Source organism: Corvus hawaiiensis, chromosome 13 (genome assembly GCF_020740725.1).
Source record: "Corvus hawaiiensis isolate bCorHaw1 chromosome 13, bCorHaw1.pri.cur, whole genome shotgun sequence".
Taxonomy (NCBI): domain Eukaryota; kingdom Metazoa; phylum Chordata; class Aves; order Passeriformes; family Corvidae; genus Corvus; species Corvus hawaiiensis.
Genome location: NC_063225.1, coordinates 12589645 through 12852016, shown reverse-complemented (window position 1 = coordinate 12852016; position 262372 = coordinate 12589645). Strand labels below are relative to the sequence as shown.

The 262372-nt window shown below is 56.4% G+C and overlaps 14 protein-coding genes across 21 annotated transcripts; 9 read left to right on the top strand and 5 right to left on the bottom strand.

Moving 5' to 3' along the window:
* Nucleotides 1-4949: 4949 nt before the first annotated feature.
* Nucleotides 4950-9014, top strand: IDH2 (isocitrate dehydrogenase (NADP(+)) 2). The gene is made up of 11 exons (XM_048318190.1): nucleotides 4950-5065; nucleotides 5934-6025; nucleotides 6413-6578; nucleotides 6987-7147; nucleotides 7232-7375; nucleotides 7483-7619; nucleotides 7727-7878; nucleotides 7953-8065; nucleotides 8156-8253; nucleotides 8373-8465; nucleotides 8817-9014. Exons 1-11 carry the CDS (start codon nucleotides 4975-4977, stop codon nucleotides 8902-8904), a joined length of 1335 nt encoding a protein of 444 aa, XP_048174147.1. The 5' UTR covers nucleotides 4950-4974; the 3' UTR covers nucleotides 8905-9014.
* Nucleotides 9015-9887: 873 nt separating this feature from the next.
* Nucleotides 9888-16713, bottom strand: ZNF710 (zinc finger protein 710). Of its 3 annotated transcripts, none has more exons than XM_048318184.1 (5): nucleotides 16363-16713; nucleotides 12237-13761; nucleotides 11565-11756; nucleotides 10943-11117; nucleotides 9888-10701 (listed from the first exon to the last, which is right to left on the bottom strand). In XM_048318184.1, the coding sequence occupies exons 1-5, from the start codon at nucleotides 16368-16370 to the stop codon at nucleotides 10529-10531; spliced, it is 2073 nt and encodes a 690-aa protein (XP_048174141.1). In that variant the 5' UTR covers nucleotides 16371-16713; the 3' UTR covers nucleotides 9888-10528. The 3 variants fall into 3 exon arrangements, with proteins under 3 accessions (XP_048174141.1, XP_048174142.1, XP_048174143.1); XM_048318185.1 differs by having other exon boundaries at nucleotides 11565-11774; nucleotides 12354-13761; nucleotides 16363-16707; XM_048318186.1 differs by having other exon boundaries at nucleotides 12354-13761; nucleotides 16363-16700.
* Nucleotides 16714-32946: 16233 nt separating this feature from the next.
* On the top strand, nucleotides 32947-39258 carry AP3S2 (adaptor related protein complex 3 subunit sigma 2). Its single transcript, XM_048318192.1, has 6 exons — nucleotides 32947-33348; nucleotides 33676-33767; nucleotides 33866-33977; nucleotides 34911-34982; nucleotides 38201-38308; nucleotides 38525-39258. Exons 1-6 carry the CDS (start codon nucleotides 33280-33282, stop codon nucleotides 38651-38653), a joined length of 582 nt encoding a protein of 193 aa, XP_048174149.1. The 5' UTR covers nucleotides 32947-33279; the 3' UTR covers nucleotides 38654-39258.
* A 1691-nt stretch (nucleotides 39259-40949) lies between these two features.
* LOC125332851 (alanyl aminopeptidase, membrane) lies at nucleotides 40950-48566 on the top strand. The gene is made up of 21 exons (XM_048318179.1): nucleotides 40950-41174; nucleotides 42483-43389; nucleotides 43634-43779; nucleotides 43856-43992; nucleotides 44076-44202; nucleotides 44312-44466; nucleotides 44539-44652; nucleotides 44769-44912; nucleotides 44987-45052; nucleotides 45195-45260; nucleotides 45423-45595; nucleotides 45677-45756; nucleotides 45913-46046; nucleotides 46135-46190; nucleotides 46307-46454; nucleotides 46564-46655; nucleotides 46801-46911; nucleotides 47000-47167; nucleotides 47275-47415; nucleotides 47545-47626; nucleotides 48186-48566. The coding sequence occupies exons 2-21, from the start codon at nucleotides 42785-42787 to the stop codon at nucleotides 48336-48338; spliced, it is 2898 nt and encodes a 965-aa protein (XP_048174136.1). The 5' UTR covers nucleotides 40950-41174; nucleotides 42483-42784; the 3' UTR covers nucleotides 48339-48566.
* A 1237-nt stretch (nucleotides 48567-49803) lies between these two features.
* On the bottom strand, nucleotides 49804-50677 carry LOC125332742 (mesoderm posterior protein 1-like). The gene is made up of 2 exons (XM_048317976.1): nucleotides 50673-50677; nucleotides 49804-50293 (listed from the first exon to the last, which is right to left on the bottom strand). Exons 1-2 carry the CDS (start codon nucleotides 50675-50677, stop codon nucleotides 49804-49806), a joined length of 495 nt encoding a protein of 164 aa, XP_048173933.1.
* Nucleotides 50678-53305: 2628 nt separating this feature from the next.
* On the top strand, nucleotides 53306-54936 carry LOC125332741 (mesoderm posterior protein 1-like). Its single transcript, XM_048317975.1, has 2 exons — nucleotides 53306-54304; nucleotides 54695-54936. The coding sequence occupies exons 1-2, from the start codon at nucleotides 53306-53308 to the stop codon at nucleotides 54755-54757; spliced, it is 1062 nt and encodes a 353-aa protein (XP_048173932.1). The 3' UTR covers nucleotides 54758-54936.
* A 1063-nt stretch (nucleotides 54937-55999) lies between these two features.
* Nucleotides 56000-58569, top strand: LOC125332856 (gonadotropin-releasing hormone II receptor-like). The gene is made up of 4 exons (XM_048318191.1): nucleotides 56000-56227; nucleotides 56628-57178; nucleotides 57583-57787; nucleotides 57931-58569. Exons 1-4 carry the CDS (start codon nucleotides 56185-56187, stop codon nucleotides 58365-58367), a joined length of 1236 nt encoding a protein of 411 aa, XP_048174148.1. The 5' UTR covers nucleotides 56000-56184; the 3' UTR covers nucleotides 58368-58569.
* An 803-nt stretch (nucleotides 58570-59372) lies between these two features.
* TMED3 (transmembrane p24 trafficking protein 3) lies at nucleotides 59373-62053 on the bottom strand. Its single transcript, XM_048318193.1, has 3 exons — nucleotides 61832-62053; nucleotides 60975-61223; nucleotides 59373-60514 (listed from the first exon to the last, which is right to left on the bottom strand). The coding sequence occupies exons 1-3, from the start codon at nucleotides 61994-61996 to the stop codon at nucleotides 60278-60280; spliced, it is 651 nt and encodes a 216-aa protein (XP_048174150.1). The 5' UTR covers nucleotides 61997-62053; the 3' UTR covers nucleotides 59373-60277.
* A 732-nt stretch (nucleotides 62054-62785) lies between these two features.
* Nucleotides 62786-65802, bottom strand: ANKRD34C (ankyrin repeat domain 34C). 2 transcript variants are annotated; one of them, XM_048318187.1, is made up of 3 exons: nucleotides 65659-65802; nucleotides 64967-65138; nucleotides 62786-64849 (listed from the first exon to the last, which is right to left on the bottom strand). In XM_048318187.1, exon 3 carries the CDS (start codon nucleotides 64806-64808, stop codon nucleotides 63285-63287), a length of 1524 nt encoding a protein of 507 aa, XP_048174144.1. In that variant the 5' UTR covers nucleotides 64809-64849; nucleotides 64967-65138; nucleotides 65659-65802; the 3' UTR covers nucleotides 62786-63284. The 2 variants fall into 2 exon arrangements, with proteins under 2 accessions (XP_048174144.1, XP_048174145.1); XM_048318188.1 differs by having other exon boundaries at nucleotides 64967-65135.
* A 33591-nt stretch (nucleotides 65803-99393) lies between these two features.
* Nucleotides 99394-129076, top strand: RASGRF1 (Ras protein specific guanine nucleotide releasing factor 1). 2 transcript variants are annotated; one of them, XM_048317764.1, is made up of 27 exons: nucleotides 99394-99732; nucleotides 108058-108164; nucleotides 109053-109200; nucleotides 112315-112407; nucleotides 113095-113348; nucleotides 113642-113721; nucleotides 114112-114305; nucleotides 114701-114810; nucleotides 115449-115567; nucleotides 116035-116195; nucleotides 117067-117130; nucleotides 117394-117530; nucleotides 118215-118297; nucleotides 118954-119163; nucleotides 119641-120011; nucleotides 120328-120453; nucleotides 120561-120731; nucleotides 121067-121179; nucleotides 121772-121884; nucleotides 122465-122525; nucleotides 124368-124471; nucleotides 124837-124921; nucleotides 125190-125387; nucleotides 126327-126406; nucleotides 127068-127185; nucleotides 127460-127528; nucleotides 128032-129076. In XM_048317764.1, the coding sequence occupies exons 1-27, from the start codon at nucleotides 99457-99459 to the stop codon at nucleotides 128122-128124; spliced, it is 3738 nt and encodes a 1245-aa protein (XP_048173721.1). In that variant the 5' UTR covers nucleotides 99394-99456; the 3' UTR covers nucleotides 128125-129076. The 2 variants fall into 2 exon arrangements, with proteins under 2 accessions (XP_048173721.1, XP_048173720.1); XM_048317763.1 differs by having other exon boundaries at nucleotides 118915-119163.
* A 441-nt stretch (nucleotides 129077-129517) lies between these two features.
* Nucleotides 129518-136998, top strand: CTSH (cathepsin H). Its single transcript, XM_048317790.1, has 12 exons — nucleotides 129518-129694; nucleotides 129880-129911; nucleotides 130010-130115; nucleotides 130208-130278; nucleotides 130704-130808; nucleotides 131075-131161; nucleotides 131752-131807; nucleotides 132881-132962; nucleotides 133042-133110; nucleotides 133515-133621; nucleotides 135310-135435; nucleotides 136204-136998. The coding sequence occupies exons 1-12, from the start codon at nucleotides 129622-129624 to the stop codon at nucleotides 136277-136279; spliced, it is 990 nt and encodes a 329-aa protein (XP_048173747.1). The 5' UTR covers nucleotides 129518-129621; the 3' UTR covers nucleotides 136280-136998.
* Nucleotides 136999-137267: 269 nt separating this feature from the next.
* On the top strand, nucleotides 137268-152343 carry BLM (BLM RecQ like helicase). Of its 2 annotated transcripts, none has more exons than XM_048317789.1 (21): nucleotides 137268-137488; nucleotides 137564-138213; nucleotides 139060-139240; nucleotides 139657-139769; nucleotides 140123-140255; nucleotides 141185-141897; nucleotides 142576-142752; nucleotides 143090-143208; nucleotides 143821-143934; nucleotides 144683-144781; nucleotides 144869-145017; nucleotides 145304-145410; nucleotides 146172-146332; nucleotides 146801-146996; nucleotides 147682-147872; nucleotides 148774-148921; nucleotides 149245-149444; nucleotides 150184-150376; nucleotides 150508-150630; nucleotides 150970-151177; nucleotides 152004-152343. In XM_048317789.1, exons 1-21 carry the CDS (start codon nucleotides 137391-137393, stop codon nucleotides 152185-152187), a joined length of 4257 nt encoding a protein of 1418 aa, XP_048173746.1. In that variant the 5' UTR covers nucleotides 137268-137390; the 3' UTR covers nucleotides 152188-152343. The 2 variants fall into 2 exon arrangements, with proteins under 2 accessions (XP_048173746.1, XP_048173745.1); XM_048317788.1 differs by having other exon boundaries at nucleotides 137269-137488; nucleotides 139654-139769.
* An 853-nt stretch (nucleotides 152344-153196) lies between these two features.
* Nucleotides 153197-160751, top strand: WDR76 (WD repeat domain 76). 2 transcript variants are annotated; one of them, XM_048317267.1, is made up of 13 exons: nucleotides 153197-153306; nucleotides 153513-154031; nucleotides 154455-154547; nucleotides 154942-154997; nucleotides 155503-155623; nucleotides 156337-156438; nucleotides 156524-156567; nucleotides 156663-156816; nucleotides 157505-157657; nucleotides 158240-158454; nucleotides 158850-159002; nucleotides 159832-159885; nucleotides 160362-160751. In XM_048317267.1, exons 1-13 carry the CDS (start codon nucleotides 153238-153240, stop codon nucleotides 160615-160617), a joined length of 1989 nt encoding a protein of 662 aa, XP_048173224.1. In that variant the 5' UTR covers nucleotides 153197-153237; the 3' UTR covers nucleotides 160618-160751. The 2 variants fall into 2 exon arrangements, with proteins under 2 accessions (XP_048173224.1, XP_048173225.1); XM_048317268.1 differs by lacking the exon at nucleotides 157505-157657.
* Nucleotides 160752-161068: 317 nt separating this feature from the next.
* Nucleotides 161069-230886, bottom strand: FRMD5 (FERM domain containing 5). Of its 2 annotated transcripts, XM_048317270.1 has the most exons (15): nucleotides 230706-230886; nucleotides 178032-178136; nucleotides 176839-176881; nucleotides 176251-176329; nucleotides 173961-174058; nucleotides 173346-173469; nucleotides 172599-172686; nucleotides 170106-170194; nucleotides 169503-169566; nucleotides 168780-168871; nucleotides 167662-167736; nucleotides 166872-166940; nucleotides 166641-166747; nucleotides 163575-163915; nucleotides 161069-163395 (listed from the first exon to the last, which is right to left on the bottom strand). In XM_048317270.1, exons 1-15 carry the CDS (start codon nucleotides 230805-230807, stop codon nucleotides 163348-163350), a joined length of 1524 nt encoding a protein of 507 aa, XP_048173227.1. In that variant the 5' UTR covers nucleotides 230808-230886; the 3' UTR covers nucleotides 161069-163347. The 2 variants fall into 2 exon arrangements, with proteins under 2 accessions (XP_048173227.1, XP_048173226.1); XM_048317269.1 differs by having other exon boundaries at nucleotides 161069-163915.
* Nucleotides 230887-262372: the final 31486 nt, after the last annotated feature.

The following is a 262372-nucleotide window of genomic DNA, read 5'->3' as shown; positions in this document are numbered from 1 at the left end:
GGGGGCACCCGCAGCACCCTGCCCCGCTCTGCACTCGCGCAGGCCTGTGCGTGCCCCACGCCCTGCTGCAGGCATTGGCACGCACCAGTGCGGCGGCTGTGCCACCCTCCCCGCCCGCTGCCGGCAACGGGGAAACCTCTCTGGGTGTCTGGGCAGCACCAAAACCTGTGGCCTGGGGTCAGCAGGCAGGCAGGGAAGTGGTTTCTGCACCAAATTCCCACACCAGTGCCCGCCACCCTGTTCCGACTGGCAGTGGGTGCCTGGGAAGGTGGTGATGGAATGGTGCTGCTGCTGTCTGCAGAGCGGGGACAGGGCTGCGTGTGCCTCGACGCTGCTGCTACTGCTGCCCACGAGCTCCCACATTCCTCTGCAGCCAGCCCCAGCATGGCTGGCAGCACGGGAATGGCCCCTGCTCAGAGACCTGCAACCGGCTTGCACACAGCCCACACGCCCGGGCTCTCCCCACCTTCCAGGGCTCACACGCACGCCCCCGGCTCGGCTGGCTGCTGGGAGCTGCCAGACAGCAGCCGGCAGTGCCTACTCTCAGCCATGCACACGCACGGTGTGTGAGCACACATGCACGCACACCTGCAGAGCGCGGCTGCGGGCCCTGCACAGTCACACAGATGCTCCAGCCCCAGCTGCTCAGCGCCGGCTGCTCGGAGATTGCGGGTCTCACCGGAGCAGGGATACCCAGCCGCATGGCCGCAGCTGGAGCACACGGCTCCGCTTTGCTGCGTCCTGACAGCCTCCTGGGAGGGGCCTCAAGCAGGACGAGGGGCTGGGGGAGCCTCTGGCCTGACAGGGCTCCCCACGGGGCCCCGGAGCATCCCCCATTCCATGTGCACCGGCTGTTACACCCTGCCTGAGCCAAGGGCCTCCCACGGGGCCAAGCTGGGCTGCCCCCCTACCTCTCTGGCCCGCCGTGAGCTCAGACCCTACTGCCAGAACCTCCTGGCTGTGGTGCCGGTGCTGTCTGATGGTGGCACACAGCCAGCTCCCCACTGCCCCAGAGCATCCCCTTTGCCCTGGCAGGATGCTGCGGGGGACCTGCACCCAGGGCACTGGGTACCCCACAACACATGCCTGTCTCATTGCTCCCGTCACTCCTGCACGATGGCAGACTCAGTTCAGAGGACCACAGGGTATCCCTACAGTCCACCTGGTCCCCTGGGATGCCAGCACCTGCCTGCACCCCACACTGCTCGCACCCCCACACTGCCTGCCTGAGGGGCTACAGGAAACACGGGGTGCTGCCCTGGACCCCCACTCCTTGTTTGGCAGCCCTAGTACAGGGCAGGGAAGAGCCAGCAGAAACCCCAGCCAGTGAGCACCATTGGGGGGCAGTGAGGTGGTGGGCTCCAAGCACAGGCATGTCAGCTCCCTGGAGTGCAGGAATGAGGGGGTCCAGGCTCAGGGATGGGTGCCCCCTTCCCAGCCAGTCCTGACTCTGCAAAGCCCAAACCAGCACTGGTCTCCTCAGCCCCATGGCACTCTCGGTCCTGTGGCACTCTCACTACCCTTGCCCCAGTGCTCCTTGGGGTCAGAGGGGGTGCCAGCCCCCTAAGCAGCTGCAGTCCCAGCCAGAGCAGGCACTGAGGCCCAAGGGGTGACCCAAAAGCCCATGGGACCCCAACCCTCCCTGCACCCCAAGACCAGGGGCTGCCTGGGCACCAACACCTCCTCAGGTGCTGTGGCCACATGTCTGGGACACACAGCACATGTGCACCCCCCAGGTATCCAGGGCACATCACACACGTGGGACACACCACACACACGCATGTCCGAGTCTGGAGCGTGCATCAGCATGCCTCCCCGTGAGCAGCCTGTGACGCCTGTCTTGAGCACCATGTGTGCGCTTCCGCACCCTCGGCCGAGCCCGGGCGTACGCACAGCCAGCACATGTAAACACACGCAGAGAGGTCACGGGGTGTTCACGCCCTGGGCGGCAAACACAGGTCTGGGAACAGGCTGTGGGAATGGCCCCCGGTGTGCCTGCAGCCTGCACACGCACACAGAGCTCACACGCTTGCACACGCACACACACGCGTACACAGGCACACGCAAACTCTCGCAGGCACACCCAGGCGCACACACACACGGCCACACACCGATGCACACACGCTGTCACACACACGCACGTTCCCACATCCACCCGCACCCCCGGCCCCTCCGCAAAGCCCCGCGCACGTGTCCCTCGGGGACCCCCGTGCACGTGCACACGCCTCCCCTCGCACAGCTCTGTGCACGCACCCCGCGCACCCGCCCGTGCACGCCCCTTGCACACGCACGCCCCTTGCACGCTCACTCCTCTCACACGCATCCCGTGCCCGGTGCCCCCCCGCTGCTCACCCGCTCGGCGACTCCGAGGCGCGGCAGGAGCCGCCGGCAGCGGGGGCGGCTCCGGGGTGTTTCCCCCCCCCGCCGGCGTTGCGGGGCGGCGCGGGGGCGGCTCCGGAGGGCTCCGCCCGCAGCACAACAAAGGGCCGGCCCGCCCCTCCCGGCCCCGCCCCGGCCCGCCCCGGCCCCGCCACCGCGCCGGGGGCCCCGGGGGAGCGAGGGCTGGGGGCGGCTGCTCCTGGCTGGGGAGTCATCCCCACTGCTGGGGGCGGGAACTGGAGGCGCCTGTCTCTGCCCTGCCGTGGTTTCTGCGATAGTACCGGCCTTGATGGGGTCATGCTGGTGTGCCCAGGACTGCGTGTTTCAGCCCCAGCACACTGAGGGGCTTCCAGCACCGAGAGGCTATTGGGGAGCATGGTTTGGGGGGCAGCACCCACTGGGGGTCCCTGGTAGCAGGAGTGACCATGGGGGCACCTGGTGCGCACGGCCCCAGGCATCATGGTGAGATCCTTGTGGTGATAACCAGCTTAGGGAGTTTTGGGGTAATTCAGGGGTCTGGGTACCTCACAGTGACATGTGGTGGCTCTGTGGGGTTCAGGGATACCACGGCCATGGGCGTCCCCACAGTGGCACACTCGGAGCTGGTGGCTGGCAGCTGGGCGTCAGCAGTACCCAGAGCTGCTGGGATCATGGGTACTGAAACACTGCTGTGCCGGGCAGGCAGGAGTCTCCAGAGGGGTCCCAGGCAGGGTCATGCTGGCAGCCCCAGGAGGTCGGACGGTTGCTGAAGGGGAGACACAGCCCCCCCTCCAGCCTGCAGGCCAGCAGCTCTGGGCGGTGCTGCGGCTTCTTGCATTTGAGGGCAGCACAATGAAATACGGCCCCTGTCAGCCCTTTGGTGCCCCCTCCACGGGCAGACCCAGGGCTGCCTGCGGGCAGCAGGGAACACATGGAGCCCCCCCGCCATGTCCTTGTTCATGCTCTGGCTGGGTCTCAAACCTGCGGGACTCATCACTCCCTGAGGTCCCGGCCCCACAGCCAGCCCTGCCAGCACTCTGGTCTCCCCAGGACGGCCACGCTGGGGACGCTGGAGTGGCACAGCAGGGAGGGTGGCTGGGCTGCAGCCAGGGATGAACGGGCGGTGCCTTTGTTTGGGCCCTTCCCTGGGCCTCTGCCACATGGCCACTCTTGTCCTCTCCTCGCGGGGGGACTGCCGCCGCGCTGGCCTAACCTCGTCCTGCCAGCGCTGCGGTCACGGGGCGGCTCCAACCGCGGGGCCAGGGCAAGGGCAGCCAGGGGGGCAGCTGGGGCGGCAGCCAGGCAGCCCCTGAGCAGTGCTGGCATATGGCTGCAGGGCTACTGGCAGGACGGGGTGCCACGGGGTGGGCGGTGGGAGCAGGGACACCCAGGACCCCGGACCACTGCTGACCCCCCCGCCACTGCGGTCCTGCGGCTCCTGCTCTGGTTAATGTTAAAGCCAGGCAGACGTCAAGGACTGCCGCAGCTCCCCCAGCCCCTTCGCCAGGGACTGCCAGCTCCAGGGCTGTTTTTCCTCCTGGAGCAGGATCTGCCCGTCCCATGTGGCTAAAAAAAGCCATCGGCTTGGCTGGGACAGCAGGACAACAAATTCCCAGCCTGAGCAGCCTCCTGGCACCCCTGGCACACTCCATGCACCTTCTCGGGGTGCCCCTGGTGTGCATCACCCCCATTGTCGTTGTCGCCGTCGTTCTCCTCCTTCTCCTCCTCCCCACACGGAGGCCAGGCAAGGTGAAGGTCTCTGGTGAAACAGTGGCAGTTGCCCTTGTCCTGCTGGATCCAGCTGCCGAGTCACGCGCCAGCCATGAGCAGGGACGCCGGCTTCCATGTAGGGACAGGCTATGTCTGCATTCCCCAGCCCCAGTGTACCCCCCTATTTCACACGGGGTTTTGCAGTCGGGTTTGGTCCCAGTTCTACGACGGTTTTTACAGCTGGGTTTGATCCTGAGGAAGTGTGATGCTGGTTTCACCAGGGATTTTGCAAATGGGTCTGGTCCCAGGGGGTGGGGCCATTCCCAGTTCCACGAGGGATTTTAAACGTGGGTCTGATCCCCAGGTTTCATTCCCGGTCTCATGCAGGGTTTTGCAGCTGGATCTGGTCCCAGGGGGCTTTGTTCCCTGTTCCACGAGGGGATTTACAACCGGATCAGGTCCTGGGGGAGTTTGGTCCCTGATCCCTGTGGGGTTTGGCAACCGAGTCAGGTTCCGTGGGGGGTTGGTCCCGATCCCACGCAGAGTTTTACAGCTAGATCTGGTCCTGGGGGGCCCGGTCCCGATTCCACACGCGATTTTACAGCCGGGTTTGATCCCGGGTGGGTTTGGTCCTGGTTCCACGTGGGGTTTGACCGCCTATCCGCAACCCCGATGTACCCAGGGATGCAGCATCCCTTTGATGGGAATGGGGACCGCAGCGGATCGCGGCCACTCTGTGCTTTGGCGTTGGGGCGGGATGCAGCAATGGCCCGAGCCCCACCGCGGGACCCCGCGCGGGCCCCTCCAGAGCCCTCGCGGGGCCCCATGGGGGGGCCGGGGCTCTGTCCCGCCCCGGGGCGGAGAGAACCGCGCCCCCGTGTCCGCCCCGTCGTGTCCGCCCACGCCATGGCCGCCCGTTACCTCCGCGCTGCCCCGGCGCTCAGCCGCCTGTCCCGCTGCCCGCTCCCCGCCGCCGGCGTGGAGCAGCGCCGGCACTGTGAGTGGGGAACCTTGGGGGGCTCTGGGGGGAGACCCCCGTGTCCTCGGGGCTGCGCACGCCACGAGGGGGGTGTGCTCCAGACCCACGGGGGGGGGGCGGCTCGGATTCTTTTCGGGGGCGGTGTCTGAAATTGGATCCGGACTCACTCTTACTGACGGTCCGCGGGGATTTGCGGACCCACGCCGCGTTTTATAGCTAGGTCTGATCCTGGGGCGTTTGGTCCCGGTTCCACGTGGCGTTTTGCACTCCAGCTCGTACCTGCTCTGAACCTAGGGGGGGTGGTTCGTTCAAGGTCCCGGACCAACGCGAGATTTTGCTCCCCAGGAGGGTTCACTCCTACTCCCAGTGCCATGCAGAGTTTTGCTGCCTGGCAGTGCTCCGGTCCCACTCAGAAGGAGTCACCTCTGCTCTGGGTACCACGTGGGGTTTTACAGCCTGATCCACAGACAAGTTTGGCACCCAGGTTTAGTCCTGGTCCAGGATCCACACAGGGATTTGCACCCTGGTTTGTGCCTGGGTCTCGCCCCAGGGGACTGCACCTGCTCCTTGTTCTGGTCCCGTTCTTGATCTGACTGAGGCATTGCAGCCTGGCTTGCATGCAGGTCCCACTCTGAGAGAAATGTGTCTCTATTCTTGTCCCCCTCACATAGCAGATTTTACACTCTGACCCCCACTCCAGCAGTATTGGCCCCAGTAACTGGCCCAGACCCCAGCGGGGAGCTTGCACCTGACCTGTACCTGTCCCTGAGCCAGGGTGGCACCACACCTGGCAGGACAGAGCCCACAGGATGCCCTGGCCCCATACAAGGGTGTGGAGCTGTGGGACCAGGGGTGCACCCCAACATGCCCCTACACTGCTCTCCAGATGCCGACAAGCGGATCAAGGTGGCAAACCCGGTGGTGGAGATGGATGGAGATGAGATGACACGAATCATCTGGGCCTTCATTAAGGAGAAGGTGATGGGGTCCTGCCCCAGGAATGGGCGGGTGTGCCACAAGTGGAGCTGGGGGGGTTGTACAGGGAACAGGTGATCCCTACGCTGCTCTCTGTCTGTCCCTCCCACCTCTGTCCCTCTGTCTGCAGGAAGCAGGTGCTAAAATCAGCACAACTACCAGAAAGACCTTTAAGTGAGGTGGTCCTGGGCAGCGGGAGCTGTCCCACACAGGGAGGCCTGTTCAAGGCGGGGGGGATCATCCTGGCCAGCAGGAACATCTTGGCCAGGGGGACCATCTTGGGCAGGCAGCCAGGCTGGGCCAGGCTGGGTGCCAGGGCTGGCCATGCCATGGTGCTGGTCCCAAGACCCTGCACTGTCCCCCCACTCTGACACTCTCCTGGCCCCTCAGCTCATCCTGCCCAACGTGGATGTCCAGCTAAAATACTTTGACCTGGGGCTGCCACACCGGGACAAGACAGATGACCAGGTCACCATTGACTCAGCGCTGGCCACCCAGAAGTACAGCGTGGCTGTCAAGTGTGCCACCATCACACCCGATGAAGCCAGGGTGGAAGGTGGGCAGGGGCAAGGGGCCGAGCTCCCACTGCAGCGGGGGATGCTGGCAGCTCCATGGGGTGCTGAGCCTCCTGTCTGTGCACAGCCCCTTGGGGTCAGCGGTGCCTTCCCACTGCCAGCTCAGGTTTCTGGTGGGTTGGGGACTGTACCATTCCCAGTGTTGTGCCCCTCTCCCCACCCTGGGGGGGGCTCATGGGTGGTGTGGGGACCCCATGGGGGACTGGGGACACACTGACCTCTGCCCCGTGCCAGTCATGATCTCATGCTGGCTGTCCCTCCCCTTGACCAGCCTTGCAGCAGGGTCTGGCAGCAGCCCGTGGCACAGTGGAGCTGGGTGCTGGCAGGGGCCACGTACTTCAGGGGGGCTGGGGGGTCATTCAGGAGTCCCACCTCTGCATGCCCCACAGAGTTCAAGCTGAAGAAGATGTGGAAGAGCCCCAATGGCACCATCCGAAACATCCTGGGGGGGACGGTGTTCCGGGAGCCCATCATCTGCAAGAACATTCCTCGTCTGGTGCCCGGCTGGACTAAGCCCATCACCATTGGCCGCCATGCCCACGGTGACCAGGTGAGCCAGTGCAGGGACCAGTAGCGTGTGGCTGGCCAGCAGCTCCCTCAGTCCCTGCCTGACGCTCTGCCTGGCCCCCCACAGTACAAAGCCACCGACTTTGTCGTGAGCAAGTCTGGGACGTTCAAGATGGTTTTCACGCCGAAGGACGGCAGCGGGTCCAAGGAGTGGGAGGTGTTCAACTTCCCCGGCGGCGGCGTGGGCATGGGCATGTACAACACGGACGAGGTACTGGTGGGGCTCAAGGGGTCCCTGCAGGGCAGTGTGCCTTGCCACCCTGGGGGAGATGCCAGGCTGAGGGACGGGCCCATAAGGTTCACATGCTTCCCTTGCAGTCCATCTCTGGCTTTGCGCACAGCTGCTTCCAGTACGCTGTCCAGAAGAAGTGGCCGCTCTACATGAGCACTAAGAACACCATCCTCAAGGCCTACGACGGGCGCTTCAAGGACATCTTCCAGGAGATCTTCGATAAGTATGGACCTGGGGGGAAATCTGGGCTGTTGAGGGGGCTGTCCTGGGGGCGCTGGCAGTGAGACCCACCTGGGGTGAGCATGGCTGACCCCTGGCCTGGGCTCCCAGGCATTACAAGACGGAGTTTGACAAGCTAAAGATCTGGTACGAGCACCGGCTCATCGACGACATGGTTGCCCAGATGTTGAAATCCTCCGGCGGCTTTGTCTGGGCCTGCAAGAACTACGACGGGGATGTCCAGTCCGACATCCTGGCCCAAGGTGGGGCAGCATAGGGTGCAGTGCACTCCGCATCATCACCCCTGGGAGCTGTCCTGACCCCATTCCCACCGCAGGGTTCGGCTCCCTGGGGTTGATGACCTCTGTCCTGGTGTGTCCGGATGGGAAGACCATCGAGGCTGAGGCTGCCCATGGCACTGTCACCCGCCACTACCGGGAGCACCAGAAGGTGGGCGTGCTCTTCCAGTGTGAGCTGCCTGTGCTGGGTTGCCCACAGCACGGTGCCCACACCAGACAGCTGACCACACTCTCTGTGCAGGGACGACCCACCAGCACCAACCCCATTGCCAGCATCTTCGCCTGGACGCGTGGCCTGGAGCACCGGGGCAAGCTGGACAGTAACCCTGACCTCGTCAAGTGAGCAGGGTGGGGTGGGGATCCCCAGGTGAGGGTCCCTGCCAGCAGCTGCTCTGGTCGCAGTTGCGGCAGGGCCCGGGGCGGCAGCTGTGCTGGAGCCACAGTGCTGCCGTCCTCAGGTTTGCGCAGACACTGGAGAAGGTTTGTGTGGACACAGTGGAGAGCGGGACGATGACGAAAGACCTTGCTGGCTGCATCCACGGCCTTGCCAAGTAAGGGTGGCTCTCAGGGCAGAGCACGGGGGCAGCCACCTGCACCAGGGCAACATGGCTGCATGGGTGACCATGAGGGTGGAATAACCCTGTGGCGTGGCCACAAGAACAGCATAGTGACCACAAGGACGGGCTGGTCCTGCAGGGCAGCCACAAGGGTAGGAAAGTGACCAGGAGCTGGCTGTGCAGAGTGGCCACAGGCAGCTACTGGGCTCTGGACAGTCCCTAGGGACGTGGGGTAGCTATTCACAGCTGATAGATTGGGCAGGGGCCACATCCTGGACTCATCGCGGATGTGGTGCCTGTGGGAGGTGGGCAGGGACCCCCACCAATCCTCCTCTGTCTCCCCAGTGTGAAGCTGAATGAGCACTTTGTGAACACCACTGACTTCCTCGATGCCATCAAGAACAACCTGGACAAGGCTCTGGGCAAGAAATAGGGGACAGCCTCCCTGTCTCTGGGATGGATGAGGCTGGGAGGGGCCCAGTGCCCCCCCAGCTCCCCAACACAGCTCAGGAACAGTTGAATAATTTTTCTAAAGTTTTCTTAGGAGTGTTTTTCAAGCCTTTGTAGCAGGGGTGTGTAGGGCTGGGGGGGGGAGGGGGGGGGGGTGCGTTTGTCCTGATTCATGTACCCCATAACCGTGTGGTGCCATTAAATGTCTCCCCAGCCACAGCACATCATACGGCACAGCTTTACAATGCAGGCACGAGGGGCAGCCAGACCCCTCAGCTCAGCCTTGCCAGCCTGGGGGGGCCGTGCACTCCAGCATTTTGACATTGGCCTGAAGGTAGCATATGGGGGTCCACAGCCCTGCCATGCTGAGGAGGGGTTGGGGCTGCCCAAGGCTGTGGCCATCTCCATCCTGCCCCAAGGCTGGATGACAGTGGGGGGGAAAAAGGTGGGTGCAGGGGTAGTAGGCACACTGCCTTGTGGGGGAATGAGTGGTGCCACACCCAGAACCACCCCAGGGCTTTTGGGGATGGGGCAGATGGTGCTCAGCCTCAGGGAACACAGCGACTGACAGAAAGCATAGGGTGTGTGTGGGGTCAGCATGGCTGTCCCAGGCCCTGTGCCCTGGCTAGCCCATGCCTGCCAGGACCCTACCCAACTCTGGGCACACTTGGGGGGCAATGCTGCGGGTGCTGCGAGTCCTCTGCCCCACAGCAGGGAGAGTGAAGAGCCCAGAGAGTGGTGCCAGGCTCAGCACTGCCCCAGCTGCTTCCCTGCCAAATCCCTGGGCATGGAGGAGGCAAACCCCCACCTCACAGTCTGCCCCAGTGAGAGCCTTTTCCTCAAGCCCCAGAGCAGTTGGGGGGCAAGGAGGGGTTGCCACTTCCTTAGTGGGGGGCTCTGCCCAGGACCCTGCTCTGGTCCTCAGCCCCTCACAACCCCCTTTCCCCACACAGACCACACAGCTTACACGGGTTTACAAAGCACATTGGTTGAAGGGAACTGAACTCAGTGAAAAGATAAATCCAACCACGCGGCACATCTGAAAAAAATAAATTACTTTCAAAATACCATCATTTGCTGGGGCTGGGCTGGGTTTGCCTCCCCCGGATCCACTGCTGGCTGCAGCTCCAGACCCGGAGCTGTGGGCGCTGACTGCGCCCTGAGCTTCTACGAAAATACTCTGTTCTGCATCCCAGGGCCTGACACAGGGAGCCCCGGGGTGAGTGCGGAATGCAAACCCACCTCTTCATGTGGGCAGGGGCTTCTGCCCATCAGGGGGAACCCCTGTGCAGCCGAGGGGGGGACCCAGGAGGTAGAATAATTAGTGATGCTCATCATCTTGCTCCACAGCAGCCCCTTCCATCCTTACTCATTCAGTGATCTGCTGGGACATGCCTCCCCTACCTGCAGCTTCAAGTCACCAGGTGCAGGGTGCAGGCAGGGACAGGGGGGCAGCAACAGAGCCAAGGCAGGTGCAGCAAAGGCTTCTGGACATCCCTGTGTTCCCCAAGCCCAGTGGAAGCCATCCCTCCAACTCTGGGGGGGCCTGGCTGGGTGCTGCAGCCCCTCTTAACCCCACCAAGCCCCCACAGCCCCACCAGCCTTGGCTACAACATGTTGTAGTAGGCCATCTCCTTCATGGCCTGCTCGGCCAGCGTGTGCTCGTCTGGGGGGTTGCCCACAGCCCCGTAGCCGTAAGAGTTCTCCTCCTCGAAGTCATCCATCTCCTGCTGGCCATCCAGCTCGGCGTGGTCAGCCCCAGCCAGCTCCATCATGGCATCTAGGAGTCAGCACAAGGACACGGAGTGATGGACCTGTGGGGACCACAGCTCCCCCCTCCCTGGGTTTGGAGCCCAAAACTCCCTGGGAGCCACAGCCCTGCTCGATGTGGGCTGCTTGTGGGGGTAGGCCTTGGGTGAGAAGGCATGAACTTGCCACAGCCACCACGGCACAGCCCAGCTCCCAGTGCTATGGGCACTGCTGGGGGCAGTCACGATGCCCAGTCCGCGCCAGGGACCCACCTTGGCTGTCCAGGCTGATGTCCATCACCCCATGCTTGACCTTCATGTGCCGGCTGAGGTTGCCCTTCAGGTTGAACTTGCTGGAGCAGTAGGGACACTTGAAGGGCTTGCTGCCAGCATGCAGGTGCATGTGTCCCAGCAGGTTGTACATGCGGTTGAAGGACTTGCCGCAGACCTGCCGGCAGCGTGCCCACGGTCAGCCCCCAGAGCTGCCAAAGGCTCTGCAGCGCAGACCTGGCCCCCAGGGTCCCCTGTGGCTCCCACCAAGAGTAATGGGGCTGCTCCCCTCCTGGAGTCCCCTGTGGCTCCTGCCAAGAATAATGAGGCTCCCTCCCACCTCCCACTCTGTGGGGGGGGGGGCTTGGGGATGCAGTGTTGATGCTGTTGGAAGTTCCAGAGCATCCAGCACTGGTCAGAGAGAGGCACTGGTTGTCATTTCAGCAGCAGCAATGCTCCCATCACAGCTTGGGGCAGATATTCCATGCCCAAGCGAGCAGGGGAGGCATCACAAAGCCACTTCCATGCCCAAGGGCCCAGCCTGGCCAGATTCCTGGGGGCATAGCACAGCAGGACCTGTGCTGCCCCATCCCCAGCTCCATCAGCCCCCCAGTCCCGCTAGTACCTTGCACTTAAACGGCTTCACCGGTGAGTGCACGATCATGTGGGTCTTGAGCGTCTGCTTCTGCACAAAGGTCTTGAAGCAAATGTGGCACTGGTAGGGCCGGACACTGGTGTGGATCAGCATGTGCCGCTTCATGTTGGCCTGGAGCGTGAACTCCCGCCCGCACACCTCGCACTTGAACTCCTTCACGCCCTGCCAGGGGTGGGAGAGCTGTGGGCCGGGGAGGAGCTTGGGCAGACCCCCAGGCACTGGGGACACACAAGTGGTGCCAAGAATGGAGAAGGGATCCCATGGGCAACGGATGGGCTCCTTGTGCTGAGCACAGCACGGAGCATATCTGACAGCCCAGCCACATGCAGGGGCTGTGGGCAGGGGCTGGACAGGCTCTGTAAGCACAGCTGAGTGCCAGCTTTGCTCTGGGGCTCAGCCCAATTGCTCCCCATTAAAGAGCCCCTGGAAAAGGGCAAACACCCACATACAGCCTGCCCAGAGGGGCTGTGAGAGCCCCTGGACAGGACCCCCCAGGTTACCCTGCAGCAGGTCTAAAACTCCCTCCCTGAGGAAGGGAACCCCCAGAAGAGCAGGGGCTGGGTCCCAGGGACCCCCTCACTGCATGTCAGTGACCCCAGCTAATGCCAGCCACAGGTGCTACTGCCCACCTGCACCACCCACCTCCTCCCAAGACTGGGGGCACTGGGCCACTCCTCTCCGCCAGCACCCACATCCAGCGCTGGCACATCTCCTCTGGGCACGATGAGGGCAGCACCCCAGAGGACCCTTAGCCCCTACCTTGTGCGTGAGCGAGTGCTGCTTGAGGTGGTGGATCTGGCTGAACTCCATCCCACACTCGGTGCAGACAAAGGGCCGGACATTCTGGTGCTTCAGCATGTGGTTCTGCAGCTGGCTGCGGTAGTGGAAGGACTTGCTGCACTCCAGGCACTGGTAGAGTGTGGGGCCCTGGTGCGTGGCCAGGTGCCGCTTCAGCTGGGTGAGCGTGGAGAAGTCCAGCCCGCACTCCACGCACACGTGGCAGCGCCCACTCTCGTGCTTCACCTCATGCGCCTTCAGCTCGCTGGGGTAGGCGAAGCCGCGGCCGCAGAAGCGGCAGCTGTAGGGCTTGATGTCGGTGTGCAGCAGCATGTGCCGCTTCAGGTGGCTGGTCTGAGTGAAGGCTTTGCTGCACACCCCGCACTTGTGGGGCCGTGTGCCCTGGTGGGTCAGCAGGTGGGTCTGCAGGTGGCTGGGCTGCTTGAACAGCTTGTTGCAGTGTGGGCACGAGTGGGGCTTGATGCCGTTGTGGCCCAGGATGTGGGTCACCAGGTTGTACTTGGAGGTGTAGGACTTCTCGCACATGCGGCACTGCCAGCGCTTCTGGCGGTCCCCTGCCTCCACCAGGTAGGAGTCATCGATCTGCACGTTGATGTCCAGCCGGTCCAGCTGCGCCTTCCTGCTGTGCTCACTGGTGCCGCCGGCCGCCTCCAGCTCCCCCGGTTCCTGCCAGCCACAGCCCTGCTCACTCTTCACCTGCTCGGGGGATGCTGGCACAGGGGCCTCTGCTTCACCAGGGGATGGGGCGCCCTCCTCGAAGGTGCCCACGGTTTGTGGGGCCCCCACAGTGCTGCTGGCCAGGTCACTGCCCCTGTGCCGGCGCTCGGTGCCCTCCAGCTCCCGATGCCGGCGCAGGTGCCGCAGGCGTCGGGGCTTCCTGCTGAAGGTGCCCAGGTCGATCATCTTCATGGCACCGCTCTGCACCGCCGACTCTGGGGGCTGGGGCGGATGGCCATGCTGCCCCTCGCCTTCCTCGTCCCCAGGGATGGACGCATTGTATGGTGGCTCAGCCTCCACCTCTGCCTTCTCACTCTTGACCTTGGGCACCAGCCTCACAGGCGGCCTCTTCCTCCTCCGGGCATGCTTCTCCAGGGAGGATTCTGCCTCCAGGGTGTCTTCATCCTGCCCATCCCCAGGCACCTGCTCCTCACCCTCAGGCTCCCCAGGCTCCATGGTGCCATTGTCCAGTTGCTCCCCAGCCAGCCCCGGGAAGAAGCCAGTAGGGGTGATGGTGGCCCCGAGCAGCTCATTATCGGACACCAGGCCCAGGACCGCAGCCTGTGCCAGGGACAGCACCACCACCGCGTCCGTCTGCGTCCCGCACTCGCTGAACCGATTCATCTCTTGCCGCCGGCCTATGCTGTCATGGCTGAGGAGGGAGAGACACGGCTGTGAGCCCCTGGCACCCACCAACACAGACACTGTGCCGCAGGGGCTCATTCCAGCCATCACTTCTTTCCTTAGTGAACCCCCAACTGACACGGGTGATGCCAGTGTGGGTCCCCAGCACCACACACCCCAGGATGCGGGGATGGAGTGGCTCCAGGGGTTTCCACTGTAGGGAGGAGCAGGGAAGCTTGGATCAGTGTCCACTGTCAGCCTCTCTGAATGGGCTATTAGTTCCTGGGGCTGGGGTTTGGCCGCTTGCGTGCCCTCAAGCTCCTAGGAGTGACTCCAGGGAACAAGTGCCCAAACAGTTTGGGAACTGGTCACAGCTGAGTGTGGCTCTGACCTCTGGCAGGAGCAGCAACAGCACAGAGAGCATGAGGGACAGGGCCCAGACCCACCAGGACCATCGGGGCACAGCCTGCCCAGCAGTGGGCCTAGGCACAGGCAGAGGCTGTGCTGGGCTCAGCACTGGTGGCTGGCACACTCAGCTTGGGGGTCCCAGCACCACCACAGCATCCTCCCCCTGCCAGCAGACAGTGAGGACAGGCAGGGATGAGCCTGGAGAGCTGCCGCTTCCTCCTGCTGAAGGGGTGTTCTCCTAAATACAATTATTCCTGCAGCTACAACAAAGAAATTCTGCGGGGGAGGTAAAAGAGGGATAAATTCTGAGCCAGATCCTGTCACAGTCCCAGGAGAACCTGCCCAACATGAGGAGATCGTGGGATGAATCTCCACTTTGGAGCAGGGAAACCCCACAGTGCCTGGGCATCATCCCTGCAGCCAGGTCAGCTGCAGGGACATGGAGCATGGCCGGGGACATCGGCCTCTCTGTGCTGCGGGCAGCTGCCGGCTCCTGCCGATCCCCGCACGGCCCCAGCTGTCCCCTCATGCCAGCGCCGTGCACACCCGAACACCAGCCACAGCACATGGGATGGGACGGGGAAGAGGGTGGGATGATGGGGAAGGTGAAGAACCAGTGCGAGGAAAGACAGAGAAGGGGAGCAACACCAACCGCAGGGGCTTGGCAGCTCGCAGACATCTGGGGTACGGGGACCCTCTTCGGTTCCCTCCCATCTGCTGGGCCACCACGGGGCTGGGACTGGCCACAGCACTGGTGACTCTTGGCCCAGGGTCAGACACACCCGGTGAGGGGACCCTGCCCAGGCTTGAGCTGCCAGGGGGATGCTGTGGGGGCAGGCAGGAGGAAGGTCTCAGCCAAGTACCCCCGTCTGCCCGGGCACCCTTTCCCCTGCCCGGGCACCCCGGAGAGCCAGTGGGCAGGGATCAGGGGCCGGAGGGACAGGAATGGAGGGGAGGGGCGAATTCAGGCTGCAGGGAGGAGACAGAGAGGAAGAGGATGGGGGTGGGAGAAGGAGGAGAAGGAAGGGGATGAGGGGGGGACTAGTGCGGAGGCAGCGAAACAAAGCAAGGAGTGGGGGAGGGCGGTGGCGGGAAGAGGAGGAGGGCTGGGAGGAAGAAAGGGATCAGTCAGGGAGGTGGCTGCTGGCGTGCACTGAACAGCCCCGGGGCCGTACCCCGCCAGCTGGAACCCCCTTTCCCGTGGGGCTCCATGGGGCCCCTGAGCTGCCCACTGCAGGCAGAAGGGACATGGGAGAGGGGACCCAGCTGCTCTGCCCACGTCCCCAGCACGGCAGAGGGGTCGGTGCCCCCCCCAGCACGGTGCTGGGTCTCTGCCCCCCAAAACAAGCACCACGAGACAAGGCGGCTGCAAGACCAACGCACTCACGTGTTCCCCAGTTACAAGCACCCCAAACCAGAGGCTTTTAGGGGAAAGTAAATGTGGATTCCTACTCTGGGCACTGGGAAAGGGAATGAGCTCTCCCTCCTCAGCAGGAAAACCAAAGCCTTGTGCTGCACAAACCTCTCTGCACTTGTCTCCACTGGACACACGAGCCCTGGGACACGGTATAGAAGATTTGCTGTGCGAGGCCACGGCGCTCCGGAGCTGCAGCTGCACAAACACCACACAGGGAAGCAGGAACAGGGCAGAGGCAGCTGTTTCACTTCCCGCTCTCACTTCCCTGTTCACGCCTCGGGACTTGCCAAGGCAGCTGGAAACACCGTTTCCCAATACACTGGCAAGTGAGGCGGGGTCATGTATTTCAGCTCCCCCAGGAAACTCCCAGCACCCCGGAGTGCAGAGCACTGCCAGCACCTCCATGCTCCACGGGAGCTGCTTCCAGCCTTGTCCAAGCAGCCGAGGCAGAGGCCCCGGGCCCATTGCCGTGATGGAGCGCAGTCCTGCCACAGCCACTCCCCCTGGGAGCAGGACAATGCCCAGGGCTGGAGCACGCAGAGCTCCCGAACACTGTGCAGGGACTCCTGTCCCAGTGCAGATCTCAGCAGTGACACAAGCACCTCCCCCAGCTCCTCCTCAGCCTAGACCTCCAGACCTGTGGCTGCACACGCAGCCATTCACCCACCAAGCTCAGGGTTCCTCTCCAGTGCTGCTGCTGGGAACCAAACCCTCCTACAGGCCTTAATAACCTTTAGTTTTCAAGTCCAGCCCTTTGGGCCAGGCTCGGGTCCCTCCAGCTCCTTTCCCGATGCAGACTCTCACCTGCCCATCCTTTTCCCACGTGGGGCATCGCGCAGACACACTTGCCGATGTCCCCTCTGCCAGTGGCAAGTGCCGAGCTCCCAGTCCACTCATCCATCTCTCCCCTCTCCAACACCACAGGATGGATGCACCTGGGGCCAGCAGTGGTGGCTGCTGTCCCTGATCCTTTGGGGTTGTGAAATTTGGGTTTCTTTCATCATTTCTCCTCCCACTCCAAGGTTTCCTTTTGGTGCAATCTCTCCTCCCATCTTTCTCAACACAACTGGGAAGATCCAGGCTCTGCCCTGGCACATCCTGCAGACCCTGCCTTCCCTTGTCCTAGCTGCCCCTCTCAGAGCCTCCACCAGCTCCTCACTCACCACCTGGTCACTTAAAGTAGGGTTTTTTCATGGCTTTCACTTCTTTGTGCTATTTTATCTCTATTTCCCTCTCTTGTTCCATGATTAGCCCCCCAAATACTTCTCACTGGGTCCCTGTGGCAGCAGCATCTGCACAACAGGCTCTCCACTCCCAGCACATTCCTTGCTGGATTCCAGATTTTCCAGCCACCAGGCTAAGAGCTGTGTCTGTGGACACGTTTCCCTTCCCTTTGCTGTTTTACCTCCCTTGGTTTCACCCACCTGCCCAATCACTCGTGCCAACACCTCACCTGGTCCTTTAGCCAGCGCCACCACTCTAGAGATAGGAGCCTGGTAAATCCTCAGTCGAGCAGCATGAAAATGTTACATCTGGTCCACAGAAGCCTCACCTTTGCACCCACAGGTTTGCCTGTAACACCTGGGACCCAAAAGGGTCTGAGCTAAAGGAGTACCCACACCCTCAGAGCCATCCAAGCCACAGCCCCACAGGAGCAGCTCCGGGAGGGACCACGGCCCCAGCTGCCCTGAGAGCCTCCACTGAGGCATTAGTGACCAATGACCCTTGTTTTCCACCTGGCTCCATTCCCAGCTCCTCTCACCAGCCCAGAGGCAAGCAGCAATCACCAGCTCTCACCCAAGCACTCCTGCAGGGAAGGGAGACCCAGGCACCCAAAATTCAAAGGGTTTGGGGAATTGATTTACTTCTCAGCTCTCCCAAAGAGCAGTGACATCCCCCCCACCCCACCAGGCATGCAGGAGCCCACCCTGCTGCCACTGCTCTGTCTTATCTCAGCTCATCAGGATAAGGGCAGCCACCTGAGCAGGTGCCAGAGCCCAGCTGGCACCAGTAGCAGTTTAAGTCACCTGGCCCCCTGCACAGGTTCCCAGGCTGCCTGACAGGCCTGGTGCCACGGGAAAGAGGACATTTAGGACTTGCTCCTGGCTATCCCCTTTGCAGGACCCTTTTGTAAAATCCTTTTCAGGACCCTTTGTAGGACCCCCTTTGTAGGATTCCTATTCCAGGTCCCTTGTGTGGGACTCCCATTGCAGGACCCTCATTACAGGGTTCTCTGCAGGACTTCTCTGCAGACCCTCTGCTGCCAGTGCCTGGGGCGTCCTGGGAAGTTCCCCAGGGACAGATGTGGTGGCACAGACCTTGGGAGAAAAGCTCCCAAGGTACAGGATCGAGCCCCAGGACAAAGTGAGACCCTGGGCGTGGGGGAGTCTCAGTGGGGAAGGAGGCAGTAAAACTGTTCAAGACTTTTTACCAGAAAATGGCTGATAATGGATCTGATATTTGTGAGAAAACCTTTGATTTTATTTTCCTTTCTTTCTCAAAAGCAGCCTTCATTTAAATTTAATAAAGGGGAAAACAGGCTTTCATCTTGCCTGCAGATTTCACATAAAGCTGCTCAACCCCCCACAATTCTACACAGAAAAATGTTGTTTTCCTGAAAATCAGAACTAAAATTATTCCTAAACCTGACCCAGTGTCTGTCCTGCACCAGCCCAAGGATTTGGGGGTCACCTTGGCTGCACTGCCTGGCCCTGGCTCTGTGTTGGTGGTGTGTGCCAGGGGCTCACCCAGAGAGTGGCTCCAGACACTGTGGCAGAACCGAAACTGGCACTTCTTGCCCTGGAACTGACCCTGATACAGAGGAACTGCTGTAAAAATGAGCCAAAGCTCTGAGAAACGGGCAGGAGCCATGGGGGCCAGGTGGTGCTGCTGCCACAGAACACAAATACCTGTTTAAATTCAGTCGGTGTCTCCACACCAGATACTGTCAAACTACATTTTTGAAGGAAAACTTTTGTTTTAAGGAAAACTTCTGCAGAAAAAAGAAACCTCCACTGTCAGTGGATCAGAGAGCGGCCGCTCCCTGCAATCTCCAACCGGTGACAGACGTGCCATCACGTGTGCCACTGAAGTGCTTCTGGGTGGAGGAAGAGTAGTCTTTGGGGGCTTTGGCTTCACAAAACAAAGGACACAACCTGGGATTTGCAGCAGGATGTTGATAATGTTTTTAGTAAGAGCAGGTGGAAAACCAGGTTGGGGAAAGTGAGGCTCTGGGACAGACAAGGGCTCATGGAGGAGCGGGTGTTATCAGAGCACATCAAACCCTCCCCAGCCTCTTCACGGGCGCTTCCTCTGAAAATATTCCATGGAACTGGGGTGTTCTCACTCTGACCACTGTGTCCATCGATCAAAGGTAAATATTTACCCCTTTGAAGATGTATGGTTATTGGCAAACTCTGACTGGGAGGGAAAAGGGAATGGCTTTCAAATAACCAGAGGTTACCAGTGCTGCAGAACAAAAGTGTGTGGAGCACAGAGCTGCCTGGTTCCTCCATTATCTGCCCAGGGATATGGGATCCACCAGTGGGAACTGGGGTGAGAGGGTCAGGCTAAGGACAGCAGGTGCTGTGGCTGCTCACTGCAAAGGGACAGAGCTGCCATCCCAAATGCTGTTCCCAGCACACAGACAACTGTGCTGAGCTGTGATGTCCCACTCCTGCTTCCTGTTCTGCTGGAAATCCACTTTTTCCTCCTTCTGACACTGAGGCTCTATCCCTCTGCTCCTCCATCCCTCCAGCCTCCAACCCTCTTCTCCTCCATCCCTCCAGCCTCCAACCCTCCATCTCTCACTTCTCTATCCCTCTGTTACTCTATCCCTCTGTTCCTCCATCTCTTTGCTCCTCAATCCCTCTGCCCCTCAGTCCCTCCGCCCCTCCATCCTGCCAGCCTCCATCCCTCTGTTCCTCCATCCTTCGCTCCCCACCCCCAGTATCCTCTGCTCCTCCATCCCTCCAGTTGCTCCCTCATTCTTCCCGTTTCCCTGGCAACGCCCATCTCGCGCCGAGATCTGTCCCCTCTCTCCCTCTTATCTTTCTCCTCTCTCTTTCATCTCTCTCCTAATCTCCCTCTCCATTCTGAACCTCTGTCCTTTGCTTCCTTTCTCTCTCTCTCCCGTTTCATCTCCTCCAATGCCTTCTCTATCTCAGGGTTACAATTATTTGAATCTCACTTTAAAGAAATGATCTATTAATTAACCACTGGGCCCTGGCCCCGCTCCTGCCCTCCTGCAGCCCACACGCCCGGCACAGGACCCCTGCCCACACCCCAAAGTGCCTCTTGGCCGAGGATGATGGGGTGACAGTGCCCTGCCACCCCTTCTCCAGCACCTGACAGCCATGACCTCCAGCCCCCTCTTGTCCAGTCTGGACTTTTTCCAAAAGAGATTGGACCAGGTGATCCCTGAAGTCCCTCCAAATCTGGGATTACATGACTCCATGATCCTAACAGAGCCAGCATAGAAGCCAGCAGCTCCTGTGCCATAGATCACCCTCAACTTCTATGTTATATCAAAACAAGAGGAGACTAAAGTTCATGGGGAAAAGGTGTTTCCTGAAAATCAGAGTTCCTGATTGCATCCATTTGGCCATGGGGGTAATGGAAAGATGGGAGAAGACAGGCTGCTCTGGGCTCTGGGGCCAGTGGGAAGGAGCAGGGAGCCTGGCTCTGACTTGGGGTTACTTCCGTGGGACTCCTGTGTTTGTTGTGGCACAGCCAGGAGCCCAAAGGAGCAGGCCTGTGGCCACCAGCGCTGTCCCTGCTCTGGGGAGGTCTGCCATGGGAGGAACTTCCCATAGGTTGAGCCAGAGCAAATGCTGGAGCTAGCATTTTGCTCTAGCCAGGGGCTGGAAAACCTGTACTCTCTGAGCAGTCAAAGGTGCATCAAAACTGCACCAAAACCTCACCAAAGTTGCATCAAAACCGCACAAAAGCCCCACTGAAGCTGCACCAAAGCCACCAATGGTTCACGCCCAGAGTGGTGCCCAGGCAGGGAGCATTTTGGGAAGGGGATTCTTCTTGGCCCCACCTGCCTTCCCAAGGAGCTCCTGTTGTTGTGCCACAGGGCACAACATCTCCTCCCCAGCAGACCAAATCGATCATGCTTCAGGCCTGATCTTCCAGCCCTTCTGCCCTCAGAGCCCTTCCCAGAGCATGGTGCCAGGGCACCAGGGGAGCGGTGACGGCGAGCGGAGCTGCTGGTGGCACCTGGAGCAGTGACACTGGGACCAGCCTCATCTGCTGAGCAAAGGGCTTCCTCAGAGCCACCAGAATCACCGTGGCCTTAGGGATGTGTGAGAGACTCTTCCTGTCATTCCTCTGTGGAAGGGACTGAACCCTGGCACCTTGTGTCCCTCAGATCTGAGTGCAGTGACTGACCATGACCAATGCACACCCTGCACACCAAGCACCTGACACTGCTCTGTCCTGGCACATCCCATGTTTTCTCATGGGGTCCTTGCGTGAGCCCCCCATTCCCCTTTGGAACAAACATGGTCCCTCTAGTCCCACCCACGTGCATGCAGGTATGTGTTGCAGCAGAGAAGTCCAGGATGTGCCTTTAGAGCTTATGGTCACATCATCCCTAAAAATGCTGCTGCTCCTGAGCCCCAGAGGCAGGAAGAGCCTTTAAATCAGGTAACTGGTGTTGGGTGAGCCGAGGGAGAGGGGCTGCTTCTGCCTATACCCTCTCTGGCAGCACAAGCACCCAGAGCCCAGCCAAGGCAAAACTGACCCCAGATCCCCCTGGTGCTCCAGGGGCTTGTCAGGGGTTTGGGACCGGCAGCGTACGCAGCACTGCCAGGAGCAGGGAGGGCCCCCAGCCCCGCTGCTGTCCCAGCCTGGCTTCAAAGGCTCCACACAGAATCCTTGCTCTGCCTTGGAAAACAATTTTTGCTTTTAAATGAAATAAACAGGGAAAGAAAAGACTTTCAAGTTCCTCCTTGCTGTAACGGCTTCTCCCCGGCACAGTCCCTTTCCTCTCCGAAAATAGCCGAGCTATTCAAAAGAGATGCGAGAAGAAAAAAAGGAACTGAATAGAGGAAAAGGGAAAGAAAAAATGGAGCCCCAAGGGGGTGGAGAAAAACAGAATGAAAAGACAGCAAAAGTAAAGAAAAGGGATGAAAAATAAAGGAGGGGGAAGAGAGAGACAGACAGAGGAGCTTTGAAAGGAAAGAATGCTGCCAGCCTGAATACAGGGAGCAGGAAAAAAGGGCCCTGAAAAGAAAGAGCCGGCTGGAATGACCTCTCATTCAGGGCTGTGCCAATCACCGCCGCGATGGAAATCCTTTCTTCTTCCCTGCATTCTCTCTCTTTCCAGCGGAGGCAGAGGGAAGAGGAAGAAAGGGGAGCTAATTCTCAGCATAGCAGAAAATAAATCTGCTCTTTGCGAAGACCCTGAAAGGCGCCGAGGCACTGACAAACCCGTTCCCACCACTCACACATGCAGATGGGGACAGAAGGGAAACGGGACTGAGCAATGCTGGGCCGGACTACCTTCACCACCTCACTATTCCTCTGGAAAATGAAGGAGCAAACACCCCAAGCAAACAAATCTGTAGGAACAAGTGTGAATTCAGGTCAACCCCCAAACCTTGCAGGGAAAGATGAGGGATGGTTGTGGCAGAGGCAAACCCAGGGGCCTGATGCTGGGCTAGGTCCTGCAAGGAGCAGGGGGCAAAAGGTGGGTGCAGCCCCCTTCACCCTGCAAGCCCCAAACCCCCCAGCACCCACCCTTGTCTGGAAAGACCCAACATGGCTTTCACCCGGGTCTCTGACTCCCAGCACTGCCCCGGTTCATTCGGCATCTTCAGCAGTGGCAGGGGTTAACAGACCCGCGTGCGTGGAGATGGACCAAGGTGCCCAAACATCCCAAATGAACCAAAGTGCAGGGGGAGAGCAGCGCTGGAATGTGGGACAAAGGGAGGTGACACCCAGGGGGAAGAAAACACTGGAGATGGAGCCCACCAGGACAGCAGGTTCTCTGGGACAGAGGCAACAGGCACCCTGGTGTCCTGTAGAGACCCAGGCGTGATGCCATCCACCCCCAAAGCAGCCTGAGGCTGAGGTTGAGAGGAATGTCCTGAGCTCATGTGGCATCACTCCTGCTTGACACAGCTCCTGCTTAGCATCCCCAGGCCTGGGGTTAATCATAAACTGCTGGGGCTTCGGGGCAGAGCCATAAATGTGGCCGGAGGTCCGAGGAGACAACACACAGGCAGGAGGAGTTCAGGAACCCTGGTGTGTGTGACCCAGCTGGCTGTAAAAGGGGAAAACCAACCCCAAATGATAAAAATAGGAGATGTGTATCCCCTCAAAGGGAACAGGCTGCCTGGTGGGATGTGAAACAGCTGCTCAGGTGCAAGGGAAGATCCCCACAGTGGGAAGGGTCTCACTTAAGGGTGTTACTTTCAAGAGCATTGCTGCCCTTATCCTTGGGAACAATTTTAGTCCAGTTTTGATATTCCCATGTGTGGAGCCTGTCCATTCTGCAGGACGGTGGCTCCTGGGCCCGGCTGTCCCTGTCTTTCCCAGGCTCTGTCCTGTGCTGGCCTGTGAGGACAGAGGAATGGAAACACGGGGCCAGCCCAGATCCATTCATGGCACCAGCAATGTCCAACCAGAGTTAAAGGCAGCGAGGAAGGTGAACAGCCCAGACCACATGTGAGTCCGCTGACAGGTTCAGTCTTCCCACATGCTGGACACTGGGAAGCACCCCCTGAGCTCCTGCACCCGGACAGATGTTACCCCTCACCACCAGCCCCGAGGCAAACAGGGAACTTCAGCACAGCCCAGTACGGGCAGACACAGCTCCCCACTGCTCTCCTACTGCTTATCCCAGGCAGAAGGCAAGGGGATCCCAGAGCCCTGCAGGGCTGGGCGCTGTCTGCTCCCCACAGGGATGTTGTGCCCCCCACAGCCGGGCATCGCTGAGCTGTGCCATCATCCCTGCATCTGCTGTCCCTGCTGCAGGGCTGGGTAATAAGTTAATCATAGCTGAGGGGTTCTAATTTGAGCGTGATAATTAATACTCGACCGGATTATCTTCCACAGGTATGTCTGCTGGTCTTGCAGTCGCTCCCGGCTCCGGCGGCTGGGGAGGGCTGCACTGGGACAGGAGAGGGGCTTCAGGGCACGGGGACACTTCATGCTGTGTCTGCTCTGTCAACTCCAGATTTTGAGGTTGTTCTGCCTTGGAGAAACTGCCCCTGTGTGCCACAGCCCCCAGGACATCCCTCAGCACAGCACCAGCAACTGTGGCTTGCCTCAGTGATGGGGAAGGTCTCAGTGAGTGAGGCACAGCTGAACCAGCATGGGAGATACCGACCTCCAGCTCTGTGGCTCAGGAATCACCTCTGGCACAAGGAACCCGCTGTGGAACTCGGCCCACACAGCCCAGTCACAAACACAGTCAGTCCCATTTCCTACAGACCCGAGGTGAAGAGAGGGGAGAGAATCGGAGCTTTCCACCGTGGGCAGGAAGAGGCATGGGCAGGAACTGGGGAGCACTGAGACCCCTTCCACCCACACCAGGCACTGGACCAGGCCACCTGGGAATGTCCCACTCCCAGTTTTCCAATAACAAGGCTCTTCGACAACCCTGTCACACAGTTACAGGAACAAACCCAGCTGCACAGCTGCCAATGCCACTTCTACTTTCAGATCCCCAAGGTGGGAAATGTTTCGGATCCTTTTCTGCACAGCTGAGCAGGTCAGGGATGAGAGTTTGAGAGGCTAGGTTGGACAGATGGAGCAGGAGGCACCGTACAAAGGTCCCTGCTGATGGCAGTTCATGAATGCCCAGCTCAGGAGTGACCCAAGCCAGGTGTGGAAGACATGGTATCCCCATATAGCCCAAAGCCAGCTGTGCCTGCTGCCCCCCACAGCACCAGCCTGTCTGTATGGCCAATGTCTTTGAGATCCACAGCAGCAGAGGACTTGGCTGTTTTTCCTGGGGGGAAGGCAGAGGTGTCTGGTCTGGGGATACTGTGCTGGCTGCACGCTGCTGCCAGGTCACAGGGCCAGGGTAAAATGCAAGTCCTGCGTATTGCACGTGTGCTTTTGTGTGTCATCATGCTGTGAAAGCTCCTGCAGTGCTCCTGACTCCGGGCAGAGGCCAGGATTTTATAAAAAAATACACATATTTATCTTTTGAGAAGGAGTTAATGGGGTCTGGCCCTGCTGTCCGGAGTGTTGCAGTGGCTGGACAGTTGACAGGGACACAACCTGGCACACTGTGAGCTCGCTGGGAGCAATGCCCAGCGCCCTGCAGCTTGTGGCTGTCCCATTCCTGAAAATGGAGTCACTGCTGGATGAACCTGGCCTGGGAGCTGCCGTAGGCACTGGGGGATGGATCACCTGCCTGGCATAAAGTGCTCAGATAGGGCTTGTTGGGTGATACAGGGAGATGCAGTGGGCAAATCCCACTCGTGAGCAGGAGGGTGGGGATATTTGCACCATTTACTCATCCTAATTAGTATTTCCCAAGGTCTCAGTGAGGCTGGGCTGTCTCTGCCTTGGTTCTGGCAGCCCTGGCTTGCCCTGGGGCCTGCACCACTTGCCCTCTCCCATTGTCATCCCAATCTACACAACCCCTGTACTTCACGCCCTTCCTTCTCACAGCCAGAAAGTCCCATAAACACCCACAATATTCAGCTGTTGAAATAATTTCCTTCTATGTGTCCCTTGTTGATAATCACAAAACCAAACCAAATCACTGAAGCCCCCATAGATCAGGGCTAGTCTCGGCAGGTGAGCTCAGCGATGGCCCAGCCGGGCTCTGCTGGTGCCCAAGCAGAGCGGCCAAGGCGCAGATGGGGATGGATGGGAAGGGATTCAGCAGAGAGACTCAGCGCTCTGATGGAGGAGGCTCGTCCAGCTCTGCCTATGGTTCTGCCTCTGAGAAAGCATTTTTTCTCCAGAGGGCACTCCTGGCCCCAGGTCAGAGCTCCTCTGAGGGGCATTAGCTCCCAGTGAGCTGGTGCCCCCTCAGCCATGGGCACATGTGGGCCAGGGATGGAATCATGGAATCACTAAGGCTGAAAAGCCCTCTGAGATGATGGAGTCCAACCGTTCCCCAGCACTGCCAAGGCCACCACTAAACCATGTCCCCAAGTGCCACGTCCACACTGCATTTGAACACTTCTAGGGCTGGTGACTTAGTGCACAGCAAGCACAGAGTGGCCACGGCAAGGACAAACTGATGGCTCTGGAGCAAAGCCAAAGGCAGAGCCAGGAGGGCAGGTCAATCTGTGCCTGGGAAGGGCGACTCTCAGCCGGCTCAATAAATGAACAAAGAATTGATGGGCATGCAGCAGGGAAGTGTTTGAGTTGGGAGTTTAGGACGCCTATATTTTGCATGGCAGAGGGGTCAGGACTCAGAGTAGAAAGTCCTTTGTGAGGAAGGAGAGCCTCACAATCCCTGTGGATTGACTGGGAAGGGAAGCAGCTCCCTGGAACATCCATCCTAACCACAAAAACAATTCTTCCCAACAGCAGCCGCCAGCCAGGCTGGTCCTGGGCATCCCCAATCCACCCAGCCAGTACTGGATGTCCTTGATCCTCCCAGCCAGTCCAGAATGTCCCTGATCCACATGCAGCATCTCTTGTGGAGGTTGGGATGAGAAGGCCAGGCTGCCCTGAGGTTTTTGTGATCTCAAAGGTCCTTTCAAACCAAAATGATTCTGTGGTTCCAGGGAGAAGTTTTCCCTTGAGAGCAGCCCATCACAGGTTGGACAAAGGGCTCCTCAAGGGAAACCTCCCGACTCTGTTCTCCAGCTTGCTCATGGATTCCCAGTCCTGAGCCCAGAGGAACTGGCAACCACCCAGCCTCCAGTTTAACCCCCAAACCAGAGGCTGGTGCTGCGGGACATGGGGAGGGCCCTGGGATGGTGGGTGTGGGAACAGACTGGAGGTGAGAGAAGGGAAAAGCTGCCAGGGAGCACACCAGGATTAAAACTTGAAAGTAAAAGAAGGGGAGAGACAGAGCTGGTTAAACCGGGATAACATGGTGAGGGACAGGGTGCCAGGAGACAGCCGGAGAGGGGAGAATGGCCTGACACCATAGAGAATGAGACGATGCTGCTGCTGAGAAACAGGAAAGATAAATTTAGAGGCAGTGGTGAGAGCTCTTCCTCTGGAAGCTCTGCCTGTCCTTCCTCCCCCTCTTCTCCTTCGCCAGGTCACCCCCAGCATGGGCAGGATGCGGGCTCCAGCCTGCTGTGGCTCTGATGGCTGGGGCCAGTCTCAGCTGTGCCCAGGGAGGGACCCTGGCCCTGCCGCGGGGCCGACTGGACAATGAAGGCTCCCTGTAGAGCATGAGCAGCCCCTCACCATCCCATCCTGGTGCCGTTTGTGGCTCCCACCCGCAGTCCCCAGGAAATTCCAGTTCCCCAGCCACAGCTCCCAAGCCCAGCATGTCGGGGTGTGCACTGCCCAAGCATGAACGCGGGTCCCCGTGGACAAGAAGTGGAAGTAAAACAATGAGCATGGCTGAGTGCTGCTTCCTCCTCCCAGCCCGCTCTTCCCAAACGCACATGCTGCGGTGCTGCCCGGAATGGCCTGGCTGGGTGTGCTCTCTGCCAGAACCAGGCTGTGTCAGTGTCTGGAGAGGAGAAAGCTGCAGGAAGACCTTAGAGCTCCTTCTAATGCCTAAAGGGGCTCCAAGAAAGCTGGAGAGGGACTTTGGACAAGGACCTGGAGTGCTGGGAAGAATGGCAGCAGAATGACAGAGGGCAGGGAATTGTCACAGGTTGCCCAGAGAAGCTGTGGCTGCCCCATCCCTGGGAGTCTCCAAGGTCCAGTTGGATGGGGCTTGGAGCAACCTGGTGTTGAATCTCCAGGGCCACAAGATGTACCTTGTCCCACCAGACCCTCCTACCTCTCACAGCTGCAGTGTTCCCCAGCACCCCATTATCCCTGGGTTATCCCTGGAGACAATCTGGAGAAGATTTGCATGAACTTTCTGCAAGTTTGTCTTTGCTTTGCACAACAGGGCACCCAGGCATTGGGCACTTTTCCTTTAACTAGAAACTGTGACAATTTGCAGGGAACATTGTCCAAACACTCTGAGGACCAGGAGATGACAGCACAGGGACACTGTAGAGCCACCCACAGGTGCTGACATACTGTTCCTGTTAATCTTCATTAGAAATACTCGACTGTCACTCAAACGACAGATGGACAGCTGTGAGGAAAGGCCAGGAAAAGTCAAAAACATGTTTCTTCCCTTTAATTTAAAGTTTGGGAAAGAAAGTTCATCATTGCTACAAGCTTTTTACAGGAGAGCCCTGTTCCTCTGTTGAAGCTGAAGCCAGGCGAGCAGAACAGCCTCCCAGATATCTAAATCCAGACCCCCAAATACACAAATACAGACCTTCCTCCACGGCTCAGCAGGAGCCACCTCCTTCCTGACTGAAATGCCCCATTTCACTGTGTTTTGGGCAGAAATTGGGATTTAGGGAAAGCCATGCTGGGCACGGGCTGTGCCAGGTCTTCCCCCACACCAACCCCACTGCCACCTGCAGCCACTTGCCAGGATGAGGGAGAAGGAGGAGGAGGGTGTGCACGGGGCTGATGAGAAAATGTGGGACAGAGGAACAAAGGGAAAACACTTGTCACTGATCATGGTCTCTGTCCCCAAGGTCAAGCCCTTTGGGAAGGGCTCAGTGGGGACCATGACTCATCCTGAGGACTCTAGCCACAAGCAGGACAAAGAATGGGACTGGGGCACTGCTGGCACATTGCATCCTGGCCATCCTGCAGCATTCTTCCAGCCCCACCACACCACCTCCATGGCACATGTGCCCTGAACAGGTATTTGGGGCATTCCAGGAGCTGGCACCTGAGCCCAGACAGGTGTACTCTGTGAGCCAGGGATGTGATGGGGCTTGGGAAACCAAATCTGGGAGTGGGTGGCAGAGGGAAGAGGGAGCAGCAGCAACAAATCCAGCAGGAAGCCACCTTGACACTAGGCTATCCCTCATCCCTGCACTGGCCCTGGCCTGGAAGACCCCCGGGACATGCCCAGAGACTGGGCATGAGCAGAGGCTGAGCTGGAGCTGACTTCTCCACAAGGAATAACAGTAAAATAAAGGAGTGCAGGCAGCGTCTCTCTCATGGGTTGTGATGCTGGCATGTTCCTGGCAGTACAAACCCACTGCTTTGTCGATCCCTCAGTATTCCCAGCTGCAGAGCAAAGCGGGACAGTGCCTGTGCTCCTCCCTCTCCACACCATGATTCCCAAACTAGTTGATAAATTAAAATGGCCCAATAAAACTGTCCAAAACACCTTATCAGGGATTAAACCAAGCCCAAAATGCCAACATGATGAGCCGGGACCCACGCCACCAGAGATGCTCCACTCCTGCTGCTGCAGGGACCCATGTCTGATCCTCGTCTGACCCTATGTGTCATCCCCCAAGTTTGACTGGGAATGTGTCCTGCGGTGTAGCAGAGCTTGAGCTCCTATTTCCCATTTTGGAGGGATACAGCGTGACCCATAAAGAGGACACTGACGCAAAGCCGCTTGCAGGAGAGGAGCTGGGCCCAGGCGAGGGGGACGTGCCTGTTCCACGGCCGTTTCTGCTGTGAGGATTTGTCACCCAGGGTGGGAGCAGGGGATGGTCACAGCCCGGCCAGTGCTGCCCCAGCTCCTGCTCCCAGCCAGGGATTGGGTACCCCTGAGACCTCCAAAGGGAATGCTGAGGCTGGTGCCTCCCAGTGACTTCTCAGGGTCCCCATGAGAGCCATGCCTGGAGTCTGCCTCCAAACCAAGATATATTTGTTCAATCCTGTGGCCAGCCTGAACACCCACAGGATTCAGCTGTGCTGTGTGGGAACCACTTGGATCCATAGCTTGGTGGGGCCAGTTCAAACCTGGGACAGAGGAGCAACCAAGGCAAGCCTGGGAGCTTGGTGTGGGGAGTAGGAGTGTGGCATGGGATGCAAGATCATGGTGTGGGGCACAGGAGCGTGGTGTGGGATGTGGGAGTCTGATGGAACTGCAGGCTTTGGACCTGGCGGGGGGGGGGGCTTCAGGCTCCGGCCCTGGAGGGAAATCAGGCTTTGGAGCTAGAGGGGGTCAGGCTCCAGTCCAGTGGAGGTCAGGCTCTGGGCTGCCCCCATCCCCCTGGTCACCCTCTTCTTCCTACACAGCTGCTCACAAGAAAAATCCTAAGGCTTGACTAATTAATTAAATATAACTAATTTATCCATCACACCCCGTTATGACCAGAGCTCCGGAGGGCCTTCACGCAGCTCCCCTCGGTCCCTTGCTTGGGCACAGAACTCAGAGACCCCCAGCCCGCATGGAGCCCCCACGGAGCACCGGGGGGTTCCACATTGGGACATCCTGGGGTGTTCCGGGACTGAAGGTGAAGCGGGGCCTGCATGTGTGTGTGGGACCAGCCCACAGAGTCACCCCCCACTCCCCACTGCATTTTACTCCCCCGGAGCACTTTGCCGCTGCGAGCATGGGGGACCCCACCCGGGACCCCTATCGCTGGCCGGTCGCAAACACCAGGAAACTCCCTAAACTTCGGGCATGGCGCGCGGGGACCGCACCCACGGTGCCGCCCGACCCCCGACCCCCCGAGCATCCCTCCCACGCGTGATACCGCCGCGGGGACCCTCCCTGCGCTGCTCCCCCCTCCCGCAACAGGTCAGGGCCCCCCGCCCCGCGCCCTCCCCGCAACTTTCCCGGCGGAGAAAGTTTGCGCGCGGCCACAGGGAAAGTTCTCGGGGGGGTTTCATGGGGAGGGACAGCCCAACGCACAGAGCTGGGACCCCCCGTCCTCTCCGCTCCTCCCGGTCCCTCCCGCCGCCATCGCTCCCGTCTCCGTCGCGCGGGGCAGGAAGGAGGCGACATCCCGGTGTCCCCTCTGTTGTGTCCCCTGTTGGAAGCGGGGTGGCTGGGTGGGCTTTAGGGGCACCGGGGGGGTCCGGTGAGGACTCACCGGCGGCTCCACGGGGCGGCGGCGGCGGCTCCGGGCCCGGCGCTGGGTGCGCAGGAAGGAAGAAGGAGGGAATGAGGCAGGGCTGACGTGAAGGGATGCAAAGCAGCTCCTCCTAACTCGCCCGCCCTTCATCTTCCTCCCCCTCCTCAACTTGCCCGACCAGCGAGAACCGCCCCCCCCCCCGTTCATCAGCATCCTCCAGCGGAGCCGGGGCTGCCCTCGGTACCAGTCTGGGGGGGTCGAAGGTGGGGGGAATGGGGGTGGGAGTGGTCGATGAGGACCCTATGCTCACACTGTCCCTGCATTATGTCCCCTCCAGCAGCACAGGGGTCATTTTCTACCTCACCCTTAATTTTGGGGGGTTGTGACCCCATAGAATGATGCCGAGGAGAGGATGACCTTCTCAAGAGACCCCTATCTAGTCGGGCATCGCTCTCTTCTGCTACGGGGGTGGGAAAGGCCATATGCACCCCAAAAAGCTTGTAGGGATTGATGGCAAGGACTCCTCTCTCCCCAAAAATGGGATGAGATGAATTAGGGATGTTACAGGAATTTGAGGGGTTTGGGGGGGGATGCTGTTCACCCAACACAAAGAGGTGGAGGAAAAGGCCACGGTGTGCAGGGTAGGGTGGCAGGAGATGGCCCGTTCCCAAAGGAAGGGAGTGAGATGGGATGTGATATAGGAAGGGGAGCAGGTGATCCAAACGTTGGAGGGTTTGGGGAGGGGGGTGCTGTTGACTCCCCCAAGAAGGTAGAGGGAGAGGTTGAGCTACATGGCTGTGGGGATGTGGTGGCAGGAGGTAGCTGGTCCCCAAAGGGAGGGATGGGGATGAGATGTGGCATGGGAAGGAGAGTGGGTGGCAACAGCCAAGGATCTGCGGGTTGCAGGCTTTGGCTACCATCGTGAGGAGGAGGAGAAGGAAGAGTAGGAGGAGGAGGAGAATGAGAATGAGGAGGAGGAGGAGGAAGAAGAGGAGGAGGAGGAGGATGAGGATCTCCTCCCCATGGAAGAAGGAGCATGCGGAGGCAGCCGGGATTCGACTGGTGTGTCGGGAGATTCTCATCTCCATGGAAGCAGGTGGCGCCGGCCGGACTAATCGCGGTAGAGTTTGTCTCCACACGCAGCCAGCCCTTTGTCTGGGCTCACTTCTGCTTTTCTGTTTTTTTTTTTTTTTTTTGTGTTCGTGGTGAAAACCGAGCTCCCTGCTCTGTCCCCGCTGCCACTGCCGGTGCTCACATCCCCCACGCCCGTCTGGGGGCTGCCCAGTATCCCGTCACGTCCTTGTTGCTGCCCGCCGGCCCAGCCTGGAGCCTTCTGGAGCCCGGACCCGGCTGGTGTCACCGGTCCCCAAACTGCCACTTCCCTCCCCACATTCTCAGCCCGGCCTCGCCCCGCACGTGGCCTGGAAACGGCTCTGCCTGCACAAATATTTGTCAATACTGATGGGAAGAGACGAGGCGCAGGGAGATTCACTCCTTTGAATTCCCGTGGGTGCCCCAGCCAGGGGGCACCTGGCGGGGCACAGAGCAGGGCATGGAGGGATACAGGGGGAGGGGCACAGAGTGGGATACAGAGCGGGGCATGGAGCAGGACACAGGGTGGGACACGGAGCGGGGAACAAAGCAGGGCACAGAGCGGGATACAGAGCGGGGAACAGGGCAGGACACAGAGTGGGGTGCACACTGTGACACGGAGCGGGGCCCGGAGCGGGACCAGGAGCGGGACCAGGAGCGGGACCAGGAGCAGGACCCGGAGCGGGACCCGGAGCGGGACCGGGCGCAGCGGGCCTGAGGTCGGGACCGGCCCCGGCAGCTCCGGCTGTCAGGCAGCAGCTGCCCGTCCGCTTCAGCCAATCAGGACGCGGATTCAGAAGGATGCGGCCATCTCAGCCAATCAGGACGCGGATTCGGGAGGCTGCTGACTCAGCCAATCAGAACGTGGCGGCTCGAGGCTGCAGCCGCCTCAGCCAATCAGGACGCGGGGTGTCCTGCCCCGGTCACTCCGTGGCGCTTCCCTTTCCCTCTCCCCGTTCCTCCCAGCCCACCGAGACGGGCACTGACCCGGCTCTCCCTTCCCTCGATGTTCCCGGCGGTTCCGCCGGCACCTAGGAACCGTGTCCGTGCCCCCCGGATAAGGGCCCGTGGCTAGCCCCCGGTGCCACGCGGGATTGCCCCGCCCTTTTCTCACACTCCCCAGGACAGGGCGCTGTTGCGGGCCCTGGCCGGTGTGTACCCGCGCTGGGGGCAAGCGGGACCGGGCAGGGGCCGGTGAGCTCTGACCCCGCCGGTGCCCACGCGCACGCCCCCTTGGGGCAGGCAGAGTCGCTGGCCCTTTAAAAGAGGGCGTGGCCGAGCTCCTCGTTCCGCCCCTGCGCGGCGCGCCGCTCCCGGCGGGGCTGGTGCGCCCCCTGGCGGCGCAGGCGGGGACACAGCGGCGGGTCTCGGTGGTCCCGGCGGTCCCGGTGCAGGCAGCGGCGGCCGCATCCCGGCTCCGGACCTGCCCGTCCTGCCCCGTCGGGCTGGGAGGAACGACCGACTCCGCCCCTGCGGCTGGCCGCGGCGCAGCCGCGCGGTCCCGGGGAGCCCCCGCTTAGGAGCGTCTTTGATCGTTCCCGCGTCCCGGCGGCTCCGCAGGGTCACCGCGGGCTCGGCCCACCGGAGCCGGGCTGCGCTTCCGGGGCGGCCGAGGGGCTTCCTGCGGTGGGTCTGCGGCCGCGGTGCTGCTCCCGGCCCGGCCCGAGGCGCCGCCGGGATGATCAACGCCATCCTGGTGTTCAACAACCACGGGAAGCCGCGGCTCGTCCGGTTCTACCAGCACCTGGTGCGCGACCGGGCCGGGGGGCCGCCGGTGGGGCTGCGGCAGCGGGTGCCTGAGCCCGGTGCGGGACCGGGACCGGCACCAGTGCAGGGCTGAGGGCGTCGTGGGGCTCGATGGGGCTGGGGGTGTCCCGAGAGCAGGGGCAGTCTCTGCGGCTTGGGGGAGCCCTGCCCGTGCCCTGGTCGCGTCCTTCAGGATGCCCCGGGTCATCCATGGGTGGCACGGGACTGGCTCACGGCGGCCCTGGGGCAGCAGGGGACTGCGGGGGACGTGGGTCCCATGGGTGGGGCGTGCATCCATGGGTGCCCACCCACCGTCTCCTCCTGGCAGGCAGAAGAGGTCCAGCAGCAGATCATCCGTGACACCTTCCACCTGGTGCTGAAGCGGGATGACCACATCTGCAACTTCCTGGAGTGTGGCAGGTACCGGCCGGTGAGGGGCCATGCCGGGCTGTCCCCTCACACTGCGTAGTGCCTGGGTGTCCCCCCAGAGCCCTTCAGCTCTCCCTGTGTCCCCACAGCCTGTTCGGCGGCTCGGACTACAAGCTGATCTACCGTCACTACGCCACGCTGTACTTTGTGTTCTGCGTGGACTCCTCGGAGAGTGAGCTGGGCATCCTGGACCTCATCCAGGTGCGTCCCTGCAGGGCCCAGTTTCCCGGGTGCTGCCCTGCCCTGACACCATTCAGGGGCATTTCATGCCCATGGCATCCCTGTGCCAGCCCTTCTGAAAGGCCTGAGAAGCCCTCAGGGCCATGGTGGGGAGGGGGGGCTGCACGTACTCCCTGAGCTTCTACTTGGCTTCTGCACCTGGGAGCAGCAGGGAAAGTCAATCTGAGTGAATGTCTTTTAAAAATAGAAGCATTGGATCATTTAGTGTGGAAAAGACCCTTAAGAGCATCAAGTCCAACCATTAATCCTAGGATTCTGAAATCCTAGGTTGGAAGGGACCTCAGGGATTGTCTGGTCCGGCCTTTCTTGGCAAAGCATGGCCTAGACAAGGCCCAACACCCTGGCATGTGAAAAGTATCCAGTGCTGGGGAATCCTCCACTTCCCCATGGAGATTATTCAGCGGCTGTTTTCTTTGGAAAAAATTTTCCTCTTGTGCCTTACTGGAGTCTCCCCAAGAGGAACTTGTACCCATCACTCTGTGTCTTTCCATATGAATCCTTGTGTGAAGGGACTTTCCAGCTTTGTAGGCACCCTTTAAACACCAGGATATGGGAAGAAGGTCCCCTCAGCCTCCTTTTCTTTTCTGTTCCCTGGACATGCTCCAGCCCCTCCAGGTCTCTCTTGTTGGGAGGGGCCCAGAACTGCCCCCAGCACTGGAGGTGCCTCAGCAGTGCCAGCTCAGGGAACGAGCACTGCCCTGGGCCTGTGCCCACACTGACATAAGCCAGGTGCCATTGGCCTCTTGCCCACATGGACACACCTGGGCTCATGTTCAGCCACAGTCATCAGCATCCCTAGGTCCTTTTCCAGCTTTCCAGTCACTCTGTCCCAGGCCTGGAGTGTTCCATGGGGTTGGTGTGACCATCTTGCCTGGTCTCTGTCTACTGTCCCAGGTGTTTGTGGAGACGCTGGACAAGTGCTTTGAGAATGTCTGTGAACTGGATCTCATCTTCCACATGGACAAGGTGGGTGGTGGGCTCTGGGCTGCTCCAGAGCCTGCATTTCTTGGGCTGGGGCTGGCCAGGAGAGTGGGGGTTGGCAGGGGTCACTTTGGGAGGGATTGACATCCTGTATGGGAAGCTTTCAGCCTGTGTTCTTTGGAAGCCACCCACATGGTGTCCTCCTGACGAGAGACCCAAGTGCTGGGCTGCTCTGAGCCTGTGGGGAGCTGTGCCCAGCCGTGGGGCTGCCCTGGTGCCGGGTGGCCGTGGCCAAGTGACAGATCTGCGCTCCACAGCCAGCACTGGGGGAACTGGGCAGACTCTGACCTGGTGCTAGAGCGTTCTGTCTCTGCTCCAAGCTGTGACACCTCATGAGAGTTAACATTTTACTACAGCTGCAGGGAAAAAAAAGGGAAGGGACAATGGCTGCAGGGTAAAAAAAGGGAAGGAACAATGGGAGTGTTTGGAATTCAAAGGGCTGGGTAAACTTTGGTTTGACCCACAGCCTGTAATGCTTCCTCTTGAGCTGAACAGAGTTCCTGGGCGGAAACCCATCCCCTTTGATCATGTCCTGAGTCACAAGGCTGAAGATAGCTGGAAATAGATAGCCAGGAATAGACTTGGAGCAGAGAGGGGCTTGGCTGAGGGTACTGAGCTTACGTTTCTGTTGATCAAGATTTTCTTCCCTTACTAAAGACAAAAACATGTCAGCAAAAAAGAGCACTGGGAAAAAAAAATGTGTAAAATGCTCCCTTTCCATTGGTGATTCCAGCTGGGGAACTGGCAAGGAAGAGGAGTGAGCAGGTCTGGGGGAGCTCTGCATTACCAGCTGCTGAGGTTGGGCTTTGGTATCACTGTTTGTCCCGCTGTAAACTTTCCAAAATGCCACAACATGATTATCTTGTCAGCAGAAGTGTTTATCAAAGTGTTTATCAAAGAAGGGAGGAGGGCTGAGCAGCTGAGGGAAAAGTTGGCAGCTGCCCAGGTCAGCTCTGCCCACAGCTGGGGGAGGATGTGCTCGTGAGTGCTGACTGTGGTGTGACCAGGACCCAGCAGCTTTTCACTCATCCTTACTCTCAGCTTTACATGACCATTACACGCAGTTTATGCTGAGCCTCACTGCCAGCCAGCACTCCTTGGGCAGGGGACATCACACCATTGCCTGGCAGCTTTGCCAGCAGTAGTGGGGTCACCCTTCCTCTGACCTCTCCTGCCTGGAAGAACATTCTCAGGAGACAGGAATCAGGGTTTCTGATAGTGGAGACCCCAGCTCGGTCACTGCAGGCTCTCCCAGCCCTGTTTACTTCCCATCCGATGCTCCTGCTGCTTCCCAGCTTTGACTCAAGTCTTGGCCACTATCAGTTGGTCCTCTGGTCTCTTTCTATATTTGGCACATGTTTATTTCTCGGATGTGCTCGTGTTCCTGTGCTTCCAGGAGTTTGGTTGCAGAGGGACAGTGTTTGGGGTGCTGGGAGTGTGCTGGTGTGTCCTGCTGGGCCCTGGTTGCCCCTCTTGGATGCCCAGGCAGGGCCATGAGTGTCTCCCCAGGCAGGGCTGTGAATGTCTCCCCGGGCAGGGGCTGGCAGGGGTTCAGGTGCAACTTTGGCTGCATTCTGTGATTTTTCTTTTTGCTGTAAGTTCCACCTCAGACTACCTGCACCACAAGGGCCACAGGACCAGAGCTGTGGCCGGTCTGGGGTTGTACTCCTGCCATGGGCAGATGGAGGGGGACATTGCTCAGGCACCAGTGACACCAGTGCTTTTAGCTGTCAGCTTTGGGAGCCCCAACCTCAGAGCTGCAGGGATCCCCTGTCACAAGGGGAGACTCAGGATGGGCTATTCCCACCTTGGAGAGGAGTGTGAGCTGCACTCAGCAGCTGCAGGGTCCCAGAGGGGACATGGATTGCTCAGGATGTGTTGTGCTTTGGCTTGGAAAACAAAACTTGCTCAGGATTTCTGCCCTGGTGGTTTGGAGCCAGCTTGGGCTGAAGCCAGATCTTGAATCACCAGTTTCCTGATGCTCCCATATCCTTTTTGGCTGCTTGCTCCAGCTGTTTCAGTGTGCACTGGGACTGGGCTGTGGGATGGGGGTTCCAGGGCTGTGGAGGGTTCCAGGGCTGTGGGGGGTCCCAGGAGCTGCCTGGGGCTCACCCAGTGTCACCTGTGGCTCGCCCTGTGCCAAGCTGATCCCACACACCTTCTGCTGCTCCAGGTACTGTTGGAGCGGGACAGGACCTATGGGGAGCCCTAGGCTGGATCACCTCACTTTTGTCTGGGATCACCTCACAGAGCTGGGATTCCCCCTCAGAGCGGGTTCTCTCATTATCTTTATTCTCCCCAGGATTGTCCTGGCAGTTTGTTACAAGGTATGGTTTACAAGTGCAGCCTGGCCCTGTCAAACCATAAAACAATCTCATAACCCAACCATGCTCCTGCATAGCCTCTTGCACGGAAGTAACTTGGGCCCATAAATCCATTATCTGTGCTGGGAACTCATCGGGAGTTGCTGACTGTGTAGGGAATGCTGGGCTGAGCCAGGTGCAGGAGCTGAGGGTGGTTGTAGCCACCAGCACAGCCTGACTGCCGCCCCAGGGCTGGTTGCAATTTCTGGGGTTGCAACTCAGCAATGTCCCTTTCCTGGCTCTGGCTGCGTGATTCCACTGGCCCTGCCTAGCTGTTCATCCTTGGACTGAAGGTATCCCAGGAAAGGAGGAGACTCCCCTGGCACTTCTGTGCTTTTTCTGTGCCTATGTCACAGTCCCGACCTTCCTAAGGGACAGCTCAGAAGCCCGGCTCTGGCCCGTCTTTCTGAAGAGAAGGAGCTTCTAGGGAAAAGTGTCCTGCCCAGTGAGGACCCTGCTGCCTGCTGGGGTCCCCTCTAGGACACATTCCTGCTGTAACCTGGCTTCTGGCCCAGGAAGGGAGCAACCATCTGTTGGAGGTGGCACAGCCAGGCTGTGCCAGTAGAATGAGTTGCATCTGGCTGCTCTAGGAGCTGCTTCATGCCTGGTGGGTGGGTGGGTGTCATCTAGAGTGGGGATACAGGTGGTAAATGGAGCTTTGAGGCTCCCCATGCCCCAAAAGGCCACCCTTTCATTGTCCAGGCAGCTAAGAAGGGGTAGATTTATGTCCCTTGGGGAAATGCTGACCCCTGACACACTTCCATGCCAGCGCTGCAGCCATTGCCAGGCCAGGACTGGGACCTCAGCCTTCTGTTCTCTCTCCCCCTCCCTCCCTGGCAGGTCCACCACATCCTGCAGGAGATGGTGATCGGCGGGATGGTGCTGGAGACCAATATGAACGAGATTGTGGCGCAGGTGGAGGCCCAGGGCAAGCTGGAGAAGGCAGAGGTGAGCAGTGACGCTGCGGGAGCTGACATAACCTTGGTCTGCGAGGGAGGGTGGCCCATGGGGTCAGGGTGGCCGTGTGGGAGGGCATCCAGGGTATTCCCAGTGTCTGCCTGTTAATGACCTCAGGCCCTAAAAGGTTTATCATCCAATTTGCACTGTCACTAGGAAGATGGGGCTGTGGGGTGGGGCCAGTGGTCACAGTGCCTCTATCCCCAGGGAGGCCTCTCAGCTGCTCCTTCCCGTGCTGTGTCAGCCGTGAAGAACATCAACCTGCCCGAGATCCCCCGCAACATCAACATCGGGGACATCAACATCAAAGTGCCCAATCTGTCACAGTTCATGTGAGCAGCCTGTGGTGGGGGGCTGCCTGCTAAGCAGAGCTGGGGTCCCCGTCTCCTCCCAGGGCTCTGTCCATGCTGCACATGGGGGCTGGTAGTGGCTGAGGGCAGGGAGCAGTGACAGGGCTCAGAGAACGGGGTGCGGGGGGTCCCTCACCCTGGACCTGGGCTCAGTTCTGCTCTCTGGTCCCCCAACAAGGAGGGTGCCCTTCCTTCCCCTCCTTCCCTGTGGACATGCAGCCTCTCCTCGCTGTGGGGAAGAGTTGGCTTCTGCCTCTCCTGGGATTCTTGGGATTTCCAGCGGTGAACGTGTGCCTGTAGTGGCAGCTCTATCAGGAGCTGCAGGTTGTCTCCTTTGTCCTCCCAGCCATGGCTGTCCCCTGCCCTGGTCTTGCTCTCTGTGATGGGTCCCAGCTGGGTGGGGGTCACTCATGGGCGCTGCTGTGTGCCCTGGGGACAGTGTGAGGGGGACATGCTGGGATGGGGATGTGGCAGCAAGAGGGACGGGAGCTGAGTGACCTGGGGGACAGGCAGGTGGTAGCTTGCAGGGTCAGGCCAGGCTGGGGATGCTGGAGTGTGTCTCTGTGTCCCAATAAACTGCCCTTGAACCCATGTCTGTGTCTGCTGTGGGTGCTGCTGGACGGGGAGGAGGCCGGGGGCTCTGCGCAGCTCTCCTGGGGCAGCTGCAGCCCCGGGGGCTTTTGGCTGGTGGAGGCCCTGGGGGTGGGAAAGGGGGCCTTAGATGCCCCAGGGGAGGGCAGGCGGCTTAGGGCAGGGTCCCTCTGCTCTTGGAGCAGGTGCGGGGAGGGTGATGGCCCTGCTCGGGCTGTGATGGCAGCGTCCCCAGCTTTGGGCCTTTGGTGGCTGCTCACCCCTTGCCAGTTCCTGCGTTCTCCCTGCCGCAGAGCATCAGTGCAGGGCAGCCATGAGCTCTGACGGCTCTGTGGGTGTGTGGGAACTGTGGGGCTGGGGTCCCCTAAGGCCAGGGAGGAGCAGGGCTTGTCCTGGGAGCCACAGTGAACCTGATGGGCTCTGTCAGCCATGTGCCCCACTGCCCTGGCTCCGCCACGGCTCCATCTGGCCACCAGCCCCTGAGGCTGGCCAGGGGCCCTTCCTCTGCTCCCCAGCTGTGCTCCGGGTTCTGCCTCCACTTCCCCTGGCAGGGAAACCGTGACTCTGCCTGGAAGGAATTTTCCCCTCCCTGCAGCTTAACCCTTCCCCAGCTGGCCACTAGCCACATCAGCACTCCTGGAGGTCAGGGAGTTCGGCAACCTGCTGTGTCCTTTTCTCCCTGGCCCGCCTCCTCCCCTTGTAGGTGCCAGCGAAGGGTGCAGGTTAACCATCGTGCCCGGACCATTTCCTGGGGCTGGGACGCGGAGTCTGGCAGGGCTGAGACGGTCAGAGGGGAACGCTGCGGCTCACCTCAAGGCGAGGGAGTTGGCGAGGTGCTGGCAAGGTGCTCTGCTCCAGGCTGGGATATGGGGGGTCGGCCGCCATGGGCAGTGCCTGTGTCCGGCCCCACGCCACAGCACCCCACTGCCGCTGCAGGGTGTGTCCGGCCACATGTGCTCCCTCTACACCTCCCGTAGCGGCTCTGCTAACAGCTCCGGCCCCATTGCCCCGTCCTACGTCTCGCCAGAGCCTCAGCCCTGCTGCTCTGCGGGGCGTGGGAGGCTGAGGACCCGTGGCCGTGCTGGGGTCGGGGAAGCCCCTCTGCCGCTCCCTGCTGCTGTCTCTTCCCAAGCCCTGGTTCACGCTGGGATGTGCTGGGGTGAACCCCTAGCCCGCCACTTCCCTTCCTGGGGAGCTTCAGCCCCGACCCCGGTGGCGGTGGGTTGTGCGGGAGCTGTGAGTGCCCGGCGCTGGCAGTGACCCCGCGTTGTGCCGAGAGGGGCTGCGCTGGGTGGGTCACCAGACCCCTCCCACACCCCAGAGCGAGCCGGGGGATGCAGCGTGTGAAGGGCTGTAGAGGGCAGGGCCGGGCCGGGGCTCAGTGCTCCCCCTCCGAGCCGCCTGCATGGTCCGGAGAGGGAGATGGGGCTGGAGCCTGGGGATGGCTCCTGGCCCCAGCCCACTGCCTGCCCCAGCTGTGCTGTGCTGTGCTGTGCTGTGCTGTGCTGTGGCACCCATGGGTGCCGGGTTTTGCTGGGCTCAGCTCCGCCTGCCGGAGCGTGTTCCCAAATCCAGGCCCCCTGCCCAGCACTCTTTTCCTTCAGAACTGCCTCCTCGCCCTGTTCCAGTGCGGGGGAACCCATGCCGGAGGTTCTCCCTTCCACGCTGCCCCGCGCTGTCCCGGGCCTCCGCCCCGCCGGCCGGCAGACATGAGGTTAAAGGGGGCGAGAGCTCCGGGTTCCTGCCCTGGAGCTTTGGAGGAAACTTTCCTCGCCCTGGAGCTGCGAGCGCAGAGCTGGGACGGACAGTCGGGCGCAGGCAGGAGGAGAGGCAGGGCGACGCGTGGGGCGCAGGAAGTGGGAACGGGGCGGGCGGGACCCCGCTGTCCCTGGCTGCCCACGGCTGAGCGCAGGAAGGTGAGGGGGGCACTCTGCTGCCGCTCAGGCTCCGGGGGGGTTCACACCCCAAGCCGGGGGTCCGCGGGGTGCGTTGGAGCGGACCAAGTGGGGGAAGGGGCTGTGGGGGTGCGTGGGGGGGCTGGCGGGGGCTGTGGGGTGTGGGGCTAGCAGTGGGGTTCACGTACATGGGGGTTATGGAGCCCATATGCGATGGGAGGGCTTGGGGGGGGTCTGTGGGGGTGCGTGACGGTGTGGAGGGCTCTGGGGGGTGTGTGAGGCCAGAGCCTCAAGGGACCCACGTGCCCGCGGGGATGATGCCCAACATCCGTGTCGCTTGTGGGACGTGGGATATGCATGTGCTGCTGGCTGGGCTCCAAAGAGGGGTCTTCTAGGGGTGGGGACAGAATCCTGCGGGTGCTGGGGGAGTCAGGGTGTGGGTGCTGTGTCTCACCCCAGTGCTGCTCCCCATTGACTCCATCCAGCCCCCTCCCCAGCCGAGGCAGTGGGGGATGCCTGTGTGCTGTGCCGGAGGGGCTGTGGGGAGAGCCAGCAGGCCCGTTGGTGTGGGACGGAGGGTGTGCAGAGTGCCTGGCACCCTCCCAGCCACCTGTGGCCCTTGGTCCTGTGGGGGGCTGTCCCTAAAGCTGTAGCCTTTGGCCAGAGCCAGGGTGGGGATGGGGCTGAGGGAGCCAGCAGTGGCCTCTGGGCCAGGGGATGGCTGTGCCAAACAGGGAATACCAGGGACACCAGCAGCATCCAGAGTGATTTGTGCCAGGCACAGTGGCCCTGGCGGGTGCAGCTGGGTGCTGTCAGGGACAGGGCAGGGCTTCATCCTGATTTGCCCTTTGCCCCAGCTGTGGCTCCTGGCAGCACCTGCCCATATCCCCCTATGGAAAGATGGATCAGATCTTGGGAACAGGAGATCCTATTCTCAGTGTGTGACATGTTCTGTCACCCCTGCACCCTACCCTGGGTGGGGATCTCACACGTGCCCACTGGGGCTGGGTTCACCAGGACGGAGTTTGACCCCCATGCCTCCAGGTTCATGACCTTGGACTTCGAGAGGGCTGTGGGCAGGGTGAGCTCCTCCCAGGTATCCCCCCTACCTTCCCTCCCCGATGGGGGGGCAGCCGGTGAGCTGTACCCCTCACAGGCAGGGGTGGCCTGGACCCTCTGACAGTGCCTCAGACCCTGTCACTCGACAGTAAATGGGGTGACACTGAGTCTGCATCTGGCCTTGGCTGATGGGGACACACGCTGGGCCCTCCAGCATGGTGGGGAGGTGGCTGCTAGCTGCAGCTACCCACCCTGTCCCTCCTTTTGCAGGGCCAGGCCAGTGTGAGGAAGGACACCAGGGGTCCAGGCCCACAGCCCGCATAGGCTCCCTGATGGTGCAACCCCCCCACCACCAGCTCCGCCCCTGCAGCAGTGCCACTGGGTGTTGGTGCTCCTGCCGGGCTCGGGGGGGGGTGAGTGGAAAGCTCATCCCAGGGTCTGTTACCGCCCTGAGCCCCATGGCCATTTAATCCTTCACCCATTAACTTGGACTAATAAACCTTGTGGGAGAGAGGCTAAAAGCCGTGCCTGCACCAGTGCAGTCTCCGCCAGTGCCGCTCCAGCTGCCCACCATGGCAGCCGGCTTCTTCATCAGCAAGACTGTGGGCATTGTGGCCATCGTGCTGGGCCTGGGGGCTGTGGCCACAATTATTGCACTCTCGGTGGTGTACGCCCAGGAGAAGAACAAGGGAACGTCTGATGTGGGTACCAGCAGCACGCCTGGCCCCAACATCACCACCACCCCCACCTCCACCCCCACCCCCAACAACCCCTGGAACCGGTGGAGGTTGCCGACCACGCTGAAGCCGGATAGCTACGAGGTGTCCCTGCAGCCCTTCCTGAAGGCCGATGCCAACAACATGTACATCTTCAAGGGCAACAGCAGTGTGGTCTTCATCTGTATGGAAGCCACCAACCTCATCCTCATCCACAGCAACAAGCTGAACTACACCATGCATGGCTCCTTCCATGCCACGTTGCAGGCAGAGGGTGTTGGCAGTGCCCCTGCAATCTCCCGCACCTGGCTGGAGACTCCCACCCAGTACCTGGTGGTGCAGCTGGAGACCCCCCTGCAGCAGGGCCAGCGGTACCAGCTGTCCTGCAACTTCACCGGGGAGCTGGCTGATGACCTGGCTGGCTTCTATCGCAGCGAATACACGGACAAGTCAGGCAACAAGTAGGTGGAGGGCAGAGGACGGGGTGGAGGCCACAGGGCTGGCCCGATGTGGTGGTGGGAAGGGGATTGAGGGGCACGGGGCTGGCATAGGGCAGTGGAGGGCATGGGCAGGCTTTGGGGATGGGTGTGTGGAGCCTCTGTGCTCCCCTTGCATCCTCATGATGCCCCAGTGGGGATGGGAGCAAGGCGACTGGGGGGCGCAGCTTCTGCAGGGAGCCCCGGGACTGATGGGGTTTGCTCACAGGCAGGTGGTGGCCACCACACAGATGCAGGCGGCTGATGCACGCAAAGCTTTCCCCTGCTTCGACGAGCCGGCCATGAAAGCCAACTTCACAGTGACACTGGTCCACCCCTCCAACTATGTGGCGATTTCGAACATGCCTGCCAAGAGTGAGTGGGGCAGCAGGACCCCATTGGGGGGCTGGGGGCCTGGCAGGGCTGTGAGGTGATCCTCTGGTCTCCACAGACACCATGCAGCAGATGATTGATGGGGAGGCCTGGAATGTCACTGAGTTCGAAACCACCCCCAGGATGTCCACGTACCTTCTGGCCTTCATTGTCAGCCAGTTCACCTACGTGCAGAATGACTCAGAGAGTACACTGGTAGGATGGGGTGAGGTCCACCCTCTGCCCACCTGGGTGGCTGAACCTGGGCCACTGATGAGTCCTGCATCTCTCCTCTCCAGATTCGCATCTGGGGCCGCCCCGAGGCCATCAGCGAGGGCCAGGGCAGCTACGCACTCAATGTCACTGGCCCCATCCTCAGGTTCTTTGAGGGTCATTACAACACGGCCTACCCGCTCCCAAAGTCTGGTGGGTGCTGCAGGGTGCCCAGGACACTGGGTTGAGGTGCCCACCACAGAGGGGGAGGATGGTCCAGTATGCTGTCAGCGGGGCACTGACGGGACCCCTCCATCCCCAGACCAGGTTGGCCTCCCTGATTTCAACGCGGGCGCGATGGAGAACTGGGGGCTGGTGACCTACCGGGAGAACTCACTGCTCTTTGATGCTGCATACTCCTCCATTGGCAACAAGGAGCGGGTGGTGACTGTCATCGCCCATGAGCTGGCCCACCAGGTACCTGCTGCAGCCCTCGCCCACTCCCCTGATTGATGGCTGGTGGCTGAGGGGGTGCTGTTCCCTCTGCAGTGGTTTGGGAATTTGGTGACGCTGCGGTGGTGGAACGACCTGTGGCTGAATGAGGGCTTCGCCTCGTATGTGGAATACCTGGGCGCCGACTCAGCTGAGCCCTCCTGGAACATCGTGAGTGCCAGGGACGATGGGCATGGGGGCAGGCAGGGGAACAGGCACCCCAGGGGCTGCCCCAGTGCCAGGTGGCACACACAGGGCTGAGGCAGGTGTTGGTGCTCCCTCTGCAGAAAGACCTGATGGTGCTGAATGAGCTGCATGCGGTGATGGCAACAGATGCCCTGGCCAGCTCCCACCCACTCTCCTTCCGCGAGGAAGAGATCAACACCCCAGCCCAGATCAGTGAAGTCTTTGACAGCATCGCCTACAGCAAGGTGTGCACGGAGGTCCTTGAGGTGGGGATGGACTGTGGGGTGTCCCTGGTTTCTCTGACCTGCTGTCCCTGCAGGGAGCGTCGGTGCTGCGGATGCTCTCAGACTTCCTCAGCGAGGACATCTTCAAGCAAGGGCTGCAGGTGAGGTGCTGCTGGTACTGGGGAGCAGCAAGCTCAGAGCAGGGTGGGCATCCCATGGTAGGGGCCTTCCCAGGTGCTCTAGGGGTGTCCCACATCCCAGACTTGCCCTTGCTCACCTGTCTCTCTTGGTGCTCTCCCACAGTCCTACCTCCACACCTTTGCCTACAACAACACTGTCTACACTGACCTCTGGGTTCATCTGCAAGAGGTAGGAGGGGGCTGGTGCTCCTGCAGCATCCCAAGCCCTGGCTCTGGGGGGCTGCCTGATGTGACCAGGTCCCACATGCTGGGTGAGGGTTGAAGCACCGGCCAAGCCCCACGCTGCCCATGCCCCTGCCCCTGGTGACCAGCGGTGCTGCCATCCCTGCAGGCAGTGAATAAGAACAACGTCCCACTGCCTAACAGTATCAGCGACATCATGGATCGCTGGACGCTGCAGATGGGCTTCCCTGTGGTGACTGTTGACACCCGCACCGGCACCATCAACCAGACCCATTTTCTGCTGGACCCTGCATCCTCTGTGGACAGACCCTCTGCCTTCAAGTGAGTGGGGCGGGGGCTGGCTAGGAACTGAGGGGTCAGGGGATGAGGGCCAGTCCCACCACCTGTCTGTCCATGGCACAGCTACACCTGGATCATCCCCATCACCTGGATGATAGACAAGAGCCATGGGAACAGCAGCTACTGGCTGACCAATGTCACAGGTATGGTGTGTCCTGGCTGTGAGTGGGGGTCTTGCTGCCACCTCCGCTGCCATGGCACTGGTCGGGGTTCCCAGGGAGGCAGTGGTGGTGGGGGCTGAGCCTGGCCCGCCCTGGGTGGGGGTGCGGCTCTGGCAGAGCCTCCTGTCCCCTTCCCAGCCACCAACGACCAGTTCAAGCTCAACAGCTCCAGCTGGCTCCTGCTGAACCTCAATGTCACTGGGTACTTCCGTGTCAATTACAACCAGGAGAACTGGGATCAGCTCCTCAACCAGCTTGTTGCTGACCACCAGGTACACGGGGTGGTCAAGGCTGTGGTGTGGGACCCCATTCACACCGCCCCACTCAGTCTGCCCTGAGACATTGACTTTGCTCTCTTAGGTCTTCCCTGTGATCAACCGTGCCCAGATCATTGATGACGCCTTTAACCTGGCCAGGTGAGCCCTGCCAGGTGGTCTGGGTGCCACCAGGGTGAGGGGCTGGATGGGGTGGGTGCCCTGGGGTGGGCAGTGCCAGTGGGCTGGGGAGGTGACGCTGCCCTCACCCCTGACAGGGCCAAGTACGTCAACGTGACCTTGGCTCTGAACACGACACGGTTCCTGAGCCGGGAGACGGAATACATGCCCTGGCAGGCAGCGCTCAGCAACCTCCAGTACTTCCAGCTGATGTTTGACCGCAGCGAGGTCTTTGGGGCCATGTCGGTGAGTGACGCGACACCCCAGTGCTGGGGGTGAGGGGCTAGGATTGCTCCCACAGTGGTGTGGGGGCTGCTGCCAGTGTCACTGGGCACTGACTCCCTCTTGCTCCCAGAGCTACATGAAGAAGCAGGTGACTCCTCTCTTCGCCTACTACAAGAACCTCACCAATGGCTGGAAAGATATCCCCAGTGGCCTGATGGTCCAGTGAGTACCATGGCCCCAGGGCTGGGCTGGATCCCTGGGGTGTCCCCAGCTGTACTGGGTAGAGGGCACAGCCCTGCCACTAGCCGGCACTGGCCGGTGGGTGCCCTGTGCAGGACCCCAGCCCTCACGGTCTCTTTTCCCCCAGGTACAATGAGATCAATGCCATCAGCACTGCCTGCTCCTATGGCATCACCGAGTGCCAGGATTTGGCCACCAACTACTTGCTCCAGTGGCAGCAGAATGCCAGCAACAACCCGTGAGTCCTCAGAAGCCCTGGCGCTGTGTGTGTGGTTGGACTGGGCACGGTGCGGGACTCCTGGCACTGATGGCTCTTACCCCAACAGGGTCCCCCCGAACCTGCGCTCAGCCATCTACTGCAGCATGGTGGCCACGGGTGGGGAGGAGGCCTGGAATTTCCTCTGGGACAGGTTCCGGGAGGCCTCTGTGGTGTCTGAGGCCGACAAGCTCCGCACAGCCCTCTCCTGCAGCCCCCACCCCTGGATCCTCAGCAGGTGCGTGTGGGGTCTGGCTGGCATTGTGGTGTGTCCCCACCAGCCTATCACCCACATAATGTCTGCTGCCCCTGCCAGCCCCTCACCCCTGCGTCATGCCCCTCCAGGTACCTGGAGTACACCCTTGACCCTACAAAGATCCGGAAGCAGGATGCCACCTCCACGATCAACAGCATTGCCAGCAATGTTGTGGGGCAGCCCCTGGCCTGGGACTTCATCCGTGGCAACTGGAGGATGCTCTTCAGCCAGTGAGCACCGTGGGGGACTGGGGGCACCCCTATCGCCCTGCGCCCCTTGGGGGTGGCACTGTCTCTTCTCCTGTCCCCTCCCCTGTGGCTCTGCGGAACCCCTGGCTCAACACAATTCTGCTCTCCTAGGTATGGGGGCGGCTCCTTCTCCTTCTCCCGCCTGATTTTATCTGTGACCCAGCGCTTTTCCTCAGAATTTGAGCTACAACAGGTGAGGCTGGACCCTGGCAGGGGCCAGGGGACCAGGGATCCCAGCCTTGGCAGAGCTGCCCTTTGCCAGAAGCCCTTGAGAGGGGGTTTCCTACTGCGTGTGTGCCCAGGGGTCCAAGAGGCTTCTATTCCTGTCACAGGCTGCTGGGGTGGTGGCAGGGACTCCCAAGGGCTGTCAGAGTGCTCCCAGGGGCTGTTGGGGTGCTGCATGGGCTGCTGGAGGCTGTTGGGGTGCTGCTGGAGGCTGCTGAGAGGGTGCTGGGGGCCTTCCAAAGGCTGTCAGGGTGCTTCTGGGGCAGTCAGGATGATGTTGGGTGGTGGTGGGGGTTGCTGGAGTGGTGCTGGCGGCTCACAGAGGCTACTGGGGTGCTCCTGGGGGCTGTTGGGGTTGTGCCAGGGAGCAACTGAGAGCTGCTGGGGTGGTGCTGGAGTGCTCACGGGTTGTCAGGGGCTGTTGGGGCGTTCCTGGGTGGTGTCGAGTGGTGCTGGGAGCTGCTGAGGTCTGCCAGGGGCTGCCAGGCCCACCCCCTGCCTGCTCCAGCACCATCTCTGCCCGGCAGCTGGAGCAGTTCAAGAAAGACAACCAGGACATCGGGTTTGGGTCGGGGACGCGGGCGCTGGAGCAGGCGCTGGAGCGGACGCGCGCTAACATCAACTGGGTGAAGGAGAACCAGGCGACGGTGCTGGCGTGGTTCAGGGGCGAGACCAGCTAACAGGCGCCTGCGCTTGCCCGGCCACCAGGATGGACCCTCGTCCACTCCCGACTCCGTTGACTCCATCCCCGCAGCCCCCAGGCCCCTGTGCCCCCCAGTCCCACACTGCCAGTGAGGGGCCTGACGCCCGGATAATGGGCACTGGGAACACGGGGGGCGTGGGAGGGGGGAGGTCATGCTGGTGTAAATAAATACTGTGGGGGTGTAAATAAAAACTTTCCCAGTTTCCAGGGGTGCCCTGGGTGTGGGGGCTGTGCTGAGGGGACTTCGACAGACTGGGTAGGAAGTGCCAGGGGCCCTGCAGCCTGCAGGCCTGGGGCAGAGCGCGGGGCTGTGAGCCCCCCCGGCTGTTAGGAGCCTGGTGCTAAGTGGCTCTGGGGGCTTCGCTGACGCCAGCCCCTCTGTCTGACAGCTGCGTGTGAGCTCTCCTGCTGGGCCCTGCTCAGGGGGCTCCCTGCCCGCTCCCTGCGGACTGGCACCAGGACCCTGCTCTGGGCAGGTACTGCAGGGTCGGGGCAGGGGCCACGGGGGGTGGCTGTGACAGGTAGGAGGGACTGTCCCCCATGGGCTACCCTGGACCCTGAAGGGATGGAGCTGTCTTTGGGTACAGGGAAGGGATGGGACCCCCAGGCAGGTGGGAGCTGGGGGTCAGTGGGGGTGGGGACGGCCTAGGTAGTGAGTCCCTCTGCCGCCCCAGCCCTGGGACACATCCGGACTGTGGGTTGGGCTGGCAGTGGGCACTGAGCCCCTGGTCCAGGGCAGCACCAGGCTGTGTGTGTGCGGTGCCAGGCTGAAGGGTGCTCCTAACCCTGCCCATGCTGGGGTGCAGCCAGCAGGTCCCACAGTAAGGAGCAGGGGAGCAGCGCTGCACAGCAGCTTTAATGAGGATCCTGGTGTCTGTCCTGTCCCATGCAGCTCTGTGACATGGCCATGCCACCAACCCATGGCCATGCCGCTGTCCCACTGCCTCACTGCCATGCCACTGTGCCTGTGTGGTCTCTGTGTCCAGGGGTGCAGTCAGCTCCAGCCCCCACAGTGCTCTGCACTGGGGTGCAGCTGGGGAGGAGAGAGGCTGTGGCACGAGCTGGGAAGATGAGCCTGGCTGGGGCCCAGGGACTGCTGAGCTGGGTGGGAAGAGCTGCGTGAGGTGAGTGGCTGTGGAACACCGCACCTCGCGCCCCCTGCCACCCACCCCACGAGGACTGTCCTCTGCTCCAGCTCAGGGACTGCAGGAGCAGGAGCTGGGCTGGGGAGGTCTTTGGGTACCCGGTGATGTGCGGGCAGCTGGGAGCCAGGTGCAGGGGTCCTGTGGTGCCCCGTGTCCATCACACCTGCCCTGGGAGGCTCCAAGAAGCAGGAAGAAGCCATCCTATTACCCGTGGCTGTGTCACGTCTGTGGGGAGGCTCCAGGATGGTGCAGCCGGGAATCCTTTGAAGCTCTGGGGGGATCCCTGCAGCAGGGGTGTTAGGGGGGTGACCCCCAGGTCCCTAGCCCCATCTCCGGACCCCCAAGCACCTCCGGGGGAGTGCCCACAGCAGGGCTGCAGAGAGGTGACCCCCAGGCACCCGTCCCCATGCCGGGAGCCCCGTGCAGCTCCGGGGGGGTCCTCGCCATGGGAGGTGACCCCCAACCCGCAGTGCCGGGGGGCGAAGCATCACGGGGCTCCGTGTCCTGGCAGCACCCCAGGCCCCGGGGGCAGAGGGGACAGTGTCGGGGGGCCGGCGCCCCCCGGCCGAGCCCCAGCAGGGCGGAGAGGTGGGCGATGTAGCGGGTGGCGAGGCGCAGGGTCTCGATCTTGGTGAGGGTCTGCCCGGCGGGCGCCAGCGCGGGCGGCAGGTAGTGCCGCAGCCGCAGCAGGGCCTGCGCCAGCCGCCGCATCCGCAGCTTCTCCCGCTCGCTGGCGCTCTGCCGCGGGACCCCCGCTCCCCCGCCGCCCCGCACCCCCTTCCTGCCCCTGGGGGACGCAGCGACGCACCGGGGGACTCTGCCGAAAGAGCTGGGGATGTGATGTTGTGTCTGGCCGTGGTTAGGGGCTGTTCTGCTGGCCGCGTCTGGGGGTAACCCCGGCTTTATTTGGGCCGGGGATGCGGGGCGATGCCTCTGCGCCCACCTGGAGGTGTCGACACCCCCCCCCCACCCCCCCCAGCCTCCCCCCCGCTCCGGGCGGGCGGCAGGAGCCTGGGAATGCCGGGCCCATTTGCAGAGGTGTCAGATCTGACTCCTTTGGTCCTTAATTGGCCCTGCCGGCGCTGGGAAGTGTGTGGGGACCCATTCACACGGCCGTGAGAGATGCTAACGTGCCACCAGCCCCGCATCGCGCCGCATCACCGTACCGCATCCCCCTGCACGGCACCTCCCCGCACAGCGTCTCTGCAGCCGGCACCCGGGACTTGACCTTCCAATGCCGGGATCTCGAGCTCCCAGCCCTGGCACCCAGCAGGGTCCCCACAGCTCCCTGCCCTCTGCCCAGCTCCCAGTCCCGTGTCCGTGGGGCTCTGGCTCAGACTGATGGCCCTAAGGGGCAGGGGGTGCAGGGCGTGCAGGGTGCTTGGGTGGGGAGCTGGGGTGCTCCCTTCCCAGAGACATCCCTGCACTGGCCGTGCTGCTTCTGTCTCCCCAGTCCGATGGGATGCAGCCCCGGACGGCTCCAGATGAGCCGAGGCACCTGGGGACCCACCAGGCTGTGCCCCTGCTTGGGCTGGGCATTGTGCCACTGGGGGTCGGGGTCCGCAGGGCACTGGGGTGCACTGTGGTGGGTGCCAAGCTCTTGAGGGTGCCGGGAGCAGGGGACCCTCCGTGCAGATGGGCTGAGGGAAAGTGGGAGGTGAGGGGGGCTGCTTGCCAGGTGCTTGGCAGCACTGACCCCTGCACCAGACACAGCCCTGGGCAGTGTCCCTGTGAGCTGTGCCCACTCCAGAGAGAGGGACAAGCGTGACCACCAGAAACCACACAGGCGTCTGACCCGGGAGGTGCTAGAGCAGGGACGGCAGGTCCCAAGTGGGCAGGGGCTGGGACTTCTCAGCAGAAGGGCTGTGGGCTCCTGAGGGCACAGCCTGAGCTGGGCACTGACTGAGCTCCGTCGTGGTGCCCTGGCTGTGTTGCCTCATGGGCCTGCACCCTGCTCCATTGATACGGGCAGAAGGGATGGGGGGACCCCCCTGCCCCTCGGGGTGAGGGGCTGCAGGGTGTCCTGCTGTCACCAAAACTTGGGAATAAAACCCTCTAACACTGTAATTTCAGTATTAGAAAGTAGCATTACTTTATTTCAGTGCCAGGTGTGCAGGTGTGCAGGGGATACCTCCTACTCCACACACCGCAGCTGGCTAACAGACTAGTTTAAATCTTTGTAACTTGCTTATTATATTTCCCAAAACTCATACATGTCGGCTAAACATTCCTGCAAATTCTTTTGCATATTTATATCACTTTTTGGAGCTCATTTACATAAGAGTAGGGGTCTTTTGAGGGTCTCTGGTGCTCATTTGGGGAGCACCCCATTTCTCAAATTATCTAGTTTTGGTCATAGGCCTCCAAAACTGTTTCTTCTCTTTGAATACATCCCAGCTCTGAGGTCTGGCCAAGACATATCTTCTCATCAGTGTTGCTCAGACCTGCAGTCTTTAAGGCTAAGATAACCACTTGCACACATTTATATAGGACTAAGCACTTTTGGCTGAAGTTAAAGGAATTCACAAGACTTAAACACTATTCGTTACAATTAAAGATTTTCCCAACACAGTGGGGGCTCTGATCCAATGGCCAGTGCTGCCCCAGCCCAGCCACACTTGTCCAAACAGGGAGGTGGGAAGCGGCTGTGGTGGGTGCAGAACTCATTACCCGGGAGCTCATCAGCTAATGGGACCCAGGAGGGGGCCGGGCAGCAGGGAAGGGGCCATGCCTGGCCTGGGCCATGGGGTGCAGATCTCCCACCAGATGCCCCTGTGCCCCCACGCTGGGGCTGGATGTTGGAATGGGGTTGGCACTGGTGGCCTCGGATTGGTTGGGTCAGTGCTGGGCACTGCTCAGATGTGCACACACGGTTTGGGGGTCCTGTGCCCCCAGCTGTATCCCCTCAGCTGTGCCCTCCTGCTTTGTGGGGATCCTGTGCCCCTCATGTTCCCTTGGGCTTTGCACACCCTGTTTGGGGAGCCTGCTGTACCACCGGGCTGCGCACACCCAGTTTGGGGGTCCTGTGCCCCTAGATGTACCCCCAGGCCAGGCTGTGCACATCAGGTCTGGGGGCCCGTGCCGTGCCATGCCCGTGTCCCCTTGCTCCCTGATGGATTTTCCGTCCCTCGGCGGGGCCGTTTCCCGGGAAACCTTCACACCCGCCGGGCCCAACACCTGCGGGGCCTGGGAACGCGGCGGGGGGGCTTCTCCCAGCCCCGACCCTGGCCCTCGACACCCGCCATCCCTGGGGGTTCCCCTGCCACTGCCACCACCCGGCAGCACCAGGGGATCTGAGCTCATGGGCGTGGTGGGGGACCGGCACCCCCAAACCGGGTGTGGGGGGTTGTGTCCCACAAAGGTCAGTCCCCGGCTGGGGTCGTGCTGCAGCGGGAGACACAGGGACACGCCACCGCAGATGCGCTGCAAACCCCACTGAAGCCCCATCAGAGCCCCACAACACCCCCACTGCAGACCTTGCTGCAGCCCTACTGCAGCTCCCCCCCAGCAGACCTGCTGAGACCCCGCTTCAGCTCCTGTGTGGGTCCCAGCCCCGTCCCCAGCCCAGCGCGGGGGCGAGGGGCAGCACCGAGCAGCTTCACACCTCTGGGGTGAAATTCGTCACCCCGTGTTCACAGCCGCGGCCCCCGGGCCCCCCCCCCCCCCCCCCCCCCCCGACACCCAGCCTTTGAAGTGCTGCTCCTGCAGCCACGAAGGTGCCTCTTCACACCTCGGGCCCGGCATAAAGCCGGGGCGGTCGGGAGCCACTGACACACAGGTCCCAGCCTCCGGCCCTGCCATGGCCCACGGCCACACGCTGCCCACCACCGCCCCACTGCAGGACTGGGGTGACCGCGGACCTCCGGACCCTCTGGGCTACAGCAGCAGCTCTCCCGCAGCATCACCTGACTCCTGTGGCCTCGCGTCCCCCGCCGCTGCCCGGGGACCCTGCCGAGGGCACGCCGCGCCCCGCCCCAGGGGCAGGAAGGGGGTGCGGGGCGGCGGGGGAGCGGGGGTCCCGCGGCAGAGCGCCAGCGAGCGGGAGAAGCTGCGGATGCGGCGGCTGGCGCAGGCCCTGCTGCGGCTGCGGCACTACCTGCCGCCCGCGCTGGCGCCCGCCGGGCAGACCCTCACCAAGATCGAGACCCTGCGCCTCGCCACCCGCTACATCGCCCACCTCTCCGCCCTGCTGGGGCTCGGCCGGGGGGCGCCGGCCCCCCGACACTGTCCCCTCTGCCCCCGGGGCCTGGGGTGCTGCCAGGACACGGAGCCCCGTGATGCTTCGCCCCCCGGCACTGCGGGTTGGGGGTCACCTCCCATGGCGAGGACCCCCCCGGAGCTGCACGGGGCTCCCGGCATGGGGACGGGTGCCTGGGGGTCACCTCTCTGCAGCCCTGCTGTGGGCACTCCCCCGGAGGTGCTTGGGGGTCCGGAGATGGGGCTAGGGACCTGGGGGTCACCCCCCTACACCCCTGCTGCAAGGATCCCCCCAGATGTACTTGGGGGTCCGAACATCAGGATGGAGACCTGGGGGTCTTCCCCCTACATTCCTGCAACCGGGACCCCTCCAGAGGTGCTTGAGGTTTCCAACATCGAGACGGAGACCTGGCAGCCACCCCCCTACATCCCTGCAGTGGGGACCTCCTCAGAGATGAACAAGGCTGTCACCTCCTCTGCGTCCCCCTGGCTGACCCCTCCCCACTGTGCAGGGGCTGGGGCCCCCCCGGATCTCCCTGGTGATGTCCTGGACATGGGGCTGGTGCTGTCAGAGTTCGTGGGCACAGGGACAGTCAGCCAGGTACGTGCTGGTGGGGACTGGGCTGACTCTCAGCATGGGGCTGGCATGGGGCAGGGATCAACCCCTCTTGGGGCGGCCTCAGTGTCCTCTTGGTGTGGGGCAGTGCAGGAACTGGTTTTGGGGTAACAACAGTCTTGTCGGGGTTAGGGAATGGAGAGGTGAGCCCTGCTCCATGCAGGGGGTGAGGTGGGTACCCTAGCCTGCCCCATCCTTCCTGGTGCTTCCCTCCCACGGGAAGGAGGGATCCCACTAGTGGGGACAGAATGGAGTCCGTTGTCCTGCTTCTCCCTGCCCAGGAGCCCTTCCAGGGTGTAGGCTGTCACTTCCATGTCCCCACCCCCATCTGGACCTCTGTCTGGCTGCTCACCCCTCTCCCTGTCGGCTCCCCAGGATCTCTCTGCGGACCTGCTTTCACTTCTGGAAGCTCTGTTCCCACCACAGCCCCGGCACTGACCCAGATGAGTCCCCGGGCCTGGAGCACCCACTGCCCCACGATGCCTGTCCGGACCCCTGCAGCCTGGGGACACGTGCAGCCCTTGGGATGGCTGCAGGAACAAGCTGCCCCATCTGTCGGAGCCTGGAGCCGTGCTGGACGCGCCGGGTGGCGGCGGCTGCATGTGAATAAACCCTTGTGCCCTCTCTGTGTGTCTGTGTGGCTGTTCCCAGGACCTGGGCACGGGATGGGCTTTGGCATGCCTAGGGCCTGGTGTGTATGGGGTCCTGTGTGCCCAAGGTCTCCTTGCTGGGCTCCAGGGCTGGGGGCTGTGGGGCAGCCAGGCACCATCTGGGAGAGCAACTTGGAGATGTATCAAGAGAGACAGTCCCCTTGCCCTGGGGCCTGATCTCCAGCCAGGAAGGGGTGAGGATCCCCAGCACCCTCCAGATCCAGCCTTCCCACTTGGCAGTTCTGGGCCTGTGGGAGCTCCCCAGTGCAGAGTGAAATGGCTAGATTTGGGGTCCAGCTCAGTGTGGGGACGGGGCTGAGCCCACAGGCTGCAAGGAGCAGAGTGTGAGTGCCTGTGATGGGGACCCTATGTCCCCAGCCCCCTTGGTGGCTCCCTGAAGTCTGGGGTCCCCATTAGCAGGAGGGTGTTGGGACCTGGCAGCCATGTGCTAATGTGTCAGGGGAGTATCTCTCCAGCTCTGGGGTCTGGGGTGAAGGGTGGGGGGTTAATGAACCCCATGGAGTGTGAAAGGACTCTCTAATGAGGTTAATTCCCTCTGCTGGGGTGGAGGAGGGGGGTGACAGAAGGGGACACAAGCCTTTGAGGTGTAAAGCAGCCCACTGCCCTGCCCTCTCCTAGGCTGCAGCCCCTGCTCTCCAGCCAGGGCTGAAGGGACCCGGGCATGTGCTCCAGCCATGGGGACACTGCCACGGGGATGACAACGGTCTGGGAGAGCCGCTGGCAGTCGCAAGGCTGGGAGGAAGGACCTGTGGATCTCTGGGGCCCCCAAATGCTGCACCTCAATGAGAGGAGCCCCAGTGTACCCTGATACCTGGTCCTGGCAGCAGCAGTGCCAGACCTGGGGGGCACTGGCAGCACCCCCTGGGCTGGGGGGCTCCCTCCCACAGACGTGGGGCACGTCCCATGGTCCATTCCTGTGTGTGAGCACCACGCACACTTACGTGTGCGTCCATGTGCTGTGGGTGGCAGGGGAAGGACCGTGCTGTTCCAAGCTGCTGGCTACGTCAAGGACCATTCAGAGCTGCCAAGGGCGCCCACGCCACAGCATCTGCAGCAGCAGCTGCAGGTGCTGCCTCTCTGCAGTACCTGCCCCGGTACCTGCCCCGCTCCCTGCTACACTCCCCCTCGTGCCCCAGAGCAGATGCAGAAGCCCTCAGCATAGAGCCCTGGCACTGTGTGAGCATCGGCCCTACCATGGCCCGGCTGGGGAAAGCTGGGCAGGACACCCTGGATGCAGGTGAGGTGGGGGGAATGGGGTGTCATTGTTGGGCTGGGGGAGTCACCGTCGCAGGCAAGATCATGAGGGATACTCTGGGCATGGAGAGGGGCACGGCAGTAATGGCCTGAGGTGGGTGGCGTGTTGGGGTCAGCTGCCAATGTCTTCCTCTGTCCTGCTTGGCACCGGGGACCCCCATAGCTCTGCAGGCATGGAGGGGCTCTGGGGGGTCTGGGGTAGCAGCAGGATGCAGCGAGCAGGCAAAGATGGAATGCAGGGAAGTGAGCTCAGAAATGTGATGCCGGCACTGTGGCCCTGGGCAGGGGGCTCTAGGGGAAAGGACCCACAATGCTGAGTGTGGCCTGCCACACCCAGAGCTCCCACCTGAGGGTTGCCACTGCCCCTTTGCCTGTTGTGGCAGGTAGGGGCCATCCAGACCCAGGCCCTGCAGTGGGAAACACCAGTGGGGAGCCCCCCAGCGTCACCCCCCCCGAGTGGGGCTGCGCCTGGAGCCCCCCCAATGAGAACGGCGAGGAGCCCCTGCAGCTGCCCACCTTCTCCCCCGCCGCCCAGGTACGCGTGGCCGTCACCTTCGCCCTCTTTGCCCTCTCAGCTGGCTGCAACTTGGCAGTGCTGCGGGCAGTGGGGGGCCGGGGCAGCGGCCGGCGCCCCCACATCCGCCTGCTGCTGCGGCACCTGGCTGCAGCGGACCTGCTGGTCACCGTGGTGGTGATGCCGCTGGACGCCGTCTGGAACATCACGCTGCAGTGGTGGGCGGGCGACCTGGCCTGCCGCCTGCTCATGTACCTGCGGCTGCTGGCCATGTACGCCTCTGCCTTCGTCACCGTGGTCATCAGCCTGGACCGGCAGGCCGCCATCCTGCACCCGCTAGCCATCGCCCGCGCCCGCGCCCGCAACCGCGCCATGCTGCACGTGGCCTGGATCCTCAGCGCGGGGCTGGCAGTGCCACAGGTACCGACCCCGGGAGCCCCTCCGGCCCCTGCCCGTGACAGACCCCCACCTAGCCCAGTGTCTGGTGACACTGTCCGGGCTCACCGCCAGGGCTGGTGCCACTGTGTGACCTGCAGGGTGGGGACAGAGAGGGGCTGGAGAGCCCTGTGGGATGGGCATGGAGTGGTGGTGATAGAGTGGCTGTGGCAGTGATCCCCCTTCATCCAGTTCTGCCCAGTGCCTGGGGTGCCCCCCAGGCCCCTGTCAGTGGGGAGCAGAGCCAGTGCAGGGGTGATAACAGGTCCTACCCCACAGGCTGGGTCTGTCCCTATGGGTCTGGGGGGTCCCTGCTTTGGCCTCCAATGCCCTCCCTGCCTCAGGAGGCACAAATCCCCATCACCCCATCCCACCTCTCTTGTCTCCAGCTGTTCCTGTTCCACACCATCACCCTGCGCCCCCCGCACAACTTCACCCAGTGCACCACACGCGGCAGCTTCCCTCGGCCCTGGCACGAGACCCTCTACAACATGGTAGGCTTTGCCTGCCTCTTCCTGCTACCATTGCTTATCATGGTCTGCTGCTACACCCGCATCCTGCTGGAGATCTCCCGCCGGATGGGCTCCAGCCTCTGTGAGTGCCAGGCACCATGGGACACAGCCCCATGCCCGGGGGAAGTCCTGTCTGGAGCTCCTATAGGGACCCCCCAGCTTTCCCCCAGGGCATGGGGTCCCTGTCCCAGCCCCCCTTTCCCCTCACGGGCTGTGCCCCTCCAGTCTCCTCACAGGACGCGTCACTGCGGTGCTCCAGGAACAACATCCCACGAGCCCGGCTGCGGATGCTGCGGATGAGCCTGGTCATCGTCTCCTCCTTCATCCTTTGCTGGACCCCCTACTACCTGCTGGGGCTCTGGCACTGGTTCTGTCCCCGCGCCATGGAGAAGAGGGTCTCGCCGGCCCTCACCCACATTCTCTTCATCTTTGGCCTCTTCAATGCGTGCCTGGACCCCATCACCTACGGGCTCTTCACCATCCCCCTCCGGGGGGGCTGGGGTTGCCCATGCAGGCACGGCCCCCTGGCCCAGCCCCCCTCCCCAGCCACTGGCTCCTTCCACTGCTCAGCCTCCTCCCTGCCACCCAAGCGGGGAGCCCAGGGGGTGCAGAGGTCCCGAGAGGCTGCCAGGGACGCCTCCTGTCACAGCAGCTCCCTGTGAGACCAGCACGACTGTTGGGGTGCTCAGGGCAGAGGGGTCTGGCAGCAGGATGACTGGGTCAGCGCAGGTCCAGCAGGGATGGAGTCACTGCTGATCCCTCCCCGCACCCTGAAGTGACTCTGCGGGCTTGGGGCTGGTGGCGGTGCCCCCGTCCCCTCTCCCTTCTCTGTGCCCTGAACAGCAATAAAGTGTCCTATGGCCACCTCTTGTCCCTCCTGTGTCCCCCAGCGGGGAGCTGAGCTGGTGTCCCTAGAGCCAGCACCCTGACCCTTTGGCGTCTCAGCTGCCCCTGTCCCCACCATGGGTGGCTCAAGAGTCCCCAGGTAGGAGCAGATTCAAGGCCATCCACAGCCTGGCCAAGGCTGGGTGCTTCCCTCCCTGTTCATCCCCACAGGACTCTGCGTCCCAGTGGGCACAGGGCTAGCCCCTGCCAGCCAACGCCAGGCTGGTGGCAGTCCCAGGGTGCTGCTGATGTTGGCTCTGCTCCAAACAGGAGCTCCTGGCTCCTGCCCAAGGCTGTTGGAAGGCACACAGGGCCAGTTCTCCTGCCTGCGGCAGCTGCCCCAAGGCCAGTGCTGACGGCGGAGCTGGCACAGCTGCTGGGGCCTGGAGAGGTGGGAGAGGGCTGTGGGTGCCCAGGCCCCTCACTCCGCCGAGCACCAGGAGCATTGCCAGAGTGAGGGACAGCCCCGAAGAACAGCCCTGGCATCCCCTCAGCCTCAGGGAAGGAACTACAGAGCTGGGCTCTGCCCGGGGTCCCCACTCTGCTGCCGATGGACACTGGGCTCCCTTGGCTCCTCAGTCCCCACTGCCCAGTGGGAAGCCCATCGCAATCCACTGACAGTGTGGCCTCACACTGGGGCACAGACAGCGGTGCTACTCCTGCTGGGGGGTCTCTCTGGCTCCAGCATCTGGTCCTGTGCCAGGAGCCAGCTCAGCTGGTGCAGACAGGGGGCCAAGGCAGGAGGGCAGGCAGAAGCTGTGCCCAATAACTGCAGTGCCAGCCATGCTTGCAGGGATTTATTTGAAAGTGGCAAAGGAAAAGTCTGGTGGAGTTGATTCAGCTCTGAAAAATGATCTCATGTCTGCTTGAGGGCTGGAGGGCCAGCACACTGGTCACTCCAGGGTCTTGTGAGTGTCTCCATTTTGTGGGGCTCCAGGGAATGAGGGGCTGCAGTCCCAGGTGTGTGTGGGTCCTCCATGCTTCCAGGGCAGGGATGGGGCTTCCTTGGCACGTGTCCGCAGGGTGGGGGGAATGTGTGGGGGGGCTGAGTCTCAGGCATGGACTCGTGTGAGTATGAAAATACCACCTGGAATGGGCACACCACTTGCCAGCCTGAAAAATGCTGCGAGGAGAGGAGCTGGTAGAGCCAGAGCACCACCCAGCAAAAAACCTTCCCTTCTTGGATGCTGCTGTTGCTGTGGCCCTGCTGCTCGGAGCACCCTGCCTGCCACAGGACACCTGGGGTGCAGACAGAGACCCCCAGCCCACGGGCAGCTCTCCTCAGGCTGATGGCACTGGGTGGGTGCCAGGTGGGCCAGTGCTGCCCCATCCCCTTGGCGGCTGCACAGGGCTTCAAGGGGCAGCGTGTGGTCATCACAGTCACGTTGGGCTCTGAGGGTGCCCCAGTGTTGATGCTGGTGCTGGTCCCACCCGCTTCCTGGTGGAGCCAGAGAACGGGGACTGGGTGGCCAGGCAAGGGGACAGGGCGGTAGGCTGGGCGATGGCAAGTGGGAGGTGATGCTGGGGGACACCTGTACTTGGGTGACCGTGTCCACCCAGCTCGGCAGTGTCATGTCACCCCTGTTCCCACCCCCCGCCTGCCCATGGCACAGATCAGAGGCAAAGCGCGACCCCAGGGCCGCAGCCGTCCCATTCCCTGCTCCACTTGGGCACAGACACACCAGCTCTAGGTGCCAGCTCCGCCGCTGCTGGGTCTCTTCTCAGTGAAGAAGCTCTTAAGCAGCATCACCTGCCCGATGCTGACCACGAAGAGGATGAGGGTTTCCCCCACTGACCAGTATGAGACACGGCCATTGAGCTCCTCAGCTCTGCTCCGGTCCTGCGCCTCCCGCAGCCGGTAGTGGGTCTGGGAGTCAATCACCGCGTTCAGCATCTCATGGATGGTGACACAGGCGGATTCCATCTGGGGGACAAGGACAAGAGTGCCCTGTTGCTTCTGACCTGGCACAGCTGAGGGAGCCCAGGACTGTGCCAGGGCACCCAAGAGCAGGACAGCAGTGTCTCTGTTGTAGGCTCCCTGCCAGAACCCATCCAGAGTGGTTTCCCATGGGGACAGAGCTAGAGGGCCGCCAGGGCACGTGGATGCCCAGCCCAGAGGCTCACACTGAGGGATGGAATGGCTGATGCAATTTCCTCATGTGTGACGGACATTGGCTGCTGCAGATGGGGGAGCCCAGACCCAGCACAGCCCCCGCATCCCAGGCAGAGGATGTGGTGTGTGGTGGGGCTGTTGGCTGGCGGTTGGCACTTCTGCATCCAGCCGAGGAGGAGGGGGAAATGTCCCCAACTGCCATCCTGCAAGGGAGGGCTGCGGCAGGACCCTTCCTCCCTTCTTCCCTCCCTGCTTTCCTCTTGGGACCCACCTGTGTCAGGGCGGTGACGCGGTTGTTCATGTCGGGCAGGATGGGCGGCTCATCGCCCACCTGGAAGTCGAAGTAGACAATTTTGTGGGAGAAGGTGGAGAACTCGTTGCTGAAGCAGAAGGTGTAGACACCCTTGACCTCAGTGTGGTGCGAGAAGCTGTCGTACTGCTTCTTGGTCTCCTGGTAGATGGTCTTGCTGTTGGGGTCCTCCACGTAGCAGTCCACATCATAGTGTCCTCCGCTGATCACCTGTGCAGGGAGATGTGTCTCAGATGGTGGCACATGCCAAGCAACGTGGCAAGGGGCCCCTGACCCTGCCCAGCCCCACAGCTGTGTGAGAGGCCAGCGGGCACCATGCCCATGGGATGGGGCCCAGGCCAGGGGAGCGCTCAGGAAGCTGTGCACCACGGTGCCAGCAACTCAGGTGGAGTGCCCACTGCTCAAGTGGGATGCCTGGAGACAGGGACAGCCCTCATGACTCAGGTTAGGGGCTCCTATGGCTGTTGTGGGCACATCCCAGACCTGGCTCTCAGGTGGACACTGCCAGGCATGGGGCTGGGGTTGGGAACAGCTCCTAGTGCAGTGTGGAGGGAATTGGGGTGCGCATGGGAGGAGGGAATTGCAGCCCTGCCTGGGGCTCTGCACGGCACAGGGATAGCAGCGTGGGCAGGGCCATGGGCAGAGGCAATAGGCACACACATGGGCAGAGGCACAGAGATGGGACACAAATGGGGTGCTGGCAGGGCCTAGGCAGGGGTGCGGGTGGAGGGGGCGCTGGCAGGGGTATGGACAGGAGGTGCAGGCAGGGAGCATGCAGGGCTGCCGGAAGGTACAGGCAGGTACAGGCAGGGTAGTACCTGATAGTCGAGGGTGAACTTGATGCCGCTCTCCAGCTCCTGGTGGAAGCAGCGCTGGGCGCTGTCGGGCAGCTCCAGCGTCAGCTCCGTCCCGCCGGCCCCCAGCGCGGCCAGCAGCGCGGCCAGGCACAGCGTCCGCACCGCGACACGCACCGCGCCCGGCATCGCCACCCGCACCGAGCCGGCGGCGCCACCGGCACCGGCACCGGCCCCGCACCGCCCCCCTGACGTGGCGCTTCCGCTGCGAGCGGGGCGGGGCGGGGCGGGGCGTGGGCGGCACCTCCGGCCCCGGGGCGGGCACCCGCGGGGAGCGTTCCGGCCCCCCCCGGCACCCTGGGAACCCCCGGCATCTCCGGGCCGAGCACTCCGGGAACCCCGGGGACCCCCCGGGCCGGGCGGCTGGTGTCGGGTCCAGGCGAGATCAGCCTCCGTCCAAAGCTGAGCGCTTTATTAATGCAGTGCAAAATTAGTGCAAAAGTCTCCGCAGGGCCACGGCGTCACCCCAACACCTGCCCCTGCACCCTTACACACACGCAGCCTTGTAAATAAACGCATTCATGGAGTCACGGAATCTGTCGGCATCCACGGCACACGGCCGGTCCGTGGCACACGGCCGGTCCACGGCACACGGCGCGCGGGGTGAGGCGTGGCGTTGGGAGGGCTCCCTGCGCGGGTAGGTAGAGCGGGGTCTTGGCTGTGGCGCGGGGCCTGCGACTTTCCCGGTGGGATGAACCCCTGGGGTCAGCCCGTGTCACCCTCCGTGACTTGGCATCCCGGGTTCCCCGCCGTTGGCAAAGGCTTCCCATCTAGCCAGGCTGGGACCGTCCTGCTCGGGGATTCAGCGCTTCTTGAATTCAGAGCTCCTCGGCGTGGTGGGGAATGAACCCCCTGAAGTTCGGACGCTTCAGAGACAAGAGAAGCCCATCCCGGCCCACAACCGACGAGGCTGCAGCGGTGCCGGGTGAGCTCAGCCGCCGGAGATCCGGAGCGTTCGGGAGTCTCGGAGGTGAAGGATTGTCTCCCTCTCCCGCTCCAGGAGAGCACCGACACGGTCCGTGGCTGGAGCGGTGTTCCCGCTCCTCTAGCCCCCGCAGTACTGAGCCCCTTCCCTTCCTGGAAGGCACTTCATGAACGCCTCAGCCCCAGAGATCACCACCGAGGGTCCGGGAGGGGATTCGGTGAGAGAACGAGCATGATGGAAGAAAAGCGGATTGCAACTAGTGAGGAATAAGTGAACTGCAGGTGGGATCCTTGGCACGGAGCTTTGCGATCTAGGATGGTGTGGGATCGATCTCCCAGGTGGTCGCTCCCGATTCAGCCCCTGGGCTCAGGGCTGAACCCCCTGGCCACCAGTGTGTCCCCGGAGCCAGTGCCCACTCTGTGTGGGAACCGTCCCGTTTCTGCAGGGACAGCACGGCTTTGGCCACCTCCCTGTGAACAAATGGTGACATGGCTACTGTGCCACGACCTCCTCGAAATCGGAGAGGTGCCGCATCTGCTCTGCCTGCATGGAATGTCTGCGGAGAAGCTTCCTGTGGGCTCTCAGATCACCCCGCCTGGGTGAGCTGGGCGTGAGTGGCACCAGGGGCTTCAGCCCAGCAGCCAGCGGGGAGAAGGCTTTGCTGGAGCCAATGTCAGGAATCGGGGGGTTGGGGTTCACGTTCAGGGGGGGCAGATATCCTGGTCTTGTGTGGGAGATGTGGTCCAGCAGCAGGGTCCCGGATCCTCGCCTCTCCAGCAAGCTGGGTGGCCGGCGCCGGCCAGTGCTGGGCGATGTGCTGGCGCTGCCGGAGGGAGACTCACAGGAACCATCCAGCAAGGCCAGGTGGGACCCGCTCAGCTTCCTCCTCTCTGATGGCCCCTTCCCCACCTCGGTGACCTGGGAATCTCCGTTGTGTTCAGTGCCTGTCCTCCACCAGTGTGGAGTTTCCATCCCTGCAGGTGAGCTGGTGGCTGAGCTGGTGCTCTCTGGCTCCTCTGGGACCGTGATGCTCCGGGGCAGGCATGGGTGGGTGCTTGGGCTCTTCTCGTGGGTGGCTTTCCAAGCCAGTGGCCCCAGTGCCTGCTCATCCACTGGGGGGAAGAGAGAGGGGTCCCTTCCCTTGCTGCTGCTGCTCCGGGTGAGGGAGGGCTTTTTGGAGAGCGAGAGGTCACTGATGCCCGTGATGACCTCGTTGTCAGTGCAGACCCGCGTGTCATCGCGGTGCGCAGAGGCCGCCAGCACAGAGGGTGCCACCAGACCCCATGGCTCTGACCGCAGTCGCTTCAGTCGGGGCAGGTGGGCTCTCCGGGCAGCTCTCTGGCCCGGGGAGGGTGGCTCAGTGTCCCCAGTGTTTGAAGGGTGTGGGGTGAGAATGCTGCTCTCCTTCTCAGCAGGGGAAGGTGCTGAGATGGGATTTTTCAGGTGAGTACTGGAGGGGGCTGCACCCTCCTCCGAGGGAGGCCTCTCCTTGAACTCCAGCGCAGGGGCAACGTTCAGGTACTGCTTGGCAGTCTTGGTGCCAGAGGCTGATGTGTCCATGGTGATGATGATCACCTCCTTCCCTTTGGCTCTGCAGGCATTCAGGAGGTGCTGCAGCACAGCCTTGTCTTCAGCGTTGATAGCGTGGACCAGTGCTGAGGCTCCCGAGTGGTCTTCCAGGCTGGGGTCTGCCCCACTCTCCAGCAGCAGGGACACCACATCTCCCCCAGCCCCACGGATACAGGCATGCATGAGGGCGGTTTTCCCAGACTTGTCCTGGATGTTGGGATCAGCTCTGTTGTCCAGCAAGTACTTCACCATCTTGGCCTTGTGGATGCTCTGCTGGTCGACGTGTGTGGTGATGCAGGCCACCATCAGGGCAGTCTCCCCCTTCTCATTGCTCTCGTTGATGTAAGCCCCCCCTTCCAGCAGCAGCCGGGTCAACCGGAGCCGGCCGAGCCACACGGCCTTCAGGAGCGAGTTGCCCCCCAGCTCCAGCTCCGTCACTTCATCCATGGCTGCTGCTCCTGCTGGGTGATGGCAGTGGTGGCTGGTGGCTGTGGGGGGAACGATGGAGAAGAGGTGAGCCCCACTCCTTTGTCCCTGCCTTCCTGGGATGCCATGCTCTGGGCACTGCCCCACTTCCCACTGTCCCTCTGGCCATGTCCACCCACCTTGCGCAGACAGCTGCCTGGATGCCTTGGTTTCCCCGGGAGATCAGAGAGGTTCTGATGGTCTCCACCGGCCTGCTGTGTCTGGGGGGCCACAACACAAAGCCCACTAGAGACTGTGTGAACTTCCCCGATGGCTTCCTGGGCTGGAGCCGGGATCTCTACTTCCTCACTGCTGGAGGGAAGGAGAAACAGCCACAGTCATGCTGTCTATTGTGTTTCCACTGCCCCCTGCTTCTATTGCCCCGCTGACCCCCACTCCCTGCTCCCACTGCCACCCGCTCCTGCTGCCCCCGACTCCCTGTCTCACTCCTCAGAGTGTTCCTGGAGCCCTGAGCCGCCAGTGCCCCCAGAGCGCCCCTGGAGAGGGCACAAGCCTCCCGGCCCTTCCCCACCCCTCCGTGCCCTCCATGGGGATCCTGCGGCCCCTGGACCTGCGGTCAGTGCTCACATTGCTTCCAGCCCCTCCCAAAGCCGCTGACGGTACCACTCCCTGCCCGTGAGCTCCCCACGGCCCCTTCCCGTGGGGACCCCTCGGACCCGGGGGGAGACCCGGGCGTCGGTTCTCCCCCACTCCCGCCGGGACTGGTGTCCCCCGCGCCCCTCCAAGCCGCGGCCATCCCGCTTCCGCTCCCGCCGCCGCCCCCGGCTGCGGTGATGATGGTGGGGGGCGGCCGCTGCCCCCGGCCCGCTACCTGCTGTCCGGTGCCCGTGTCGGTGTCCGGTGCCGCCGTCCGGTGTTGGTGCCGCTGCCCCGTGCGCTGTGCCGGGGCTGATGCCGGTGCCGGTTCCTGGTGCCGGGTGCCGGTGCCGGTGCTTGGTGCCGGTGCCCGGCTGTCGGTGCCAGTGCCCGGTGCCGCTGCCCGGCGCTGCGCGAGGAGGAGGGCGCGGGGGGGCGGCGCGTCCGCCCGCGGGTGGGTGCGGGGAGCGCGGGGCGGGGATGTCCGTGTGCTGGGGGGCTGGAGGGGTCTGTGTCCCTGCCGCCGGGCGCGGGGGAGCGTGTCCGTGTGCGGGGCACCGTGAGCGTGGGGGGGGGGGGGGGTGAGGGGAGGGTGTCTGCGCCCACCCGTGCGGGGGTGTCTGTGTGGGGGGATGGGGTGCGAGTGTCCCTGCTCTTGGGGCTCTCCAGACCCCAAACTAGTCTGAGCCCACAGCTGTCCCCACCGGGAACAGGGGGAATTACGGCCCCCCTAAGCCCCCTCTGATGTCAATGACTCCGTGGTTTCAGCGCACATCTGGGAGAACCTGAGGGCACACCTGGGGCACAGGAGTGCTCTGTGCGGCGCAGGAGAAGCTGAGGTCCCCGTGCCTGCTCCCCGGACAGAGCTGCCCTCAGTGCCAGGGCGATGTACCTGGACAAGCAGCAGTGTGCTGCCTCTCTGGCCCTCCTTTGTCCCCAGATCTCACATCTGGCCAAGAACCTGCTTCTCAGCAGCTTCCTCCACTTTCCTCGGTGTCTCTTTTGGAGCAGTCCCAGCAGAAAGAGGGAAATTAGAGGAAGAGGGAAATGGTCACAGATGGCCCGGACCACCACCCTAACACCCATGGTTCTGTACTTCTGCAGACCATCACGACTGTGAGGATGTTTGTCATCACACCCTCTGTATCACATTAACATTTGGGGAAATTTCTCTTGTGGTTAATAAAATATAATCTAATATTGCAGTGCTCTTCATTCAGAGATGATAATGACAATGAGAATCAGAGCCAGCAGAAAAATTAAGTCAGTCTTATTCCATTAGGGAGCATTTGGCAAACCTTATGGCAGGTTCTTCCTGACTTGGTAACACAGACACTCTGCAGTACCTGCGTAAACTGGCCATAACCCCCCAAAAATGTGTTTATCTGTCCATTTTCTAATGCATGAGCACACCAGTTGTCTAAAATAAACGGCTTAACTCCTGAAAGCAAAAGAATATAAACACCTTAACAAAATAAACATCTTAGAAATAAACTGAAATCTGCAAATTTAGAACGGACAAGCGTGGTGGCAGGAGGACCCCAGGCTGCCCAGCAATGGGGGTGCTACTCCAGCACCAGAAGAAGCCACTGCATCCCCCCAGTGGAGGGGGGTCTGCTCTGCTCCCAGGGCACCCCAAGATGGGTCAGGGATGGCAACACGGAGGGAGGAGGTGTTTGTGGGGAAAGAGGGAAGGTCCTGGGTCCCTGGTGATTGCAATTAGGAGAATGTTGGAAGAAACGGTTGGGGAGCCGAGACCCCCACCTACAAATGCCCCTTCCTCCTCTGCCCCCTTGCTGCTCCTGTGAGTTGTCACCCCTGTGCTGGAGCCCAGGCTGGCTGGTCCTGGCTGGAAAGCAGGAACGACCTGTCCTTGAAGATGTTAAAACCTGAGAGTTCCCTTTCCTGCTCCACCAGGCTGGACTCACCAGCTTCCAGGTGTCCATGGGGTGGGAGATGCCCCAGATGGGAGGGACGAGCATGGCGATGCCAGCTCGGTTATGCCAGTCCTGGGAGCTGGGACCTCTGTGGAGGGGAGCAGGAATGGCCCCTGCGTGCTGCCAGAGGTCCTCAAATCTGCCCCAGCCATGCCCTGGCTTTGCAGAGCCAATGTGTCCACTTATCTTCATCCTCCTTGTCTTCCTCACCAGCATCTGTGCCATCCCTGAGGATGCCATGGCAACGAGGCCGCAGGGATGACTGTTGGAGAAGCTGCAGCTCTGTGCAGGGCTCTGAGCCATGGGTTTGATCTCAGCAGTGCCCGTGCAGCCTTGGGGGCAGCAGGATGGGGTCCAGACATGATCAGTTTGGGACAAGACTGGGATGAGGGGGCTTTGAGGTGGCTGGGTGTCACCACAGAGTGTTCTGCCCACATGGAACAGCCCTGGCAGGGTGTGGAGGGCTGGGCAGTCACTGGAAGTGCTGCTGGTGATACCAGTCCCCTGTCACATGGGTGATACTGGTACCCAGAATCCTCACCTAGTCAGGGGGCTTCTTTCTCCAGGCAGGGCAGAGAGAGGCAGAGGTGACAGAACTGTGTGACTGAAGAGAACATCAGAGATGCTGAATGCTTTGTGGGGCCATCCCAGGACTATCCCGCCTGGATGAGCAGCCAGGGAGCTGTCATCCCTTTATTAGAACCTGCTGAGGTTATGGTTAGTCAGGCCCAGCCTGGAGAAGAGGGAGCTGCTTTCTGGGACTGTAATGGGGCTGTCTGGTCTCTGTGGGGTGCGGTTGTGGTTCCCAGGGCACTTGTGGGGGCTGCAGTGATGCCTTGTGGGGCTGAGATTGTGGGAGCAGGGACAGGAAGGTGAGGAGCTGTTGGCTCCATGTCCTTCAGCCCTGGAGGAGCTGCAGCTCCTGGCTGAGAAGAGCTGGGTCTGTCTCCTGGGGAAGGGTCTTGTCCCAAAGTATCATGTCCTGGCACCTTCGGACTCCCAGCTCAGGCACAGGTAGGGTGCCAGTGCAGGCTTGCCAAGGGCTGAACCAGTCCCGTCTCCTGGGACGCACCCGGTGCTGGCAGGTTCTATTTTGGGTGTTTTGCCGAGGGCTGTGTGAGTTATTCCTGCCAGCTCATCCCTGCACGGCCACCGTTTCACTGTTTATAGCCACACTCCTGGGGGCTGAGCGCAGGCATGGGGGAGTTCAGCATTCGGGGGGGAACCACTGGCTCTGTTGCTGATGCTGCTGCTACCTAGGGCACAGCCCAGGTCCCCTGACCTGTGGGACACAGTGGGGCTGAGCCTGAGCACAGGGGGTCCCAGCCCACCAGAGTTCGGCCCCAGCCATGCCTCTCCTGGGGTTTCACGGAGGAGAGGGTCCAACCATGCCCTCAGCACCTTGTTTCCCCTCAGATGTAAGCAGAGCTGGAGCCTGGGTCAGGTTTGTACCTGCTTTAATTGGGACCCTGATTTCCCCTGCTGGAAAAATGGGTGTGCCAGAGATCAGTCAGCTAAAGTCAGCCCTGCCACCTACTGTGGCCATGCAGTGCTTCATACTGCTGGTCCTTGTCCCCTCTGGTCCCTGGCTTTGGCCGGACAGTTGAGCTGGCCATGGGGAGACATTGCCCAGCACAGTGGCACCTTGGCCAGGCTGGGGACGCAGCAGCTCACCACAGCCTGGGGCACCGGGATGGATGGAGAGGCGTCTGTGTGACTCCACATCTTGTGGCATTGCCAAGGGCACGGGGAGCTGGCATAGATCTCTGGGACCAGAGGGGGTGTCCAAGGGGACCTGAAGTGGGTGATGCAGTGGGTGATGATGCAGTGGCTGATGCAGCGGGTGATGCAGTGAGTGATGATGCAGCAGGTGATAACAGTGGGTGATACAATGGGTGATGAAGTGTGTGATGCAGTGGATGATACAATGGGTGATGCAGTGCTTCTGGAAGAGACTGCATCACCCAAAAGCAGCTGCATCATCACAGGGAGCGGCTCTGATGTCTCTATGGCAACCGTGGGGTAAAAATAGTGCAGCAGCTTTAGGGAGCTGTCAGGGCCTGGCAGGGATTGCTGCTGGGATGGGTGCGTGGGGAGCAGGGGCTCAGCAGGGAGCAGGGGCTCAGCAGGGAGCAGGGCTTGCCATGCTGCCAAGAGCTGCTGCCCTACCAGGACTGCTTTGGGGCCTTTGACAACAGAGGGAAGGAGGAAACAGGGTGTGGGGCTCTGGGTGTAGGGCTCAGGATGTGGGGCTCAGGAGGTAAGCACAGCAGCACAGAGCCCCTGACTGCTTCTGCACTGACCACCTGCCTGTCCCCTCTGCCTGTCCTGGCTCCTGACTGAGGGGATGGTGACAGCTCTTTGCACACCAAGGTCTGTAGGTGCACAAATGCAAAGGATTTCCTGTGTCCCGATCACACCTGCACTCTCACTGCTGTCCTGGTGAACTTGGATCCAAGGCTGGATCTGTGTCAGACTGGCAGCTCTGTAGATGCACTGGCCACCATGGACCTCACAGGTGACTGTGCCTGCTGTCCTCTCCCTGAGCTGGGGACTTCCATGCCCGTCTGAGGCATGAACAAAGTTTCAACCTTTCCTGTAAGTGGGAGGGTTCGGAGATGGGTGGGATAGGGATCTCTCCAGACTCTGCTCCACAGTGTGGGGAGTTGGTTTGACTCAGACTCTAACAAATTGCTGAAAGGTCTGAAAGTAGGACCGTGGTGGTCTGTGGCACTGAGCAGCCAGAGAGGCTCCCTTTTGAGCCACTGGTGGCATTTGCTCAGTTGCTGGGCCATGGAGAGTGGCAGCTTCTGTCCCTTGGACCCTGAGCACTGGGTTCTGGGGAGCTGGGCTGTGGGACCGAGCAGGATGCAGGTGATGGGCTCTGGGGATGCTGTGGGGCTCTGAATCATCCTCCCTCACTGGGAGCAGGGCTGGGAGCTGTCCTGGTGGAGGGAGGGGCAGAGGGTAGTGTTACTCTCCCTGTCCTTGCCCTTGGCTTCCTGTGCCTCTGTGTCCATCACCAGAGCCCCAGGTACCCCCATTCCCCTCTCCTTCCCTCTCCCAAACCTGCAGTTGCTGTTGCCTTGACAACGCATCTCTCTCCCTGCACTCCTCCATGCTTTTCCCTTTTTAATCTGCAATTCTTGCACCTCCACGGTGGGTTTTTCACCTGGATGTGCTCCAGAGGGGCAGCAGAGAACCCCTTACATTGAAAGACTGGGAGTGCCTTGACACCAGGGTGGCAATCACCAGATCCTGGCAGGAGGGAATGAATATCTGTGGGTGGCGGTGGAAGATGAGGCCAGTTGTGCTGTAATGGGTGAATCACTGAGTCCCAGAATGGTTTGGGTTGGAAGCGACCTTAAAGCTCATCTCATTCCAACCCCCTGCTGTGGGCAGGGACACCTTCCACTATCCCAGGTTGCTCCAAGCCCTGTCCAGCCTGGCCTTAGATACTTCCAGGGATGGGGCAGCCACAGTTTCCTGGGGAGGCATAGAAGGGATGGAGTGACAATGCAATCTGGTGATTATTTACCAATTAAGATAAGAGTGTGTGGTGATGCGGCAGGGAGAAAAAATTGCTTGGACTCTCTGGGCACTGTGTTTATTGCTTGTGGCAATGGGCAATAATTTCCTTGTGGTTTTGGGAGTCTTTCCGTGGGTTTTCTGGTTTTCGGATAGGTGATTGATTCCCTGCTCTGAGCTCCTGGAATCAATGCTGCAGCTCCGATCCTGGCAGGGCACAGGTGCTGAGGTCTGATGCGTGCCTTGCCATGGGATGGGGATGCAGACCGCAGCTCTCACTCAGCACTCTCCGGTATTTTCTTAATATTATTAAACTAAGTTTTATAAATATGCATGGCAAGAAAATCAATGCAAAAATATTCAATTCTCTCATTTTGCTTTCTTAATTTTAGAAACTTGTTTTCTCTCGAGAAGCCATTACAATGCTCTTTGGGTTGTGTTTAACTCCTAATTCTGATAAATCCCCACTGGGAACAGCAACAGGGAAATGTCAGTGCCTGGTCCCTGGGAATGGCAGAGCTGTGGGGCTCCAGATTGAACTGGAGATAAAGCCCAGGATCTGGGCAGCTGGATCTTGATTCAACCAAAGCTGAGGGATGAAATGTCTTCAGCCTGGAGAAGAGAAAGCTCTGGGAAGACCTTAGAGCTCCTTCCAGTGCCTAAAGGGGCTCCAGGAGAGCTGAAGAGGGACTTGGGACAAGAGTCTGGAGTGCCAGAACAAAGGCAGAATGGCTTCCCACTGCCAGAGGGCAGGGTTAGACGGGATATTGGGAAGGGATTTTTCTCAGTGAGGGTGGGGAGGCCCTGGCACAGGGTGCCCAGAGAATCTGTGGCTGCCCCAACCCTGGCAGTGTTCCAGGCCAGGTTGGATGGGGATTAGAACAACCTGGGATAGTGGAAGGCGTCCCTGCCCGTGGCAGGGGGTTGGAATGAGATGAGCTTTAAGGTCCCTCTCAACCCAAACCACACTGCACCCTCTGCCACCACTGTGACACAGTGCGTGCTGCACCCTCTGCTGTCCCGTGGCTGCTGGCAGGTGAGGAGAGGCGCTGAGCGGAGGCAGGAGAAGATCCAAGTTTGCACTCCTCGGAGTGTGTGTCGGAAGAGAACTGATCCGTATTTAATGACAGAGCAGTGCAATAACCTGCAATTAGCTGTGCTCAGTGCCTGTGGGGGCGGCGCTCCCCTGCAGCACCGGGGTGAGCGGTGCTGCGCTGCGCCCGGGGCCAGTGTCGCTCCTCTTCCCTGGGGGTGGCAGACCTCCCACCCCAGCACAGCCCCCCGTGGGGTTCTGGCCTGCCCTGTGCCCTGATGGGGGCTTGGCTGCTGCCTCCTTTGTGTCTCATGTCTGTGGGGTCCCCCCTGAGCACTTGACTCCTGTGCCCCCGGTGCCAGTGCCTGTATAGCCATTGCCTGTTTCCCTCCTTCGACGGGCGTTCCGAGGGAGGTAGTTGGCCTCTTGGTGATCAAAGGCACGTGTTGTGTCCAGTGGATTGGCAAGGGACCCCACAATGAACCCCTGTGTGGCTCTGCCTCCCCCAGAGCTCCCAGCTGTGTGTGCTCCGTGTGGCATGGAGCATGGAGCATGGAGCATGGAGCATGGAGCATGGAGCATGGAGCAAACGCAGGTAGCCACAGGCACAAGAAATGACCCCTCAGCAGTGCTGGGGCAGCTTCACGCTTTTCCCAGACGTATCTCCCCCTGTTCCCACAATGCCTGTAGACGTGCTGCCACTCCGGATAGAGTGGGCAAATATCCCAATTCCCCGTCCTGTCCCCCTCCGGGGAGAAAGCAAGTTGTGCTGGTGGGCTTTGCTGGGAAAGGATTGTGGGGTGGATGAGGGTATTGGCGCTGGCTTGGCTAGGTTGGGAAGAAATTCTTGGGCACTTTGGTGCCTGCCCTTGCAACCAGTTACCTCTGTTATCAGGGCACAGGCGGGCAGTGAGGGTGTAGCACATGCTGCCCACAGCAGGCTCGGTGCAGGCAGGACCCACATTGCCCATGGCAGGCTCGGTGACCTCAGCCTGGCAGCACCAGGGCTGTGGCTGCAAGGGAGGGGGCTTTGCTTTCCCACTGGGAATGCTGTGGGTGGGAGGGGTGGGCTGTACTAGACCTGGGGTCACCTACTGCAGAGTGAAGTGGGCTGAGGCAGGGCTGGGAGGGACAGGGACACGAGGGACGATGGAATGTGCAGGGGCCGCAGGACACGCGTGTCCCTGCAGCCGTCCCTCGCCCTGTACCGGGCTCCAGGTGCTTGGCCCCAGCTGCCCCAAGGGCTGCGTCAACTTTAATATCTCTGCTGAGTGAAATTTCCTGGTGCGGCTTTCATGTCCGCTAGGACACTTATGAAATATCCGGCTTCTGTTTTTTTCTGAAGAAGTGGAATTTCCTATTCATGACTTTAATATCAGGACTACGTGCTCAGGGCGAGAAGCGGCTGCGCGGCAGCAGCACCGGTGCTGGCTCAGCCATCGCCCCCCCCTCTGCCCCGGCTCCCCCCGGCCGCGCTGCCCTGGCTCGGCTCCCCGCGGCCGGGGCTGGGCTGGGGCCGGCGCGGGGAATTCGGCTGCCTCAGGAGTTTTCCGGTGGCGCTAAGCCGTCTTTTCATGGCTGATCACCCCACCTGCCACGGGGCAAAGCCAAATACACACTGACAACCCGCCGGCGGCTGTTTGCAGAGGGATCACATGAGGTCCCGGCCCCCCGCTGAACCCCTCATGCAGAAGCGGCTGTCAGAAGGCAGGCACTCACACCTGGAGCTCCTGGAGGCTCCAGGAGCTCACCCCATCCATTTCAGGGTTCCCGGTAGCTTCAAGCACTCACCCTGGCTAGTCTGAGTCTCCTGGAAGCTCCTGGTGCTCCCCAGAGAAGACCCCCAGTGCCAAGGGATGCCATGACCGCTCCAGTTTTGTCCCTAGACCAACTCCCAGTGGGATGTTGGGGATAACCTTCCTCTTCCCTCCTTCATTTTGTGGGTCCTCTGCCACCTCCACACCTCCCTGGGCAACAGGAGCAGCCGGAGGGGCTGTGTGGGCCGTGTGTAGAGCAGTGCTCTGCCCCTCCGGCTCCCAGGGGACGGGTGGGCTGGGGGGAAGTCCTGGGACCCCCAAGTGCTCCGAACCCACTGGTGCCAGCCCACTGCGTTATCTGCCCAGAGCTGTGGTGTGGGGGGTCACATCCTGCCCCCATTGGCCTGGGTCCAGAGTCACTGGGGGGGAGAAAAAGCCATTGATGAAGGGAGACAGAGCCTGTCCCAAATACTGACTCTTCCCTCTCTGCTCCAAGAGGATGCTCCGGAAATGGCGCCTCAGAGCCCTGGATCCCTGGCCATGGTGGAGGCTGCTGAGGGGCCACCTGCAGTCGGGGGGAGCACCCAGAGCACAGTCCAGCTCTCCCCAAAGGGCTGCAGTGGGAGAAAGGAGCCGTGTCTGGTGTGCCTCAGTGTGGCCACCAGATAGGCCCGGGGCACCAAGACTCCCGCATCGGGGCTGCGCCTCCAAGTCAGTGTCCGGGGCCAAGCCAGGGGTCAGGATGGGGCCCAAGCTCGGGAGCAGGAGGGTCTGGGTTTAGGGGCGCCTCCCCTCTCCAGGCCAGCTTGTGCACGCCGTGCCTGACGTGGATCTGCTCCTCCACTTTGATCCCTGCCCTGACGCCTGCACCTGGAAGTTAAGGGGACCTGGGGCACCCACCCCTGTGAGGCTCTGGGATCCCCCTCCAGCCTTTGTCAAGCAGCAGGGTGTGCAGGGAGCTGCAGGAGAGTTCTGTGGGGGTGGCATTGTTTTTGGGGAGCCCCGTGGGGCTGCAGTAGTCGAAGGCTGTGGGGGTCATATGGGGCCAGGGCAGCCCTGGACTGTGGGCCATGCAGCCGATGGGTTTCGGCCAGGCCAGGCTGCATCCCCTATGGAGAGAAACCTCCTCCTTGTGCTGGTGCTGGCTCTTTCCTCTCCACCCAGCCACGCATCCATGAGCAAGCACCCCAGAATGCCAGCATGCTGGCACACACGCTGCAAAACACTTTAGTGGAGGCAGGAAAGATCTGACTTATGGGAATAGATGGAAAACTGGGAAAAAGAGGATGGACCTATGAAGGGATTCCTGAGTGCTTTAGAGCATCGGTTTGCCATGCAGGGGCAGCCTCTGTGGGACCCCTGGTGACCCCAGGCTCGGTGGGACACGGGCTGTGCCACAGCAGCACCCCAAGCCGGATGGGAGCACAGGGCTCTGCCGAACAGACACCCCCTTACCTCATCCTGGGGTTCGCTGCCTTTGTCCCTCTGGGATGTTCATCATTTGCTTCATCTGCTGTGGCTGGAGACGGCTGGCAGGAACTCACCTAGAAAGTCAGGGAAATGGTGGGAATAAATAGCGTTTAACAGGAATAATTCCAAGCACAGGAAAGCACAGGAGTTTTACACTCATTTCTTACTTTTATAATTAATCTTTACATTGCTCCCAAAGAATTCCAAGCTGGCTTCACTGAAACACAAGCAAACAGTAACACATTAAAAAGCATTTCAAGACCTTTTCCAAAAAGATGCATTTTCCTGATGGAGACCTGCTGCAGATGCTGAAAGGGAAAATCCCGGAGTGACGGGACCTGCCAGGCTTTAGCGAAAAAAGATACTTCTGTATCCCCTGCATTTGCTTTGCCGTCGGTTTACCCTGCGCCAGCATCTGGAGCCGCACAGGCACGGATGCCTGCTGCAGCTGGAGCCGCAGCCGGAGCCGGGATAGCCCGGGGGCCACTAGGGGCCAGCGTGTCAGGACGGTCGCTCGTGTCACTCGCATACCCTTATCAGTTCTCCGTCCAACAGTTACAGTGAAGAAGCTGGGCTGGAAAAGTGATAAGGGCACGAGAATGGCCTCAGGAGACGTTCCCCCCGGAACTGTGGGATATAAACCCCAGGAAGACAGCCGGCGAGGTAATGAGGGGATAGAGGTTGGGGTATCATCGAGTGTCTCTTCTCCCGGTCGGCGTTGTCTGCGGGGAGCGGGACGGCGGCGGGAGGCGTCGTGGGGACCTCGGGGTGCCGCAGCCCAGCCTGCCCGCGCTGCCCGCAGCGAGTGCCCCGCGCCCCTGGGCTCCCTCTGCTCCAGCCCCCCGGACACTCCCCATTCACAACTTTCATAACTCAGTCCCCTCCCTGCGGGGAGGGACCGTCCCCCTGGGCCGCGCGCCCGCGGGGCTGAGCCGGCACCCGGCCGGCGGGGCGCGGGTGGGACCTGCCCGCCGCCGGATTAAGCTGAATAAATCGCGGGGGTGCAGCCGGGAGGATTCGTCTGACGCTGCAGAAAGGCACCCACAGCCGCCAGCTGAAAGGTCCCCAGCTTGCCACTGCCGCGGTGCCGTGGGACCGAGGCTGGGGGTGCCCCGATCCCGAAAGGCAGGAAAACCCCATCCTGGCAGGGGAAGGGTCTGGTACCACTGTTCCTACTCTAGCTGCTCAGAGAGGTGTTGGGGCCCCTGTGCCAGTGGTGACACCCCATCCTGTGCCCCAAGGCAGTTCCCCCTGTGTCACCATGTTCCCACCCTGTCCTTCAGATCTCTCCTGAGTAGCTCCTGCCATCCCATGCTCGAGGAGAGCAGCTGAACCTGGTCTGTCCAGGTCAGTCATGGGCAATCTTTGCCACGCAGCGGAGTCAAGGATGTCTGGGGGGCCATGATCAGCCCTGGTCACCAGCACCTTCACTTTGGAATGCCCCAACCCTCCTGTTTTCAGCTCCAGTGCAGCCGAGGCTGGAGCTGAGAAATCCAGATCTCCACTCCCACCTTGGGCATGTGTGAGCTTGCCATGGCATTGGGCCGCTCCATGCAGGCGTTAGCGAGCAGCAGGAACGGTCCCACACCAGGCGCGTGAGGGGACTTGGGCTGGGCCAGAGATTCTCCTGGTGTGAGTCAGCGGCACACGAACCCCCCCCCGAGCACTCCGGGGTGGTGCCAGGCGGGTTCTCCTGGCTCAACCACCCTACGGCCAGGGACCTCCTGTCCTTTGGTCATGGATGTACACGGGGTTTGACAGCAGCCATGAGAAAGGTGGGGGTGAAAAAGCAACCGTCAATACCAGTACCTTGTGTTCATTCAGGTGCTCTACATCCTCCCTGTCCTTCTCCCAGCTTCTCCTTCCTCCTCACTCGCTGCTTCCCAGGGCTTTGCTGCCCTTTCCCAAGCACGCAATGAGCACAGGATGACATTTCAGGTGGAATAGTGTATTTTTTTCCAAACGAAAACATCTCTATAGCTCCTGTTGGACGAGAGTGAGCTGTGGGAACTCCTGCATGCACAGGACATCAAGACCTATGTTCCCGGTGGCCATGGGCTCCGAATGGCTGTGGCCATGATTCCTTCTGGTTTTGGTCTAGGTTTTTTGCTGCTCAAAGGACAAAAGATGGTGATGGGGCCAGTACACCTGGCATACGGTGTGGCGAGGCAGCTGGAGCCACTCTTTGTCCCTCAGCCTCTCAGCACTTTTTGGGGGGCTCATCTGAGGCTGTCACCTTGGGGAACATCAGCTGTCCTGTGGGAAGGGCACAGAGGTTTCCAGCTTGGCTCCCTCAGGGATGGAGACTGCCCAAGTGCCCAGGGCCCCATGAAGCCCTTTTGCACTCAGCATGAGCTCCTGGCATCGGGCATGGATTTGTGCCGGACCCTGTGCACACACATCCCACTGACTCAGGAGCTTCCCTGTGCTCCAGCTGCCCTTCCCATGAAAGCACTGCTGGACATGTTTCACTGACTGGAGTTACCTGTACCCTGCCAGGCTGTGTGCCAAGGAGACACTTGCTCCCAGCTGGGAGTGCACCAAAAGGCACCATGGCCTCCCTGGCTCTGCGTGCATAGAATTTGGATTGTTGGGTGAGGCCGCATCTGCCTTGGCTGGAAGGGAAAAACCACCCTATCGAAAACATTTGTGAGGGGAGGAGGAGGAGAGGAGACACGTTTCCCTTCGTGGCCCTGTAGAACCTGGGGATGCCAGGGGTTCCAGGGAGGAGCACCCTGTACCCGCACACCCCAACTGCTCTGCTGGGGAACACGTTCAGGTGCCAGCTGTGTCCTGCTGTTGTCCCAGTGCCATACGGTCGCAGCTCAGCTCATCGTGGTGGGGACAGTGCTGTGGTGCAGAGCACGATTGGAAGCCCTGCTAGCCTAGATCAGGTCAAGCTGGATCAATGTCACCTTCACAGGGATCTGTGTGTGGGATGCAGGTCTGTGCCCATGAGCACAAGTGCCAGCAGAGACATCCTGTCCCTGCAGTATTTCCAGGGTCTTTCCTGGACAGAGAGGGGGATATGACCACCCAGCACTGTGCTCCCTGTGTCTCCCAGTGCTGGGACACTGTCCTTTGCCCCTTGACCTGGGATCTGCCCCACCAGAGCCACCCCATAGAGTAGGGGAGATGGGGAGATGATGATAATCATGTCCTCTCTGTTTCGGATGGTGAGGGACAGGGGAGTATGACAAACCTGGGCTACACCAAAGGGCTGTAAGACCATCCCTCTAGTGCAAGGTGTCCATGTCCAATGAGCACCTCCTGCCCAAACTTCCCCTCCCCAAGGACCCCCTGCTTAAGCCAGGGCATGGCCACAGCCTTTCTCCTCCCAGTTCTGATGAGTCTCAGGCAGTTTTGGAAAAACTTTGTGTTCTAGGGAGCAGCCAGCCCCAGTCCTACAGCATCGCTGGTGGCTCTCAGGGTGCTCCCACCTGCCCCAGCATCACTGAGTCCCTCCCCAGCACGGTGGGAACTGCAGCAGCCAGACAGGGCCCGCGGGGCTGGCTGCGGCCAGAGCCAAGGCTTTGATCTCCCTGAGCGGCTACTGGACAAGCACAAAAACACAGCGCAGTCCCGGGTCCCGTGTTGGTTTTGGTGATTATGTAGCTGAGCGGCTGAGGGATGTGAACATTCAGTCCAGAGTAAACAAGGCTTGCTCCCAAAATGGGCTGCTTGGCACAGGCTGCTCGTTCCCGTGATGGCAGAGGAGCTGCTGTCCCCAAAGCAGGACAGCAATGGGCTGGGGGGATGAGCAGGTGAGGCTGTGATATCCCATCAGGTCCTAGTTCTGCATGATTGTCCCATCATGTCCTGGCTCTGTGGGAGTCATGAGGGGCTGGTGCCTTGGGTGCCGAGCAAACGTGTGCCACTGCTGCTCCCATCAGCAGGTTTATTTGTGCTGCCTGTCCCCCCCACATACCTCTGTTGTTAAAGCGTGAGAGTTCTCCCGCTGCCCCGGAGAGCGGGGAGAGGCTGGCGGGGGGGGGGGAGGGGGGGAAAATCCCCCTGAGGTGGGAGGAAATTGCAAATACCTCCGAACACATCCCTCTCCTGGCGCTCCCTGCTCAGAGGAGCCGGACGGTACCCCTGAGGGTATGGAGGGCCCTGGCACGTCCCACCAGCTCCACCGACTGCAGCGGCCCCGTGTCCTGTGGGCACCTCGGGGTCATGTGCCAGGACTGGCAGCGGACTGAGCTTCCCGAAACTCCAGCTGAGGTCTGCGCTCGACTGCTTGGAAGGGACCTCACAGACCATGGCGTTCCACCCCCCTGACGCGAGCAGGATCTAACGCAAAACTTCCACTCGACCAGGTTGCTCCGAGCACTGTCTAACCTGGCCTTAAACACTTCCAGGGAAGGGGCAGCCACAGCGTCTCCCCTGGCCAGGTGCTGGGGCTGGGTGGCTGCGTGCCGGGTGCGGTGCCCGTGGTGGCAGTGGGGCTGCACTGCTTCCCGCAGCCACTGGATGTCACCTGCAATATGGGCTGTGCGCAGCACGGCTCGGACACCGCACGGCTCTGATCCCACGCGGCTCTGACCCCACACGGCTCTGACAGCGCTCATACATTCCAGTGCTCCTCCCGCTGCTCTGGACACCACACTCACTTCATCAGGCTCGGCTCCTGCTCGACTGGTCCTGGCTCGGAGTTGTGTCTGTTCCCACTGACACATTTCCCATTCGATCTCCCATTTGGGATTTCCCATGTGGGATTCCCACAACCTCCACCAGCCCTGGGGCCCGCGGTCTCGGTCCCCAGGGCTCTGCCCCGGTGACTCAGGGGGCTGTTTGCACGTGGGGTGAGTGGGAACTGCAACATCACCGACTCTCTAACGGCACAGGCTGGGAATACAACACGCTTCCGTTTGGCATTTTTTCCCCTAGAGGGCAAATTATTCCTTGTTAAGGTTCATATTGCCATCCACATTGTTCTGCTGTGGTGAGATGCTGCCTTTTAACACCCAAGTTTAGGAATTGCAAGAGAATCACAGAATCCTGGAATGATTTGGGTTGGAAAGGACTTCACAGACCATCTCGTTCCACCTCTGCCATGGGCAGGGACACCTTCCACTAGAGCAGGTTGCTCCCTGTCCAGCCTGCCCTTGGACACTTCCAGGGATTCAGGGACAGTTACAGCTTCTCTGGGCAACCTGTGCCACGGCCTCCCCACCCTCACAGGGAAGAATTTCTTCCCAAGATCTGACCCAAACCTGTCCATACCTGGCTGGTTACCAGTCCGGTGTCATTCCAACCAGGTACTCACCAGCCTGAGGGGGCAGAGCTAATGCACTCCCCAATGCCAAACTATCACTGCTCCTTGCTTTTTCCACGCTCAACCGAAGTAAGTGAAATCCTGCTCCTGATGGGTTTCCAGCATGACCAAGGAAAACGCTGGTTCAGCGCAGCTGGGGATCCCCTGTGGCCGCCCCAAGGCTGCGGGTTGGGATGTTGGGTGCCAGCAGTGCGCAGAGGGGCAGCAGCAGCACCAGGAACCTGCTCTGGGGGCAGGGGGAGTCCTCCCCAGGCTCTTGCAGCAGATGCTGTGTGAGGGAAGGGAATGCAACTGGTACCACGATCCTGGGGAGAGAGACGAGCAGCGCTGGGCCATCGCTGAGCTGTGCGGTGAGATGCAGGTGGAGCCAGAGCCAAGTGCTGCAGCAGAAAGTGCTGGGATTTGGGAAAACATGTCTTTCCCATAACCTCCTACTCAGCTGTTGCAGGAGGAGGGTGAGGAGCTGCAGTGTGCCCAGCACTCTGACTGCCCCTCTCCCCAGTCAGCCTGAGCATCGTGACTGCAGAGGGGTTGGCTCCGGGAACATCCAGGGAAAAAGAAATGAGGAGCCCTGTGTTCAGAGCCCTGTCCCTGCACTCAGAGCCCCCTACGCTGTGTTTGGAGCCCCCTCCCAGCACAGCCCTGTGGTGTTTGCTGCAGGCAGGCGGCACCGGCACTGTCCCAGCCTCCTCCCTGATGTGAGTGTCAGGGCATCCTCTGCATTTCTGGGCTTTCCAGAAGAATGAAAATTGAATAAAGGATCAAAGGTCAGTGAGCAGGAGAGCAGAGTATTTCTGGAAAGCCCAGCAGCGGCGATTGCTCACAGCCTGGCACACATGGCCGGTGCTGGCTGGGCATGGCTGGACTGGCACTGGGGAGGGTGACAGCCGAGGGGCTGCCCCACACCAGGGATGGACACCCGACCTGAGTGGACAGTGCTTGTGGGGACAGCCCTGGGTCCCATGAGGGTCATCCCTAGCTTTGGGTGGGCATTCAGAAAGTGACGTACAACCTGCTGGAGCAAGACCAGGCGAGGCCATGGAGATGCTTCGAGGGCTGGAGCCCCTCTGCTGTGGAGCCAGACTGGGAGAGCTGGGGGCATTCACCTGGAGAAGACAAGGCTCTAGGGAGACCTTAGAGCTCCTTCCAGGGCCTAAATGGTCTCCAGGAGAGCTGAAGAGGGACTTGGGAAAAGAGCCTGCAGGGACAAGAGCCTGGAGGGACAGGATACAGGGAATGGCTTCTGGCCAGAGGGCAGGGATAGATGGGATATTGGGAAGGGATTCTTCCCTGGGAGGGTGGTGAGGCCCTGGCACAGGTTTCCCAGAGAAGCTGTGGCTGCCCCTGGATCCCTGGCAGTGTTCCAGGCCAGGCTGGACAGGGCTTGGAGCAACCTGCTCTAGTGGAAGATATCCTTACCCATAGCAGGGGTGGAACAAGGCGATCTGTGAGATCTCTTCCAACCCAACCTATTCTGGAATCCTGTGATACAGCAACTGCTTTCCCCTCTCCCGAGAGCTCAGTGTGTCTCTAACAGGCAGAGTCACTTCTCGGTTGTGCTGCAGGTGTCTCTGGAGCAGAGCTGAGTGAGCACTCCCTGCACTTTTCTGATTACAATCTGGATTAAAGTAGAGTCTAATATTCTATAGGATAAATGAATATCTTGACAAAGGACCCACATCATGAGAAGCTGGTGCAGTCAGACAGTCCCTCTGTAACTCCTCATATCAGAGATGCTCCGTGGCTCATGAGTCAGACTCCGTTTCCCAGTCAAAGCCTCCTTGTGCCCCTGCCCCACAAAAACATACCCAGGCCCTCCAACTGGGCATAGGGCTTGGCCAGTGACACCATCCAGGAGGGGGTGACTGTAAGACCAGCTCTCTCCCCCAACCCCATGTCCCCCGAGGCTCCAGGGACTCCGGCTGTGCGTGGGCTCAGCCCACGGGCACTTCTCCTCGGTAGCTTTGGCGGGGGACAGGCTCCTCCTCTTTCCTCATTCCCATTTATTTTTGGCTCCCAAGTTGTCATAAATGATTTGAGCTCAACAGTTTTTAAAATTTGAACTCCAAACAGCTATTTAAAGCCTTGACAGGATGCAAGAGTGTATTAGGAGTTTATTTTTAGAGCCTTTCTTAGGGTGAGAGGCTCACTCAGCATCACTTGCTCCCCAGTGATGGACTGAGACCAGCATGGGAACCCCACTGAGCACCGTGGGGCTGTGAGGGGGTGATGCCCTGGGTGGGGGAGCCATGGCAGGACCCCGGTTCCTTGGTGCCGAGAGGAGCCAAGCAGGCACAGAGTGCCCAGTTACCAGCTTCTTGGGATCAAGCACTGCAAAGCAAAATGGATTTGATTGGAAAGGGCTTTGAATGTGCCAGTGCTCAAAGTTCTTGTGATTCATATAACAATTAATTAGCTTGTTGAAGATCTTAAAACTTCTGTTAATTAGAGGTTGATGTTAATCTGTATCCTAGTGCTTCAGGATGGAGGAATCTTCCCAAACAACACTCTCTGTGCACTGTTCCATTCTGACCTTGTGCACGTGGATTCTCCTCCCAGTGTGCACCAGTTCTGGTGGCCTCACACATTTTATTATTCTTTTCTTTTTTCTCTTTTCTTTTCTTTTCTTTTCTTTTTCTTTTTCTTTTTCTTTTTCTTTTTCTTTTTCTTTTTCTTTTCTTTTCCTTCATTTTGTTTTATTTTATCCTGACTATTGTTCTGATCTGGGATATTTTTTTTGGCCTGCACTTAATTAGTCATAATTCAGAGGTTTTCATAAGTCACACACTGCACATGCTGAAGTGCTAATGAGGCATTTCCATGCTGAATCACCAACTAATGATTTACCATGATGGTTTTGTTATTAAATCCGCAACCCCTGGCTCTGGCGAGCAGTGCTGGGAGACGCCTGTTTGCTAATACACGGAGACAGTGGAATGCAAGCAGAAAATATTATGAACTCGTCATCAGAGCACTGACATATTGATGTGGCACCTGCACCTGCCTGCAGGGTTTTCCAAAAAACGCTGGTGAAGAAGCCTGACAGATTGGTTATCCGCAGATCCAGGCTCCTTGTTGAACACACTGCAGCCAAGCTCCTGCACACCCAGGGACACAGGAGTGCATGGGAAACATGCTGGCTGTGGGAGTGGGGAGGGAACCATGGGCACTCCCCCCCATCCCCCATGGACCCCCGAATCCCAGCCTGACCCACGGGGAAAGGGGGCTCCCAGGGGCTGGGCTCTGCACCACCCTCCCTTACCAGGGTGCAGTTTCCAAGCATGAGGGTAACTGAGCCCATCGTGGTACCCAAGGACATCTCCGTACCCAGGCACTTCCTGGTACCTGAGGGCACCCTGGTACCCAGGCACATCCCGCCTGGCTGAGGGGGGTGGCAGTGAAACACTCCCACTGGGTTTTGGCCTGCGCCAGGCTACCCAGTGCATCACGGTGGTGACAGGCCAAGGGCTGGGGGCTCAACCAGGATGGCAGAGTGGGAAGAGGGCTCCTGCTGCCCCAGGGGTGCTGCCCACACTGTAGGCTGGGTAGGTGAACCGTATTTCCCAGAGCCTTCCCTCTGCCACCGTGCAGGAGCAGCATCTCAGATGCCAGTGTTGTTTCCCACTGGCAGCAGCACAGAGATGATACCACTTGTCTCTTTATCTTTTCCCTGTTGCTGCTGCTCCTTTGACAGGCTGAGGCTGAGCGCTGCTCCCAGGACGGACGCCGGGAGCCAGAGCCATTTTGCAGGCTGCAGCACAGCTGGTGCCTGGCGCCGAGCTCCCGCTGCCGCGCGCCGTGGGAAGGTGAGCGAGATGGAATTTTTAACCAATTCACTCGGTGACATTCACATGCCACAGCCCAGCAGTTTCTGCTTGTGGAAACATCTCCACGGGGGATCAGGGAAGTGATGCATTTAGAGGGATTCTAGCAAGAAATTGCAAAAATGCCTCCCCGGGGCCTAGGTAAAGGGTTGTTAGTGGTGGTGTTTATTCATGAGCAGAGCCAGCCAGGGAAGGATGAATCTTGGAATTGCTCTGGGAACAGAGCGGGAAGGTGCATCCATTTTTCTCCCTGCTCCACCTGCACTGACAGTTCCATGTCCGGAGGGAGAACGGGTCCCATCCCAGGGGGCTGAGGAGGGTGGAGAAATTTCCTTAGAGTGATATGAAGGCTGGGACCTTTCGGTCACTGTAAGAATCCATGTGTGCCAGAGAAGTTTGTAAATGGATGGGCAGGGAAGATTCTGATTAAAGACCCGTTTCAGAGTCAGCTGCTCTAGGTGGTGAGAGCGAGTATTTTGTGGATCAGCAGTGCCCTGTTTTGGGCAAAAGGGCAAAGAAGTGACAGAGCCCTGTCATTGTCCCTGGATTGTGTACAAAGTGGCTCTGCAGGTGAATAAAACTCTGAATCTCAGAATAGTTTGGACTGGAAAAAACCTTAAAGCTCATCTCATCCCACCCCCTGCCATGGGCAGGGACACGTTCCAGTAGACCAGGTTGCTCCAAGTGCTGTCCAGCCTGCCCTTGAACACTTCCAGGGATCCAGGGGCAGCCACAGCTGCTCTAGGCAACCTGTGCCAGGGCCTCACTTCCCTCACAGGGAAAAATTTCTTCCCAGTATTCCATCTAACACTGCCCTCTGGGAATGGGAAGCCATTTCCCCTTGTCCTGGTACCCCAGGCCCTTGTAAACAGTCTCTCTCCAGCTCTCTTGTACTTTCCCAGTCCGTGGATATTCGGAGAGCAGTGGCTGTGCATGGTATGCCTGTGCCCTAAACTGCTCTTCTCCTGCCCTGGCACCTCCAGCTACGTATTCACCTTCTGTTTTGGGAGAACTTTGTCCCTCTTTTTGCTGTTGGCTGTGGTCCTGGGATTGAGGCAGCTCCCAGACCTGTGTCTGCCTGCCAAACCTGGGTGCTGGCACCGTGGGTGCTGTAGTGGCTTTGGTGGGACCCTGAGCCTCACGGTGACTTTGGTGGGACCATGGGCACAGCAGTGGCTTTGGGGTGCCCCCCAAGGTGCACTAACCGCAGGGTCCATTAACCCTTTCCCACAGCCCGTGCAGCCAGGCAGTTCTGGCACCCCACGTGCTGCCATGGCAGGGCAGGTTGTGGGGAGAGCACAGCAGGAATGCAGAATGAGATGAGATGTGACAGCCCATCTTCCTGGGAACATCGATGTAATCTGCACCAGAATGTGCTCAGCCAGCTGGAATCGCCGTCAGCCAGAGCTCAGCCAGAGCTCAGTGCCCGGGCGGGACCAGCCCCGCGGGGCACCCCAAAGGTGGCGGGGTGCGGGTGAGGCTCCGTGCGCGGTGCCCGGCTGCCCTCCCGTGTCCGGGGCAAGGGCCAGCAACGCTCCCTGCTCCGAGCTCCCGGGGTAGGGCTCCAGGCGGGCCCCGTCCCGGCTCCTTCACCCCCAAAAGCAGGTGGGGCACTGCCGGGGCTGAACCCAGAGCGCACAAACACAGGGTTCTCTGACCACGGGGGCTGCCCCAGCTGCTGCCCCAACTACCCCGCAGAGACCGAAGGGTCCCAGGCGAGCCTTGCCCTGTACTGCAGGGTGGGTGGGTGTTGATGGATGGACCCACTGGGCTTATCTGGGTCACGGCTTCCTGTCTCCAGAGGATGCTGGGGGGAGTGGGCTGGCAGGGGGCTGGTAGTGAGACAGGCAGTGAGATAGGCAGCGGGCAAGCAGCCATGCCTGCAGGGTTGGGTTGCCAGGGACTGCTCCAAAGTGTCCCTGGGCTCCTCGGCGAGTGATTCTGGGACAATCAGGGATCAGGGACAACCCTGGCCTGGGAGCCTGGGCACTGTCCCAGCAGAATTGCTCAGGGTTTAGCTGCAGTCCTTGTTCAGACACATGGTGTGAGTTTTCATCCACAACAGAGAAGCTGTGGCTGCCCCTGGATCCCTGGAACTGTCCAAGGCCAGGCTGGACAGCGGGGCTTGGAGCAGCCTGGGATAGTGGAAGGTGTCCCTGCCCATGGCAGGGGTGGCACTGGATGGGCTTTAAGGTCCCTTTCAACCCAAACCAATCTGAGAATCGATGAAACTTCCCAAGCATTACTACTGGAACCTGGGGGTGCAAAGGCTGGGGGCAGCTGAAGGAGAAAAGCCATTCCTGGCCCCACCAGGCTGCTGGGGACACAAATGGGACTTTTGTGTCTCCTGTGCCAGCACTTGGGAGAGAAGGATGTACAGAGCAGTGGGGAAGTGGACGCGAGTCACCATGGCAACTGGGATGGAAACATCATCAAAATGTGTCAAACGAGGGGAATTACAAAAAATAGAAACCCAGCGTGGTGTGGGCAAACATTGCAGCTTCATGGGGCTGCTCCTGACAGCAGCATGTCGGCAGCCTCCCCGTGCTGTGGTAGTGGTGCCACCACCAGCTCCAAGTCATGCTGTCGCTGGGGGCATCTCGTGGCCCCCAGAGCATCCATGAGTAGATCCCAGTCCCTTCAGACCAGCTGGGCAGCCACCAGCTCCTCACCAGCACATGGACACGAGCCTTACATTTTCAGCTCCAGTGAGGGCACAGCCATGCACAGACACGTTGGGCACCTCAGCTGGCACTGTGTCACCTCTGCATGAACCCCCCTTCACAACTAATTAATTTGTTATAATAAGTCATGTGCTTGTTTCCAGCTGTTTGTTTGTTTGGGTTTTTTTAAGTAAATGAAATTGTAAACAATTCGTGCTATTTTATCTGTCACTTATGCTCCCAGGATTTGTAATTTTAGTGCATGACATCAGTTAATCACAATTCCCTTCCAGCACTAGTTTTAATTAAAACCACTTTCCCCTTTTTTGGCTAATTCAGTGCTGTCACTGACGGCTGCAAACGAGATCACAGGCTGGCAGTTGCTGCTGCTGCTGTTTTATATTCACCACTGACGTTAGGAAGTGGGGAGGAGCAGGGATGGAGTAGGGATGGAGCAGGAGCCCACTGGGGCTGCCCATCCAGTACTGCGGGACCCAGTAATGGCAGCAGGGCTGGAACGTCCCTGCGAGGAGTCGGAGCGTTCCGGCACTGCCATCCACAGCCGGTGGGAAGAGCCTTTACCCGCAGTTCACCTTTCCCACTGTTTCCTAACTGAGCCAGGAGCGATCCGCTGCTCCGCAGTGACCCTGCCCTGGCTGAAGGAATCCAGTGCAAGGGCTGGAGCAGGAACAGCTTTGTCAAATCATGAGCTGTAATTGCCTGAACTTCACGGCCGGCATCGCACGCTGCTCATTACAGACACGGCTCCTGATTCCCAAATCCATCCCCAAAACAAACAGCTCCGACACCTGATCTGGTATTCAGATCCACCAGTGCTCCCTGCTCTGACAACTTGCTAACGAGCTCCCCCAGCAGCCAAGAGCCCAGGATGAGCGCTGACAGCCGCCGCTGAATCCGCAGTGGTGCCGGGATCGAAACACGGATCTGAACCCAGATCCAAATCTGGATCCATGGCAGCCTTGTGGTGACGGGGACAAGCTATATATGGTCGCCTCAGCGAGAGGCCGGGGGCGTGCATCGGCTTTGGTGCTCTCCAGCCCGCCATGGACCGAATCCCACCGATGCCGTGTCCGGGCACTTTCCCGCTGCTCCTTCCCGGGGCAGCTACGGCACGGCCGGGAGTCCCAGACAGCCGCTCCCACTGGGTGGGGAGGCATCACTCAGCTCCCCAAATCCCTGCTCCTGGATGGGCTGAACTTGGACCAGATGTGCCAGCAGATCTGCCTGTGTTTACCCGTGACGTGGTGAGCTGCCCCCTTCTCCGGGCATCGACAGGAGAAGGATGCAGCACATCCGAGCAGCGCATCCTGCCCCGGCCGCCCTCCCTCTGGCGCAGCTGCTGGCATTTGGCTCGCCATGGGGGCGGCGCCCGTCCTCTGGCAGCTCCTTTGAGCCCCTCTCAGAGCTCAGGACCCCTCCCTGTGTGTTTGGGACCACAGAGGAAGTCGGTGCCCTGCGGTGCCAGGGATGCCAAGCAGTGCCTGTGTTTGTGCCCCCAGCGCATCCCGGGAAGAGCAGTGGCCGGGGGCGACGGACACTCCCGGAAGCATCCTCCTCCCACGGGAGATGGGGTTGGCTCCATCCACCACGGGCACTTGCAGGATGTTGTAGGGTCCTGTCACCGCGTGCTGCTAACGGTGTGACCAGCGGCACAGCTGCCCTTGTCCCACACTGACTTTTCCAGTGGATATTTAATTTGCTTCACTCTTGGGCAGATTAATTAGTTGGGGTTTAAAAAAACCTCCCTTTTTTCTAAACGGCATTTTAGTTAGCCAAGGTGCAGTGATGCTGAGGTCAGATTTACACCTCCCCCAGTCCTGTTCCTGGCCTGGTGTTCCTGCTAATTGTGTGCACACCCAGGGATGGGTCCAACGGGTGGCATTTGGCATCCAGAACATTTTTAACTTGGAAAATGGGAAAAAAATCAAGCGATGACAAGAGTATTTATTTGTGCAGCCGACGCTGCCAACGGCTGGGGTTTAAAGGCGTATTTTTGCCATTTACTGAAGTCAGTTGGAACAGAGAGACCAAATCCAACGCGGTGACACCTCCAACAGCTTGGACAGGCTCCTTCAGCTGCAGCAAAGCTCAGCAGGTTTGACATTTGAAACTCCCTCATTCCACTGCCAGGCAAAACCTAGGGCCTTTGCACTGTATTTTTCCTGCTGTTCTTCAGTGCAAGAATTCCTGCTTTTTCTGGTTTCACACCATTATGAACACACCAGCTCAGGAAAAAAATAAAATTCTGCTGTGATGATAAAATTGGCTTTGGAATAGCAGAAATCTGGCTTGTCCATGTGGTGCCAGGCTCTGGGGAGCTCTTGGATACCAGGGCTGCAGTCATTGTGTCACTGTTCTGAACACAAAAACACCGGGTAAGTGAGATTTTAAAGGATTGTTTGATGTTCGGCTTTTCAGGATTAATTCCTAAACTAAACAACAATCCCTGAGGTGCTGCCACAGGCGGGAAGAAACTCTCCCCTGTACATGCTCCCACCCTTCTGCACTGCTTCTGCTCCCCAGAACCTGCTGCTGGAGGGGACAGAGATTTGCCCCCCTGCTTCAAACCCAGCAGCCAGGGACACTCACTCCCTCGGGTCCCTTCCTGCTGGCACAGGAGTTGCCTCTCATGGGTTCAGCCTGGGACAGTGGGAGTGAGGCAGGAAGGATGCGGTGGGGGAGGAATGCAGTGGAAGAGATGTAGGAGGGATGCAGCAGGAGGGAGAGATGCAGAAGGGATGTAGGAGGGATGCAGCAGGAGGGATGCAGTGTGCACTCTGCAACCCTTTCCAGCGTCCTGCCCTGCTGCTGGCTCCACTCTCCAGCCACTTTGCCTGGGTTTCTTCTCCAGGGACTGAGACAGGTCCTGCCAGGTCTGCATGAGGCTGATGGTACCAGTGGGAAACTCTGGAATGGGGGATCAGTGAGTAGAACAGCTCCAAGCCAGGAAGCCACCTGGTGAGAGCTGAAGGCTCATTAGCAATGGACTCCCAGGTGCATGAGGGGCAATACACCAGGCACAGGCAGCATTGCTGTGGGTATTTCTGGGTCATTTTCAGGTATAAAAGGGGCAAACGCTGCCCAGTGTATGCAGTGGGGTCTGTGGGTCCTGGGACAGGCTTGGGGGCAGGTGATGCTGCTGCACAGGCACCACCTGGGCCAAGAGCAGGGAATTCCCAGGGGAATCTCTCTCTGCAGCTCTAGCTGTGCATGGAAGATGATCAGGAACACTGGTGGATTCCTCTTGGAGGTGATCTCCACCGCAGCCTGTCTGGGGCCAGGTGAGCTCTGCACTGAGTGTGCTGCAGAGGATGCTTGTGCTGGGCGTGACAGATGTGCTGAGGCAGCTGAAATGTGCTCCCAGGTGATGCCAGCACCTGCCCTGAGCCGATATCCCGGTGGCACCTACTGCTGTCCTGTTTTGGCTTTTTGATAAGCAAGTTGAAGGGAAACAGGTCACTGCTGCTGAGGCTCCCGGGTTACATAAACACTGGTGGAGTGACCCAGGTTGTGCAAGAGCCTGGCTTGTGTGAACATGTGGTTTGGAGAAGTATGAAGGCAGGGACCTGGAAACAGGTCAGTTGAGGTGAGATATGAGGAAGAAATTCTTCCCTGTGAGGTTGGTGAGACACTAGCACAGGGTGCCCACTAGCTGTGGCTGCCCCATCCCAGAACTGTTCAAGCCCAGGCTGGATAGGGCTTGGAGCAACCTGGGATAGAGGAAGGTGTCCGTGCCTGTGGCAGGGGGTGAAATGAGATGGGCTTCAATGTCCCTTGCCACATAAACCATTCTGTGATTATATGAAACAAAGCTGCCTGGTAGCAGGAGGCACTGGAAATCATCCCTTAGCAGGGAATGGCAAACCTGGAACCACTCTGGATGCTGTGGCTGATAAGAGCTAATGCTGCTCTGTGTGTGTGAGAAGCGTGGCCAAGCTGGGGCAGGACCTGGCCTGCTGATGGAAAGCAGGTCTGGCTTTGTGTGCCCTTGCCTTGGGAAGGATGCCTGAGTGCAGGAAGGGTCTCAGGACAGACGCATGGAATCCTCCGGCCCCATCGCGCTGGCACTGAGGGAGATGAAATGGGACTCCTGCAGGGGCTGCCTGTGCGAGAGAAGCAGGGAGGGAGGAATGCCGCTGGTTCTGTTGGATATGAGCAGGCTCTGCTCTCCCAGAGCCGCATTTCCCTGCCGCGAGTGCTAACTAGGTCAGGCAGGACGAGCCGTACCTGTCCCTGCGGCAGCGCTCGGCACGGCACCGGCAGACGGCTGCCCCCAGCACAGCGCTGCCACCGGGACACCGCCAAGGGAAGGGCTCTGGTGGCCCCTGTGAGCTGCAGCAGCCGTGAGACAGCACCGGAGCGGGGCCGGAGGCTGCGGGCAGCTGCCTGCGCTGTGCGGGAGCCGTGCGGCAAAGCCCTCGGGGACCCTTCGGCAAAACCTTTGCTGCCTCCGTGGTGCCCGGCCGTGCACAGTGAGGCAGCGAGCAGATCCCCTACAGCCTCTTCCTCCTCTTAGGGCTGAGCAATACTCTTGCTAAAAACAGGAGTTCTGCTATTTTAAATACCAGCTTGCGGGATGATTCAGTGTCTGCTCAGGCAGACACGAGGCAATGAGGATGTTGGTCTTCAAGCCTCATTTTAGGGGGAGCCTTTTCCTTCTGTGCTGGGTGTCCCCAACGATGTGGTGAGATGGAAAACCCCAGGACACTGGACAGGGTCCAGTGGCTCCCCTGAGCTGGGACCGCGAGGCGCAGCTTGTCAGGAAGGGGAGAATGCGCTGACCCCACGGCAGGATCAGCTCTCCAAACCTTTTTGGTCAATGCTCTGCAAGGCCTCCAGCGTCCCTGCAGCTCCGACAGCTTCCTGTACCTTTGGAGCTGGATCTTCCCTGCCAAATTTTCATTGCCTTGCTGCTTTTCCTTGCCCTATGTCTCCAGCACATCCTCCCTCCTCCAGATGGGGAGGTGAAGGTTCTGGCATGCCCCAGCCCTGTTCCCTGACCCCCCACTTTCTGTCTTGGGGTAAAACCCTCCCTCCAGCTGCTGCCAGAGCTCTTACATCAATAATGTCACTGGGAGCAGTAGGCTTTAGTAGAAAATTCCCTCTTTCAGACGTGATTGATTTGGATTCCCCCCAGTCCTGGTTTCCAGGCATCAACGGCTGCTGGAAACGCTCTCCTGGCGACAGAAAATCCATGGGAAAGCAGGCAGCCCGATGAAGTATTCATGGGGATTTTTATCACTGGTTTTTACCCGCTGCAGGAAAGTCAGCTTTATTTTTAGTGAATGATGGATCCAGCAGTAACACAGGAAAAATACTCCATCTCCCTTCAAGCTGCATGGGAGGCATTGGAGAGGCCCTGTGCCTGGGAACAGGAACTAAACAAACCATCTCCTAAGTGTTTCTCGGCTAGTTCTGGGATCATCAGAATGCTTGAAGGAGGCTGTGACTGATCCTCTGCTGCCCCAAGTGCTGCAGCCTGTGGCTCTTGGCGGACCCAAGGGGCTGAGCCTTCTGCAATGCCCATTCCCATGGCCACAGTGTTCCCATTGGCTCCCTAATCCCCAACCTGCCTCTGTCCCAGAGAGAGCAGGAGAATGAATCACAGCTGATTAATTTGCCTTATCCAGAAGAATCTCCCTGAATTAGCAAATGTTTTGTTTTGTTTGTTTCTATAGTGGACAGGAAAACATCCCTCAGTGCCCAGCAGCTGCACCCATGGCCATGCCAGCCCTGCCAGTAAGACCCCTGGGAGTCCCGGTGTCACTGAGCCCAGACAAGACACTCACATCTGGCTTCAAATGATCTTAAAACATATTTCTGAGCCAGCCAAGCTCGGCCACTGCCTTCCCGGGGTTTTCCCACTGCCTTTTCCCCACGGGCACTGCTTGCTGCCTGGCCGGTGCCGAGATGTGCTCTGTCAGCAGCAGATGCTTAATCTGTTTAAAAATAAATCCATCACTCTCCTGTGACTGATGGAAATCTGTTACAGCAAATCCCACTGCAACGTGGAACCCGGCCATGGCTGCCAAACTTCAGCACTTTCTTCCCTCTGGGCTCCAGAGAAGGGCTTGGGTCCCTCTGCTGTGGGTCTGGGGCAGCTCTGGAACTCGCCACTCCCTGCCCGTGTTTGCGCCCGTTTCCTGACACAGCCACAGGTAACACCCAGCGGGGACAAAGAAACTTGGGGCCTCTCCTTGCTCTGACAGGGATGAGCTGTGTGACCTCGGGCAAATTCCTGCTGTCTGTGCGCTGTCATTTCGAGGGTGAGGAGCTGTGTCACCCAAAGCTCTCCATGGAAAACAAATGAGAAGGGTGTCCCACATCCCTGAGTGACCAACTATGTCCACAAAAACCCCCAAAAATTCTCTGAGGGACCATAAAAATGTGTAGAACTTCCTCCAGGGAAACAAGGGGCAGTAACAAGGGGTAAAGTGCAAACGGGGCTGTGGGGACAACGTTTTCTTCCTGGAAAGGTGAACTGGGAAATAGGGTGGTGTCTTTGGCCCCCCTGTAATTAAACAAGTTAATGAGTGATGGAGAGACTTTAGCAGTTGCCTCCATTCCAGGAAACAGGGGCAATGAAAGGTCTTGGTTCAGGGGGGCACCTCCACTCCTGCTGCAACCCCTTGGGAGGTGCTACTTTGGGGGTCCTGCCCATGAGAGCTGGGGTGCTCTCCCTGCCTCCGAGGGGTGAGGTGGGTTAGGCTGGTATAGATGCATTGGGGATCTGGCAAGTTCCCAAAAAAGGCTCAAATTCCTCTTCCCAGCACAGTGGTGAGCCTTTGCAACCCTGCGAGTCCTTTTCCTCTCGCAGTGCCAGGGGTGCCAGGGCCCGCAGGTGCCCAGGTGCCAGGTACCCAGGGAGGCACCGAGCCCATCCCACGTGGATCCCAGGAGCAGAGCAGCGCGTTGCTGGTGCGTTGCACAGGCGGGTACAGCAGCAGCCACGTGTGTCTGGGGCCAGGGCCAGCGTGGGCCAGCAGGGTCATCGTTCCCCATGGGCTGAGGGTGCTGGGGGATGTGGGCACTGTCACTGCCCTGTCTGCAGCCATGGCACCGTGTGCTGTGGGCAGGAGAGCTGCCTGGGGTCTGATCCTGAGCCCCTGAGGCTGAGGGGATCCTGCCTAGGCAGGGGATGTTTCTGGATGGGGGAAGTGGAATTACCCAAATTTATTCCCTATCAGGGAGGGAGCGGGAACTCCTGCAGCTTGCTGAGCTCCCCACTCACTGTGGGTGATGATGAAGGTGATGCTGCCTGACCCTGGGGTGTGTCCCCGGCTGTTGGGACCCTCCCTGGCAGGGGATTGGAACTGGATGGTCTTTAAGGTCGTCTGATCCAAATCACTTGGTGATTCTATGATCTCTTGGGCTGCATTCTCAGGATTTCAGGGGCTCCCCTGGCTCCTCCCCAGGTGCAGCCAGATGCTGCAGCAGAGCCCTGTAAGTGTTACCACCCTGTCTGGTTGCTCCTGGGACAGCTGCCAGGCAAACCACCTCCATGGGGCTGTGGTTCCTGCCTGGAAGCCCTGATTGTGGCCCGGGGTCCAAGGGATGTGGGATGACCCTGTTGTGGCTATGGGCATCCCCACCGTGCCCTTGGGGCAGATAATCCCAGTGTCCTGTAAGCGGCTCACGATAGGAGTGACTGCGGAGCCTTTGCCCTGCAGCAAGTGGGGCAAGAACTGGTTCAGTGAGTGACACCCTGTGCTGCCCACGGCCTCCTGCGTCACCCAGTGTGCTGAGTGCCATCTGCAATCAGGGCCTGTTTCACCCCCAAACCAAGTCCTACGGCTTCTGCAGCTCCTTAAGCCATCACCTCATAGCAGGAACCCCAGTGTTTTGTTGTCTTCCCAACTGGCTGGTAGAGAGACAGGGGGAAAGGATTTCTTGGTGACAATAAGGAATGAGTCAGTTCTAGAGATTTGGATATTAAATCCTTAATTAGCGATAGACTTTGGTGTGCAAGAACCCAGCAGGGCTCTTCCCAGGAGTGCTGGCAGCAGTTGCAGTGCTGGCCTTGCTCCCTGCAGCTAATCCTGGTGGGCCTGGGGATTACCTGCTTGGACATGGTGTGTCCAGCCCCAGGACAGATTGTCCAAGGTGATCCAGCCATGCCACCAGCACCTTCCACTTGGGCTCCAGCTTGGAGCCAGGTGATACAGCCAGACATGGGGAGTGGGGATGGGTGTGCCTGATGATATCTTGTACCTGTAGGGACAGGAAGGATCTCTAAAATCCCGAAGCTTTGGCATCCGGGCGGGTTCAGTGCTGTTCTGTCTGTCAGGTGGCAAATCCCATATGTAATAGCAGGGACCTCGGCCTGTAGAGTGCAGCATCACACGGTTACAGAACACCCCTCTTAGCTACAACACCTTCTGAGGGCTTGCGAAACACAGCAGTGCCTAAAAATACCCAGTTGCCAAATTCCTGCTGTGGGTGCACTTGCAAGGTGTCTGTGGTACTTGGGTGGCCCAGCGTGGGGGTGCTCTGAACACATCGCCTGCACTGGTGGAGTTCCCAGCCCTATCCTTGCTCCCCTGTGCCCCCAGTGCCCTCGCTGTCCCCGCTCGGTGCCCAGCACCAGCCCTCAGTGCTGGCCAGGGTTCTGTGTGGGGCAGCCCCAGTCCTGAGCAGGACACAGCCCGCGGTGATGGCCTGTGCTCCCCCAGGAGCTCTCCGTGGAGATAGCAACAATTCGCATGAGGTCATGGCCAACCTGGCCATGGGCATCCTCCTGCAGCCCTGGGGCAGTGCTTGGGGTGACACAGGGCCTTGTGTCACCCCAAGGGGCTCGGAGTCCACAGCGGGGTGCTTGGTGTCTTTCCCCTCCACCTGCCCCTGTCCCAGAATGGAGATGACTGTTCTCTGTGCCCAGGTACTGGGTGCTGTTGCTGGGCTGGGCAGATGCTGTGTCACTGTCCCAGTGGAGCAAGGTGGCACAGGGACAGCTGTGGCCAGCTGGGATGCACAGACCCACCAGAGACCCACAGCACTGGTGACCCCAGGAGACAGGCTGCCCCCATGGGAAGAGAAGCTGCCCATCATGGTCAGGGCTGCTTGGGGATGCTCTGCCTGAAGCAGGCAGGGGTCACCCCTGTGCCATGGAAAGGCAGGTCTGACACCCTGAGTGCTGAGTGCACCCTCACACTGTCCCACACCCCTGCTGGGGTGAAGGATGCCAGCAAGCCCTGGTTTGATGCAATGTGGGGAGGCAATTCTTCCCCTCCATCTCTCAGGTGAGGAAGCCAGCACCCCAGTCAGGAGTTAGGAGTGGTGCCAGAGCCCTCTTCATGGGCTCAGGAGTGAGTGAGAGCTGCTGGCATAAATTACCAGGCTGTCATCCCTGGTGCTGAGATTCCCAGGGAACAGCTTAGTGGTTCAAAGGGCTGCTGAGACAATTTTGCATTGCATGATCACAGTCCCAGAGCTCTGACGTTAAAAAATGTCAACAGTGAGGTGGTTTCTGTAGTGGGGCCGCCCGTGGCCCCAGGGAGTGGTCACAGCCGACCCTTCCTGGGGCCAGCCCAATTTATCACTTAGCACCAGGGTTTGGTGCTAAGTGATAAATTGGCCTAATGAACTCACGGGCTCCTTGTGCTGTGAGGAGCCCTCAGTTTGACATCCCCATGCCCCCCAGCACCGCATGCAAATGGCACTGAACCTGCTCAGCTCCAGTGGCACTTGAGGGATGGGAAGTGACACCCATGCTGGTGGTGAGGCTGGTGGCACTTGTCCAGCCTGGCATGGCAAGGATGCAGCCACCAACTGCAGCGGGTGTCCCCCACCCTGCCCTGGCTGCACCGCCAGATTTTGTTTTATCCCCAAGATGAGAGAGTGCTTTGGGTGAGAGCACCAAGAGACTTGTCCTGTGCCACACTGGGGGATCAGGGCAGTGGATCCTGACTGAGACCCTAAGATGCTGTGGGTGTCGTCTCCCTGCTCCTTCACCTCCTCCCTGCTGGTTCAGCGGTTGCTCTGCTCTGGTCCCCTACACCCCATCACTGAGTGCTCAGAGGTCTCTGAGGTGACTGTCCCACTCCCAGAGCTCCCCCACAGCCTCCCCTGCCCAGAGCAGCATCCCGGGCCCCTTGTTCTCCCATGCCAGCAGCCCTGTGCCCTCGGGTGCTGCTGCAGTTTCTGCTCCCACTGCCTGTGGATCTGTTCAGGTTGTGCATGGGATGGAAGCCCACAGGAACCACTGTTGTATTTGTTTAACACTTCAGCGAGGAGCGAAGAAACCACAGCAATTAAAGCACTTGGAAACCCTGGCAATCTTTACTCTGGACAAACTCCCTGTCCCACGGCCAGCATGCCAAGGCTGACTCTGCTGGCTCTCAGAGGTGTGAGGAACGCTTCGCAGCTGGACCAGGAGGGTCACATTGCAAACACCTCCCCATTGATCGATGCCACGTCACTTGCAGGAAACAAACCTCCCTTTGTTCCAGGAATCAAACTTTCCAAGGCTTGAGCCTTGGAAGCTCTCAGCAATGTTTCCATCACCCTCTGTATCTTCCAAAGGGAGTCTGAACTGAACCAACACTACTGGGAAGTCCAGAGGCTGTGCCTGCTACCAACCCCAGCACAGCCCAGTGTCGCCTGTCCCCAGTGCCAGCAGTGCTGCTGTCCTTAGGACAGTGGAACCCTCACCTGTGAGCAGCGGGCACACTGGGCACACTTCATGCCCAGCTACACCACATCCCCCAGCACACTGCACCTCCAGACACAGCCCCATGGCTGGCCAGGGGGCTTGGCAGCTCCAGGGTGTCAGGCAGCTTCTATCCAGTATGGGAATAATTGGCAATGCCAGCTTCCCAGCTAATATTTCAACCAGGATTTTGCAGGCTTCCACAAAGGGTCTCTTTCTGTGCCACTGCACTGTTCCGTACGGGATAGGTTTTTCCCAGGGAGCACCTTCTGCCCCATGCTGGGACCCATCTCAGCAATGAAAAGGGATGTAGGACCTCACTGATGAGGCTGGAGAAGTGGAAAAGGAGGGAGCCCTGGCGATGGAGGGGAGCTGGCCATGCTGGTGGGAAAGCCCTGGAGCTACAAATCTGCCTGCAGCTGGGGACAGGGGCACACTCAGCTGGGGACAGAAGTGGGAGGGGCACAGGGGCCAGGGCAGTGGGTGGCCGCATTCCCACTCTGCCCCTCTCTGACGCTGACCCGGTGACAGCAGGCCTCAGGCCGTGTCCCTTGAGGTGGCAATGGGCACGTGTTCCAGCAGAACCCAGGCCAAGTAGCTCCATCCTGGCAGTGCCAGCACCCTTCCCAATTCCAGCCTGTTCCCTCCCGTTCCCATGGCAACCTGTGACCTCACTGGGTTCCTTGGAGCTCTGCCAGCATTTTCAGCAGAAGTAAAGCCAATGACCAGGGTTGTCCTGCTGTCCTCCCTGTCTGTAGTGGGTCTGTCACACCTGGGGCTCAGGTCAGGGCTGGCTCCTCTGCCGCAGGACTGACGTGCCACATTGCAGGTCTCACACTTGGTGCCCATCACTGTGGCATCTGCCTGACCCAGCACTCCTGGCTGTAGCAGCCCCTGAAATACAAGGGGCACCGGGGCACTCTCTTCCCTGCACAGCTTCAGCTGCAGCCAGCGCTCAGTTTTCCAAGTGCCCGGTTTTCCCAGTTTTGTCCTGCTCGGCAGAGAAAGGGCCGGGATGGAGAAGAGGGATCAAGAGTGAGACAAACGGAAATGAATGGAGAACTAGTCCCTCTGCTCTGCGTGGTGGTGCCACTTGTCTCAAGGTCCTCCCCTGCCTAAGGGTCCCTTTTGGCCTGGGGTCCACTTTCCCAGGGCTCCCATCTGGTCTAAGGTCCCTCCCGGCCTGAGGCTCTGGCTGTTCCCAGGGGTCCCATTTGCCCAGGGATCCCTCTTGGTCTCGGGGTTCTGTGTGGCTGGAGGTGTCTCTTAGCTTTGGCTGTGCCTGGGGGGTTCTCTCTCGGCCCGGGACTCCAGCTGTGGGTAGGATTCCGTGCCGGCCCGAGGGTCCCACACGCCTGGGGTTCCCTCTCGCGCTGGGGGTCTCTCTCGGTGCGGAGTTCCCTCGCGGTGCGGAGCGGAGCGCTGGCGGTGCTGACGGTGACGGTGCTGGCGGCGGCCTCGGCATCCCGCGGCCCGGGGGCGGCCCCGGCGAGCGCAGCGCGGCGCGACCACCCCCGCAGCCGGCGGCAGGGAAGGAGGCAGGGAAGGAGGCACGGGAAAGAGGCAGGGAAGGAGGGCCGCGGCTCCGCTCGGCTCGGCGCGACTCCGCTCGGCGCTGACGGTCCCCGGTGCCGCCGCCGTCACTCGCCCCGCCCGTCCGCGGTTCCGCGCGGCGGGTGCGGGACGCGGCGCTCACCGACACAGCCGGGGCCGGGGGCTCAGCGGGGCCGGGCCGCGGGATGAGCGCCCGGCGGCTCTCCGGGGGCAGCGGGGGCCGCTGATGCTGCGGGGACCGCGGGGTCTGCGGGGGCGGCGGGGGTGGCTCGGCGCGGCCCCGCCCGCGGCGGGGGCCATGTGAGCGCGGTGCCGGCAGGATGCAGAAGGGGATGCGGCTCAATGACGGGCACGTCGCCCACCTGGGGCTGCTGGCGAAGAAGGACGGGGCCCGGCGCGGATACCTGAGCAAGCGGAGCGCCGACAACACGAAATGGCACACCAAGTGGTTCGCGCTGCTCCAGAACATGCTCTTCTACTTCGAGACCGACTCCAGCTCCCGGCCCTCGGGGCTCTACCTGCTCGAGGGCTGCGTCTGCGACCGCGCGCCCTCTCCCAAGCCCCCCCTCTCGGCTAAGGACTCTCTGGAGAAGCAGGTGGGCGACAGGGGGGCCCCGCGGAGGGGGAGGGAGGATGGCCCGCGGGGGTCCAGGGCCCGCACCCCCGGAAGCTTCCGGTGCCCGTGACCTGCCCCACGCGTGACCGGGGTGGGGAGGTGAGGATGAGGCCGGTCTGTGCAGGGGAAGGGGGATGATTCCCGAGGCTGCAGTGCGGGAGCAGCGGGTGGGTTCATTGTGGGGGTGTCGGGCTCTGTCCGGAGCACCCCCACTCCCTCTCCCATCTAATTAACCGCCAGTAATTAGCGCGGGGCTGCGGGGCGCCTCCCAGCGGCCGCGCTTGGCGCTGCAGAGCCCCGCGCCCCCCCCCCCGGCCCGGCGGGGTTTTGGGGTCCCGGCGGGGGGACCCCGGGGCTCCCGTGGGGCGGCCCCAGCTACGCGGCCTCGCTGTTTCCCACACCCCGCCTGCTCCCTTCTGTGCCCCCGTGGTTTGCTTGGCAACTCCCCCAGCCCAGCGGTGTGAGCAGCCTGCGATGGGTGCGTGGTGCTCGGCGGGGGCAGCTCAGGACCTTGTTTTCAGGCAGATTTCACCCTGTTCCCGCTCGCCACGTGTGCGGTTTGCACCTCAATCTCCACCCCTGGCGGGGGGACAAGCAGAGTGCGGGTCCCCTGAGACCCCCGTGCTGGCGCTGGGCTCCAGTGCCCTTTGCCACTGCTGATGTCTGCGGGTGATCAGCGAGGAAACACCAAAGCCCTTGCGAGGCCCTGGGAAGATCCAGGTGTCCCCCAGCCCCAGGGCTGCTGTGGTCCCAGCCTTGAGGACCACAGCCCCTGGCGGGCCTCGGAGGTGGGTGGCCCACCAGCTGTGCCTTTCTCGACTGGGCAGGGTATCCTGGAGCAGCACGGCATGGACGTTGGCAGCCCCTGGCATGTTTGTCTGGGGTGGTTTGCTGGAGCTGGGATGCGCCGTAGCAGCCAGGAGAGATGGGATGGTGCCAGGAAGGGGGGAGAAGGGCTGGCTTCCAGCTGCGGGGGCAAATCCCCCATCCATCGCTTCCAGAGCCACCTCCAGATTCATTAGCGTGGACAGGAGCTAGCTGGATTCACCCTCTGACCCTCTGGTGGTGTGTGGAGCGCGGACGTGTGCCCTGTGGGTGCCCGCGGCACAGCGGCACCGGGGCCCCTCAGTGGGAGCAGTGGGAGAGGGTCCCGGCACCACCATCCCGGGCTGGGCACTTGCGGGAGGCACCTCGCGTTTTGCGTCCAGCTCTGCAGGGCTTGCATAATTCCTGCCTGAGCAGGCTCTGGGAAGGCGCTGGGAGTGCTGCCGGCAGACTGCAGGATGGGACCCGAGGCACCTGCCGGGCACCCCAGGGCATGGGGCAGCCTGCGAGGAAATCAGCCCCTTAATTCTGGCTATTCTTGGCACTTGGAAAACCCTGCCAAGAGAACCAGGCATGCAGCACCACTGCTCCCTGGCACATCCCCTCCCTCCTGGCTTGGAGCACAGGAATATTTCCCTGTCAAGAGGAACATACTGTGTTTTTTGCCCAGCGGGGGCTCCTTGCAGCCCAGCCGTGGGGTGCAGCACCTCGGGGGCTGTGGCAGTGAGGGGGGTCTGTAGTTGCAAGGGGTCACACTGCTGTGGTTGCCACTGCTGTCCCTTCAGTAATAGATGTGTGTTCCCAGTTCAGCTTCCATGAAGTTTACCAGCCAGGTTGCAATCAGCCTTCCTGGCCAGGTTGGAATCAAGCTTGGAATCGAGGCTCTAGGTCCTCGTGTTTGTGCAGGAGGGATTTTCCACCATGCAAACACTATGGGGAGGATGTCACATCCCCTTTCCGGTTCAAAATGCACCCAGGGTGTTGATCCTTGCTGCAAGTGAGGGGCTGCTGTCACAGGCAGCTCCTGCCATGGCAAATACATCCCCTGCTGCTGCTCCGCGTGGATTTGCCGCGGTCCAGCGCCTGGCTTGTAATTCTGTGTAATTCCTTAGGCCAAATGGGACTGGAAGACGGAGCGCTGGACGCCCGCTGCTCTGCAAGCTAATTAATGGCCCAGGGATGAGATAAGCGGCGAATATTGATGGTGCAGATCCGCAGCCTGGCCGGGGCGGGAGGAGCGGGTGGCACACAGGGCAGGCCGTGCTCCGGGCAGGGTCTGTGTTCCCCACTCCAGGGAAAACCTCGGCTTCAGGCTCACCTGAAACCCAGCCGTGCCCAGCATCCTCTAAAGGGAAGGTGCTGAGGAAATTTCTAGTATTGCCTGTGATCCCAATTAATTACATTCTGAGGGTATTTATCTATCTGTGCAGTTCCAGCTGGAGCTCTGAGGACAGTGTTCCTTGCATCAGAGGAGCTCCAGGTTTGGATTCCTTCCTTGCTGGAGAGGAGCCTGAAAGGTTCCCAACTCTCTGCAAAGGAGAAATTTCAAGAGGTGGGGCTTTCAAACCCCCTCTTTTAGTGTACACACATTTTGTTTTGGGGGGATATTTTTCCTGGAACACAGTGAATTTTAGTGCCGGTATATGTGAGAATAAGGGAGCAAAGATGTGTGGAAAACTGGAACACCAAAGATGTATTTGCTGCCTCTGGAAACTTTGTTTTCTGCTCTTGTTATGTTTTTCCACAAATGAATTTTCCTTCCAACCAGTTGGATGGGGAAGATAATTTCCTGCGGGGTGAGGTCAGGCTGTGGCCTGGGGAAGAGTCCGTGAGGTCGGACTGGGGCTGGGGAGGCTGTGACCCAGCTGCTCGGGGCAGCAGTGCCAGCAGTGCTGGGATGAGCCGGGGTGGGGCTGAAGCCCCTTTTTACCCTGCTGTGGTGTCTGGGCCGTGCCACACCACAGCCCTGCTGTTCCCGGCCCCCTGAGGGTGACGGTGCTGAGATGTGCTTCACATGATCACATCTCCCCTCCCTGTCCCTGTGTGCTTGGAGGGGTGGGCAGGCTGTGGGGTGCCCCAGGTGGGCCAAGGTGAGATCCCAGTAGAGGAGCTGGGCAGGTGCAAGGTCCAGAGCTGATCTGACCCCAACCTCAAAGACGGGGAAGGCCCCAGCGTTGGGTGAGGGCTCTCCTTCGCACATCGGTTGGGCAGCAGGAATCACAGCTGGGTTTGCTCCGTGGATCCAGGCTGGAGTTGGATTTAGAATCACAGAATCACGAAGGTTGGAAAAGCCCTCTGAGGCCATTCAGTCCAACCCTTCCCCCAGCACTGCCAAGGCTGCCACTGCTCCATGTCCCCAAGTGCTGCATCCACACAACTTTTGAACATTCCCAGGGACGGGGACTCCACCACTGCCCTGGGCAGCCTGGGCCAGTTTCCAGACCTGTGCCATGGGTTGTTCCTAAGCAGGAGCCCTCAGACAGAGCCAGTGTGGTGCTGAGTCAGGCAGTGGCCCCATGCAGAGCCCTTGGCTCCAGGCTCCGCAGCCCCGGAGCTGAGCTGTGTTCCCCCAGCTGGGGCTGCTCCTGAGCACGCACTGCCCATGGATGGGGATTTCCTTCCCCATCTCCAGAGTGTTTTCCAGGGACGGGGCCATGGAACACCGAGGGCACCTTGTCCTGTGGCCCCCATTCCTGAGACACTGGGAGTGCTGGGGGGGAGTGGAGCTCGGAATATTTGGATGCCTTGAGGACCTGCAGCAGCCCCTGCCAGCCCAGCAGCTCCAGCTTTCCCAGAGCCAAGCCCCAGGCCCTGCTGGTGGAGCCACTCCTGGCAGTGGGAGAGCTTGGGCAGCTCTCTGAAGGTGCAGCAGTGGGGCCATGGGGTCCAGCCATGCCCGTCCCTGCATGGGGGTTCACCTGGGTACCCCCAAAAGGGCTGTGGAGAGTGGTCAGAGGGGACAGATCCCTTCAGTGGAGCAGGGCTGAGCAGGTCACCCATGGACATCCTGAGCAGGGCAGTTCCCAAGCTATTCCAAACTTTAGGATTGATGTCCTAGGCACTTCATCCCCAGATCCCAGCATTGGCTGCAGGTCCATGGGCATCAGCCATCTGGAGCAGTGAAAATTCTTCTACCTGAATGTGATTCCATGCAATCTGATTTTTTTGGGACTGTAAATCATAATTTGTGGACTTAAACCTGAACTATTCATCAGCATTGGGATAACGGGTTTTTAATTAATTAGCATATTGTGTGATGCCATGTGGAGATTTTTGAGTGAGGGGGATGCTCATGGTGTTGGTCCCAGCGATGCCTGCATGCCCGCCTGCCACCAGCACCAGATAAAATCAAGGGAAAACTGACTTATTTTAATTATGTTATGAATATTTCTGTGCATGACTCCAGAGCCTGCTCCACACAGGTGATGCTCACCTCTAGTATCCATTTCTGAATATCCTGACAGCCCATACCGAAACAAAGGAAGGAAATTGCAGCCACTGGGATATTTTTTCTTATTGTCAGCACGGAAATGAGCTGCTGGAGCATCCAACTCCGAGGTCCTGTTTTCCCAGAGCACATAGTATGTAGGTCAGGGATGTTAAAAGCTGCCATGGCTGGCTGTGGATTTTTAGACTCATCCATCCAGAGCAGGAAAATTCTCCTCCTCTTGCCCTTTGTGTCAGCTGGAATAACCATCAGCTTCACAAACCAGCGGATGTGGATCTGCCCACTCCGGGAGGATGGAGGGCAGGCAGTTCGAGGGATGATGGGAGGGCATCCCTGTGGGGGGAAAAGACCCCTATGATGGCACAACAAAAACGCAGGAAAGGATGACAGTCACTGCTTTGGTGTCACTGGGGGGTTCTCTCGTGGTCCCCCCACTCTCACACATGCGGTGACCAGCGTGGGGGTGCTGGGAGAGCACCCACCCCCAACCACAACATCCCAAGGGGTCTGGTGGGTTGTTCAGGCTGAAAAACGCCCTTCTGCAAATTCTAAAAAATTCTGTGAAAGGTTGATTTTCTATTTTGGAAATAATGTGTCGCTTTAGAGATTATTTGAATTTATTTCTGAGTCTTTCTGCACATCAAGGGCCTCGGTAATGCCGCCCCCCTCCCCCCCATCCCCCCCACAGCAGGCAGGGCCTGCGGGGAGCCGGCTGATGGTCACGGGGCTTTGGGTGGCCCGCGGGGAGCCGGGTGACTGTGGCCCGGCGGGGTCACGGGGCTGTGGGGGCGCCTGGAGGTGCTTTAATGTTTCCCTTGGTGACCTGGAACGCTCCCGCGTCATTATTTCGGGCAGAATTGCCGTGTCCCTGGGGCTTCCTGAGGGAAATCCCTGAGGTCCGGGTATCTGGGCATCCCACGGAGGCGGGGTCCAGGGGCTGTGTATCCTGCGGTGCCAGACGGCCACGCATCCCACAGCGCCGGGGGCCGGGCGATGTGCCTCCCACAGCGGGGGCTCAGAAGGCACCATGGAAATAGGGGAGGCTGGAAAACACCCCGGAATGAGGGACTTCCTCAAGGAATCGCATCTGCTTGCTTTGGCAAGAGCAGAGGGAAGGGGTTGGGATGAGGGGGGTCCAGTCCCAGGGCTGGGAGTTGGTGAGGTCATAAATGAACAAAAATTGGGTGTAAGGGGAAGCAAAGTGACGCTGTGGGTAACTGGTGCCCTGCCCTGGGCAGCACAAACTGCTCCAGGGATGCTGGGCTGAGGCCGCGATGGAGCTGGGGGCTCATCCTGATGCTCCCAGCACTCTGCCTCGTGCCAAGAGTGGCTGGTCCTGTGCTGGTTCTGCCCATGGGTCTGGTCCCATCCATGGGTCTGGTCCTGTCCACGGATCTGATCCTCAGTCCCTGACCCAGCAAGTGCCGCAGGAAGCGCTCCCAGGCTGTTGGTGCGATGTGTCACTGTGATGACAGAGAGGAATCATCTTTTAGGCGGAGATAAAAGGTGGTGGGAGTTTTATTATTCAAATAGAAAATAACTTCCTCCTTCCCAGCACGCTGCACTTCCTGGGAATTGTGTGGGGATAAACTGGAGCAACACATGGAGTGGGGTGCGTGTGCTCACAGGGGCCAGGTTTGGATCACAGGCGGGGGATCGAGGGGTCCTGGCTGCAGCTCTGCAGTGGGGGGCTTTCACCCCTCGCCATCAGCTCTGCTGCCAACAGCCTTGCAACTGCCATTGACAAAACCTTCGGGAGTTTTTGGGTATAAATTGGATGAGCCAGAACTGTCTGACAAAACCTGCCTGTCAGGTGCTGATGTGCTGGGAGGTGCCTCGAGTGGGTGAAGATGGGCAGAGGCAGTGGGGCAGGGTGGGCACCTGTCCAGGGTACCTGCTCCAGATCCCTGCCCCAGTCCCTGCCCCCGTTCCTGTCCTGGGCTGTGCACCCCTTAGTTTTAACCTCTGGCAAGCCCTGAATCTGCTGCTTTCCCAGGGCACAGGGAAGGTCAGGATACTAACCCAGGCTGTGCTGTGGATGCGGGGCTCTGAGTGGGTGCACTCACCCGCAGCAGCACGGTGCCATCCCCACAGGACCCTGGGAGCACACACAGGTGTCTGGGAAGGACAACCCAGGGCTCGCTATCTCATGCCCTCCTGGCAGGCAGGGACTGGTTTGGGGGACCCCTGGAAGTGTCTCCCCATGTTTCCGGTCCCATGGGGACTCAGCCGAGCATGGGCTGTTGGTGTTGGATCGTGGAGTGGGAATGTGCACACACTGTGCTGTCGGGGGGGTTTGTTCCTGTGGCACCAGGAACTGCTGGGGGCACCAGGGCCTAGAAGGGGCTCCCCCACACCTCGCTGGTGTTTAGAGGGGCATTTCCAGCCTTGCCAACCTGATGAGCTCTTCTTGATGCAGTTACAAGGGAAGGGATGTGAGGTGGGTGTAAAGCTGGGGTACACAACAACACCCATAAGGACCACAAATTTTTGGTGAATTTTCCCTCGGAGCTGTCTGTTTGCCAGAAAAAGCCTTTGGGAGTGGGAGGGAGGGAAAGGGGGTGGGATGCGAAAGGCTGGGGAGCTGCTGCAGCTCCAGAGGTGTCCTGCAGGCAGACACAGAGCTCTGGGCAGCCTGAGGATGGTGGGCCAGGGAAGGGGTGGGCGATGGATGATGGTGTTTGACATTGGGGTGTGTGATGGATGATGGTGTTTTGTCATGGGAATGGCGCCATAAGGAGGAAGTTTGTCCACAGGATCAGCAGTAAAAGATCTGCACTTAAAGGATCTGCGGCAGAAGTGAAGGAGCTGCATCTTCACCAGGGCCCTGCAGCTTCTCCCCAAAGGTGAAAGCTGCTTCTGAAGGCGGGCTCTGCTGTGCCCATGGGCAGCATGGGCTCCCGGCCCCCTCTCCTCCTCTGCCGGACCTGGAGGGGCTGGGTGAGCTCCAAGGGTATCACCCTGAGACCTGAGGCCCTGGGTGGGCATGGGCTGTGGGCGCTGGGTCTGTCTGTGCTGCTGTACCAGCCATGCCCTGTCTCCCCATCGTCCTGGGCTCACTCAGAGCCTCCTGTGCCCTCCAGGGGTCCTTCTTCCCAACACCCTGGGCCTGATCAGGGATGGGAAGGGTAGAGCGTTGTGGTGCCCATCGGTGTTTTCATGGCACACGTGGCACAGCTGGTGGCTGCCTGTGTCCCACCAGGCTGCTGCTCCTTGGGTTTGAGGCAGTTTTTACCTGTGAATTCAGGTCCCTCATGAAACCCAACAGAGGAGCAGATGATGTCAGGATGAGCTCGTTCCAGTGGGTTTGGTTTAGCCCAGTTATTCCGGGCAGTATCCAGCACTGCAGCGTGGTACCTGTTTCCTTGGAGACTGCAGGGAAGCAGAGGAGCGGCACAAACCCGGCGGCGGCGGCACCGCACACAATTAGCACAAACACTGGAAATGTCAAGGGAGGCTAAAAATAGCCCCACACTGTGGCCACCCCCTGGAGCCCTGGGGAGCACAACACGAGGGACCCGGGCTCTGCTTGGCATCACCTCCCGGGCGGCTGCGGGGCTCCAGCGTGTGCCCGAGGGGCTCGCTGTCCACACAGGCAGGGATGCAGGCAGGGATCATAGGATCAAGGAATCATTAAGGTTGGAAAAGACCTCTAAGACCATTGAGTCCAAGCATTAACCTGTGGATGCAGGTGTGGATGCAGCTCCAGCTCAGCATCCTTGCTCCTCTGCCCATTCCCCAGGTGAGGGTGTCCGCAGGGTGGTTGCCACATATTCAGGACTGCAGTCCCCCTGGACTTAAGTGGGTTTGGTAGATTTAGGTTTTCCTGAAGCTGGGTCTTTGCCCAGCAGGATTTCCCCTTGGATTTTCCTCGCCAGTGGCATGGCTGTGCTGAGGGCAGCACGTTGTGGCCGGGCTCCTGGTGTTTCCAAACATGTTTTTTTTCAACGACCCAACCTGTGGTGGGTCAGGAAGTGCTTTCTGCCAGCCCTGTGTGGGGCATAACCGTAACCCCTGTGCTCGCCCCCGCAGCACTACTTCACTGTTAACTTCAACCATGAGAACCAGAAGACCCTGGAGCTGAGGACCGAGGATGCCAAGGACTGCGACGAGTGGGTGGCAGCCATAGCTCACGCCAGGTGTGCCCTGTGCCTGTGTGTGTGTGGGGAGGGATCGAGGTGAAGCCGTGCTGAGGGTGGCTGGGGGGGGCAAGACGCTGCCAGCAGGCAGAGCAGGACACTTCTGCCTCCCAGCCCCATGGTGGGGACCCTCATGCTGAGTGGGGGCTGTGTTCAATTGTTCCCCGGTCCCCATTCCCATCCCTGTCCCATGCAACTGGTCACCCTGGCAGGCTGGCACTGCCTGTCCCAGCCTGGTGCCAGAGGGATGCCTGACTCACCCTCAGGCTCAAAGCCCATCTGGAGGGGATTCACCTGGGATAGCAAACCTGGTCAGGAAGGGGTTTGTCCAGGATCCTGTCTGTGCCATGGGAGTGCTGGCATAGCCCACCTGCCATGGAGAGCAGTCAGGAGCCAGCACAGTGCAGATGCCCCTCGGGGGAAGGAAGTGCTGGGCTGGCAGCGAGGTGTGGGATCAGGTGGGAGCTGTGTGCAAGGAATGGGAGAAACACCATCCCCTGCAGCCCCTGCCAAGAGTAGGACTTGTAGGTGCTTGCGCCACATGTGGTCTTCTTCTTCTTAAACTCTTGGAATGTGGCAGGTGACAGGTTCGTCCATGGGTGTTTGGGGATCTTTTTTTGTCTCCTCTGATTTCATTAAAGTTTGCTCTGTCCTTTCCGTTTGCCCCTTGTGGGAACCCGTATCCTCACCAGATGGGCCCTTTCTGAGCAGCAGCATTCCCAGCTGTGGAAACTGCCCCCTGCTTTGTTCCCCCTGCTGGGGTGTGAGCCAGAGGCCCTGGAAAGGAGGAGCCCTTGCCAAACCGCAGCCCCTGATGCTGGGGTCGCATGCCGGGGCCGCGGGACAGGGTCTGCAGGGGAGGGATGCTCACGGCAGTGTCTGCTGCAGCTACAGGAACCTGGCGACAGAGCACGAGGCGCTGATGCAGAAGTACCTCCATCTCCTGCAGATCGTGGAGACAGAGAAGACCGTTGCCAAGCAACTCCGGCAGCAGATCGAGGACGGGGAGATCGAGATCGAGCGCCTCAAGGCCGAGGTGAAGCGCCTGGTGCTGCCCTGTGGATGCACTGACGCTCCTGGGGTGACCCGTGGGAGGGCGGGTGGCATCCCCGTGTGGGCAGGGGCTGGGGGTGGCACCGCTGGTGTGGTTCTGCTTCTTTTAGTGACACCGGGCTGGCCCTTCTCCTGCAGGAGGGGTGAGGGCATCGCCCCCCCCTTGGGGATTTTTCTGGCAGGAGTGATGAAGCAAGTGGCTGTGAGCTGTGCCATCCCAGCACTGTGCGTGTGGGGGGCTTGAGATGATCCCTGGAGCCAGGAAGCTGTTGGAATAGGGAAGAGTTCTCACCAGCAAGGAGCACCGGGGCTGGTCCTTGCCTCTTGTAAGCGAAGAAAACAGTCGCTGTGTCCTAGAATGCCAGAACAGTTTGGGCTGGAAGGGATCTTACAGACCCTCCTATTCCACCCTCTCCGTGTCCTCCTCTGGAATCATTCCAGCAGCTCCACGTCCCTTTGATGCTGGGATCCCAGAGCAGGAGGCAGCTCTGCAGTGGGGCACACCTGAGCGGGGCAGAGGGTGTCTCGTGCTCCCCGGAACCCCAGGGATTCGCTGTGCTTGGCGCTGTGACCACACGGATGCTGCTCTGTGCAATCCTGTGGGATCAGCCCGGGGAGCCCCTGCCTGCAGCGTGCCCCGGGAGCTCTGGCAGCAGTTCCCTGCCGGGTGTGGGAAGGGTGACACGAGGCCGGGTATGGCAGACAGCAGCAAGGTGCACAGATGACTCAGCAGACGGTGCCGAGGGACACGCGTGTCCCTGGGGCACCTGGGAGGAGGAGGCTCAGGAGATGCCTGGCACTGGGGGCGATGCTCCTCGGTGGGGGTCTGCTCTGTGGCACTGGGGATGCTCGGCAGAGGGAGAACCCTCGGTGGTAACAGGGCTGCCTGGTGCTGTGGGAGATGCTCGCTGGCAGAGGGGATGCTCGGCAGTGGGGTATCCCCTGTTTCCTGGCCACCCCCGTGCTGCCTGGCTCTGCCCTGCAGCACTGTGCCCCCCGGGTGCCCCTCACCGCCTGGGCTCTGCCTGCGGGTGCTGCTGGCACTGCTGCTGCGGTGGGTGGGCAGTGGCGACAGTGAGCGTGGGGCACCCTGGCACACCCCAGAGCCAGTGCTGCTGCCAGCCCCCTCCTCTTGCCTGGCAGGGGGGTGGGCAGTGGCATCGGGGTGGGGGCAGCCACGAGTGGGTTGGCAGGGCTGAGACCTCGATGCCAAATCACTCAAAACCTCAAAATTGCCCCAGAAGAGGTATCTGAAGAGACAGTGAGGGCAGGGGTGGTTTCACCTGTCCTAATGGTGGGCTTTTCCTTAAATTTTGAATTTTTGGGTTCAAATGGGCTGGTCAATAGCAATCCCTGACCATGTGCTGGGGTGTGCTGAAGGTTCTTTTAGTCTTGCAGGGCTGAGGTGCCACAAACCCTTCCCAGGAGTGCTGGCTTTGTGCTCTTTCTGCTCTCCAGCAGAACAGATCAGCCCTAAAACTGCCCTGGTTGCAGACTGTGCCCCCCCATTTGAGGGGTGTTCTCCTGGGACCTTGATCCTGCTCCCCAGGTCTGGTCCAGCCTCCAAGTCAGGGTGATCCCCAACCCCCTGAGGGACCAAGGCAGGACAATGAGCACCCCCAGGAGCTGGATCCAGGGAGGTGGGAGATGTTGTGATCCCTGGAACGAGCTGAGCACAGCTGCAGCATCTCCTCCCCAGGCTCAGACACACTGCTGTCACCTTGGTTGGTGTGGGGGTTTTCACTCTTCCCCATACTTTGAAGCAGGGATCAAATTATCAGCTCCTACTGTAATGTGGAAATTTTGCTCACTCAATTAAAAAAAAAAAAGAAACCAGAATAAAACCATGGCACTGTCAACCCCCTTCTGTGGGTCCCTCCATCCTGGCAGGGGGTGGCTTTGGTGCCCACAAAACCTTCAGTGCAGGGGGTGTGGAGTGGGTCCTGAGGACTCAGGGCTCCCTGGGAGAGCACATAGAAAGCAAAAAGCTCTAAAATCTCCTCTAACATCTGATCCATATAATGAAATGTGGTGAAACAGATGTGTAGAAGCGGGCTCGGTGACCATGAGCCTGTGGCCACCAGCTCTGGCGTGTTCTTGCTTTTTCCAAACAGTCCAGACACCAAACTCCACCTTTTTTCCTTTCTGTCCAAAATGGGACATTTTCCCCCCACAAGAGAGTCCTCTTTCCAAGTTGTTTTCTTCTATTCTCTTCTATAAAATCAAAATCCAGATCACATTTTCCCAATTTCCCACGTGCTGGATGGCACATGTGCTGCTTTCTTGCCTTTTCCTGTCACTTTCCAAGTGGTTTTGGCCGTGGGGGCCGGGACACATGATGAGCAGAGGAGGGAGAGAAAGTACAGGGAGAAACAGCGAAACCAACACCCGGGAGCTGATGGCTGTGATCCCACATGTGCGGGAAGCACGGCTGGGGGGGCTGCTCCCCGCCTGCACATTTTGGGGTCCAAATGCTCGAGGTTTTTCTGCCATTTTCTCTCCAAGTTGTGTTTCTTGACTCGCTGTGAAGGCTTTTTTGGGGAACAGGGATGGGGTTTGGATTGGGCACCCGGCAGGATTTCCAGGTCCCGGTGCTGGCAGTGTGTTCAGGGGTACTCCTCAACTGAGGTGTTGGGGACAGTCTGAGGCGCCCTGACAGCTCTGGCAGGTTTCTTCATCTGCTTCATCCACCAATTGAGTCCCCATCCCTGGAGGGATTTAAAAGCCATGCAGATGTGGCACTTGAGGACAATGGTGGCTTAGTGGTGGCTTTGGCAGTGTTGTGATCAGGTGGACTTCATGATGTCAGAGGGCTTTTCCAGTCTGAAAAGCCCTCTGTGGGCAGCCCACTCTGTGGGCCTGTGGTTCTATGAGTCTGTGATGCCCGTTAAGACAGACCCAGCATGATGTGTCCGTGTCTGTTGTTAAACCGGAGGCTCACACCGTTCCCCTACACAGGGGCAGCCCCTGGGATGCCCTCAGCCCCTGGGATGCCCTCAGTGCCCAGGATGCCCTCGGCCCCTGGCATGCCCTCGGCCCCTGGCATGCCCTTGGCCCCTGGGTGGCACCAGGCAGCTGCTCACCTCTGTGCCCACAGATCGCATCCCTGCTCAAGGACCACGAGCGCATCCAGGCCAGCCAGAGCAGCGCGCCCAGTGACGATGACAGCGACATCAAGAAGATCAAGAAGGTGGGTGGTGGTGAGGGTTGGCACCCGGGGGGTCCCAGCAGGCACAGCAGACACGCTCCCTGGGGGGCTGAAGGGGGTGTCTGAGCAGGTGCTTCGGTCAGCAGGGTTTTTAGGAGGAAAATGTGTTCTGCCCAAGTGGGAGCCCGTCTGTTAGCAGGGCACGAGGTGTCCTGGCCAGTGCTGGCTCCTGCACCACCAGCCCCTCTGACTTCTGTTCCCATGGTTGTCACAGCTTTTATTTTGGCAAAGGAAAAGCCATCACCCCAGCAGCATTCCCACAGGGAGCAATAGACCGGCCCAGGCACCCCCTTTACTGGGGGCCGGAGCTCTGGGCACAGAGCGGGACATGCTGCAGGTGCCCAGTTACACAAGGAAGGGATCTTAAACCTCATCTTGTTCCACCCCCTGCCGTGGGCTGGGACACCTTCCACTATCCCAGGTTGCTCCAAGCCCCATCCAACCTGGCCTTGAACACTTCAGGGATGGGGCGGCCACGGCTTCTCTGGGCACCCTGTGCCAGGTATTCAAATGAGCCATTGGATTCCCAGCCTGGAGAGTTCAGAGCAGCACCAGGAAGAGGCAACAGCTCGGTACAGAGCCAGGGAACCTCCCGGCTGCCCCGTGCCAAGTGAGGGTGCCTGCCTGGCCCCCAGTCCTGTCCCTAACTCCCAGCTGCTGCTCCCTCAGGTGCAGAGCTTCCTGCGGGGCTGGCTGTGCCGGAGGAAGTGGAAGACCATCATTCAGGACTACATCAGGTCCCCCCATGCTGACAGCATGCGCAAGAGGAACCAGGTGGTGTTCAGCATGCTGGAGGCTGAGGCCGAGTATGTCCAGCAGCTCCACATCCTCGTCAACAACTTCCTGCGGCCGCTGCGGATGGCTGCCAGCTCCAAGAAGCCGCCCATCACACATGATGATGTCAGCAGCATTTTCCTCAACAGGTGAGCTCCATCCTGGGCTCCAGGAGCTCTGGGACATCCCAGCAGCTCTGGACACCTGCTGCCCTCCCTGGGCCCTGGGTGCTCAGCGCCAGGGCTCCCTGGGAGCCTGCAGCTCTCTCTCTCCCTGTGCCTCCAGGAACCCTCTGCACTGCCTTGAGCAGCTGTCTCCCAGCCAGCTCAAGGGTTGCCCCGCTCCCCCTGGGCTGAGGATTTTGTCTAATTCCTTATTATTTACCTCTTGTTCATCTGTCTGTTCTTGGTTTGGCTTAGTCCTGTCTTGGTTCCTCTTCCAGTGAAACAATCATGTTTTTGCACCAAATTTTCTACCAAGGCCTGAAGGCACGGATCTCCAGCTGGCCCACACTGGTGCTGGGTGAGTGCTGCTGCCTACTCCTCCTGCTGCTCCTTCTCCTTCTGCAGCTCCACAGGCATTTGCCAACCAGCAGCAAAACACACCACACACCACGTCCTCACTTGGTCATGTCAGCCACAGAGTAAAAAACCCCAGGGCAGCCAAATTCTGGTGTTCCTGGTTCTGCCGGGAGGTGGGAGGTGGGACTGGACTGTGCACAAGGAGGCTGATGCTGGAGAGCATCGCTGTGTCCCATTAGATCCTCTTCCAACTCAAACTGGGCAGAGCTGGGGGGACACAAGGAGCAGGAGAGCTCAGGGTTGCTCTGGGTGGGTGAGGGGATCAGGGGACTGTGTTGGGCCGCAGGCGTGGGCCGGTGCATCCCACCCACCTGCCCTGCTCTGCCTGCAGCCGACCTGTTCGACATCCTGCTGCCCATGCTGAACATCTACCAGGAGTTCGTGCGGAACCACCAGTACAGCCTGCAGATCCTGGCCCACTGCAAGCAGAACCGGGACTTTGACAAGCTGCTCAAGCACTACGAGGCCAAGCCTGACTGCGAGGAGAGGACCCTGGAGACCTTCCTCACCTACCCCATGTTCCAGGTGACCACTGGAGCCAGGATTGGCCCCAAGGATGCTGAGGGAGATGGAATAGGCAATGCAAACCCCATCCCCACAGCTGGCATCGTATGGTGAGGAGGCAAAGCCTGGGTGAAGGTGGCCCAGGGCTGGACCACCTGCTGAGGGAGGACTCTGGGTGCTGCTGGTTCCCTGGTTACCCCACACCTCTGGGACTTGGACAGGGAACAGCAGGGCACAGCCCCACATTGTTCCCCCTCTTCATTCAGCTTTGGCACAAGCAGCTTTGAAGCTTTAACCTCTCAGGTCAGGGTGTCCCTGGCCAGAGTGTCCCCAGCCATGGCAGGAGCAGCCCAGGGTGGGCCCCTGCTGGCCCCAGTGCCCCCCACTGACCTCTGCTCTGCTCCCTCGTGCTGCAGATCCCCAGGTACATCCTGACACTGCACGAGCTGCTGGCTCACACCCCCCACGAACACGTGGAGAGGAACAGCCTGGATTATGCCAAGTCCAAGCTGGAAGAGCTGTCCAGGTAAGAGCTGCTGATCCATCCCTGCGGTGTGGGACGGGTCCTGGCTGTTTCTGGCCGGGGGCAGTGTTTCCCAGAGCTCCTGGATGATGAAATGAGGGCTTTGGAGGACTGGGATGGCTCAGTGTCTGGTTCTGTCCTCTGTTGAGGGCTGGCAGGACTGGTGGGGCTGCCCCATGGGACAGCACCAAGTGACTCCGAGATCTCCACATGAGCACTTGGGAATGGGCCATAATTCCCTGGTTTTTATCCTCTTCCCCCCCCAGCCCATGGATTGGAGTGTTCTGGGTGTCAGTGCCAAACCCACCAGTGCACTTTAAGTTCTGTAAAGAGTTTCCATCCCTTTTCCCACTCCTCAAGGAGCAGGAATATCAGAGGGGGCTGGCGATGGGGGGATCTGTCTGCCCTAAATCTGAATTTTGTGTTTTCTAAGCACTCAGATTTCAATATTTATCAGCCTGGAGGTACAGTCCAGGCAGATGTACAGCTCCTGACTCTCTCTGGGTGGATACTGCTGTAATTCCGTTGATATTCCTTCAGTTTTGGTTTTACCTGTTGCAGCCCAACCATATGTCCAAAGGGGTTGGGAAAACTTGTGCAGATCCCATCCCAGCTCCAATTTCCTCCTCTCCCTCCTTCAGGATAATGCATGATGAAGTGAGTGAGACTGAAAATATTCGGAAAAACCTGGCAATAGAGAGGATGATCATCGAGGGGTGTGAGATCCTGCTGGACACCAGCCAGACCTTCGTCAGACAAGGTCTGTGTCGGTGCCAACCTCCCTCCCCTCTGCGGTGACCACGAGCCCCATGTCCCTGTCCCTGTCCCTGTCCTGTGTGCTCTGCTGGCCTGTGAAATTTAAAAATATAACTAATTTCTTAGTTTTCACTGATCAGAAGCACATCACGTTCAGGCAGTTCTGGCACTTCTAGGCAGTTTTGTCACTGTGTTTTTCCACATCATGGCGCAGGAGGTGCATTTTGGCTGTTTCCCCACCCAGGGAAGCAGCAGGACCACGCTGAGCTCCCAGTGCCGGTGGGGTGCCCTGGGATGTGGGTACAGGGTGGGCTGGGGGCCATGGTTGGTGCCTCTCAGCTGCTGGGTGACCATAACCTGGGGGGCTGCTCCCAGCCCTGGCACTCGGGGACACGCTCGGTGCTGTCCCGCGTGGGCCCGTGCCTCGCAGCGCTGCCCCGGTGCCGGGGCTGATGGCAGCTGCCCCCGCAGGGTCCCTCATCCAGGTGCCGATGTCGGAGAAGGGGAAGATCACGCGGGGCCGGCTGGGCTCGCTGTCGCTCAGGAAGGAGGGCGAGCGGCAGTGCTTCCTCTTCTCCAAGCACCTCATCATCTGCACCCGCGGCTCCGGGGGAAAGCTGCACCTCACCAAGGTGAGGGCGCCAGGGGGACCCGGCAAGGGGTGGGTGGCTGCTGCTGCTCCCCGGCCCTGGGGAGGGGGCAGAGGGTGGCCCAGCTGTGCTCTGAGCTGGCCGGGCTCTTGGTGACAGAGGGGTCCAGGGACCACCTCACCCTCCCCTGGCGCAGCCCCAGGAGTGCTGGGCTGGGAGCCTGCGGCCACACGGATTTGTTTCACGTGGTCCTTATCGGAGCTGAGTCACGGGAGAGATGAGAAACTACAAGATCTTGATAAAAGAATTTACCCTGATCTGCAGCAGAAACGCTGACAGTCTATTCTGGAAGAAACTGGAATCACAGCCCAAACTGTCTGTAGTGCTCCCGGCTCCTCTGCTTGCTCCCTGGGCTCCTGTGTTTATTTGGGGAAGTTTGGCAGTTAATTGAGCAAGAATCTTACAGAAATTGCTTGTTACTGGCATTAAATTATCAGTTTGAAGAATTACAGTCCGTGGCAAAGAGCTGATAATTGCAACAACAGACTTCGGGAAAATTAAATTTAAAGCTCCTATTAAATAATTTATAAACAAATTAGTTGATCAGTTCGACAAGGAAAACCCAGAGATCCCAGCGGGCACAGATTTTTTTCCCCAGTGAAAGCAGGCTCTGTGCTGGGCATGGGCTGTGTGTCCCCCCCCCCCCGTCCCCTGGGCTGTGAGTGCCCTCCCTGGGGGCATCGACCTGTCCCTATCCCTGGGGTGGGGGCCGAGGATAGAGGAACCTCCAGCCCCTGGGGGGGGTCCCACTGCTGAACCATGACTCCCGCCCTGGGTGGGGGCTGTAATGGGGGGCCGGGGGATCCCCAGCCCCCAGGGTCCCTCTGCTGAGCCCATCTTGCCCCCCTTGCAGAATGGAGTGATCTCACTCATCGACTGCACGCTGGTGGAGGAGCCCGAGAGCACCGATGAGGACGGTACGTGGTGGGGAGGTGGGTGGGGGGTGGATCGAATTCAGGTGCCAATAGATACAAGGAATCCACAATTGAGATTTAATTAGGTTAATTATTTACTGACAACCAAGCAGACCCACACTTAGACAGACCTGACCTTCCTGGGGCAGCCAACAACCCACAAAAACCCGAATAAACCCACCTTAGAATCTGACTAAAGCCCTTGCTGGGAGAGAGGGGATGGGAAAGGCTTTCCCAATCACTCTGTGGGGTTTTCTGTTCCAAAGCCAAAACATCAGGACAAGACATTGACCACCTTGACTTCAAAATCGTGGTGGAGCCAAAAGATTCCTCATCTTTCACCGTTATCCTCGTGGCCTCGTCCAGGCAGGAGAAGGCTGCATGGACCAGTGACATCAGCCAGGTAGGACCCAGCAGGGAGGGGGTGTTGTGTGTGGAGATATCAGGATGAGGAGCTGCCATGGGATCCCTGCTGGGCTGATCCCTGCTGGGCTGTGGCATCGGTTTGGGCACCCAGGTTAACTCCTGGTTTGCTGTGTGACTGTGGCCCCACTGCGAGCCCTATGGAGCTTTCCTGGTGCTGTTGGGGTGTCGGGATCTGCTGCAGGCTGAGGTTTTGCTTAGGTGGAGCACTGAGCCCTGGGTATCCACCCAGGGGGAGCAGAGGGGTTCCTTGGGGCTGACTGGGAGCCAGGGTGCACCCAGAGCCCGGCCATTGCCACTGAGGTGTCTGGTGGCTCAAGGAGGAGGAGGTGGAGGAGGAAGGTGACACAGCTGCAGTGGGGTCTGTCCCGTCACTGCCCTCCTGCACACCTTGGTCTGGGATGTGGGTTCCTCCTCTGACTCCGACACATGGTACAGTTTCCACCTGCTCTTCATTTGCTTTCTGCAAATGACCCTGAAGACGTTTCTCCCAGGTGGGAGGAAGTGGCAGAGCTCCCAGTTCAGTAGGGATTGCTCCCTGCCGCCTCTGCTGGGCCATGGCCTTGCCTGCTCTCGTGTTGGAGGTGGGATGCAGTGAGCAGGGATGTGTCTGGTAAAAAGCCAAACCCTGACTTTGTTCTCCTCCCACCCGTGTCTCTTCCAGTGCGTGGACAACATCCGCTGCAACGGCCTGATGATGAACGCCTTCGAGGAGAACTCCAAGGTCACCGTGCCCCAGATGATCAAGTGAGTGTGGAGAGGGCTGGGACACAGCTCCTGTGGCAGCCAAACGTTGCCAGGAGTCTTGGGACCTCCCTGGGACCCCTGCAGCCTCCCTGTGTGCTCCGTGGGCTGTTCCAGTGTGGTGATTAGGAGCGTTAATAAGCTGTTGAGGGATTTGTGTGGGATGTGCTTGGGGAGGTGGGAATGTCAAAGTGGAGAGTTTAGAGGAAAATAACAGTAGTAAGGAGGAGGTAAAAGTGCCAGAAGGGAGGGGCCCGGGGGCTGTCATCCCTGTAGGCACTGGGGTGCAAAGGCTGTGCTGGGACACGTGTGGGACAAGGAGGGCTGGTCCCAGCCAGTGGGATGGGGCAGCACAGGGGTGTTCCTGCCCCATTCCCTGCTGCCAGGCAGGGGAAGGGGCTTGGTTTGTGTGCACCCGGGGATGGCCCATCCACATCTTTCTGCCTGCCGAGCACTCCACCCATTCCAGGGTGTGGGCTTCCAGGTTTTCCCCTGGGAGCATTCCCAGCTGCGTTTTTCATGGGGACACCCCATATGAACAAGGCTCGTTCCTGCACCGCTTTCCATGGTCTCTTGGTTTCGTTCCAGGCTGGAACCACAGATATCTTGTTTCTCTGCAGGTCTGATGCCAGCTTGTATTGTGATGATGTTGACATTAGGTTCAGTAAAACGATGAATTCCTGCAAGGTCCTGCAGATCCGCTATGCCAGTGTGGAGCGGCTGCTGGAGAGGCTGACGGACCTGCGCTTCCTGAGCATCGACTTCCTCAACACGTTCCTGCACTCCTACCGCGTCTTCACCACCGCCCTCGTCGTCCTCGACAAGCTCATCACCATCTACAAGAAGCCGATCAGTGCCATCCCTGCACGGTGAGGCTGCAGCGCTCCCTGGGACCTCTCCTGTCCCTGGTGGGGGGACCCTGCCACTGCTCCTCATCCCCTCTCTGTCCCCAGTCTCTGCACCCCCACCCTGCCTGGCCCCGATGCTGCCCTGGGACCTGTCCTGTCTCCCGAGGACCTATGGCATCTGGGGGGACTGTGCCACCACTCCTCCATCCCCTGCCTGCTGTTTCGGTGCCCCAAACCTGCCCAGCCCTGGTGCCACCCTGGGACTGTGTCACCTGCTCCTCATGGGCTGTGACACCCCCAAACAGGGCAAGGAGATGAATCTAAGCTCTGCAGATGTCCCCACTCCTGGGAGGGCCAAGTGGTGGCCGCGGGGTGGTGGGGCTCTTGTTGGCTCTGCTGTACCTGGGGGGATGTCCCGGGATCCCAGTGCCATGGGGGGATCCCCACAATCTCCTGGGTAGGGCAAGTGCCAGCTCAGCCTCTCCCTGTCTCTCCAAGGTCCCTGGAGCTCCTGTTTGCAAACAGCCAGAACAACAAGCTGCTCTATGGGGAGCCTCCCAAGTCCCCCAGAGCCAACCGCAAGTTCTCGTCACCGCCGCCACTCTCCATCACCAAGTCCTCGTCCCCCAGCCGCCGGAGGAAGCTGTCCCTCAACATCCCCATCATCACGGGGGGGAAGGCGCTGGACCTGGCGGCGCTGAGCTGCTCCTCCAATGGCTACGCCGGTGTGTACTCCTCCATGGCCCCCTTCAGCAAGACCACTCTGGACATCAACAAGCTGTACGTGTCCAGTAGCTATCCCAATAAAATCCCTGATGAAGGAGAAGCGACCTCAGAAAAGCAAGAGGAGTCGCTGCCAGGCAAGCAAAGTGAGTCCCTGCGGGTTTGGGGATGGGGGGCTCTGGCGCAGAGGGGCCAGTTTAGGTGCATGCACAGAGAGCTCCTGCCTCCTGAAACCTCAGTAACTTTTAATAACAAGAGCAAAAAAACCACCCAAATTCCCCCACCTCAAACAAAAAACCTGTTCCAAAATATCCCACAGAAACGGCAGAACTCTGTACCTTTTCTATACATGGTGGCCTCATCCAAAGCTGGAATGGGTTAGACTTCAGGAAAATTGGGAAGAACTAAAACGTGGCTGTATTTGTGTGCAGTGGGTGTAAAGGGGTTCCTTGTTCCCCCCAGGCTCAGAGGTGTCTGTCAGGGAAGAGTCGGACACGGATCCCAACCACAGCGATGAAGCAGAAGCTGAAACTTCCCCAACGAAATCTCCAACAACTCCCAAGTCCATCAAGTGCAAAAATTCATCAGGTAATGAGTGAGCCAAGGTCCAGGTCTGGGGGTGCCTGTGTGGTGGGGGGCTGGCACATGTGGGGAGCAGCGGTGCCCACAAGGCTGTTGGATTTCTTCTCCCGCAGATTTCTCACTGTTTTCCTACAACAACGGCGTGGTCATGACGTCCTGCCGGGACCTGGACAGCACCCGCAGCGCCCTGTCCGCTACCTCCGCCTTTGCCATCGCCACGGCGGGGGCCAACGAGGGGACTCCCACCAAGGAGAAATACCGCAGGATGTCCCTCGCCAGTGCAGGTACCTGCCCCCAAGGGAGTGCCTTTGGGCTGCCCATTTCCACCATTCCCAGATGCGTTTCCCTCCAGGCGCACTGTGGCCAGGAAGAGCCCTGTTGGGGGAACCCAGAGCCCCCAGAGCCCCCAGAGCTCAGTGCCTGCTCCAGGCCATGTCCCGGGAGTCTGGGCATGGTGCTGCCCAAGGGATGTGCACGTTACAGGTGGCCCCAGGTGTCCCACTGCCTCCTGATGCAGCAGCTCAGGGGTGCTCAGGAAGGAGGGTGCTCCTTCGGCAGCCCTACAGCAGCTGTGAGTGCTTCCTCAGGGAGCTGTGCTGTGCTAAGGGTTCACTGGCAGTTTCAGGCTTCCCGACGGACCAGCGGAACGGAGACAAGGAGTTCGTGATCCGGAGAGCAGCCACCAACCGTGTCCTCAATGTGCTGCGGCACTGGGTGTCCAAACACTCACAGGTGGGTGGTGGGGGCTCCTTCCCTCTTTCCCTCCCACCCTGCCACCAGGAATTCAGCTGCATGCCGGGTAGCTCAGCCAAGGTTCAGCTGAGAAGGCAATTTGGCACTGAGGTTTTAATGAAGCAAAGGAGTGTAGATGGCGAGGAGCGAGCAGCTGGGATCCCCCAGCAGGGGAACAGGGGTCACCTCCCAGTGTTGGCACAGTTGGAGTGCAGAGGAGGGGAGCTGGATCTGCCATCACCCCCCAGCTGGGTGCAGAGGAAGGGGAGTCTCTGGGTTTGGTGCCAGTTGGGATGCTCAGGATGGGGTCAGGGCTCGGGCACTGGGAGATTTCCCTGCTGTCCTGTCCCTCCCTGCACTGGTGACTGGGGGCAGTGGGAGCGGTGCTGTACTGGTTGTCACTGGGAAGTCACGCAGCTCTCCCAGGCCTGGTGATGCCGATGCAATGGAACTGAGTGAGCCTGGTGCCTTCCTGTGCTGGGATTTTTCCAGGAAGAGGCAGTCCCTGTCCCAGCTGGGTGACAGGAGCAGTCCTGCTGGGATCAATGTCACTCCCAGCATAGTAATTCCATGGCTGTGTCGGCTTTGGCAGGACTTTGAGACCAATGAGGAGCTGAAGTTCCGGGTGATCGGCTTCCTGGAGGAGGTCATCCATGACCCCGAGCTCCTGACCCAGGAGAGGAAAGCGGCTGCCAACATCATAAGGTGAACGGCTGTGAGCAGGCGGTGGCTTTTCCTGACACTGTGCCAGCTGCTGGCTGTTTCTGCTCTCACCTGGGATCACAGCAGGCATGAGGGCTCCAGGAGGGACTGTGCCAGGGGCTTGGGAGGTGCCATGGAGGAAGATGGGGAGGTGGATGGGTGGTGCTGGATGCATTCAGCCATCAGGACGTGGTGGGTGTGACCATGACCCCCTTGGTGCGTGGCCGAGGTTCAGTGTTGAACCCAGTGGGTGCGTGGCCCTTGCTGCTGTTGGGTGCTGGTGTGACACCGTGGCTCCCATGGTCAGGGGCTGTGCTGAGCAGGGCGGCTCTGGCACTCAGTGTGTGCCCACCCCATGCTGAGGGCAGGGCACTCATCTTGCAGCAGGGCTGACACGTGGGACCACGTGGCCTTGGCTAAGGAGCGTTTTTCTCTTTAAAATGAGAAATGGGACTGAAGGGTTCTCATGAAACACAGGCCAAGTGTTTGATCCATGCAAGTCCTTGGAGCCATGCTGCCCTGTTGGAGCTGTGTGGGTCTGGTGGTTTCCCAGCTGCAGTAATCCTTTCTTTCCATGCCATAGGACCTTGACGCAGGAGGATCCAGGAGACAACCAGATAACCCTGGAGGAGGTTGTGCAGATGGTAAATAGTCCTTTCCTCCCTCCCTGCCCCTGGTGGCTTGGGGTGGTGGAAGGGGAACAGCCAAAGGTCCTGATGCTCCGGCACACCCAGCTTGGGGAAGAGTGAGTCTCCAAGCCCCGTGTCAGGCTGCAGCTGCAAAGCAGGGAAAGGCTTTCTGGAGAGGGGCCAGCTGTGAGCACAGCTGGATCTGTTACAGGCAGAGGCAACACTAACCAGCCCACAGGCACATTATTCCCCCTGCAGTCAGTAGAATGGCTGGAGAGGGCATGGAGACACCTGCCTGCTGCTGCCTCTGCCTGCTGGAGGCATATGGGAAAGCCCCGGGGGTTCCCATCGTGTCCTCTGTGTCCCCAAACCTGCTCCAGTTCCAAGTGATGGGCTCTGGCTCAGCCATCAGTGCTGCTTCCCGGGAGGAGAGCCCTGGGAATGTGCCATGGATTTAGAACCCCCAGGGTGGCTGCAGAGCACTTCCTACCTTTCTGCATTGAAAAAAACCCCAACCAAATCTGTTCCCAGAAGAACACAAGAGCCACTTGAAGCTGGCCTGGTGCACCCGAAACACACAAGATTCTGTCCCCTGGCTCTGCCGGTGGCTTCGGGGGCGGGGGGGGCAGTCCCTCCTGGGCTTTGTTTGAGCTGTTGCCCATAACTATGTGTTCTGGGAACTTCCTCTGAAGAGAACAAACAAGCCCTGGGGGCTTCGCTCTGCTCCTCAGGCTGAGCAGCAGCGATCTGCAGTCAAAGGCATGGTGGAAACAGGAGGGTGCCCTGGGTTTTGGGGTGCACACCATGAGCAGAGGGTGTGTGTTGTGCTGACCCTCAGCAGGTACCTCTGGGGTGCCCGCAGCCCCCTGCCCTGCGCAGGTGCCACCGGTACCACCTGCCCCCCTGGGCTCTGGTGGGGTGTGCCCCTCAGCTGCACCCCCAAGTGCCCCTGCAGCCTCTCCAGGGGCCCTGGAGCTGTGGAGGAACCTGGCTGGTATTTGTTTGCCACAGCTTTCACAACCCCTGTCCCCAGAGATTGTGCAATGCGCTGTTGCCTCGTGCTGGGCCCTTGTGTGCGTGTGTGTGTTGACCTTGGGGGGTTCTTCTGTGTCATCAGGGCTGTTTGGGGTTTATTTGGGCGGGATGTCTGTGGGGTTTGTTTTTTTTTGGTGGCTGATCTTTTCCCTGAAGGCAGCAGGGATGGAAGTGCTGCAGGGAGTGGCACCAGCCTCGTCCTAGTGCTGTTGTGTGGGGGTGGTTGTGGGGGCATGTTGGGTGCTGGCCTGAGCTGTGACTGAGGATCGGGTCTCAGTGATGTCTTTGTCATTAGTTTGAGGACAGTCACCACTCAGTGACTCCACGCAGGTCTGGACCTCAGGCTTTGGCTGTCACCCCCAGGGTGGCTCCATGTGGGGGGCACCCTGAGCCCCACCCGTGTCTGCGAGTGCTGCTTGGCCAGAGCCAGGCACTGGGGACAGGGGTTATCCCTGTTCCCCTGCTTTTCTGGAAATCCCTTGGAAGAGCCATCTTGCCCCTACTGGGCAGGAGCAGGCAGGCAGGGGCAGTGGTGCTCCTGCTGGGATCCCTGGGTGCTTTGTTAATTAAGCAGCCAAAAGGCTGTGTGAGTAAATCCGTGGGGTTTGCAAGGCTGGGAGGAGCTGGCACTGCGTGGCACAGATGTGTTGTGGCCTGCGGTGCTTCTGGACCAGCACAGCACCGCATACCCCGGCTCCGCTGGGGAAAAGCCTTGGCTTGGGAGCCCGACCTTGGCTTTGGGTTTGCGTTCATGACACGTGGAAGTTCTCACTGTGCTCCTGCACAGTGAGCAGTGAGCCCCATTGTCCCTCTGTCCTGCAGGCCGAGGGAGTCAAAGCAGAACCATTTGAAAACCATTCAGCCCTGGAGATCGCAGAACAGCTGACACTGCTGGATCACCTGGTCTTCAAGAAGATCCCATATGAGTGAGTGATCCCCATTGGTCAGGAAAGGTCGCTCTGGTCACCCAGAGGCTCACAGGCAGCCTGGCTGGGCTGACCCCAGAGAGTGCAAAGCCTCCCTGGGCTTTGCCAGTAGCCCAGACTTGGCTCAAGTGCAGATTTGAGTCCTGACCCTGTGGCTTCTCTGCCGGCATCCCCAAGGTAATCGGCTCAGGAAGACCCTCCCACAACCATCACATTTTCAACCACATCCATGTGGTCCCTTTCCAGAAGCGTGGGGGGCAAAGACCCTGGGATCTCCATCCTGTGTGGATGCAGTGGAGCTTGTAGGGCTTGAGCATCCCATAAAATTGGGAAATGAGAGTTGACCTGGCCACTGTGGTTTGCAGAGAGTTCTTCGGGCAAGGCTGGATGAAGCTGGAGAAGAATGAGAGGACTCCATACATCATGAAGAATACAAAGCACTTCAATGATGTAGGTGCAGCCGCAGGGCACAGGGGGATGGGCACAGGGGAGGCAGCTCAGCCCCCCTGCCCCAGGGCCTGGGGTGTGTGAGGGTCACCTGCCCCACGGGCCTTACCTGCCTCGGGGACCCAGTGCAGGTGGAGCATCTCCTGGTGCAGTTGCTCCTTCTGGGGCTGCTGCAGCGCTGGGAAATCTGAAAACTGCTGTGAGGCTGGAGGACACAGAGCTGTGCCCAAAATCATGCTAAGGCTCGGGCTGGGCGCCATGTCTCCCCAAGGTCAGTAACCTGATCGCGTCGGAGATCATCCGGAACGAGGAGATCAACGCGCGGGTCAGCGCCATCGAGAAGTGGGTGGCAGTGGCTGACATCTGCCGCTGCCTGCACAACTACAACGCTGTGCTGGAGATCACCTCCTCCCTCAACCGCAGTGCCATCTTCCGCCTCAAGAAAACCTGGCTCAAGGTCTCCAAGCAGGTAGGGGTGACCCCCTCCTGGGGAGGTGGGGGGTTTGGTGAGATGAGTGGGATGGTGTTGGGGCAGGATGAGACAGGCATCGAAAAAGAGTTAGAAAACAGAGAAAGGTGTTTCAGGTTGTTCTCAGGAGGGAGGTGGTGTGTGGGCAGCCAGATCCTGCCTTGGAGTTGCGTTTATTCATGGAATCACAGGATTTTTTGGGTTAGAAAAGCTCTCTGAGACCATGCAAGTCCAACTGTTCCCTCAGCACTGCCAAGGCCACCACTAACCCATGTCCCCGAGTGCCACATCCACATATCTGTTAAATCCCTCCTTGGCAGCTGTGCCAGGGCTGGACAGCCATTAAGAAATTTTCCCTGTATCCAGTCTAAACCTCTCCTGTCACAACTCCTTTCCCCTTGTCACTTGTTACCTGTGAGAAGAGACTAGCCCCACCCTGCAAGTCAGACGTGCAGTTAAACCTTTCCCAGAGAGCCCCTGCACACACAGAGAGACTCTCTTTAACTGGTTTTCTGGGCTCCTCAGACCAGTTATGGATGAGCAGAATGAATTCCTGTTTGAGGTATGTGGTACAGGAGTAGCTGGCACTTACTGGTGTGGAGCCAGACACAGCTGAACCAGCACCACTGTGGGCTCCTATCAGCCAGGAGCAGTCATTTTTTCCTATAAAATGATAAATCTGTGAATGAAAACAAGTGCTGATGAGGGCAGAGGTGGGAGCAGGGGGAGGAAGCGAGTGCACAGCCTGCTAACCAGTAGCCAGGTGTGATGGCCAGGGCACAGTTGTACCTGTGGAAGTGTAGGAGCAGCTGATGGGGTGAAGTGCCCTGGGCAGGGTAGGAAGGAAGTGACCCTGTGGCTCCACAGGCTTTACCCCCTGGCCGCAGGGAGCGGGGGTTCTTCCAGGCCCCCACAGAGCAGCACTTTGGTTTCTTGCAGACGAAGGCTCTGATTGACAAGCTCCAGAAGCTGGTGTCGTCAGAAGGCAGGTTCAAGAACCTGAGGGAGGCACTGAAAAAGTGAGTGAATGGTGCTTCTCCTCCTCTCCTGTGGCTGCTGCTGGCTGTTGTGGGGTCTGCAGTAGGGGGGGACCTGGAGGTCTGCTCCCAGGATCATTTGGAGCCAGCACTAAAGGGTGTCCTGTTGAGCCAGAACAGTGGCTGGCAAAGTGATCCCCAGGACTGAGCTGCTCCTTTGTGCAGCGTGTGGAAAGATGGGAATGAAAGGGACTGCAAAGGGAAAAATCACTGCCAGACACCAGAGAAAAATTTTTCCCATCACTGTCATAGAATCTTCAAATCCCAGAATGGTTTGGGTTGGAAGGGACCTTAAATCTCATCTTGTTTCATACCCCTCTCTGGGCAGGGCCCCCTTCCACTAGACCATGTTGCCCATGGAAGCTTCTAAAGGTCTTCCTGACCCTCTGTAAAAGCTGCCCTCAGCTCACCTCCTGCATCCCATGGCTTTGTGAGGGGCACAGCCACAGGTCTTGCTTGTCCTGCTGAGCTGATGGGGACGAGGCCCAGGAGACCAGCAGCCTTCCCTGGGAGAGCCTTCCTATATTAGAGAGAATCCTTCCAGTTCTGCTGACTGTGGAGTTGCCCCCTTCTCCCCTATCCTGCCCCAAGCTCCAAAATACGGTACTTTCCTCCCTCATTTCTTTCTGGTTTACTCCCGAAGTTGTGATCCTCCGTGTGTCCCCTACCTGGGCATGTACCTGACTGACCTGGCATTCATCGAGGAGGGCACCCCGAACTACACTGAGGATGGCCTGGTGAACTTCTCCAAAATGAGGATGGTGAGTGCTCCAGCCCACTGGCATGGGTGTACGGGGCCAGGCTGGGGTGATGTGGTTGTGGCCAGGTCTGTGTCCCCTCAGCCCTCACCTGCACAGCACCAGGCAGCCACATGTGTCCCCTGCACACACCTGGGGTTGTTCCTACTGTCTGGAAGAGACAAAAAGGCCCTTTGCATTGTGCTGTGCTGGGTGCTTCTGCCCTCCCAGGCACTGGGATGGGTTCCCCAGCTGATGGCTGAGCCATGAACACCTTCTGTGCTTTATCCCTGAACAGATCTCACACATCATAAGGGAGATCCGCCAGTTCCAGCAAACCTCCTACAAGATCGAGCACCAGCCGAAGGTACAGCCTTGTCCCCAGAGCTGCAGGCATGCTCTGCTCCTCATCTCCCGCTTCCATCACAGCATCTAAGCCTTCAGTACCAGGCAGCTCTATGCTGGAGTGTGTTGGCGGGGGGACAGGGGATGGAGGTAGGCTGCGGGGGCTCCAACAGACTCCCCTGTCGACCCCCAGGCAGTTGCAGCAGAAGACTTGCTGCAGAGGGCAGCTTTGATGGACAGGACAGCCGTCAGGCCAGGCTCAGAGGGCTCTGGGGGTTGCACCCTGGACACGCCAAGAAACAGCTATTTAGGGGCAGCACCCCCTCCCCAGGGAGCAGAGTGTGTCCCGCCACCCCCACTGCCAGCACCAGCTGGCCTCTGCCTCGTGGTGGCCCCAACATGTGATGAGCTGAAAGGTCTCAGCCAACCTCTGCAGCAGGTGCCTCATTTACCAGGGTTTGGGTGCTTCAGTTCTCAGGGGTTTGTGCTCTCCCAGCCCGTTAAGGGCTCCGCTCCATTTCCCAGGTGACGCAGTACCTGTTGGATCAGTCATTTGTGATGGATGAGGAAACCCTTTACGAAGCTTCTCTGCGAATAGAGCCCAAACTGCCTTCCTGAGCGCGGCGGCGGCCGCCCGTGTACACTCGCTATACCATACTGTACATACCCGTTCGTTCCATGGACGCCCTGGAGTGACTCCCACGTCTGTGCTTCTCCGAGCAATCCGCCCCCGCCCCAGGCCGCACTAGACCTCACGTAGGATTTCCCGCCCTGGTTAAAGTTTAACGCATCGACACTTCGCTGGAGTCCCGGGTTCTTTTCGATGATGTTACTTTTGTCATTTGTTCCTCCTGGGGGGGCTGGTGGTCGGGCAGGTGAGTCCCTGTGTCCCTGTGGGGCATGTGAGCCCTGTGTCCCCACGGGGCTGGTAAGCCCTGCGTCCCCACGGGGCTCTGGGCAGCACAGAGCAGCTCTCACTCGGACAGTGCTGGCGGTTACATCCCACGGCAAACTCTGTAAGGTGAGAGAAGGGAGCACATTAAAGGTTGTCCCTCGGTGTGAGCTGCCCTCTCCGTGTGTGCCACCCTCGTGCTGGCCAGGCACGGGGGGCCCTGGCTGCTGCCCTGGTCCCTCCGAAGTTGGGAAGATGGAAGCATCCCCTTGCCTCTCCTCGCTGCATCCAGCTCCTGTTGATATGCTGTAGATCCGTACCCTTGTGCCCACTCTGAGTACCATGACGTAGAGTTAGAGATGACGAGTGTTTTTATTACATCTACTGTAATCCTGGCTAACCACCCGCTAGCAGGATATAGTAATGTAGTGCTTATTCTGTGAATAGTACCTGGGTTTTTTACATTGTACAGTCCCTGACACGGTTCCCCGGCAGTGGCAGGCATGCTCCACTCACACACTTGCTGTAAGCAATACCTCGTGGTATGGGAATTCTCTTTCAAACCCTAAAACTATTTCAACTTACAGCTTGTTTGGGAAAAATATTTCCATTTTTTTTGTAAAAATATATGTTTCCTGATTACCTCTTGCTAATAAATCTATTCTATCTCAGGGTGAACCGGGGTTTGTGACAGTTTTACGGGCGGGATAACGCCGGACCCGCCGGGGCGCGGGCTCCGCCCACCGCTGGGAGGGGACAGCCTCACTCAGTGCCCCGCCCGGTCCCGGTGCCCCGCCCGGTCCCAGTGCCCCGCCCCGTCCCGGCGCCCCGCCCAGTGCCGGTGCCCCGCCCAGTCCCGGTGCCCCGCCCCGTCCCGGTGCCCCGCCCCGTCCCAGCGCCCCGCCCAGTGCCGGTGCCCCGCCCAGTCTCAGTGCCCCGCCCCGTCCCAGCGCCCCGCCCAGTGCCGGTGCCCCGCCCAGTCTCAGTGCCCCGCCCCGTCCCAGTGCCCCGCCCCGTCCCAGCGCCCCGCCCAGTGCCGGTGCCCCGCCCAGTCTCAGTGCCCCGCCCCGTCCCAGTGCCCCGCCCAGTGCCGGTGCCCCGCCCACCCCGCCCGTTGTCCCGCCTCCTGGCAGCGGCCCGGCCCATTTCGACCCCGTTCGGCTCGGCTTGGCGCGGGTCGGTTCTGCTCGGTCCCGTCCTTCCCGGTTCGGCTCGGGGCGGCCATGGGCTGGCCCGTGCTACTGACCGCGGCCGCGCTGCTGGCCCCCGCCGCCGCCTGGGAGCCCTCGGCCGAAGGTACAGGGGCACCGGGAGGGCAGGAGGCGACCTGGTAGGGCCTGGCCTGGGCCGGCACGGCTCGGTTCGGTCCCGCTCGGTTCGGGCTCGGCCCGGCCCGGCCCCCCGGGCGCTCCCCGGTGCGGGGGGAGGCGGCGGCAGAGCCGCGCCGGTGCCGCCGCTGACGCCCCCGTTCTCTCCCGCAGAGGAGCAGCTGTTCAAGGCCTGGATGCTGCAGGTGAGGCTCGGGGCAGCTGCGCCGCGCGGGGAGGGCCGGGCCGGGGGTCCCGGGAGCGGTGGGAGTTTGGGGTGCCCTGACGTGCGATGTCCCCGCAGAACAACCGGCGGTACGGCCCCGACGAGTACCCGCGCAGGCTGCGCATCTTCCTGGGCAACAAACGGCACATCGAGGAGCACAATGCTGGCAACCACAGCTTCCAGAGTATGAGCTCCGGCCCCTGCCTGGCCACGGCCCGTGCCGGCTCTGAGCGCCAAGCCTCGCTGAGCAAAGTGTCCCCTTTCTCCCCCTTCTAGTGGGTCTGAACCAGTTCTCGGATCTGACCTTCGCAGAATTTAAAAAGCTGTACCTGTGGAGTGAGCCCCAGGTAAATCCTGGGAGTGCGGGTTGGCAGGGAAGGAGGGGGTCCAGGTGGACCCCGTGTGTGGGGCTTCTGCAGTGACCTGCACCCGCTGCTGGGCCAGCACCCATCACTGTGCTGCCTGCAATCCACTTTGGTAAGGTCACGTCTTGTGCCACCAGCACTGGGGTAAGAGCAAGGTGAACCCTCTTTCCCATCTTCATGGCTTTCAGCTGCCTCGACCCTGGCTCCAGCCGAGCTGTTACTTCTGCTGTCAGCTCCCTGTGCAGCCAGGGGTGCAGGCTGGTGGTGCCCTCTGGCGCTGGCCTGGGGCTCCCTGCTGTAGTGGCCAGTGTGTGGGGGCTGGTAATCAATCCCTCCACCCCAGGGAGGGGAGCTGTCCTGGGCCACTGGCCTGGCAGCTCACCGCAGCCCTCCTGCCTCGCTTGCAGAACTGCTCAGCCACCAAGGGGAACTTCCTGCGCAGCTCTGGGCCATATCCTGACTCTATCGACTGGAGGAAGAAGGGAAATTTCGTGACACCCGTGAAAAACCAGGTGAGGAGTGTGTGACATGCCCAGAGAGGGGCTGATGGCTGCGGGCTGTGGCTGAGGAACAGTGCTGGGTGCCTGTGCCACAGGGGAACTCCCCCGGAGCCACTCCGTGCCTGCGGTGCACTCTGGGCAGGGGCTGAGCAGAAGGCCAAGCCCAGCTGGGAGTGGAGGCTCTGCACCCCTGCCGTGGCCCTCTGCCCCCGTGTTTTGGGGAGGCTGGTGAGCCTGCAGCACATTCCAGAGCAGTTCCTCTCCTGTTCCTAATGTAGGGTGCCTGTGGGAGCTGCTGGACCTTTTCCACCACAGGCTGTTTGGAGTCTGCTATTGCCATTGCCACAGGAAAGCTGCTCTCTCTGGTAAGAGATTTTCCTGGACTTGGGCAGAGCCATTTTTGGAGCAGGACGAAGCCGGAGGGGCTGGAGGCTGCTGGGAGCAGGCATGGGGAAAGAAGCTGTGCCTGGCCTTGCCAGGTGGCTTGGGACCCCTCACTGCAGGCAGCACATTGGGACATGTTGGTTTTTCAGCTCCCAGAGGATTTATATTCGTGAAGAACCAGAAAGACAGTAGCCACTTACACAACTTACCAGAATAACTGAGGGTTGGGTGTGTTAAAAACAAACCTGACCTTTGACTGAAATCTCAGCCAGCCCTTCTGTGGGGGGACGGGTTCCCGGCAGGCATAAGGAGGAATGCCTCTGGCAGCCATGGCATCCCAGGCTGCTGGCTCCAGGTCTTTCTTGTCCACCTCCCTGGGACATGGAGCCATTTCCAGGTGACTCCCAGTGGGTGAACAGGCAGATGCATGGGTAAACCAGTACTGTGGTTGTTGTTACAGCCAGGTGCACAGATAAACCAGCTCTCAGTTCCTGCTGTGCACTTGCTTTTTGTGTCACTTACTCTGAACACAGATGTGGAATAATCACTGACTCAGAACCCTTCTCCACAGGCGGAGCAGCAGTTGGTTGATTGTGCCCAGGCCTTCAACAACCACGGCTGCAGTGGGTAAGTCAGGGAGGGTCAGAAAGAACAGAAATTAGAATATCTTACATCCTGTGATTGACAGCTTTCCTCAAGATCTAGTGTCAGGATCCTTCCACATCATAGAATGGCTTTTGTCTTCCCTTGGCTGCAGTGTGTCAGGGGAAGCAATTTTGGATTTGGTTGCTTATTTTAATTTCACCCTTCCTAGAGGTTAGGATGTTTCACTAAATCTCCAGCATTTCCCAACCTCTGCTGTTCCTCATTTGTTAGTTTTTATCTGAGATGTTTTTCACGTGTCTTCCGACAGGGCAGCCATAGGCTGGGCTCTGGGAGAGCAAGGGGAGTTCTGGCTGTTGTTCTGCCCCTGGGTCACGTGCGTCTCATGGCACCGTGAAGAACCCACAGAAACCTTAGCTTCCCCTTTGGGAAGTTCCTCGTGGCTTTGCTAGAGAAGGCAGAGAATAGAGCTTTCTGACAACTTCTGTTTTCTGTGAGATAAGCGGTCCCAGAGGGACGCTCGGAGCTGAGCAAAGCCACTCTTGGTGCTTTTTATTTTTCTTGTGACTCCTCCCTAGGCGTTTCCACATCAGCACTCCCTGATCATGCTCTCTTGTCTTCCCTCCTGAGATGTGCATCTGGAAGGTGGCCAGGGAAGGGAGCAGCTGGTTGCTGGAGATGTGGGTCTCTCATCATCCCCCACCCAGGCTGGGCAGAGGGCACCAAGAAACACCTTTCAGCACATGAGGCTGGTGCTGTGTGGGCCGGCTGACCTCATGCTGTCAGGGCTCCTGGTGTTCTTCAGGGATCTGGTACCTGGAGAATGAGATCTGACCAGGCCAGACAGCGTGGTGGGCCAGGCCAGGAATCCCAGGCAGGGAGATGCTGCAGGAACAGACTGGAGTTTGTGCCTCTGGAGGCTCTGGGATAGATGCTGCCCTCCCCGGTCTCCCTGGCTGGTGGGAGTGATCTGCAGAGCAGGGAATGTTGATGGCTTTGCTCTGCATAAGCATCCAAATAAGAACATAAGAATGCAAATTCATCATTACCATCCTAATTGATTGTTACCATCCTAACTGAGCTGTGTTGTCTCGCAGGGGCCTGCCAAGCCAAGCCTTTGAGTACATCCTGTACAACAAAGGGCTCATGGGGGAAGACAGTTACCCGTACCGAGCCAAGGTATTCCCAGCGCAGCCCAGGCCGTTGCGGTGGAGCAGGGCCCGGCACAGGCTCCAACAACTCCTCTCTGTCCCCACAGAACGGCACCTGCAAGTTCCAGCCCGAGAAGGCCATTGCCTTTGTCAAGGATGTTATCAATATCACTCAGGTGAGGCCCTGAGGGCTGCGTTTCCAAACTTCCAAGGCTGTGCCAAGAAGGTGCTAGGATGCCCCAAGGCGTGCCGGGCTCTGCAGCTGGAGCTGCAGCCTGTGTGCTCCTAGCAGAGGGCGAGCTGCTGTGCACACTTCTGCTCTCCTGCGCACCTTTTGGAAGGTGGCACCAAGGAAGTGCTGGAGCCAAAATACAGGCACTGGGTTCCTGCCTGCTTCCCACAGTGGGTGCACCTCCAGGCTGGGACGAAGTCCCAGTTCTCATCTTACAACTCAGCACTTGATTCCTTGTCTAAATGCAGGAAGCTGGGGTTATCCATCCCCCCGTGCCCTGGCTGCTGGCCCTGGACTGGTCCCAGCACAGCCAGCAGATGATGGATGACCCTGGATCCTTTCTTGCAGTATGACGAGGACGGCATGGTGGAAGCTGTGGGGAAGCACAACCCAGTGAGCTTTGCCTTTGAGGTGACGAGTAACTTCATGCACTACCGGAAAGGAGTGTATTCCAAGTGAGTGTGTGAACCTCATTTGGTGGGGTGAGGGCAAGGGGAACGTGTAGGGCTGGAATCACATGCGTCCCTGTTTCTCCTGCTGGATGCAGGAACACTGCACTGCATTCTCACACTTCCTTTTAAGTTAAAACAGAAAAAAATTAGTAAATGGAGCCTTGATTTACTGGTTCCTGAGGGGATGAGAGTGCAGCACAGGGGGGAGGGCTGTTTGCTAGGAACCTGTCCAGCCTGGAGACCAGATTGTGGTGGAATGAAGGTCAGCAAGTCTGGGAGCTTGAGAGACTTTCTGCAGCTCACCACAGGGCTGGGGGGGCCTGTCCCAGGGCTGATCTCTGTCGGAGCTGGGACAGTGAGAGGGTCAGCCCAGCTGTGGCAGCTGAACACATCTGGTTGCTTAGGGTAAGCCCCAACCAAAGTGGATTTTCCATGGTATCAGGGCAGCTCCTGCAGTGCCAGAGCTCAGAGGGGTGGTGGTGAGAAGTGTGGCTGCCCTTTCCCTACACCTGAGCTGGCACCTCTGCAGGTTGTGCTTTTAGGCAGGGTCCGGCATCGCTGCTCTCCACAGGGCAGGTTCTGCAGCACCTCACCTCAGTCCTGTCACGTGGTGCTCTCCTGGACAGGTAGGAGGAACAGCAGAGAGAAAAAACAGTTTGGGATATTAAATGACCCAGCAAGTCTCGAGTGTGGTGTTGGCTCCATGGCCAGGGCAAAAAGGCACTTGAAAGGCTGATCAATATACACTGGAAAGATGAGAGCTGACTGTGCAGGACAGATGCTGTTAGCCCAGCAAGGGGGAAAGTGCATGTTTGGAGAAATAGAAAAACACTTTGGAGTAAGGAACCCTCAGTGATGTAGAACTGCAGGGAAAATGAGAGTCTGAGCCTGAGGGATCTGCCCCAGGGAGCTCTCCGGAAGGAGCAGATGGTGGTTCCAGTGGCTTTGCTGGACCAAAGTGATGCCAGAGGTAACTGCCAGCCTGGGCAGGTGTGGGCTGTGAGAGCAGGGACATGGTCTGAGGAACATGCCAGGAGCAGTTATCCTGTGGATTTACAGTCTAAGGTGGATTTAAAGTCATAGTGCATGGAATAATTGATGCTCCAGTGCTTTCAGCCCAGAGCAGCTGTTAACAGATGAAAAAAAGAAAATCTGAGGTGGAGATTATTGATCTTTTCCTGTGCTGCAGTTTGAAAATGTTTAAAAATAGATGCTCTTGAGGTGGGAGCCTGTACCATGAGCTGTCTTGTTTCATGCCACAGGCAGCAGCTTTCAGCAAGTGCAGTTGAAAGGTTGAAAATGTAGAGGAAACATGTATTTAGACCCAAGAGCTTGCTGTTCCTGTGCAAAACATGAAACAGTGCCCTTGAACTTCAGGGCAGCACAAACCAGCACTGGGAGGCACTAAGAGCTGCTGGTTTCCATTGGGAAAATTCCTTTGCCCTGTAGTTTGTCTTGGTGGGCTGGGAGCTCAAAAGTCCATGGATTCCCTAACTCCATATATGGCTGGTAATTTCAGAGTGGAGAAACAGAGCAGTGTCTCCTTTCCTTGGCTTCTGTCCCTACTCTCCACAGCTCAGAGCATCCCATAGTTCTGTTAGCAGAGTGTAGTCAAGACTTCTGGCTTGACTAATCCCTGACTAATTACAGGATGCTTTTCACACAACACATCTGTGTTATTTTCCCTGCAGCCCACGCTGTGAGCACACCCCTGACAAGGTGAACCACGCCGTCCTGGCCGTGGGCTATGGAGAGGAGAATGGGACTCCTTACTGGATCGTCAAGAACTCCTGGGGCCGGCTGTGGGGCATGGAGGGGTAAGGGGGTCCTGGTGCCCACCATGCTCTGCCTGTACCTGGTGAAAGACACCACGTGCTGGCATTCCACTCACCCTCAGCCCCAGGCCACCCTTACACTCTCCAGCTGAAATTCAGCAGGTGGGAAGACACACGGAGACTCATCCCAGTCTGGGTGGTGACATGGCTCACAAAGCCAGTCCTGGGGTGACTGGTCAAGCAGAGCCTTGGATCAGTGGAGCTGCTGTGGTCCCTAGGGCTCAGCCAACCTGTCCAGAGCCAGTGGTTCACCTGGCTCCTCTCTCCTGGTCTCATGGCTGGGGGAGAACAGGTTGTGCCAGGAGCGAGTTTCCAGCTTCACAATTGTTTCCAGCTGCAGGTGAACTTCTTGGGAGTCAGGTGCTAATTCTGCAGGGTGTAAGGGGGCAGGGAATGGCATTGCCTGGAGAGCTGCGGGCAGTTCCAGCCCTGTCACAGGTATCTGCTCCTTGGGCTGGGATGAGGAAGGGGCTGGCACAGAGAGAGCAGTCACCTTCACAGAGTCCCAGGCTGGTCTGAGTTGGAAGGTGCCTTAAAGCCCATTCTGTTCCACCCCCTGCTGTGGGCAGGGACACCTTCCACTATCCCAGCGTGCTCCAAGCCCCATCCAGCCTGGACGAGGACACTTCAGGGATGGGGCAGCCACAGCTTCTCTGGGCACCCTGTGCCAGGGCCTCCCCACCCTTACCTGCCATGCTGGCTCTGCCGTAGGAGGGAACGCTCACTCACACCCATTTCTCTCTTTTTTAGGTATTTCCTTATTGAACGAGGCAAGAACATGTGTGGTCTCGCTGCTTGTGCCTCCTACCCTGTTCCTCAGGTGTAGGAGGGCAGTGCAGGCTGGGGACAGGGGACAGGGCTGGAGTGATTGATCGTCTTCCAATTTCCGAGTGCTGAAATGATGAAAGGGAGAACAAGGTGCAACGCCTGCCTGCTGAAAGGTGTTACCTGCAGGCAGGTTCCTTGGCTTGCACACACCTCCTGCAGCAGCAAGAGCTGTGCCTCCTCTCTTCAGCCAAACCCACGCGTGCTCCTGTGCTGGTGCCAGGTTCCCTCCTCCTGCTCCCAGCCTGTGTTCCCAGGTGTGCCTCCATCCACCTGTCCCGACCCGGGACACCTGGAGGGGCAGCAGGGGCCACTTGGGTGCTGAGAAACCACACAAGTACAGATTTAGGGCACACAGAGCTCCCCCCGTCCTTCGGGTGGCTTTTTTGCAATCACCAGGTGTAAATTTTAGCGATTTTTAAATTTTCTTTGAAGGCAATTTCCCTGTTCTCTGAAGGAAGGATGAGTGAATGCTGTAGTTTGTACGCTTTATCTATTTTCATGAAATGTCTGCTATTTTTTTGTATTAAAAATAGGGTATTTTAATGCACATAGAGAAGAAACGGGTGACTTTTCTTTAACCCATCAGTGAAGACGCGAGAACCTCGGTGCCGATTCTGAACAGGCGCTGGGGAAATGAAACCGCGTGTGAGCAGGGACACGTCTGTGTTACTTCACGCTGAAATCTGCCACCGACAATAAAGCTGCCTCGTCACCGGAGCGCTGTGCTGTGAGCTCTGAGCGGGGGGGGGGGGTGGGGAGGCCGAGGGGCTCCGGCCTCCCCACGCGTTCCAGCGTGCCCTAAGACGGTGCGAAGCGTCACCTGCTTCTCGGGAGTACGGAGCGGAGCTTTGCGGCGGGACTCAGCCGGGGCGGGGGCCGGGGCCTCTCCGCCCCTCCCGGCCTGAGGGCGGTGCCGCCATTTCCGGGGCGGGGCGGAGCGCGCGCCTGCCCCCGCCATGGTGCCCGCCCCTTCGCGCGCCGCTTCCGTCCTGCCGCCCCCACCCAATGGCGGGGCGGGAGCCGTTTTGGCGCCGAATGCGAAGCGCGCGCGGCTCCGGAGGGAGGCGGCCCGCGCGCAGAGCGTCCCCTGGCGGCGGGGCGGCCCCGCGATGGCGGCGGTGCCGCAGAACAACCTGCGGGAGCAGCTGCTGCGGCACTCGGCCCGCGGAGCCCTCCGCGCCCCGGCGCCGCCGCGGGACCGCCCGCCGTGAGTACCGGGGGTGGGGAGCGGGGCAGGGCGGCTGCAGCGGCCGGGAAGTGACGGGCGCTCGTCTCGTTGCAGGGGCTTCACCTTCAAGAAGGCGTCTCGGGGCCTCGCCGCCGCCTCGGTGCTGAGGGACAAGGACGTGAACACCTCCCTGACTCTGCCCGCCTCGGCCGTGCCGGACAGAAAAGCGCCGGCGTGGAGCTCTGTTCCCTCCCGCGGCCCCGGTCCCCAGCCGGCCTGTGCCCCCCGGGGTCCCGCCGCGGCTCCCGAGGCGTCCGAGGGCCCCGCGGTTCCCCGGGCGAGGGCGGGGAGCGCTGTTCCCGCCGGGAAGGCCGGTCCCGGTTCTGCTGCTGGCCCCTTTATCATCATCGGCGATGAGTGGGATGATATCGACGATTTTGACCTGTCGGGAATCGAAAAGAAGTTCTCTCGGCCGTCCGTCCTGTCCCCCAAGGGGCTGCGAGCCCCCCGCAAGGATCCCCCGCGGCCGAGCCCCCGCCCGGCCTCGCCTGGCTCTCCCGGGCGCGCGGGGGAGGACGCGGGGCCCGGCAGCCGCGGCGGGGAGGCAGCGCCCGAGTCCGAGCAGCGACCCTGCTCACAGCAGTCCCTGATCTGCCTCGAGGACTTGGTTCCCTGCAGCGGGAGCACGGCTGCGGGGGACGGCCTTCGGGAGGAGTCACCTGCTGACCCTCTTCTGGATGCGGACAGGGCAGGGGCTCGCCCAGGTAAGGGGGTGTTTGAAGGTGCTACTGAGCTGGAAGGAAATCTGTGTTTGCACCCAGAGGGCTTGGCTTGACTGGTCAGTCATCAGAGGGAGCTGTGTGCTCGTGACTGACAAGCAGCCCTGGATTTCATTTAGGTTCCTGGATTTCGGTTTGGGTACCCCCAGCCTGGAAGCAGTGCGGTGTTCTGCCGGTGCAGGAGAAGCAGCTGCTCATGTACTGGAGTTACACGACTTCCCACATGGCATTCCTGAAATGATCGATAACCTATAGGGACGTTACAGAGAGAAGAGGACTTATAAAATTCATACGGGAGAGACATAAAATCATATACTTAAATGAAATATTAAACCAGAAAAAGTGGTCTCTCTCTATTTTTAACACAAACATAATAAACACCACAAAAGAACTCCAGCCTTCAATTATGATCACAAAATTCCTGCCTGTCATTGCTTTGGCAGCTCTGTCCCACAGAACTGCTCTATTTTAGATTCCTTACCTGTTGTGTTTTGAAACTTTGGACCTTTATTTGGGAAATTAACATGTTTACACAACTGAACAACATCAAAGAGTGTTCTGGGATGCTTCCCTTACACTGAGTGATGAAAAGATTTGTGAACTGTATTTCTGTTCTTAATATTTTATTGTCTTTTCCTTTCTCTGTGAAATTAATTTTTATAAGTTAATGATAATGGGGGAGAAAAGGGAGCAGTAAGTTTTATCCTTTAAAAGTCAGAAACTGTATCAAACAAGTGTTTTGAAATCTGGCTGCTAATTTTTCCCCTCCTCTGTTTGTGGCAGGCTGAGTGTACAGTGTTACCCAGCAATATTAATCCACTTCTCTTGCAGCTGCTACTGCTGAAGGTGGTCAGGGCCAGGAGCCACAGAGGTCTGGGAACAGCCCCTCAACCCTGGATGAGGTGACCTGGCCGTTGGCAGGTGCTGAGCTCGAGGAGGATGACCTGGACGTCATCCCTCCCTCCCCTGAGGAGGAGCTGCCTCCCTTCTCCCCTTCTGTACAAAGTGTCAGGTAATCAGAGTTCACTGCTAAAACCATCTGTCTGTTGCATGATTAGAAAAGTACCAAAAAAGACCCAAAACTCCTGCTTGTTAAGAAGGTACAGATTGAGTTTGTGTCTCTTTGCTCGGTGGGTTAATGGTTGGCAGCTGCAATTAATGTTTTATCAAGTACTAATTTTATGGCAGATGTTTTAGGTTTTTCACTTCAGAAAAAAGCAGAGTTACTTTTGTAGTGGGATGGGAGAAAATTTCTGGGGCAAGATTCGACACGTTGGTACGCAGGATGAGTGACTGCTCAGCTCTTGGGTTCTAGCTGGGCCTTCAGGAATTTATCTTTTTCACACATCTTAAATTCTGTTGTTCTATGGAAATGCCTCAATTTACAGATCTCTGTATTTTAGTAGCTTTTTCTTTTGGTGTTAGCAGTATTTTCGGAGACTCTCCCACTGGTGGAAGATGCACAGCTGGCAGCTCCGAGGCCAAGCAGGAGAAGGCTCCCACAACACATCCCGGAGGTGATCCCAGTGCAGGGGATTCAGGTACACAAAATGTTTTGGAATTTCATATCTCTGATTTTGGGGATAGTTTGCAACTATTTATTATCCTGTATAATCCAAGAGCATTAATTAACAGATGGGGAATTAACATCTATAGATGGAGAATTGACATAAATAGTTGGATAATAAACAGATAATAAAAGTTGAAGGCAAAAATTTGTAGATTTGTTGAGTTCCTGCACACAGAAACAGTTTCTTTATGCAAATGGACTAAAAATACATTGGAAGTAAATTGTTTAGACTGATTTACTGCAATGTACTGACCTCTGGGAGAGTGGTATCCTCTTGACACCTCTTGTAATGAAAATGACTGCTGAACTCACTCCCTGTGCCAGGTGAGGCTGTGCCCGTGGCCCGGCAGCTGTACGGAGTCATGGAGGCCATCTGTGAGCTGGTGGATGCCATCCCCCTGCAGGAGCTGCAGGCCCTGGGCTGCGCCAGAGCCCTGCTCCAGCACAGGGACCTCAGGTAAGCTGGAACAGCTCTGTGTGCAGCAGGGAGCTGCCTGCAGGTGTCCCCAGTACACTGGAGAACGAGGCAGGAGGGGCTTTAAAAAGCTTGAAATTACTGACTGAGGGAAGGGACAAAGTACCCCAAACTGCTGCAAGTGTTAGTGGTCCCTGTGTTCTGCCAGATGGAAGTGCCACAGTGCTGCAGTCAGTCTGAGGAGGTGCCTGGCACCAGGTGCTTCTGGAGAAACAGGTGATGTGGTGTGGTGTGATGTGACCCACCAGGTGTCCTCCTCAGTTCTTGTGCCACAGGCATTCGGTTGGTATTGTCTCCCCTCTCGCTGACTACAGAGATGGTGATTCCTCCTAATATCCCTGAACTTGTTGTCTTACCGTGTAATTATTGCTACCACAACCTGCTGCTTTGTCTCCTGCATCATCTGATGGCACTCTACATGGACAAAGTATTGGGATTTTGGTTAGGTTTTTCCTGGGCTGGGACTATGAGCTTCTGTAAATGTTCTCAGTACAACAACTTCTTTTATTTCTCATTGCTGTAGTCGGACATAGTCTTTAGAAAGTACTTAAAAGCATAATTTGGTTCAGGCATACTTTTAACTTCAGGTTTTGCCTCTAAGGATTTATTTTTTTTATGTTCTACCTTGCCTGGATCTGTTTCTTGCTTTTTGGAATTCTTTTATTTTATGTCTGTAGAGATGATGTCATAATTTTGTCATTAGTTTCTTCTGGTGGTATTCTCTCTTCCCTAGATTTGTTTGAAATCATTTTCAAACATGCTGACTCAACACGATGGAACCACCATATGTTAATATGTTTAATAGCAGTGAGACAAAACTGTTTAATGAATGTTGTAGAACTTGGTAAATCATTGCTTGTGACTAAATATATTTTTTTTTTCCGTCTTCCTTCCCTTGTCATCTCTCCCAGGAGAAAATTGCTGGCCAATTCTGTCAGTTTGAACCAAAATGGCATAAACACCACTTTTCCTAGAAGCTGGAAGTCTCCCATGGAGCAGGGCCCTCGTGTGTGTCCTGACACTGGTCCAGCTTCTGGCCCAAGCTGGAGCTTCAGTTCTGACAGAAACTCCCCCAAATCCACAAACCTCCCATCGGTGCTTTCTGTTCATTCCAGCAACTTTTCTGCCAAAACAAAACAAACCTTGGACACCTCTTGTGCTTCAAAGCAAAGTGCTGAGGAGATCCCCTGCCCAGGAACTGCAGAGCTGCCTTTTCCTAAGGGAAGTGGCAGGGAGGGAGGTTCCCTCAGGCTCAGCCTCCAGTCCTGTGACAGTAGCTGGGACAAAAGTCCGGGAATGAGGAATGGGAACCAGCCCCTGACCAGCACAACCCTGAAGGCTCGGAGCACAGCTGCCAGTCCTGTAGGGAACAGCTTGGGTACAAATGATCTCGACTTCGACCTGGATCACTTTGACATCGATGACTTTGATGAGGACTGGGAGAGCTCGGTGGCTGTTTCAGCACCTGAGGCACCATCGACGCCGTTGTGTCAGCCTGTCAGGGAAGGGCCACCTGCCAAATCCCTCTTGTCCAAGATTATGTCCAGAGCCAAAGGGTCAACTGTGGGATCCAGTCCTGCTGCTCCAAAGCCAGGCTTCCTGATGGCAACAAAGAACCATCCAGGTAAATTATATTCATGAGGATTATTGGGTTTTTCAATTTTTAAATTCTTATTTATTTCTTTTTAAACCTAAGACCGAGTTTACTACAGATCACATCATTGCCTTTTGTTTCTGTGGAAGTTTCTTTTGGTTCCTTTTTTGCAAAGTCATCTTGGAACTTTTTTCCCTCCAAATGATGCTGAACTAGATTATTCCCTTCCTGTGCAGGTTTCAAGCTGCTGGAAGATGAAGCTGCTAAAATTGGAAATGAGGGTGTTTCTGTGTTTTAGTTAAATAATGATTCTGCAGTTTTTGATTCAGGGCTGTACAATGGTTTTCGCTGCATAATGTTCCAAAATGGGTTTGTGGAAGCAAACTCAATCCCCCTGGGGCCCATTTCGGGTTAATGTAGGGACAGGCTGGCAAAAGGGGAGGTGAAAATCAGAGTCACAGAATGGTTTGGGGTGGAAGAGATCTTAAAAACCATCTCATTCCACCCCCTGCCATGTCAGGGACAGCTTCCACTATCCCAGGTTGCTCCAAGCCCCATCCAGGCTGGCCTTGGACACTGCCAGGGATCCAAGAGCAGCCACAGCTTTTCTGGGAAATCTGTACCAGGGCCTCACCCCCGTCACAGGGAAGAAGTTTTTCCATAACTTGATGTCATAACTTACTCTAATTACATATTTTTGGCTCCTAGATCCAGTGGTTCATAACCCTGCACTGGAGCGTTTCAAGGGTATGAAATTTCCCCATTCTGAAGAAATGATGAATATATTTCACAAGAAGTTTGGATTGCACTGTTTCCGGACAAACCAGCTGGAGGCCATCAATGCTGCTCTGCTGGGGGAGGATTGTTTCATCCTCATGCCCACAGGTATGTGCCCCCACAGCACAGGCTACAGACCTGCAGCTCCTTTTGCAAGCTTTGGGACAAGCTTTTCTCTTCCCCTGTGCCTTTGTGCTGCTGGAATTCTGTGGCCACAGGATTTCAGGAGTATTTTTGCACTGGGGTATTTTGAGTGAGGGGATTGAATATCTGCCTTCCTTAATAATTCACAAAGTAACTCTTTCTTATCCTACAGGTGGCACTTTGTGGCAGGCATTGGTAGAAATTTATTGCTTCCAAAAGTGCTGTAAAATGGGAAATAAGAAATAGGTCTCCATCCTTTTTCTCTTGATACCCGACATTGTGTTCTGTCTCATCCTCACAGGAGGTGGGAAGAGCTTGTGCTACCAGTTACCAGCCTGTGTCTCTGCCGGGGTCACTATCGTTATTTCTCCACTGAGGTCACTGATCATTGATCAGGTTCAGAAGCTGAAGACTTTAGATGTAAGTTCCAGCAGCTTTATTGAGTGAAACTGCAGGTAACTGGATTAGAAATCTGAAATTTTACAGCAAATCTTGTCTCTTGAATATAAACTGCATAAATTGATTAGATGGACACTGTGAATGGCACCGAAAGTTGCCTGGGAAGAGCTAAATTGGATGAACTCGAATATCTTGGCAGCATGATCGCTGGATTTATTGCTGCTCCTGTGTTGGGTGTTAGAGCTGTATTTTCCAGAGCAGATGCTGGTTCTGAGATACTGAGAATTGTAATTACTCACATACACAGGAGCAGCCTGACTGCAGTGAGAATGAGCACTAAGAGTTCCTGAGTTAGGGGGGTTCTGGAGGTGCTAAACATGTTTGGAAACATGATACACAGAGCAGAAATGCAGGTGCAGGAGATTACAGGGTTCTGGAATGGATTGGGTTGGAAGGACTCTTAAAGTCCATCTTGTTTCACCCTCGCCACAGGCGGCGACACCTTCCCCTAGCCCAGGGTGCTCAGATGTGTGTTCCCAAATGTGTGTTCCCAAGGCTGACTGCTTAGGAACGGGTTTGTAATGAGAGGTAGGCTACATTGTCAATATATATATTTATATATTTTTAATATAGATTGCTGCAACATACCTGACTGGTGACAGAACAGATGCCGATGCCTCAAAAATCTACATGCAGTTGTCAAAGAAAGACCCTGTCATAAAGCTGCTGTATGTCACTCCTGAGAAGGTCTGTACTTCATCTTCAGTTGTAAAACCATAGGGGCTACAAGGGTGGGATTGCTGTGAGGTGCTGAAAGACTGCACTCAGAGTAGGCTTCTGGGGAAAAAATGTTGGACAGGTGTTAAATAATTCATTAAGAAATCTATACGGATGTAGCTAATTTCAATCAGTAATTAGCCAAGAATAAGAACTGAGTATGTCTGTAAAATTTAAATTCTTAAAACAAACTCCCATGCCCACCTCTTTCAATCTATCTTGCTACATATTAGTGTTAGTCACTGTCCAGTAGCTACTAAATCCAGACTGCTCTGAATAGGGTAATACAGGAAAAATACAGCACTGTCAGGGTGATAGGAGATTGCCAGAGCTTACCTTGGGCTGCATTGTATGCTGCCTTAAAAATATGTTATTGCACAAAAGCTTTGTAAGAGGGGGCTGGTTAGTGTGCTGGTTGTGTTTCTCTCTTCAGCATTATTTTTCTCTGTGTTTCCTGACATTAGTAATTTAAATTACTGAAATTTCATCAGGGTGAGGGGCCTTGGGATAGGTGATCCCAGAACCTCATGGGAATCCCACACCAGCTGCTTGGTTGAAACACAGCTGACCGGCATCATCTTTGTGCCTTGAAGGTTTGCTTGTGCAGTGCAGGTTAATTCTGGAGCGTAGGACAGTTGTTTCTGTATTCTCAGTCAGGCCAGCTGACCCTTTTAGCCCGGGTCTTTTGCTTTCCATTGCCACTGCTGGTGTGTCCCAGGTGTGTGCCAGCAGCCGCCTGATGTCCGCCCTGGAGAACCTCTATGACAGGAAACTCTTGGCACGTTTTGTCATTGACGAGGCTCACTGTGTCAGCCAGGTAAAACCTCCACTTGTTTTTAGGAATGCCAAAAGACTCAGTTAGAGCATTTTACTCTGTTATACTTAAATTTTGTTTTTCAACCAGTGGGGCCATGACTTCCGACAAGACTACAAGCGCCTGAACATGCTCCGCAAAAAGTTCCACTCTGTGCCCATGATGGCCCTCACTGCCACTGCCAACCCCCGCGTGCAGAAGGACATCCAGAATCAGCTGGAGATGCTGAAACCACAAGTGTGAGTTGCTCGGCAGGTTTCTGAAACTGTTTGTTGGTGTCACAGAAATTTTGAGTGGAAAACTTAGTAAAGTAAAAAAAGCATCACAGGCCCATCTGAAATCCTTGTGTAGCTCTATCTGATGAAATGAAATGCATGCATGGAATTTAATAGGAGGTAGATGCAAAATATTAACATAAGAAATAAAAAACTTGCCAAGCCCTTCCTTGCATGGTGAAGGAAGCTGTTTAACACAATGTAACTATACCCATAAGGCTGACAAACACCATGAACTGTCACATTTCAGGTTTACAATGAGCTTCAACAGGCATAACTTGAAATATGATGTGTTGCCCAAGAAGCCGAAGAAGGTGGCGATGGATTGCTTGGAATGGATTAAAAAATATCACCCCTGTGAGTACTGAGCAGCATGGTGCCCACAGGCCTTTTCGTGAACCACTTCTCAAGGCAGCAAAAGCTTTTATAATGCTGTAATAATGATATATTTACCAGAAAAGCAAGATCGAGGTAAAGTGATGTTATTGAAAATGGGAATCAGGTTTATGTGCATTTTCAAGTTGAGAATTTAAGTTAAGATGGAAAGTAAATTTTGGTGATGCTCTTGAATAACCTTTCTGGAGCCTGACAGAGCTTTTAGCATCATGTCTTCAGAGCATGAAGGTCACCCAATATCTTAATTGTTTAATTGTGTTGGTCTGCTTATCTGCAGTTCCCCTTCAAGTTGCCTTCAGAGATTCCCATCTTTCTAGGCTCGCTTTGGAGTCCTGCAGCTCCTGCTGCTGGAACTTGATTACACCAAGCTCCCTCAGAGCTTCTCCTGTACTGCACCCTCAGAGAGCATTGATTGAACTGCTCTAACCCTAGAATTATATAGGTTTTGTTCACGTATTCTAAATCCTGAGATTGCACAATGCTGATGAGGAAAACATTTCTTTTTTCCACCTCACCAAAAGCCCCTAAAGATTGGGTAAGAAAAACTATGAAGACTATCTGATACTAATAAAATAAGTTCTATAGTGAAGCAGTTATATCTTTACTCTTATCTTTATTCCAATGGGGAGAGGTTGGTATCTGCTTGGCAGGTTTGACTGTTGAGCAGAGAAAGAGAATAAAACCGTATTGTAGGCCAAATTTCTTTTCCTATCTATTTGCAGATGACTCTGGGATAATCTATTGCCTTTCCCGGCATGAATGTGACACCACAGCAGCCATCCTGCAGAAGGAGGGGCTGGCTGCCCTGGCCTACCACGCCGGCCTCACCGATTCCAACAGGGATCTTGTGCAGCAGAAGTGGGTTAATCAGGAAGGATGCCAGGTGAAGAAAAACCAGGAGGAAAAGGGAAGAAAATTTGGGCACTTTTATCCCTCTTGGCCTGGGAAATGGAAGGGAAGTTGTGCAGTGTTATCACCAAATGTCTGCAGTATTGAATAACTGATCCCAACAGACCTGCTGGGGCACAGCAGCCACCTTTCACTGGGAATTTTGTGAATAAAGGTTGTAGCACTGCACCAAGGTGTGCTACTCCAGCAGGGAGGACCTGAGCAGTGCAGGGCTTCAGAAACAGCTCCTGGCACACTCTGGAATTTGGGGTTTTTCCTGTGTCTGGAGTGGCTCTGCTGACAGGAGGGGAAGTGTTGCTGTTTTGTACTTGTTCTGCACTGTTACAACTGACATTCTGGGTCCTCCAGGTTTCCTAATCCAGGTCACTTGTCTGCTTTCCATGCAGTGTTGCAGGAGTAATTTCCATAATGTATGTCTAGAACATTATAATCTTCTTCCCAGGTGATATGTGCAACAATTGCCTTTGGAATGGGCATTGACAAACCCGACGTGCGCTACGTTATCCACGCGTCCCTTCCCAAATCCATAGAAGGTTATTACCAGGAGTCTGGCAGAGCTGGGCGGGATGGAGAGATGTCTCACTGCCTGCTCTTCTACAGCTACAGTGATGTGACCAGGCTGAGGAGGCTCATTCTGAGTAAGTTCTCCTCTGGGAACTTGGAGACAGCATTAGAGCAGTCACATTGTCACTGGTCTCATTTAGCCCATGCTATTTCTCTTTTACAAGTGCTGTGGATAGTTTAGTATTGCAAGGAGGGGAGAACTGTGAATCCTTACCTGGATGGTTTTCATTCAGGTGTCAGGAGCAGGATTTTTGTCACTTGGACTTAATTTTAGTCAAAACCACTTTGCTTCACAGAATAATGGAATTGTTAAGGTTGTGAAAACCTTTAAGATCATCAAGTCCTACTATCAGACCAACTCCACCCCACTGTTCACCACTAAAACATGTCCTCAGGTGCCACATCCACATGTTTTTTGAGAACTTCCAAGGATAGTGACTCCATTCAGGGCATCCTGTGCCAGGGATTTGCTACCCTTTCTATGAAGAAACTGTTCTTGATATCTAATCTAAACCTCTCCTGACACAACTTGAGGCCACTTCCTCTCATCCTGTCACATCCTTCTCTTGACTTTTGTCATTCTAGGCTTATTTCCCTTCTCCGTTCTCTAAAACATCAGAGATAAAATCTGTCCTACATCAGTTCTGTACTAACCCACTCATTTTTTTTAAGCAAAGCCAATATTGTGTTTTGGCTGACAGCCCATGAAAACGCAGAGGTGCAGCTTTAACAAACAGCATTGAATTTGCTGTGTTTCAGTGGAGAAGGATGGGAACAGCCACACGAGGCAGACCCACTTCAACAACCTGTACAGCATGGTGCACTACTGTGAGAACGTGGTCGAGTGCCGCCGCGTCCAGCTGCTCGCCTACTTCGGGGAAACCAATTTCAACCCCACCTTCTGCAAAGATCACCCAGAAGTGATTTGTGATAACTGCAGTAGAAAGAAGGTAAACCCCACAGGTTTTATTTTTAGTGGTGTTAAACTGATTTTGTATTTAGTTGCATCAAAAAGTGGTTACACAACCTTTGGGAAGGCAAACGGAGAAAAGGAATAAAAGTCCTGTATTTTTGTGATGCTTCCAGTTATTTTCAGGGTTTAACCATGGACTTGTGATGCTCCTGTTCCTGTCAGAGGCATAAGGATGTTCCTTGTGGGAGGCAGGAGCTAATATCAGATCCACTGCAATGGCTGTGGGGAAATCCCTTCAGTTCCTGTCCTGATGTTTTCAGGGCAGCTTTGTGCTGCCAGAGCAGCATGAGGGCCACATTATGTTGTGCTTGTGCTGAAGGTGGTCCAAACGTTTGGGGTTATGCAAACTTAGTGGCAGGAGCAGGAGCAGAAAGGGAAGGCAACTGTGGAGGCAGGCAGGGAAGGGATCCTGTTTTGTTTTGTACCTGTGGGTATTGCTTCTCAGATCTGTGTTCAAAGCATTCCCTTATATAACTGTGATTAGAACCAAATTTGACCAGGATAATGCATATTCAGTCTCATTTTAATGCATTTTGGAAGTGTAAGTTCTAGAGCATGGCGGGATAATTACAAGAATGCTTTCCAAATGATTTACCTTGATTTCCAGTACTTACCCAGCAATCTTGCACCTCACTCTGCACAAATAACCCCACGGAGATTATATACAATCAGTAGGACTGGTTTTGTATTATCACATCCAGAATCCCTGTGACTGTATCACTGTAGGTTACTAACTAGAAGATCACTGTTTCTTTATTTGGAACAAACTCAATTCACAGCTGAGAAAAGCTTGATAATGAAAACTGAGGTTGTCAGTAACAACTTGGATTAGGGCAGAAACACGTAATAGCATGTCCTAATCAAGTCTGATTTAACAGGATTATAAATCAAGGGATGTGACGGAGGATGTGAAGAACATCGTGCGGTTTGTACGAGAGCACTGCGGGCAAGCGGGGCGGATGAATGGGAAGAGGAATCCAGGCTCTGGCAGGTACACCCTGAACATGATGGTGGACATTTTCTTAGGTGAGTCCGTTCTCCCAGAAACTCCTGAATAAGATGGTGCACAAATCCCTGACCAGGAATCAAGAGTGTTGTGCAATGCCAGCAGGCATTTAAAAGAATGTGTATTTTGCAAAATTAATCTTCCCAAGAATCACTTGGTGGTAAGTGATCCAAAATAAATGAAACTGAAGATTTAATCCATTTCAGGTTGCTATAGTGATAATATTGGTTTTCCAGTGTTCAAAGGCTTTTTTGACTGCCTTGGGAATCTCCCACAGATCTGTGAATGCACATGTACATGGGCTTTGTGATCAGGGGCTCATCCTATGCTTTCTGTTGCACAGGTTCAACGAGTGCCAAGATTCAGTCTGGAATATTTGGGAAGGGGGCTGCCTATTCCAGGCACAATGCTGAAAGGCTGTTTAGAAAACTGGTCCTGGACAAGATCCTGGATGAGGATTTGTACATCACAGCTAATGACCAGGCAGTAGCATATGTCATTCTGGGAGAGAGAGCTCAGGCTGTGCTGGATGGGTCACTACAGGTGTGTAACTATTTAGTTTCTTGAAGGCATTGTTTCAAGGAAGGCGCTGCAGTTTTCCTTTAGCATATCCCCTCAGGTAGCTTAAACACAGTTTGCCTCCAGCTGAGCTAACGTCTAGACACAAGGAACAGAATCCAACACGTGCGATTCTTAGTCCAGTATTCCAGTAATAATGTTGTGGGGCAAAAAGTGAGTTTGAGAGGCTTGAAGAGGTTTAAATCTTTCTCTTCTCCCCCACCCATCTGATTCCTGCTGGACAGTGAAGGAGAATTCTGACCCCCACAGAAAGATGGCTAAGAAGGGAAGAAGGACCAGCACTCCCTTCTTCATTTTCTACTCTATTTTTCCCTAGTCATTGGTGGGATCTGATGGAAGATGCACTTCCTTAAGGTCACGGAACAGTCCCAGGTTTCTTGAGGCAACACCTCCTCTGCTTTAGTGCTGTGTTTGGAGCAGGACAGAGCCCTCAGCATTACCCCAGTGACCTCTGTTTGAAGCCAGCTGGGAACTGGGCTCTTGGGAGGTGTTCCCTCTCTCTAAACTCTGCCAGCTCTTTGTAGAAGAAACTTGGGTGTGGTTGAGTAGCCTGTAAAAAATTATTTAAAAAATGTATACTGGCTAAACAGTTTTTTTTAGTCCATCAAAGTATACTTTCTGTTTCCTGTGCTGTGTTCCTGTGTTATCAGTCAAGGTGTGCAGGAACTCCCTGGCAGGAGTTACAGATGGCTCGTTTTAACAGGTGGAGTTCCACGAGACAGAGAGTGCCAGTGCCATCAGAAGGCAAAGGGCTTCCATGACAAAGATGTCCCAGCGGGAAGAGGTGGTTAAACAGTGCCTCAGTGAACTTACAGACACGTGCAAAACGCTGGGCAAAGTCTTTGATGTGCATTACTTCAATATTTTCAGTACTTCCACCCTAAAGAAAATAGCAGGTAAGGTCAGGTTTCTCAGAAGTCCTTTGGGGCTTCTGCATAGAGGGGCGTGGAAAGGAATTAATTTCCTTCAGGGTATCTTTATAAAAAGTTGTATGACATGTCTGAGGGGTGCTTCCATTGTGTTACAGAAACTTTGTCCTCAGACATGGAGGTTTTGCTGCAGATCGATGGTGTCACAGAAGACAAACTGGAGAAATACGGTGCAGAAATAATTAAAGTGATGGATAAGTACTCAGAATGCTCCATTCCAGGTGTGCTTTGTACCTCAACATGTACTTCCTGTTCAGTGCCTTTCTCTCCTCCTCTAGCAGATGTTTGATTCAAAAGTTACCTTGTTTTAATCACAAATAACTAATTCTTACAGTTTAATAATTCCAAAAGGGAGCAATCACTTTCAGAACATACCAAACTCTTTGCTGCCTTCCCGCTAGCTGAATTCAGGGTATCTCTGAAAGACTAGGGACGGGGCAGTGCAGAGGAGGTGAGGAACAGCCAGGACAGATGTTTTGATACCATCAGTGTGTTCTGGTGACTGACTGGCCCAGGTGACACCTTGGCTTAGTTAGTTTTACCTCCCTGCCTGTGTGTAGAAGATGCTGCCTGCCCAGGTGCGGACACAGCCACGGGGAGCACTGGCTCCCTGGGGAGCGATGGAGAAGCAGAGGATGCAGGTACAACCTCCAGCTATTTTGGCAATAACACAAACCAAAGGAGGAAAAGGAAACGGCCGCTGAACTCCAGGGATTCCAAGAGGAAAAAGATGAGTGCTGGTGGCAGCCAGCAGTCCCACTCCAGAGGGTATGTGCCTGCGGTCACTTGTCACTTCTCTTTGCCCTCATCAGCATAGTGATGATCCCTTAACTGCAGTTATCCCCCTGCAGTTTCTTGAGTATGGGCTTAAATAATGGTGTTAAAATTATCTGGGTGCCTGGTAAGAACTGCTCTGCTGTGCTTTTCTGCATGTTTGGTTTAAAAAGCTGGTGAGGAAGGATATTTAACAGCTGTCCTCACACTTGCCTGCCACAAGCTAAGCAGGGACACTAAATTTCAGTGTTCTGCCATAGCCAGCATTGGCAGGCTGACCGGGTTCCTTGCTTGAAATTGTAAAGAGGTCTTAAAACTTTGAACATTTGATGGAATATTTGAACTTCTGCCCCTTGTTAATTGAGATTCTCCCTCTGATTGTATCATGCATCTGCTGTTGGTTGGTCTTGAGCTTCTAGGGCAGATCTGCCACTTCCCAAGGATTTCCCCTTCCCTGCCCCATTTTTCATCATTCTGCTCCTGGGTTTTTGTAGCAAATGGGTTTTCCCAGCTCAGCAGATTTTGTCCCACCCTTGGCACTTTCCCATCTACTGGAATAGCTGTCATTAACTGCTGCTGCCTCTGAAGTGTCACTTGTTGTTGCTGCTCACTCTTGGGTACATCCCAGAGCAACAGCTGTACTGTTTGCATTTCAGAGGTAGTTTGCAGCCATGTATATTAAAAAAAAAAAAATTTTACAAAATGAGTGTGTAGTCCTCTAGAAAATGCAGTGGTGGTGCCCATGTGAGTGCAGGCTGGTGCAGGGGACAGGGCAGGTGACACAGATGTCTCACATACACCTTCTCTCTGATATTTGCAGTGGCTACAGCAGGTGCAGAAGGACCAAGAAGCTGCCGAGCTCGAAGGCTCCAGCTTCCTCCAGTGCCAGCTCTGTGTCCCGGAGCATTGGTAGCATGCAGGGAGCTGCTGGGAAGCTGGGCATGATGGCACTGCCCAAACCCAAATTCAGGAGCTTCCTTCAGCCTTCGTATTCCATATTGTAACTGGGAAATGCAATTACTGGATGAATTTTCCCCAAGATGGAATCATCGTTTATTAAATTTTTGTTTCGTTTGCTGCTGCTGAACCTTCTGGGACTTGTGTCTTTGTCAAGTGCAAAAGCTCACATTAAATAAATATTTTTTTTACTTGTCAGTTTATTTGGGCCTTTCTACTTCTGAGTGGTTCTGGAAACTCTCCCCTATGGGTGACACTCCTCCCTGTGATTCTGCTTGACAGCCCCCTCAGGGACGTGCTCAGGACCACAAATGCTGGTGGTCCCCAAGCTGTGGCTGCCTCTGTCCTCCCTTGCTCCTGCCTCAGTGCTTCAGAGGTGGAAAGCTGGGCTGCTTCTCTGGAAAGGGCAGGTTGGGAAGGAAGAAGGTAATGAATGTTGTTAAGTTTCCCATTTGATTCCCCAGATCCTGGAACTGGGAGTGCCCAACCCTGCCTTGGGGAATTTTTTTTCAGTTACTGGTTTTTTCTCTTTAAACCATGATCTTGTCAGTGCCATGGCACGGGGCCCGGAGCTGCCCTTGGCTCCGCTGTCCTGCCTCGCCCAGGCCTCGGCGGTGTCAGGTGCGGGGTGTGAGAGGCAGCTGTGCCTGCAGGGCTGTGCACGGAGCACCGGGCAGAGCAGGGACGGGCCCTTCCCCTGCTTGGCTGGAGTCGAGGATTTCATCCGCTGTTTCTGGGCAACGAGTCCGCATGGCTGGGGGTGGGAGGGACCTTAAAGCTTATCCCGTTCCACCCCCTGCCATGGGCAGGGACACCTTCCACTGTCCCAGGCTGCTCCAAGCCCTGTCCAAGCTGGCCTTGGACAGATCCAGGGATCCAGGGGCAGCCACGGCTTCTCTGGGCAGCAGGCCTCACCGTCCTCACAGGGAGGAATTTCTCCGCACTATCGCCGGTATCCCTGCCCTGCGGAAGCATCACACCGCTGCCGGTGCTCGGGCGGTGCCGCGAGCGGGACGGCGCTGAGGGCGCTGAGGGCGGGAACCCGCCCGGGCCGCCCCTCTGCGGGCGGGAAGCGGCCGCTCCGCCCCGCGCGCGCCATGGCGCTGTCCCAGCCCGGGCCGCAGGAGCCCGAGGAGCCGTCACCGCACACCCGGCAGCAGCTGCAGGTCCGGGGCCGCGGGGACTGCCGGAGCTGGGAGGAGAGGGGACGGGGGAGACGGGGACTGAGATGGGAGGGGACCCGGGGTCTGGCAGGAGAGGGGACCCGACATGAGCTGGGTTGTGAGGGGAGAAACCGGGGGAGGTAAGGAGCGGGGCGGGCAGGGTTCAGGGCCCGGCGAGGGTCCCCACCGAGCCTCGTTCGCCCCCACAGGAGTCCGTCCCGTCGGGCCACGCCGAGCCCCGTTCGCCCCCGCAGGAGCCCCCCCCGGCGGACTCCGCCGAGCCCCGTTCGCCCCCACAGGAGCCCCCCCCGGCAGACGCCGCCGAGCCCCGTTCGCCCCCGCAGGAGCCCCCCCCGGCGGACTCCGCCGAGCCCCATTCGCCCCCGCAGGAGCCCCCCCCGGCGGACTCCGCCGAGCCCCATTCGCCCCCGCAGGAGCCCCCCCCGGCGGACTCCGCCGAGCGCCGGCCGAGCGCGGCCCCGGGCCTGGGGCGGCAGCTGCGGGTGCTGCTGACGCCGCTGCCCGCGGCGGCCTGGCCGCGCTCCCAAAAGCGGCTGCTGAGCCCCGCGGGGACCCGCGCCCCGGCCGGCAAGAGGCTGTGCCCGGAGCCCGACACCGGCCCCAGAGCTCCCCCCGGCTCCCCGCCCGGCCCCAGCTCGGCTGCCCGCGGCCAGGATGGGCTGTGGGATGCGGACAGTGACGGCAGCGACGGGGGAGACGCGGCTCCGGTGAGTACCCGGCCCCCGGTTATTATCTTCATAAAAGTAAAGTTTTAAAGTGCTTTTCCTCTGTACGTAGTTTTTTCCCCTCTTTTAACCTTTGGCTGGCAGTGTTCCACTTCGTTTTATCCTTTCACTAAAGTTTCAAGTTCTTTACTGAGTGTCTTCATGATTGTTTTCATTATAAAAACAAATATTGATGCACTGTTCTCTTCATAGAATTAATGCCAGTGTAAGTTTTGTAAAGCAAGCTTTACCTGTATGGACAGATTTTGATGTTGATACATGACCACCCCAATTTGTATGGTCTTATGATTGTTACAAATGTATCAAACCACTTTAAAGTCATTTAATCAGTTTAGGGGCTCACTTCCGTGAGCCTGAAACCTCTCTTGCAGCCATGTAACTGTATGATGGCTTTTCTTTCTGTAGGATGGATACTCCCACCTATCAGCCTACGAAAGGAAAAGACTAAAGAACATTACAGAAAATGCTAAATTCTTTGCTGCTCTAAAGCTGCATGAGGTCTGTATAGGGTGTAAATAGCATCAAAATACTCTTTCCAAGTGTCATAATTGCACTGTTATCCCTCCTGGTGTGAAACCCTTTCCTCACTGGGGCAGTTGTATAAGGAAAGCCATGAAAATCATAGAATCCTGGAATGTTTGGAAGGGACCTTAAAGCCCCTCTCATTCCACCTCCTGCCATAGGCAGGGACACCTTCCACTATCCCAGGGTGCTCCAAGTCCTGTGCAACCTGGCCTGGAACGCTTACAGGCATGGGGCAACCACACCTTTTCTCTTTCTTATTATTATAAATAATTGCAATAAGTTCATTGCAGCCTTGAGATAATTGTATTTTATACAGGTTAATTCTTTATGCTCATTATATGTATAATTAATCTCTTTTCTCTTTAAGTCAGCTGCAAGACTTAACCAAATTGCAACTAAAAGGCAATCTCATGTCACCAAAAGGTAAAATAACAGTAGGTGAGATTTATATCCTTGATTCTTCATTGTGGGATGAAAACAAATGTTAGGAAAAGGTGTGGGAAGAGAAAGAGAGGCGTGACCAAGGTGCAAGGGAGAGGGTAAATGTAGAGGAGAAGACATTTGGCAGTTCCAAAATAGTACCAGATCCAGCAGAAAATGAGCTGAAGCCCGAGTAAAGAGTAAGCTGTGTGATGGGAGAAGGTGGGAAAGGCCAGCTTGGTGGGTGAATGGCAGGATGGATAATGAACAAGGAGAGCTGGGAGGGGAAGCGGCAGTATCATAAGGAAAAGAGTGGTGCAGGACCTGTGTGTGCATTGCAAAGTGCTCGTGGTGTTGTTCCTCACTATCACTGACAGGAAAAGCAACCCCATCCCTCCTGCAGCGGGCCAGGAGGGGCTGATGTCAGTCTGTGTCCCATCTGTGCCCTTGGGTCTGTCCCTGAATGCAGGGACTCTGTTCTGTAACTGAGATGTTCTCCTTGTTCCAGGCGCAAGCCTAAAAAGGTGGAGGATGAAACAGCCCGGCGGCGATCCATGCGCCTGCTCCGAGTGGAGCCACTGGACATTCCATTGTTGGAGTCACCTGCCCGGCCAGGAGCAGAGGAATATGTGAGATGGGGAAGGGCTGGAGGGGAGGGGTGTGTGCACAGCAGCTTTCTAAAACCAGTGCTGGTGACACTGGTGGGTGGCACTGGGCATTGCAAACCCTGAGGCATTTGGGAGATGGTGACACAGGGACAGTAAGGAAGGGTCAGTTCTGTCACCCTGAGCAGGTGCCACGGTCTTGCCACAAGCCAGGCAGTGCTCTGTGGCCCAGGCTGATGATGTGATGCAGTTGGGGATCCACAGAAGGGTCCTGAGGTAAAACATTCCACATCAACAGCCCATGGAGCTGAGCAGCCTTGAATTCAAACGTTTATTACTCTGGTTTTTATTTCACTGTAACTTCTGATGTGGTTTTATTTTCCTGGATAATATTTACCATCTCTCTGAAGCAGTTATGGAGCAAGTAAAAGGTATGCTGTTCTGAGAGATGGGAATTTAAATCTTCCACGGAGCTGTAGAATAGATTTGAATCTGTTATAAAGGTCTTTCTGGAGTATCAGGAGAGGAAGAAACACAGGGAAGCAGTTTGTCTGTGCTGCCAGTGAAATTCTCTTTATCTTTTTAGTAAGATTATGATATCACCTTCTGTTTTCACTATTTATTTACTGTCCTGTTGTAGGCATATTCTCAGAATGTTTGGTGTGGGGAAAGTACCAATTCACCTTGTTCATGGTTTTAGTTGGTTTGAGCTACAAAAATTGCCAATGTCATCCCAGCCTCAGGTTCCAGTCGGACCTTTGCCCATGGTTCCAGAGGATCAGGCAGAGAACAGTAAATGGACAGAGGCCTTGCTGAGCACGTGGATGAGGATAAGTGAGGTATTATTAGTTGAATTAGTTATTTTTGGATAATGTAGTTTCACTTGGGCTCTGATTCTGATAAATATCTCCTTTCTGTCTGTAGCTGAAAGCAGATGATGCTGACCGGGGCACACCTGACATAAAGAGGTAGCGTGAAAACAGCAGCAAAAACTGGGTGTTGTCTGGCCCCCGTTCCTTCTCTAATGAAGGTTTTGGTGATGGTTGTTACTTTGGTTTTCCAGGTACCAGGAGAGCCTGAGCAGCATGGTGCTGAGTGAGGAGAACATCAGGAAGGTGGTGAAAACCCGGGTGTGTTCCATGGCCATCCACCCTTCTGAAAGCACCATCCTTGTGGCAGCTGGAGACAAGTGGGGGCACGTTGGCCTCTGGAACGTGGTGAGTGGTTGATGTGTTCCTCATCTGAACAGGTGTGTGGTTCAGGACAGGTGCACGTGGGGCACAGCCTGGGGTGGCATTTTGTCAGGCTCATGAGGGTGTTGTAGGTTTTCTCCATTCTTAGGGATAATACCAGGATGATTGTCCAATTTAGAGTTGCCAGAATGGCTTTCCTTTTTTGCTCTCCCTTGGTTTTTTTCTGAAATTTGAGAGCTGAGTCATCTTTGTGGAATGGGTCCGCAATGACCTGTTCAGTTTCTTTTAAAATAACAAAGTGATGCAGAATTTAGAAGAGAAGACACAGGAGATTCTGCTTTAGTGCAGTTTGGGTCACTAATTCAGCTTAAACTCCCAGTAACGCAGTGTGTCCGTATTTTGATGTAAAAGGCACATGTGGTAACTGAAACTGGCTCTGTGGGTGAAAATGAGCCAGGTGCTGCCATCCAGATCCAGGGCTTGTGGCTGCAGTGGCACTAATTGCAGCAGGAAGTTGCAGCTTTCTGTAATTAGGGACCAGAAGCAGCCTCACTGTCCATATTACCTGTGCTGGTGTCTCCTCTCACCTAGCACCCTCTGCCTCCTCCAAAAAAGATTCAAAAACCAGAGGTTTGGCTTCAAGAGTTGTAGTAGTTAAAAGAAATAACTTTAGTGACCAGCACCTGTGTCTGTGGGATCTGTCATTTTGCAGAGCTGCAGGTCTGAGGAAGGAGCCCACATCTTCATCCCCCACAGCTTCCAGGTCAGCTGCATGCACTTCTCTCCCTGCAACCCTGCTCACTTGCTGTCCCTCAGCAGTGACACTCTGCGCTGTGGGGATGTCACCAGGGCTGTCTTTGATGAGGTGAGGCACTGCTAGGAAGGTTCAGTCTGCTTGTACAAAGTCATTATTTAATTGTTTTATTAACAAGAAAGTTCAAGTTGCATTTCCACAAGGACACATGAATTAACCTTAGTTAACATCACAGAAACAGGGAGATGTTTTCTACTCACCAAACCCAGTGACAGCCTGCATTCTCCCAATTTCCAAGTTTACATTTCTGCACTTGATTAAAAGTTTCTGCAGCACTGAAGAAGGGAAAGATATCCTTAATCCTTGGTCAGTGTGTGCTCAAGGCCAACAGCCCTTTGATTGCTGGAACATAGAGGTGACTGCCTTGCAGGAGCTCTTGACAGGGAATTTGGAGTGTGCTGTTGCTGGTCTGGTTTAGATGGTTAATTATCTCCTAATTGTTTCCCCTGTGGAAAGCTGTTTCGCAGAAGGGTTACCTGCATGGCTGGGTAAGGCTGTCACATGGGCTGCACTAGTGTTTTTAGTGAATTAAAAAGGGAAAGGATGAAACCCATAGCCCAGGGAGTGTTTGGGTGTTAGAACAACTGGGTGTTTCCTTTAGTTCTGGTGACATTTGACCTTTCCTGGGCTCAGATCTGCAGGAGTGAGGAAAACTTCTCCTCCTTTGACTTCCTGGAAGACAATGCCTCCACTGCCATAGTGGGTCACTGGGACGGGGGCGTGGCTGTTGTGGACAGACGGACCCCAGGGATGTCGTCGGAGCTCTCTGTGGACACTGGCTTCAGGAGGATACGGACAGTCCACGTGCACCCTGTGAACAAACAGTATTTCCTGGCTGCTGGCTCAGTGTACGTAGCCCACATTGAACCAGTTGTTTTTTCGGTGGTCTCTGTGCTAGGGAGAGCTGGGGCTGAGGAGTTTGTCAGTCTCAATGTACAGTCAAAGCTGTCTTGGTCCTTTTACAAAACAAGTTTTCAGTCTCCTTAGCAGGATTTAAGGTGGGATTTGGTTTGATTTCCCTTCACCTTTTGGAAGTGGGGACAGATGGGCCCTGGTGGACTTTGGCATAGAGGGACTTTAGGGAGGGCTGGTTGGGGTGGTTTCGGTGCTCCCAAAATCCCTTGGAGCCACCATTTGAGTGGGTATTGAAGCTCTGAACCAGCTCCCATACAGCCTGCTGTGCTCTGGAGCTTTTTTGATAAATGAAGGATAATTACTGAAGTGTGTGTGGTACCTGTTGCAGGGATGTTTGTGTTTTCGATGTTCGGTACCTGAAGGCCAAGGGGAACAAGCCCCTGAGCTCTCTCACAGGACACACCAAAAGTGTGGCCTCGGCCTATTTCTCCCCTGTCACTGGGAGCAGGGTGGTGACAGTGTGTGCTGATGACAAGCTGAGGTAAGGCTGTGGAAGGAAGAATCCTCATGGAAAATACTGACTGTTTGGGCAGTTTATTGTCATTATTATTATTACTTCTCCACATGACCCATCATTGAGAACCTTCTGTCTTTATCATTTTAGAAAATGATAAAAGATTTACTTGCACTAACATTTTTAATGTCGTTTTTAATGATTTTTTGGTTTGGTTAGTTTTTTATTTAATTCTCATTTTCCCACAGGATATTTAACAGTAAAAAGGTACAGGTACTGTTAACCTTTAAAAAGCAATCAAACAAAATCAAAACCCACGAAAACAGCCAGCCAAAACCTGGCTGGTGAACACAAACACAAAATGCTCAGAAACTAAATTTGTTTGTAGCTGGTACTTGAAATAATGATATCAGCTCTTCTGTAAATAGCCTACCATTTCATAATTTAAGCTGCTGTGAGTTGCCTGTGTTAGAGGTTCTTTTTCTCCTGGTTACTTTGTGACCATAATTTCTGTAATTACCTGGGTTTTTTTGGGCTGGGCAGTTTTAGCCCCAAGGGGTGGGATCCCCCAAGTTCATGGGGGTGAAGGAGCAGGTGGGATGCTGGGCTGGCCTTTGGCCTCTCCAGCCCCTCCTCTACCCTCAGCTGCCAGAAAGGGTAGGCTGCAGTTCCAGCTGAAAGCAAATCCACTTTGCCAAGCACATCTAGTGATTCCAGCTGGGATGCTGGTGCCTATGGCCAAGTTGGTGTCTTTGCTGCTCCTGGGTGGCCCCAGGAGCTGATCCTGCTTTGTGGGGGAAGGAAGGGCTCTGTTTTTGCCCAGGTCCATGGTATTAATGTGCTGTTCTGTGCTCAGGGTCTACGACACCACATCCTTGTCATCGACTGTCACATTGCTCAGCTCCATCAGGTAAGGAGAGCACACCTGGGCCGAGGGCAGCACCATGGCTGCTCCTATGGGCCTGAAGGGACAGGACACAGGGACTGGCTTCCCACTGCTGGGGGGCAGGGTTAGATGAGATTTTGGGGAGAAATTCCTCTCTGTGAGGCAGGGTGAGGCCCTGGCACAGGTTGCCCAGAGAAGCTGTGGCTGCCCCTGAATCCCTGGAAGTGTCCAAGGCCAGGTTGGATGGGGCTTGGAGCAGCCTGGGATAGTGGAAGTGCTGTGGCAGGAGGTGGTGCTGGATGGTCTCTAAGGTCTCCCCCAGCCCAAACCATTCTGGTATTCTTGTCCCATCCTGCTCATCCCAGGACAGGGATCCACTGCAGGGATCTGAGCACTCCAGAGTGAGTGGTGAAGATTTAGAAGGCCAGGGAGCAAATGGGACATAAATGACAATTTAAAATGCTGCATTCATGAGGAAGAATGTTCCTCTTCCCTTGCAGACACAACAACAACACGGGCCACTGGCTGAGCCGCTTCAGGGCCATCTGGGACCCCAAGCAGGAGCACTGCTTCGTGGTGGGCAGCATGGCACAGCCCAGGCAGATCCAGGTCTTCCAGGACACCGGGAAGTTGCTGCACTCCTTCTGCAATGTGGACTGCCTCAGCTCCGTGTGCTCCATTAACGTTGTCCACCCCAGCCAGAACATCCTGGTGGGGGGCAACTCCAGTGGCCGCCTTCACGTGTTCAAAGACTAGAAGTGCCTTAGATCTGTATTTTATAACTTTCTGCTTTGACTTTGTTTATTCCATGTTAAGCAGTTCTGAAGCTGACTGTTGATTCTCAGGACAGAAATGTACTTTGAAAGTCTTAAAATAAATCGTTTAAACTATCTTTGGCACCTGTGTCTTCCATGGAAATAAAATTGATCCTTGAGTCCCCCAGCTCCCTCAGGTGCTCCTGGTGCTCCAGCCCTCAGTATCTTCCTTATGGTGAGGGGCCCAAAACTCCCAGGTGCATTTGTAAAATTGTGCTCCCGGAGTGTAGAGATGTGCAAGGGACTCACCTGCAGCTCTGGAACTCGTGTGGCCTGAAGCTGCTCCTCACTCCAGTGAGAAGCTGCTAAAAGACCAAATTTCCCACAGTTTGAGCTGTTTTCACTTGAGTAAAGAAAAATCAGTCACTGAACAAAGCTCATGCCAACTCTGCTTTTCATGATATTTAAATATTTATTTAAATTTAAAAATACTTTTCATGGCACCAATGATTTTATGCTAACTAAGGTATTGGATATGTAGAAAAAGGTACATTTTGAAGGAAAAAAAGATGTAACTTACAGTATTTGGCACGTGAAAGGTTAATCTCTAGGTTTTCTTTATGAAAACTAAGAAATTCACATTTTCAGGTATTTTACTGTCTACTGCTGAAAGATGCAGTATGCTAGGATGAGATTCATGGGTTTCTGATCTCAGAACCTATGCAAACAACGTTTTGATAGAAAGACGGGTAAAACTAACAGGGCCTGAAACACACGACAGGATCTGGGACAGATGGGAAAAACGTACAACGGAAAATCACCAATTCTCGTGGTTTTGCAGTAGAACGCTGGGTGACAACGGCAGAGGTGACCTGGGGCTGGCACAGAGCATTATCCAAGGAAAGCCAAGGTGGAAGGTCCCAGGTGGGGGTTTGGAGGATGTGTACGAAAAGGATGGAGCATGGGATGGAGCTGTGCTGTCACACGTCACACAGAACATTGCAGTGAGGAGAGGAGGAGGAGGAGGAGGAGGAGGAAGGACGACACTGCAGCGTTAACCCGGGGGTAAAAAATGTCAGCGTCAGGACGAGCACAACTGCATAGAAACATCAGCGCTATGGGCTGAGGTAGGAACACTACACTAAGAATTAATTTTGCTATGTTGCATAAAACAGGATTATCATGTAAAAAAAATCACTCCTCCGCCTCCTGGAGCCTTCCCAGAGGGCTCCTGCCTTGCTCTGGAGCCAGGGCTGGACCCCACCCCCTCCTCGGGCCTCGTGCTGTGAGCGGGTGGCCGCGGCTGTGAGCTGGGCAGGGGGGCTGTACCCCCCAGTGGGACCTCTCCCCTTATTGCAGTGACAAGGAGCCCGTCTGGCCCAGTGTCACCGTCCAGCCCAGCGGTGGGTGGTGGATGCTCAAAGACAACACGGACATCAGGCTTTGTAAAACTGCAGTTATGGCCCCAGCTTACGGCAAAATCTCTCCCTGAGATGAAATTAAATTTGCTCAGCTGTTTTTACCTTGTTTGTTTTTTTTTTTTTGCTGATATGTCCAACTTCTCACCCAAACCTAACCAGAACTGGCTGTTATTGCTCCCTGTGGATGGGCTGCTGCTCCTGGTGACCAACAGTCCCGGGGGTCGTCACCAGCGTGATGGGTCGGGTTTATTGACTTGCACTTAACAACAGTTGGGGCTAAAGATGTCCATTGACTTCTTCAGTGTCACCTGCGCTTCAGAACTTGTGTCCTCTTGGGAAGAGTCCCAAAACCAGAGCTCCTTCTCTGTCTCAAGCCCAGCAGGGCTCAGATGGCATTGGGCTCCCGGCGTTTACTCTTAAACCATTGCTCACTGGGAACCTCTCAGTACCGGCACCCACGGTCACCCCATCCGTAAAGTAAAAAAAGACTGGATTAGATTTGATAACAAAATAGCATTTCCTTGTTAAAATAGACCTTGAAATGTCTCTTTTTTTTTTTGTTCTTTTTGCTTGGTTTTTTTTTACAAAACGGGTACAACTGGCAGAGGGTAAAGGTCATCCCAATAAATCTGACACAGTCACTACAGCTCCATGCCAGGTTTGGCCACACGTGCCCAGCCTCCCCTGGCTTCCATGCTCCCCTGCCCTCGGGAGCACCGATGCTTCAAGGCTTAAAAAAGTGGCAAAGGGCCGAGTCCGCAGCAGGGCGAGGGCTCCGGATCGCTGCACTGTGGGGAGGGGGGGGCACCGGGGCATCCCCGAGAGCATTGCGGCTGTGTCACCTCGTAGGAGGCTCCGGTGAGCAGGGAGGGCTCTGCCAAGCGGTTCGTGGAGGGCGGTGGTGGCGGGCACAGTGTGGATTTAATACCGTAACAGTACACGAGTGTTAAATTAAACCTCAGTAGCACCATTGCTAAAGCTCCTGCGGAATGGCCCCACCAGCCCCAGCTGCTGCACGGGCGCGGGGGTGGCAGAGCAATGAATTCCCCTCTGCTTGGTGCTTCCCAAGTCGTGCGCATGAGATCGGGATGGGAGGTGTTGTGCGGGCTCCGGGGGTGGGAGCAGTGCGGCTGGGCACGGGGAGGAGAGGGCTCCGGGGGCTGCGCCCACCCTCCTCTTCCTCCCGGAAAGCCACCTCCTCGGCCGGCCGGGCTCTGGGTCGGGAGGGGAGGGTTAGTGAGTGCCCCGGCGGGTCCCGCGCGGGGACGGCGGCAGGTCCAGGCCCCCGTGGTGGCTCCTGCCTTCAGGTGTCAATGAGCAGGTTTACCACGGCGCGGAGCTTGCAGGCAAACCATCGCCTGAGGGGACAAAAGTATTGGTAATGGAACTGCTCGAACTCTGGGGTCTGGCGGATATCACGGAAAAAGGCAGTGTCAAGGTCGGACTCGGTAAGGACGATCAGGAGGAGGAGCAAAACAAAGAGGAGTCCAACTGTCACAAGGAGCAAACGGAGGACACTTAAAACAAACTTATTCACCTGTTGGGCCTGTGCTGGCCCCAGGCCACCGGCGCCCGGGCACAGTGCCCGCAGCTCGCCCTCCACTTCCGCCGCCGGTGTGCCTGCCTCCGACTCCTTCTCCTCCTCGATGCTGCACGGGGCCCCGTTGGCCTGGCGCGACAGCAGCATCAGCTCCAGGCTGTGCTCGGCCACAGGCGTGGGCAGCACGCTGTCTGCGGGGCTGTAGCTCTCATCGGCGATCACGGCCACCCGCTCGCTGCTCTCGGCGCGGCCGCTCCGGCCGGGGCCTGCGAAGGCGTCGCCGTGGGAGGCCGAGCGTACCGGGGTCGAGTGGGCGCTGTCACGGAGGGACTCCAGGCCTGGGGAGACAGGGGAGGGGAAAGGGGGATGCTCAGCGGGGTGCAGGGGGGTCCCTCTCCACAGCCGGAGCCTCCCGCACTGCCCGACCCCGGTGTCCCCCGCGGGGACAGGGTGAGGTTGCCCTGGGTTGCTGGTTGTTGTTGTTGGTCCTTCGGGACCTGCAGCCCCTTCAACGCAATTCGTGACTGTGGCAGTGGCACTTCGACACCTGCCTGACTTGTCACCGTCATCGCCAGCCGCTGGCTTCCAGCCGGGACCGCAGCAGGGTCCGAGCTCATCTGCAGTCAATCACACGCACCCGTGGGCTGTCGCTGCCCTGAGGTGACGGTGACAGTCACCCTGGCAGCTGCTCACAGTGCTTGGGGCCCCTCTGCCGCTGGCAACGCCAGCTGTAGCACTGCGGCACCACGGGCAGCTGCCCAGGACACGGCGGCATAGGCAGGAATGAGCTGGGGACCTGTGCCAGCTCCCAGCCCCGTTACCAGGCTGAGCTTTGGTCCTTTGTGCTGAGGAACGCCTACCCCTACCACCACCTCCTCCAAACCCCCAAATTCCAAGAAACCACACACATATGGGACTTGTTTCAGGTAGTTTTGGCAGCCGGGGAGGGGCTAGGAACTCTGCCATTGCAGTGGCCCCAGGTCCAGGGAGGGTGTCTGAAGGTCATGGTTGGGACCAGCTGGTCCCCAGGGCCACCCTGCAGGCGGTTGGAGAGGGACGGGGCTGGACCTGTGGGCGCGGGAAGAGCACAGTGCACCAAAGCACCTTGACGTTGTCACCACATGTCCTGGCCCTGTGCTGCCAAAGGGTGAAGGGCAGCACTCAGAGCTCATCCGGCTGCATTCCCGGGGATTTGCAGCCTCTCGTTTGTGAACACTGCCCGGATGCCTCCAGCTCAGCCTGGTGTAGCACGAGTGCCACAGCAGTGCCAGGGCTCCGGGGTGGTGAGGAGGGAACACACTCTCACCCTGCCAGCTCTGTGCTCTCCCCTCTCATGGGAACATTCCCTGCAGCACCCACTGTGTCCCCGACATGGGGGACACCCTCTGAGGGGGTTCCCCTGCTCATCACCACAATGAGAGCAGTGCTAGCCCCCCAGACCCAAACCCTTCTGCCATCTGCTTCCACAGGGCTGGCATCAGAAGCTAGAAAATCCTGAGAAATCTGAGTCCAGCCCCAGCACCAGAGCTGCTTTGTGGTAGTAACAACCTGGAGTCCAGCTGGCATGGGAGACCCCAGCCCACTCCCTGCCACACATATCCTGCATCTCACGTTCCTGCATTCCACCTGCTCCCGGGGCTGTGGTCACCAGCTGACTACGGGGACCACAGTCCATGGGGATCCCCGTGGACACTTCAGAAGAGCCCAGACCCCGCGGCGCAGTGTTACCTGGCTCAGGTGGGTCCCCACGGCCGTACGGAGCATCGTGGCCAAGGCTGGGGACAGCCGGGATCAGTGGCAGAATCCCCAGGGCCCGGGACAGCAGCCGTGGCCCCAGGGCCAGCACCCGGACCCGCACCTCCCGGCAGCAGTGGTTGATGAGCCACAGGTGGACGCTGACCCTGGTTTTAATCTTTACGAGGCACTTCACCATGGTAGCCCGTGGCACAGGGACACAAGGAGTCCGGGGACAGCTCTGCAAGTGGCACTGCTGCTGGCCCTGGGGTCAGCACTATTTTGGGCACCCGCATTCCCATGAGACTGAGCTGAAGTGAGCGTGAGGAAAAGCAAAGGGGTGGTACCAGCTCGGGGTGATTTATGGTGGGAGGTGATTTAATGCTCTGGCTGCTTCACAATGGCATGTGGGGGAGAGACTGTCACATGTAACTGGGTGGCAGAGGTGACCCTGCTTCCATCCCCAAAACTGGCACAGACACCAACCCTGGGATCCCTTGGTGGAATTAAATCCTGGCCCTTGGGGCAGGCAGTCACCGTCCCTGCCTGAATTCCGGGACCAGGATCGGAATGGCTGTACTGGGGCAGGGTTGGCCCCGCAGCCCATCCAGGAGCAGGGAACAGCCATGTCACTGGGAGTTGGACACTGCTGTCACCAGCAGGTAAAAGAGCCACCACCAGCAGCACAGCCACAGCCCCCAGCATGTCCCCAGCCCTGTGGGGCAGCTCCACAGCTGCTCCCAGTGTTTTGCCTTTTGCCAGACCTTCTTCCCACAGCATCCTACTCTGACACAGCCCCAGGATGGGGAGAAGCAGCCACCCCGCTCCAGCCTGGTGAAACACCAGCCTTTCTGAGGACAAGCCACTGGGGCTGCAGCCTCAGCTGACATGCGTGCACCTGCGTGTGTGTCCACGTGTGTACGTGTGTGTGTCTGTGTGCTCATGGGTACATGTGTTTGTACGTGTGTACATGTGTGTGTATGTGTGTCTCTGTGTCCCTGTGTCTGTGTGCACGTCTGTGTGCCCCTGTGTGTCTGTGTGCCCGTGTCTGTGTACACGTGTTTGTGCCCGTCTCTGTGTGTGTCTGTGTACCTACGTCTGTGCATACATGTCTGTGTGCGTGTGTCTGTCTGTGTGCACACGTCTGTGTCTCCCTCTGCGTGTCTGTGTATGTGTTTGTGTGTACGTGTCTGTGTCTATCTGTGTACCTGTGTCTGCGTGCACGTCTGTGTGTGTCTGTGTCTGTGTGCCCCTGTCTGTGGGTGCACAGGTGTGTGTGTCCCCACTCCTGCGCCCCAGCGTGTCCGGCAGTGCTGCCTCGTGTCCTACCTTCCATGATGGAGATGTGGACGGCTCTCCGCCGGGTGCGGGGCACGCTGCTCAGCCGGGGGCCGTGTGTGATGGAGGGGCAGCTCCGGCTCGGCACCAGCCCGGCCCTGGGGACAGGAGTGGGGTCAGGATCAGAGCCAGGATGGAGCCAGCGCCCCGGGCACATGGCAGCGCTCTGGCTATGCTCACCTCCCGGGCACCCACCCCTGGCAGCTGCTGCTGGGCTCTTACCGGTGAATCTCGGGGGGCTCCCTCTTGATCTTGGCGCTGGACTCCATCACCTCCTTGGCGACGCGGCCGCTGCAGGTGGGTCAAGACCAGCAGAGGTGAGGACAAGAGCACAGCCCTGGCAGCCACGTGGTCACACTGTGCACAGCCTGGCCCCTCCCCACACAGCTCTCCAGGGAGGGGAGCTCTGCCCGCAGCTCCAGGGGAAAGCAGAAATATTTGTTGGGAATGGGGGCAATGGAGAAGCTCGGAAAGGCTGGGCTGACACCTCTGCCACCATATTTTGCTGCTTCTTCTGGCATGGGATGCCGGACACTAGGGGGTCACCTCCCCTCAGCCGAGATGGACACAAGACAGGCATCCAGAGCCTCCCATGCCAGCGAGGAGGGTGCCAGCACTGTGCACCTCAATGCTGGGGCACACTGGCATGTCTCATCCCACAGATATGAGGTCCCAGGTCCAGGCTCTCGCTCCGGCAACTCAGTGCAGGAATTTGTGGGTAGTGGTGATTTGTTTCACACCTTGTTGTTCTCAACCCCCAAATCCCCCATCCTCTCCCATCCTCCACTCCTGTCCCTCCAAAACTTCTCCTGTGAGGCTGGGGAGGGGGGTGGCACCTGTGACACAGAGACAGCAGCAGAGGTGGCCTGGTGGGGGTCAGTGCTGCAATGGGGGATCTCTGGAAAACCCTGAGATGTCCCCGGGCTGCCACAGCCCCAAACAGCTCCCCAAAGTGCCTCCAAAGGAGCATCCAATAATACATCCAGCAGCTGCTCCTGCTGTCAGTACTCACCTGTACCGGAACCGGCTGCCCTTGAAGAACAGGTTGCTGCTGGACACCGTCCGCACCTGGCTCGACTTCTCCAACCTGTAACAGCACCAGGAGTGGTGTGAGAGTCCCACACTGCTGGCCAAGCACTGGGAGCCAACGGCAGCGAGGCCAGGTGACAGGAGCAGAGCCCTGGAGATGTGGAATGTCACCAGGAATGAACCCACTGCTGGCAGTGGTGGGTGGCACTGGCCGGTGGGACACGAGCACCTGAAGCCGCCTCTGTCAGCAGAGCTCATCCCTGCTGGCAGCGGGGGCATGTCCAGGAGGGACCCATTGCCAAGGAGTCTGGAGGGAGCTTGGGGCCACAGCTCCCGCTGGGACCCCAGGGCCAGCAGTGACACCCATGTGCAGGGACTGACGCTCTCCAGGGGGCTGAAAGCCCACCATGGCCTGGGAATTGCAGGGTGACAGACTTGGCCCCTCCTGGGCAGGTGGGCACTTGCGAGGATGGGTGAAGCCACCCAGAGGGACCATCCCATCTCCTCCCCATCCTACAGGAGCTGACCCCTCACCCCGGGATTGCCCAGCAGCACCTCAGCCCAGCCCACGGTCCACCCGCTGAGTGCACAGCCCAGTGGTGATTCACTGCCACAATTAATCACAGAGAGATTTGTAAAGCAATATTGCAATTTCATTTCATGTTCATGTAATGAGGAGTGAAACCTGCTGATTGCAGCCGCTGATTGCAGAATTCCCAGTGGGAATGCATCGCATGCTCTGTCTCGCAGCTTGCTGATTAAAATAAAACTCATTACAAAGCACAAAGCGGGCTGGGTTAAGTATGGCATGAACAGGATGGTGCTGCTTGGCATTCCAGGCTTCATCCCAAATAATTTGTTATAATTTCCTGACGGAAGTTTGCTGAGGAGAGATGAGCACAGAGGGGCTGGAAAACGAGGGACCCCACAGGGCAGAGACCCCTATCCAGGGGCACCGGTGCTTTTGGTGGCTGGTGGCTCTGTCAGAGCCACTGGAACAAAGTGCCACATGGCCAGTGACTGACCCCAGAGCCTGGATGGAGCCCACAGGTGGGCACCAACCCATGGGGGCTGCAGGGCACCCCACAAACGAGCACTTACTTGTAGAAAGCCTGGTTCTCGATCCCACACTTCCAGAGGTGTTTGCAAGCTTCTGGTGTCGGGGCAAAATAGGTGAGAACAATTTTCTTCTCCTAAAGGAGAAAGACAGGGAATCGAGGGGGGAGAACAGGGAGTGGTGCTCATCCCACGGATGAAGAATGGAGTAGACAGAGCTGGAAAGTGGCACCGGAATGGACAATCCTGCTCTGGAGCCATTTGGGATGCAGGGATCAGCCTGGTGCAGCACCTGGCATGAGGGATGGGTAGATGTGTTCCAGTGCCCACACCTCCCCCTCTGCTCCCAGCCTTTGGGAACAGCCAGAAACACAGTTTTTAAAAAAAATTCCTGCTGATGGCTCCTGTGGGAGCCAACTCCAGCCAGAGGTGTTCTGGCTGACTTTGAGGGATGATGGCAATGAATAAGCAGCTTGGGAATGACCCCGAGGGAAGGCATGGCCAGGAGCTGTGGGTGGTCCCGGCAGAGGCCCCAGTGTGGCCTGGCCTGGGGCTAAGGGGGGCTGTGGGGCCCCAATGCCCAGATCTGGGCACCAGCAGGAGCAGGCGGGTGACTCCAGCACTGCCACAGAGCTGCAGCTGCTGTCACTGTCCCCATGTCCCTGCCCTGCAAGGCCAGGGTGATGCTGCTGCCACGTTCCTGGAGAACCCACCGAAGGAATGACCACACTGTGCCCAGGAAGTCCCACGGGAAGGGGAAGAACTCACCTCCTTCTGACTTACATACAGATAGAAAGTCTTCCCTTCGAATTTCATCTTGGTCACCTCGTTCCTGGAGGGACAAGGACAGGCAGGTGGGAGCTGTGCAGAGCCCGCCGCAGCCCGGAGCCCACTCAGCCCAGCCAGCTCCTGGCACCGTGCCAGTCAGAGCCGGTGGTGGGAATGGCAGCAGGGCAGCTTCCAGACCCTGTTTTCCATCCCAGGAGGTGCCACAGGGTGGTGAGAGCAGCCCTGGCTCAGAGACCCGTAGCTGGAATGGGGGACAACCTGGGGTGAAGCTGAGGGTCAGCAGGGCCTTGTCCCATGGACACCAGCCGGTGGCAATGCCAGCTGCCAGGGACACACCGGCCAAAACTGGACATCCTGCAGTGACCCAGGAACAGCTGAGAAAGGCTCACAGTGGCTGGGGGGATTTGGGATGTGGCTGACATGGGGACAATGAAGTTTAATGAGGACAAATATAGATAATAATGACCCTGGGGCAGCAGAGCTCTGGGTGCACTGAGCACTGTCCAGTGCCCACATACCCGGACACCCCTTGGACACCCTGGGGGTACCCATGGAGCGACGGGAGCCACGGTGGGAACTCACCACTTGATGAAGTGAACTCTCTTGTTTCCCTGCAGAACGACGAAGCCGAAGGGAGTGAAGGCCAGGAACGCCGCGTTCCCGGACACGTCCTGCAAGGCAACAGCGAGGGCTCGTGCAGCTGCTGCCCCTCAGCACAGCTGGGACAGCTCCTGCCCCCTCAGCCCCAGGCCTGGGGCACCGCACCACCCTGTGTGCCAGTGCTGCCTGCAGGACATTGCAGTTATCTGTTGTCATCTATACTAAATGTCATATTGACACATATAGAATTTATGTTATTAATATAATATCATGTTTATTTATATAGTATATATTGTAGCTATACTACTCCATGTAACTAGATATAGTTATTATATAGAGATACACTATTTATTTAGTATATATAATTATTATAATATATATAGTTAAATATGGTTATTTATTATATTATCATAGAATATCCTGAGTCGGAAAGGACCCACAAGGATCACTGACGTCCGAGTCCTAAATATATATATATTATATATAGCAATTAACCCAGAACAAGATAACCCCCAGCTGTACTTCCCTCCCTCGGAGCCCTGCCCAGCCGGTGCCCTGGGTGGCACTGAGCCAGTCCAAACCCACTAATTAGGGTCAGCACTTTAACCCAATCCCAAGGACTCGGCTTGGTGACCGCACTGTGCACAGGGAAAACCAGGGACAGGCTGAATTGTAAAAGCGTACATCAGCTGTGGGTCAGCACTAATGGCTGGATTAATCCTGGGGGTTTTTTGGCCAGCAGATACCCAGAGGGCTTTTAAGGGATGCTTGGAGCAAAAGTCCATCTCAGCTGTCAAGGCTGAAAGGCCAAAGGCAGAGAGTGCTGACCCTCAACCCAACACCTGCACGCTGCAATGGGGGAAGCTGAAACTCATCCCCCCAGGGACGCCACAGCCCCGGCTGGCACAGGAGGGACATTCCTCTGTATCTGTACACAAACCAGCCACAGCTCAGGCCAGAGGCTGCCCAAAGTGCTTTGGCTCTTTCCCAAATCTGGGAAAACCTCCAGGAAAGGAAGCAGAGTCTTGGAAGAAGGATGTATTCTTCTGGGGGTGCAGAGGCTTGGGAAGGGCCAGGGGTGCTAAATGGGGCACAGAACCCTATGTGGGCTCAAAAAAATGTGTGGATGTGGCACTCAGGGACATGGTTAGTGGTGACTTTGGCAGTGCTGGGGAATGGTTGGACCCGAGGGTTTTCGAGGGCTTTTCCAACCCAAACCATTCCATGGTTCTCCTTGGCCAGGCCAGAAGTTCTGTCCATCACGTGAAACAGAGAAACAGAGGGATCCCTGCTATTCTCACACACACAAACACACACATTCCTACAGGGATTTACATATAAAACAAGTACCAAGGACAGCCCAGGACTCAGGTAAGCCCTGCTTAAGAAAGGAAGATCTTTCTCTGTGTTTGTTTTTTGGGGAGAAAACGACTATGAGAGTACCATGAAAACTTCAGACAGGATTGAGTCAAGGTACACTGAGCTGAGGATGGCTGGTGAGAGGAAACAACCCCTCATCCAAACTTTGCTACAATCCACTGGAGAAGAGAGAACAGAATCAGCTTCATTTAACTTTGGTTTCCAGATCCTTTAAGCATATTAACAGCAGCTCTTGATGAATTAGGCACAATTCTGCTGATAGGCCTACAAGTGTGTATGTTTGTCCTAAGCTGTTATAAGAACATTAATCAGTGTAACTCAAATATGTTCAAAAGGCTCTTGGAGTAAAAGGAAGGCAATTACCTGACTCTAGCAGCAAAGGTCACAAACGGGTGGCTGCTGGCAAGACCACTGGTTTAGAGGAAATTCAGAGCAAAGCAACCTCTTGGCTACTCAGAAATTGCCCATAAATGGGGAACCCCCCCAATTTACTGCAACTGTGTGTTTATGTGGCACAGTTCAGGGAAAAGCCCCAGGGAACCCCAGCACAGGCACTGCCTGAGAGGAGAATTTTCTGTCTGCTTTGTATCCCACATCCATCTGCATGTGATGGGATTACCAGGGACCAGAGAGCCACACGCAGTGACATCCTCAGTCAATAAAGAGCATTTCCAACAGCAAACTGGATTATGGGCTGGGCAGGGCAGAGGGGTGGACTGTCCCAGACAGATTAATGTCTGGTGGCTCCTCAGCCACGTCAGTGACCTTGTTCTTGCCTCCAAAGCCCTGCTTCTGCAGGAGAGGATCGACCACCCTGTCACTGCACTGAAAACGCTTTCCTACGGCTTCCCTGATACCCCTGGAAGGGTTTCAGAGTACTCACCCTCCCCACTCCCCTCCATGCACTCACACTGGCCAGGGATGGGCCAAGGCTGGACAAGGCTAATGGCCTCAGCATATCCCCCTGACCACAGCCCCAGGGCCACTGGCAGGTGACAAATGCACTTGGGACAGTCCCTGGTGGATCATCGCTGGCTGCAGAGAGGAATCCAACCCCAGCAACAGCCTAAGGAATTGGTTTAGCAACTGTTTTACCTTGCACGGGTGTGGGTCAACCCCGTAGGTCTCCAGAGTCTGGGCTTTCCTGAGAAAATTCAGCTCTGAAGTAGCTGGTGTCTGCCCACTGCAGGAGGGAAAAACCGGGAAAAAAAGAATATCCCATGGAAGACAGGAAGGTGAAAGGCAGCTACAGTGATTCTATTAATGATGAAGCATCAGCCACAGCACGTTCCCATTAGATTTTTATGGGATCAGCAGGAGCCCAGCACTGAAGCCTAGCCCATCCTCTCCTGCCAGCTACATCCACAGGAGCCCCACTGAACTGGCAGCACTAGGAAGGGTCAAAAGGCATCTGCCAAATTTAGGGATGAATTCCCTACTTGCAGCACATGCATTTCATCGGGGGGAAAGGGGAGTTTGGCGTCATTAGGCAGCAGCCCCCAGCACTGAAGGACAGAGCTCTGATGGGTTTTTGGGAAGTTAAACCCACTTCCCTCCCTGGGCACCCTTAGTCCCTTCAGGACACAGCTCCAGAGACACCGGGATAATGGGGATTGCTGATGGTCTCTACACCTCATGTCCCTGGAGAGGGGGGAGGCAGGAGGGGGTTTATGAGGGTGTTGGTCCCCATCCAAAGATCTTCTGGGCTGTGCCGGCTGAGGCAGCAGAAGGGTCCCAGCTGGACCTGACACGAGGGGTGAGGACTCAGCCCATGGTCTGAGTGAAAATCCCAAAGAGGGACAAAAGTGCTCTGAGCATTACCAACCCCCGCAGCTCCCATACCTCAGCTCCGACTTGTGGATCTCCGCAATTTTCCTCTCCAGCTTCTCTGAGTGTTTGGGGAAGAACTGGAACTTGGAGCTGTAGCCTTCTGGGTGCTTCCCTGGGTCGTAGTCCCCAATCTCAGCTGGGGGAGACAGATCCAGTTGGGAAGAGCAGCACAACCAGAGCACAGCATGCATCCCCATCCCGGCAGCACCTAGACAGGGGTCAGCACACCCTGGGAATCTGCTCTGACCCCACTGTGCTTCCCACTGGGAGGGATCATTTATCGGGCATTAACTGCATCCAATTAACTTTGCTGCTTGTGTGGCAATCACCTGGCAGCAGATGGTCACTGTCCCAAATTTATTAATTCCTCAAGCTGCAGGAGCAGGCAGGAGAACGGGCAGGAGGGCAGGGACTGGATGAGCCCAGGAGCTGCTCTTGGGGACACCGTGCCCCCAGCACTGGTGTGGCCTCGCAGGTGAGAGTGCAGCACCCATCCTCACTCTCCCCCAGCCCAGCCCAGCACTGGTGGGTGCCTTCGGTGTTGCAGGTGCAGTGACCTGCTGTAAGTGCAACAACGGAAGCAGTGCTCAGCAGGAAAAGCAAATTTCTCCTGTCACAAAGCATTACCCTGCAGGATGTAGGCAGCCAGCAATGCGGCATCCGACGTCTTGCACAGGAGCCGCCCGTGGTACAGATCCCTTTTGATCTGCAGGAAGACCAAGTACCTGGGGACAGGAGGAGAGTCCGTTTATTAAGTGCAATTTAAATTACCCAAACAGCAATTTAGACATGGAATATCTGCCACCAGACACTTGCTCTGACATCTCTCTCCCAGCAGCCCATTTACCAAACATGACACTTGCTGGGCTGATCCTGGCAAGGACTGGGGCTCAGATCCACACATCCAGCCCCTTTCCAGCCCATGGTGTTCCAGGTACACTGTGCCTGCGCTGGGGCCAGCACATGACTCGAGGGCTGGTGGAGATTTCCATCAACCTGGATATCCATTGTGTTTCTTCACACAACTGCAAACCCCAGCCCAGCCGAGGTGCCCGATGCTCTGAAGGGGGTCTCATGATCTAGAGCCCACCAGTGCCTGCTGCATTTTCCCTGGATGTTCAGCTTCCCCATAACGTGATTTTCTCCTTCCCAAACTTTCTGTGTCCTTCCAGGTCTTGGCGTATGCACCCACTTCCCTCCTCCGTGCTCGCCATGACCACCCCTGCATCACCCAGGGCGAGCTGCGTCCTGTGCTCCCCATACCTGTCTCTGTGCCCAGTGAAAAGACAAACTATGTTGGAAAAATTACATATTCCAATAAACTTAAACCTAAGTAACATTTTGGGCTGAGTCATGTGGCATTTGGGAAAACCTTTAGCTGGTAAAACATAAGTCACAGAGTGAAGGAGCAAAATGGAGTGCTCAGAAATTAATTTAAATACCAGACTTGCACTCTGCAGTCCTCGGTCATGCCTCATTGCTCAAATCTGAGTTTATGATGAGGTAAACCATTAATTTTCACAGATAAAATACATTAAAGAGAAATCCTGGTATTAAAGTGGACTCAGTCCAGGGAAAAGTGAATTTTAAGCCTGGGTTCCAGCTGCAGCTGCAGGCACACCTCAAAGGGCAGCAAGCAGGGGCAGCTCACCTGCGTGGGGACCTCAACCTGGACCTGTGGGGGGTGAAAGAAGGCAGTTAGATAAGGTTTTGGGAGGAAATTCTTCTCTATATTCCACCCCCTGTCATGGGCAGAGACACACTAGACCAGGTTGCTCCAGTGCCAGGGCCTCACCACCCTCACAGAGGAGAATTTCTTCCCCATATCCCATCTCACCCTGCCCTCTGGCAGTGGGAAGCCATTCCCCCTTGGCCTGTCACTGCAGACTCTTGCCTAAGTCCCTCTCCAGATCTCGTGGAAAGGGCCCCTTTAGGCCCTGGAGGGGGCTCTCAGATGTCCCTGTACAGAAGGCGCCAGCTCAGAACCCCTCAGTGGAGGCTCCAGCCCAGCTGCCCTGGGCAGACCTGACCCGGGGGCCAGGGCTCTTGGAAATCCACAACCACGGCTCATTTTCCAAAGCTGCTGCAATTGCTCTGTGCGGACTCCTCATGTCCTTCCTCCTGGCAGGAAGAGCAGCATGAAGAGCCCCTAAAGATAGAAACTCGGGAGAGGCGCTGTCAGGTTCTGAGCGCAGTTCCTCACCCAGCGCTCCCAGAGCGTCCGTGCTCCTTACGTCAGAGGGACATGGCTGGCTGCTTCCAGGGAATGTCAAGAGACCTGGAGATGCTCAAACCCTTCCCGACAGACCGAGCGCAATAAGGACGCCCTGCACGAGGGACGTGCTCGGGCACTGCACCAATGGCTGATTCTGAAGTGGAGGAGTCTGAGCAGCAGCGGTTGTGTTATGGAGCTGGTGCCATGCTCGGAGTGCTCTGCCCTGGAATGTGGGTTTGGAACCGACTAAACCCAAAGACCAAGCCAGGGGCTTTAATCATAGAACCCAGGAATGGTTCAGGCAGGAAAGGACCTCATATCCCATCCAGTGCCACCTCCTGCCACAGCAGGGACACCTTCCACTATCCCAGGCTGCTCCAAGCCCCATCCAGCCTGGCCTTGGACACTTCCAGGGATCCAGGGGCAGCCACAGCTCCTCTGGGCAACCCGTGCCAGGGCCTCAGCACCCTCAGCCTGTGCTCCCCAAGTATGGTGGCTCCAGGTGCTGACTCAGCACAGGTGGGGATTCCTGTGCTGTTTCCCCACAGCAGGAACAATCCCCAAAGCATCCTGGCTGGTTGGGAAATCCCAATGGCTGTTGCTCTTTCCTGACTGCAAAACAAGCTTGTCTGTGTACTCCTGCCTCGGCCAAGCCCCTGCTGCCGGGGCCAGCCAGTCCCCCCCCGCAGTGCCCATCCTCACCTGGTGATCTCCTCCTTCAGTGCTGCGGGGTCCGTGGGGTAAAACTTGACACGGAAGCACATGGTGAAGGGAGGCTGGGCTGCGGAGAGCGGGGACGCTGTGTCACCAAAGGCCTGGGCTTGTCCCCGTCATCCCTGAACCACCCCGCTTGAGTCAGGTCCTACTCGGGGTCTCACTTGTCTGCCCTGTGCCCCCCAAACTGCCCTTGGTAAAGAGGGGGCAGACAGGCATGGACACACTCCTCACTGCAGTGGCCATGGCAAGGGCAGATGTCCCTGATAAAGCTGTGGGGAAGTGCCAGTGGCTCTATCTACCCGCCACCCAAACCACTTCCTGCTCCCAAATCTCACCCCCATCATCCTGTCCAGGTCTCCATAGAGGCTGGTGCCCTGTGCCCCTGTGCTGGCTGCAGCTGCCGTGGGGCTGGTGGGGGATAATCCTGCTCTTAACCCACCAGCACAGCTTTTGGGGGAACCTGTTCCTGGGAGAGGGGCTGGGAATTGTCCCCAGAGGGGACAGGCTGGAGGAAATGGGAATACATCTAAGATGGAAGGAGCACAGTCTGCCCAGACCACCTGCAACACTCACCCCGCATCTGCTTCACAACTGACTTGGTAAACTCCAGCCAATGCTGAAAGGAAAAAGAAGGTAATTAAAGCCTGACAGCCATGACTTGATAAGGTGGGGAGGATGAGGAAGAGGAGGGCTCTGCTCTGGGTGAGAAAAGCCACCTGTGTGTCAGTGAGTGCCCCTGGAAGGGAGCTGGGGTGAGCAGGAGGCTCAGACCGGTCCCATCCACAGTGAGGGAGCAGCTCCATGCCCAGCTTCTGCTTCAGCATCAGCTGCTCCCTGTTACAGCCGTGGCAGAAGAGCCCTGGGAGCAGGAATTGGTTGTTCTGTGGCTTATATTGATCAGTGGGGAGCACAACACGAGGCTGTTATCAATAGCTGTGCCCGGGAGCCCGCAGTGATTCTTACTCACAGCCTCAGGGCTCTAATGGCAAGGAGGGACTGAACAGACACTGGGCAGAGCTCGTTCTGCACCAGCCCTGTTTAACCCCAGGGAAGTGGCAGGACTCACTCACACAGCCTTGGCGTGGGAATCCATCCTGATGGGACCGTGGGTCTGTGCCCCATCCCCTGGCCCTGCTGCAGCTGCGCGGGATCAGCAGGACACGGATCCGTGCGGGAGCTGGGTCAGGCCAAGTCCTGCCTGGCTCTGGCTCCTGCACTCCCGCTCGTCTCACTCCCCATTGCCCGAGGCAACACTCAAGCGTTTGGATCCTTGCACAGAGCTGTCAAATGGCCTAATCTCGGTGTTAAAACGCGAATCTATGCTAGATAGTCCTGCACACCCGGGACCTCGCTCCACAACAGCATCACGTTCTCTCACTCTGCGATGTCCGGGATGCTTCAGCCCTGCGCAGGGTCCCGAGAGCCGGGAGAGCCCCTCTGGTGCACACATCCCGACCAACGCCGGGGACGCAGGGAGCCGGGACACCGGGGCTGCTGCTGCCAGAGCCTGGGTGGATCCCAGACCCCTCCCTGGCGGGGTCCCAGCGTGCTCATTGCCTGTCCCCTGGGCAAAGGAACGACCCCGTCGGAGCACCCAGAGCCCCCTGGCCCAGCAGCAGGGCGGGGCAGAGCTGCTGGGGAAGAGCCCCTCGCCACTGCCTAAACGTGATTTTATTCCAGATCTCTGCCTCATATTCTGTTTTTCAGCTGCAAGGACAAGCCTGACCCCCGCTCCCCCAGCCCGGGCAGGAGGGGCTCTCTCTCACCCTTTGCTTGTCGGGATCCACAAACCGGATGCCGAAGTAATCCTTCTCCAGCAGGTTCAGGTGGTGGCAGAGAAGGTCAAACAGGTACTGGCCCTTGGCATCTCTCTGCAGGACAAAGAGACTCAGTGACAGCACAGGAGGGGGCTGGTGGGGCAGAGCTTGGGGGATGTGTGTGTGAGGGGCCTGGAGCTTGAGAAGTGACACCGAGGACAGTACAAGCCCCAAACACCTCCCTGCGTGACATTTTCAGCTCAGGAACCATCTCTCATCCCACCTGAGGGGCAGTTGAATCAGTTACGCCCCATAAGAAGGGATGAAAACCTCCAGGCCTACGTGGGAATGCCCCGATACCTCCCCGGGGAGAAGTTTCACACCTGAGCCAGCTGTGTAAGGGAGGACATCGATAAAAAACCATTATCCCCCCTGCAGGATCTGCTTCTTATCGGCCTCTTTCCTTATCTGTCTCCAAACCCAGCTTGTTGCTAAACAAAGGTCAGTTTATGCGGCCAATCCCCCGGCGGTGGGCGCTCGTCCCCTCTGCCCCTGGGCTGCTCTTATGCAAACATTCGGCCACCGCAGCCCCAAAAACTCTCCTCTTCCTCCCCTTCGACTGGGGGTTGCAAAGCCCCTGATGCTTTGCAAATGGCCCATCGTTTGAGTCATCAACGCTTAGCATTTCAGTTCTCCCACAGCCAGAATGCCCATGTGATTCGCACCGCCGGCAGCCCCGGATCTTTGAGGAGCTGCTGCGCTTGGCAGGATCGGGTTCCTGCTGCACTTCGCGCATCTCCGCGGATCAAAGGCTGCTCGTGACACCCGCGCTGCCTCCTTCCTTCCCACAAACACCGTGAATACATTGCTTCCTGACAAATACATGGAACACATGCGTTATCTGATCAAATAAGTGCATTACCTGATCAAACAGTCTCTCTGCATACACAGACTGCAGAGGGGGATCCCCACGGGACGGCATTAACCCGTTCCTGGGGCTTTGTGCCGCATGAGAAATGTGTTTGTGTTGTAAATAAAGAGGGTTTCACACCGGCAGCGATGCTGCCGCTGACACGCCGTGCCCTCGGGGCCCGGGCTGGCAGCACCAAGGGCGTGCGGTGCGGAGACCCGGCCGCACCGGGGCTGTGCCGGTCCCGGGTGCAAACCCTGCCCGGGGACAGCCCGTCCTGCTCGCCCGGCTCGGCAGCGGCACCGGGAGAGGGAGCAACCGCACAGAGAAGTCAGGGAGGGCCCTGGCTCTCTCCTGGAGAAGCCCGAGCTCGCAGCCTGGCGCCTGGCCCGTGCCGAAGTAAATCTCAGAAACTGAGTGTGGAAAAGCCTTCCAAGACCATCGAGTCCAACCATCCCCCAGCACTGCCAAGGACACCACTAATCCATGTCCCCAAGTGCCACATCCACAAGGCTTTAAATCCCTCCAGGGATGGGGACTCCACCCCCGCCCCGGGCAGCTGTGCCAGGGCTGGACAGCCCTTTCTGCGAAAGAAGTTTTCCCAATATCCAACCTGACGCTCCTCTGGCACAGCTTGAGGCCGTTTCCTCTCATCCTGTCCCTTGTTCCCTGGGAGCAGAGCCCGACCCCCTCGGGGGTCCCTCCTCCTGTCAGGAGTTGGAGACAGTGAAAAGGGGTCCCCTGAGCCTCCTTTTCTCCAGACTCTTGCCCAGCTCCGTCGCTCTTCTTTAGACACAGTGCAGCACCTCCACGTCTTTCTTGGAGCAAGCACTGGGGTGTTGGAGCTGCTGCTAAACCTCGGCAGAGCAGCCCCACTCCTGCCCGCAGCGCTTGCAGCTGCTGGCCCGGCCCTGCAGAGGATCCGCAGAGCTCGGCTGAGCACGCTCTTCCCCAGCCTAGCGCCCGGTTTTCCAGGAGCTCTCCTCGGTGCGGAAGCGGAGCTCGAGGCTGCTGTCTGGGCAGAGGGGAGGGCGCCGGCAGCGGGGGAGCTCTGCAGCCGCGGCACCGCCGGAGAGGGGCCGGGGCTGTGCGGGCAGCGCTCCTGACAAGCGCTGGGAGAGCCGGGACCGTCAACAACCAGAGCTCCCCGCAGGCCACAGTATGGATTTAGGTGCTGAACTTGGAAAGCCGCGGCCTGCATCGTGCTTTATTAATGGCAAACGGTGCTCTGTGAGCAGCATCCATCACCGTCCCCAGCACTGTCCGGCCCGGGCACAGGGGCACAGCGACACCTGAACCCAGACCCCTTTTCCTGAGCCAGAACAAGTTACTTTCCTTTGGAACAGATGGACAAACTCGGAGCCCTGCTCACCTGTCAGGCACGGGATCACTTTCCCAGCCCAGCTGTTACCTGCCCTGGGAAGGCTGGACCCCTTCCCTCACAGAAAACAGTAATACATGCTGGGTTTGTTCTCGTCCCCCACAAAAAGTTACTCTGCAGGCTGAACTAAAGGGACATTTGGCACAGACACGGAGGTTAAAACAACTAACGACAGAAAATGCATAAACAAGACATACTCCTAAATCATTCCCAGCTAGAGCTGAAGGACTATCAGACCCACCCGAAGCCACTGCTGCAGGACGGCAGGGGTGGATTCCACACCCCCCCCCCCCAGTATCCTGTCCCTCCACACCTCTCAGAGCAAATTTCACAGGGATGTGCTTGAGGCTCCGCTCCCTTGCTCTGCCCCAAACCAGCACGGAGCCTGCAGAATGCTTTCCTCTGCAATTTTCACAGAGGAATTGCAGGGAAGGACAAACCAGACACCCTCTAGTGCCTGGAATCTGGTGAAAGTGTGAAACCACGGATGGCATTACAGGGAAAATGCTCCCTCTTTGATCTCTCTAACTTGAATTAAACATATTCTAAATTAATCATTAGCAGAATGTCTTTCAGGAAATTATCTGAACTGCCTTTACAAATCACGACTTAAAAGAGCTCCCATTGCATAACACCAGCTTAAATATTCCATGTTTGGATCTTTGTATGTTCTTATAAAATGAGACTCCTGTCTGTCTGAAGGTTTTTGAGGTCAGCCTTCTGGGGTGCCCAGGCTGATGGGGAGACCACGGGCACATGCTGAGATGCCTCGTGCCAGGCTAGCACCGAGGGCTTGCTCCGAATGCCAACACCTGCCAAGGACTTTCAGTATCTGAAGGTGCCTACAAGAAGCCAGGGAGGAACTCTTCATCAGGAACCGTAGTGACAGAGAAGGGGGAATGTCTTCCCACTGCCAGAGGGCAGGGTTAGATGGGATATGGGGAAGGAATTGTTCCCTGTGAGGGTGGGGAGGCCCTGGCACAGGGTGCCCAGAGAAGCTGTGGCTGCTCCATCCCTGGAAGTGTCCCAGGCCAGGCTGGGCAGGGCTTGGAGCAGGCTGGGATAGTGGAAGGTGTCCCTGCCCTGGCAGGGGGTGGAATGGGAGGAGATTTAAGGTCCTTTTCCACCCAAACCAGTCTGGGATTCAGTGATTCTGACTTAGAACTTACAAGCCCTTGAGGAAGTGCAGCCAAGCCAAGCACCATGCCAGACACATCTGGCTGCCGTAGGGTGCTGTGTCACTGCTATTAATCACAGTGGAGCAGGATATGGAGCGTTCCAGGGGCAGGCTGGGCTGCAGGGGACAGCTGGGATCACCGGTGACTCCTGACACACCGCCCCGAATGTTCTGGTTCACAGCACCCCTGATTCCCCGCTCCAGCGGGAGCTGAGTGAGGCTGTGCCGCCGCCGGAGGAGCTGCATCGTGGCACAGGCGGCTGCAAAGCTGCAGAGCTGTGCTCTCAACTCCAACACCCTGATGCACTGCAGGGCAGCACCCACAGGGCTGTGACCCCCAGCTCAGCTCCCGCGGCCCCCCTCACGCCCGACCTTGGCCAAGGGCACTGGGTTTGACTGGGAGCAGATCTCACGGCACTCCCCATCTCTGTGGGATGTCCGGAGACCCCAGCACATCCCAGTGCCCCAGTTCACCTCTGCAGACTGGCTGAGCTCATTAGGGCAGCATGTGGGATGGGGACAGACTGCGGGACCAGATTGCTTTGGGGTTGGGAGGGATGTGTTGCCTCAGATATGGCTCGTGGCAGTGGCCACAGCATCACAGCACCCACCCTGCCACCCTCCCCACACCCCCGGGTGGCACACATGGAGCCCCTGGGCACCTGCCAGGGCCACCGAGCCCCAGGCCCATGTCACTGCTGCTACCTGCTGCTGTGGCCAGACTGGGGGGGCTGAGGGACAAACCCTGCCGAGGGGGACACTGCCTTCACCAGGTACCTGAGGAGCATTAACCTGTGAGCAACAGCTTCATCCTGAGATTTACTGCACCCTGCTCGGGTTCCCAGTGGCCTCGGGAACGAGCTCTTCCAGAGAGTTTTATGATCCCCTTTTTATGAGGGAAACAGGGCAGTGCTCTGTTGGCCGCAAGGAGATCCCGCTGGGATTTTCCAGTAGGAAACGCACCCTGCATGATGCAGGTGATGCGAATCCCTGTGCCAGGGACGTGGGGTCTCAAGCGTCCTCAGCTTTTCAACAGAGCTCAGTAAACTCCATTTGGGACCCACCTGGCCCTTGACCAGCATCCCAGTCCCCTTCCAGTGCAAGGACCCCGGAGCACTCACCACACTGAGCACCAGCCTCTGGGAAGACCCACAGGACAAACCTGCAGAATGCTGAAATTTGGCACCAGTTTCTGCAAGAGCCTTGCCTGATGTGCTGCAAAACAGAACCAGGGCTCTGCGGGGCGATGGGCGCCCGCAGCACTGTCAAACACAGAGTCCCAGGGGACTTCTAAACTTTAAGAAGATTAAAGTAACCTTGCATTCTTTACTTTTCTAAGCTCCTCAGCCAAAATTAGGGTCATCCACAGATAGAAAAATAAACGGAAAAAAAGGAGAGATTTAAAAATAGCAGCTCATCTGAAAATGAACAGAGGGCTCAATTCAGGCAGGAGCCTTCCCATCCCACCCTGGAGCTGTGAACTCGCTGGGGGCAGGGACAGCACTGCACTGCAGGATAAGCCCCGGCTCTGTCCCAAAATCTTGGCTGCAGAGGTTGGTGGCACGGCTATTTTTCAAACCATTTACCACACGCCACGACAGGGTTGTTTCACTCCAGCTTCTCAGTCAGGTGTTGCACAGCACCAAACCCAAAGCCATATAAATGTCTTCACTGCCCACCCTGGCCCGAGCACCGCTGCCACCCAAACCTGCCACCTCCACGACACCACCAGCTCAGCACAGCCAGTTCCAGGACAAGGGTGAGCACAACCACCCCCTTCACCATCCCCACGGTGCCAGACCCCAGCCCCACCATAGCATTTGCACTCCTGGGGCTCAAATGCTGCGTTCCCCCCCCGCCACTCCATGGATTAAGCCCAGGATTTACAGAAGCAGCTGAAAGCAGCTCCTTCCTGCATTATTTGGGTTGGAAATCTCCTTGTGGGCTGCCCACTCGTCCCTGCTTCCTGAGCTTAGGAGGAGATTATTTTTTTAAAGGAAACTGTCAAAAAAAGTCTATTTTACAAAGTGAAGTTTAAGCTTAAGTCTCTTTGGCAGCAACATCTGAGCTGGGAGAGATCAAAGACCCTCCAATTCCACTGCCAACATGAAGAGATTTTCACCAGCAATTTGACTGCAATATTGTGGTTTAAATGCTTCATTTTCCAAGTTCGGCATTGTGCTGTACGAGTTCAGGATTTATCATCCCTCGGACAAAGTTAATGTTGGCTCTGCAGGCAGGGCCAAGTCCTCCTGACTGACAGCTCTCAGCCCTCACAGTGAGCCAGAGCCTCTGTTAAGCTCTGGAATGAGGAGGAAATGGGCAAAAATAGGCCTGAGAATATTCATTTCCAGGCAAGGAATAAGCAGCCCAGAAATCCATGAGGATGGCTGGAGCAGAGCGCTCTAGCCTCTGAAGGGATGCACTTCCTGCACTTCCTCTCCCCAGGATGCCCAGGGAGGGGCTGTGGGGGGGCAGGAGGGCTGGAGGCTCCCCCCAGTGCAGGGGAGGTGTCCCCAAGGGGTAGGACACGCTCCCTGCCAGGACAGGGCTCCAGGCTGTGCCTTCTGCTCCTGGGCTGGTGCCGAGATGTCCTGGTGACGTGGGGCAGGAGAGAGGTGCCCTGAGATCCTGGACAGAGGGGAGCGCAGTTGGGTGGGAAGGGACCTCAGAGACCAGCTCATCCCATCCCCTGCCATGGGCAGGGACACCTCCCATTATCCCTGGCTGCTCCAAGCCCTGTTCAGCCTGGCCTTGGACACTTCCAGGGATGCAGGGGCAGCCACAGCTGCTCGGGGCAACCTGTGCCAGCGCCTCACACCCTCACAGGGAACAATTCCTTCCCCATATCCCATCAAACACTGTCAGTTTGAAGCCATTCCCCCTTGTCCTATTAAGATGACAAGAAAAGATGCTCTGGGAGCCATAGGTGAAGCCAGAACTTCAGGGCATTGCCCACCTGCCCACCAGAGCCCTGCCTACCAGAGGAGACTCGGAGGAAGGAAAAGGGGTTTTACATAACTCCGGTGTAATCCTGTTATATTTATAGCACATGCACTTCAGTATTAATTCCCTGTTATCTCTAATCCTTCCTCCTCACTGACACAGTAATTTCTGTCTTCAAGACTTATCTGGGCAGTTTGATCCAGAAGTTTATAAAGCTTTTGAGGAGGAAAGTTCCTAATGAAGGGACCCATGGAGCCTTAAACTCCAGATTATCAATTCCCGTCTTAATCCTCTGCAGGTTTTCAAACCTTTGACATGCTGGCGTATGCAGAAGGTTCTTCATGGCTCTCCATCATGGAATTTCAGCCACTGACATCCTCATTTAGGAAAGTCTGCAGTGGGACAGCAGTTGAGCACATTTTTAAATCCATTCATGATCAGGAACTTGTGCCCAGAGCACTTGCCAGGCTCTCAGCAGCATCTGGGGAGGTTTTATCGCCTTGTTTGATGAGTTTTCTTGACAGCTTCCAAGGGCTTTAGAAAACTTAGTCTGTGCTTTCCCCTGAGCTTACCCAGCGCAGCACTGCAGCTCTCCAGGCACAATGCCACAGCTCTGGCATCTTCCAGCACGGAGCAGGATCTTGTTGGGAACAGAGCAGAGCAAAGCCACACTATCCTCCCCCATCCCACTTCCCCAGATGGGCACTTTGTCCCTGCACCTTTGCCAGAGGTGGTAGCAGGTGGGATTGATGCTGCACAGCTGCTCCCTGTCCTCCCCAGCACCAGTCCCAGGGGCTGGGAGAGACCCTGGCTGGGCAAAAGGCCTCTCTCCACTGAGCCCCACCTCTCCCAGGACAGCAGGTCCCTCACCCCTCCATCCATCCCAACATTCATCGGTGCAAGGCAGGATATCCCCATCTCCAAATCATGTCCGGGACAAGCTCCTGGCTTGCACCAGCCTGGATCCTGCACAGAGACTTACAGAGGATGCACGGAATATTCTCAAGCCCTGACAGCTCTCCAGCAATCCAGACCTCCCCTCCCAGTGACTGATGACACGTCACCTCACATTCTGGTACCACGTAGCTTTTATGAATTACACTTAGAATTTATAAGTCTATAATTGAGAGGCACTGAAAGTCTCTCTCCATAAAGCCAATTTGGTTTTTCCAATAACTCAAACTCGCTTTTTTCATTCACACAGGCTGGAGTGGCTCCATGTGGCTCTTGTTGAATTTGGCACTCCCCTGCTATTAGCATGCAAAAGACTCTCGCACAACCAGCTCTGGTATGTATCGTTTAGAGGCCAATACATAGAGAGATCATCACAATGAATACTGTCTCAGGAAGTCAGCCCTACCTGCTGCGTGCAAGAAAGGTTCTGCTCCTGCAGGCTGGGCTGTCTGGAGCATGTGGGAACCAGAAACACTTTGGTACGGAGCTGGGGAAGGGGCTGGAGCCCCAGGAGCAGCTGAGGGAGCAGGGGGGGAGCCTCAGCCTGGAGCAAAGGAGCTCAGGGGGGACCTTGTGGCTCTGCACAAGTTTCTGACAGGAGGGGGCAGCTGGGGGATCGGGTTCTGCTCCCAGGGAACGGGGACAGGAGGAGAGGGAACGGCCTCAGGCTGTGCCAGGGGAGGGTCAGGATGGACATCGGGGAAAATTTCTTTGTGGAAAGGGCTGTCCAGCCCTGGCACAGCTGCCCAGGACAGGGGCAGAGTCCCCATCCCTAGGGCAATTTAAAGGACTATAAATGTGGCACCTGGCGACATGGGTTAGCGTGGCCTTGATAATCTCAGAGTTATTTTCCAATCTTAACAATTCTATGCCACAGGATTGGTGTCAAGTCGTGCTGTACCTGAGCTTTTGCATTTGTACCCAGGGGTCCTGCTGTCTGTCCAGGAGCTCCAGGGCCTGTGCAAGGTGGTAACTGTTCCATGGACCTGAGTTCTATATTCCCGGGGGATCCCAGAGCTGCCAGCCTGGCTTAGCATCTTCCACTCCAGCAAAGCTGGGTCAGACCTGAAACCAGCAAGCTGCTTGCAGAAGACAGGACAACCACGGAGAGCTGTGCAAGGCAGGGCAGGCTCACACCTTCTCTTTCCACCCCTGTAACCCCTGGAGAGCTCCAAGAGGTGCTGGGGAGGCCCTCTGGGGCAGAGGTTTTCAACGTTCTGGGGGAATCGTGCTGTGGGAGCAGCATCCTCTTCCAGACCGTGCAGGAACGAGCCCTGCAGTCTGTGCTCAGCGCTGCTGTACACACAGCCGAGGAAACAGAAAATAAACCAAACAAAAATATAAATCTGTGTGTGCCCCTGGCACTCAGAGCAGCAGGCACCCCCAGCTCTCTTGGCAGCGCTCCTGCCGAGCCGTTCGCTTCCCTCCAGCGGCCGACTGCAGCACAGGGCTCAGGGGAGGGAAGAAAGAAACTATAAATGCTTCATAAAAAATTTACTTTTCATGAAAGCGAAGTGTGGTGCTGGAAGAAGCACGGGGGTGAGGGATGCACTGATGCCCAATGAAGCCACAGTCCAACTCTTCCTTAGCCCTCACCGGTCCTGGCAGCGGGTGGGACATGGCTGCTCCCACAAACGTGTCCCCAAACCAACCTCAGGGTCCCCGCAGCCACGCTGGACCAACCACCCTGGACCACATCCTGGGGGTGGGGCTAGAGGGGATGCTGAGCATCCCAGGGTGCCAGCAGGGTGGAATGAGCCATTTAATTGGCTAGTACTCCACAAATGTCCCCAAACCTTTGTTTTTGTATTACAAAAACCACTGGAATAGTTCAGTATGATCTGTTAGACTGAAGCCCTAGGCCAGCTGTGTCAGTCAGACCTTAAGCAAGCAGCTAAATCCCATGTGAGGGGTGCCCTGCACCCCATGCCTCCACCAGAACCAGTGCCAGGGATTACAGCTTCCCCCAAATTATTTCCCGGAAAAGACGTGGATCCCTGCAGGCTCCTGAATGGAGTGGGGGAGTGTGTGGGGTGCTCAGCTCACACTTCCAGATTTAAAACCGGAGCCAAAATAAGACAACAAAACCAAGGGAAAATCCTGACTACAAACACAAGGCAGACGTTCAAAACCCCAATTCAGACTCAAAATTAAGAACAGGTTCAAAAATAATTAGTATTTCCATCTCCCAGAACTGCACCTCAAGAATAAAGACCGTCATGTGCCAAGAGAGGAGCTTGAGCCTCGTGAGTGAGGCAAAACAGCTTTTATTTGTGCTACAAGAATGACCATATGTGGAATCCTTCTGGGAGACTGCAATCAGTCAGATTAACATGATAATGAACTCTGATTTGCCCAGCCACGGCAAGATCTTTGTCCTGGGAGAAGTGGCACTGCTCCCTGAATATTAACAACGAGCACTTGGTTTTTTATAGCCAGAGACAGCACTGGGCTGCAAGAGGGCTCATCCTCACAGGAGGTGATTTCCAGAGAGAGGCTGGCGAGCCGTTTTAAGGTGTAAATGATCCACACTAATAGAGGAGCAGAGAGCAGAAACTTCCCAATAAATCTGACAGTGCCTTGAACAGCAGATGAGACACAGACAGCGCTGGGGGATGGAAACCTGCATCACAACAACGTTCTGTTATCAACAACCCCGGGCGTGTCACTGGGTAACACGCTGGGCACTGCACAGGGAACACCCGCACAGGTGAGAGGGGCAGAGCCCAGCCGTGGGGAGAGCAGCCTCGCAGGGCTGGAAAACCTTATATTGGAGAAAATGCTGCTGCACTGCTTCCAAAGCGGGGCTGGCAAGGCTGCGCCAGCTCCGGGGTGCTCTGGGCAGTCCCTTGCCGGCTGGGGATGCTGGGGGAGCCAGGGATGCTGCCCAGAAACCGGTGTCCCTCAGCAAGAGCCGTGTTGCTCCCTGCTCCTCTTCCCCCCGAAGGGACGCTTTGCCTCCCGAGCTCAGCTCGGGCAATTGGGACGGGCAGAGGGAAACACGCCCAGCCCGTGCCCTGCTGCCAGCGCGTCCCCACCGCCACCACCAGGGCAGCCTGGCCAAAGGCAGCCGGGAAACTCACCCAGGCACTTCTGCACAGCGCTGGAATATGGAAAGGGAAGCGGAGAGACCTTTCGGAGGGGGATCTGCATCCAAGATCACCTCCAAGGCACCGAGGGCCACGTCCCTGCAGGGACACAGTAGCACGGCCGGCCCCACGGCAAGCAAGAGCTCTCTGAGGGAAAGGGCACCAGCCCCGGCCCCTTTTCCCGGGAAGCCGTGGCCCAGGGGAGCAGGCAGGGGCTGCCCGGCACAGATCCCCTCCGCCCAGCAGGGAGCTGAGCATTCCCGGCTGCCAGCCCGGGCCGGGAGCGAGCGAGCGAGCGAGCAGCTCTGATCATAGCCCGGCTCCTGCACTAAACGCACTACAAGCTTGTTGAGCAGCTGGGTGTCGACTTCAGAGAGCCTGTGTTTTATTCATCACAAGTCTGAGACAGAAGCACGCTCGGATGGGAGCCTGGAACGGCGGCGGAGCCTGGAACTGGTGTTTCACGCTGCCCATCCCTCTGGCTGTACACGACCCTTGCCCGCTGCCTCCCCGTGCTGTGCCACAGCCTGGAGCTCCCGCCAGGAGCATGACAGGTGACAGGCCACCTCCCATCTCCCTGGTTGCCCAAAGCACCCTGACACAGCGCCAACTCAGTGCAGAAGATGCCAACCAGGGCTCCTGCTGCCCTCAGCCCGAGGCATCACAGCCCCAGGGCTGCCATACTCAGTCCCACCCCAGTGACAGTCCCACTCGCTCCATCGAGGGGCCACAGGAGTCCTGGCTCACCCCTCAGCCAGACTAAAAAACCTCCAGCATCCAAGCCAAAAAGCCCCACTTTGCTTCCCAGACGACTCAGAGCCGACTTGTTCTCCCCCCCTTGCCGGGCAGATTTTTCTCTCTTAATGAGGATTTAGGTTGAAAGAGAAGCTGACCTGAAACAGCAGAACGGTGCTGAGATCGTTCTCCCGCACATCACAGACCCAGCAAATCCACCAGCTCTTTTCTCATTTAAGGTTTCAGCCGCTCAGGTCCACACAGAGTATTTACAGCAGGCTGTGGTTTTGGGGAAAGGAAAGGAAGAAAAACTGCTTTGGCTGACGTGGGTTTATTTCTAAAGGCTGCTGCGGAGATATCGGGAACAGGCACAAGGAGCGATGCATTTGTCATCTCAGCAAGGCCTTTGTTTTGCCACTGGGTTTAATGTCTCAAAATACATATTCATTTAAATGCAAATGTCTGGTTTCACCTGAGACCCAACAAAAGCACTGTGAAGTGAACACTGACCTTTCCCGTGCTTGTCTATCGCTCCCTGCCTTCTCCGGCACGTCAAAGCCTGTGAAGACGGCCAGGACCGGTGACCTTGCCGGGAAGAAAGCAGCACCCTGCCAGTAATTGCCGACCCACAGAATCCTGGAATGGTCCGGGCTGAAAGGGGCTGCACAGCCCCCGCCACCCCCTCGCTCCCCAGGGAGAGCTGGTGGCTCTGTTGTGGGGACAAGCTGCAGGAACAGGGGTCTGCAAGATGCCATCCTGCTGAACCTGCATCCTGCTTGTTCCCTGCAGCCCCAGGACCCCCAGGCCCCCGAGGGATGAACAGCCCTGGCCACAGGGACGGCAGGGTGCCAGGAGGAGCGAGCCCACGGACCAGTGCCCAGTGCCAGCAGGACCATTCCGGCTGCAAAGGGATGGGGCCTCGCTCCGCTGTTCTATTTTTAAAGAAAAGCCCCCAAAAGGCCTCTGTCCTTCCAGTCACATGCCAGTGTAACACACGACCTTTTCAGATTGAGAGAGCACAAAGCATTCTTCGGGTGCCGTGATTCGATGTGGGCTGACATCTCCCTGCAAACACCCACGGGACACAGCACTGGGATTCTGCAGGGAACGCGGCACGGAACTTCAGGGCCTTTCACTCAGAGCAGGCAATGCTACCCCCAGTGCCACCTCCAGGGTGTCCCCCACCTCCCCTCCTCAGCCAGAGGTGCCCGGGCAGCACAAGGCCATGGTTGAGCCCAGCTCAGCCCCCAGCTGGGGACCATCCCTTCACACCACACGGGAGCACACGAGGAGTTTGGCAGGCAAAGTTCTGGATTTAGGCAGGATCTGCAGTAACATCTGCAAGAAGGATGTGCCATCCTCCATGGCAAAGTCTTGCAGGAGTGGAAGGAAAACTGTTATTCCATCCATTTCCCAAACTGTCCAGCAGGATCCAGCCACCCACAAAAAGCCAGAAGCAGGATTACTTGCTTTGTTGGTTTTTCCAAACAGAAACGAGTGACCTTATTTCTGTGTTCTGTCCTGAGCGCTGGCACATCCCCGCCTTGGCTGCATCACAGTCCCTGGCAGGGGACACTGGAGGGCTGGGGACTGTCCCCTGCTGCCAGGCACCAGGATGCTTGTGTTCTGTGGGAAGATGCTGTTTCAAGCCCCGACGGCTGTATAAGCTCCAGCCCAGAACTGAGCAGGGGCTGCAAGGGCTGAGTCCAGCCCCAGGTCACCCAGGGCTTCCCCTTCCCCCCCAGCAGTGATGCACCCTCACCGCACGGGAAAGGCACAGAAAAGCCTGGTAAGGGAACAAGAGCCTCTTGGCACCCCCTGCACCCCTCCCTGGTGGTGAATGGGAGGAGCAGGGGAGCAGCCCACACGCCCAGCCTGGATTTCTATCAGCAAAGCCATTTCCCACGTTATACTCTGTGAGTAAGTGATCCAACCCCGCAGGCAGAGCTTTCATCGCTCTGAGCAATCCCATTCCTCGGGAACAGCACCCCCAACGCCGAACCCCGTGCGGCTTCCGAGGGCGGCAGAGCAGGAACGAAATCCCAGATGCGGCTGGAAAGCTGCCTTGATGTTAACATGTTTACTTTCCATATCAAACCCGACAGAATAAAGGATTTCAGCTCCACTCCACAAAAACATGTTTGACAAAGCACCACGTCTGGAGAGGAGCTGCTGGAGGGGCGGCTGCGGCTCCACAGACACGTCAGAGAGGAACCAGGAGTGTCCCCAAGGGAGGGGGACCCACCAGAGCCCCCATAACCATGTGCCAAACCCATCCCTGCCACAGACACTGAAGCCAAGGAGGGACCAAGGGCAATGCCACACTCTGTTGGATAAACCTCCAGTGGCAAAACAGGCCCATGGCCTGCAGAGGACAAAGCCACCAGTTCCTGGTGCTCTGGAGGCTCACAAAGCCCATTCCGACCCCTCCCCGCACAGTGTGGGTGGTGGGCGAGGCAGGGGGCCAGCACACGGCTCCTGTGCCCATTCCCTGCCTGCAGAGCAGGAGGCTCCAGCAGCTGCTGTTCCCTGATCAGCACAGCCAGCTGCCCATCAATTTATATTCAAATTAAAGATGCCCTCTCTGCCCCACCAATCCGGCTGGGCACATCCCAGGGCTCAGCAGTCCGAGCCCCTGCCCGGTGTGGCTGACCCCCAAAACCTGTCCTTGCTGCAGGCAGGGGGCCAAGGGACAGCCAGGAAAGTGCTGCCAGTGGGCACAACCAAGGGCAAACAGAAGAGTTTTAACTCTCACTGCACTGTCATTTTAAACTGAAATCCAAACCATTCCCACTCCCAAAATCCTCAGTGAATGACAGGGCAATCCCTGGGAGTGCTCCAGGGAGGTCCAAAATGCAGCCCGCCACCCGGAGGAGTTGGAGTATTTCTGCTGATGGAAAGAATGTGGGAATTGCAGACGGACAGAGCACCACCAGCCCTGTCAAGCTTGGCCAGCTCATTAAACAGACCCCAGCAAGTTCAAATTCCTTTATCACTACTAAAAATCAACTCCTGGCAATGCTAAAAATCAGAGACATGAAAAGAAACTGTCTGAATTCCACGTCTGTGTCAGTGTCCCAGACAGCCATCCCAGCCAGGGCAGTGACACTCCTTTAAATGCTGCTTAGAGAGAATTTTATATTTAGAGATAAAAATAATCCACAGAAACATGGCCCAGGGCTCTTCCTGGGGCCCAGAAGCAGCTGAGATTGTTCCCAGCGTGAGTTTCGGGACAGATCTCCACTGAGAGCAGCAGTTCCTGACCCTGCTGCATCTCCCCAGGACAGGGGGCAGCCACCTGAGCCCCCCAACCCATGGGACCTCAGCACCCCCTGCCCACATGACCCCAGAGCAGGACAAGGGCTCTGACCACTGACCCTCACCGGGCCCTTGTTCCAGGGATTGTCCCTTCCCAGCAGGAGCACTTCGGGAACACAGCCCCCCCCGCCTGGTGTGGACTCAGAGCAAACCTTGATTACACGAGTCTGGCACAGGATTACTCGTGTTGATGGGGAAAGTCTTTGTTCCAAGCCCAGATGGCCTCGTAAGCTCCCCCGAGCCCGGATCAGCCGATGGGAACGGCACAGATTAACGGAAGGAGGCTCTGCTGGAGCGCGTGACTGGAGCTGATGCGAGCTGGGCATCCAAACAGGGAACGCTGCACACCCAGCAGCCACAGCTCCACGGGGAGCACAGAGCTTCTCCTGCTCTGTTATCCCCCAGAGCACCCTCCCCCTGTATCCACAGGGCACACATTCTGAGGAGCCAGTTTGGATGTCTGGGAACTGAATATTCCCTACAGAAAACCTTTGGAATGAGGTGGGAGCCCAGCAAGGTCTGGGCAGGCTCAACGGTGGATGAGCACTGGAGAACCAGGATGGGCAGCTGGAGATGGACTGGAAGCAGGACCTTGCCAGGAGGTTTTACCTTGTCAAGAGGAACCAGGACTGAAGTGTCCCATCTGTGAGTACTGTCCATTGTCCCAAGGTCACAATGGGTCCTAGCTTCGGAGGGAACATTTCCCTTCCTTAAAGCCCAAGTTTAAAACCCCTGGTGTGACCCATGTGGCAACACCTGGGCCCACCCAGTAACCTGGAGAGGGGAAAGAGCAAGAAAAGCTGGGTGAATCTGGCGCTGGGGATAACTGAACATTCAGGCCTTTAGGTACAATGAAATAAAGGAGATGGAGACTGTAGAACCATGCAAACATTTATGTTGGAAAAGCCCTCCAAGAGCATCAAGTCCAACCCTTCCCCCAGTACTGGGATGGAATTGAATAATCTGGCTCCTGAGTTTATTTTAAAACAGAAGCCTACAGAGGCAATAAAAATAATTACAGTAATGAAGTCATTGTGCCTGCACTATCACATCGGATTATCTCAGGGCTGACAGAAGATGAGTCCCCGAGGAAAAGTCTCCCTTCACTCAGCGAGTCAGGAGTGCTGCCAGGACAGCCTGGGCACCATCAGGGTCAGCACAGCCCCTCATCACTGCTGGGCTCCCTGCCACCATGGAAGCTCCATTAGAAACATTCCTTTCCCCCGGTGATGGAGCCCATCGCTGTGGGCAGAGGCCCCTCTCCCTGTGCCACCCTCTCCCTGTACAGGGCTCCTGCCCCACGTGCTGCAGAAATGTCCTTTTTCCAGCCTCCCTGCTGCCAGCTGCTCCTCTATCCCAGCTGTCACCAAGTCCAAAGAGCCTCTGGCTTCTCTCCAAAGGGCACTGTGCCAGCTGCATGGGACTCTCCAGCCCCAGGACTGCTGTGCCAGCCCCAGCCCAGCTCCTCTGTCCCAAACCAGGGTGCTCCCCACTCCATCTACTCTGCCAGGGACAAGGCAAAGTGAGACAGCACCTCCAGCATGGCTGAGCTGCCAGAGGGGAAAAATCCTCCTGTCCCAGGCCTCAGCCACCACAAGGACTCCCAGGAGAGCTCCGGGCTGAGCTTCTCTAGAGCAAGGGGAGATGGGAAGGAGGGGAATGAGTGAGCAGTGACTCAGCTCTGACCAAGCAGCTCCATATCCACAGCGTGACGGACGTGGGGGAAACAGGAGCCCTAACGAAGGGAAAACACCAAAGAAAACCCTCTCCTTTAGGCACAGGCAAGCAGGAGTATCTCAGAAGCTTCCCAGCATGGCTCCATCCTGGATGTCTTCACAGCTGAGACATCTGAGCCCTCCCCAGAGGATGTTTTCCTGAATTAAACCTCTCCTGGCTGGGATCTGCAGAGCTCAGACCAGCAGCTGTGCCAGCAGTTGATTATGAATTTTTACCCACTGGAGCAGCCAAACCAGTGGGAGAACACCTGAATTCAGTTCAGAGAAGGCTCTGGGGAGGCCTTAGAAAGCTGGAGAAGGACTTTGGACAAGGGCTGGAGGGACAGGACACAGGGAATGGCTTCCCACTACCAGAGGGCAGGGATAGATGGGATATTGGGAAGGAATTGTTCCCTGGGAGGGTGGGGAGGCCCTGGCACAGGGTGCCCAGAGCAGCTGTGGCTGCCCCTGGATCGCTGGAAGTGTCCCAGGCCAGGCTGGGCAGGGCTTGGAGCAGGCTGGGATAGTGGAAGGTGTCCCTGCCCCAGACAAGATGGGCTTTAAGATCCCTTCCCACACAAACCATTCTGTAGGAAATCTGTAAAAAAAAATCCAGTTCCAACTAAGCTCAACTCCTCCCTCATTGTTAATTTTAAACAATCACCAGTCCCTGGGAGCAGAGACCCTTTCCCCACCCAGCTGCCCCATTCCAGAGCAGGAAGAGGCAGCAGTAGCACCCTGGAGCTCCTTCCCCCTCCCACAACATCTTGTGCCTCTGAGTGCATCTCCGATTATTCATGTTAAAAAGGCCTCTCAGCCCCCCTCGGCAATATTTACCTCCCTTAATTAAAGATGGCAGCAATAAACATGAAATATGGACAAAAGGAGATTTTAATAAATGCTGCCTCAGGGAGCCCAGAGCCAGCCTGGAAACACTTCATATCTGCTGCTGCATTGTTATGGAATTCAAACAATATATTGCCACATAAAAGCAATATTAAAAATAATTATCCTAAATTAGGCTCAGGTAGGCTGGAAGCCCCCAGGTGGGGGGAGAAGCGCCTTCTGACAGATTTTTGAGGAAAAGCCACGTGCCTGACTCGTGTCTCCTCCATCTGACAGGAGAACCAAACACTGGCACCTCCTTCAACACAATAAATAAACACTTTCCTGCCTCCCATTCCCACTCTCAGTTGTGGATTTCAAGGTGGCCAAACCTGAAATAATCAGTCAGTGCCTAATTAGTTTTCTGCTGCGCTGTGGAGCAAGGACCCAGCTCCCAGTCAGCATCCAATGGCAGGATTCAAATATTTGCATTCAGAAAGGCAAAACTCTTAGCAAAGACCAGGTTTAAGCATTTGAATTGGAATTTCTTTGGGACAGGGACTTCGGGCACTTCAGGGTCATGCAGAAACTCATATTATACCTCTACAGGAGAGGGCTCCAAAAACCTGATGGAAAACAGGATTCTGCCAATAAATAGAAAGGATGAGTGTCTGCATGGGCAAACCCCATCCTTTGACCCTGATTCAATGAAGGGTCCACTGATAGCAGAGAACAGGCACCAAAATTGGTGAAAAATGAACCCTGTCAAATCGGTTTGAGCTTTTGATGAGTTTAAAAATTGGTTCATAAAGGCAACAGTGCCAATTTAATAGATTTAGACGCTGGCAGGCACTTAACCTGTTATCGCATGACATTTTGATTAAAAATTAGAAAGATACAAGAGCAACATGACACGCACTAACAGGATTAAAAGCTGACTGCAACACAATTAGGATGCTGGAACTGCTGGGTGGTTTAACAGGGATCCTTGGGAAAACAGTTCCAATTCCCAAGATTTTAAGCAAAAAGCTACAAGAAGCCAAAGCTGTGCTGTGCAGTTGGCAGAGAACAGGGAGCAAGAAGGTGCCAGGTCACTGGTACAGAGCAACTGGAATTGTAAATCAAATGCAAGTTAAAAATCAGCATCCAAGCTGTGGCTGCCCAATCCCTGGAACATTCCAGGCCAGGATGGTGGGGGCTTGGAGCAGCCTGGGATAGTGGAAGGTGTTCCGGCCCATGGCAGGGGGTGGGACTGGGCGTGCTTTAAGGTCCTTTCCAACCCAAAGCGTTCTGGGTTCTGTGATTTTCTCTCTGCCAGGCGAAGTGCACATGCCTGGGAATGGGAAGAATGTACATCCATCTCCTTGCTCCCTCAAATACAGCAAATCTTCCCCTAAATTAAAAATCCCACCTGGACTCAGGAGAGGGATGCTTTCCAGATGGTGGGAATTCAGGCCAAGGTGGCTCTGCAGCACATTTCCAGGAGGTGAGATGTCCCAGCTCCTCATCTGAGAGCAAGGAATTAACAGCAGGAGGGGTGGTGACAGAGCACAGGCCATGGGGGTGAGGGAGGAGGGATGCTGCCAAGGGAGGTGTCCGTGCTCATCACAGGCTGAGCGGACTGCTCAGGGACAGGGGAGGAAAAGCTTTAAGCTGCCTTTACAGAATGAATTTCCCATGTACATCCCCACCGACATCAGGACTTAGATGTTTTTAAATCCACATTCCAGTTCTGGCGCTCTCTGAGGAGTTACCAATAGCTTTGGACTTGTAGGATATTTACATCTGTGATAAAATTAAACAACAAAACCGAACTGTATCAGTTTGTCTCAATTAAAAGGGATTCACTACAGCTTCAGGGTGCCAGACTGGGGAGAGGAGTACAAATTATTCCTCTGGTCAGAGTTAGAGCAAAGATTTCAACAGCAGCAGAGGAAAGCACACCTGAAGAAGTCTGAGGGCACGAGGAAACCCCTCCCCAGCTCCAGGAAACCCAGCAGCTGTGGAGCCTGTGCCTGTAGGACTGATCAAAACATTGAGGTGGGAAGAGGCTCCCATCCTCCTCACCAGAGGGCTCAGAGAGGGACAGGAGTGCAGGGGAAACCTGGACACGGAGCTGTGGGAGCCCTGCAAGCACCAGGTGTGAGAGCTGTGTGTACCCTCCCTCCACCAGGCCACTGCCGGGACTTCAACTGCAGCAAAGGAAAATGCTCCTCTGAGGTGCAAGATGGAAAAGCAGCAGCATGTGCAGCACCCACCTTTTCCCCATAAATTCCAGTACCAGTTTGGGGGTTTGGCTTGGTGCCTTTTCTCCAGTCCTCGGCTCACAGTTTCTATCCAGGGCTGCTCCTCCAACAAGCTGCTCCAGGTTTCTTGGGAGGAAGCATTAATTTTATGCCATCTCCCAGAAAGGCATCACCTGGCACCTGCACCCCCAAGGGTTTCTCCACACTCATCCATGATATTGAGGCAAAGGGCTTGAACTTCAGCTAAGGGGAAGAAGGATGAAGACCCCAAACAAACACCCACAGTTGCAGAAATCATCATTCCTTCTTTTTCCTCCCACTTAAGCCCCATGAAACTCAGCTCTTCCACAAAATCTTTGTCTCAGCACCAGCCCCAGCCTCACCCTGAGCCCAAGGACCCCTCCCAGAGCAGGTCCCAGCACTAAGCCCTCACTCCAAACCAGGGGGAAGGGCTGGAGGGGCCAAAAATACCCTACAGTATCCTGGAAAGACGAAGGGCTCCCACCCTACTGAGCTCAGGACGAGCGGCACAGCAAGAGCATGAACTCACCACAGCAGCGTCCTGGAGCAGCCACAGACACCGCACCGGCCACAGGGAGCGGCCCCACAGCCACAAATCACAACTGCCCCCAGAGCTCCCGCTCCTCAGCTGCTCCCCATAAATCCTGCCCGGCCCCACCTCGCTGCGGAGGGGCAGAGCCTGTCCTGGCGGGGTCCCCTGGGACCATTAACACCGCTGGCAGGAGCCGATTGCAGTGGCAAAGCCACTTCCCCGTGACTTTGGGACATTGTGACAAGGAGCCTGGGGCTCCCAGCACCGTTAATTCTTGGAGAGCACAGACCTGGCTTCTCTGCTGTGCGCCTCCATCACCTCCTGTGACCTCAGGGTGGCACAAAGGCAGTGTCCTTGTCCACTGCAAACACTGCCTTGGACTTCACAGAATCATGGAATCACAGAATCCTTTATGCTGAAAGGCCCTCTGAGATCATCGTGTCCAAATGTTCCCTCAGCACTGCCAAGGCCAGCACTAGCCCATGTCCCCAGCTGCCACATCCACATGGCTTTAAACCCCTCCAGCTCACATCACAACTGCAGGCTTGTAGGAACAGCCATGGACCTGTTCTGCTCCTCATCTTCTCTTCTCTGGGAATATTGTATGGAAATATTATCATGGCTGCGCCTTTCCAGAGCTCCACGCTGTATAAACAGCATTAAACTGGCTGCAGTAAGCTGATTAATTCTATCCTGGCTTTCTGCAAAGAGCCACAGACAACTCCAATTCCACCCAGACTCAGCTATTTTGAAGTCACCAGATAACTCTGACTTCTAATTTTATCTTTTGAATAAAATAAGCCAAAAAACCCCACAAAATGACAGGCGTGCATTACCAACAGCGTGTGATAAAGCAGGCCCGTAGCTTTTAGGGAACTTGAATTACACAAAGAGAGACAAAACCTCCATCTTTTCCCTTAGTAAATTCTTCCCACACCTTTAACACTTTCTGTTAAAGTAACACTCCATCCTGCCAACGTTACACCAACGTCACCCCCGTGACCAGATCTGGTGGTATTTTGGGGACTAACTGGGATTAAAACCACATTTAACACCTGGCTTCTGCCCCAAATCCCTCTACCTCCTTCCACCTCAACTGAACTTGTAAAATCACAGTCTCTAGTCTTCCATTTTTTACTTTTTGTTGTTTTGTGTAGTAGTCACTCCAGGCTGGATGAACAGCCTGGCTCCAGCAGCCGTCCCAGATCCCTCCAGGTGCCTTAAAACACAAGTGCAAATTTAGGTAGGAAAAAAGGGCAAGCTTTTGCCCATTTTAGCATCAGAGCCCAACACCCTGCTCACCCCTGGCCTTGTCACCACCCCCAAATCTGCAGCAGTGCCCTCCCCAAGCCGTGTGCCTGGAGCACCAACTAGTAGTGCCAGGGCAGTGCTCCCAACGCTCATCACGCCGATGCTTTTTGACTAATTACTGCTATAAAAAGCAAAAAGCTGTCAAAGAGAATTATTCAGCTTCTGCAAGAGTGAAACAGAGACACATCTGAGAGGAAATGGTGCCCCTTCACACTCCAGTGGTGCCTGCAAGGATTAACTCAACCCTTGCAGCACCTACTCATCACATTATTTACTGCACCCATTCCAAAATGTTCCAAATGCAGGGAAAATGAAGAGGAAGGCAGCTTGTGGTACAGGAGAGGCTTGGGGAGCAGGAGTCCCAGTGGGAGGGGTTTGACTCCAAGGCTTCTGCTGTTGGAATCACAGAATCACAGGATGGTTCGGGTTGAGTGGGAAGGGACCTTAAGGCCCATCCCATTCCACCCCCTACCATGGGCAGGGACACCTTCCACTATCCCAGCCTGCTCCAAGTCCTGTCCAACCTGGCCTTGGACACTTCCAGGGATCCAGGAGCAGCCACAGCTTCTCTGGACATCCTGTGCCAAAGCCTTACCTCCCAGGGAACAATTTCTCCAGAATATCCCATCTAACCCTGTCCTTGTTCAGTTTGAAGCCACTGCCCCTGGTCCTGTCACTCCATCCCTTGTCCAAAGTCACTGTCAGACTCAATCCTGTTGTTCCCTGAGCCATCAGACCTTGTCCTGCCCGCAGCCAGGGGCTGTGCCTGCCCACGAATGACTGTGGAGCTGGAGCCTCTCCTGGGCACAGGGCCTGGGCTGAATAAAGCCATGAAGTGCACATGACAGTATGGAAATGCAGCGCTCTGGGCACAGCAGCTGCCCCAGATTCGGTGTACGAAGCCACGAGTGCTCCAGCATGAGTGTGACATCACACACACAAATGTCACATTGCTGCATGTCACAGCGGTGTCCGGGCAGGATCCCACCCCGCTCCCAGGGAACAGCAATCTGCCCCTGCCCAGGGGGACCACAAACAGCCTCACGTGGCCCCACACAGCCCCCAGGGCCAGGGAGTGTGGGAGGCAGAGTTTGTCCAAAAATCTCTGGTCCCCTCCTTTCTGGTGGGTGCCTGAGGTCTGCAGAGGGTGGTGGTTTGCAGTGGATCTGCACCACTCTGCTCCCTCCATCCTCCTCTTCCTCGGTGTGGCACCAGCCCAGATCTGCCATGGCAGCCCTTTGCTAAAATCAAAACCTCAAAATCAGATTCAGAGGGAGCAACACAGGCAGAGTAGCCCAGAAATCCCTCAAAAATAGAAGAATTAAGCATCCATTAATTGTCCTGGGGTAAAAAACCACAATGAGCTCATTTTTGGCTGAGCTGTTTCTGACCACACAATCTCTTTTATGTCACGGCCTCTTCTCCTTCTTCCACTGACTTGGGTTTCCAATTTGTTCACTCCAAAGCCTCTTTGTGTTTGCATTTAAATTTTCACCTTCACTGATTTCCTGAGCAAAAAACCATTGGATGAGCAAGGAGCTGCAAAATCCTGCACAGGCACATGGGGATGCACCACCGGGCCACAGCTGGATCCAGCAGAGCCTGTCAGTGCTGCCCCCAGCTCTGAAATCAGCTTCCCGACTGCAGGAGCATCCCAGCACCCAGGGCATCTCGCTCCCTGCACCAGGGATGTGTTCAAGGCTAGGTTGGACAGGGCTTGGAGCCACCTGGTCTAGCAGAAGGTGTCCCTGCCCATGGCAGGGGATGGAATGAGATGGGCTTTAAGGTCCCTTCTGCTGTGAAAACACCCACAGCAGCAATGCTCCTGCCCTTTGCCCTTTTCACTTCTCATTTGTTCAATTTACCCCATCTATTATTTTTTCTTCTTTGAAAGTAAATCTTTGGTGTGCTGTGCTGAAGGAGTTGGTTCTGTGAGCTCCTCTCTGTTCTGCAACACAGAAAAAATATTACCACAAGATTTTGCTTTACACGGAGCTCTGTCATTCAGGTAATAAAGTGGATTGATCCCAAGGCTCAAGGCAGGCTCCAGGGCAGCTCCCTCAGGCACCAAAGGACTCAGACAGTCAGGAATTCCTACAAATGGGCATTAATGGCAAACGGCAGCAGAATCATAGGCAGATGCTGTCAAAATCGGTAACTGGAAAAACACCCTCCAGAAGGAACCCCCAGTCAAAGCCCTGCACATGGGATGTACAGACACATCCAGCCCTCCGAGCATCTCCATGGCCTTCTCTGGACTCATTCCAGCAGCTCCACGTCCTGCTGATGTTTGGCCCCAGGGCTGGAGGCAGCTTTGCAGGTGGGGTCTCACCTGAGCAGGGCAGAGGGGCAGAATCCCCCCTCCCCTGCTGCCCACGCTGGGGGGTCAGCCCAGGATACAGGATGTGCTCTGGGCAGAGGTGTTTGCCCTGCACAGCCCTCCTGGATGGATGCTGGAAGGCTCAGCCTGGCCCCGATACCTGCATCGGAGTGAGGGAGGTGAAAATCCCGGGGATGTGGCACAAAGAGACAGCAATGGTCTGGAAGCAGCTGCCTGGCAGGGAGTGTGAGGAGCTCAGCCTCTCATCCATCAGAGAGCAGAGTGAGAGGTGACACAACCATCATCCCTAAATGCCTTCACAGAGAGAAAATATCAGCTACTAAAGGGCTCTTCAATCAAGTGAAGAGAGGCAGCACAGACCCAGCCTCCGGGGGCTGGAGCAGATGCACTTGGATTCGAAACAAGATGCAGTTTTTAAAAATAAGAGTGATTAAGTAGCGGAATAAACTGCCCCGGGGTGGTGGATCCCACAGCTCACGGTGCCGTCGAGAGCTCTGCTCCAACATGGGCTCCAGCCACGGCCCTGGATGCCCCCACACTGCTGCCAGCTCCCACAGCCCTCGGAGCAGCAGCATGGGGTCCAGGAGCCCAGACACCACTGGGATGGTCCCTGGCATGGCACAGGTCCCAGGGTGAGATACCTCCCTGCAGCTCAGCCCTGGGTTCAATATCCTGATCTGCACCATGACTCTGAAAGAGCTTCCATTGTGACCCGCTGCCCCATCCCTGGGCATGTCCAAGGCCAGGCTGGACAGGGCTTGGAGCAACCTGGGATAGTGGAAGGGGTCCCTGCCCATGTCAGGGGGTGGAACTGGATGAGCTTTAGGGTGCCTTCCCACACAAACCATTCCAGGATTCCACAACCATCCCTGGCACAGGTGGTGGCACATGTGGCTTCTGTGCAAAGAGCTGAAGAGGGGAAGAGGTGAAAAGATGAGGAGGTGAGGAGGTGGTGTCTGGTACCCAGCCCTCTCCACCACCGATTTCCACAGACACGAATTTTTAAGCAAAGCCAAAAGATGCAGTTTGCAGTAAATTTTCTCTCTGGAGCCAGCTCTCCATGCCCAGCAGGACAGTGGCATATGCCAGCATGGGTTTGCCTTGGGGAAGGGTGTTCTGCTCCCAGTAATCACACCGTGTGGGAAAGGAGGCAGGAATAAATGGGGATACTTTGTGAAATGGATGGAATATGGCAGTCGGGGAAGGCATTGCTGATGGTTTCAAATGCAAATACCCCAGCCCCAGGATCTGAGGGAGCGTTAATGTGAGGAGCAGCTGGGAGCATTGCTGGAGGATGTTGTCGCCATGGCAACAGGAGGAACACACTACCACACGGATCAAGGACACAATTTTATTGTCCAAGTGCTGAGGATTTTTTAGCCCAGTTTCTAGGGACTGCGTGTTAATAACAGTTGCATCCTATTTATCCTGGGCCTTTATTGTCTCTGTAATGAGCTCTCCAGGAAAACCTGGAGAGCATTTCCTCAGAGGCTCCGCGCCAGAAACGCGACTCCAAGTTAAGTGGTTTGCTTTGCTGGCAATTCCCTCCCATGCCCACACGCTTTGAAATACAGAGCAGGCTAATTAAGTATTAATAACAGGGCACTGACAAACCACACATTCTGCCCCAGTTTGTGCCAGTTGTTCCAGAGGCCCCCAGAGCTCTTGCCGTGGCTGTGGGGATGCTCCTCACCTTTCCATAGGTGGGACACACGATGGTTGCCCCCATCTCGTTGTGCCCTGTCCTGGCACTGCCTGATGCCCCAGAGCTGCACATTCCAGCGGCTTGGGTGAGGATCAGCTGAGGTGGATGATGATGATGATGATGATGAATGACAAGGCACGGCTGTGTGTGCACACAAATCTACCCAGTGCCCCTCAAGGATAACGCCATATCCACATGAGTAAAGCCTGGAATTACTTTCCTACTTACAGATGGTTGGACTCAATGATCTTGGAGGTCTTTTCCCACAAAAATGATTCCATGATTCTATTAAATACATTGATATTATTACTGTGCTGTTAAATTATTTCCTGTATAGAAGGAAACTTTGGCTGGCCCCAGTAAGGCCTGGCTCCAGTGAATCCAATCCCCTGGCCCTTTGGCATCCCAGTGCTATTAAAACCACTGAAATCTAGCATGAAACTAGGGACCTCCAACATGAGCACGTCCTGGGAGCCCAGAGCAATCCCATGCAGGCAAAGGCAAGGATTCAGCAGCACTTTGGAAGCTCCGAACATCTGAGCACAGAAGCAACACTCACAGTGCCATTGAATGGCATTTATTATGGTGCTGTGCTGTTTCCAGAACTAATTTTGTTGGATGAACATCACCAAACCATCATCTCTTTAGTCTTTGATCAGGAGTACAGGTGCCACCCTGAAGCACTGAACATGCCCATCCATGTTCAGAGAAGGGAAGCTGTTTCCTGGATGGGGTTGTCCATTTTCCCTGCAGGTCTGTCGCTCACAGCACCTTCCCAGTGTGGGGGCTCTGGTGGGAGGAGAGGGAAATGGGGTGAAGGCATGCCCAGTTCAGCTCAGGACTGTGCTGCTGCTGAGCTGGGGATGCTTTCACCCCATTTCACTCCCTCCCACCTGGCTGAGCTGGAGCTGTGGTCACTTTGTGCTGCCACTTTAAATCCCAGGGGCTGCTGCAGCCCTGAGGATGAGGGATCAGCAAACCAAGCCTGCTGGAAGCAGGGACTGCCAAGCCCAGCTCTGCAGCCACTTTCCCTCTGTACAGCCTGGCTGCTCACAAATTCTGGGATTTATCACCTCTGCCAGGGCAGAGCCACTCTTTCCAGGAAGAAATTCCTCCTGATGCCCAACCAGAATCTCCCCTGGCACAGCTTCAGGCTATGTCCTCTTGTCCTGTCAAATTTCATCCTGTTCCAAGCAGCTCCCCATCCTAGCAATCACCACATTCCAGTGTGACTCTCCCAGGCACAGGAACCAAGCAGCAGTCCTGGTTTCCATTCAGCATCTGCCATGAGTGCTATCCCTCCTCAGCATTCCCAGCTTCCCACTCCCTGAACAGCCCACGCCAGCCATGGCAAACAACCCAGCCCTTCAAACACACACAGAAGTTTTCTTTTCTTCTTTAACCAACAACTGCTGTCACTAAACCCCCTTTCTACTTAATGCAGCTCTGCATCAAAACACCTCCAAGGCAATTCGTTTATACCAGGAGAACTTCTGAGGCTGGAAATTTTCCCTGATGGCACTGCTGGAAGGCTACAACAGCCCAGCAGGTCAGCGAGTTGAAAGCAGTATTTCATCTGGCAATTTATTCAAATAAATCTTTCAAAACATGAAATAATCTATAAAGATGGAGACTGTCAAAGGCTGCAGTAGCCGAGCTCCTGAGTGGAATGACCAAGCAGGAACAGCAGCTGTGGGATGCCAGCCCAGCTCCCTGTGCTGGGCGCAGGGTGATCCAGCGAGGGGCACAGAGCGCTCATCAGGATAACAGTGATGGGCTTAAAGATGAAAAGGTGATTTTGTTAATTACTATCATTACACACAGAATGGCATGATCTGGGCACCCAAGAGATGTGTGGAAAGTCACCAGATGCTCCTTGGCACCTGGTGTGGGTTTTAAAGGTTTTGAAGCCCCCAGGTCTGAGCTCAGCCGAGACAGTGCAGCCCTGGCCTGCCTGGCGTGGGAGACAACAAGAGTGACCGAGGGGAATTCCAGCGCAAAGGAAGATTTTCCTGCCACTGTTGAGGGGAAAGAGGAGCTGAAGCAAGTGGCGAGGCATGCTCTGGGGGAAGAAGAGCCCCTTTGTGGTGTGCACACCACGGGCATTGTCTGACCACTCGCCCTCACAGCCGTGCCCAGGTCAGCAGAGCCGGCAACATCGGCATCGAGAGCTGCCCCTGCTTGGGCATCAGCGCCTCTTGCCAGCATCTACAGTCCCTCCCTCATCCTCTGTTCTCTTCAGCAACTCCATCGAGGAGGAGAGGAAATGATGGAGACTTAGTAAGCACAGAATCCTGGAACAATTTGGGTGGGAAGGGACCTTAAAGCCCATCTCATTCCAGCCCCTGCCACGGGCAGGGACACCTTCCACTATCCCAGCCTGCTCCAAGCCCCGTCCAGCCTGGCTTTGGACACTCCCAGGGATGGGGCAGCCACAGCTTCTCTGGGAACCTGTGCCAGGGCCTCCCCACCCTCACAAGGAACAATTTCTTCTCAATATCCCATCTAAGCCCACCCTCTGTCAGGGAACACACATCAAATTGTTAATACTTATGTTGGGTCCACTGTGTAATTCCGAAAGTCTCAGCCTCATCCAAATCTGAAGGAAATGGTTTTGCTAAAACCAGCCAAGGTTGACCTTGATTGGGCTCCTGCTTCATAAAAAAATGCTGAATTTTGGAGGAAAAGAGAGCAGGTAGTTGTATTTTGTGCTTGCACTGCATCTCTGCCTGCTGCCGGGAAGCAAACTGGCTGCTCAGGGAAAACCAGGAAGCAAAGGTTAATCCAGCAGCTGAGGTGCTGATGCTGTTGCGAAGATTACAGACCTGGCAGGATCTGTGGGCTTAGCTCTTCTTTCATGGATCCCCCAAAATTAAAAGCTGCTTTGAAAATTCTAGAATTGTTGTGCCTTAACCCTGGATCTCATTGTGGGGATCTGATGGCTCCGACCCATTTCTGCAGTGTCTGGTGCAGCCCCACTCCCCAGGAGTTTGGTACCTGCATCTCAAAGAAGCTGTATCCCTCCTTCATCCCCCCCTCAGCGGGGATCAGCCCCTGCCCTCCCGTCCCAGGTCTCCACAGTGCTATCCCCGCTCCTGCTCCTGCTCCAGCTCCTGCTCCTGCTCCCCACGCTGCTCCCACGGCACGGCGCGGAATGGCACAGCTTCCCTGTGCTGGGCAGGCGGCTCCGCTGATGCCCATTAGCTCTAATGGGAAGCTACAGAGCCATTCCTTCCCATCAGGACTAATGGGCACCGCAGGGATAACGCGGTTACTTCGGCTGAGCCGCAGCGACTTCCCAGCAGCTCAAGAGCCAGCGGGGTCACGAGCCACGGCTTCATTCCCCGGGAGACGGGAGCCAAATTAGTCTGTCCATGGACTGGGAAAGCAGTTCATTAAAGCAGGATGATGCAGGATGAGCGCTGGGCATCCGCCTCGTCCCCTGTGCCCCGGGGCACAGAGACACATCCCGATCACAGCGGGGCAGCTCGGGGACAGCCTGGCAAAGCCTCCCGCCGACACCGGCACCGGCACCGGCACGGCCGCAGCCCGCAGCTTCCCCCAGCTCAGAACCATGGAAGTCAATGGCCCTGGGAGAATCCTCGGGTCAGTTGGAGGGAGGAATGCAGGGAGGAGAGACAAGCAGGGAGCGCTCTTCCCGCTCCAGCATTCTGCTCCAGCACCCCTCTCCAGCATTCTGCTCCAGTATCCCACTCTAGCATCCTGCCCTGCTGGACCAGTTCCTTCCCACTGTCCAGGCAGAAGAATGGAGACTGCTTGTTCACTTATTCCACACGATTCACATTCACTCCCAGTTAATTCCCTGCACCTACTGGGTCGGGAAAGGATTTTCACGTTTCTCTCCCCTCACAACCATGGGAGCCACTTTCCATCCTCGGGGATTGAGCCCAACCTGCTCTCTGGACCAGTTTGCAAAGCCTAAATCCTGATCCTCCCCGAACATCTTGGATTCTGAACAGAAACTTGGTTGTTTCTGGGTCTGCTTTGAAGTCCGGGTTCCATAATGAAGCTGTTTGCAGCATGAGAATGAGGATTGTGTAATGATTTCTCCTGGAGATAACAGCTCTGCAGGAGCTGCCAGCCGGGAGCACTGGCACTGATGGAATTGGCAATGGAGGAGTCCAGCCTTGGGAATTTTTTTTGCAAGTGTTAGTATTTCATAATAAAGATTGTGATTTCTAATCCTAGGAAAATAAGGCAGCTGAAGAGGCTTCCTGGTCTGATTTGGGTTCGCAGCAGCCCGGCCCGGCCTGGAGGCTGGCGCTGCTGCTTGGCAGGCTGAGCCGGAGTCTGCTCACATCCAGCATCCCGGGGGCACTGGGAAGTGATCCAGGACGCAAACCCAGGGAATGCTTCCTTCTTCTTCTCCACACATTCACTACCTTCATCCCCAGGAATGGGACCCTGCGCTCCAAGCCCTTTTCTTCTCCCCCTCCCCATTCCAGAAGCAAACCCAGACCTCCAGTTTACCTTCCCCATATAATTTCCCCTTGCTGCCCCGGTTTTCAAAGCCCCTCTTGATTCTCTTCCCTGAGTTCTGCAGCATCCCCCCTTCCCGCTGTGCCCCGAGTGCCGTTCTGTGCCACCTCCCGGCGGTGCTGCTGTCCCGGGGGTGCCGCCGTGCCCGGCCCCGCGGCGGGACGCGCTCGGCTTGGAGCTGCGCTAATGAGCCGTGAGCTCTCTGCAGCTGGACGCGAGCAGGGAGCAGCTCCTCTCTCCAGCATTCCCCTCTCCAGGCCATCTGCAACTTTCTGGACTGCGGTCGCTGTTTTTGTCCTGTTTTTGGGATCAGTTGCCAGCCCAGCTGTGGCCACAGCTCCCACAACAAACCCCGGCCACAACAGCACCGGCGCGCTCCCTGTGCCAAGGGGTCCAGCTTATATGGGGAGAAACTGGCCGGGAAAAATGCCAGCAGCGCCAGGATCCTCGCTCCTGCAGCAGAAAGGATGATCCTGGCGCAGTCCCTCCCGAGAGGCTCCACGGCAGACGGGGCCTGGCAGAGGAATGGAACTCCTGTCCGTGCTCCCACGGAGGAGCAGCCTTGGCTCCCACAGGCGAGCTCTGCCCAGGGCTCCGGGCTGGGAGAGAGCTGGGAGCCCACGGAGCTGTGCCCCCCCGGGGGACACTCCTGGAGCAGAATAACCTCTGCATCCCTGAGCCACCGCGCCAGCGGTGCCGCGTCTTCGAGGCGCACAGCCCCTCAGCAACGTGCGATTAAATATTGAAGCATCTCGTTAAACATTGAAATCGCGGGTGACCCGGTGGCATCGCCGGCGTCTGTCAGGGAGGACGTCAGCAGCAGCTCTCCAGCTGCACAACTGCCTGAAAACCGTCCTTGGTCTCAGTGCCGGGGATCCGAGCTCCCCGACTGCTCAAGCAGGCTGGAGGATGGACCACCACAGCCAGAGTCCTCCGAGCCTTCCCGGAGGCCAGGGCAGCCCGGCTCAGCCCGCGCTGTGCCAGCGCTGCCGCCCTGGCATGGCCTGGCCCATGCCCAGTCCTGGCGAGCGGTGGGTGCGGTGCCTGGGCACTGGGGCTCATGGGGACAAACGGCGCCAGTTTCCCACCGTGCATTTGCCCCTTCTTCCCCACACCCCTTGTCCCTCGGCGTGAGCACGACGGGCAGGTGGCACCACAGGTGTGGCGGCGATTCCTCGAAAGCCGCTCGCCAGACGCCCACAGAGAGGGCCCGGGGCCAAGGGCAGGGCTGGGCTGGCGCCGGCACCACGCACAGCCTGGGACTGCATTCCCGGCTCCTCTGCCAGCAGCTCCAGCCCACTCTCCCTGCCAGCCCACCCTTCCTGCCGTTCCTGAGCTCCCCTCCAGCCCCTGCTCCCCATAATCCCCCTGCCTTGTCCCGCTCCTGAAATCGCTCCTTGGTCCCACCCTGCGGTGCTCCAAAACCTCACACAGTCCAGAGCACGTCGGGTTTTAACCTTCCAGGGCTTTGGCCATACCTCTCCTATGTCACAACATAAATCCTTCCTCATCAGAGTGGTGAGACCATGGCACAGGTTCCTAGAGAAGCTGTGGCTGCCCCTGGATCCCTGAAAGTGTCCAAGGCCAGGCTGGACAGGGTTTGGAGCACGCTGGGATAGTGGAAGGTGTCCCTGCCCGTGGCAGGGGCTGGAACAAGATGGGCCTTAAGGTCCCTTCCAACCCAAACCATTGCAGGATTCTGCGATTCCAGGATTCTATAACCACCATCCGATCTCAACAAGGAGTAGGACCATGGAGCAAATACCAAGTGCTGTTTGTGCACCTGAATCCTCCTCAAACACAGTTAAATCTCTGATGCCCTCTGGGACTTTTCTGTCTACATTTTAAAACGGCCCCTGGTTACTGCTGTGCTGGAAGCAAACCATCCCTGGCCCCATCAGGCTGTGGCCAGAGGAATTCCCTGTCCTGTTGTAACCCCACGAATGCTGCAGCAGCCTCCTGGCTCTCCTTAGCCAGGGGACACAGGATCGGGAGCTGCCATGCATCCGGCTGCAAATGCCACCAGGCCGCTCTATTTAAATTGAATTTTTAATGTTTATGTTTTACCTCGCCTCTCTGTGCAGTCGCTGCACTGAATCACCTCAGTTAGATTAATTCCTGGCTCGTTTGAAAGAGTCCATGTGCTGTGAAGACACATTCCCTGGAAAGCCTGTGTGGGCGAGGGCCACAGATCCCCCATCCATTTGCACAGACAAATGCCTCATTTTTAATTGGGACACAATGAATGATTAATTGAATTATTACCCCCAAACCACCCCCACAGAGCTGGGGGTTTATCATCCCCAGATTCCCACATTTGGTCCATGGGAGCAGGTGTCAGGAGCCTGTCACTGCAATAAACTGGAGAATTCCTGTTAAGGAATTAAATCAACAACTTAGAGCTTTCCAAAGGATGTTTATCCACTCCAAGGCAAAGAAAATATTTATCTCTCTGTCTTTAAACCCAATTTGGTGCTGAGATAAACCAAACACCTCATGATGCAGAGGCACCTGAAGCCAAGCAGAGCCTCTCCCCTCTCCCCTGCTCCAATAGCTGGTGGTAGCGGAGAAACTGGTCCAGCTCCACCATGGCGCAAAAAAATCTCTTGTGAATCCTGGATCCAATTAAAATTATTTCAGGCTTAATGATTCAAGCTGCTGCTGGTGATGGAGAAGGTTATTGCTGTGTTAACTCCTCATTTCATGCTGTCCCTCTGAAGGAAGCCAGAGAAGGAGCGTTCCCTGCTGCAGCAGGGCTGCTGGACCCCAGGCGAGAGCTCCAAACACATCTGGGGCAGTGAGATCCCGTGCCAGGGGACCCTGCTGTCACTGCTGGAGAATGCCCCTGTCCATGCCAGGAGCACAGGATGATGCCCAGCCTTCCAGCAGGTTTGTGCTCCCTGGCTGGAGCACAGGTTACTGTAGCATTGCTGGGAGCAAGGGGGGACCCTGCCCCGCTTGGCTGCTGGAAGCATCCCAGGAAAACCTCTCTACCAGAGCCTCCCAGAGCAGCCCAGCATCTCCCCAGTGGCAGTGGTGGTACCAGTGGCCCTGTGGCAGTGGGAGGAAGCCAGACCACATGTCAGTGCAACATTTCACCATGCTGGGATGCCAGAGAAACGGGAAGAGTGTTTGTTGAGCTTGGTGGGATGTGAACACGGCTCTCAGGCACTGTCCCAAGGGCCCACAAATTGCAGCAATCTCCTCATCTCTCTTGCTCTTCCTGCTCACTCTGGTTTCTCCTTCCTCTCTTTGCTGCTCTAATATTTATCTGGGCTGACAGCCTTTTACCCTCCAGGAGCTCCTGAAAATGCCCAGAGTTCTTAAACATTGACTATTTCACCAAGCCTGCAGGAACAGGCATCATTGGGACCTGCAGCCACCCCCCCCCCCCAGCCCCACCGGGGTTACAGAAAACATCAGAGCTGAGAGATCTTGGGTTTGCTGCTGCTGTGGGCATCCATCAAGGCTTTGTTCCCAAAATCTGCCTCTAAAGGTTTGCTGGGAAAGCTGGGGTTATGCGTCCTGGATGGTGGCCCCAGATCTGCTGCTCAGGATGCTGAAGGGGCCAAGGGACTCTGAGCTGGAAGCCTGAGGGGAGTTGAGCTGGAAGCCCTAATGGCCAGAGCAGAAGTCCTCTGCCATTTTTGCTGGGTTTATCTTCACTGGGAATTCTGCAGGTGAGAAAACAACACCTAGAATTCCATATTAAATGTTTTCTTCCACCTGTGTTTATCTCCTGGAAGGAGAGTGGAGCAAATCTAAGTACATGGATATATGGGATCAGCTCTCCAGATAGGCATTGAGCCGGGAAGGATCCCTGCTCCCATTTCCCATGTGCTTTCCCCTGGGGTTTGGAAGTGCTGGGGACTCTGCATGGGGGTCCTGACCACCCTCACCTCAACACACCCACCATGGGTCCACTTTCCAGTAGAACAGGGTGATACAAGCCCCACCCAAGCTGCAGCCCCTTGGGACCTCCCCAGGTGTCCCAGTACTGCCACAGGTCAGCTCGAGGGTTTAACAGGACCTGTTCAAAATTCCACCTTAAAAATTCCACCTGGGTGAGCTGCATTACACCAGAGAGCTCAGGGCAGATCAGACACCCAAATTAGACAAAAGGCTGTGGTTTTTTCCACGGCCACGTCAAAGCAGAGGGAGGGGAGCTCTCCCTTTGCCTCTCGAAGCAGATCATCCTCCTCACTGCCAGGCGCTGCTCCTGACATGCAGCCGAGGATCCCGGGAGTGTGTAACGCTGGGATATCATGTCTGTGATAACACTCCGTGCGTGCACAAGACTCCACGCCTTGAGTTTAATGTAGAAAAGGTTCTGCCTGTCTGTTCCACTTACTCACATCAGAGCAGGTTTCACATGGGATTAGCGCATCCCTGCTAAAGGAAAGGGATGGTTCGGGAGACCTGTGGGAAGACAAATGGAATCAAACCTATGGGACACTTGTGGGCTTAGAGAAATCAGTGCAAGTTGCACTAATTTGTGTGCACACTGATTTGTTGCACCAGTTTGTGGCTGCCCACTTCCATCCCTGGAAGTGCCCAAGGCCAGGCTGGACAGGGTTGGGTGCAACCTGGGGTAGTGGAAGGTGTCCCTGCCCATGGCAGGGGTGGAAAGGGGTGAGCTTTAAGGGCCCTCCCAACTCAAACCATTCCACGATTCTCTGATTATTTTAACCTGAAATAAATATTCTGACTACATTTTCTCTCTCTGATGTATTATTTGTGCTACCAGAACCATGAAGGGGCTCAGAGCAGTGTGATTTACGTGCACACACACGGGACAGGGAAATAAAGGTAAGAAGGTTCCTCATCCCTCACCTCAGAGGGGGTGATTGATCTGCTCACAAACCATGGGCCATCAGACTCCTGTGGCAGTGCTTGGAAAAAGAGCCTTTGATCTCCCCAGCTCCCAGCTCCTCCTCAGTGTCCATCCCTGTAGGACCCCACCAGTGCCATGGAGGAGCTCATCCCATGTGCAGCCTGGTCCAGATGGAGATGCTGCTGTAGGTGGCACCTTCCCTCCTTTGGCCCCAGACCTGGACCCAAGGGCCACACCAGGTCCGTGGCCGAGGGCCACACCAAAGCCCACACCAGGCCCGTGGGCCCCTGTCCCTCAGGTCCAGTGCACACCACACAGTCACTGGATTTGGTGGGGGTTTTATTAAACTCCAGGATCAGAAAATTCCCGGGAGCTGCAGTTCTGCACAAGGAGACACTACTGCTGACAAAGCAGGAAAAAACTGCAACCACGGGCTGCTCTGTGTGATCCTCTGAAGGAGATGCACTGCAGCACGGATGCTCTTCCTCCCCACTGCAACTCTGTAGGATTTGGGCTTAAATAGCTCAAAGCTCCCCTTTAGGCACTGGAAGGAGCTCTAAGATCTCCCTGGAGCCATCTCTTCTCCAGGTGAACACCCCCAGCTCTCCCAGCCTGGCTCCAGAGCAGAGCGGCTCCAGCCCTTGGAGCATCTCCGTGACCTCCTCTGGACTTGCTCCAACAGCTTCACATCCTTCTGATGTTGAGGTCCCAGAGCTGTGAGCAGTTCCTACCCCTGCAGTGATGATTGCTCATGGTGCTGCTCCAGAGAGAGGCAGGGCAGAGAGGCACCATCTGTTCCCATCCCCTGTATCCCCCTTGCCTTATCACTACGTGACCTTCTGAAAGGTAGATTCTGCCCCTCAGTCACACCTTGAAGACAGAGCCATTCCCAGCTGTTGCTTTTCCTGGAGAAGCAGGAAAGGCAGAGCACAGACCAAGCTGCCTCAGCACAGGCAGCTCTGCCGGCAGGACTCGCACGGGGCTGGTTACGTATCGCACATCCCTGACCTTTAAAAACCCTCAAGGACTTCCCAAATTGTGTCAGTCCCTGATCAGCTGACGCAATCACATTTCACTTGGCTACAGAGGGGGGTGCTGGGTGGAGATGTCACTTCTCCAGCGCAAGAGCTGAGGTTGCACAGCACAAACTAAGCCAAGTTACAGAAGGAGTTGCTCCTCTGAGCTCAGTGCTCAGCCAGAGAGGGTTTCCCATGGTTTGCCAAGATCTGGGCTTCCCTCGTGTCTGGAAGCAGGTGCTGGGTCACTCAACATCTCCTGGGGGCTGAGAGGCCACGGGAGTTCCAGGGCACCAGTGCTGAGCCAAGATCCCACTGAAGAACTGCTCTGACCCAGAGAGCTCCTGGTTCTGACCCCCTTCCCGGGGGAAACAGGGATGTTTGTACTGGAGCAGTCTCCTGGGATGCCAGGGATTGATGCTGCAGTCCCTGGGGCCAAAAAAGGAGACACCTTCCACTATCCCATGTTTCTCCAAGCCCCATCCAACCTGGCCTTGGACACTTGCAGGGATCCAGGGGCAGCCACAGCTTCTCTGGGCACCCTGTGCCAGGGCCTCACCCCCCTCATCATAAAAACCCTCTTATTGTATCTCTTGTACCCTGACACTCTTTCAGTTTAAAACCATCACTGCTTGTTCTCTCCCAACAGGCCCTGTCCCTAGGGAACAAACCAGTGTGCAGCAACCCCTGCCCTGCACGGGGCACCAGAGATCCCTGGGGAACAGGACCCTGGCAGGACTGGGGACACCCATCCATCCATCCATCCATCCATGCATGCGTGCATCCATCCATGCATCCCTCCATCCCTCCCTGCACAGGTGACAGGAACGTCTCAGAATGCTGAGCTCTCCCCAGGCACGGCGCTGTGCCGTGGCCCTGCAGAGCCCCAGCTCGGGCGTTACTCGCTCCATTAGGCTCCTGCCTGGCACAAATTGATGGATAAATGGCAGAGGAGGGTGGTCCTGTCACTCTGAGCTGCTGAGGAACTCAGGTGGCTGCAGGTCAGTGCAGATCCCATGTCTGGAATATGCAGAGGAGATGGAGAGGGAAAATAGCTCTGCCTGGCAGCTGGAAGAATTGGGATCTTCCCTTGCATCCAGCTGCACCTTTCCCTGTGAGCAAGTGGCTGTAACAGGCCTGATACAGAAACACTCCCAAACAGCCCAGGATCCACTGCTCCCTGTCCATCTCTGAGTCCCTGCAGTTTAGCACTGGAAATAGAAGCTCTAGGCTGTCAGAAATTGAATTCAAGCCCCACATTCCTCAGCCACCTTCAGAAACACCCCCAGATTTTAGCAGGGTGCCAAGGCAGACCCTTCACCATGCCCAGGGGCACCACTGTTCAGTCATGGACAGACCACATCCTTGGCAGCATCCCTTGGTGCACATGGAGACACAAATGCCAGCAAAAGGGGTGGAGGATGGGGGAATGCACTGAGGGAAGAGCAGTTGCCTGCCTGGCAGCACCAAGACTGTGCCTGGTGCAGGAGCACAGCAGAGGAGCAGCACCCTGAGAGCTGCGGCATCTCCCCACAGGGAATCTTGAGGTTCAGCATTCCTGGGGAGCACCTGGGGCACAGCAGCGTCTGGGGGCCAGTTCAACTTTGGGGCACAGCACCCACAGCCCCCTGGGACCTCCCTGATCCCAGCAATGCGCAGTGCACCAAATACTCCAGCAAAATGCCTGGGGCTCAGTGTCAGACAAGGCAGCAGAGAGGCACTTCAGATGAGGAGGGAAGGAAAAGAGCAATCACCTTTGGGGCAGCCCCTGGTGGTCATTTCCTGCTCTGGGCAGTGCAGGGCTGTCGTCCAGCAATGCCAGCCTGAGTGAGATCCTGCTCCTGCTCCTGCTCCTGCTCCTGCTCCTGCTCCTTCTACTGCTCCTGCCAGGGCGGGCTGGGTGATGGGGGGCTCAGCTCTGCCCCGCCGATGAGAGATGCTCCTCCAGGGAGACCATTCCCCAACAGCTCCTCTAAACCCAGCCCCACACAGGGACACCAAGCTCTAGGGTGTCACCAGCACCCCTGGCCCAGTGCCATTGCACACCACAGCTGTGGGCAGGCTGTGTTTTTGGGGTCTGGTGTAAATCAAAATGATAATTCAGGGAGAAAACAGCACTGTATGAAAAGCTTTCCAGTGCCCTCTCCAACAAATGTGTTTATTAGTATTAATTACAGTGAAAATCCCACGCCAGCCAGGGTGATGGAACATGGCATTAACCAATTAAAAGATAAAAATTTGATGTCCTGGCCTGTGACCCCACACTCTGGAACATGCACAGGCACCACCACGTCCCCCAAGGAGTGAGGAGCACGAGCATCCTTCAGTGCAGGCTCTGCTCCTGCTGACACCCTGCTGCAAGTTGTTATCTGCCAGCACCAGACCTTCAGCTTTATTGCAGTGATGATGTTTACATTGCACAGGAGTGGCTTGAATTGCATGAAGGCACTGCTTGGCTCCCAACCAGAGATTTACACCCTGCTCGGTGCCTGCAGCAGCCTCAGGACAGCACCTCGTCCTCCCACTGTGGGTCTGGGGGAGACCCTGCCTGGCCCTGCCACAGGACCCTGCTCCTCAGGGTGTCAGTCTGTCCATCCCAGTGCTCCCATTCCATGGCCCTGCTCCTCAGGGTGTCAGTCTGTCCATCCCACAGCTCCCATCACACCAGACCCACTGCAGTGGGTGCTGAGGGCAGGGCCAGGGTCCAGCTGCTCCACAGGGATGGCAAAGCTGAGGCTTTGTCCTCAGAGCTGCTGATCCAGAACCATTCTCCGTCCTCACTCCTGACTCTATCCTCCCTTGCAGCCCCTTCCCAAGGAACACCAGCTGCATCGGGGCTGTTAATGCTGATCCCTGACATGGAATTTTATATTAAGGAAGGTTCTGCAGAATCCTCCCCAGTCTGACATTCCAGGACAGGAAATCCCAGCTCTGGCACAAGCCCAGAGGAGCGGCGTGTGCAGTGCCACACAGAACAGGTGACACCTCCTCCTCTGGTGCAAATTCCCTCATGTCTGATGGAAACCTCGCAGCCACAGCCACTGATGGGGGCAGGAGTCGGGTGGATTTATAGGAGCACTTCACTGCTGAAGCCAGGCTTGGAAAACACCCAGCAGGATGAGGGAATGCTGCCTGCACACCGCAGGAGTCACGGCTGGACAAGCTCCTCTCTGTGTGACATGGTGTGAGCGCACCGAGAGCAGCTGCGGAGCCCCGGGGCTGGAGAGGTCCTATCCCACCTCAGCACAGAGGAGGGGAGCTGCAGGTACATAAATCTGGCTGTAATTGGGGAAACACATCGGAGACTGCGATAAAGAAAAGCCTCAGGATTACCAGAGGCTCGGGAAAGGCGCTGCTCGGGAGATCAGCCCCTCAGCTGCACAAAGGCAAATTGAGTCAGACAAAAGCGCTCTCGTGGTTTATATTCTTAAGATGGTATCGAATTCGTTACAAAGATGGAACAGCGGGAGGTGTAATTTACCCATTCCATGCAAGCACTGGGTATTCTGCAACAGGGTAAATTGATATATAGAGCTGGGAGGCACCACAGTGCTCCAAGAGATTATTTATTGACCTGGAGAGGGCAAAGCCTCAGTGGGGAAAAGGTGGGTCCAACCTGCCCCTGCAGCCCCCAGCACCAAGAGCTGGGGCAGGGAGAGGATGCCCAGGGCAGTGGTGGCTTCCTGGACAGCCTCTGGTAGGGCACAGCTTGGCAGTGGGTGGCACGTGGCACTTTCTCATCCCAGATCATCATTTCTGTTAAGATAACCCCCAGCTATGGAACAGCACTTCAAAATAAGGCTTTGAAGAAATTAAATGGATTAAAACATTCTTTTACAACAAACTCTACCCTGTGAGCGTAGTGAGGCCCTGGCACAGGGCAAAGGGCCTCCCCACCCTCACAGGGAAGGATTCCTTCCCAATATCCCACCTAACCCTGCCCTCTGGCAGTGGGAAGCCACTGCCCTTTGTCCTGTCACTCCTGGCCCTTGTCCCAAACCCGTCTCCGCCTTCCCTGCTGTGGGATGCTGCCCTTTCACGGGAGCACAGACCCATTTCTTGCAAACCCTCCCTGTGTCAGCCGAACACGCCCTCTCCAGCTCTTTCCCACCAAAGGTAATTACCTTAAGAGCTCATTACGACCACAGGATGTGCGGCTGCTGCCTGGAAATCGTGCTCTATTTTTATCCCACCAGAGTAAAACGTGGCAGATTGACAGGAATTGTCCCTCCGGCAGGAAGGCAACTGGCTTGTTACAACTGACTTTCTTTTGCTGAAAATAAGTTCCTGTCCCTCCTGAGCAGGTGAGACACCCCTGCTGACCTGGCCCCAGGTCCAGCACGGCCCGTGGTCCTCTGGTGCATCCTCCCACAATTCCAGCTGCGTGGGCAAGGACAGGATGACCCCCACAGCCAAACCCCTCCTTGCCCAGCCAGCACCCACAGGTATCCTGCATCCCAATCCATGGGCTGCACGAGCCACCAGCACCTGGAGTGCCGTGCAAAGCCCCTCCTCACACTAAAGAGCTCTCTAGGAACAGACTCCATGGATCCTTCCTAAATCCCAGCCATAAACCTGCCCCCCATGATGCCTGGCCACTGCAGCCACCCCCACGGCTGGGCAGATGCTCTCCAGATTCTCTCCACAAACAAAAGCAGAATAGGAGGATGTCAAACATGCTTAAAATGTGTATGGATTGCAAGGTCATAAATATTTGAAGGGGCTGAGTGAATCTGTTCTAACGTTGTACTAAGCTCCACTGCCCCTCAGCCCTTCCCTTGGCTGGGATGCCAATCCTTGTGGCTCACTGACTATCCAAATGAAGACCAGGATAACTGCAGCACTTACAGAAGGAGCTCTTCTGGCCTCTGTAGTTTATCAGAGGTTTTTTTTCCCCAAGCACATCTGAAAGAAGCCATAAGCACTCACCCTTCCCATGCCTGCTCCATGTAAGGCTTCTTTCATGCCAGGCTGCTCACTTGGAAGAGTGCAGCAGGCAAACAGCACCGTAATTCCTTTGCCTGGACACTGAGAAAACACCAGGAATGGGAATTGCACAGCTCCTTCGGGAACACTGACACACCAACACTCAGCATAGGGTACACCAGCACCAGTCTGCCCAGGAAACTGCCATGGATCATGGAATCATGGAAGGACGTGGGTTGGGAAGGACCTCAGAGCTGATCCTATCCAACCCCCTGCTATGGGCAGGGACACCTTCCACTATCCCAGCATGCTCCAAATGCCATCCAGCCTGGCCTTGGACACTTCCAAGGATCCAGGGGCAGCCACGGCTTCTCTGGGCACCCTGTGCCAGGGCCTCTCCACCCTCACAGGGAGCAATTCCTTCCCAATATCCCATCTAATCCCGCCCTCTGGTAGTGCGAAGCCATTCCCCCTTATCCTGTCTCTCCAACCCTTGTCCCCTCCAGCTCTCCTGGAGCCCCTTTAAGCCTTGGAAGGGGCTCTCAGATCTCTCCCAGCCCCTCTCCATGTCAGAGGGGCTCCAGCCTCCTTTAGGCAAGTGGAGAAGGATCCAGCTTGTGTCATGATGACAAATGAAACAGGCAAAAGCAAACCCTCAGTAAGTACATAAATAACCCCCTTGGCACTGGCTTTTGGGATAAATAAACACACAGCTCTACCCTGCCTCGGTGGCACAGACCTGGGGAGCCCTGGAGGAGCCCCAGAGCCCAGGAGTCGGGAGGAGGCTGCTCTGGACTCACTCCAGTGGGACACAGCTCCTTGTTATCATTCCAGAGGCTGGACATGAAGCTCCAGCCCGATGTCCCCAGAGCAGCAGTGGGGCAGTGGGGATGAGGGCAGCTCCCAGGCAGTGGCAGTGTCCCCTGCCTGCCATCAGCCCTGTTCCTCTGTTCCCATGGCAATCCCTGGCCTTTCCAGCTGCACTCAACGTTGACTTCTCCACTCTCTCCATAGAAATCCGTGGAACAAAGCAAAAGAGACGAATTAGGCAGTGTGTGTGCGGGGTCAGTCACTCCTTCAGGCTGATTTATGGTGCCCCAAGACCTGCACAGAAGCCAAGGCTGGAGCCTTTCCGGGCGGGTTTTTACTTTATCCACGTCTCATGGAGACTGCACAGGGTGTAAAACCCCAGCCCACCTGAACCCCCCTCCTGGCCCTCCTGTGTGTCCCACAGGCACCACGGCCACCAAGCCACTGCCACCCCCGAAGCTGTGCCTGCTGGAGGTGGCAGTTCTCCCCGGGGATGAGGAATAGCAGACACACCAGCTGAGGGAATGGGAAGCGTCGTGTAAGAGGACCAGTTAGGAGTGAGGGAAACACCGGCTCCCTCAGTGCTCCCTGCTGCTCCTGCAGTGTGCTTGCCCTAGGACATGAGCAGGACGTGGCAGGGCCCATCAGCTCCTGGATACAGAGATTAACTGTGTCCCAAAAACACATGTCTTGGGAAGAGCCCAGCAGAGCTGGGAATTACACACCGCCCACAGAAGTTCCAAACTGAATCAGCCTAAACTGCCTCAGCCATCGTTCCCCATTACACTCAATGACATCCCGGAACAAAATTCCCTGTGTTAATTACAAAGCCCTACGGAAATAGGAGCGCTCTCCTCTCACTGGCTCTGAGAAAAGCCTCAGCCTGTTCGCTGTGGGTTTATTCAATTCCAGGGGACTTTGCCCAGGTGCCCGTGTGCTCCTGCTGGCAGCAGGAAGCATCCCAGGAGCCAGGGAGGAGCCCCTGTCAGTGTCATTTACAGCTTGCCTCGTTGGATTAATTTTGTATTGGCACCTTACTCATGTCCAGAACAAAGCCCAGATGTGAAGCTGGGATTCCCAGCGAGGACCAAGGCTCCATGAAGGGAATGTGCTTCCGCCTGGAAGCTTGGCAGGGCACAGCCCTGCTGAGCTCCCTGTACAGCCCTGAGCACCCTCAGCTTCATCAAGCCCCACATGAAGAAATCTGTCACCGAAGCAGAAATCACAGGCAGAAAAAAGCCCCGTCATGTGCTCAAGGAGTCGCTCCCAAGAAGCAGTGACAGGCTGGGGAATCATTGCCTGCTGGTTTGGGGGTTTATAACAACCTGCAAACGGGAACGATGCCAACCTGTTAACACACAGGGAATAAACGCTGGGGGAGAAAGGAAGGACAGCAGTGACAAGGGCCAGAGGGAGAGAAGCCCAGGAGAAGAGCCTTAATATTGAGAAAGAGCACGGGATCACTGAGATTTAGGCTGGGACTTGGTCCAAGAGAGCACCTTGGGCAGGAGGTCTGACAGAACCACAGCAAGGGCCAGAGCCAAGGCTCAGTTCCACGGTGCCACAGGGATCACGAGTGTCCCTGTACAGATGGAGTAGGATGGGCTGGCACAGCAGGAATGCTCCCAGTACCCATCACACCTTCATTGCCCTGGTCCTGTCTCACTGTCGCTCCAACCCCAGCCCTCTTCTCTGTTCCTGTGTTTCTGCTGCCCTCACATCTCTTCTTTTTCAATGGCCACAGGAGCTCCGGGTTTGAGGTCCCAAAAACACTCTGTTCTCATTCCATATTTCCTTTGGAAAGCCATTTTTACTTGCAAGCCAGAAATATTAGTCAGCAAACTATACAGTGAAAAGCTAATGAGAACTAGATCGATTCATGAAAAGTACCTGCTCAGCAGATTTATTATTATTTTTCAAACACAAGTCTATTGGATTCCAGCTTTTTTTCTCCCAGTCCCAATATACTTCCCATTCCATGAGTTAAGTGTATAAGGGATAGTTGCAATTGCTACAAACTACCTGATCTATATATCCTTAAAGCCTCTTTCCAGCTCCAGAATGGCTGACTCAATTTTTGTCAATTTTTATTAAAAAAATCCCCTATAGGCAGCTGGATGGATATTTCCTTTGGGATTCCAGCCTGTGTTCCAGGGTAAGAGTCAACACAAAACAGCCACTATAAACCCTCAGAAAAACACAAGCCCCTCATCGATGTGACAGATATGCCACTATAATTAACATCTTTGGTAACAGACATTATGCAGCCAAAATATTCTATTTCCAGCTGCAGCATTGATCAGATCCTGACATCCCACATTAATGAACGGAGACCTCACTGGCTGTGGAAGCTGCTGTTAATTATCATGGAGAAAAACACCTTGATTGTCTGGTGAGATGCCAGTACCTGCCGGGGACTGGCCCACCTGGGTTTTCCTCCTGACCCAGCCCAAGGGTTTGTCTCTGCTCAAGAGTCCAGGGCTCATGTTCTTTACTGTGAGACAGGAAAGATTAAAATACATGTGAACCTTGAATTTCCAGTGAGCTTCTCAGTGCAGAGAACTGGCACTCCCAGGACAGGAAAGATTAAAATACATGTGAACCTTGAATTTCCAGTGAGCTTCTCAGTGCAGAGAACTGGCACTCCCAGGGCAGGAAAATGGGACTCAGCCTTTGCTTGGCTCCGGTGGGATCGCGGCCGGCTGGGAGCAGAGGGAGGCTCCCAGCTCAAACAGCCAAAGAAAGTATGTTAAAATTATTATGGCAAAATTATTCTGATAAATCATCAGGGTAGAGCCAGCCCATGGCTCTGAGCCCTGCAATGCCCGCACCTCTCCAGGAGGAATTTCCTAACCTTTCCATTTTCCCCACACAAAGTACATTGTAAAGAACGAGGAAGGTTTTCAGTCTGTTCCCTCGTCTGCAGAGGAGCTGTTTCCATTTACATCAACTTTCCTGGCCAGGACCAAAGACTGGACAACTTGGGAAAACAAACACTCCCTGGTTTCCATAAGGAGGGCTGGGATCATCCAGTAATGGACATGCAGAGTTGATCCCGTGGTTTGAAATACAGCCCTGCCCCACCAAGGGGTTACATAAAACCAGCCCCGCTGCCGTGGCAGCGCAGCTCTGATGGGGATCGGCCACGACAGCCGCTTACTTTGCTGAGGAAAATCAGATTTTCCTGGATTTTACCCCCGAGTCCCTCCCAGATAACAAGCTGGAGGAAGCACAATGGCATCTTGTATTCTGTGTGTGAACAATTAACCAAGTTCCTCATGAAATTTCAGCTGCCAAGTCACTTCTACAGACAAAGACAGGAGCACTGGTGGAGGTGATGTGCTTGGAGGGTAATTAATACCCAAGTGTAATTAAGGGCAGAGCAGTGCCTGCAGCTTTAGAAGGGGAAAGCGGGAGGGACAAAATGCCCAGCTGCCTCCCAGGATCCCATCGGATCATTCCTCCACACTTAGAGAAATCCTGGTTTTGCTTAGAAATAAAAAGAGCTTTTCTGCACCAGCACCTGAAGCGCATTCCCACACCTGCCCCTGGCCCTTCCCAGGAAAACATCAGACTCAGAACCAGGCACTGTTTGCAAATAGAATTATCAAATCCTGGGATGGTTTGGGTTGGAAGGGATCCTTAATGGTCATCCAGCCCCACTCCCTGCCATGGGCAGGGACACCTTCCACTGCCCCAGGGTGCTTCAAGCCCCATCCAACCTGGCCTTGGACACTTGCAGCGATCCAGGGGCAGCCACAGCTTCTCTGGGCAGCCTGTGCCAGGATTTCAGCACCCTCACAGGGAAGAATTCCTTCCCAATATCTCATGTATCCCTGCCCTCTGGAAGGAAACACACTTCCAAATGTTTTCTTTTCTGGAGAGGAAGGAGCTGATCTCCAGGATTTGGGCAGAAGAGCTGGCACATCTCCTGCCAGTGCTGCTCACCTGGCTTCTGCCCCAGCATCCTCTGGCATCCTGACACAAGCCACGCAGGCACACACGCCGCTGGGTGACACATTTAATGAGATTTCATGTAATTTCTAATTTTTTGTTTTTATTTTCTAGGAGTGCCAGTGTTCCACAGGCTGACAGAGCACGGCTCGGCGTGCTGGCCGTGACATGTGGCGCTGGGGACGTTCCCTCTGCCGTCCCAGCCTGCTCAGCCCAGCACAACAACAAAAAGCTTTCGTGTCCGTGAGTCCCAGAGAACATGTTCCCACACGGAGCTCGCGCGCTCCCACCCCGCTGCCCTTCACGCTCCTCTTCCTCACTGAGCAGAAAAGCTCTGGCAGCCACAGGGCTCCTGCAGGGAGCAGCAACCTTGGGCCGTGCTGCTCCATCCTGTGAGCGGCTGTTCCCGCCCCGGGCATGGAGCCTGCCCTGGTTAAGGTGGTGTTCTGCTTTGGTGACAGCTCCAAAAATGCTCCAAGTGTGGATTCCTTCCTGTGGTGACCAAGGATGGTGGGTTTGCCTTTCTTCTGGGCCTGGGCAGCAGCTGGCAGAGCTCTGCTGGCATGGGCTGGAGCCCAAGGAAAATGTCTCTTGGGGTGACAAAGGTGCCACATAAATAAGACTTCAGAGACTAACCAAGTGCTGCAGTGGATGTAACACTGATGGGAATGCAAGGGGAGAATCCACAAATCAGGATAGGATATATTTTCCTGAGTTCTAAAGCTGCCAATAGGCTGGTAGGAAAAACCAGAAATAAGTAACTACTAATCCTGGCAGAGGAGGGCATTTAGCCTCACCCTTGGAGCGACCTGGTCTAGTGGGAAGTATCCCATGGCAAGGGTTTGGAACAAGGTGAACTTTCAGGTCCCTTCCAACCCAAACCATTTCATGATTCTATGATTCAATGATCCTTTCCAATCATCCCCCAGCCCTGGCACGACAAACTCTGGCCCAAGGTAACCACAGCATCCCTGCACCTGTCAGAACCTGCTGCCATCTCCCCTGTGCTGTGCAAGAGCCACAGTCCCTGCAGACACTCACTGTGGACACATCGGCCTCACAGCAATTCCAGATCATCAACAAGAAATTGCTCCCCTACTGCTGGAATAATTTACCTCAGAAACACTTAAAATAAAAGAATTTGACCTGAAACCTTATTTGCAGAAGCAACTCCAAAGCTTGCTGTAACCAAACAATAATTGTGTTTTCTACCCACAAACAAGTGGCCGATGGCAGTGGAAATGTTCAGGGCTCTGCCACAGTCCCCAGCCTGACCCCAGGCTAACGAGGGATTGTCTGTTCTCCACAAAACTGATGGCAAATAAACCCCAGCACTTCCCTCACAGCAAACCCTGCTTGTTCCCAGCCTTCTCAGTAACACATGTCATTTCTAACAGGTGACAGCAGGGCCATGCTTTCCCTGCCTCTGGAAGCCAGGAGCGTGGTGATTTCCAGGGATTGCTCGGAGCCGCAGCTCCTGTTTCGGTGGGAGCACGTGTGTGCTCTGCTCCGCTGTTGGGATTCCCACCAGCCCCCCACACCCCGTGCTGGCCGTGGGACACAGGACAGTGCCACCATCCCCAGCAGGTTGAGGTGTTGAGGAAACCACAGGGCTGGATTTTGCCCACTGACAAATTCCCTCCTCACATCGCATGACACAAGCCATCCTCGAACATGAAGGGCCCATCAAGGAGCCACTCCCTGAGCCAAGTGGCAAAACCCTGGCACAGGGTACCCAGAGAAGCTGCGGCTGCCCCTGGATCCCTGAAGTGTCCAAGGCCAGGTTGGACACTGGGGCTTGGAGCACCTGGGTCAGTAGAAGGTGTCCCTGCCCATGGCAGGGAGTGGAACAGGAGGGGCTTTAAGGTCCCTTCCAACCCACACCATTCCAGGATTCTATGATGCCACACACCCTGGAGAGGACCCCCACCCTTGCATGAGCTGGGGAGGAGTTTCCACAGAATGAGGGCATCTCCAGCAGGGCCCTGCCCACCACCACTGATGGCATCTCAGTGAGGGTCTTGCTCCCTACAGAGTCCTTGTCCACTCCATATACGGCTTCCAGGAGAAGCCAGCTGTGATATTTCAGCGACAAAACAGATGTGACAGGTCGGAGAGGGATCACAGGAGCTTCCAGTGCCTCTGGTCCTGCATGGGGCAAACCAAGGCATCGTGTGAGTCCTGGCGCTGCCAGCACACGGCCATCGACGTCATCCCCGTGTCCACAATCCCTCTGGGCTCCTGGAGCCTGACTCAAAAATTAAAAATAAGTGGGCTGCTCATAGCACTTTCAGTATTCCCCAGACACCTCAAAAAAAGCCTCCTGCTGCACATTACCTAATTCTAACATGACAGAAGGAGCGAATTCCTTTTTCATGGTGCTGTGGTACGCATCTCTCTCCAATGGCATCTGTGTGTGTGTGCACGAGCATGTGGACATCTATATCCAGATCTGACTCTATGCCTATATTTGCCTTCAACGTCTTCCACAAGAAAGTGATAAGCAAAGTAGTTCTGTCAGGAAATTGGCTCCTGAGAGGGGAATAGCCGGCGGGTTCACAGCAGGTAATGTTGTAAAACAGGTATGAAAAGCGAACAGAAAACAGACATTTCGGCTGGCAGAGAAAGAACAGCAATAGAAATATTTTCCACAGGTTTTCAAAACAACCTGGGGTTTTGCTCCCATTGAAATGTGAATGAATATTGTCCCCCTTTTTCAGCGGACATTTAGTGGATGTTTTCCTCAGCTGCCTTCTGTATCTTTTGTATTTAAAATTATATTGTTGGACATAAATTTAAGAGGAAAAGGAGACAAAATGCTCTGCTTTGACTGCTGTTTTCCCTTCAAACTCATTGTGCATTTCAGGCACTTTCCTCCCAAGCCTACAAAACCAAGTGTATGGAAATGCTGGAGCCAGGGGCGAAGGAGCTGCCCCACCAGCACAACTCATGGAGACACAGCTGAGCCAGAACGATGGGTTTCTGCTGCAAACACATTTCCAAGGCTATGAATAAAAACATGACTTTGAACAGCCAACAGCAAAGCTGTGGTAACGCTTTCAGCCTCCCTGGGACCCGCAGCCCGGAGCACCCTGTGCCCACTGCAGCCCAGCCCCCAGCCTGGGTCTCCCCCCTGCCGAACCGAGCTGGAGCTGCTCGGGGGCTCTGCCGGGCCCTCGCTGCCGCCGGACCAGGAGACCGGGGGATGCTCGGAGCGCCCGACCCACGGTGCTGAGCCTCAGCCGGGGACCCTCAGCCGGGGACCCTCAGCCGGGGACCCGCAGCCGGGGACCCTCAGACTGGGACCCGCAGCCGGGGACCCTCAGACTGGGACCCTCAGCCGGGGACCCTCAGACTGGGACCCGCAGCCGGGGACCCGCAGCCGGGGACCCTCAGACTGGGACCCGCAGCCGGGGACCCGCAGCCGGGGACCCGCAGCCGGGGACCCTCAGACTGGGACCCGCAGCCGGGGACCCGCAGCCGGGGACCCTCAGACTGGGACCCGCAGCCGGGGACCCGCAGCCCGTCACATGCCGCATTTCTGACAATGGGTTTGGCCCCGGTCCCCGTCCCCGCACTCGAGCTCCAGTATTAAGGGAAGGGAGGGCTCTGGGACAGACAGACACCAACAGCTCGGCACAGAGCCCCTGGTTTGTGGCGCTCTCGGAAGCGGGAGCGGCCTCTGTCCCCCCAGAGCGTCACCCGTGCTCGGGGCTGCAGAGCGGAGCCCCCCCCGCGGAAGCAGCGGTCTCCTAACCTACTTCCCGGGAAAAGCAATTGGAAACTCTCCGAAGATAAAAAGATAATGAACAAATAACCTTCACTGCCACAAACCGCCAGATTCCCCTTTGTGCTGCTGCCTGATATTAATGATCCTGTCAGGGCTCCTAAAGAACTTTGTGCTCCAAGTGGGAAACAGGGGGTTTGTCCCAGAGTGCAGCCAGGAGCTCGCTTTCATTCCTTCCCGATTTTATGCAAGAAAGTTCTAACATTCTGCATCTAAGAAAGCATATATTTATTTTCTCATGTCTCCACGTTCCTGTCGTTCTACTGGGGTTTGAAACAAAATGCCACTGTCTTTTCAGGAAAAATCTTGATGCATCAAGCAATGGCAAATCATTAATTATTTTGAGCCTTTTATGCCACCACTGACACCACAGTGAAGAATTTGAAACATTTCCTCAGACAAGCAACTCACTCACAGCAAACCACAGCATTGCTGGGTGTTTCAGAGCTCTTTTCATCCCGACGGCGCTGCAAGGAGCCTGGCCAGCAGCCTGCTCCACGTCCCTCCTGGAGACATGGAGCACGAGGGGTGGACGTTAAATTAAATACACAGCTAGACCAGCCCCTCACCATGGAGATGAGCAAAACGCCTTCAGGAATGGCTGCCCTTCTCTGTCAGGCCCCGCTCCCTGGGGACACGTCTCGGGACGGGTGTGAGCAGGGTCCCCACGCCCACAGGTGGCAGTCAGCACATGCCAAGGGATGAAGCAGGGATGGCACTGCTGCCTTCTCACACCTGATGGAGACCACACACAAACCACCACCTTTATTCCCTTAAAAGGTGCCTCTGTGGCCTGTGATACTGTTAAATATCAGCTTTTCCCAGACAAAAGATGAACATCTTCACATCCAGGCAGCTGCTACAAGTCCCCAAGTCCTGGCAGGGCTGAGATCAGGGCCCTGCTCACTGGCAGACATGGACTGACCCCTGGGATCCAGCACAGACAGATGCTGGGACAACATCTTCCCTAAACAAGCAAACACTGGAATTCACAAGAAAACCTCACTACAAAAGGTGCCAACCCCGCTGCCCCGACCCATTGCACCGCAGTCCCTGTGCCCATGGCACTTCTGTCCCCCAACAGCATCTGGGGGGCCTTGGTGAGGAGACCTCCAGGCCCCTCTGCCTGCTTGGATGGGCTGCTCAGGAGTGAAAATTCAGGAAAAAAAGAGAAAGAATTCATCCCAGCTCAGACAATGAACTGCTCGTTCAACATGGGAATATGAACAAAGCAAATCTTGGATAATCACATAAAAAAGGCTTTATTTAGAAGCAGAATGCTCAGGTATTATCCAGCAGCACCAAACCCCTACTCACACACCTTCATCAAGCACAGCCAGAGGTTTATTTTATGACAGGTTTAACCAATGCTATTATCTGAAATGTAAATAAACCCTCTTAAAATCAGCTCTGCCTCCGAGTGCTGCTTTCTCCTCCCCAGCAGTGAAGCCAGATGATCTGTCAGACAGGCCACACTCCAGGGAGGGCACAAAGCCCATCCTCATCCCTGCTGCCAGGGAGGACACACAGGCACAGCAGCAAAACCACAGGCACAAACTTCCAGCCACAGCTCCACTCCCAGACGTGTGCCCGGATCCAGAGCACTGCGTGTGAGAACCATGACTGCTGCTTCGGCCAGTTTCTCCGGATTTAAGCAAAAATAGAAAGACATAAATTACATCCAACAGGCGCAGAACCAGCCTGGGTGAGGAGACACTGTGGATCTCGGCAAGATGTGAAATCTCTGTGCTCGTGAGGGAATGACCTTCAAAACTCATTCAGAGCTCTCAGCCTGCGCGGTGACGGCTTCCTCACTTGCGAGACATTACACATTCCTGCTATGTTCTCCCTAATTTTGCATGGACTATAAATACTTGGCTTATAAGGCAGCATGAAAGCAAGCGAGAGCAAGCATTTAAGTGGGGTAACCTTGCTTGTCAGGGTAGCAGGAGCAAATTCTTCATCCCTCAGGTCATGCATGCTAAATACCAGGATTCCCTGTTTACTATGCTACACATAAAATTTCAACCAGAATATGGGACCAAGTAGTATTTTCTCTTTAAAAAAACCGACATACAAAATGACGACACCTTGTCAAATTGTCTTAAGGGCAGAAAATCCAGATTTTTCTGAACTGCTCTGCCCACACTTTCTCTCCCAAACTACAGTTTCCCATTTAATTTCTATTAAAAACAACCTCTGAGAGACGAATTAGTTTGGCTTATGCAAAATAAACTGGGCTGCTGTTCGAGCTGTTTACTGGGTCACACTTTACAACCCCGGTGGGGGAGGTGAGCCAAGACTGGCAGCGTTACCACCATTCTTCAGTGGTATTTGCACAAATCACCCTATTTATCAATTTTAGACTGTTTAAGCCAAAATGACGGTGCCTCCCATAGCCTGCAGCACCCTTGGTAACCGTCCTTTGGCATTATCACCAAAAGCAGGTTTGTGCCTGTAAATGAAAGGATGTTCACCCCTCCTTGGCATCACAGGGCAGGGAGAACTGGGGGTCCCCGAAGCTGGACGGTGGGAGCTGTTGCTATTGACGTGTTGAGTCACCTTTACTCAAAACTCTGCCCCGAATTTTCCAACGCCCACGGGCTGGGCTGGGGCCAGCCGCCTCCAGCAGCAATCCCCGCGCGTGCGGCTCCGCACAGGTTTTCGTGAGCTCCCTTGCAAGGATGATGCTAATGGCAGGAATGAAGCGCAGCAGCAGCCGGAGCCAGGGATGCTTCTCTCATCCCCCGGTCACACGGTCCCGGTACCGGACTAGCTCCAGGGGAGCCCGGGAGTGCGTTTCCCTAGTTTTCAGCAATACGACACATCCCACGACATCTGCGCGCTGAGCGATGTCCCTCGCAGCCCTGGCAGCAAAGGGACAGCGGCTGAGGGGCGACGGCCCCGACCACGGGTCCTGGCCCCGGTCCCGGTCTCTCCCGGCACGGGGGCGCAGGGGGCGGCGGATGCGCGCCCGTCCCCGCCGCTCCGGACGATTACAAAACCCGAGAGCTCGTCACGGCAAGCCGGGCGCTAACGGGGGAGGCAGAGCGGGCACCCGGCTGCGGCGGGGCCGGGAGGGTCTGTCCCTGCCAGCAGCATCCCCCGCGCATCCCTGCCCTGCAGCATCCCTGCCCCGCGGATCCCTGGGCATCCCTGCCCCGCTGCATCCTCCGTACTTCACTTCGCACCCACGTCCTCCCCGCGCTGCGCGCAGCCCCCGCGCCCGGCGGCGGAGGGCTCGCACCGAGCGGCTCCGCGGGGCACGGCCACGGCTCCCCCGGCCCCGGGGCGGCCGTGCCGGACTGCCCCTGCCCCGCTCCGGCTCCGGCTGTGCTCCGGGTGCTGCGGGCATCACCGCGCCGGGGTCAGGCGGGCGGCTCTCCGCGCCATCCCCGCACCCCTCCGCGGCGGAGGGGTTCGCAGGCTCAGCCCCGGGGTTCTCCCCGCCGCCGACAGCCAAGCTCCGGTCGCCGCCCGAGAGCCGGGGGGCGGCGGGAGCGGGAGGGGGGGGGGGCCGCCTTTGTTGGCGGCGCGGGGCAGCACCGGGCCGCCCCCGCCGCTCCGCTCCTTTTGTCTGCCGCGGCCGGGCGGCAGCGCCGCGGCTTCGGGGGCAGCGCGGCCCCGGTGTCGGTGCCGCGGAGCCTGACCTGGATGGTGCAGGTGTACTCGCTGTCGTCCAGCAGCCGCACAGTGCAGTTGTACTCGCGGTCCAGGTTCCTGCTGCTGCCACTCATCCACCTGCTCAGCATCTTCCCGGGGCGCGGGGCGGCGGGCGCTGCCGGCGGAGCCGAGGCTCACATCCCGCTGCCGGCGCGGTGCGGGGCGGCGCGGGGCGGCGCGGGGCGGGGCTGTGGGCGCGCCCCCCGCCCGGCTCGGCCCGGCCCTGCCCCCGCTGCAGGCGGCGCGGAGCGGAGCGCGGTGCCCGTGCCCGGTGCCCTGCCCGGGCCGCGGCGCTCGGCGGGCGGGGAGGAGGCCGGGCCCGGGGGTCGCCCGGCGCCGGCTGCGGGGGCCAATCTCGGCGCGGCGGCGGTGACGGGCTCCGCCGCAAACCAATGCGGCACGAGCGGCACGGCCCCGCCGCCTCCGCCTGGAGCCCCGCGCGGGAGGGGAACCGCGGGCGCGGAGGGGCGGCGGGGGAGCGGAGGGGCACCGCGGGCGCCGGGCACCCGGCGCTTCGGGGCTCCGCCTCAGGTGTCTGCAGCTCTGCCCGCTCCCCGCAGCCTGGCGCCCAGCGAGGGGCTCCCCCACACCGGGGACAGCGGGTCAGGGCAGAGGGACAGCCCCCAGTTTGGGCACCGCGGTGGCACTGAGCATTGCCAGTGATGTCGAGCAGGGTCGGACATGTGGCAGGAGGTACCCGCACCCCAGACCCCCTGATCAGAGGGGCAGGGGCTGCCCCAGGGACTCTGTGTCCCCAAAGACAGCAGGTGACTGGGCACGACCCAGCAGGCCCGCAGGTCCCTGCCAAAGCACCAACTTGTGCCCAGCTCTCTTGTCAGAGCCCAATTCCATTACTAGGCTGGTATTCCCATGGAGAGTCGGCAGCTGCTGTGGTCCTTTGAGCAGAGCCAAACAAAGTGCCAACGTGGCCCCCAGGATATGAGCTTGACCCTTAGCGTTCATTTGTTATGGAAGGAAATCTTTAAATCTCTGGTTCTTGGACAAAATGGGCTCCAAGAGCCATCAGTGTTGATGGGATGTAGCTGGTGCTGCTCTGGGGAAGTGAAATACCTGGTGGCAGCATCAGCAGTGACCAGGGAGGATGGGAATCCGGCCAGCACTGCTCCAGGTTTCTGCCTCTAGCCCTGGCTATTCCCCTGCCTGGGTGTCACACTCCCCACTGCCATCCCCTGAGGCCCCACCGAGAGGTTCAGCAGGGTTCCCCACACACCTTGGTCCCCCCCACACTGACAAATACCCAAATCAAACAGGCCACAGTGATGACACTTGTTAAGCTGTCCCCAGTCTATTCCACTGCACCACAGGCCCTGTTCCTACTGCACCTTCCTGGCTCAGCTCTTCTTTGCCTGGAGTCTCACCTCTGTCCCCTCAGCTGCGTTCCCAGGCTGCAGTGCAGCTCCCATCCTCCCCTCAGGAGCACCAGCCTCCATGGACCACAGCTGTCCAGCTTCTCCGCATACTCTCTCTGCTCCAGCTTTGCTCATTCTCTGCCTTCCCAGCCAGAAAGATGGTTTACAGAGCCATACTCCTCACCTTTCCCAACCATTTCCACCAGCCCTTCCAGATCACTCCTGGCTGCAGGGCAGCGTCTCTCCGTGCCCTTCTTTCCAGCCCCCATAGAAGGGACAACTGCTCTCAGGCCAGTGGCTCTCCAGGCTCTCCTATCCCTGACCCACCGTTTCTGCTGTAGGGAGCCGACACTCCAGTGTGCGAGGTTGGGATCCTTTAAGATCCTACAGTTCAAGGGCTGTCTCATGATGGGCCACGAGAGATGAGTCTCTCCCAGCCTGTCCCCCATGCCCAGCCAGGCTGGCTGTGCGAGGGCTGCCTGTCAGGCCGGACAACCCTCCGTGAGCCTTGTGCCCATGGAGGGACCACTGAGGATTACGCTTGATTATCTCAGTGTCCAACAGGCCATTAATCCGAATGTCCAGTTAATGTAAAGGACAGAGTGGGAACACAACGTTGCAGGCAGTAGTGCTGCAGCAGTGAGACAGTGGGAACACCCTGGGAAGGACATTATCCTGCAGAAAAAATGTCAGCAGAGCCAGCGACTTGGCCTGTGTGGGATGTCTGTCGGGAGGCTGGATCCTGCAGCTCCTAGGACCATGGGCTGTGCCCGGCACGTTGTCAGGGGCGTGATGCCGAGCCTGGAACAACAACGGCGCTTTTCACAGCCACGGCCCCGCTCCTGAACCATCTGGGCACTTGTACAAAGATGCTTGTATTCACCAAAGTAGCTGCTACTTTGTCATGGATCCCACTCTGCATAAATTGTTCATCTGCCTCCGAGCTCCCCTTCTGAACCAGCTGAGCTGTTGCTGAAGAATGGGATCCTCGGCGCTGGCAGGTGCTGCTTTCAGTGCGAGCAGCCGGGGCTGAGCCAGCTGAGCAGTTTAATGAGCAGCACATTCATGGCAGCCCGGCTGTGCCGAGCCTCTGCCTGGGCCACGGCGCCACTGCAACTTTGTTTCTCCACCCAGGGAACCGTTTTGTTGAGGTTCCAGTTTTCTGCATTTTTTCCTCAAGCCCCTCGCTGAGGCAGCACGGGAACCCCTTGGCTGAGTTCACCCCCCTCTGCTGCCTCTGTTGTCCTCAAAACAGGGAACATCACTGGAGCCCGACAGCTCCACGTTCCACTCTCAAAATACCTGACAAGTTTTCCACATAGCGTATCAAAGGCTGGCAGATGCCTTTATAAAAGTACTCTCTGTTTGCAGCTTTGATCGACAAGAATGCACTTTTCATGAGTAATGTCTTTTTCTTTCCATTTTAATAATTTATACTGTAAATCCGACAAATTCTCCCGATTTGGATTCTCTGTCACTTGCAGTTTTGAGCTAAAAAATTCAAAATGCAGCTTTCCAAATGTAAAGTGAATTCTTAGCTGTGTTTGTTTTCCAGCAGGTTAAATTTAATTCAGAGAGTTGCACAGGCTGCCCAGAGAAGTTGTGGCTGCCGGATCCCTTGAAATGTTCCAGCTCCTGGACAGGGCTTGGAGCAACCTGGGATAGTGGAAGGTGTTCCTGCCCATGGCAGGGGCGGGATAAGATGAGATTTAAGGTCCCTTCCAACCCAAACTATTCCAGGATTCTGTGATTCTATGCTTTCAATAGAAAATTCTGTACATAATCCATGTATTTACCATCGATTACAATTTGTCACCCACAGGCAGCTGCAGCTCTGAGAGCAGAACAGGTGTGCGTGAGGTGTGGAGAACAACACGTGGGTGTTGCCCTGGTAAGGCTGGAGCAGAGCCCAGGGATGCCGAGTGCTTGGCTTGGGGGCCTGGCTGGGGACCGCAGCCAGCAGCCACAGGGGTAAAGGATGGCTGCTCATCTTTGAATTATCCAGATGTTGTAAGCAATAACTACTTCTTGTGCTGAAATGACCAAAACACAGCCCTCTGCTCTCAGGGGTACTTCTTGTTTGGGTGCAGCCTGCTCTGTTTGGACACCTTTGGCATTTCCTGGAGCTGGAAGCAGGGCTGTCAGCTCTGCTTTGCCTTTCAGCAGGTACCTGCATCTGAAATTATATAAACTCACTGTTCTCAGCATCTGAGCTCCAACACGAGCCAGCACTGCCGGATGAGATGTCAAAGTGGGGCCCAGCTCTCAGGGCTTGCCTGTAATTCAAGTGGTCAACAGTGCTGTCAGCATTACCATCAGCCTTCCAAAGCAGCTGGATTCATCCCCAGGCAGCTCTCCAAGCTGCCTGACCCATCATTCACCACTCACGATTGCTTTCAGCTTCCTATGCACTGAGAATTGATAGGAACAAAGCCCAAATTATTTCTTATTCCTTAATTACTTTTTTTTGATTAAAAGGTTTGGAAAAGGAGACTGAACCTCTTCTCGAAAGAGGCTCACCTGGCTATTGCAACCAGCCATGGAGCTCCTTCTCATCTACCTGCCCTGGATTGGGAATAAATGTCTGTCACCTCTTTATGCAATATTTTCCTACGATAATGAATAATTATAACACTATGGCAACGGTCAAGGGACTCACCACTGGCTCCTGGCCAGTTTTAGCACTGCAGGCTGGTTCTAGATAGAAGATCTTTCCAGGGGGTGCAGCAGCGGGAGCTCTGCCATCAGGTCGTGTTTGGCGACTGTGGAAGCCCTTTAGCAATTGTTTGTGCATCTTTCACCCTCAGCCGGGCACTGAGGGCCATGGGGAATATGTGGGCCAGCACCTGAGTTGTCTCCTCCAGCCAAATTAGGTCAATAAATTGTGGTTACTTAGGCTCAGATGCTGTCCCTCAGACACAAGGACAAAGAAAGGTGAGGAAAGGAGGAGACAAAGTGAGAGAGAAAGAGAAGAGAAGGGGACGAGGGAGGAGAAGAGGGTGATGAGGATGGAAGTCAAGTGTAAGAGGGCCAGGAGTGAAAGGAGGGACTGGAACCATCTCAGCAACCTCCCCACGTGTACCCACAGGGGAATAAGCTGGAGCATCCAGCTTCCCAACTCCCAGGCATGTAAAATTTTAACCATAATTTGCAATTATAACCAGAGGATAAAATTTCAGCATATTAAGAGGAGGTGGGAACCTGCAGGGCAATGCACATTAATTACTGCTGACATCCAGGGACAGGCTCATTAGACAGAGGCTCCTTCAGTTCTAGCACACAACTTCTGGCTTGAGGCAGATATTCCCGGGAGTAATTATAGAGCCTGTGCTGCTGGGCAGGTCAGAGGAGCCGACCACATCCACCTCGTCACTCCCCCTGGAGCTGCAGGGATGAGAGAGGCTCTCGGGATGGGGAAGGGGCTGGGAAGAGCCCAGGAAGGAGCACGGACAAAGCTCAGGGCCAGGAGTGACAAGACAAACGGGAATGGCTTCCCACTGCCAGAGAGCAGGGATGGATGGGATATTGGGAAGAAATTGTTCCCTGGGAGGGTGGGGAGGCCCTGGCACAGGGTGCCCAGAGCAGCTGTGGCTGCCCCTGGATCCCTGCAAGTGTCCAAGACCAGGCTGGATGGGACTTGGAGCATGCTGGAATAGTGGAAGGTGTCCCTGCCCATGGCAGGGGTGGGACAGGATAAGCCTTAAGGTGCCTTCCAGCTCAAACCATTCCAGGATTCTGATTCCATTATTGCACCAAATAATTCCAGATTAAGGCTCGTAATTGTCTGTTTTCACTTTGAAATACAGCAGAAACACTTAGACCTGACTCTGTGACTGTTCAAGTCAGCAATTCCCAGCAAATCTTCACCCCGAGCCCTCTCCCTGCTCGCAGAGCTGATCAGGTGTGTCAGGGCAAGCTTTGCTCCATGTGCTCACGGCAGAGTGTCCCCTTTGGAGGCTCCGTGCCTGCGCCTGGCTGGATGGGGCACAGGGTCTCCTCCTCCCCCTGAGTCCCTCCCTGAGCTGTAGTACCTCAGCAGTCCCTAAAAAGTGCAAATACAACTTCCAGCCTCCTCGGGTGCTCACAGAGGTAACGCTGAAAGACACTCTCGGCAGTTTTGTGCCAGCAAGATAAGCTCTGGTTTATATTTAGGGAATGCAACTAGGGAATAGCTCTGAATCCAGCTCAGAAATCCATTTAAAACATTCCTATAATTCTATTTACAGACTGTTTCTGTAAATGTTGTAACAGGCAGAGAGGAGGGTATCTCTGTGTAACTCTGCCTCTGGGGACTCTATTGTGTACTGGGAGGTCATAAAAACACATTACCAGGGTCATGTGTCCCCCCAGCACACCCAGGGAAGCTCTGCTGTGACCCATGACTGGGCACCACAGCCAGCACTTGTGTTTCCTTTATGATTCTCATGATATTTAGTGGAATTTTCCTGAAAGTCCCACTCCCTGCTCTTCATGAAAAGTCATCACAGACTCAGTAAAAAAAAAAAACATCGCTCTGCTGATTGTCAAAGAAGGCTGGAAAATGTGAGAGGCAGATGGCCCAGAGGGTGCTCGGTGGGGGTCACAGATAAGACAGCAGGAGAAGCAGCCCTGGGGTTTTCACTCTCCATCCCAGGCTTTGCACCCCTGGCTCCTGATTTTCAGGCATGAGGGCTTGGGTTTGCTAATGCTGTCCCTGATGTGCATGCAAGAATCTAACTGTAAGTAAATATTTAATTTACATTGATGCTTGAAGGATGCTTGAAGGACTTGGGCACATAATCCCACAAGATCTGGGCCCCCAAGTCTGTTCACATCTGCTGAAGCCCCAACCTTTAAATGCCTGTGGGAACCCTCATGTGTGTGGGGCTCCCCTCCTGCCACCTCCTGGGGCTTGGCTCCCTGGGCATCAGTGGACACCAGAAGGCAGCAGAAAAGCCCTGCCAGCTAAAGCCAGCATCCAAACAGGCCAAAACAAGCGGGAGGGTGATGGGAGGCCCCAGGCACCACAGGAATCAGGGTGGCATTTCAGTGCAGGGGAAGGATCCACAAGTAACAGCAGCTACCAGGGATGGTGCGGCACTGGGGACCGTGCAGCGCTGGCTTTAGGAGCTGCTGGTCTGGGGCTGGAGCCCACGTGAGTGCGAGAAGACGAGCACATATTTCAGATCCTGCTGCTCATGATGTGACAGGGGGATGTCAGCAAGCAAGAACAGCACCAGGAGTTGGGGCAGAGAGGGAAGGCATCAGGTGTGACCTCTCTAGCAACAGCACAAGCAGAAACAGCTTCAAGCTGTGCCACAGGAGGTTAAGGTTGGACATCAGGAGGAATTTCTTCACATAAAGGGTGCTCAGGCCTTGGAAGGGGCTGCCCAGGGATGTCTGGAGTCCCCATCCCTGGAGGTGTCCAAGGAAGACCTGGATGTGGCACTCAGTGCTCTGGGCTGAGTGACAAAGTGGGACTCGGTCACAGGTTGGACTTGAAGGTCTTGGAGGTCTTTTCCAGCCTCAGTGACTCTAGGATTCTGTGATTCTTGCCTTAACCAGAGAGGCTATCCCATGGTGAGACTTGATGAGCCCTCGTGAAAAAAAACAACCTGGATTCTGTGTTTTTCCCAATGGCAGAAGAGCAGCCACTGCCAGGCCCAGCTGCCCACGGGCTGCTGGTCACAATCTGAGCTGACCCTGGCCCCAAGCTGCACATGGAGTGCAGCTGAGCTGGCAGATTTCCCCCAGAAAAACCATGGCTCATCCTCTGGTGTTAATTCGAGCTTGCTCCCCAGCCTCTGTGAGGGGACAGCAAGGTCCGAGCCCTTGGGAACCCTCCTGGAACACCTCTGTCCTTGAGGAAGGCAGGCAGGTCTCGGCCCCGAGGTGCCTGAGCCTGCTCGGCACAGCCTGACCCTGCTCACAGCAGAGCCCAGCACCCGGCTCCCACTGCTCCCCGTAGCAGCAGCAGGTTTGACAAGCCTTGGATTTAATTTGGATTTAATCTAAACTGCTCCTGGCATCCCTGCTTTGGACTCTGCCTGATGCCTCCTGTGGTGGTTGGAGGGGCTGTCGCTCCCGTTCAGCCTCCCCGTGGGGGTGAACGACCCCCCAAGTCCCCCGGCACACAGAGCTGGCCCTGGGCAGGGCAGGACAGAGCCAGGGACAGTCGGGAGGGCTGATGTCGCCAAACTCCTTGGCTTAGGAGTATTTCTGTGGCTCTGGCACGAAGCAGGGCTGGAAATTCTTCCTCTGCATTTGCGAACCCCCTGATGGCGCGGTGGGGAGCGGCCGCCTGTTCCCGCAGCCCCGTGTGCCGCTGGAGGCGACGGCTTCGCTGATGAACAGGGAATGACAAGTGCTCCCAGCCCATGGATCCCATCCTGCCGTCCCCACTCCGGCCGAGCCGCGGTGGCTCTGCGTGGTGCCGAGGACAGCACGGAAACAGCGCAGTGTGTGACAGCACAGTGACAGGCTCTGCCGGGGACAGCACCGCCCCACCGACCTGCCGGAGCATCAGACACTCGTTTTACCGCAGGAAAGCCTCGTTGTTCAGATCTGAGGGATGTTAAAACAGTGTTTGCCAAGGGAACATGGGGGGAGGCCCATCACACTCAAACCCCAGTGCTCGGGCACCACAGAGAATGCATTTGCCTGGGAAGTGTTCCAGGCAATGGGCATTACTTTCCTTAACTTGCTTTTATTTTTCTCTTAAATATGTTTAAAATTACTTTCTTCAAAATATTTCTTGTAGAACCTTGTTGTCTGAAGCAAATGTACTCCCAGGGTGCTGCTACAGCTACAACTTCCAGTGCCTGGGTTGGATATTTACTGCTCTATTATATTCATTCTGTATCCAGACTTTTGGGCAATCATAGCCACGAGAGAACAGCAAAGACAATAATTTGGGCATTTGCAGACACGTCATGGGGCTGCCAGCAGGGAGTGGATAATCCCTGGCATTTCGGAGGGATGAGCATTCACTGCACATTTTGGGTGGAAGGAGGTAAGCGATGTGTGAGGGCTGTGCAGGGACCCCTGGCAGGGCAGGGGTGCACTGGGACACTCGTGCCCCTGGATGTGACCCTTCGGGTGACACACACATTTGAGCGTTTCCAGGCTGGGACAGTGAAGTCGGGGACAGGCACGTCGGGGGCACAGGCTGGGGGTGGAGGTGATGAGCCTGCCCATCTCTGCCAGCACCCGGCTTCTCACCCCTCTGCCCTTTGGGAACACATGGGCCATGGAGCCGACCTTTCTCAGAGCCTAAGGAGGCCATGCAGGCACTAGCCCACAGCTCCCAGGCTGCCCCAGTCACCTCAGACTGTTTCTATGGATAAGATCCTGGAAAGCCAACACAGAGGTGATGTTCACTTGTTACCCAGGAAATGGCCTTTTCTCCTCCAAACAGATGTTTTTTACAGGATAATGAATTATAAGGAAAAAGATGCATTCCAAAGGGTTCTCCTCATGGGAGAGGAGGAGGAATGAAAGCTGTGGTGCTGCAGCATGGCTGACCTCAGGTGTGGGGTAACAAATTAAACCTTCCCTTCATAGTAGGAAACCCTGGGGTTTGGGCTTCTGCTTTGTTTGGATATGGTTTATCCTCTGTGTAACACTACCCTTTATTTAGAGTCAATATGAAATCCTCTCATCCCTGTGGATTCCTGCGTGCTGTCTGGGAGCCAGAGCCTGTGCCAAGATGCAGACAAGAAATTAAAAAATAGGGATGTACATAAGAACTGTGAGAGTTCCAGTAACTAAAACCACCCTAGTGGAACCATATTTAGGAAAGCAATTGGCATCTATATTAACTGGGAGGAAAGCAGCCCCTTTAAATACACCACCAAACACAGGTATTAAATGGGCAGGCTCGTTAACCGAGGTCAGATTTTTATACACTTCATGTTTTTAATGAGCTGAATTAGGAACAAAGAGATTGAGGAGAAAACAGAGAGAGAAGAGAACTGATGTAGAGCAAGAAGGCATTGGATGGGAGGGCTCAGGACCAGCTAGAGCTGTGTCTGTTGGGAGCAAAGGGAGAAGAGGGGAATGGCTGGTTTGAGTGGAGGGAGCGTTGCCTCCTGGCCAGGAGCAGAGGGCAGAGCCTGGGCCACAGGGCAGTGACACACACATTCCCAATCCATTGGCAACCAGGAAGATGTGAAACAGCCTCAATCAGGAACACCAGAGTCTAAAAAGAGGGGGCTGACCCAGTGCTGTCAATTTTGAATACACCTTTGAATGCCAGGGAAAATTAGAAAGTGCTGATGCTGTAGTGAAAATCAAGCAGAGTGGCAGATTTCCAGACAGGAAAAGTAATTGAAAAACTGAGACAGAGTTAAGGGACAAAAATACAGTTGTTGCTAATACCGTTTTATAGACAGAAGATTCTGTCAAATAAATGTGCTTCCACTCCTTGATAAGATCACAGGTCAGTGAAATTCATGGAATCATAGAATCATGGAAACCCGGAATAGTTAGGGCTGGAAGGGACCTTAAAGCCCATCCCATTCCACCCCCTGCCATGGGCAGGGACACCTTCCACTATCCCAGGCTGCTCCAAGCCCTGTCCAGCCTGGCCTTGGACACTTCCAGGGATCCAGGGGCAGCCACAGCTTTTCCAGGTAACACCTGCCAGGGCCTCACCACCCTCACAGGGAGGAATCTCATCCCAATATCCCATCTCACCTTGCCCTCTGGCAGTTTGTGGTGCAGATGTGCCCCAACATGGGGTTGTCAGGATGAGATCAGCCCAAGGCTGAGGTGAGGTGGCACTGGCAGTGCTGTGCTGTGCTGTGCCCGTGGCACAGCACCATCAGCACAGCACCCTCGGCACAGCACCATTGGCACAGCCCGGCCTGTGGAGGGCTCGCCAGGGACTGGGGATAATTTTTTTCTAATCTGCAGATTGTTAGCAAATGCAAGATCACTGCTGATAAAACATATGGATGATTAAGAGCCTGGCAGGAGAGTCACTAACAAGGAAGAGCAGCTGAGGCACACAGTGCTCCCAAACACTCCACTCATCCAAACAGAGAGGTTTTAATAAGTCTGGGAATAAAACTGGAGATGTGAGTGCAAGACCTTGGCCATGCCCAGGCACTGGGCCATGATGAGGATGCTGGAGATTGCTCCTAGAAAGCCCTGGGAGAGCATGGAGGGAAAAACAATGCACTGGGAGCATCCAGGGTGCTCCCTGGCAAACAAAGCCACCAGCCAGAAGAGAAGGGCAGTGAATTTGCCCATGGAAAATTCAATTACCCAGTGTTTAGACTGACTCTGGAGATCTGCATTCAGGTTTGGTGTTTGAGTGCTTAACAGAGATGTGCAGCAAGTGCAGAGAGAATGAGTAAAATCCCTGAGAGGCTGCAAAAACACCCTGTGAGCTCCATCTGCTTAACTTACGTGGAATGCTGAGAGCTGCCTTTATTGAAGTGTGTAAATATCTTTATGGCAAGGAAAGCACCTGCTGGTTAAAGGTGCTTTTATTTCACAGAGAAAGGCAGAGATGGTGCCGACAGCCAGGAGTCAAAGCAGAGAAGCTGAGAGAGGAAGCACTCGGGGCTCACAGGGCCAGGCCACCCTTAGGAGCTGGGACTGGTGACTCCCCACACCCTTAAGTCCTGTCCTTACACAATGTGTCTCTCAGGAGCACAGGATCCTGCCCATGGACCACCACAACCCAGAGATGAGCCTCCTCTGCTAATTCTCCCTGGCCCTGAACCTGCAGCTGGTTTGGAGCCTGGAAACAGATCTCTAAAAGTGGTTCTTCAAAAAGCAGAGAGGGAAGATGAAAGCAAGAGGAGATAAAAACTAGATAAAGGCTTAGAAAGCAAATAGCAATTAACCTTCCTGCTCTGAAATCCTGCCTTCCCAGATCTTGGAACATTGCACCAGGAGGGGAGCAGCCCCTGCTGCGGCACAGCCCTGCCGGGATGGGGCTGGTGGGGCACCATGTGTGGCACAGCCCTGCCGGGATGGGGCTGGAGGGGCACCATGTGTGGCACAGCCCTGCCAGGCAGGGGCTCTGGACTGGATGGGACGCGAAGGCAGCTGGGAACAGCAGGGTGGGAGTGCAGCCTCAGAACATTCCGGGTGGGATCCCGATCTCAGGGTCACTTCTCAGGCTGGTGCTCAGCTCCCACCACCCCTGACCTGCCTGCCAGGCACAGATGGAGCTGTGGCCACATTTCCCCTGCCCAGCACAAACGGGGCACAGCCCCCGGCCCGAGACATCAGCAATCCAGGGAAGAGCTGTCAGCATCCTTCAGGAGTGGGAATACTCATAAATATGGAGTGGAAATTAGCTCAGGCAATAGCAGAGCAGCTCGGCAGAGCCGTGCAGCTCCTGGCACAGCCATTGCCATGGCACCTGTCAGCAGCTCTGCATTGTTTCACACGTCCCACTGCTCTGAAAGGAGCTTTTTTAAGCAGCAGCATTTGAAAACTGAGCAATAAAGATAACAGTCGTGGCACCCCTAAACCCAGTGAACTCGGCGTGTTTGGGGAATTGTATTAACTCAATATATTCCAGAGTGTTCCCTCAGAAGTGCCGACCACTGAACTGCACCTGCTGCTGCTGTTTTATCACATCACAAATTATTTCACAAGCAAATGGATCCCCTCTAACTTGGAGATTTGCAACAGCAGCAAAATCAGGTTTTTACTCCAAGAATGTGAGTTTCACCATCACCACAGGGCTTATGCATCTGCCACGCTCCCATACTCTCCCATGAGGTCACTGGGTGCTTCGTAAAATCACAGAATCTCAGATTCACTGAGGTTGGAGAAGGCCTCCCAGACCATCGAGTCCAACCTGTGCCTTATCCCCACCTTGTCACCCAGCCCAGAGCACTGAGTGCCACGCCCAGACCTTCCTTGGACGCCTCCAGGGATGGGGACTCCAGACATCCCTGGGCAGCCCCTTCCAAGGCCTGACCACCCTTTCTGTGAAGAAATTCCTCCTGATGTCCAACCTGACCCTCCCCTGGCACAGCTTGAGGCCGTTCCCTCTCCTGCTGTCCCTTGCTCCCTGGGAGAAGAGCCTGACCCCACGTGGCTATAGAGAATTAGAATAATTACAATAATTGTAATAAGAGACTACAATCAGGACCATAAGGGTTTTCACCATCAGCTTCTGACCCCTTGTTGCAGTTATGCTGTGGCTGAGGCTGTCCCTGGAAGTCCAGATCTGCTGGGTTTGGCCCCACTCAGGGGGTCAGAGGGGCAGGAACCCCAGGGAAGGGCTGGGGTCCATCCCTCTCTGCTGGCCAGGAGCCAGGAATGGCTGGCACACACTTCCAGAACGACCACAGCCCCGCCAGTCCCAGCAGCTTTCAGTGCAACAACGTGCCAAGGGAAAAGGCAGGGTTCCCATGGGAACGGAAAGTGCTGACATTTCCAAACTAAAAAAAGAAAGAAGCAGCAAAGTACGTGCTCAGCGGGACGCCGTGGACACGGCTGTGGGGGGATCTGTGTTGCCTTTCCCCTCTCCTGGGCTCCAAGGTAAGATATTTCTCAACCAGCTCATGACAGAGCCCTGGCTCGGCTCAGAGCCACGAGGCAAAGTTCTATTTGCCTGCTCTGGGTGTTTTAGTTCAGGCCAATTGCCTGCAAGATTAGTTTTTGTGCAGGGATGTATCGTGAAGCCTTTACCTGAAACCACATTAAAGGAGACGGAGCGTCCACGTGAAATCCTGCTGAGGCATTTATCTCCCTCATGCAAAATGATTGAGATAAATAAGGCAAATTAAACTGCCATATTGTTGTAGCTAAATTATTTGTAATGGCACCATGAAATGTACTGGCTGCATGGTAATTAATTGTTCTGGAGATTCGGGTGGGAAGATCTTTAGCTGAGAGAGATGTTTCACTCTCTGTCAGATCAAAGTGACGTTAGCAGTGGATTGGGATGCTGGTGTTGGACACCCATTTCTCCAGTGCTGCCCCGGATGCAGCCGGTCCCTGACAAGCTGGGAGAGGTGCTGCCATCCCAGCTCTTCTCTGTGGCACAGCTTTGCCATTTCAAACCTGTTTTTTGCAGAATGAAGAAGAGAAGCTCATGAAGATGTTGGTTGTTCACTCTGCTCACTCCAATCCATCCCACAGCACGCAGCCTGGGAGGGCAAGGAGGAGGCTTCTAGTCCAAGAGAGGGGGTTGTGAGTGCCTGGAAAGCAGCCTGAGGAAGGGAAGAGAAACAAAAAGGCTTTACCAAATGTTTCTGACAGAGTGAACAAAAATAGCAAATGATTAATGTCATCATTTAGGAATATCAAAAAGTGCCAGTTCTTGTGATCAGAGAGCAATTTCAAAGGGAAGACTGTGCTGCCAGCTGGAAGAGTGACCTGAAGGACCCAAAAACTCCCACAGTGAACTACCACTTACCTCATTTGAAAATCTGAACATTGGAAAAAAACACACCTAATGCCCTGGTGACCAGAGGGGGATGTCCCAGGAAAAAGCAAAGAAAAGTTGACTGAAGTGTCTGATTTTTTCCTTGAGGACTCACAGCACAGTTAAAGCTCAGACCCTGAGACCTGTGGGGTCAGAATTTCATCTTCAGAGCCCAGCAGACTCTGGCCTGGAGCAGACTGCAGCCTGGAGCACACCCCCACACAATTACAAGTCTGTTTCTCTGCATGTTGCACGTGAAAACACAAATATTTTTAGGTACTTGTTCTCACAAAATATTCAGGAATGTTTCCACCCCTTCCCTGTGCTTTCTCTTGTACCTGTGCTGGGTCTGAGGCTGCTCTATCGTGATACTGCCTTCTGGAAGGCAGAACCAATCTATGGAAGAAGCGGAAGAGGAGGGAGTGGTTTCCCAAGCAACAGTATCCAGGTGAGAGCAAGGCCTTCCCTCCTCATCCTCCTCGTGGTGGGGCTCTGGGCACAGGCTGGGCAGCCGGGACCGTCTCCAGCTGCCAGGGAAATGTTGGAGGGGCAAATTACTCATCTACTGTGCTGTGGGAAAGACTCAGCAGCCTGTGGGTGGCATCTGAGACTGCTGCTGTCCCACAGGTGAGTGCGCCTCTGCTTGGAGCAGGGCCCCTTGGATACCTGAGCATTCCTGAGCTCAGGAGAGCCTGGCGCTGCTCCGGCTGCTGCAGAGCTGTTTGCTAAATCAGCTCATGCCTGGCTCCCACCCGCGCCTGCCTTCTCGGCTTGCTCTGACTTCGTGACTGCTGAATGACAGCCGCAGGTTTATTGATGCCGTGCAAAGCTACTCCTAAAAAAAGCATCGGAGAAGGGCGGGAGCATCCCCTGCCTCTCACGTGCCCCAGGCAGGAGGGGCAAGGCCCGGGGGGCTCTGCAGACCCACCCACAGACCCAGATCCACGGGAGCACCGAAAAGGCACCTGCAGAGGGGCAGCCTCTCCCGCAGGAACGGCCAGCCGGACACCTGGTTCTCCGCAGCGTTTGCGTGATGGGCGCGGTGAGTCACGGACTGGGCAGCTTCCCTCCCTGGGAGACACTGACTCATCCCGGAGCACCACACACTCCTGGCCACGGGCAGAGCTGACCTGACTCTCCCTGAGGAAGGGAGCAAACAGAGCAGGAATTCTGCACTTCCAGTATTTCAGGGGGTACAGCAGCATAAAGAGTGAGGGTAAAGCCCTTCATGCCCATTTCAAGTCCATTGCTGGTGACGCTCCGATGGAACTCAGAGCAAGGAGCTCCAGAACTGCCCTGTCCATTTTGGGATAACATTCACTCAGCCAGGAGGCTCCAAGCAGAACCACCTGTTGGTACAGGCAGAGGCACTGAGCAGCCTCCTGCCTCCTCAGACCCTCACCGTGACCACTGGCCAGCCCCTCCCGCAGCAAAGCAATTTGTGGCAGCCTCCAGGAAGAATTAGTGGCAGTCCTGACATCCAGACACTGCCAGGTGAGGGAGTTTCCATCCCACGCCTGTGTGTTTCAGGGACAGGAGAATGAAACCCCCTGCAGTGCCTGCCATGGTGCTGTTCAGGGTTCCCTTCGGGGCAGGCAGGTGCCTGGTGTACCAGATCTCCAGCACGGCCAAAGGAAATGGTTTGCCATGAATTTGTTGTCTATGTTGATTGTGCTGGAGGAGACTGGATGAGTTCTTTTGTCCTCATCCTTTGGATGCCCACACCAGCTGAGCAGGGGCTCCTGCCCACTCTGGCAGCAGGGGATGGGTGCCCCGCAGAGAGCATTGCTGAGGGACAGTCCCTTGGCTGCTTCCTTGGGCCACTCTCATTGAACCACCGTCTCGTTTGTTTGATTGGCTTAGTCTATAACCCTCTTCTATTTCTAGAAGAACACAGGGAGCTGTTTTCTGCCATTGCTTTCATGGCTCAGGGGCAGAGTTTCCAATCTGGAGTTGGAGAAGCAAATCCACTCCTCCTTCAGGAGGCTGAGGACAATCTGTTGAAGATAAATTGTTGAAGACAAATTGTTGAAGGCAATCTGTTCTTACCGAGGATGGCTTCCCAACGACAGGGAACATGCTTGTCACTGATGGTGTTTGCTCCACCATTGCCTGTGTATTGGAAAAAACAGGAATATAGGCAAGGCATGGGGATACATGTCAGTCACAGGAGCAGACTGCAAGTCCTGATTCGGTTCTCTTAACTGCAGTGTGAATATTTTATAACAAGGCCAAAAAAAACCCTATGCAAAACTATATCAAACTATTTTAAATTCCTCCACACAAAACTTGCCACAGAGGGGATTATAAAGGCAATTCCCCCCTTAACTCCAAACATTCTGCTCCTCAGAGTTTAATGAACTGTGCTATTTTAATGCACTTTTGAAGCACATCATCCGTATTCTAACCACTGACCTTTTCCTAATGCTCTTCAGACATCCAACAAATAGGTTACATCTGTTCCTTCCAAAGCAAGGCAAGATACGGAGACCAGCATCTCCTGGGGTTTGGAGTGGCACAGCCTCATCTTTGCTGTCTAACACAACCTGTGAGGCAGAATGTGAGCAGCCAGAGCCTCGGAGCCACATGAGCTGTTCTGCTCCGGCCGTGCCCTACCAGGTATGGCTGGTGGCACAGCTCCTGGTATGTTGTCCCCATCAGCTCTGGCCTTTGCCGGAGCCGCGCATGCTGGGGTGAGAGCTGGTGGAGTGGAAACCCATCTGGTGACCCGTGAGAGGGCTCCAGGGATCCCCACTGGAAACCGCTTCCCAAGACCCTGCGAGATGGTTTATTTACTCCCACAAGGAGCAAAACCTTTCTTACTCCAGTTTTGTGACTAGAACCCCCTCACAGGCTGCTTCCTCTGACACGGGATGGAACTGAACTCCGATGTGTCGCTCCTCATCACTCGCCATATGATTCGATGGCTGGAAACGCGCATGACCAGGAACAAACCTGAGATGCCCTGCTTCTTGTGTGGCCTTTTGTTTTTCAAAGAAAGCTCTTTGCCAAGGGTTAGGATTATTTTTCCCCACTTTCACAGATGCATCAAACCATTAATTACAGTATTACAGAAGCAGGCAATGGGAGATGTTTGGTGTCCATCAGCTGAAGGAGTGAAAACATTTACCAGTCCTGCTTTCACTCATGCTTGGATTTTCCTTATGCCATTTAAGAACATTAAAAAGCCATGAAAAAATGTCAAATAGATGCAAGAAGGGAAGTAATTCTGTTCTCATTTTTCACTGGAGATTGGAAAACCCAGGTAACAGTAAAGCAAACTGATGTGCTTTTACAGTAGTGCTGTGTACGGATAGGTGACTTTCCAGGTGATGCGTGACCCCTGCCAGGGCCCCAGATCTCACAGGGGATCTCTGGGGTGACAGAAGTTGGGCTGGGCAGAGCTGAACCTCCCTGGGCGTTGGATGGTGCAGCACAGGGCAGCTCTTGTGGCACACTCAGCTCTGGAGGTGGTGCTGCTCCTCCTGTTCTTGGATGGACCTTGCTGAAGCCCACCAGGAATTCTCTGTTTCTGTGGAATTTTAACTGGCTGCATGAGGAGATGCTGGCTGCTAAACCCTCCTCTTCATATGTTAGGGGCCTTCAAATGCCTTAACTCTGCTTCCATGCCCATCTCAGCTAGCAGAGGAAAACTCCAGTCTGGAGTTCAAGCCCTGGCATTGTCTTGTCACCACCCAGGGGTTTATTGTGGTCTCAAGCTAGGCAAGGACACACAGCCCAAGAGGCTGGGACAAACCTCATCTGCAGGTCAGAGAGGAGGTTGGAGCACAGATTTACCCTCACGCACACAAACCCTACACATCCTGCAATTCTGCCAAATTTCATAAATGTGCTGTGACACAATGGTTACATCTGGGAGCTATTTCTGAAAAAAGCACAGCACTGACGTGACCCTGTCTGCTCCACAAGCATGCTGGGTTGATGCACACAGCATCCACAGGCCACCCCAAAACACCGTCCTTAAAAAACAACTGAGATTCCAGCTCAGTGTCACCAGAGCTGCAGGTTTCCTCCTGAGGCACCAGAAGGGCTCTGGTTCCAGAGGGGGCAGGTGATGCTCTGGCTTAGCCTGACTGGGATGGGGAATAAGATAAGCCTGGCCCAAGTCCTGTATATCCCTTCCATTGCCTCTCTCCATCGCTTATGCAAGTCCTCATAAGAAGGGCAGATGTGTGCTGCCAGACTGTGAAAGTCAGATGAATGTATGAACATTTATTCATATATTACATGTATAATAATTCATATAAATGTATATATTCAATTTGTATAATAAATGTTGTATGTTATTTTATATTTGCTATATTTTATATGAATAGAAATGAATATATTCACTTGCCAAGGAAGTCAGTGGGAATGAAATGAGCTCAGCTGCTCACAGGATCAGGCCCATTAACAACAGCTTTATGCTGTTTCCAGGAAATCACAGTGTTTAGACAGGAAGGGTGTTCAGCCATGAAAAATACGGATTTTCTCACAAAGCTCATGCTCTGAGTGGTTCAGTTTGTCAATATTGGCGGTGACCAGGTAAGAGAGGCAGAAGCAGGACCTGGGGTGTGGGAAAAGCAGAATCTACAGGTTCAGGGAGAGAAGCCAGCAGGGCAGTCAGCAGGATTTGTCCCCAGGGACTCTGTAATTCGATTTACCCTCTGTGTGGCACAGTGCAGGCCTGTTCCCACCAGGCACGGCCAGTTCTGACCCAGCTCAGTGACTAAATGAGGTGCTTATTTCTGAGCACTCTGCTCAGCACTTTTCCAGATCACAGGTGAGGAGCTCAGCACTTGAGGGACAGGTCTGTAAGAACTAACCCGTGATAAACACAACACAATAAGATGCTGGAGGCACAGACAGGGTGACAGGAGGGCAGATGACAGGCAGTGTCCCACAGGAGCCCTGCACTGCCCCGGGCACAGTCCCAGCCTGAATCCAGCACCCAGAGCTGCCTCTGCTCTCCCCTCCCAGAAGGCCTTGGCATCCTCAGTGGGAACGGTAATTAAGCTGACATAGAAGAACACAACCCTTCTTCAAAGGGCTGGCAGATTGTTTGGGGATTTCTCCTGTAGCTGCACGGCTGCACTCAGGGGCAATATGAATACTGGAAAAGAAAAAAGGGAGAGGAAGAAGCAAGTAGAAATGGGAATGGCAGAAAGTGAGAAAGCACAGAGGAGTGCGATAGAGACTGTGCAGGAAAGATAAAACCAAGACAGGAGGAAAACGTGTTGTCTTTGCACAAAGTGACTCAGGACTGATGGAGCACTCCCAGCCCTGCCCCTGCGCCAACATAGACCTTCAGAGGAACACAGCTGGCATGAGACTGGGTTGAGCTGGACTCTGAAGTCTCCACAAAGGCTGTATCAAGGGCTGGAATGTGCAGATTCCCAGCTGTCCTCCCCAGGACCCTGCTTGTAGAAGAAACAAGTGCCGTCGGGTACAACCAGCCCCTGCTCTGGGTCCTGCCATGGGAATGCTCTGGTCAGAGCAGCCACCTCCTGCCAGCTCAGGGACACCACACAGCCCCGAGGTGAGAGGCACCCAGCTCACTGCACTGTCTAAAAGTGGGTTGGAAGTGAATGAAAGAGTACAGGGAGCGGCTGCACAGGGAGGCAGGTGAGGAAAACAGATCCACCCCATCTGAGGACAGATCCACTCCACTGGGAACCCACCAGTGTGTGCTGGGCTCACTGAATTACACACATTTACCCACAGGTTTGTGGCCATGGTTTGCCTTGTTTCGTCCATAACAACACATTCCCAGAAAAACACAAAGAAGGAAAAATCCTCTGATGTAAGGAGCAATAGAGAGATAAGTCTGATTAGGAAGACAACTATTAATAGCAAATATACTTTAATTACTGTGCCTAATATTTTTGAACCAGCAGTTTCTAGCATGTCCTCTACCAAAGAACTAAACACTTCTGACTCTGTGTTCCATGAGCTGCAGGAGGAAAATGAGTGGATGTACTTCCAGTAGATTCATTAGCAGCTGGATATAAATATATTTTCACTAGCTTTAAAGATATTTACATCAACTGTGCCTGAGACCAGATGCCATGAGAAAGGCAGGAGTTGCTCTGTGTGGGCACAACACTGCATGAGAGCACAAACAACCCCAACATGTCTCTTTTCTTGACGGCTGTTTCTCCAGGGCAAGGGAATTATGCTCCCAGGCTGCTGCCATAAAACTCTGGGCATAAAAAAGGCACTGAAAAGGACATGAAACAGTCTAGACAGAGGGGAGCACTTCAATACTGCTGGAAGGAAACAGGGCTGTGGCTCGGAGCCACGGCTCAGACAGCACTGATGCTCCTGCTGCCCGGCAATCCAGGCACACAGCCGAGCCCCAGCCAAAGAATATGTTCAGCTTCTCTGCACGCTGACCCTCTCCAGGGGCAACGGGGTGCAGGGACAGAGCCTGTAAGAGCTTTGTGGTGGTTCGGACGGACGGTCGGGACGGACGGAGATCTCTATAAGCAGATCTTGGAACATGCGGTTTATTGCAAAGGGCGTGGGCATAGGAGCACTGCTTAGAGCTGCAGCTGGCAGCTCTGAGCAGGCCCAAGAGAGCAAGAGAGTAAGCGAGTAAGTAAGGAGAGAGAGAGAGAGAGTGTAAGAGTGTGCGAAGAGTAAGAGAGGAATGGAATGGTGAAGTCTTGGTTACAATACAATAAATCATCTTCTGTACTGAATATTCTAATTGTCACTAACCAATCTAATACAAGATACAAATCCTATAGCATTTACATACAGCCTATAAGAGTTCTTATATTACCATAGAGTGTTACATCTTAACTTCTAAAAACTACTCTTTGGACCCCTTCTGCTGAGCTAGTAGGGTCTGCTCTGACCCTTGGACCTGCCTGCAAGCAGAGGGTATTGTTCAATCAAGAGGGGATTACCTTCAGTCGGCCATACCATTGTTTTCCAGTTGTTCAGTAACTAAGACTTGGTATTTCAAAAGTGGCTTTCATTTCGATGTTGCCTGTAGTTTTCATATTCCCAAAATCTTTTGTCAGGCAATCATATTTATAAGGCTTTCCTGTTTCATCTTCCCCAACAAGAGCCCTCTCCAAGGGCCCCCTTCCCTTACTCTGAACCAGGACAAAACAGCCAAGAAGTCAAAAAAACCCTAATTCCATCAATCCCTGCAGGTCATGGTCAGGTGTAGAATGAACCTGGAATGGTTTGGGTCGGAAGGGACCTTAAAGATCATCTAATTTCAATCCTCACTAATGTTTGTATTAATTATTAAGCTTTAGCTGTCCCGTGGGTAGGTACTGAAGGTGAGGATTCACTTGTGGGATGAACACAACGGCACTGTGACTGCAACCAAATGGATGTAAAATTCCCCATTGAGAAATCACAATTTCCTGCATAATCTCGTATGTTCCCCACTGTCTTTGGGGTAAATATTTTTGAAAGCAAAGTTTAGTAGTGTTAATTTTTGAAAAATATTAAACTATAGCAAAAGCAATTTGGTAAAACCCACATAATAGTACATGTCAAAGCATTTTCCAGTCTTGCAGATGCTGGATTTTGGGTTGATGCAAGGTGATGTGTGTGCCTCTGTGTGTGTGTGTGTGTAATTGTCTTATTTTTTCTCCATAGAAAACTAATAAGCAAGAAGTTGATTGCCTAATGCTAAAAATGAATCTTTTTGTACATCTGAATAAACAGTCTTCCCAAACACTGTGGAACAACTATCCTTTGCTTTGAAACCATGCACAAATATAAATTAGATTGTAAGATTGGTCACTGAACCTCAGAATTTCTACCAATAATTTGATTATCTGTCCCAAATTAAAGAGAGGCCTCAAGATCAAACTCGACACAAAGACACTGAAAGTTAACACAGTGCAGTGGGCAGAACAGAAACCTTGCAGGGGTGAAGAAAGTACATCTGTGTCAGCAGTGACTCACCCGCAGAGAACCCGGCTCCTCTTGAGCCTGGGGTGCTGAGACACCCTGGGAGCTCATTGTCAGCAAACATGGCAAGGTCAGAGCCACCAGAACCTGTGCCCAAGGGCTCCCTGCAACTCAATCCAGCCTTGGAAAGAAATTAATTTCAAAAGGTACTTGTCAGGAGAAAGGGATTCACCTGCCCTTCACCTGGTGGGATAAGCTCCAACTGAGAGGGCACATGGGGGCCATGGGGTGACTGTGGGGTGACCGGGGTGATCATGGGGTGACTGGAATGACTGGGGGGTGCAGGGCACAGCCAAGACCGAGCTGTGGTTCTCCAGAATGGGAAGTGCCCATGGCCTGACCTGGGCTCAGAGCACAGCAGGTCCCACGACAGGGGGTTGTAGAGAAACTGAGAGGCTGGATCCAAGCTCAGAAAGGCCTGGAGGACAGGTACCTTACAGGGACAGGGAAAGTCCTACCTACATGCAAAAGCATCTCCAAGTCAACAGCTAAGAGTGTCTCTGCAGAGACAGAACAGCAATTCTGTGAACAGCAGAACCAAAGACACCTGATTCCAAAGCAGCTGCATCCTGTCCCTACATACACCTCCTGACGGGTCCCCAGTGCTCCCTCACCATCCAGCTCGGGGGGACAATTACCCTGTGCCTGTTTGACAACTGTCACCCCTTTCTGGGGTTTCAGATCCAGGTTTTCCAGCCCCGTACACTCTGCCACAGGCACACAGGAGGCACAAAGGCTCTGGGAGGGAGCCATGCAGGCAGCCAGATGGTGTGACTGCAGCTCTTCATCCTGGGGAAAACTGGGCTAAAAATGTAGATCACTGTAACAGAAACAGTCTTGAGGCACAGGCTTAAGAGGCTGCACTAAAACCATCTGAGGATGACCTTTGAGAAGAGGTCCCCAGGAATAATTACTCCTCTCTGGGTGCCTGCTGTTTGCTCCTCCCTTTATCCAGGCAGGATCATGCCCTTGGTGGCTGTTTTGGCTGAAGACACCTGGAGCTCCTCACAGGACCCCGCACAGCCCTGCCTGCACACATCGCTGCTGCACGTCTTCACATACCGTGAGCGCTGGGCTGCTGTGAACTGAAGGGTTTGTTATTAAATCACTCACTCTGGAGTAACTGAATTATCCAAGTTTCAGTTGAACCAATTAACTGATACAATACAGGGCTCTTGCTCTCTTAGATGAGGAGAAGCATCTTGCTTTCTGCTTATGTCTCACTGTGAAAGTGATTTTTTTAAACACTTTAATCTAATTAACTTGTTGAGACTGAGAATCTGTTGAAGGTGCTCAGGTGATGAGAATGGGATTGTTGCTGTGTGTGGTGCTAAGCAGGGAGACAAATCACTGTGAGGATGAGGGGGCTTGGAAAAATGATGCTCTTAGGACACAGTTCAAAGTCCAAGAGGTCTCGCTGGCCGACTTGCTGTTCTGCTAAAATGCAGCTGGAAAGGGAAAGCAATCAGGAAGAAGCACTTTCAGAGTGCACTGGCTGTGGTCTCCTCCAGAGAGCAAAGCTAAATAAAGCTAAATAAAGGGGTGCATGTGACTGGGACCTCAGAAATCCAGCTAAAACAGGGAAGCCAAGGATGCACATACAGGTGCTCAGGGAGGCCCAGCCCTTCCCCATCCCAAACTCTACCCCATGGAAATACAGCATTTCCTCAGTGGTTTCCCTGTTCTGCAGTGATGCAGCACAAAAGGAGTGTCCTGACCATGGGCTGTGTTGCCCACATGGGTGTTCCAAACTGGAACTGGAACGTGCCCAGCGTGCAGCTCAATGCTGCAGAGCTCTGCAGGAGCAGGGAATAGCATGCCCAGGAGCCCGGTATGAACCATCCCCATAGCACTGACCTTGCATTGTTTGTTACAGGAAATTACAGGAGTACAGACATGGATGAGCTCCCTGGAATCCACCAGCCCCTGAATCGTGGAGTAGGTGGGCCTGGAGGCAGCACTACATGCAGAAGGGACAGGATTGTGCTGACCCATCGGGCCAGGTGATAAGGAACACAGGTCCAAGGGCAGTAAAGAATACCTGTATTGAATGTAAATTATCTCCCAGGGTTTCTATCTAGAAATGAATCAGAGGGAAGCATCACAGATTAATTCTGGTTGGCCCTTGCAATGTGACTATGAATGTTACTGTAAAATAAAGGATGAGATATTATGAATGATACTCTAAATAAGATGCAGATTAAGTTACACGTTTGCCACTTATGTTTACAAACATGAACTGAATCTTCCAACCTACACACTTCAGCTGATTTTAAATTACGACAAAATAAAGGTTTTCTTCTTTTCCTTGTCGTGGCATTTGAGCTCCTGTGGCTGCACAATGACACTGGTCAGACCAGACTGCGTGGAGCAGGCTGGCTGACACAGTCCCTGCTGGTGAGGACAACGAGCCATCAGTGGAGGCCAGCCTGAGGTTTTGGAGGACACACATACATGCAATTCCCTTGCACGCCTATGACAGAGATACAGACAATCCGAAGTGGCACTGAGGCTCTAAGCCCACAAGCTTCCACCCCAGCCCACAGAATTATGGAATCATGGAATGGTTTGGGTGGGAAGGGACCTTAAAGCTCATCTCATTCCACCTCCTGCCATGGATAGAGACACCTTCCATGAGATGTGTCCTCAGAGGTGACTTCACTCCTGCTCAGTCCTGTCCCACCCAATGCCTTGCAGAGGGGGAGAGGAAAGGAGAGGCATGAGGGATAGTCACACCAAATGCAGATGGAATTTTTTCTCCCCTGGGATTTGGAGACTCTGTCTGGATGCAGGGATGAGATGAGGGCATTGAGGGCATCTCAGTCTCTCAGCTGCTGCATAAGCAGATTAACTTTACGTGCAGCTGATCCATGGAGAAATGGATCGGCAGGAGTCCCTGACAGAGGCAGATTTCTGCCCGACTCACATTCTGCTTGCTCACAGCAAACACGCTGGATGATGTTATTTACGTGACCTCTCTTCTCTTCTCCGACTTGCATCACTTCCCTACTCAACCTCCTGCCTGGGTCACAGCCATCTCATTAAATTAGGCCCATCACTGAAGCAGCCCTGACAATGACTCCCCTTCCTGATCTCTCTGCTCCCACAGGAATGCTCTTGATGCCAATCACTATTCCAAGGAAAAAGCATTTAGAAGGCAGAAAAGGAAACCAATTGTTTTGAAAAGCTCCATCACTGTGGTCTGGTTGACAAGGTTGGGGTTGGTCACAGGTTGGACTCAATGGTCTTGGAGGTCTTTTCCAATCTCAGTGATCCTGGGATTCTGTGCCACTGTGATCTCCCAAGAGGGAAAACAGCAATGGCCACTGAGGATGTTCCCTAAGCCCACCCATCCTCCTTTTCCCTCTCCCAGAGCCCCACATGATAGCAGCACTCCCAAGGACACCCCAGGATGAGGCAGCCTGGCTGCCTCCCAGGTATTTCCTTTCTCATTGCCATGCAGTGTAACAGCTCCCTGTGGTAATGGATTGTCTTTGGTGCCCTCCTGATGCTCTGGGAGGTTTGAGTCAGCTCCCTCTGAGCTGCCCGGCTGAAGCAGCTCCGCTGAGGCTCATGGAAATTTACTGCAGCATTCCGCAGAGTTACTCCAGGCTCGCACCATGGAAGTGGGAGCACAATTGACCCCCTTGTTCTGCATATCTTGGCTCCGAGGCCTTAATTAGACTGAACATTTAAAAAAATGGGTGATGGGAGGGAAGCAATTTGGCACTTAGAGAACAACAAAAATTCTGTAGCGGGTGTGTGGCAAGGGACAAAAAGCAAAGGCAAGAAAGGGAAGAACCACAGTCAGAGGGACAAAGAAACCCGAATTTTCTCTGGAAGCATTATTTAAATGATTTGTAACCTAATTTAGCACATCAAGGGCTGTTCAGTTTTTGAGTGCCCTGGATGGACACAGTCCTTCAGGCCAGCTCTGACTTCCGAGGACACAAGTGCTTCCCTGGACTTAATGGAACCATTTGCTCTTGAAAACGTTTCCCATTTCTGCCCTATGTCAGCTTTTCCTTAACCTGGCTCGATATTCCTTTTGCCTTTGCGGGAGCATCTACACAACGTCTGCTTCCATTTCCTTTCAGATTGGAGCCCAGGATTTCACTGCAGTGGCTCATGGCTTACAGACCTGGAAGGGACTTGGGAATTCACCTAGTCCACACTAAAGTACACAGCTGGTACACTGTCCTGCTAAGGGAGGACCACATATATTCAGGTGTTTCGGCTTCTGTAAACTGTGTCCCCTGACCCACACCCAGCACTGAACTGGGAGACTGCCCAGGATGTCCCTCCTGTGCCCTGCACAGGCTGTCTGAGCTCTCAGCATTCTCTGGAAGGTTCCCAGAGAAGTCCCAGGGAAGATGATTCCTGTTTATGTGATGAGCATAATGGGAGTGGGGTTGGGTTCAGCTCCGTGCTGGAGAGCCCGTAAATATCCACTGTTCAATGGCTGCTGTTTCACTGACACCTCAATTAAATTAGAAATGCGCACTTTATATATAATTGAAACTATGCTAATGCACAATGCACACAGAGAGCTCTCCTAGTCCTCAGCTTGATCTGCTGCTTTTCCTACACTGAAATGCCAATTCCTCTAGAGCAATACAGGAAATCTGCCCAAATTGTGACCAGGAGTTTATCAATCAAATCCTTGGGTCCGACTCTGAAGGCAGAAACAAACACAGGAGATTCCCATGTATGATAAAAAGAGCTTTTCAATCCAGGTGTTGCAATAATAATTTGTTTTGGTTTTTTTTTTTTTTTTTCTTCAGGACAAAGGAAGGAGCTCTTAAAATATACTTGGGAATACAAAAGCATGTTCCTAGCTCATGTCAGGGTTTGACACACAGACCAACAATCTCTGATGCTCAATTTGTGGCTTTCTTAGTCTACAAGAAAAAAAACCCACAAAAACTCCTAGGCCAGGAATCATAACTGTGACCCAACCAGGGGGTAAAAACAGCACAAGAAACTGGGGTATTGAGACAGTGGGTTCCTGCACTCACATACAGAAATCATCATCACCTGCTTGCAACAAATTACTTGGCCTTTTAGAGCTCTTCCCTCAGAATTGCCATTCCCAATTGTCTCCTGGAGCGAGTGGTAAACAGCAGCAGCCATTTGTGTGTAAGCTGGGAAAAGCTGAAGAATCAGCTGGGCTCCAGCACTGCTGCTCACGGCCCAGTGAACTCTCATTGAATCTCTCAATCCTTAATAAGCATTTGGCCTTAATTGCTGATTTTATCGTAGCCCAGTACTTATGCCATAATTGATGAACATTGTTTGCAGCGGAGTTTTATGGCTCTGCCTTGCTCCAGTGCCTGTGCAATTGGATCTGCCATTCCTCACGCATGGCACGGTGGTGCCTGGCACCATCTAGTGCTGGGATGCCTGGCTGGGGCACAGCACGGGGTACCCCGGCCTCAGATCATGGAACCTCAGGATATCCTGAAGTGGAAGGTGGAAGGAACCCCAAGGATCATCGAATCCAACTCCTAAATCATCTCTGCGGGAAACAGCAGGTGCAGGTCAGAGCAGTGCTCAGCAACCAGATTGAAAAATCCTCTCAAAACTCCTGGTCAAACTGCCCTGGGTACAGCCCAGAGCCCCTGGAGACAAGAATGTGGGGAGGGGGCCAGGCAAACCTCGCTCGAACTTGACAACAAGAGGTTTAGGCTGTAAAATACAGAATATTCTTGACTCCTGCAGGCTTCCTGAGGACTCAGCAATGGAGCACCTCTCCTAAGAGGAAAGGCTGACTAGATGAAATGCATTTCCTAGCCAGTCCCACTGGCCTGAGCTCTGACCCCCCAAAATATCCACCCCCTCCTTGTGGAAACGTTTCACCTGGAGGAGCAGAGTCCCTCAGCATGAAGAGCTTTGACTTGTTACTTTAATGTGAGTTTGGGGATATTCAATTATTAAAACAAAAACATCCGTTCCCAGCTGTGAATCCAGAGCACAACCAGGACAAGGTGACATTTTGTCCTGTGACACTTTACATGAACCTTTATACATTATGGCAAAACTGTCAGGGTTTTTGGTGCATGAAGCAGAAAATTCCCTGATGGAGCTTGAGATGCTTAAACGCCTTAAAATCTTGGCCTCAAGCTGTTATCAAATTTAGAATAGGCAGCAACAAACATAAAACCGCCACCATTCCTACCAGTTCAGAAATCAATTATTTTAGCAGCACTCACATTATCAAATTAAGGTTTTTAAAAAGATGTTTCGTGTAACCAATTCCCATTTATCAGAAAGTGCCTCAGTATAATACCATGCACCAGACAGAAGACTTTTTTAATAAGACATGTTTATTGGAGAATTGTCTACTACCTTTTTGACCCATGAAATGTAGTTAACTTAGGTCTACTGTAACTGGCATCATGTGGCAGCAGCTGGAGTCTTTATTACAAGGCAGTTCCAGCAACAAGAGTTGAGGAAGGGCTTCACTGTCCTGGGGAGAGTGAAAACACAGAGCACCTGCCCTTGGAATATCTGAATGTGTATCCCATGACCATAATCATCCAGGGAAAGTGAGGCCAGACATACATTTTTAAACATTTTCTTTACATTTCAAGGGCATGATCTGCAAATTGTATCATCCTGGACTCTCTCTAATTCCCCAAAATAAACACAGTAACAATCAGCACCACACGGATATACTTGGTGTGACTTCCAGAGCAATCCCATACACTCCTAGAGGCAAAGGCTGTATTTGTGTTGCCTAAAAAAATGTTATAAAAATGCTTCCAACTAAGCTGTTCCAAGAATGTTATTGGCTGTAGTAGAGCCTCTGAAATCTGGCACAGAAACACCCCCTCAAGCTACAGAAGTCTTTTCTTTGTCCCAGGAAATCTCATGTATATTTAGCAGAGTTAAATTTAAATTATTATTTTCCTCCTCTGCTTGTGCTCCCCAGCAACAAAGAAACAGTAATTGAGGTGGATGTTTTGTGAAACCACAACATGAGACAACAGAACCACAACTCCCTGTGTTAAAATACTTGTCTGCACTCCGGCTGAGCTCCTTCCCAGCACACATAACCTTTCCTTCTAGGAGCTGGGAATAATCACAAGCTTCTTGTACCCACTCTGAAGCCATGATTATCTCATCTCCAAGGATATTTTTCCTTTTGCCCCACTTCTTGTTCCCCAGGCAACCTTCTTCAACAGCTGCTCCAAGGACCTGGTTGCAGCACTACTCCTCTGAAATTCATCTCTTCCCAGGGAAATCCACAGCAATGCTTTCCCCTTCCTGCAACCACTCCTGCTCAAGGGAAAAGGGGCATTTTGATTCCCCTGCAGCTGCTCTGGGCGTACCCAGCCTGGTTTGCATCCCCAGGAGCTCCCTGAGCCCTGTCAGCTCCTCTCTGAAGCTCAGCACAAAACCATTCCCACCACAGCATTTACTCTTCATTCCCTCACAGATGCTTTCCTGCAAAAATCACTCCAAAATCAATGCTTTGCCTTTTCAGTGATTATCCACAATAACCTATGGGAGCTCCTGCCAGCAGCTGTGGCTTTATCCTTGCTGGAAATGTCATTTGCTCTTACAGGAATTCCACCAGCCCCTCGGAGCTGCTACCAAAAATGAAAACAAACCTTCTTCCGCAGAATACTATTGAGAGAAAACACCTTTTTCCAAAATACCAGAGTGCACTGAGACTCTCCAGCTGCATCCCAGGAACAGATGTGCTCCCTGCTCCTGGCCTGGGATGCAGCTTCAAGCCAGTCACAATTCCCTGGATACAGGTCTGCTCTTTGGGCTGGCATTTGGTGAGCCAATCCCAGATGTTCCTGGGTTTGTTTTCATAAAGCAACATGTTCTAAGAGATTGATTCTGATACCTCACTCCAAAGCACTTATTCTCAGAAAGATTTCCAAATCTCAGGTGCCCATAAATAAACACAACCTCATTTCAGCTCTAAACCCCAGTTCTGATTCCATTCAACTCCTTCTCCAGCTGCTCAAGTGCCATCTTCAGCCTTCAGAGATACAGCAAACATTTTTCTTAGAAGTCAACGGGCCTTAACTGGCTTCTGCAGCCCAAGTTACACTTTATGAGAGATGGCAAAGAGATGCCCTCAGAGCACTGAGGGCCACTCATGGGTACTCATGGAATGTGCTGAAATGGAAACAAACTATTTTTACTGTTCCTGCAAATGAGCACCCAAAGTGTTCACAGACACAGCTCTGAGGTGAGGAGGTCCCGGACACTTTGCAGGACAACAGTGCTTTAAGCATCAACCTCACCCACCAGCTGCAACAATCACATTCCAATAAAACAGCCCTCCAATGCCATCCCCCTGCTACTGCTGTTTTCTTACTTTAACTCTAGTTTTACAAATCTCCATGGAAATGCTGCTCATTTGGACAGTTGCTTGGCATACCAACAGATGGAGTATGTTAATCAGTTTTTAAGGATATGCTAAAAGTCTGGGATTATTTGAGTTCTGCATTCAGAATGTTTGTAAAAAACCACAAACTTGTAATACATTAAAAAAAGGTTTATTCTGCTACAGTGGAAGGAGACAAGATCCTAGAATCTTTAATCAGAGGCTTTTAAAATTACCAATTTTCTGAAATGCTGAATAGATTATTAAATCAGACTGTCTTCTTATATTTGGGTTAAATTATGCACAAAAAATAAATATGGCTAAACTTATCTTTCATTTAAAAACCTGCTCTGGATTCTGAAGGGATCAAAATACTTGGCTGGAACAACAACTCAGATTTTTTATTGCTTTAACTGATAAAAGTGCCATGGCAGTAACAATACAACGCTGGTTCTAAAAATAACTCGTGGGGCTCCTAAACTTTCCAACTTCACAGCAGGAAAAAAAAAGGAAGCAAATAATCAGCAATTCCTTTGCAAAGTGGAATGTCTGAAGGGAAGAAGAAAATCAAATGTATATGATGGATTTCATCAGCAAAACCAAGCCAGGAGGATGCCCTGTAACAGTACAAGGGCTGAACCAGCAGTTTTTGAGGTTCCTTTGCATGTTTTCTCCCCTGATAAGGGCTCTCATGCTGCTGCTTACACGCCTCTGCAGCACCAACAGTCCTGGCCATTCTTCCTTGGAAAATGCTAACACCTTCCAGAACCACTGAATTTTATATTATCAAACCTCTGCACATTTTTATGACATCCTGGTAATGCTAACAGAAAAGTCATTCAATTACCTCAGTTTTTCTTCTCTGTGACATAGAAAAAAGTCCATAAATGCCAGCTGTGTTACTTCTTCTTGATCATATTAGTGGATATAAGAGTTTGTTGTTTTATTACTATTCTTTTGTTAAATATTAATTTATATTTGTGTATATTAATCTGGTTTGTGGCAGACAAATGGAAAAGATGCACAGAAAGATCTGGAAGGTTTTGATACAACACCAAATACATTTTCTTCTTTGGATGCTTCATTTTCTCCATGATAGGTATAGGGATTAAGGCTTAGTTCTTGTGCTTGCTCTGTGTTTCAGGATGAAACGAGTGCTCCAGGGAGTGATCTCCCCATTCACACCAGATTGTGGGCAGACAAGCCAAGGATCAGCCAAGATCTTGTCAGAGGCTGAGCTGAACATGCCATGGGATACTTTATTCCAACACACAATGTAAGATTACAGCCAGGGAGAGGGAGGAAGAATACCTTTCCAACCAGGAAAAGACCAGACTAGGACAGGATCACAGGGCGTGGAACAGATGAAATTAAATGGCAAATTAATTGGAAAAAGAAAACTCCCTGGTATTGCCTCAGTTCCCAGATATGCAAAGGAAACCACAAAAAAATGTGCATGGGCCAGTTCTGACCTTGAACTCTGAGGAGCTGGGAAATCAAACAAATTCCAACAGGAACAGCTGAAACAGGAGAGGGGGAAACACCACTGAGATCTACATGGAGAGATTTTTGAGCCAACTCTTACAGGTTAGTACAAAACCAAAGTGTGTG

Bases quoted from the DNA above. Each gene is read 5' to 3' on its own strand.
- IDH2 (XM_048318190.1), top strand. From the start codon at position 4,975: ATGGCCGCCCGTTACCTCCGCGCTGCCCCGGCGCTCAGCCGCCTGTCC. The intron at 6,026-6,412 runs GTGATGGGGTCC...CTGGCCCCTCAG, and splicing joins GGGCCTTCATTAAGGAGAAG to CTCATCCTGCCCAACGTGGA. The intron at 8,254-8,372 runs GTGAGCAGGGTG...TGCCGTCCTCAG, and splicing joins AGTAACCCTGACCTCGTCAA to GTTTGCGCAGACACTGGAGA.
- ZNF710 (XM_048318184.1), bottom strand. The intron at 11,757-12,236 runs GTGGGTGGTGCA...CACCCCTGGCAG, and splicing joins GCCCCCAGTCTTGGGAGGAG to GGCGTGAAGGAGTTCAAGTG. The intron at 11,118-11,564 runs GTACTAGCGGGA...CGCTGCCGGCAG, and splicing joins TGAAGCCGTTTAAGTGCAAG to GTCTGCGGCAAGTCCTTCAA.
- AP3S2 (XM_048318192.1), top strand. From the start codon at position 33,280: ATGATCAACGCCATCCTGGTGTTCAACAACCACGGGAAGCCGCGGCTC. The intron at 33,768-33,865 runs GTACCGGCCGGT...GTGTCCCCACAG, and splicing joins AACTTCCTGGAGTGTGGCAG to CCTGTTCGGCGGCTCGGACT. The intron at 33,978-34,910 runs GTGCGTCCCTGC...CTACTGTCCCAG, and splicing joins GCATCCTGGACCTCATCCAG to GTGTTTGTGGAGACGCTGGA.
- LOC125332851 (XM_048318179.1), top strand. From the start codon at position 42,785: ATGGCAGCCGGCTTCTTCATCAGCAAGACTGTGGGCATTGTGGCCATC. The intron at 44,203-44,311 runs GTGGGTGCTGCA...CTCCATCCCCAG, and splicing joins CTACCCGCTCCCAAAGTCTG to ACCAGGTTGGCCTCCCTGAT. The intron at 45,053-45,194 runs GTGAGGTGCTGC...GCTCTCCCACAG, and splicing joins TCTTCAAGCAAGGGCTGCAG to TCCTACCTCCACACCTTTGC.
- LOC125332741 (XM_048317975.1), top strand. From the start codon at position 53,306: ATGGCCCACGGCCACACGCTGCCCACCACCGCCCCACTGCAGGACTGG. The intron at 54,305-54,694 runs GTACGTGCTGGT...TCGGCTCCCCAG, and splicing joins GCACAGGGACAGTCAGCCAG to GATCTCTCTGCGGACCTGCT.
- LOC125332856 (XM_048318191.1), top strand. From the start codon at position 56,185: ATGGCCCGGCTGGGGAAAGCTGGGCAGGACACCCTGGATGCAG. The intron at 56,228-56,627 runs GTGAGGTGGGGG...CTGTTGTGGCAG, and splicing joins GCAGGACACCCTGGATGCAG to GTAGGGGCCATCCAGACCCA. The intron at 57,179-57,582 runs GTACCGACCCCG...TCTTGTCTCCAG, and splicing joins CGGGGCTGGCAGTGCCACAG to CTGTTCCTGTTCCACACCAT.
- TMED3 (XM_048318193.1), bottom strand. From the start codon at position 61,996: ATGCCGGGCGCGGTGCGTGTCGCGGTGCGGACGCTGTGCCTGGCCGCG. The intron at 61,224-61,831 runs GTACTACCCTGC...CTCCCTGCACAG, and splicing joins AGTTCACCCTCGACTATCAG to GTGATCAGCGGAGGACACTA. The intron at 60,515-60,974 runs GTGGGTCCCAAG...CTTGTCCCCCAG, and splicing joins GCGTCACCGCCCTGACACAG to ATGGAATCCGCCTGTGTCAC.
- ANKRD34C (XM_048318187.1), bottom strand. From the start codon at position 64,808: ATGGATGAAGTGACGGAGCTGGAGCTGGGGGGCAACTCGCTCCTGAAG.
- RASGRF1 (XM_048317763.1), top strand. From the start codon at position 99,457: ATGCAGAAGGGGATGCGGCTCAATGACGGGCACGTCGCCCACCTGGGG. The intron at 113,349-113,641 runs GTGAGCTCCATC...TTCCTCTTCCAG, and splicing joins AGCAGCATTTTCCTCAACAG to TGAAACAATCATGTTTTTGC. The intron at 126,407-127,067 runs GTGAGTGAATGG...TTACTCCCGAAG, and splicing joins CTGAGGGAGGCACTGAAAAA to TTGTGATCCTCCGTGTGTCC.
- CTSH (XM_048317790.1), top strand. From the start codon at position 129,622: ATGGGCTGGCCCGTGCTACTGACCGCGGCCGCGCTGCTGGCCCCCGCC. The intron at 131,162-131,751 runs GTAAGAGATTTT...CCTTCTCCACAG, and splicing joins CAGGAAAGCTGCTCTCTCTG to GCGGAGCAGCAGTTGGTTGA. The intron at 135,436-136,203 runs GTAAGGGGGTCC...TCTCTTTTTTAG, and splicing joins CGGCTGTGGGGCATGGAGGG to GTATTTCCTTATTGAACGAG.
- BLM (XM_048317788.1), top strand. From the start codon at position 137,391: ATGGCGGCGGTGCCGCAGAACAACCTGCGGGAGCAGCTGCTGCGGCAC. The intron at 143,935-144,682 runs GTCTGTACTTCA...GGTGTGTCCCAG, and splicing joins TGTATGTCACTCCTGAGAAG to GTGTGTGCCAGCAGCCGCCT. The intron at 151,178-152,003 runs GTATGTGCCTGC...TGATATTTGCAG, and splicing joins CAGCAGTCCCACTCCAGAGG to TGGCTACAGCAGGTGCAGAA.
- WDR76 (XM_048317267.1), top strand. From the start codon at position 153,238: ATGGCGCTGTCCCAGCCCGGGCCGCAGGAGCCCGAGGAGCCGTCACCG. The intron at 156,568-156,662 runs GTAGCGTGAAAA...TTGGTTTTCCAG, and splicing joins GGCACACCTGACATAAAGAG to GTACCAGGAGAGCCTGAGCA. The intron at 159,003-159,831 runs GTAAGGCTGTGG...TTCTGTGCTCAG, and splicing joins TGTGCTGATGACAAGCTGAG to GGTCTACGACACCACATCCT.
- FRMD5 (XM_048317269.1), bottom strand. From the start codon at position 230,807: ATGCTGAGCAGGTGGATGAGTGGCAGCAGCAGGAACCTGGACCGCGAG. The intron at 176,330-176,838 runs GTGAGTGTTGCA...CGCTCTCCGCAG, and splicing joins AGTTGTGAAGCAGATGCGGG to CCCAGCCTCCCTTCACCATG. The intron at 172,687-173,345 runs GTATGGGAGCTG...TCCCTCCTGCAG, and splicing joins ATCCACAAGTCGGAGCTGAG to TGGGCAGACACCAGCTACTT.